The sequence below is a fragment of the Gambusia affinis genome, linkage group LG04 (genome assembly GCF_019740435.1).
Source record: "Gambusia affinis linkage group LG04, SWU_Gaff_1.0, whole genome shotgun sequence".
In the NCBI taxonomy this organism is placed as follows: domain Eukaryota; kingdom Metazoa; phylum Chordata; class Actinopteri; order Cyprinodontiformes; family Poeciliidae; genus Gambusia; species Gambusia affinis.
Window position 1 is genome coordinate 2,399,129 of NC_057871.1, and position 231,957 is coordinate 2,631,085.

General features: G+C 40.8%; 2 protein-coding genes and 2 long non-coding RNA genes across 10 annotated transcripts in view; 1 reads left to right on the forward strand and 3 right to left on the reverse strand.

The window, feature by feature from the left end:
* Window positions 1-2,223, reverse strand: part of LOC122829104 — a 3,995-nt gene extending 1,772 nt beyond the window's left edge. The window contains exon 1 of the long non-coding RNA XR_006370326.1: window positions 2,082-2,223. This is a non-coding gene — a long non-coding RNA (uncharacterized LOC122829104). The remainder of the gene's footprint in view (window positions 1-2,081) is intronic.
* Window positions 2,224-7,547: 5,324 nt separating this feature from the next.
* Window positions 7,548-20,345, forward strand: LOC122829103. Of its 2 annotated transcripts, none has more exons than XM_044113359.1 (4): window positions 7,548-7,635; window positions 8,578-8,629; window positions 8,731-8,919; window positions 18,481-20,345. In XM_044113359.1, exons 1-4 carry the CDS (start codon window positions 7,582-7,584, stop codon window positions 18,600-18,602), a joined length of 417 nt encoding a protein of 138 aa, XP_043969294.1. In that variant the 5' UTR covers window positions 7,548-7,581; the 3' UTR covers window positions 18,603-20,345. The 2 variants fall into 2 exon arrangements, with proteins under 2 accessions (XP_043969294.1, XP_043969292.1); XM_044113357.1 differs by lacking the exon at window positions 18,481-20,345 and adding an exon at window positions 16,635-17,414.
* Window positions 8,913-223,609, reverse strand: bnc2 (basonuclin 2). 6 transcript variants are annotated; one of them, XM_044113356.1, is made up of 8 exons: window positions 180,032-180,067; window positions 137,072-137,437; window positions 134,335-134,397; window positions 70,201-70,303; window positions 67,355-67,590; window positions 23,221-25,589; window positions 14,897-14,970; window positions 11,630-11,767 (listed from the first exon to the last, which is right to left on the reverse strand). In XM_044113356.1, exons 1-7 carry the CDS (start codon window positions 180,050-180,052, stop codon window positions 14,940-14,942), a joined length of 3,189 nt encoding a protein of 1,062 aa, XP_043969291.1. In that variant the 5' UTR covers window positions 180,053-180,067; the 3' UTR covers window positions 11,630-11,767; window positions 14,897-14,939. The 6 variants fall into 6 exon arrangements, with proteins under 6 accessions (XP_043969288.1, XP_043969286.1, XP_043969287.1 ...); XM_044113353.1 differs by lacking the exons at window positions 14,897-14,970; window positions 180,032-180,067 and adding an exon at window positions 222,831-223,609 and having other exon boundaries at window positions 8,913-11,767; XM_044113351.1 differs by lacking the exon at window positions 14,897-14,970 and having other exon boundaries at window positions 8,913-11,767.
* Window positions 172,627-176,973, reverse strand: LOC122829105. Its single transcript, XR_006370327.1, has 4 exons — window positions 176,902-176,973; window positions 173,619-173,728; window positions 173,148-173,248; window positions 172,627-172,970 (listed from the first exon to the last, which is right to left on the reverse strand). It is a non-coding gene; the product is annotated as an uncharacterized LOC122829105 (long non-coding RNA).
* Window positions 223,610-231,957: the final 8,348 nt, after the last annotated feature.

Consider the following 231,957-nt stretch of genomic DNA (forward strand, 5'->3'; position numbering starts at 1 on the left):
TCAGAAATTCATCAAAACAAAACATGGCTAAACCTTTTAACGTTTTTACCAGCGTTGCTCTGAGAAATGGCTCCTTTAACAATGCACAGCTCCACCAGGGGTTTGCTAATTGCTGCTGACTAGTCTGCAGGAGCTGAGTGGGGGTGGGCTGCTCTGTGAGGGAGAAGCTTGTTTGCTTGGAAACTGCAGCTCTGAGGAGGAGTTGCGCCTTGAAGGCGGGGCTAGGTCCACCCAGGCGTTTTGCACAGCTGAATGGTTGCCATGGAGATTCAATCAAACATGAAAGAACCAATGCAACACTCCAGGTATGTTTTTGATGAGGGAATAACATAACATAATGTAAAGCTAAACAGGAAATAAATGTTACAAAATACTGCCCCTTTAATTCTTAGCAGAATTTGCAGAAATTAAAATCCCTCAGGAAGTAGCTCAAAATGTCTGCCGATGCCGTCTAACTGCCAGAAATTCAACAATTTCCTTAAAAGTCTAATATTTTCGTACACATTTTAAAGTATTTTACAACATAAACACCAGCCTGTTCCCTCACCGGCGTCTTTTATCTGCTAAATAAACACGCTGCCCTCCCTGGCTGTGATTTAGGGGGTCAAGGACCTGTTAACCTGTCAGCCCTCCCACTTCCCGCCTCTCTGTTTAGATTATTCTGTAGAAAGCAGGTGACTCTCCTGTGTCACAGATAAGACTGCAGCGGAGGGTCAGACCCAGGGGGAATAAAAACTGAGGAAAAATAACCAAAAATATGATTACTCACTGTAAAAAAAATAATAAAGAAAGAAAGTAGTTTCCCCCCTAAACTTCTTCAAGGCTATTACACTGATAGAAATTCCTCTCCCTCCTCAACAGTCTGGCCCCGAGCGCTCAGGGGGGCCGCAGTCTTCGCCACATCTCAAGCTAATTTACAAAGATCCCGAATTATTCTCTTATCTGGGGCTTTAAAGGTTGTAAGGTTGATTAACAAGGTCCTGTCCTGTTTATCAGTCCGGGGCCTGGGTGTGGAAAATAGCCTACGATAAGTGCACAGACCATTAAACATTCTATTTCCCCTAATATTTGTTGGCAACCATCAGCTTAACTGATCTCCCTTCACTTTAATTAAAAGGGATTCCCATCTTGTTGGGGTCATTATGTGCTGGCGGACGCCGGGAGAGGGGTTTGTGATGAGTTCAGCGTTCCCTCTGTCCCCAGGTTGCCAGAAGGCAGTTTTTTTCACTTAACCCCTTCCTCGCCAGGCTGCTCTTTATCCCTTGTTTTGTATCCAGCGGCTCTTAAATGGATCCAGGACTCGTTCAATCTGTTGGCCTCAATGCATTGTAATTGTCCCATTAACCTAAAAGTTGTTTGTAATGCATAAAAACTCCTAATTACTTCAAAACGGTATATTCTTTACTGCAAGTTTCACCTATAGACAGGGCCGGCCCAAGCCTTTTTGGGGCCCACAACACCAACATGCTTTATCATTCCTAAGCTAACATACCTACTGTCTTTAGCATCTTTTAGGATTAGCTTACATCATACCAATGGTTGTTGATTTTAAGCTTTCAGGAGTGGAAATGCAGAGTGGTGTTTAAGTGTGTCATTAATTCAACTATTTGAAAGTTACATCAGCTGATAAACAGTAAACAAGTTAAGAACACTGGCAGCAAATAACAGGAAGAGACTTTAAAAAAAATGTATAAAGTGTTAGCTTGGTGCTGTTGGGCCCCCCTGGTGGTGTGGGTGAGTTTATAAACAAAACATAGGAGGCTGAGGCTAACTAGCTAACCACAAATGTCTGGATTAAGGCAAACTACCTCAAAGTTTTCATGAGTTGTACATGAGAAATCTATTGAAACAAACAGACAAAGATTATCTGCTTGTAATTTACTGTTTACTATATTAGCCTGAGCTAACACCGTTAGCAGGAGCAAACACTTTTAGCACGAGCAAACACTTTTAGCACGAGCAAACGTGAAATCAAAACAAATGGAAAAATAATGAATGGATGTTTAAAGTGACAACGAAGCATCTCTAAGTTGTTGTAGCGTCTAACATGTTTGAGGAATGTTTGTGATCTCGATGCTGACCTTCAGGTAGAAACTGGAGCTCTTTGCACTAAACTGTCCAATCACTGTTTCCAAACAGCAGCTGCTTTTTCGTCTCAATCTCTCCTCTTCCTCCGTTTGGTCCTCCTTATCTTTTGTTCCATGTTTTGTTTTCTGCGTTGTCTTTGAAATTGACAGGACCGAACGTTACTGCCCCCGCTGGCCGGATCACGATCTGTTCAGGATCCGTCACTCTGGCTCATCTGGAGAAACACTTCCAGATCATTCTGAAAATGTACATCAAATAAAGTAACATATTTATTCACATGAATTAAAATACTACTTGTTACAATATTACCTGTTTTCTTAGACAATGTTATAATTCTCTTAATGAATAACTGTTAGCTAGTAGCTACTGTCAGTGCGCCCTCTGGTGGACTCATCAAGGACAAAAAAGACCTTTTTGACTGTACAAGACTATATAGTACCATGTGTTATTGGAAAACACTAGTTTATTATGTTTTCTGTTTGATATTTGTACAAGGGCACATACATTTACTTTTTTTCAGAAGCATTGTTCCAAAACGCGGTTAATTTTTTTTTTCTTTGTTTCTTATTATTCTCCTTAAATCATATACTATTTTAATGATTAAAGTTACTTAGAAAAAGAACTGAAAAGTATTTCTTTTAGCACATGTGTAAATTAGCTGATGGTACGGATCGCGCAGTGACACCTAGCACACGCTATCTACCCAAGATGCATTGCAATGTAAACAAAATGGCAACTTGCTCTTCGTCTGTAGAGTTTATTGGCAGCTTATAATCTTAGTGGATTGTCGCATCAACCACACCGAGGTTGTAATCCACAGATTTAACTCAACCTATCTTCACCTAACTTTGTGTCATTAAATACTTTATGTAATGTGATTGAGGTGTCCTCAGTATGTTAACTATAGTTATTAAATGCACGTCGTCTTTTCCTTTTCCTTTTTCTTGCATAGTTCCTACAACATGGTGACCCATGTGGCAAGATTTTATTTAAATTTATAAAAACTAAAACACCCAGTACCGTCTTGTACAGTCTATTTACTACCTGATTGTTGATCCCTGTAAATGGATCCAGCTTGTGCAAAGTTTAGTCTTTTCCAGGGAAGTGTTTAGATATTCACAGTATCTCTCTGAACCGAGGGGCATAAGAATCCGGCCGTAATGGTTTGATTTGCCCAACTCTAGTTGGATCGATGCGGCTGTTTACAGTTTCTCCCTCTTTCACCCCTTTTGTCTTCTTTCTAATTTAGTGTTCCCAAACCACACTCAGGAGTCTGAGTGTGTCTGCTGCGCTTGCATCTTTGCCCTCCTCCCTGCTCTCCATCACTGTCCATTGATGTTTTCCCTCTCTCTTTCTTTTTGCTCGCCATCACTTCCTAAGAAAAATTAATGAAAGATTAATGCTGCTCAGAATAATATAGTTATAGAAAAAACTGCATCCTTGCACCGACATATAAAATCTAATGTTTTTCCTTCACAAATTTTTCCAATTTATCTCTGATTAAGGTTTACCTATTCAATCAGTTGGTCTTGAGAGAAAATTGATTTCTGCTTTTATTCCTACATTGATGTTAGAGGAGTATGATCAGCTGAAACCAGATATTTAATGTGGGAAAGCCGAGATAATTTGGTTTCCTGGTAGATTCATTTCACAACAGATTTGAGACAGAAATTAAAGGCCGTTTCTTCATGTTGTATTTCAGTAGACTCGGTTCAACTGGGGACCAAAATTGCAGCATTTGCTAAATTTTTAGCTGGTGGTTTGGTTTCACACTGCCTGGGTCAAACGAACCAAACCAACTGGAAAACCTGTTCTCCTCCTCGCCTGTGGTGGCGCTGCACCAAGACCTACTGAAGGAAACGACATGAAAACCTCTGAAGACGACACTGAGTGCAACTTCCTTCTTCACAAAATGTAATCACAAATGGAGTGGCGTCAGATTTTAGTGGCTGGAGGATTTAACTTTTGACTTCAGCGAAGGCCCAGAAATCATTTCTCCTGCTAGCGTTAGACTCACGTCTGGATGTATTTACCCAGAATGCACCTCCTGCTTTTGGAGCGGCCTCTGGTTCACTTGGCGTTCACATAGGGATTCAAACCGTACCAGAATTCACTTCGACCTAACTGAGACCAAGGTTTGTAGGAGGACCAGAGTTCGCTTTTTGATCCGACTGAACACTGGACCTTCTAAGGAAACCAAGTTTGATTAAAGAGATTCAAACATGGCTGTTGCGAATGCACCTTTAAAAGTTTGGCTCCGTGGAGAACAGACAATAGATAATCCATTTCTTCAGTGAAAACAACAGTTTAGGAAAACACATCTGTCCATGCTTTGCCTCTTCCAGGTGTAAGTGACTTGTTGCTCCAACGCTCAAATAAGATGTCATGATTTTTAAACATGTGATTTTAACTGCATTTCTTATTTAATGGAAACACCAGAATTATAAAATTGTGGGTTTTTTCAACATTAGCAGCTGATGAAACCAGAATATTTAGGTGCAAGAAGTAAAAGTTGCAATGCTTCAAGGCCAAATTGGTGCCATTACACCTCAAATTGCGTTGCAGAGAGAATCTAGAAAATACATAAAGCAATAATTAAAATGGATTTAATTATTACTTTAATTCAAAAACCAATTAGAAACAACAGATTTTTGTTTCCAAAAACCAGTTGACGTTGACAGATTGGATCGTAATTTGCGTCTAACTTAAGACCAATAAACTTCGACCCTCTTCTTCACAGATTCGATGAAACAGACCTGATTTCTGGATACCTGAGTGAACATGGCACTTATGCTATAACTCTTTTTAGTTTGTAAATTACAGCATTTTAATTAAGATTATAGATTTCTGTTAATGGAATTTGAATTTAAATGATTTTATGCTCTTTGGTCCAAAGAAATGGCGATACATATTTGCTGTTGCTGTTAATGTACGTATCCTGACTTCAGTCCCTTTTTAATTTGATTTCACCCTGTAATCAGACAAAGGGATTTCACCTCCGTCAGGCACTAATTCACTAACCGCAGCACCATCTTCTCATGGCCCAACATCTTTTAATAACTCCATTAATCTAATCATCCACTAATTGGTCAAGATAGCCTTTTCCCTGTGGATTATTGTTTTTATCATGGAGCAATTTGAAGAGCCCTGAAATCACAGTGTCTGATTAAATGTAGCTGCATTTCACACACAAACATGACAAAATGCCAGTGACTGATAAATCTTTAATATAAAAATTGTACAAGAATTCTGATACAAATTACAAGAGGTATTTGGACAAAATATGAATAAAATTCCATTTACATCCCAAAACCCTTATGCATTTTATGCAAAAAACATAGACAGTTATGATACAGAAACAAATACAAGGAAGGCTAAAAATAAAGAAAAAGAAAAAGTCTTTTAAAAAGGATCATTTTTGTCCTTCTGTCTGCACATGGGAAACACCTCTGCAGGTAACATACAGCATCAATGAAGCTTCCAAAGTCACCTTTTTAACAGCAAAGTGATGCAAGATCCTTTGCTCTCTTTTTTTTCCTTTTTTTGTTAGTTTTTTGCAGTGCGACTATGAAGCCATGCAACGCTGTCGAGTGCTGTAACACGGGCTTTTTTTAAACACAGACACTAATGCATCGGATACTCAAAAACACGAGTGAACGAACATAAAAAAAATCTAATTTCACCAGCTCTTTGAACTATTTCTACTTTAAGACTGCAAAAAAAGGAGTGAAAATCGAATGTAAAACATTTTATTAATTTACAGTATTTTATTCTCACAGGTTCCAGTTGGAGTTGATGAGGAAATTCTGATCTGTACAAACCAACAAGTGTTTTTTTTTCTTTTATCTGCATAATGACGTCCCAAAATTTCACCTCCAGCTACATTGGCTGCACCCATCATCCTCTCCTCTGTTATTGTTCTCACTCAATCCAGAAAAGGAAATGGACAGGTCGGCCATTTTGTCCCCGGTGTTCTGTCAGATAGCCATACATTGTCAGATCGTCATACGCGTATGACAAACTGATGGCTATATCTGTCAGATCAGCATACGTTTGCATACGTTTCAGCATACGTTGTCAGATAGTCATACGCTTAGCTCAGACATGTATACGTTGTCATTACCATATGATTTTATTTAATCAGCAACATAGAATCATGACGTAGATAAGGATTTTTTTCAAAAGTGAAACACTGGTTTTGCCCCAGTTTCAGTGTGGGTAAAAATTGCGTTTTCATACACGACATGCTATCCAAGTTGGCAGACATGTTATCCAACCCAAAAATATTAAGGAAGTGGGGGACGTGAATTTAAACAGGGCGTGTTTTAGGACGTGTTTTGTAGTTTACTGCAGCTGCAGCATCATTAAATTTAATTTATTTAGTTACTTTTTATTGTGTCTCTTCTCGCGTATGACAAGCTGACGACTCCTCTCAATATGGCGGACCTCCTGCAGAATGCGCATGCGTGCGCATGCGCTCTTACCATATGTATGCTATTCTGACATGTATGGCTATCTGACAGAACACCGGCTCCCTGTGGGCGCCATGAGGAAATGTGAAATAATGGCTGATCAAATATTTAAGGTTCACTCCGCTGGTTTGGGCCGACAAAGCGCGCTAAGTGAAACGGACGGTCACCGGCTAGCAGAATGTGTCAAGTGAGCAAACAAAAACCTCGAAGGAAAGGGAATCCGGCGGCCATTTTTCATCAACAATCAGAAAGAAGAAACTGGTGGAGGTACTCCCACCTCCACCTGCGTAAACGCTCCATTTCCTGTGTGTCAGATAACGTGTCCAAAACACCATGTATACTGTGTTTTCTCTCTGCCTCTCAAAATGTCTTCAGTCACGTTTTCCCAGATGTTTCTGGCTGCTTGGAGCACTAAGCTACACCATCTCATACCTGTGACATCTTGTTTTCTGCTTTAAACTCAGAAGTGTCATTCTAACAGAAAATGAGAGTGACAAACGGAAAGTGACTCTGAAAACTGGGTTCTTAAAGGGACTCAGCTGAATGTTGAAGGATTTGTTTAGTCATAATTCTACCAAAAGGTTAAAGCACTTTAAACCTTAACTGAATTATTTTTTTCATATACCTGACAAAATGTATGTTTGCTTTTATCCCAGCTAATTTATATTTACATCAATTAAAGATGTTAAGCAAGTTAACTAGTGGGAATATACTAACTGCTCAAGCAGGCTCTTGTGAAATTAAAACACATTTCTCATTAAACTGAAGTCGGTCTCATTAGTGTAACTGGTAAATTAAACTAACGTTCTTATAAGACCAAGAACTTAAGCTTTACATTCTAAAAGTACATTTGAGACTCTTATTTTGGCGAAATACAGGAAGTAGCAGCTGTGCTGACTGTGTCAGACTTTACTAATAAAGAAGCTGCTTCTTGGCGTTAGAAAGTCTTATAAATCTGTATATTATCACCTTTAAACGGTTTGTGAGGCGGGATTTTGAGTTTTAGAAAACAAAAGAAGCGATGAGGGACAAGAGTTGGAACAATTTGGATCCACTACGAGAATACCGAGACAAGGTAAATGTTAGCGGTTGTTAGCAGCTAACCGTTAGCCACCGCCAGCTGCTAACGGTTCAGCCAGAGGGGATTTCCAAAGAAACTTGGAGTACACAGTTGATGCTCTCTAGATAAAAATTTAAAATACTCTAGTTAGAGATGAAGTGGAATACTCAATGTTAGCTTTTTCCTCTTTTGCTTTGACTTTTAAAGTTAGTTTGCTTTTTAAAATGGATTCTTCTTAGGAAAAATGCGTTCAGATGTCACTAACCCAAAAACAATTTATTACAAATATCTAGTATTAAAGTCAGATGTATGATTTCTTTTTGGCTCCTTTGTGAGGGAGTATCAGCTTCCTGGTGTGACGTTGCTACTAAAAGAAATGAGCAGAACATTTTGTCTTCCCTCTAACTACAGGTTAGGGTATCATCTTGGGACGGCTGCTCTCCAGCATGTGTGCCACTTTGGATGTTTCTGTGCTGGAGAGACAGCTGTCAGCGGGGTTCCTGCAGAAGCACTTTTTTTATTTCTGCTGGAGCGATTCGATGAGCGAAGAGGCAGCGAGCGCCTCGCTGAAGCTCACTCCAGGGAGAAGGCAGGGGTTCCTGTACTCAATTTTCCCTTCACTTGGGATAAACAGGCAATTACCCATCCCTTTTTGCTATGCCATGGCCGTCCGGTGAACTTAAGCATACACTATTAGCGTGTGTCCCTGTAGGATCTGCGTTGCAGCATGTGGAGGTGGTAAGTGAGTAGCAGGATGAAGGAACGGGTAAATGACTGCTCTGACAGACAAAGAAGAAGAATGAAAAAAAGAGAAAAAGTACTGAAATAAATTACTACCAACCCTGAAGGAGAATAAGCACAGAAAATGAAGAGATGAACTGAATTCAGCTTAATTGAGTGAGTCAAATTAAATTGTTTGGAGCGCACTCTCATCCCTGGCTTTTCTCCCTCTGTCAGTGTCACAGTCTCGTCAGCAACCTTGACGTCTGGCAGTGTAACAAAGTGACAAGTGAGTTATTAGACAGAAGAAGCTGGAATGGCGGGATGCCTCCAGGTAACAGGGAAGCAGCACATTTTTAATGATCGCTGCTGTCATCCTTTCCTCCCTAGTCAGCCTTCCACCTCCGCAACCTTTCCATCAACCTCAGCTCCTCTTTATCTCAGAGACAGGAGGCGCAGGAAGACCGGGTGCCTCCTGTAGGTGGAGTCTTAAAAAACGCATGAGCGGTTTCAGCCCAACGGGTCACGACGTCTGCAGCAGGATGACTGAAAGAAGTGGAAGTCAACACTGCTGTGAATGTAAGGTGATGTTAATACTGTACAGCACAACGCTCATTTCTCACCACTGTGTGTTAGCACCAGTCGAGTAAGAGTAGATCTCCTTACAGAGTAACAGATGTTTTTACAAAAAAAAAAAACTTTTACTAGACAACATACATCACCCACTAATAAATACCCTTTCCTTTGGCTGCTTTCTCCAATTAATTAAAATATGTGTACCGTGAGGGACTCTTTGCAACCAAAAGAAGGAAAACAACATTTGCAGAATATATGTGAAGGTGGGGCTCAGCGGTGGAAAAAACAAAACAAAAAAAATCACAGTTAACGTTTTAAGACTCAAGTGCATCGTATTGGTTAAATGGTGCGTGATTTTAAAGACAATGTCTTGCTGAAAGAGCTTTTTCTTAAGCAAACTCATGCATTTTGGTCTCATTGGAAGATTATTCTTTCATTTAAATCTGCTGATGTTTGTGAAAACACAAATTATTTCTTAAAATACAAACACATCGTATTCACCTTTTTTTCTTTAGAATATAGATTTAGGCCTTGCACACACATATCTGGGTACTTCTAAAAACAAATATTGTATGCATGGGATGGTTTTCAGAAATGTTTTCATCCACATAAACCCAAACAAAAACGGCCCTGATTGTTGTTTTAAACACGCCAAACCCATAGGGGGCAGTACAGCGCAAAGCTCAAACCTACATCAGCCATTCAGATCGCTTCAAAACAACCATGACTTCCTGTTAGGAGTTAAACATGGCGCCTGCAGGCTTGTTTGGTGGACAAATACACGTATGACTATCGTTGGATTTAGCTGTCAAGTTGCCAACACAATGCGCTAAATCTTAAACGTGTGACTGATATATAAGAGAAAAAGGGACAAGACAAGATCCGAGTGCATCACATTTCACAAGTTAGCAAAGGTTAGAGAAGGACGTAGGTCAGCTATGCTAGCTTGACTATGTCAACCTTAACATTTAGATGTGCCGCAGAATTCGGTGATTCACTGATACAGAGTTTCCTCAAAGCTCCAGTTTGGTTGGAGTTTTCATAAATAATTTTTAGTGATGATAAAACTGAGTTTTTGTGTGGATGAAAGGTAATTTATTTTCCCTGAAGTACGTGTGGACTAGGCCTTAATCTGGGTTTACTTTGACTATGTCATTTGGGAAACATTTCAGGTTTTTTTCAGAGGCTTCGAAACTGAGCGCATGCAGAAAGAAAACGTTTGAAGGTACTATTGCTTCGATCAGCAACGAAGCCACCGTGGACCCCCCCTTTAATTCACCATTGCAGAAATCCTCATTAATTATTACACATTTCCCCTTGTATAGATGCAAAGTGCAAAAACAGAAAAGAAATAAAAAAACAGAATGATATCAGTGTAAGAGCCTAAAAGAAGCATGCTGGCAACCTCTGAATATCTAACAAGCAGTTAAAACCTTTCACGTGATCTTGTTTTTTTCCCCATGAATCAGATTCAAACCAACGTAAATGAGTCAAGGATGCTACCTCTTTCTTGCCTATAGATGGAACTATCGTACTATACTGTAACATAAATCCAATAAAAAGAGAGGAAAAGGAAGCAAACAACCATCAACACAACTCTTACACCAAAAAAGCCTCTTGGGACGTTATTTACAAATGGAGCTGTCATGCTTTGTAAGGGGTCCATTTAAAAGTTATCGATACACAAATACAACAAGAAGTTTTTCTCTTTTTTTCTCAGTACTACTGTTTCCGCAGGCAAAGTCACAAATAAAGAGTTTGAACAGATTCTTTGGACGTGGACGTAAACACAAAGAGTAAAAGATTGAAACAAAAAAAGATGGAGGGGCTAATGAGTAAAATCACCTGGAGCTTTGCTATAAAGTAAACTCCGTGCCGACTGGCGTCATCCTGTTCTTCCAAAGAAGGAAAAGTCAAAGGACACAACGATGAACTTCATCTAGAGTCAATCATTTTATACATGGAGAGTAATGTCTTGCAGTGACTTACAAAGGACGGGACTTACAGCTTGTATTTGATGGAGGAGGAATGAAGGAGCAGAGGAGACAGGAGGGACGTGATTTAGTCTAGAATTGTAGAGAAGGGCATGTTTTTATGGAGGTTGGGGTTCTGAGAGTGTCGGTTGCGGCTGCGCACGGAGCTGAACACCATGTTGCAGCCGGAGATTTTGCACTTGTGCATCTCGCGCAGGTGCACAGTCTTGTAGTGCACGCGCAGGGTCCCTTTGTTGCTGTATACCTTGTGGCAGATGTTACAGAGGATCCCACCGCTGCTGCCATTACTGCCCCCTGTGGACGAAAGAAGGAACGGCGACGAGGAAGAGTCCAGCCCCTCATCTTGTCCTCTGAGTTCTGCGGTCTCGTCCTGATGTCCGCCTTCTGCCCGCCGGGAGAGGTCCTCTCCCTCGCTGTTGCCCTCCTCCTCATCCTCTTCCAGGTCATCCAGGAGGATGCCTTCGTCGCTGCCGTCTTCAGACTCGTGTGAGGAGTGGATGCTGCTGCTGGACTGAACACTGGAGGTGGTGCTCAGGTCCAGCACCATGTAGTCGTCCGGCTGGCCCCGGAACAGGCCGTTGGTGTGGTGGTTTCTAAGGTCGTGGTTGAAGGGATGGCGGGGGTATTCGTTGCTCATGTGGGAGAGGGGGTTATGGGTCAGGCCAGGGAGGCCGAGGGCGGCGCCCCGGAAGCCCATCCTGGCCATCGGGTCCAAACCCATGTGGTGCCCGGCGTAGAGCTTGGCCAGAAACTCGGCTCGCAGGTCCTTGGGCAGTGGCGTGAGTTGAGGGTCGAGGACAATGTCGTCCAGCTCTTTGGTCAGCAGTTTGCGGTGCAGGTTGATGTTCGAGCTGTGCCTGGTGGAAAGAGAGAGGCGGTTAGAAACCAAACCCAGACAAAAACGGTCAGTTTTAAAGGGGCAGCATTCAATCAACCAGCTATGTTACCGTTAGTCGTTATAAAAATGATATAAAATTTACTTCACGCCTTAATGCTTGGAAATTGGGTCTCTGCCTCTTTAAGAAGCTCCTGCTCTTTCTGAAACTCTCCCTACAGGAAGTCATCACAACATGGCTCCTCTATTAACCCTTTACCAGCATTTTTACCTGAGAAGTATTATGAGGATCTGTAAATGTAGTTTCAGTTGTTTGCTAATTTCTGCTGGCTAGTCTGAAGGAGATGAATAACTGAAGAAATTTTCTATTAATATGAGCTACAAAAATATTTAATTTCCCTTTGGGGTCAATAAAGTATTTTTGAATTTGAATTGAATTTGAATGAGGGAAGTTAGTTATCTTGGAAACTGCAGCTCAGAGGTGGAGCTACGTCTTGGAGGCGGGGCTAGGTCCACCCAGTCGTTTTGTTCAGCTGAATGGTTGCCGTGGAGATTAAAAGATTTCTCAAACATGGATGGAAGAATCAAAGCAACACCTCAGGTATGTTTTTGATGAGGGGATAACATCAAAAACATACCTGGCTTTACAACATGATGTAAAGCTAAAAAATATATTTTACATGATACTGTCCCTTTAAATATGGCACTTTGCAAAGTTTGAAATTTTCAGGGGCTTTTTCTTTTAAAGTTGTCTTGATCAGAGATTCTCTAAAGGCCTTTCAAATCGTTTGCTCTTTGTCAAATGAACAATATCTGCAAGTAATTCCTTTCAGCAGCCAGGAAACACCTGAGCGACGCGTCGTCTACCCTTTGCTCTTTGCTATCAGCTGTCGGCTCACCGGGAACCGCCTGTATTACCCTGAAGGTCTTTAGTGGAGAAGCCACTAGAGACGCATGGAGACATTGAATTCCCACAACTTTCACTTTCACTGACATGAAGTCTATTATTATTTTTCAGCCAAAAGGTTGCGCTAACCGAACACTTCAATAATTACTACTGCAGGAAAAAGATGCTGCAAGGAGCTCTGGAGCCAATAGAAAGTGTTCACTCATCGTCATCTTTTCAAAAAATATTTAGGTTTATTAGTAGGTTTCCTAATATAAATATATATTTTTATGTCACATAAATCATCTTTGGATGCTTATGGAACCAGATTGGGGTCCAGTTCGCCAAGACCAGAGGTTCCCAAGCAGCTTTAGCTTCTGGGTGGAACAAACAGAAACAAATGCTAACAGTGCTAATCGCTAATAATGTGAGTCTATGCAGTTATGTCTTGTTTTGTTTTTTGTCAAATCAGTAAAATCATGTTTTACAGCATCTTTTACTGTATCATGTGATAATATAATATAAATCACATCCTGTAAAATTTTAAATTGAAATCCTTATTGATCAATAGAGATAAAATATCTAATTTCAACTGACATGCAGATTAAATTTTAAACTGGATGTAACATTTTTATGAATGATTCTTCAGTTGGAATTATATAGGTCAAAGGTCATTCACAATCCCAAGAGCCATTTTTACTCTAGTTTTTGCTAAATAAAAGCCGTTTAGAGCAGCTAATGTGACACGACCTTTGGAAAAAAGATATCTTATGATTTTTGAAAAATATCTACAGAAAAACTCTTAACATTTTTAAAAACCATCATTTTATTTCTATTGAGTTGAAAATAAAGAAAACAAAAAGATAAAGACAATGGGAGGTTGGTATTTATGGAAAATTATATTTTTAAAAAAGAAAAATAGATGTAGAAAAATAGTAGCTGCACTTTTAGAGTAATTTTATTGTGGAAATAAAAAAAAAAGAAATTTAATCACAGTTGGTTCTTTATTGTTTTAGCAGATTGCAGTCCAAAAAAGATTAAAAGGTTGCAACTGACCACTTTAAAACTTAAAAATACTACAAGAAAGTTTGAACATTGAAGCAAAATTAATAAACTTAACATATCTGAACATTATTCCACATTATAGCTATTGTTTTGATTAATAAAAACAGAAAGCTAGAGACAGAGCATCCTGCTACTGTTTACCACTGTCAGCATGTCTGCTCTGCTCAGCCCTCAAATCCAATAGACTCTGACTCAATTAAATAGTCCACCATATTGAATGGGAGTTTATCAATTGATTTGAGCAGAGGTAATGTGATCATCGAGGGGAACTGGATAGCATATTAGCAGGAGGCCCTGACAGCATTATCTCATTGGTTGAGTATTAGAGGTGGTTTAATCGAGCACCTCGATGAACACGTCTTCGCGTTAAGATGGAATTAATTAAGATGAGGTTTTTTTCTAATCCCTGTCTTCAAACAAAACGTAACTGATCAAAGAAACGCAGCAACAAACCATGCTGAAGTCGGGACACAGTAAGCGACACCGGAGCTAACACACAAAGCCATGCTAAACAGTGCAGGGAGCAGGCCTGTCGCAATAATTAATCAATTATTAAGATCTATCAGAATGACTTAGTGGTGTTTTCTACCAAAAACTGGATGATAACAGTTTCCAGTCTGGTGTTTTGGTCTCCAATAAACCTTTTTTTAAGGATAATTTTGTTTACAAAGACTTCATAGTTAATTTTATTTGTTGTTTCTGTTGTTTTGTTTATCTATTTTTGATATTTAACATGTTCCAGTGATAAATATTTATTAGAAGGTATTGATCTTTGATTGGTTGTTCTCACATTATTATGCCATGACCATTAGATTACTTGAAAATAGCCTCAAAACAACAATAATATCATTTATCGCAATAAGTTCTGGGACAAATTATCATCCAGGAAAATGTGTTATCACGACAGGCCTAATTCCTTTTTGAACTCCAATTTCACAGCTGCTGAGGAAACTTTGAAAAAGAGGAGAGAGATGCCCACGTTACAATAAAAACTGCATAAAAACACAGAAAGGAAACTTAAGCAGTCAGTATATAAAAGGCCTGCTCCTCTCACACACGCTGTGCCTTTAATGTGAAGGGTTTCCATGCAGGGAGGGCACATGTGTGTAAAACACAATAAAATAAACGGAAGAAAAGAATAAAAGATCATCCTGGGCAGGATGGGCAAAACATGGAGTCACAATGGATTGTAGAGCTTACCAGCAGTGGCAGGGTTGATGCAGTCAAAAAGGGTCCCTTTCCTTTAATTATTTACTTCCCTATCCGACATTGTCCTGCAAGAGGTAAACATACATTCATTTCAGGGACCCTTTTCTTTTCTGTGAGCCAAGCAACCTGGAGCCCGTCCACTCGAGCATCGTCAGCATTGTGAATGGGGGAGAGGGAGAGCGTGGAGAATTGATCGGCCGTGGCTGTCGCTGCACCATGTTCAAACCTTCCTGTGTCTCAGTGGAAAACTGACAATATTTTCCCCTCATATGGTTTTCTTTATGAGTGTAATGTTGGACGGAGAGCCATGTGGCGATGGATCATTATCAGTGTTTTCTGTGTTTGGGCTGCTGTGAGTGTTGAGGGGAGCCACAGGCTTTTGTTTGGGTGCTGGTAATGATGCTCAGGTAGGCAGGCCCTTTGCAACAACATCTCCATGTCCATAAAAACACCTTCACACTGCTAATAAGCTCTAAATTAATCTGTTAAAGTCAAGCAGTAAAGCTTAAAATCCTTTTCAGACAATAGAAATGCAAACCTCGTGTCTACGATGGAGTGTGAGGGCCAGGCTAAGACAGAAAAATACAGGAATAAAGTCATAGTATTATGAAAATAAATTACTAATATTGCAAGAATAAAGTTCTAATATTGTGAGAAAAAGTCTTATCAGAATTAAGTCATACTGTTATGAGAATAAACGTAAAATTATAAAATTGAAGTTGTAAACTACCAAAATGAAAAAACAAAATGATATGAGAACAAAGATTTAACAATTCGAGAATAAACTCATAATATGACGAGAATAAAGTTGTATGAAATGTTTCTCCTACTTTGTGACTTTATTGTGATTAACAATGAAGCTGAAATAATACAAGACAAAAGTCACAATAATACAAGAATAAACTCAAAATATTACTAGACTGAAGTTGTAAAAAAAAGAAAAAAAAGTTGTAAGATTTATTTTTTTTTTTTGTATTTTTACAACTTTATTGTCGTGGACAACAAAGTCAAAAAAAAATTACAGAATAAAATCGTGACAATATGAAAGTAAACTTTTGAGAATAAAGTCATCGGACTTTATTCTTGTATTTTTACGACTTTATTTTTATTTTGGAGCAAAAAATCCAAAATAATCCAAGAATAAAATCATAATATTACTAGATTTAAATCATATTATATTACAATAACAAACACATAGTATTGCTAATAGAAAGCCTAAATATCAGGAGAATAAAGTAGTAATTTTAGACACGTAAATTACTAATAAAACCTAAAATTTCGCTTGGTGTGAAGTTATGAATGTGTATCAGTTCAACAGGTAAATAAAAACTCTATATTTTTACACATCAGCATTAAATCGTGATCCGTATCAAGACTTTGAAACGATTGTGTCCAGTGAGGCTTTGACCTTTAAAACGACGGTTTCTTTTCATTTTTATGGCTTTACGTTACTAATGACTTTATTCTCATAATTAAAAAGCAACAACCTCTTAGTCCGGCCCTAATACTCTGTCATGAAAATCACATTATTTAAATGAATAGAAATCTTAAAACTACCAGTTTGCTTCTTCACAAGAACTTGTAAGCAAAATTCAACAAGATTTTACTATAATTATTTACAAAACTAAAAAAAAGCAGCTTGTGGTCATTTTAATGACCTCGATTTAACTTGTGTTGTCAGGATAAGTGAACTGCGGCCACATTATGCCCTCTTCTCTTCATTTATCAGATTTAGATCCGCCGCTCCCCTCCGTTCCTCCATCACTCCTCTTCAGTACGCTTCATCTTCCTCCCCCCGCTGCCTCCCCAGCGCCTCCCTGCTGGCCGGTAATGCGGCTGGCAAACCAATTCGGCAGTCTCATCTTCGCCCAGCAGACGGGGGAGGCCTCCGCAGGGAGCCGTGCAGAGGAGGCAGCCTTTCTGTCCCAGCCACCGTTAATCATCTTTAGGTTCATCTCATGGCCCTTGCCCCTGGTTTCCGTGTCGGAGCGAACGTGCGCGGATTCGTACCTAAATGTGCTCATGTTGTCTAAATGGCTCGTAATGTGTAAATGAGATGGAGAGCGGCGAGGTGTCGAACTGACGCCGCCGCTCCTTTGTCTTCGCTGTCGTTCGGGGCGTTGTTATGAGCTCTTAGGTGAGTGGGAGGACGTGGATTTTACCCACATTCATCACTCCGCTGCACAGCTATAATAGCTCTGGGTTTCTCAGCATACTTTACCTCTATTTTGTAGGTTTTAATTAGTTTTTACAGTGTTTTTGCTAGTTTTTCTGGCAGTAGTTACAGGTTTTTCAGACTACTAAGTGTTGTATTGTGATTGTGTCTTAGCCTGATGCAATAAATCAATTAAATTAAAATAATTATTTCCATGATGTACTGTTTCTCAATTTTTTTTCTCTTTCCACCAAAAATTTGAAAACTAAAGTCTTTGGTCTGGTTCTTTGGTCCCAAAGAGACATAATTCATTTAACTGGTTTTGTTTATTTATTTTGGATATTTAAAATCCAGTTCCAGTGTTAAAGTTTAATGATCTTTGGGAATATGTTCTAATTCCTTATATGACTTGAAAATGGTCCCAAAATAACAATATCATCATTTATCACTTCTGACAGGCCCACTTAGCAGAAGATAATACTTTTTCAAAGATGTATTAAATTATTGCTGATCAACCAGCTGACTGGTGCCGCCGCCATTTTGTCACCAGGTGAAGTACGGAGCGACGTAATTTGCTGACAGTTGGCGTAAACTGCTTATGTGGGGAAGAAAAAGAAAATATTAATTTATCATCTGCTCAAAAAACTAAAAAATAGATTCATAAACACGGAAACAAAGGATATTATATGTATAATTTCAGTATGTTTTAGTTAGCTTTATAAATGCACAATATAGTTCCAGTTAGTTTTAGTTTTTCTCAGTTATTTAATGTTTTTATTTGCTTTGGTTAACTGTGATAATGTTGCTCTGCAGGGTAATAATAGTTTAGTTTAGTTATTAATTGAATTAGTTTAAAATAGTTTTTACAGTGTTTCTGTTAGTTATCAATAATATAATGTTTAGTTTTAGTAAATGTTTACATCCATGCATGAAGCAGATGAATAAAGGGCAGCGATGTCTTGAATATTAAGTCATTTGTTTATTTTGCTTCGTTGTCTCTCCTGCTGATTGTTTTGTTCTTGCAAAGATCTGAAATAAACATTAAGCTTCAGTTTATTTAACCATAATAATCTTTGCTGATGTTCATCTACTGTTAGGAAAGATTCAACTTTCCAAACAGCATAGACTTCAAATTAAATTGCTCATTAAAAATGCATAAAACAAGTTGTGGGTTTTCTATACGTTTTTCATCTAAGAATGAGGATTTTATTCTGCATTCTCTTTAAATTTAATCGGCAGTGATGTCTTTTTGTTCACCAGATATTTGGAGTGGCTTTTGCTAACGTATTCTCTCTCTGCCCTTTTGTTTAGGAGACCCGAACTCGGAGCCCACATGCCGTGAGGGGACCGAGGGGAGAAGACGGGAAGAGGAAGGAGAGACTTTTCCAACATAATTAACCTTCACTCTCTCCATTTGCAGCGGCGCATGCAGGGGCGGCGGGCTGCGCGCGGCTGCGTCGCGGGAACGCGGAAGACGGAGGACACCTGCTCACCGCGGCGACACGGAAACATGTCCAGCCTTTGGAGGTGAAGGAAGGGTAAAAACAGATCTGGGTTCTCCGAGCCCCCTAAAATAAACCTTCTTCATTTAAAACCCTCGCGTCCAGAAGGTGCGTTAACTGAGTGTGTTACAGTGAGCACAGATGTTTTACAGCGTGAAATCTGCTGTTTATTTATCAACAGTGCAGACTGAGCGGTAAACGGGTCCAAAGATGGCGTCATTTACTGTTTTGTTGCGTTTTGTGTATTAATATTGAGGCTCAAACATACGAGAGTCGACCCGTCACGATGACCAATTCAACGATAAAACTGTTGTTTTGACACCATTTTCACCGTACGTTACTCGGCCCCTGGCAGTTGGTGGTTACCATTGCAACCAGTAACTGAAAGTTACAGAAGCTCCTCCCCCTTTTTCTGTTCCCGTCCGTTCACTGCGGGATCAGCTCTGAGTTTTCTTTACAGGTATTGTATATTAGACAGCTTTGATTATATACGGGGTTTTATCTGTAACTTTGCCATGTTTTTATATTTATATTTTTAATTGTAATCATTAGTCCTGTCAGGATAACACATTCTGTTGGATGATAAATTGCCCCAGAAGTTGTCGTGATAAGGAATAACGTTGCTGTTTTGAGGATATTTTCAAGTATCGGCACAATAATGCAAGAAAACATTCTCAATCAATAAACTTCAAATTCTGATGAGCATTTAACACTGCAACTGGACTTTAAATATCAAAAATAAAACAAAAAATAACATTAATGAAGCCCCTGTAAACAAAACTGTGCTTGTAGTTGAGAGCAAAGCACCAGACTGAAGACTTTTGTTACTTTTTTTGTAGAAAGAGAGAAAAGATAAAAAGCATGCAAATGGAAATCTTTGAAATCATATTAATTGATTTATTGAAACACTTACACGCAAACATCAAATTATCCAAAAAGACTGATTTCATCTGTTTCTCAAAACTATTTAAGTGAAATGAAGTGTTGTATCCAGCTTATTAACTGTCCCTGCTGCACAAACATCTGATTAGAAGAAAAAGGAATTAGATGAACTTATTAAATTTCCAAGCAATCAACGTTCAAGCTGCAGTTTGTGCCGAATAAATCCGAACCCGTAGTTTCTTATCAGAGGCGATGCTCTGAAAGCAGCTAAGTGATATTCCCGTTTTATTGCTTCCACTGCTCTCAGATACACATTATGTCATTAGAGGATTATCCGGGGACAGATCTGATGAGTATGGACTCGTCTCAAAGCCTGGCTGTTTGCTCTGATTTTCATTGTTTTGGTTCATGTTTGAAGCTCAAACTCGTGTCCTGTTGCTCTAACAAATGTGTTTTTAATAAATAAATTGAGATCTGTGGACATTCACACTGACAAGACGTCAGCATTTTGTAATTTTTCAGCTGAAAAAATGCAGCTTTTCACATTAGATTTCATCCAGTCTTTTAAAGGAGATGTTGCAAGCAAAGTGTTTCACAATTTGAGAATGAAAAGAGACCAAAGAAAAGAAATGTTTTAACTTGAAAGTGTGAGCGTGTTTGTGCAGGCTGGTGGTAACCGAGGCATCTCGACAGGGGGGCGGTGCGTCCTCAGTTACAAGCAACAAAAGAAGTTGAAACAGTTTGGCTGAAAGAAGATGGGCGAAGTAGAAAATGACAGGAAAAACTTTGGATGTCTTCAGATTTTCTTGGAGAGGAGAAAAGTTAAAGCAGACTCTCAGGGGTGTCCAAACTTTTTGCCATTACACTGCAAAAACACACAAAGAAGTATTTTTGGTGCAAATATCTTGGCACGCTTAAAATAAGACAAAACTAACTCACAAGTAGATAGTAAATTGTTTCAAGTCAATAGTTCATTAGTATTGATTAAAAAGTTTCTTTGGCAGATAATTTGACTTGTAGTGAGACATATTTCTCTTGTTAAAAGTGAAATAATCTGCCAGTGAAACTAGTGTGTTTTCATCAATATTAAGGAATTATTGATTTATTAACTCCAATGTGTTGCTGATAAAGTTACTGTAAGTTAGTTTTGTTGGATCTCAAGAGCACTGAGATATTTGCACCAAAAATACTTGTTAAGATTTTCTGTTTTTGCAGTGAAGGCTTGAAATAGTCGAGATGAGAAAACTCGATTGCCACAATATTGTGTAAAATGTATTTCTTAGGACATTTGTTTGTATTTATCTCTTGAATAATTTACTAAATAGACAATATTGTAATAAAGCAAAGTGAATCTGTGAATTATTGTTGACAGAAATGTAAGCAGGGTCAGTTTAAAACTCCAGGTAAATATTCTCCAACATGTTTTGGGTTCATTCTTCTCATTTTTACGTTGGGCAGAAACATTGTAGATAAAAGAAAATGCTTTAGTCTGGTATCTGAAAACAAAAAGGTTTAATTAGATCTGAGTTGTAAAAATCCAAACAAAATAATCCAGAGGGCCACAATCGGCCCCTGGAGCCACCCTTTGGACATCCTGCTACGCAGCGCGTGTTGTGACATGCAGCTGGTGGTGCGGATCGGGGCGGGCGGGACGGATACGTGCTAACAAGCCCAGGTGAACGCGCCGCATCACCTCCTGATGCGCTAATGAATGCAGCGGCTTGACAAACCGCCGTCATCGTTAACGTATGCGGCCTGATTTCACCGTGCAAAGGTGAGGCGGCGAGGGCAGGTAAACAACACGCTGCAGCTGGAAGCCTGGAGTGTATTTTTATACGTGTGTGTGTGTGTGTGTGTTTCTCTGCATCGCACTCCGGTCTCTAAACTTTAACTTGACACCAGGCAGATGTCCCTGAGTACCTTTTTAATTTCTTATTAACTAACAGATGTTAAGTGTTAGCTTGTACAGAAAAAGTTTGAAAGCAGCTGAGAGTTAAACTGACTTGCTGCCACTTTGTTTCCTCTGCTGTCATAATTTATAATAATCCTAATCAATCATTCTCCAGGGTTTTGGAAGGTTTTCAAAGTTTTAATTTGACTTTGAGATTATAGATTTATTTTATTCTTGACATTTTTTTGTTTAAGTCATTTAACAAAAATATACAATGCTTTTCATTCCTGGTGAAGATCAGGAGATTTTTTTTATATTCCTATAATCTGAAAAACATTTATCCAGAAGGTAGAAACATAAAAATATTAGAATTAAAGAAAATCAGTGGTGCAACTATTATCAATGTCCCAGAAAGCCTGAAAAGGGAATGTTAATTTATTTATTGTTCATTTTTGAAATACCCTGAGGTCTCTTCTAGATGAGAAAGAGAAGAGAACATCCATTTCCTGTATTGCAGATTTGCTAATCTGTATAAATCAGGAGATAATTGTGTGAAAATACTGTTGCCAATAAAAAAAAGGCTACAAATCCAGCAACATTGTACTGTTAGAAATTTTGCAGGTACATTTCTGAAAGATTGCACAGCGGGATGTACAGTAAATATAATTTTTGATAGAACTTAATGTTTTTTTTTTTTTAATCGTTTTATTTATTTCTTCTCAGATTTGGTGAATAATTTAACTCTTTCAGAGTTACTTCAAAAAGAAACTCTGAAAGAGTTAATTTAACACAAATTCTGAGAAAACACTGTCAAAAGAGTCCTTTGTTTAAAGCAAACTGTTAATAGTTCTAAATTATTTCATAAAATCCATCTAAGCACATTTTAATAATTTTGAATCTCTTCTTTTCATCTACTCTCTGGATCGCACATTAGGAAATATGCAAACTAGGCGATGAAATCATCTAGCAACTTTTAGGAGAGCCAGTAGCTCCTTTTCTTGCTGAGAATTTAGCAGCAGTGCGATAAAATGTCTACTTATCTAAACTTACTCACATCTCCAGTCAGACAAAGAAGAGAAGTTTATTTTGCCGCCGTGCTCAGTGAGGAAGATTTAGGGAGATATGAATCTCCCCAGAGTGGCAACAACGGGCGCCAATAAGTGCAGACGCCACTGTGTAAATCATGAAACTTCAAATGTAAAGAGAAAAAAAAACAAGTTTTGTGTCTGCATGGCTTTTTTCTCCCTGCTTGTTCGGATTTTCTCGATTTAATGAGGACACGGCGTACGCGTGCAGCCCAGTTATGCCAAAACATTTGGCAAATGGCTCACTGGAAATCATCTTGTTGATGCAAAAATATTATTTCATGCCTCAAACTTGTTACCTTTGGCACGTTTCAGAGCTCAACACGTAAAAAACAAAACAAAAATGTCTTTGCAACAACCTGCCCTGAGATGAAATTTAAAACATGCTTCTTTACTTCTGTAAGTTTCAGGTTAAGTGTAGACAACACCTGGCTATCTATCCCTTAGGTTTGGGAGACTTTATTATTTTAAGTTGAATGATTCATTGGTCAGAGTTGGGACTTAACAAACAGCAAATCCAATCCTTAATGTATTACAATACAAGGTCTGTAGTAAAAATAAGAGGAAATTCAGTGTGCAAATAAAACACCTTGAAATGCCTCTAGAAAGCCTGAAGAACTGTTGGTCTAGACAACTTTAAAAGACACAAAAAGAAAAGTTTGACTACTTGGAAGCAAAATATTAGGGAGCATGATGAAAAATGTAGAACCTAAAAACCTGAGACACATTCTGAATCAAGCCTAAATCAAACACATCAGACACAGTAAAGTTATGTGTCATTTGGAGTCCTACTGACTCACCTGTCTCTGCTCCGTCGGGAGGGGAAAGCAGCATTGCAGCCAGCCACCGTGCACACATGCATCTCTTTCAGGTGCACGTTCTTGTAGTGCAGTTTCATGCTATAGGAGCTCTTGAAGCTCTTCTTACAGACGTAGCAGATCTTGGGATCAGGGCTGGAGCACGGGTCTCCTTCGGGCGACTGAGACATGGGGAATTTGGGTGGACTTGCGCCGTACCCCATGGAGGAAATGAAGCTCTCGTGCAGAGCGGCCATGCTAGCAGCGGCGGCAGCTGCTGCTGCCATGCCCCCGTTGTAGAGGCCGTACTGACTCATGCAAAACATGTCGTAAGTCGGATCATTGAGCTCTTCTTTGATCTTGATCGGAGGCCCAAGAGGAGACGGTGAGGAATGACCGTTTCCCTCGATGTCTTTTCTCAAGTGTTCATCCTCGTGGGCCTCGTTTTCATGCTCCTTGTCCAGGCCTCTTCCTCCTCTGCCATGCTTTTGATGTTCCTCTCCGTCCATCAGGTCATCGCGGTAGAACATCTTGGAGTCTGAGGTTTCAGACTCATTTTCAAAGTCTCTCTCATGGTCCTGATCTTCTGAGGTAAAGCTGTCCATACAACGCAACTCTGAAGCGCCGCCTCTGCTGTCGCTGCCAGTCCCTTCCCTACATTCATCCTCGCTTTGCCTCATCATCCCTCTAAGGGCCAGGCCAGGGCTCATCTCATCCTGGGAGGGCGACTGCTGGCCACTGCCGCCGCTGTGGTGGCCAGTGCCACTTGCGCCATTGTTGTTGCTGTTGCAGTTGCCGTTGATTTTAATATTGTTGTGAAGAAGACTTGCCTGGTGATTATGGTGGATAGTGTCGTCGTCGTCCTCATCTTTATCCTCAAAGTCATCTGCCACGTCAATCACTTCCTTCTCAATCTTAACTGGCATGCTCGATTTACGAGGTTTCTTCTTGGGTGTGGGGTCACTGCTTGTGGGTAGGTCCTGACTGCCACCAGTGGACAGCCGGTGGGACATTGGACTTGCTTCTGACACGTGAACATTGTTGTGTGAGACAACAGCAGCCAGGATCTGCTGCTGCTGGTCCATCAGGGTGGTGCTGTTGGTAGTAGTGGGCATGATGGGGCTAGTTGGCAATGACACTGGAGGGCTGACGAGGTCTGCTGGAGACACGAGTGTTCGGTAGAACGGGGGCACTGGTTGGACTGGCTGCACTGATTTCAGTGAAGGGAACACCAGGGGACTCTGCAGCGGGGACTGAAGCATCGGGTCTACTGGGGGAGTTGTAAAACCTAGCGGTGGCCTTCCGGGACTAGTGAGTGTGAAGCCGCCGTTCTTGCTGCTCGAGATGACAGGTGTACCTGTGGTGGAATTGGCACGGATAAGGTCCTTGTCGCGGTTGTTGCGCAGCATGGGCATGTGCAACCGTGGGTTGGGATTGGCACTGTGGCGATTGCGGCTGCGCAGGGAGCTGAAGACCATGTTGCATCCCTCGATGGTGCAGCGGTGTTTAATCTTCAAGTGTACGGCATTATAGTGTATCTTAAGTGTGCCTTTGTCATAAAAGGTCTTTCCACACGCGTTGCAGCACACGCGACCTTTGCGTGAGGTGGCTCCCATGCGGCGTATGCGATGCATCTTGGAGGAGAACGAAGGATGGCTGATCGACTTCGAAGGCTCATCCTTGACGAAGTGGTGATGCACCTGATGGTCGCCCAGACTGTTGTGTTGCTGAGACTGGCTTTGGGTCTGCTGTTGGCCCTGCTGCGGTTGCTGCTGCTGAAGGGACGACTGCTGCTGAGCTTGCTGGGTGGACGGGGTCGGGGAGATGGGCGATGCACAGTTGTTGGGTTCTGTCTTGGGTTCAGTGCAGTTGATGGGTCCCAGTACTCCGCGACTCGGGCTCTGACCTGTGCGAAAGGGCGATAGGGACACCTCTGACTCGCTGGTCTCCACCTGCTCTCCTTGGTTTGGGAGGCTGGGCTCCCGAAGCCGAAGGGCAGACTGCTCCATTGGGAGGCCATTAGGGGGCAAGCCGAGCATGGGGGCAGAGACCGGGTTGATATACTGGAACGGTAAGAGGAAGGCTAAGCTGTTGGGGATATTCTCAAAGTGATGAATGCTGGAAGGGCTACTGTTCTCCAGATGAGTCAAGAGCCCTGGGCTGCGGGTTCTGTTATTACTTTCGATGAACGTCCTAATCCCAGAGTCTGTCTTTGACGAGGGAACTGTGACCGCCTGACCTTCTTTCTCCTGAATAGCCATCAGCTCCACGATGGACTTGGTCTCACCAAAGCGCAGAAACTGCTGCAGGGTGATGATCTCTTCTTCACGGGACATGATGGTCCAGCGGTCCAAAACCTTGCCTGCAGCATCCTGAATGTCCCAGAAGAGACAAGAGAGACAAGAGAGAAGATACAGACTGTTATTGATTGCGAATAATTAGTCTGGTCAAAGGAAGATATAGAGCAAGGGGTAAGGTGGGTTTTTCCATTCATGATACCCAGAGGTCCCCTGGAGCGACACCTGATATGCTTCATCAAAGGTCTACCCCTCAACAATCTCTCTTATTCTTGTGCTGATCAGGCCTGCAGATCGGCAAAGTGAATCAAAAGGTCCACCAGTTTAATCTGATTTTAAAAATATCAGGAATTCAGGAGAAACTGCACAAAGAGGACAAACAACTGAGTAACAACAGGACTTTTTCAAATATGATGGGCTAGGAGATGGAAAAAAGGGAGGAAGGTAGGAAAAGAGAGAAAGAAGAATGGAGGGAACACAACAGCCTAGAAGTCTGTCTACTCCTGCAGAAAGAGAAGAAAACAAAACCAAGGAACAACATGTATGAGTAATAATAACAATTATAACATTACTGAAGAAAAAACGCAGTACAAGTTAATACAGGATGAATTTAGTGGTAAATGCAGCCCAACGTGTCGTTTATCTGAGAATCACCTGAATCCAGACAAAAAAAGACTGAAATATTACCATAAACCAAGAATAAGACAGGAAATGTTTGTTAAGTAGGACCTGCTGAGGGACTGGAAGGTTTTAATTTCATGATGACTTCAGATTTAATTGCTCTCATAATTTGAGAATATAATGGTTCTGATGTCATGGTAAAAATAACACTTTGTTGTTTAATAGTGACTACAGTATAGAAAATGTGTTTTTGCAGACTTTTGGTCACATTTACCTAACTTTTGAGTGCCTGCTGGTCATTTTGACATTTTACCATTTGTTGTCTTTCCAGTTTTTAAAAATTTCTACAATTATCTACTCCGAGACATTTTGTCTCAATTTGAACACGCCTTCCTTGACACCTGACGCTTTAATGCCGTTTTCTCCAATCTGCTCATTAACTTCTGTAAGGAAATGTGAATAAATATGAGGATATTAGGTTTGATCAGGAGCCCTAATCTGTCAAACCAAATTAAATAGGAGCAGTGCCATAAAAACGTTAGCGGAGCATCGATTGCAGTTTTTGGTCCAATCGCCAATCACAGATCTTTAAAAAGCCTGAGCCGCTGAATTTGATTTCTTTTGTCTGATATGTTGATATGATATTAACATATCCTATATATATTACATAGGATATGTTATCTATCCTATAACACATTCCTACATATATAGGAAGAAAGTTGCTGAGTTGGTAACAATGGGGCGTTTATTAACTGTAAACGTGCAGACATGACCTGGTGGGCCGGTCCGTCAGTCAAACCTCTCACTGCAGAGCAGAAGAGGACAGTGGTTGATCTTTAGATCTTTGCTGATAATCTCAGGGGATAAGATCTGCTTTAAGTATCGGCTGATCACCGATCTCCCAAACCGAAGGAAATCACCACCAATCAATCAGCTGGCCAATAAATCGGTGCACCTCTAGTAAAACTCTCTACATACATTTTATTATAAGTGAAATTTGAGCATTTTTATAACAGTGTGTCTCGTTTAACTACAATAAAAATAAAGTTTTGATTACTGATGCTCAATATTAAAATATTTACTGTTGAGACTCCAAATAAAACATTGACTTAGCTTGGATTATCTGCAATTAACAGATTTAAAGAGAAAGGTAGCTGCCCTGCAGACGGGCTCACCATCCAGCATAAACAGATGATGATGAGGCTTAGTTTAGGCAAAGACTATTCTGATAGTTTTTCCTCTTCTGGGGCCCCATATCTTCACCTGTTTGAGATTGCTGCTGGTGAATGAGTTCACAAACCGAGCAGCACGCTGCAGCTGATGATAATATTCAGAGTTGGAGTATTTATGTGAGCAAAATGTAAATGTACAGTGTAAACAGTGCGGCTGACAGTGGAGGCCCTCAGGGGAGCAGCGAGTGACATCAGGGGAGCAGCGCCCAGCGATGACAATTAGTCATCCTGAAATGGGAGCATTTCTTACGCGCTCCTTGCTGCTGGCATCTATAAAAGATAAATGGTGACTGTGGTGCGCAGAAAGCTGTAAAAACCAACATCACAAAAGCACAAAGGGCCTGTAAGGAGAAAACAGAAGATAAATGTTTAAAGAGAGACAGCGGGGGGAAAAGAGAGAGGGAGAAATACTACGGGAGACACACAGAGGAAGAAAACAGAGAAAAAGAAATAAAAGTGTGAGTGGTTTCATATCATGCCCTTAGATATACCAGAGAAATAGATTCTTCTGAGACGAAACATCAATAGTCACTGGGGTATTTGCTGTTAAATATACATTAAAAAACATTTTACACTTTCATTCTGTGTGCGCTCTGGAGTTTTAGCCTGGAGGTACGACTTTAAATTCTAGCCTGGACACTATTATTTCATACTGCATGGCCATGCGGGCATTAGCACTTCCATTTGATTTAATTGAAACAAAATAATGAAAGTAAATTAGAAAGTGAATCTGTGAATAGTTCCACCATCTGAAAAATGTTCTTAAGAAATCGGGATTCTAAGAAGAGCAGCAGTCTGGGTTTCACACTTCAGGGAAACAAAAACTGACTCTTTTTATTACACTTTTTAAACACGCAGAGGTCGCCTGGTCATCTATATTTTCATATTCTGGATTTTTAAGGTGAAATTTAGGAAATTTTCACCTTAAAAATTAAAACGACATCACGTAATTTCGAGTGCTAAGTGATGTCGTTTTGGGAAAATATTCACACCCATTAAACTTTTTCACTTTGTCACGATAAACCGTAAACCTTTATCTTTTACATGGATTTTATGTGACTTCGTGTTTATAAAGTAGCTCACAGCGCGGAGTGGAAGGAAAAACTTACAAGATTTTCAAAATGAATTAGTTTTACAGTTAACGCTTCACAACTTTCCCTCCAAACACACGAACGGGAAGGCGCTTTGTTTTCAGAGAATGCTGCAACGACGTCACGCCGTTTACAAAACGCAACATTTTAAAACATCTGATGGACTCAGAGAGACTTTTAAGAGGAGTGGAAGGCGACTGCAATTAAAAACTGCAGGGGTTATAAATACTTTTGCAAGGCATTATAAAAATATGCAAAAAGTGTTAAGATTTGCAAATAAATTCAGATTAAAACAATGTCCTTAAGACAAACATTTCCAACTATTTATTTCCAACTTGCAGGAAAAAGGCAGTTTGTTTTGAGGCGTTGGAGGGAATCAGAAAGAACCGCTGTTCAGCGGAGAACCGCTGTTCAGCGGAGGACCGCTGTTCAGCGGAGAACCGCTGTTCAGCGGAGAACCGCTGGAGTTTCAGGAAGCAGCCGGAGGTTCAGACGGAGTCGCTGCATTAATCATAAACGCTCTCAAAGCCAAAAGTCAACAGAAATAAAAGAGTTATCTGCAGGAAGACATGAGCTGTCCGTCCTGCAGGAGCTTCTGATGATGAAGCTACGAGCGCTAATATCCAGTGTCTGCAGCGGCGATTCCCAAAGGGAGGTCTGGGGGCCATTTGTGGCCCCTGAGATGCCTGTGTGTGGACCCTGATTTCAGTTCCAGAATGATCTAAATGAAATGTTTGATGGAGAGTTTATTTTGATAAATGGGGATGAATGATCTAAAATTAAATCTTACAATAGAAAACATTTCCAACTATTTGTCTTTAAATGATCAAACTTTCTTATTGCTGCAAGGATCCGATGACTTTTATTCAAAAAATCTGCTTTTAACGAACTCGTTAAACTTAGTTTACTACAACAAATGTTTCCAAAGAGAGAATGAACCAAATCCTGATTTTATTACTCAGAATTGAATTAATTTTATTTCTACTATTTTCCAATCGATACTTAGGAAATTTGCAAACTGTTTTTAATGAGGCAAACTCAATTTACGATTTAAATCTGTAATAATCTACACATTATTTTCCCCTACAACAAACCTGACAGCTCTGTTTATTTAATGCAGCAGTGCATGCTTACAGATGAAAAAAAACATTGGTTTTTCTTTTTTACCTTTTGACAGAAAGTTTGGACACCCCTGATGTTTCAGCGTGTTGACAGACAAACGTTTGCCCTCATGATCTTTACTACTATAAGTCTTGCAGCTGCTCTGCCCTGCATTAGCTCTGCGCTGCAGCGAGAGAAACAAATATGCCATTAGAAGCACTTTTACAAGTAGGCACTCATCTTCCAATTAGCTTAATGTGGCCCTCTTCCCTCTCTATTTTCCAGCCGTGCCCCACCTCTTCTTGTACACTCCCTTCAGTAAAATCTCATTAATCCACCCCTCCCCCTCTCCCATAGCGCTATGACATATTAGTCTGTCATTATGCATCCCAGAGTCCTTTAAACAATGCAGCTAAACCTTTTGTTTGCCAGGTTAATGACTATTAGCCAATAATTACAGCAGAGAGACGGCGGGGTCCCCCACTTTATCTGCTGCACAGCCTCAGATGTTGGTTTATTTTATCCGCCTGCCTCCTTGAATTAATCCGCCACACAAGCGTGTTCATCCGTCTTCTCGCTGCTGCGTCGCCAATGCTGGATGTTGTGGTTAACTTAACCCACGAACCCAGGGGCTGGTGGGTTAGCGCCCCAGGTTACAACATGTCAACCAATTATGCAATTAGCAGATTATGCAATTTGTTGCATGTTTCCTTGTGAGCTAGAAAGTAAAGTGGGAGATCTGTGAGCTGGTTGGAATGAAGAGGATCCGTTCTCACAATGGCAAAGTGAACCATGGGAACCGCATTGATCCACCAATCACCTCGCAGTGAATGTGATCTCCTCTAAGCCTCCAGGGAATCCCCATTGATCTCCAGTCCTCCTCTCAGATCCAGTTGCTTAAAAAAAAGAAAACATACTCTATTCCTGTGTTTATCACTTCAAGGGAGGTTAAGCAGAAGTTCCTTGTGATCTGAGAAGGTCCTGAACTTTGACGCTTTCTATTCCGTTTTCCGCCGCTCCGCTGCGGACCGCCATGAATAATGCAGAGGATCTAGTGACGAGAGGGGCCCCATCGGGGATCGGTTCACGCAAAGCCCACCGCCTGGAGCCATCACATCAGAGGCCAGCCGCTCCAAAGGCACAAGCTGGCTCCCCCTTCGCCTCCCCAGTGGCCGGTCAAAGGTCATCTGTGAACAACCATCTCTGCTGCTTCCCCTGTGATGGCGCACAGGAAAATCTCCAGCTACAGCAGGACGTGGGAGGACGACATTCGCAGGAATCATAAAGGCTGAAATTTACACGTTGTGATCTCGGGTTATTTCTCTTTTAAGCTCGGTTCATCAGAGGAGATTATTCTGCAGTGGAGCCGAAAATAAACGTTTGTTCAAGCTGCTGCAGGCCAATTAATTTCATCCTCATTGGCACTTTTTCAGCCTCAATCTGCATTGATCAAAAGCTTTTTATAACAGTGGATGGATGGAGGGACAGAGAGATTTTTAGCAAACATAACTTGCACTTTGAGTTTTGTCTTTATATTTTTTCTCCCACTCAGCCAGATTTGATGTAAAACTCAAAGCTTGGCTAACAGTTCTCCAGGTTTTACAAACATCTCTTAAAGGGCCGGTTTGTATTTTCATAGTGCCATTTTATAGCACAATAGAGGAAATATGTCAGCTTCAGTTGTTATGAAAATACTGTATAAATGAAAAACAACTTAAGAGAAATTTGTGGTTGGTGGAAGTGGGCGGAGCTTTGTGACAGCTAGCTTTAGCCTCCTCCCCGATTCAAACATAAAAGAATGAAACTCTCCATGTACGCTTTGATGAGGGGATGACAGAAACATTGTAAACAGCTGAAAAAACTCAACGTTGATCCTCCTTTTATTTAGACTGCTTTATTTTTACTGATTTTTATTTTCAAATTTGTTTTAATGTGTCCAAAACCCCTGAACCAATGTTGGTTAGCAGAAATATATGCACAAGTTATTTTAAATTATGTAATGAGACAATATTTATAGATGAAAATATATGAAAAGTACAAAATATAAACAAGCAACAACAGATGGATTTTTTCCTTCCACTCAATTTCCCAGTAGCATCCTTAATGCTAATGATAAAGCACCATGTGTCACTTCTTAGTCAAAGTCAAATTAGCATCAACAAACTCTAACCTTGCTCATAATAGAAACTCAGTTTTAGGTTTGTTAATTATCAGCCATCAGAAATAAACACTCCGAGAGACGACCATCTAAATGAATCCCATGTTTTGAGTTATTTAGTTTATTGTAGTTGATGTGCAAGTTAAAGCCAGTCGAGTCGGTTTCCTTGGAAAATGTAACAAGATAAAAGTGGTTGTTTAAAACTTTCGCAGAGTTCAACCATTTGTTTCTCCAGAAACGTGAAGAATTCAGAGAAACGGTGGCGTGAGTTTCAGCGGGCAGACTCGACGCCTCTCCACAAATAAGCTTCAAGGTCCTTTCAGCCTCAACGCTTTGGTGGGAAACAAGATCCTCAGGAACTAAAAGGGTACATAATATCTTCTGTAAACTTTTTGCTCAAATTCTGGTTTCCACGTGAAAACAGAAGCGATGTGGAAACGGAGACGATTGAATAAGCGCCAGCTGATGAGACGCCATTCAGAGGCGGCTCTTATCTAATCAGGAACCACGGAAAAGGGCCGACTTCATCAGAGAGGACAGGCGGCTGCAGGATAAGTGAATGTGAGGAGGCCACAGGGCTCATTGTGCTGCAGCAGACGCAGCCATCAGCCAGCAGGCCACAGGATACCCTGGTTCACCTCTCTGCCTGGTTTGAGTCATGGCTTCGGTTAAAAATTCATGACCGTGTGTTAGCTGTTGCTAAGGGCACGCTAATCGACCGGAGTGAGATTTATAGGGCAGTTGCTGCCCTAGATGGAAAGGGAGGGGGTCAGGGGTCATTATGCTGCAGAAGATGGTACGGCAGGCCAGTTGAACATAAAATCGGTTCAGTCCGACTAACTGCAATCTACACTGAAAAACACAAAATCTTACCAAACAGTTTTGGTCTAGTTTCTAAATATCTTAGTATACTTGAAATAAGACAAAACTAACATACAAATAATATTTTAGCAAGATATAGGAGCTTGTTTTAAGTCAGTAATTCCTTAAAATTACAGAAAACGTTTTTCCCATGTTTCAAATTAAATAATCTGCCAACAGAACAAAAATTTTCATCAACATTAAGGAATTGGAAAATTTATTTATAAGTTAGTTTTGTCTGACTTTAAGTGTATTAAGATATTTACACTAGAAACTAAAACAAAAAAACTTTGATTTTGTGTTTTTGCAGTGTAGTTGACTCAACACAACTACATTTTTCTCACCTGCGTTTACTTTCTGACTAGTAGGAATAATAATTCAAGATCTCTGAAGTAGAAAATGTTCAGGATACCGAATTCATTTAGACTTTTGACCACTCAGATTTACACTTTTAGATGTCATTTAATTATTCACTTTCAGGATTTCTGCAATTTAATTTGCACCAGTCGAATCATAAATATCTCCTATCAAAATATAAATTAATATTGATGCTAATTAAGATATCTTTAATTGGAAATGAATTGTCAAAACATAAAAAATATATATTACTTTTTGACAAATCACAATTTAATTCTTAATATTTGAAATCTGAAATGTAATTTACTTGGACCAGAATGTAGTTGGAGATATCTGAAGTAACATGTCTGGTCATAAAGCAGTTTGTGGAATCAGATTTTATGGTCAAACGGCCTGCCGTACGGACGGGTGAGTCAGAACCTGGCACACGCCGGACCAGGTGGCCTTTTCTAAACCGTTTCCATCTCTTTTTCCACTGTCTTGTCTTTTATTATCTGTTTTTGAAAACAAAGCTGTCATTTTACGTCTGATTCATCTGACTCTCCCGACTTCAAACCGCCGCCGCCATCAGCGCGTAACGTCGAAAAGATGTCCCCCGGCTTCTTCAGAAAGAGGACGGGACGGCCGTTTGGCCCCCCGCCCGGCGAAAGGTGCAGCACATGGAAGCCATTTCAGGCCCTGACGCACGGCGCTCTCCCAGGTCCGACAGCGCTCCGGGTTTATAGCGAACTAAAACCACCAGAATCAGCTGAAATCAATAAAACACAGAAATATATAAAAACTGTAACTAATGGGGAAAACAAACTAACTGGAACTATAACGCACGCTTATGAAATTAAGTAGAGCATCCAGAAATTATAGATTTAATAATGTTTTTGTGTTAATGGATCTATTTTTGAACTGAAGTGTGTCATGATAAATTTTGCTGGGCGATAAATTATCCCAGAAGTTATCGCGATAATTTTTTGTTTTGATGCCACAATAATTATTCACAAAGATGAATAAACTTTCAATTCTAGTTAACATTCAATACTGGAACTGGGATACATTTTAAATATCAAAAATAAATAAACAAAAGCACCGTAACCATGGCGACAGCTCAGCGGACCCAACATGGAGCCAGAGGGAACGCCTCGGAGAAAGTGACTGTCTGATGGTTCCTGTTAATTGTGGCTGCAGCAGCAGCAGCAGCAGCAGCAGCAGCAGCAGCAGCAGCCGGGTCCGTCGTGGGCCTGGGAGACAGATGCAGGGGCCTCTGCGTTCGCTCCAGGGCCAACGGAGAGCAGTGAGGCGGCGGAGGAGCGTAGAAACGCTTCCCTCTCCCGCTTACATCACATCTCCTTTGTCTTGATTACCATGTTGGCAGGAGAGCCGCACAGAGCAGCATATGCTCACAGTTTGCTCCTTTAGCCACATTAAAGTTCGGTTCCTGGTTCCTGTATCGAAACTTCCACCTCCAGGAAGCGGAGGGAAGCGTTTGGAAAGCTGGCGGGTTGGAGGTTGTGCTGCGTTGGTGCCGCAGCAGCAGAGGTGTGTGAGCTGCAACGCGCCGCATTAGCAGCGCAGGAAGAGAAAGAATAAGCTAATGGACTCTTTATTTAATGTGATCAGAGCCATTATTGACAGGCTGCCAGGAAGACGCAAGACCATTAACTCAAGTCTGGGAGGGCGAGAGAGAGGGAGAGAGAGAGAGAGAGGGAGAGAGAGAGGGAGAGAGAGAGAGAGAAAGAGAGAGAGGGAGAGACAGAGAGAGAGAGAGAGACAGAGAGAGAGAGTGTTGCTCTCTGCTGCCTTTCCTCCAGTTTTTTCCCTACAATGTTTTACTGCCAAACTGGTTCCAATTCAGGACCAGTTTAAGCTTCAGACTGGGACAAAATGGGACAAAAACGTCTGAGAAACGAGTTTTAAATCAAAACTTTACATCCCTCCATTTATCCATCCATCGGTTCTTTACAGTAGAAATCTTTTTATCTGCAGAAATATTGGTCATAAATTCAGGCCATAATTTTAGTTTTTTTCATATTTACTGTCAAACTTTGAGTGAATCCTTAGAAACTTGATTTGGCCAATTATGAGACGAAAGTTATTTAAACTCTGTAAACCAGAGAGGACTGTAATTCACAAACCCAGAACCCGGAGCGTCTTCAGAACCAGTCACACTTCTTACCGCTGCGACGTCAGGATGTGTGAATCAACACACCGAAGGTTTGATAACCGCAGAACAACTTTATCTGTTTTCATAAACATTTTACAAATCGCTGCTCCAGAAGGGCTGCAGGTGGACGCAGTAAAATCCCTGAAGGTTTTCACAGAGGAAGATTCACTGCTGCATGCTGCTTTATTTTATTTCATTATTAGTTACATATTCATCAATTTTAGTTTAGTTTTTATTAGTTATAATAGTTTTTGGTACATTTTTAGGTACAGAATTCAAAAAGGTCAAAGTTTTGTGATTATTCCTGGATTGGGTCATAAATGCTGAACTTTTCATCAAATAGATTAATAAAAACTTGATTAATAACATAAAATAGTTTCAGTTTTTCCCGATTAATTCTGCGTTTTTTATTTATTTCAGTTAAGGAAAACGTTTCCTGGGTTTCAGTTTTCGTTGCTGTTAGCTGTAGTAACCTGCTGAATGCACGCCGCGTCGGCTGGGTCGCGGTTCTGAGTCGCGGTTCTGAGTCACGGTTCTGGGTCGCGGTTCTGAGTCGCGGTTCTGGGTCGCTGGGTCCGAATCCTGTCCTGTTTTTCAGAGTGGCGATAACTTTCAGAAAAATAAACATCTGCTGCCTCTTCACGCCGACAACAAGACGCGCTCAAAAACGACCTGGAAAAGTTCGACGTGTTCTGAACGTGGGATCACATTTCACGTTTTCCCAAAGATCAGAAACCTGCGGAGGAAGAGCGGAGCAACGTCTGGAGAAAAAGGTGAGCAGACGGGGTGATTCAGGGTCGCCGAGGTCCTGCAGGGCCAGCAGATGTTTGATCCAAACCCAGAACATCTGGCCCTGCACACACTGAGTCTGTTTCACTCAGCTTCTCTTTGGATTTTCATTGTTCCTCACGGTCCACTAAAGTCTGCGCCTCTCCTCCCAGAGAGAAAAATCCATTCATCATTATTGTTGCTCATCACGTCAGTGAAGTCGCTCCTCTTATGAACTGCATGCAGCAGATATGTTTAGATTTCATCAGCTGTGCAAATTCATTTTCATTAACTGAAATGAATAAAAACTGTAATTAATGGGGAGAAAACTGGAACTGTTATAAAACTGAAACGTAGTGAAGATATGATCTCCTTCGTTTTCCTGTTTTTTAGTTTATTTCTTATTCTTTTGAACTGATGTGAAGTTGATCTTTTCCATCCATAATCCTCCCGACGGCCCGATAGCAACAGGAACAGTTGGGAGAAAATGCCAGATAGTTGGTTGGTCAACAATAATTAAATACATTTTTTGAAATCAGAGTGTTTTGTTGACCAGGCCTGTCATGATTCTGAACTTATAATAACTAATACAAACCAGCAGGAACACTGTAAAAACTAATTAAAACTAACAGGATTTAGTTTTAATTAAACTAAAAGTCACAATCAAATAAAACTAAACGATAATGAAAAGCCTGTGGGGGTTTTCATGGTTATTGTTGGGAACCCAGGCGGGCGTGTTCACCGGGTTCTGGACCGCAACGTGACGACAGCGCCGTCTGCTCCCTGCGCCGCTTCCTTTTATAAACACCGACCCGCGGCTGGACGAACAATGTCTGGACCGGGTCGGGGGCCAGTGGGCCGGCGCTGTGTGTGATCAGAGGTTTGGGTCCAAAACAAACCATCGCTCGATCGTCCTGAGTGGAAAGATCTGGTGGCCATAAAAGTGAAAACCTGCAGCGGATCCAAAGCTCATTACTGGAGTTTCTCACTGAGTAAAGGTGAAATATTTGGCTGGGAAACAGCTACAGGAAGTGACACGCTACTGACACACGATTGGCTGGATTCAGCAGAGCAGCCAATCCAGGAGCGGGATTATTTTGTCTCATTCCTCATTGGCTGGAAGCCAAAAGAAAAGGAAACGTTGACCTGTGGTAGATGTCCGTCCATCCATCCATTCATCCATCCATCCATCCATCCATCAATCCGTCCATCCATTCATCCATTTATCCATCCATCCATCTTCCTGGGTTTCAGTTTTCGTTGCTGTTAGCTGTAGTAACCTGCTGAATGCACGCCGCGTCGGCTGGGTCGCGGTTCTGAGTCGCGGTTCTGGGTCGCGGTTCTGGGTCACGGTTCTGGGTCGCTGGGTCCGAATCCTGTCCTGTTTTTCAGAGTGGCGATAACTTTCAGAAAAATAAACATCTGCTGGCTCTTCACGCCGACAACAAGACACGCTCAAAAACGACCTGGAAAAGTTCGACGTGTTCTGAACGTGGGATCACATTTCACGTTTTCTCAAAGATCAGAAACCTGCGGAGGAAGAGCAGAGCAACGTCTGGAGAAAAAGGTGAGCAGACGGGGTGATTCAGGGTCGCCGAGGTCCTGCAGGGCCAGCAGATGTTTGATCCAAACCCAGAACATCTGGCCCTGCACACACTGAGTCTGTTTCACTCAGCTTCTCTTTGGATTTTCATTGTTCCTCACGGTCCACTAAAGTCTGCGCCTCTCCTCCCAGAGAGAAAAATCCATTCATCATTATTGTTGCTCATCACGTCAGTGAAGTCGCTCCTCTTATGAACTGCATGCAGCAGATATGTTTAGATTTCATCAGCTGTGCAAATTCATTTTCATTAACTGAAATGAATAAAAACTGTAATTAATGGGGAAAAAACTGGAACTGTTAAAAAACTGAAACGTAGTGAAGATATGATCTCCTTCGTTTTCCTGTTTTTTAGTTTATTTCTTATTCTTTTGAACTGATGTGAAGTTGATCTTTTCCATCCATAATCCTCCCGACGGCCCGATAGCAACAGAAACAGTTGGGAGAAAATGCCAGATAGTTGGTTGTTCAACAATAATTAAATACATTTTTTGAAATCAGAGTGTTTTGTTGACCAGGCCTGTCATGATTCTGAACTTATAATAACTAATAAAAACCAGCAGGAACACTGTAAAAACTAATTAAAACTAACAGGATTTAGTTTTAATTAAACTAAAAGTCACAATCAAATAAAACTAAACGATAATGAAAAGCCTGTGGGGGTTTTCATGGTTATTGTTGGGAACCCAGGCGGGCGTGTTCACCGGGTTCTGGACCGCAACGTGACGACAGCGCCGTCTGCTCCCTGCGCCGCTTCCTTTTATAAACACCGACCCGCGGCTGGACGGGCTGGACGAACAATGTCTGGACCGGGTCGGGGGCCAGTGGGCCGGCGCTGTGTGTGATCAGAGGTTTGGGTCCAAAACAAACCATCGCTCGATCGTCCTGAGTGGAAAGATCTGGTGGCCATAAAAGTGAAAACCTGCAGCGGATCCAAAGCTCATTACTGGAGTTTCTCACTGAGTAAAGGTGAAATATTTGGCTGGGAAACAGGAAGTGACACGCTACTGACACACGATTGGCTGGATTCAGCAGAGCAGCCAATCCAGGAGCGGGATTATTTTGTCTCATTCCTCATTGGCTGGAAGCCAAAAGAAAAGGAAACGTTGACCTGTGGTAGACGACCGTCCATCCATCCATCCATCCATCCATCCATCCGTCCATCCATTCATCCATCCATCCATCCGTCCATCCATTCATCCATCCATCAATCCGTCCGTCCATTTATCCGTCCGTCCATCCATCCATCCGTCCATCCATTTATCTGTCCGTCCATCCATCCATCTGTACATCCGTCCGTCCATCCATCCATCCGTCCATCCATCCGTCCATCCTGATCATCCTCATCCATCCATCCATCATCCATCCATTCATCCGTCTCTGTCATCTCCGTCCATCCATCCATCCGCCCATCCATCATCGTCCATCCATTCATCCATCCATCCATCCATCCATCCGTCGCATCCATCTCCCATCCATCCATCATCCATCCATCCATCAATCCATCCATCCATCCATCCGTCCATCCATCCATCGTCATCATCCATCCATCATCCGTTCCATTCATTCATCATCATCATCCATCCATCCATCCATCATCTGCCTGCCTCCTTCATCATCCATCCTCTGCCCATCCAATCTTCGATCCTCCCGCTCCGTCCGCCTCTCCTCCGTCCGTCCCCTCCTGCCTGCTCGTCCTTTCCATCTGGCTCGTCCTGCCTCCCGATCCCGCTCCATCTGCTCATTCATCTAATCAGATTCTTCATTCTATCCGTCCGTCTCATTCATCCATTCAGATTCATTCTTCATCCATCTGCCTGCCTGCTCATCTATCTGCCCGCCTGGTCCATCCATTCCGTCCTCGCTCCTCCATCCATCCCGCCTGCCCGCTCCTGCCATCTCTTCATCTGCTCGTCATCTGGATCGCTCATCTATCTGCTCATCTATTCATCGTCAGATCGTCTGCCCGCTCATCATCATCCATCCGTCCATCCATCCGTCAGCTCATCCATCCATCATCCATCCAGATCCGTATCCATCCATCCGGCTCCATCCATTCATCCGATCCATCCATCCATCCATCCATCATTCATCCATCCATCCATCCATCCATCCATCTATCTCATCCATCCATCCATCCATCCATCCATCCATCCATCCATCAATCCATCCATCCATCATCCATCCATCCATCATCTTCCATCCATCCATCCGTCCACTCATCCTTCATCCATCCATCCTGCCCATCCATCCATCCATCCATCCATTCATCATCCGTCTCCGTCCATCCATCCGTCTCCGTCCATCCATCCATCCATCCATCCATCCACCATCTCCATCAGTCAGATCAAATCATCAGTTCAATCAAGTCCTTTGGATCAAGTCTGATCACTTCAGTCAACAGAATCAGGTCAAAAGTCAGATCAGTCCAGATCGGTTCGTCCAGATCCAGATCAAGTCAATCAGTCCGTCAAGTCAAGATCAGATGATCAGTCCATCCATCAGTCAAGATCAGTCTTCCGTCAGATCAGGTCAAGTCAGATCAGATCCAGTCAATCCACCGTCCGTCAAGTCATAGATCAAGTCATGATCAGTCAAATCATCCGTCGATCAAATCGTCAGTCAGTCCGTCAAGTCACCAGGTCATCGGTAAATCGCGATCAGTCCTCAAATCAAGTCAGTCAGTCAGATCCTCTCCGTCAAGTCAAATCGCGTCAAATCCGTCCGTCAGGTCAAATCAAATCCGTCAGGTCAAGATCAGTCAGATCAAAATCACTGTCAGTCTCGATCCGTCAAGTCAGATCAAATCATGATCAATCCGTCAGTCAGGAGTCAGGTCCAAGTCAAATCAGACATCCAGATCCATCCATCCAACCATCCATCCATCCATCCACCATCCACCATCCATCCATCCATCCATCCACCATCCATCCATCCACCATCCATCCACCATCCATTCATCCATCCATCCATCCACCATCCATCCACCATCCATCCATCCACCATCCATCCATCCATCCATCCATCCATCCATCCACCATCCATCCATCCATCCATCCATCCATCCACCATCCATCCACCATCCATCCATCCATCCATCCATCCATCCATCCATCCATCCATCCACCATCCATCCATCCATCCATACCATCCATCCATCCACCATCCATCCATCCACCATCCATCCATCCATCCATCCATCCATCCATCCATCCACCATCCATCCATCCATCCATCCATCCATCCATCCACCATCCATCCACCATCCATCCATCCACCATCCATCCACCATCCATCCACCATCCATCCATCCACCATCCATTCATCCATCCATCCATCCATCCATCCATCCACCATCCATCCATCCATCCATCCATCCATCCATCCATCCACCATCCATCCATCCATCCACCATCCATTCATCCATCCATCCATCCATCCACCATCCATCCACCATCCATCCATCCACCCATCCATCCACCATCCATCCATCCACCATCCATCCACCATCCATCCATTCATCCATCCATTCATCCATCCATCCATCCATCCACCATCCATCCATCCACCCATCCATCCACCATCCATCCATCCACCATCCATCCACCATCCATCCATCCACCATCCATCCATCCATCCATCCATCCATCCATCCATCCACCATCCATCCATCCATCCATCCACCATCCATCCACCATCCATCCACCATCCATCCATCCACCATCCATCCATCCATCCATCCACCATCCATCCATCCACCCATCCATCCACCATCCATCCATCCATCCATCCATCCATCCATCCATCCATCCATCCATCGTTGGGTTCTCCCTGTGGCCCGTAGGGATGGAGGGAATCAGAATTATCTAACCGGCGTCTGGATGCGGCCCAGAGCGAAGGCTGGAGCGCAGGGGCTGCTGGGAAATCTCTGGAGCGCTGGGAAATAAACTTTCCTCTCCGCCGCAGAGTGAAGGAGGGGGAGGCGATGGGGCAACATTGAAAAAATGATTAGTGTTTAATGAGAAGGATGGAGAGAAAGTGATGGGCTGTTAATGCTTTTCTTCAGAGTATTGATCAACCTGGAGGTGTTTGGGCTGCAGATCCTGCTGCAGCTGCTGCCTTAACATGCAAACCCTGAGCGGTTCTGCAGCTCCTCACCTGTTTGGGCTGAGCTCAGAAAAGAGGTCGGCCTGTGGTCAGATCGGGGCATAATTAGAAACCATGTTAGCACTAAACTCCATATATTGATAAGGGATAATTTATACACCCTATATCTTCCCTTCAGCCAGAAAACCCAGGTGCTTTAATAATTGATGCGCAATAGATCACACACACTATATCAGCTTCTGCATTCCAGTCATGAATGGTTAAACTACTGAAGTATTCACACCCTCAAACTTCTTCACACGCTGCAAAAACTCAAAATCTCAACTAATAATTCTGGTCACGTTTCCACTACAAACATCTGACTATATTAGAAATAAGAAAACGAACGAATACGTAACAAATCAGTAAAATATGGCAGCTTGTTTTAGGTAAAAAGTTCTTTTAGGGTTGTTTTTTAAAATGACTATTTCTGTGGCAGATTATTTCACTTCTCACCAGGGAAATGTTTTTCATAAGTGGAACAATCTGCCAGGGGAAGAAAACTTTTCATGAATTTTAAGGAATTATTTACTTAAAGCCAGCTCCCATTTCTTATTGAAATGTAACTTCTAGTTAGTTTTATTTCAAGTATAATAAGATATTAGCTCTAGAAACTAAACCAAAACTACCTGGTGAGACTTTTGTGTTTTTTCAGTGTGAAAACAAACAGATTTTATATCCCATGTTACTAGTTCTCCAACTCCGCATTTATTACATAAAACTTGACGGAAATACATGGAAGTTTGTTTTAACTACAATGATTGACTGACTATTAAGCTCCATTGTTTGGATATGTGAGAATTAGAGAGTCACGTCTTTGTAATTAAATATTAAAAATAAACCAAATTTGCAGTACAGCCAGAGAAACCTGCCATAAATCTGAAATGTTTTAGCTGAAACTGTTGAAAGTTTTTATGTATTTCCAAAATGCACCCTGTCAGAACTCTCTCAAGTTACATGAACCGAGTAAACACTGCCTCTGACTCATAAACACACACACACACACGCACACAAACGCACACACGCACACACACACACACACACACACAGGCTGTATTTGTCACTGTAAAGCCCTGCAGACCAGCTCAGAGTTGGTGCCAGCAGCCTGCTGAGTAAGTGTGCCCTCGGCTCAGTGCAGGCCACTATGCCGTGCCGTTTTGATGTGTTTCTGACTCGGTGTGTGTGTGTTGCGTGTGTGTGTGTGTATGTCACTGAAACAGCGGAGGGACTGTGTAATCCTCTGACATGACTGGAAAAACACAAGTATCCCTCCTCCAGTGGCCCAGCTGAAGGCTCAGAGGACCAGTTAGTCTGCAGACGGGCCACTCTGCTAGGAAACACACACGACTGTGATGCATTTTATTCTGAATTAGTCTCTCTTGTGAGGTTTCCGGCTTGGTGACACAGATTGTTAACAGGCTGAGTCGCCTGCAGGACGGCAGTCGGACCATGTAAGGTGACAGATGAGGAGTTTTCCCTAAACAGTGATGGGAACCAGGTCTGTTCATTATTTACAGATTTAAAATATGAACAAAACGCGACAAAAGGGTTCGTGCTTCTTAACGTTCACATATTTTTCCTTACTAAAAGAAACTTTAATGAATTTCATTGCAATAAAAGGAAGAAAGGAGAAGTAATTGTGAAGAAGATGGAAAATAATTACATTTTTTTATGCTTTTTACACACACGCAATGAAATATTGTGGCCATTTATTTTCTAACTGCTATTCGCTGCATCTACGAACTTTGGTCAGATTTTGGCCTCAAGTTTTCTTCCATTACATTATTAGCATTTAGAAACTGAAAGTTATTTAGAGGAGCGTTGTAAAGGGGCAAAATAAAGTACACTGCAAAAAAAAACAAGTACACTGCAAGAAAACATCTTACCAAGTATTTTTGCTCTAGTTTCTAAAAACAAAACTAATGTACAAGTAAACTTTCAGCAAGATATAGCAGCTTGTTTAACATAAATAATTAATTCCTTCATATTGATAAAAAGTGCCAATTCTACTGGCAGATCATTTCACTTATATCATAAACAAAATGTCTTCTTAAAAGTGAATTTATTTGAAAATGGAACTAATATGTTTTCATCAACATGAGTTTTTGCAGTGTAACTATGTTACCTTCAGCTGAAATGCTAGAAATATATGAAATTGGGCCTCTGTCTCTTTAAAAGCTCCTGCTCTTCAGGATGCATTACAACATGGCCGCTCCGTTAACCCTTTAACGTTTCTGCCATCGTTCCACAGAGAAGCAGCTCCTAAAATGAGCTCAGCAGATTTAAAGCTCCACCAGGTGTTTGCTAATTGCTGCTGGCTAGTCTGAAGGATCTCAGTGTGGGAGGAGCTTCATCCTCAGAGGCGAAGCTAGGTTCACCCAGGCATTTTTTCCACAGCTGAATGGTTGCCATGGCGATAAAAGGATTTCTCAAGCATGCATGAAAGAGTCAGAGCAACTCGCCACGTGAGGGAAAACATTATAACATGATGTAAAATTTTAAAAATGTAGATTTAGCATGATGCTGCCCCTTTAAGGATTTCAGGAGAATATCAGGGATGTACTGTAAATATTTTTACAAGGCAACACAAGAATTAGAATACAAATATATTCATTAAATAAAAAATAAAATACAGCTTGACTTGCTTTAAGGTAAGATTAGTGAAACAAGAAGCGACGACGTTACAATTTTATCTTCTTATTGTCTAATCGCCCGTCTGACTGCCTGTCGTTTCCATCTTAACCCTTTAGCTACCTGCTAATGGCTCTCACAATGGAATTATTTACCACTCATGGCGAAGGGGCAAATGGGTCAAACCGTGTGTGCGTGCGTGTGTGTGTGTGTGTGTGTGCGTGTGCGTGTGTGTGTGTGAGCACCTTGTAGTCCAGAGTGAATGAGAGCGAATGATGGGTTCAGTGAAGCACACAGTGACTGAGAGGAGCAGAAAAAAGTGGGTGGACAGAAGACGCAGCGCTGAGTGCTGCCTGCTAAAGTGAAAACTCTTGCCACGGTGCCGAGGGGCCCGGCCCGACCCGCTGGGAGAGGCGACTACATCTACCGGCACTCAAGTGCTCTTAAATACTCTCCCACCTTTAGCTCCCCCTCGCCTCTCCTCCGGTCCCGGACGCCCCCAGGTCCAGTCCAGGTACAAATGCCTCTTTGCTGTACCAGTCCCTGGACACGTCTGCGTCTGTCCCTGACATCGTGTAAAACAAAAGAGGAAGACGTGCCCTCAGTGTGCAGACAAAGAGACTGCCGTTAGAGACACCCTGCACTGCAAAAACACCAGAGCTCATTTAGTTTCTAGTGCAAATATTTTAGTTCACCTGAAAAAACCCCCAAAATGAACTTAAAATCTTGTTTAAGTCAATAATTCATTGATATTAATAAAAGATTACTAGTTCCACTGGCAGATTGTTTTTGATAAGACATGTATCCCATATAGACTTATTGACTTAAACGAATTCTGTTTCTTGATCAAAAAATACTTGTAAGTTATTTGATCTTATTTGGACTAGAAATTGGACCAAAAGTTCTTGGTAAGATTTTGTGCAGCAGGTTCTGTGTGTGAACGAGGTTTTATTAATGCACGTTTGCATTAATAAAATTGCTAATTAAATTTCCTAATTTGATACATTTCTACTGTTATTATGTTGCACAATAGCAACACTCATCAAATTAAGCAGCTGCCAAGTGGAAGAGAGACGTCTTCACTGTCTGCGTCACGCTGAGACAAAAAGCTCACCTCTTGATTCAACGTGGTGAAATCAAAAAGCGCGATGAAGGCTGTCTGTGTGAAAGGAATCAACCTGCTGGGGCAACACAATAACAGACAGGCCTTTCATTCTCACACCTTCAGATAGCGTTTCTGTCAGCCGCCGAAAAGCCGTGCGCGCGTGTGAGCATGAGGGCATGCATCGTAGACATATTTCCCCCTCTAATTAGCACAAGGGAGTCCTGGGGGCAATCAGACTGGAGGTTAATGAGAGGGGGGCGGAGGGGGTGGCTGCGGTGTAATTCTCCCCTCTTATCACGCTGTCACCCTGAAGGGGCATCACCTGATGTTCGGGGGTCTGTGACATGCGCATGCCAGCATCTGTTGAAAGCGCGCCACGGTGATCCTTTCGCCCGCTTTTGGCTCGCATCATCTCCTCCCTCACATCTCCTCGGCTGTGAAGCGCCCAGATGTGACAGCATGTTTCCCATAGCAAAACAGAGCTGCCACAGCGCCGCGGCATCTGTCTGATCTCAATCGGAGAGCGGCGGCGCCGCTGGGAGGAAAGCAGATGTCCTGGCGATTCATCCTCCGGTGGGACTCAGCTGATGGCGCTGATCGTTTTCTCTGACGCGTCGGACCAGCGGGTCGTTCCCGTTTTCTCCCATCACACCGGGTCGGGACAACCAGACACAACAAGCCGCGTTTCCATTACAAATGTGCGCAAATTTTTGTCGATATTTTGCTAATGTAAAACAAAAGAAAAACAATTTCACAAGTGAGTTCTTTCTATTAAATAAGAAATGAGGTTAAGATCATGCAAACACCGCAAAAATAAAAAAAATTATTTAAAGTATTTTTGGTCTAGTACAGTTGACAAAAAACTAACTAGCAATAGTAACTTTCTAGCAATATATATGAGCTTGATAAGTCAATAATTCCTTAATATTGATGAAAAGTTACAAGTTTACCTAAATGCCAATCAACGTTTAAGCCTCTGTTTTCATAGACGTAGCACAAAGTGAACTGATGGCTTTGAGACCAACGAAAAGAAAATACGCTTAACCAATGAACAAGAGAAATATACATGAACAAAATGGCTGCTGTCAGGATCGACCCGTATGAGGCGGAGAAGGAAAATATGTCAGACGATCTCATGTTTTTACTACAGAGTGAAAAACATGGAGGAGCTTCACGGCATAACGCAAACAATAATGTTTAAATGGATTTGTAAAAGGCAAGAACTCTTTGTGTTCTGCTAAAAAGGTTCAGCTGACTGGCAGAGTAAGTAGATGTAGTAATAAACACGATGGCTACATGGCCGCCTTAGCTAGCGCATAAAAGCTACATTAGCTAAGCTAATTTTGCTAGTTCGGCAGTGAGTACTACAATTAATATCACTGATATTTATCTTAGTGTGAAGTTGTAGTGATGAACTTTGTACATTGATTAGAAGTTGCATAGGAACGAGGTGAGGTATAATTCTAAGCTTTGGTTTGTTTATTGTTGTCATAGCAACTGTCTACCAAGATGGCTGCCAGTTATAAAGTTCACAGAAGTGTGACGTCAAATGAGAACTGTGGATTGCCAAGCCCCTGCCACCACAGTTTGGAGGCCCTGGTCCTCGACGTCGCGGGTTCGACTCCCGGTGCGCGTCTTCCCCCTTCTCATCACCCTCTTTCCTGTCTGCCTACTTCCGCAAAAATACGAGCCACTAGCGTCGCGAAAACTCTTCGGAGGAGAAAAAAAAAACTGTGGATTGATGATTTTGATGATGGAACTTGACAAAATGTAACGTTTGTTTCTGGTTTCTCAAATTGTTGATTAAGATGTTTCTATGACTTTTTGTTTTTGTGTTTTTATGATGCAAAGCATTTTATGCTACTAAAATGTGCTGCACAAATAAACGTGATTGATTGATTTAAGGCTCGGCTGTATCAATTAGATAAAACGACGAGTACTTTTTGGTTGAATCCTGTTAAGAGTTCACCTTCATTTCACACTCTGCAACACCAGCGCTCTCCAGGGTCCAATACATCCAAATAAAACATTGTTTTTGTTAAGATACCGCCTTCAGATGTGCTTCACGTTATCGTTCTTTCGCCGCTGGGAATACAAGTCGGTTTCCCTCCCGTGTGAGCACAGCCATCCGTTCCCACCTATCGGGGCGCAAAGCAACGGCAGAGGAAGAAAAGATGAGTGGAAAAGATAAAAGATGGGGGAAAGGGAAACAGACGGGCAGCGCTGCTCACAAGCATTACTTGTCAATTTACAGCCGCTGCTCCCTGAACCACACCATATAAATTTCCATCCATCGTGACGTCCGTTTCTACCGCTTCCAAGCCGACTCCGGCTCCGTCCCACCAGATCCCCTCCCCAGACGCATACTTGGAAAGCTCGACTGCGGACATGGAGCCAAAAGTAGTCGAACTTTTACTTTTATTTATCCATTTCTCAGGTTTTGAAATATGGTTTTCTCCTGCGTTGGAATCAGCGTGGGGCGATATGAATGGATGGGCCGGCGTCCCGGAGGAGCGCTCCTTTAGCGTGTTTGATGATCCACATGTTGGATCTGCATGGAGGTTTGCTCAACCCGAGACTGAAAGACAGAGAACAGGACAGCGCTCTTCTTTGACTGATGGTCATTCTCCAGTCCTCCCTTTAATCTCTCTGTCCTCAAACATGCAGAGAAGTCTTGAGCAATTTCTCTTTCCTTTATGTTTTACTTCTGAGGATTCAGGAAAGTTGCCGAGGTGAATTGTTTTTGAGGGTTTTTCTTTTCTTATCGACTTTTTTGAGCTTTACATCCTGTTATAATGTTATTATTCCCCAGTTAAAAACATACCTGGAATGTTGCTTTGATTTATTCATGCAGGTTTGAGGGATGCTTGAATCGCCGTGGCAACCATTCAGGGACCCCCCAAACCCTCAGCTCCTCTAGACTAGTGGCAGCAGCAGCTAGCAAACACCAGGTGGAACTGCAAGGCTCACGTTTTCATAAAGTTAAGAGCTTTGGCATAAAGAGGAGCGATGATGTGCTGAAGGTGGAGTGTTGGACAGAACAGGAGCTTCTTAAAGAGACAGAAGCCCAATTTCAAGGTCTTTTAATTGTAAAGTCAAACGTTGGTAACACTTTATTTGACGGGATGTGCATAAGACTGACATGACAGTCATAAACATGAAGGAGTCATGAACGTGGTAAATAATGACATTTTAATCCAACTTTACGTTGAAAATGTCATTATTTACTGAATGACACTTCATGACAACAGTCAAACACTTCTTCATGTTCACGACATCTGTTATATTATATTTATGACAGCGTCATGTCAGTCTTATGCACAGCCTTTCAATAAAGTGTTACCATCACGGTTACCATCATGTTTGATAGTTACAGCATTTTTATAACAACTGAAGGTAAAACAGTTACTTGATGGGGCTTTAAAATGCCGCCTGTTCAGTTTCATTGTACCGTTTCCATAACGGTGGTGGAAATACATCTGGAAAAACTCAGATGGTTTAATTCTTTTACTACATATCTGAAGATCAAATTGTGCATTATGTAATGTAAAACGGAGCAGCTGGAGCATTACGTTTGGTAGATGAACCTCATGCTTCATCATTTAAATGACTTTTACACCAAATGCCACTGCTGTTGATTGTTTGCTGCTGGTTCCTGATTGTTAACTTCTCATAGTTTTTCAGGCGTCATGCCCAGATAAAAACTGAAGTCCAAAAACAAAAACAATGGAGCGAGTTCACAAAGTGTGGAGAACTAATGATCTACAGGCATTAGGACCAACTCTAGCTGCTTGGAATAAAGAAATAAAAGCTGGTTTAAAACTTTTGCACAGTACCAGCTGAAGTAGCTAAACAAGAAACTGTTTTCGTCTCATACGGCAGATTTATTTTTACCGTGTATCCCTTTCATTTCAAGGCTAACACGCTCAGGGTGGATGAGTTGAGTCACACTGAACACGATTTCAGTTTGGCTGCAGCAGGACGTGTAACGAGATGACCCTTGACCCTACAGCAAGTCACTCTGAAATGTCACCCCCACAAAAATAGCTCCATTGTTTTCCTTCTTTAAGTCTCACCCTCAGATGAAACAAAGTGTGGGCCCCGTGGCGGAGAAAGGCATCCATAAAGAAAACACGACCCTGGAGGACTGCGAGTCCAAGTGCTCGCTCTAATAGAAGATTACGTCCTACGTGCAACACCTGTTTTGACTTAAAAAACGCAACAGGCCAGTAGCAAGATTAGCAAAAAACATGCCCATAAAGGGAGAAGGTGGCTGGGCTGACATTCTGATAACAGCAGAAAAAAAAAAGAGAGAGAGAGAGAGAGAGAGAGAGAGACTGCATCTGTTTCAAAGAGCTGAAACAACTGATGTGGTCATAATGCTGAGGAATTCATTCCAGGTTTTCACACTGGAGAGAAGCTGGAGAAAAGCTCCTAAAACCGCCTATTTTTAGCTACCAAGTCATGTTTAAAACAAGGTTCTGAGCTGGATTTTCTTTTTTAAAGGGGACCTATTACACTTCCTTGAACAGGTTATGATAGGTCTTTTCAAAACAAGTTCATGACATTTTTGCACAAAGCATAAAGAGATTTCAGTCTGCTCAGTTTTAGGGCCTCCTGTCACTTTAAATGACAGCGGCTGCTGGCCACGCCCCCAACTCAAGATTTACAACCTTATGTGAAAATGGCTGCAAACAGATGCGCAACTATACAACCGCACAACTTTGAAAAGCAGAAGTGGAGCCTCCTGCATAACCAATAAGAACACAGCAAGCAGTCTCTGGATGGAAAGTCAACAAACAAACTTACTGCCAAAAAACAACTGGCTGGTTTTGTTTTTAAGCATTTGAGATCTTTTCAGAAGCATTATAAACTCAAACGGAAGTACAAAGATGTGCAAAAAGGACATTCTGCACAATAAGTCTGCTTTAAGAAAATGACATGACTTAAAAAAATAGGAGTTTCAGTTAAAATAAAAATGTAAACACAGGCAGCAAATGTAATTCTAACAGACGGACACAGACGACTCCTTTACTAAACGTACCTCAAGAGATCCACGTCTTTGGCATGTTCACAGGAAAAAAACACAAAATCTTACCAAGTATTTTTGGTCTAGTTTCTAGTGCAAATATCTTTGCACACTTGGAATAAGACAAAACTAACTTACAAGTAGCTTTTAAGAAAGATAGGAGTTTGGTTTAGGTAAATACTTCCCTAATATTCATAAAATGTAATAGTTTCTCTTGCAGATTATTGAGCCAATAAGATATTATTCCTTTGTTATAAGTGAAATCTGCCAATGGAACAAGAACGTTTTTATAATTATTAAGAAATTATTGATTTAAAAAAAGTTGTTGTGTCTTGCTGAAATGCTACTTATGAGTTAGTTTGTCTCGTTTCAAATGTACTAATATTTTTGCTCTAGAAACTAGACTAAAAGTACTTGGTAATTTGAACACAAATACACAACACATTGAAGTTTGTGGTTGCAACATAACAGAATGTGCAACAACATTTTCAACGTTTGCCAGGTTCTGTCCCACGCCACGGCATCCTTTTCTACTCTTCATCTGGAAGAAACGATGGGAGTTTCAGTGACACCTGTTCACTGTTCAAGCCTGGGAATTTGGAAAATCTGTGGAATCTGCAGATGCTTGTTCCCTGAGGGATCCGGGGTGTTCAGCTCCCGGTGCTAAGGAGACTTGATCTAGGACTGATCCCGGGAATTTTACCTCCCTAATTAGGTGTGTCAGCTTGGCAGAGTAAGAAACCGCTTTGTACCGTGTCACCTGAACAGGCTGGATTTCTGTCGGGGATCAAGCAGCAGACACACGCCCCATACCGAAGCAGGCCTCGCCGCTCGCCGAAGGTGTGAGTGAATTCCTAACGCGAGGCAGTGGCTCTGACAGAGACTTTGTCGGATTGTCAGGGCCCTTCGGCACATTGTTCGGAGCCTTGCTGTGATTTTCGTGTCAGATCACAGAGTCGGAGCGTCAGCGGCGGAGACACTGACAGGAAGTTAACACCTCGAGCTGCTATTGTGAAGCAACCAGCAGCCAAACCCAGAACTGTGAGCCGTTGTTTCTGCAGTCCAGCTGGCTCTGAACACAAACCCGACCGAATGCCACGCGACTTTGGTCTCCCAGTAATAGCTGTGTGCCTCTTGGGGCTTCGCTCTGCAGCGTTCCTGCTCTTATCTCTGTTTACGCGGAGGGCAGATCGTGGCGTTAACGCGTGCGCGTCAGCTGCGGTGGTGGCGCACCGACTGGTTGTTTAAAGTTTGCATGGAAGTAAGAAGGCAACTCTGAGTGTGCGTGTGCCGGGGAGGCGATAAGGCGACGCCTGGCACCAGAGGAGCAACTGGCAATGGGCCTCAGATCCTGAAGATGAGGGAGTTTGTTTGTGGCTACACACACACACACACACGCACGTCATGTATACACACACACACACACACGTCACGTATACACACACACACTCTGGAGGAAACTGGAGTCCATCAGGGGTGCTTATGTTTAAATGTCTGTTCTCTGCTCACTACAACTTCTTGTCTTTGTAAGTGAAACTATATAAATCTAAAAAATAACCGGCTGGGCAGCGGCTGCTGGGAACCGATGCGTCGTCCCGCTTTGAGGCATCGTTTCTGGGGACAGTGTCTCATTTCCTGTCTGTGTGCCAGTGACAGCACAGCTCACTTGGTGGTCCAACACTCAGCCACTTACACATTTAATGAGACGCTCTTTAAGAGGACGGAGAGCCAAGCATGTGCACTGCGCTGGAGGTTTTTTTGCTTTCCTTTCCTTTTTACAAGAGTCGTTTTGTAGGCAGCCCGCAGGCTGGCGCTCACCAGCGCTGCACATGTGTGTCTCTGCCTGTTAGGTATCCATTTAATACAACTATTAGTCCCCTCTCCCTCCCCCTCCGCTGCATCACGCTCAGCCCCCTTCACCTTAGTGAAATTCAAATAAACAATCAGGATAGCGCCATGCTGAGGAGCTTTGTAATGAGCTCCTAATTAGCCACTCCAAACACGAGAGCGGCTGCTTCACGCCTCGTTTTCTGCGCTCATCTGCGTAAAACTGGACGAATTGATCCTATTTGCTCACCACTTAATGCACTGATTGTATATTGGCACAACTGAGGATAAAAACAGATAAATAAACAAAAAAGAGATTCTTTAAGCTTGAATTGGATGCTAATGCTAATTACTGTTTTAAACTGGCTGACCTATGTGGTAATGCTGAAGTTTCCTCCTTCCTTCGCAGCCAACTGAGCAACCGTTTTTTATTTTTGTTTTTTTATTTTGCACCTCCATGACGTGTCATCACATTTTTTAAAGCCACTTTTCGGCTGGCATGTTTGAAAACGTCTGAAAACCTTCTGAAATTTCTCAAGTCAAAGCCACAAACTAACAGAAAAACATGGAATAGTTCAGAAACTTGACATAAAAGCAACCTGTAGATTTTACTTCATGCTGGAGAAACAAACCCTCAATGATGCTGCCACCACCTTGCTTCAAACAACACCTTTATTTTTAAAGCACTTTAGACAAAACAACATCCACAAACAAACTGCGTGGTTTATATATAAGTGGCTTCAACAATTACAGAAAAAACATTAACAAACTTAAAATTTTAAGTGGAGTGGCTAAAGCACAGGAGGTGGATTAGCAGAGCTTGTCAACAACTGATGGTGTAACATACATCAAAAACAATCCTCAGTCAGAGGCTTCTACAGATTCACAGCGAGACTGACTGCTACCAGAGAGCCTTCCTCCCCTCAGATACTTGGATGATACGAGTTACCAAAAACTTTAATTTCCCTTTTGGATAAATAAAGTAAATATGATTTTCTGGGTGGCACGAAACTTTATGCCACTTCTGGACCCTATTTACTAAGTTACCCAGCAGGCTGTTGCTAGGTAACCAAAGTTGGGTGGAACTTGTAACTGATTGTTACCCAGCAGGCTGTTGCTAGGCAACCAAAGAGTGAGTTAGTTGATTCCACCAAGCTGGCCTCGCCAGCTGTGAGAAGTTGAGCGGCTAAAGTATTTTCTCTGCCTCCCATATTTCCCAGAATGCTGTGTGTTTCTGGATCGAGTTCAGTGAAATGATTAAATATTGATTCTGATCACGTCTAAACTTTTACATCTGTATTTGTGTCCAAGAAAGTCACATCCAGCTCTAAATCAACCTGTTTTCAACAACTTATGATTTAATTCAAATGAAAGACACTGAAGTTTGTGGTTAAAATGTGACAAAAAAATAACTTTTTGCCAGGCAAGAGAATCTGAAAAGGCACTTCTGCAGGTGCCTCAGCGCTGCTGTGGGGTCACGATGGGGTCAGTTCAGCCTTTAGCCGCCGCTGCACAGAGCGAGCGATGTCTGTTCTGCCTTCCTTTAACCGGCGCCGCCACAGCATCAGGAAGTCAAACACAGCTGTGGCCGTCGCTGCGAAACGAGACGACGAAAGTCGCGGTGCAGAGCGTAACCACTGGAGTCGCCATGCGTGTGTGCGTGCGTTTTGCCTGTGTGTGAGGTCTTTCCGTGTGTCGCGCTCTTCTCGCTCCTCCAGTTTGCAGAGCTCATTTCCTCCACAAGCTGCCTCCCCGCTACTTTATGAGTGAGAGCTTCTGCAGCTCTCACCTCAGGACACACTTCGGTGTCTAAATGTTTCCATTTGTGTGGGAAGTGACACACACTCGCTCACACCGGAGGGCAGCAGCGCAGCTCGTCGCTTCAGGGCAGCGTCAGTGGCTGCGTTTCCACTGGCCACAAAATTACACAAATTGAAATTCCAAAAATAAATTCACTCCATGGAAAAACGACATTTTCAAAAACACTCAAGTTTTTCAAGAAAGACTTTTGGAACCAGGACGAGGTAGTTTTCTACCTGAATGAAATTGGTTTAATTTGGAAAACTGCAATATTTTGTAGGAAGATGATGATTTGTTTTTTTTATGTACTCTGTTGTAGTTTAATAGCCAATGGAAACGCAGCTACTGCAGGTCTTATTTGTTATTTATAGGATTATCTTGGTTGTAATGTCTTTAATTTTACAGTTGTTGTTTCCATTGACCATAAAATTGTGTAAACTGAAACTACAAAAATAAATTTGCCTAATTTAACATATCAATTAATTTTTTTTTAATTATATAATTTTAGAAATATATATATATATATATATATATATATATATATATATATATATATATATATATATATATATATATATATATATATATTTAGATCATTTTTTGACTGTTTTTGTGCTAAAATCAGGTGTTTTTTGTTGTATTGAAATGATTTATTTCACAGAACTGAAATGGAAATCCTTCTTTTTAATACCACACAAGTCATGTGACATTTCCAAAATAATTTTGTTTAATCAAAACACGGCACTTTAAAAACTTTTTTTTTTTTTTTTAATTGCCGGTAGGATGAGGTGGTTTGTGGTCGTGTTGAAATAGAAACTGGAATCAAAACATTTTTTTCACATGATCAAAACCCGGATGTTACCACTGCAGGAAATGACAAAGAAGACGTCAGGAAGTAGTTGGAGGATGATGGCACGGAGTGTTTTTTAATGACTTATCGCTTAAACAAACAACTTAATGTCTTATTTAATTGAAGCACTGCTATTGCAAAGCTGTTTTTGAACACCAGCTGAATACAGACAAAGATTTGAGAACATTTGTAATGGAAACGCAGCCAGAGACGTGGAAACCAGAGGGACTCCTTGTTTTCTAGGGATAACGAAGGGAGCAGATGGATCCATAAATGATCTGTCAACTTTTATGGAGTGCTGAATCTGAAACCTTTAATTATGTATTTGTTTCCCAGAGAGTGCCAGCAGTCCTGGGTGACCACACCAGTAATTTCCACGGCTCTCTTCAACTATTCAGCACGACAATCGATGCCGGACTAGAATCTGTGGTCCGGATCGATACCGTAGGAAGCTGCTGGACAAACCAGAGCTGCCCGAGATCAACACCTTCCCACACCGTCATTAGTGTCGCTGACCTTGAAGTAAAATTCAATTTCCCGCAACAACAACAAGCCGCCCTCTGCAGCCCCCCCGCTGAGCTGCTTCAGCATTCAGAAGCTATTTCCTCCTCCCAGCGCAGGAAAGACAGGATATTATAACTTATGAGAGGGATACAGGAGCAGAGGACGCTGACAGAGAGAGGGGATTCAGTTTGAGGAGGTAATTATAACAAGAGGACAGAGCCCAGCTCAGGTACATGAAAACCCAAATAACATGCTGCTAGATCCCTGGTTTCAGTTTGGAAGATGGGACTTATGGCTTTCTGGGACAATTATGGAAAGAAACCATTCATAATCCTCTCAACTTCTAAATATTGTCAGACTATTCTCTTTTGTTATAGTTAAAGCCAACCCAAAGTAAAATTAAAGGTTGCAACTTCTACACTAAAACATCACAAAGCACATTTACACACACACACACACACACATGAACTGGGTTTTTATAAGCCCAGTCTGTATAAAAACAAATATCTCCGCCATGTTTAATAAAAACAACATCGGACACAAACCAGCATATATTCGCCACTGAACGTCGTTTTAAACCTGGCAAATCCAGAGGAGGCAGCGTAGCGCAAAACTAAAATACTTACTCCAGATAGTCCGGTAGACTCGGCTCGATTGGGCACCAAAGTTGCAACATTTGTTATATTTTCACGCTACACTGTGCTAAAAACCTGTTCCCCTCCTCGCCTGAGGGGGCGCTGCAACAACAAAAACGGAGTGGCATCAGATTTTAGCGGTTGTAAGATTTCTCTTCGTCTTTCCATGAACCATTTCTCCTGCTAGCGCTAGCCCAGCGTGTTTGAGTTGGCTGTATTTACCCAGAATGCTTTGCACTATTAAAAGTATTTTTAGTAACTTTTATCTCCACAGTTTATGACAACACTTAACTAAAATGAAAAAAATACTTTTGATTTATGTATATTGGTATGAAATGAACTCAAATATGCATGTAGAAATGCCAATTTTCCTGAGTAACACCAACAGTGTAAACAGCAGGGCAGTGGGGGATTTTGGGCCCCGAAATGAATTCCACTTTGGGCCCCATCCAACCTTGATGCAGCTCTGCTAACCAAGTAGCAGAAGGAAGATTAATGAAAGGAGTTTCTTCCACACTTTAGGATATTATGAAATATCTTTCCTCAGAGGCTGAAGGAAGTTTAGTGTGTGTCAAAGTGAGGTGGGAGGGGCCATGGGAAGAGGCGAAGCTCAGGGAATCAAACCGGCATCTCTGATAAAGCTGCCAGGTTGGCTTTGAAGTGGGTCTTATCGCGGGCTTTGTGAGGGAAACGGGTAAGAAGGTGGCGCTCGTCTGCTCTGTGTGTGTAGCTTAGCTGATAAAGCCCCTCCTGAGATTCGCTGGGAGCTCCTGAACCTGACCATGTATGTTAAACAGATCATTTCACTTCCAGCATCGGCCCGGCGCAGCGCAGCACAAAAACTCCCAGTCAGACGTCACCCAAGCATCTCACACACGTCAGGGGCGACAGTATGGAGTTTATCGTTTAGGACGAAACAATTCACCTGACGGGCCATCGTTTAATTTAAAGCATTTTCAGACGTTAAGTAAAGACAGAATCCAAACTTCTGCTTGTGAGACAAAATAAACTTAAATCCTCATTTTTTCATCCATTAAATGGAACAGATCTACAGAAAATTGTTTTTTATCATCCACTGTGTGCGCAAATCAGACTTTACTCCAAATGGCATTTCTGGTAAAGGATTGGGACTAGCAACCCATCGGAAAGTAATTATTTACTACAGTAGAATCAACTAAAGACTGAAAGACTTATAATTTAGGAGCTTATCTAATGGGAGAAATAAAATCGAACTAAAAATTTTATAAATTACAACTTTCAAAAGTTGATCTGTGAACTTTTAATAGTTTAGAGTTTTGCTAATAGCAGAGCTGTAAAACTATTATTAGCTCTGCTATTATTACTGGGTAGCACAAAACGTTATGCCACTTCCAGACTCTATTATTACTATTATTCTAATGTTGTTTGACATCTGTGTCGAAGTTTTGATTATTGACTGTTTTAATTCTTCAAGTAATTAGATATTTATATTGATGCTCTTATTTTGAAGTGGATAAATACGCAGCAGTTCTGTTTCCTCTCTTCACATTCTCTCCATTTTTCCAAATAATTTACTTAAACACCGACAGCACCAGATGTACACATTAATCCAATATTTAATCTCTTTATTGAACATGTAAATTATAATGTCAAAATTAAATTGGTGCTCAAAGATTGTAGTCTTTATAATTGAATTGAAGCTAGCGCTTCAGCTTTAGCATTAGCTTCTGCTAAGTACTGTGTTGGTGTAGCGCTTTAGCATTAGCATAAGTAATGTTATGCTTTAGAGGTAGCTGCAACTAACTTTGTAGTTAGCGGTGAACTGCACTGCCCTTACATATAAATATGACAACCATTAATTAAATTGGAAAAGACCAGAGAACATGCCATGAAAGTCAGGTAGGTGTCTGTTGATCTGGTGGGTCGTTCTGTAGCTCCAGGTCCGATACTGAAGTCAGAGTAATACGTTTTGAACAAATGAAACCGTGGCAACGATGCTCGGTGGAGATGCAGGTTTGTTTTGAAAGCAAGTAAGGAGGATCTACAGACTTCATCATCTCCTTTAGGCATGAAAGAGAGACCAGGACGCACTGCAGGGACGACGTTTCATATTTTTTCATTATTTTTTTCTGTCATACATAACAAATATCTTCACATTGCAAACAGACATCTAAACTCCTAGCAACACTTTTTCATAAATAAGCCCCGCCTCCAGTCCCTATTATACTCATATATGGCTATCAGGATGTTTTACATAAAAATCTGTTGGCCTCTGCCGAAAAACTGAAAATGGGTCAGGATGATGATGCAAAACATCTGACCAAACCAACAGAGAAAATGCTCACCAACCACAAAATCAACTTTTAGACCTCAGATGTAAATCCTGTTCAACCTGTGGGCAGAGCTGAAGAAGAGAAAGGATTTAGAGAGGAGGATTTAGAAAGGAGCAGTTACCTTACTGAAAAAGTTCGGTGCCGTCTATCTGCTATTTTTATTTTAAAAAAGGCAAAACTCCTGAAATATAACACAATCAGAAAGAGTCAAACTGACATGGAGCCGAAGAAATGAGCTGCTTCCGAGTTTCTGGTGTCACAACCTTCATATGCTAACACAGAAATGTGTTTTCTAAACCAGAAAAATGGCTGCATATCATTATTCTAACACTATTATTTTAGTCTCAGTGTTGAACTTGTGAGGCCTTGTTGGTCAAATCCCGACTGCCTTCCAAATCCAATATAAAGGGAATTATTCCCCAAATTCCTGCATACAGTCTAACCTGCACATAACCTCGCTTCTTCAGCTTGAATTCATTTGAGGCTTGAGTTCTGGATTGAGGGGTGAGCGGCCGAGGATTTGGCATGGGCAGGACCTGTGTAAGGAGCTTCATATGAGCTTTGTCAGACGTGAGAGGAGTGACAGGGAGGAAGGGTACTGCAAGCAGGGCTGGAGCTTTTCAGCTTCCTACAACGCGGGTCAATTAAAATATTTCAGTGGAAAAGGAGAATTTAATTAGAGATGCACCGATCAGTCAGACAAATCCACAGTTTCTCTGATTCACTCTGATAGGTGAGCAGAAAATCACATATTGAGAAATTCTGTTTTCTTAAACAAAGCTACCGGATTCTAATATTTTATTGCCTCAAATGCAACAACATATTATTCCTTTAGTGGAATAATAAAGCTTGATTATTTGTAGCAAAGGATGCAGCTGAAGTTTATCTCTGTAAAAATGTTTTACTCAGAAAATCTCAGCTGAAACTGCCACCAGATTTTCTGGGTAAGACATATTTACAGAGAAGGACGTTTTTTCATCATAAATTTATATATATATATATATATATATATATATATATATATATATATATATATATATATATATATATATATATATATATATATATATATATGTGTGTGTGTGTGGGTGTGTGCGTGTGTGTGTGTGTGTGTGTAAAGATTTGGCTTAATTATTGCTCTGAGTATGTTGCTCTTTCAGCAAATGCTCTTTTTCAATTAATGATTAATCACAATTAATAATGATTAATCTTATTAAACACGACTGATCTAGAATCCAATTAATCGTTTCAGCCATAGTGAAAGTATTGATTATTTTTAACTATTTAGGTTAATTTTGATTTAATGCTGCAGTTCATTCACCTTCCTTTGAGTTATAAATCAGGAGGTCAGACATCAAAGCCTCTGAATGTTTATTTTGAGTCTGCATCCTCCAGTTAATCCATGATTGGGTTAGTTGATAATTATTTCAATAACCGATTCATCAATAACCGATTCATTACGATTAATAAGGATGAATCCAGTTCATCGTTTCAGCCCTAATTGAAATATTGATTATTAAATTCAAGTTAACAATTAATTGATTAGTAAATTAGTTGACGGTTATTTAAATAATTGATTCATCTGATTAAATGGATTAATTATGATTAACCATGAATCAAATTCAGTGCAACTAATCATGACTGATCCAATTAATCATAATTAATGCATTTAATCACGATTAATCAGTGAGTGATCACGATTAATCGTTTCAGCCTTAATTGAAATATTGATTATTTTTAGCTATTTTTGACGCTCAAAAACAATCATCAGGGCCTCAAGGAAAATGAAACCGTTGAATTATTGGGGCATCAGTAGCTTTAATTATCTGAAATGATCAGGATTAATTTCTGACTGATCCTGTTTTTAAATCACATCACTTCACCTCCTTCTTAGTAAAAAAAGAGGAGTTGAGAAAAAGAAGAGAAAAAATCAGTAGGGAGGACAGCGGTGTGTGTTAGAGAGAGAGAGGGGGTGTGTGTGTGTGAGTGTGTGAGTGCGTGTGTGTGTGTGTGTGTGGGGGGAGGTGAGGCTGAGATTCACCTTGATTAAGTACGCCGGCTGTCTTTGAAGTGTTTGGAGCCCAGCACGGCCAGCGCACAGCCAACCATAAGCCTTCCAGCAAAAATCGAGGCTGACCTCCCCACCAAATCATAACCATATGAACGTAAGAATTTCCACCGTAGCAGAATGGCTTCACCCCCACCCGCCTCCGCCCGTCCATCTCCCAGGGTGAGGCATTAAGTCGTGATAACAGAAAACAGGTTCTGAGAGCGGGAAGGTGATGGAGGGCGGACGGGAGGACGGGAGGACGGCGGGGAAAGTCGGGGTTACAACTGTGCCGTACGGAGGAGACGGAGGGATTCTGTCCAAAAGAACGCTGCTGCACAGAAACGGACTGCCTAAAATGGAAGTTTCTCAGGCGGGCGGATCAGGAGATACGGCGACCTTCACGGCTGACAAAGTGTGAGACGAGAAATGTGGGGAGTTTACGGGATGAAAAAAAAGATGACAGAAATTCACAGAAATGTGGCTCTGGCTCAATAAATACCCATCTAAACCACAACAGAGACGCCAAGTTTACCTTCACCGAGGCCCACCTGCAAGTGGAAATGGTGTCCTGTCCTACACAAACACTCTTGTACCCTAATCCACCTAATTACACCCAATATTCCACATGTGTAAGTACACATGTACAACATTACAGTTAAAATTTAGAGGGGGGAAAGAGGGAAAAGGGTTGCAGACCCTCCTGCTGCACCACCCCTTTCCTCCGTACATCTGCACTGCAAAAACAAAATCCTGCCAGGTAAAATCTAGTTTCTACTGCAAATATCTGCGTCTCCAGCAAGAATAAATAGCTTGTTTTAAGTCAATAATTCCTTAGTAGTGGTGAAATAGTGGCAGATTACTTCACTTATCCAACAAATAAAGTGTTTCGTAATTGTTCATAACTTAAAAGAAAACTTTTAAAATCCAGATAATGAAGAAATAACTTCTACACTGCAAAAACACAAAATACTGCCAAGTATTTTTGGTCTAGTTTCTGGTGTAAATACCGTAGTACACTTAAAAAAAAAAACACTTACATGTGTCTTTTCAGCAAGAAACAGGATCTTGTTTGTAAGTAAACAATTTTACTTACTGGCAGATTTTTCATTAGTGAAAATCTGCCAGTAAAACTAGAACAAACTGCTGGATGTTGCTGAAAAGTTACTTGTAGGTCAGTTTTGTTTCATTTCAAGTGAAATAAGATATTTGAAGCAGAAGATAAACCGAAAACAGTTGGTAGGATTTTGTGTTTTTGCAGTGTGCCTGCAGAAACAACACAGCAGAGAAAAGCAGATAAATGAGGAAACATGAGTGTCATTAACCTAAAGCAGATCTCAAACAAAGCCCCCGTCTGCAAAGCGTCGAGTAGATGAGTGTGATTTCGCGGCTGCCTTGGATAAGCATTCCTGCGAGTGTGTGTGCAATTAGGACTTACGTCTGTTTGTGTGTGTACAGTATGTTCGTGTGTGTGTGTTAGTGTGTGTGTGTGCGGCGGCGGTGGGGGCCGTTAGCGGTTCCATCTGGGCCTCCTGGAAGCCGCGTGGAGTCAGAAAAACCGCATCTCATAAAAGGAGAGGCAGCCCAATGTTCTACAAGGACAGAACATTACTGAGAATGTCGCTCAGGAAAGCCTGGGCCCCGGCCCACATGTTGGCTCTCCGCTCGCGCTCTTATTATTCCGCTCTGCGAGGGATAAGAGAGAGGAAGACAAAATAGCTGGTGAGGAGTGTGGGAGACAGTAGCTGAGACAGAGAGACTCGCACTGATTGCTATTCCATCTGTCGGCGCGCAGCAGAGGAGTGAGCGGTGACAAGCTCAGGAGTCGGGCATCTGGTGCACGTTGGCCGAGGGGCTTTCTGGAAACGGCCAGCGAGACGAAGAGGAGGGGGAGATGAAGGGCGAGGGGTTGCAACCAGAGTGAAAGAAGAGAAGGATTATCTTGATCTAACCAGCAGAATATAACAAAAATAGAGAAGTTTTAAGGCAAAAACTAACAGTACACTGCAAAAACACAACATCTTACCAAGTTGCTTTGTTTCTACTGTGAATATCCTGAAATAAGATCAAACTAACAAACTTAGCAGCAAGACATAAGATCCTGTTTTAAGTGAACAATTTCTTAATATTGATAAACATTAGTAGTTCAACAGGCTGATTATTTCACTTCAAACATAGAAAAAATTTCTTTTTATATGTCAAATAATCTGCCAGTGGAACTAGTAACATTTCATTAATATTCAAGAAGCATTGACTTAAATCAAGCTCTCCTTGCTGAACAGTAACTGGTAGGTTAGTTTTGTCTTATTTCAAGAGTAATAAAATATTTGCATTAGAAACTAACATTTTGTGTTTTTGCAGTGCACTAATTTATATGACCTGATTGCAAAGCTGTGCTAACTGACTAGCTGCCAACAGAAGATTGATACTTTCTACAGTTCAATATCTAAACAAAAGGTCTTGATTTTCCTGATTGGGGATGAGTGGAGCCGTCATTATCATGCATGTTCTGTTGTAAAATAAATAAATCAATAAATAATGAAATGCATTTTATTGTGGAACTTAAATATGTTTCTGCTTTTGAAATAGAAGAAACCGTGACTGGTGCTACTAGAGTATACAGAGTATCAGCTTATTTTTTCCCACAGTTTAATTCAGTTTGTTGCCAAATTGGCAGCAGTGTAATTTTTTTATAAAATGAAATATTTCATGAGCTGTTCTGTTGTTTTAATATTAGCACCGGGACTTTAATGTGTTAATTTTGATTTTTTTTTTTTTTACATTGTCCCAAGCAGAACTTTTGTATTCAAACGTTTCTGGTACACCCATAAATCTGACGCACAAGCAGCATCCGCTAACAGTTATGGTGATGAAGCCACTTATCTCGGCTCACTGGGCCGTAGTTTCTGCTTCAAAACCCGATCTGGTTGAACGCTGGAATGGACTGTTGTTGTGGTCAAGTTGTGCTAAAAGCAGTTAGCTTACCAGCAAAGCTATTCAAGCCAGATTAGCATCCAAATGCTAAACATGTAGCAGCAGCGCACATGCTAAATCTAATGTCAGCATCCACAGTCCATATTTCTGAAGAAGCTCCAGGAACTTCCTGAAACTTTCCACCAATCAGACGGTTGAAGAAGCTGAAAAACTAAAAACAATAAATCTCTCTGGTGTTGAGCTCAAATGCATATTTATTCAGTAATTTAGAAGAACAAAAGGATTTTTGAATTGAAAATGTTGCTTATTCTGTCTATATATGGTTTTAAATTCAGATTGATTGTAAATAATCCATTACAGAACCTGCAATTACACTGCAAAAACTGAAAATTCCAGCAAGTATTATTGACCTAGTTTCTAGTGTAAATATCTTGGTACACTAGAAATGAAATAAAACTAACTTTTAAGTAACTTTTCTGCAAGAAAGAGGGATTTATTTTAAGCCAAAAAGTCCTTAATATGGATTAAAACGTGCCACATTATTTTCACTTACAACAAAATATTTTTCTCATATCATAAGTGAAATAATCTACCAGAGGAACTAGAATTTTTTCATCAATACTAAGGAATTATTAACAATTGCATTTATGTTGCAAAATAGTTACTTTTAAGTGTAAGACTTCCAATAAGACAAAAGATATTTGCAGTAGAAACTAGACAAAAAATAGTTTGTGTTTTTGCAGTCTAAATCCATTAAAACTTTAATCAACTACCACTAGAAGTAACATTTGAATCTGAAGTCAGATTTTTTAGCCCAAACTTATTCCAGATTATCTGAACAGAGAATTACAGGTAAGATAGTAACTGCTCATAGGCTCCTCGCAGAACCCCGTCTTCGTGTGTAGTTTTATTTTGTGAATGGCGGGATGTTCTGCAGGATGATCTGACCTCGGTTGGCCAGCGGAGCTGCGATGATTGAGCTGAAAGAAGCTGAAGCAGGACGGATGTGAGTAAGCAGCAAACGAGCGACGGCTCCAGGTAGCCGCCGTACGTCAGCAGCGTAGGTGTGAGACTCACTCACAGATCAATCCACATGCAGCAGCGTAATCCCGACCTCAGGAGCTTTTTTATTTTAGTTTTTATTCCCTTCCACCGCACAGTTAAACACATCAGGTCTGAGAAACACATTTAGCCTGAGCAGAAACGAGGACATGGAGAGGAAGAGAAGATAAAAAACAGTCGACATTAATATCTGTATCTATTCAATCTACTTCTACGCTTGTAGTCCATTATTTAATTTACAATATGTTTAGTGTTCCTAATTATTTCTTTTTACATGTTTGGCCAAGTTAGCCAATTTAAAGTTTCAGTTTCTTTATTATTTATTTTACATTTCCTGTTCTGCTCCTAACTGAACTGACTGAAGAAATTAAAGTTGTTTTTACATATTTCACCAGTTTATGAAGCTGTTTGTATATTATGTGAGCAGCAGAATAATCAAATAAATTAGTAATTCAGTACATTAATGTCTGCACTGCAAAAACACAAAAGTAATTTTGGTCTAGTTTCTAGTTCCTTAGTTCACATCAAATAAGAGGAAAATAACTTACAAGTAACTTTTTATTAAACTATACAAGTTTGTTTTAAGTTAATAATTTATTATTGATGAAAAGGTTGAAGTTCAGCTGATAAATTGCTTCATTATAACGACATTTTCCCTTATTTATGAAATAATCTGCCACCTTTTCATCAATATCAAGGAATTATTAAGTTAAACAAACTCCCATTCTTCATAAATACTTAGTGTAAGTTAGTTTTCTCTTATTTCAGGTGTACCAAGATATGTGGAGTAAAAACTAAACCAAAAATACTTGGTAAGATTTTTTGCATTGTATAGAAATTACTGGATTTAAAAAGTTTTCTTTGTAAACAGTTATGAAACACTTTACATGTCAGATTTTTCTGTTAGCTTATTTTTAAAAATAATTTGAATAATGATTTTGTGTTTGTTTAAAACAAAATAAATGTTTTAAGCCAATTCAGCAGTATTTTCTGTACCAGATCGGTATCAGATATCGATACCAGTATCGGTATCGGAAGTGAAAAAAGTGAGCTTACCATCTCATATCCTGAATCGCCGTAAAAAAACCAGGATGCCTGCACTGATTTACCGGTTCATCACCAAACATCGTCCCCTGACATCATTATTAAAAGCAAAACCTATCATCTCCAAAGCCGTCCTCCTCATTTTATCTCTCATTTAGCGCAGCGGTGAAGAACACACCCTGACATAAAGCGAGGCCCTGAGGCTCGGGGAAGATGATTGAATTTCATGGCTACTCCCAGGCTAATCGGGCCGAGCAGCGAGCGCTTACTGTCCTGAAGTGACTGGCTGCTTGTCTGCGGCCGCGGCGCCTTTGAAGCCCGTCTGAGCAGATCGGGAGGATTTAGGCAGTGGCGTGACACGAGGCTGAGCAACTCTGCTCCCACCAGCTGACTATTAGATCCAGCTGATAAAAACACAACTCGCCCAGTAGTTTAAACCCGGATGGAAAACGGAGCTGCTCTGGGAAAACGCTACAAGTTGCTGTTAAAGTGCATTTATAAAGGATTCACAGATAGTTAATCAGCTGGTTCTGCTTTAAACTGCAAATGTGAACAACAAGAAGTGGTAAGAGTACAATCACTGCAAAAATTCAAAATCCTGTCAAGTAACTTTGGTAGTTTCTAGTGCAAATATCTAATTTCACTTCAATTCAGACAAAACTAACTCAACCAACAGATCAGCATGAAATAGGAGCTTTTTTTAGGTCAATAATTCATTAAAATATAAGAAAAAATGCTGATCATAAGTGAAAATTATCTGCCAGTTGAACTAATACTTATTTTTATTTATCTTTTTAAACTTTTTTTGTAAATTAGACTAATTGTCTCATTTATATAAAACAACAAATAACATTAAAACATTAATCATACAATCTAATTTACCTAAATATTAACATAAATAAACTGTAGTTTGTAAACAAACTATTAATTTATTTACAAATTAATAGCATAGAGTTGATTAAGTCAAATATGAAGACTGAATTGATCATTTTAACTATTACTGATAAAATATTAGTCTTTATGACATAATTGAAAACTTATTTAGATTTTTTTTAATTGTTGGTATTACCAACTGATTTTGTCTTTAAATTGTACATTATTGTGTTGATTTTCAATTAAAATTATTATTTATAGTTAAAAACATGCCAACTTTATGCAGAAAGACACCAGATTTAAACCCTATATATTATATTATATTATATTATATTATATTATATTATATTATATTATATTATATTATATTATATTATATTAATATAAAGGAATGAGTTGTGTTTCCACCTCCAGCCCAGCCTGCGCTCACCATACTGTTCCACTTACTTTCTTGGAAGCCTAAACCTTACATGCATTGAGATAAGCACACTTACTCACACTCAGATTTACACACATAGGGCTAACCACATGCACATGTTCAGTCACTGTTAACTAATTCATTCAGGAACACTTTGGTTTGGGTTTCAACACCAAAACCTCTGCACCGTTGATTGAGAAACGTGCCTGTCTGCAATTATCTGGGAGGGACGAGTGGAAGGAGGGATGGTTGGATGGATGGGGAGAGGAAACACACTACAGTGGTTTTATAGTTTGCTGGCGTGACATTTTTCTCCACTTTGTTTTTTTTTTTCCTCTCCTTTCCTTTTTTCAGGCTGAGGGGCAGACTGCAGTGTTTGTGGGGCAGGAAAACGGGGGCCGAACCGAGGCGGGAGTAACAGCGGGGAAAACGTTGGGAAAATGGGGCTGAAGTGGCCTAGATTGTCACTGCCACGCTTTCGATCGATTCCTCTCAGAAAAGCCGCGCCGGTCGGGAAAATTTGTGGGCTGTGTTTAGTGAAAAAGGGAAGGTGATAGTGATCACTGGTGTGGACTTATTCTCCACTTTCAGAAATGGCTGAAAATTGTCAGCAAGGGCTCCATTTCGGAGCGGCGAGAGAGTAAGTACGCCTTGATAGCTGTGTGTGGCGCCCACTGACCTGCAGTATGTAGCCCCTGACGTAGTCTCTGAGGGTCCAGCCCAGGCCGTGCAGGATGTGCAGAACCTCCTCCTGCTTGAGCACGGAGAACAGGCGGTCCAGCAGGATCTTGAGCCTGACCGGAACCGCCTGGGTGCCGTACAGCATCAGGCTGCTGATGTCAAACACCACGTTGGACTGGACGATCTCCACCTGGGTCGGGTGGTACAGGTGCTGGGTGCTGAGCTTGTCCAGGGCTGCAAAGAGGAGCAGGCAAAACGATGAGCAGAAGACAACCAACAGGAAATGCTAAGAGGCGCTCAGTTAGAGTTCTCTCCTCTCTCTAGTCCACCGGGTTGGCAGTGGTGGGCACCACTAACTAAAAAATAAGCAGAGCTATTGTTAAAATGTTATACCAAGACAGTATTTAGCAGAAACTATTGCTAAATGCTATGCCAAGACAATATCAATTGGAAGCTAATGATAAAGCGCCACCAAGGTAATATTTAGCAGAAGGTTAAAGCGCAAAAAGCTAATGCTAAAGCAATATACAAAGATGGTATTTAGAAGAAGCTAATGCTAAAACGCTAAACCAAGCTACTGGTAAAGGGCTATAACAACAGAGGATTTAGTGGAAGCTAACACTAAATGTGTTATATTCTTCTGTATTCCTCATTTGATTGTTTATTGTCTTCTTGCTATTTGCTCAATACAGTTTCTTTAAAAAAACAGAAAATGTGAGGAAACAGAACTGCTGCATTCACCCATGTCAAAATAAGAACATGAATATAAAAGTAGAAATATTTAAAGAATTCCTCACAGTCAATAACTTAGTCTGCGTTCACACTGCAGCCTGACCCAATTCCCATTTTTTGTCAAATCTGATTTTTTTGCTGTAGCTGTTCACACTTCAGATATATGCGACCTGTATGTGTTCTGCATTGTGAACGGGCAAACGACCTGAAAGTGTCCCGCATGCGCAGTAGAGGGCGCAATAGCGTCAGCGTTCTCAGTGTTCTGCCAACCGCCATAAAAAGAAGAAGTGCTCAGTGTTTGCGGAAGTAAACATGGATGCTAACGGTGGAGCATAGCTTACATATTTGAAGTTGTTGTCCGACCGGAGCAGCATATTAACAAGTTAATCCTCTTTACAATCCGCCGTGGTTGTTGTTGTGCATCCCGCTTGCGCGCATCAGGACACAGAATAGTGAGATTTGTCGAGTATCAGTGACGTTCAGTTTGGATGAATGTGACCTGGATGTTGGGTCGCATTTGAATCGGATTCATGCAAGTGGCCTGGGTCGCATTCGAATAGAATCCGCCCTGTCCTGTTCAGACTGTCATGAAAAGATCAGATACTGGTCGCATTACGTAAAAAAAAAAAATTTTAATCGGAATTGGGTCACTTCAGCCTGCAGTGTGAGCAGCTTAAAACTAAAACAGATGTCGAATGTTACTCAAATGAAAGTTTATCAAAAAGCCGAGTCAAATAGCAGCTAAGTGCGGTACAGGTTTTCAAAATTAACAAAAGTGCTAAAAGAGAAACTAGCTCTGCTATTAGCGCATCAGCAGAAATTTGCCCACCACTGCTGGTCAGTATCTGCTATTCTGTCCTTTTAATTCAACGCGGCGCCACGCCCAAGTCTTCTGCAGCCAGTAAAAGGTTTTCTTCAGGGTTTGTCATGGAGTTATAACTGATAACCTGCACAGCACTGATGCCTCATCGCTAAGTCTCTGTGCTACTAAAGGTGAAATAAAGTTTTGCGTGTTCTCATCTGATCTCATCTTCCACATTTAAATCTTTTACTTACTTAGCCGACTTGCTGGATGAGAGGCGTAAACAAAAATGAACGCCACGTCATTTTTTAAAACTTTTTTCAACCTTTACTGCACTGACACCCTGACAGTTCAGGTAAAGCATTCTAAACTATTTTTGACCCAACGCATGTAAAGAACAGTGATTTACGACCCGACTCTGATGTAAAAAAGCAGAGCGAACTCCAGCTGGAGGGCAGGTGGGCTCACATGTTGCTTTAGGTCCAGCAGATTTGTTATTAGCTCTACTGTGCAACCTCAGTCACCTCTTTCCACTCTCTGGCTGTCTGGGCGACACCTGTTTGACTCGTCCTCTTTGTCTCAGTTCTTCCTTTCTTCCTTTACTTCATCCTTCCCCCTCCCTCCTGCCTGTCTGGGTGACACCTGGTTGCGTCTCTCTCTCTCCCTCTCTGATCCTGGGACGAAGGCTTCGCCTGACAACGGCAGCGCAGCCAGACACGAACATAATAAAATATGAAGAACTACTTGTCAGAGTCCCTGCCAATGCCGACATGAAATGAAAAGCGGGGGAGAGCAGAGAGATGTGTGCCTGACAGCTCAGTTCAGAGGGAGAGATTAAAAAATAGTCAATGGGGTCCTGTGCGATCCGCTGAAGGCCTCGCAGCCTGTTCTTGTGCGGACGAGAGCCAAACAGGTGTTTTCTTTTAATCTCCCCCTCCTTCCTTCTTCGCTTTGTACTTTCTTTCCCTCTTCTCCCTTTTTCTTCTCTTTTACCTGTGTCATAAAACGGATAAGGTGTGGTCTCTAACATTACTTTCTCCCCTGTAAAAATGTGTTTTTGTTGTGTTTTTTTTGCAGAGATGTAAAAACAACAATTAGAGAAATCGGAAACAGAGGTGGAAAAGTTTGACATTTCTACCAACTTTATTTATGACATGAGAACAGCTCAAAAAATACTCCCTGCAGAACAGAATTCATGCTTTTTGCATCTATGATAATTTTCCAACTGGAGGATATGTAAGGGTATGAGGTCAGGACCTTGATGGCGCACTAATATTTACATATACAGCACAGCTTGGACCTTGTCTTACCATGAGCTACCCAGCCGTGCTTGCACTGGTCACATGTCCGTAGGTGAATCTTTCCAGGCTGGAAACACTCGCATGTGCAGTTCACCAGTGTGCACCGAATGGCCTGCAGAAACACAAGAAACAACGCGGAGTTTAGTCACAAAACAAAATAAAAGACGAAACAAAGTGGAGTTCAGTCACAAAACAAAATAAAAGACAACAGGAAGGAGCTGATTTTCAGCTCAAAGCAGCACAAAAAACCCCGGCTCTTTTCCAGTCAGTGAATGCACCGTTTCAGCATTAACAGATTATGTTGGCCACACTCTTCAGAATAGAAGTTGTAACTGATGGAAGAATTAGGGGTTTGAAATGAAAAGGTGTCTGAAGGTAAAATAAGAGAATTTTTTTAAATTCTTGCTGTCAGTGGATGCAAAATGTGGCGTGAAGCTGATGTGGAAATGATGGAAGCCTCCTGAAAAACCCACAGAGAAGATACGGATCTATAAACTCTTCAGGGAAGAAAGATTGAGTCTAAAACAGTTAGCAAACATTAGACTTTGCTAACTTTTCATACCACTAACTATGTTAATAGTAGGAATTACTGTTACAGAAAATCAGAAAAACCTTTAAAGTCCCAAATCTTCAAATATTTTCACTATTTTCTCTTTTTTCATTTTTTCAAAGTATATGTGTGATTTTCTTGAATAGGGCATGTCTACTGGGATCAAGAGTGTGATAAGCTGTGTCAAGAAGACTTTTAACTTTTGCGCTGATGGCACAAAGTTTTTTAAATGACTTTAATCTGTTTTCTATTTAAGGAATCTCAATGTGAGTAAATCTTCATTTGGGCAGACAGAGCGTTTGCATAACGTTGCTTGAGATTAAGAGTCATTGTGGAAATATTGGACTAAGTGCAGAATGTTTTGAGATTAGTTACAGATCCATTTATTCCTGCTCAACCATTGAACCGATAGGAAGGTGGAGACGTATTAACTTATGGTTCAACATTTTCTGAAACAAAACGCAGATATCTAATCGTTTTGGGTTCAAAGTGCCAAATGAAAGCTTCCCCTTCTCAGATATTAAATTAGACACAGCTGTCTTTTTTTGTCACAATAAACATTTTGTAATATTATAATTTGAATGTATATAAAAACTGGTTATTATGGTTGTTCAAAAGACTAAAACCTCAAAATATAACAGTTACCTCAAAGCAGAGATGAATAAAAATGAAATAAAAACTCTCATGAAGCGGATTCTCAAACACTTTTTTGCTGAAAACACACAGAGCCGTGGCTGGCTGCGACTGAGGCTCCATTACTCAACACCGGAGCTGCACTTCATCCGACCTTGGAAAGCTTTTAGTACTGAAAGGTTAAGTGTCCAGACACGACGGGGGCATCTCAGTACAACACATACACCATGTCGGCCGTCGGCTGCTCCACATAAACAAATCTTTAAACATATTTTACGGGAGTCCACTTAAAAAAATCTAAATTCTCCTTAAATTAATTAAAAAAACAAAGCAGCTGCTTGCAGTCACAAAGCAAACACAGCTCCCTCATCCAAATAAGTGCAGCAGCTGGAAACTGTAAGTTTCATGACAACAAAGAGCAAAAGAAGTAAAAACATTAATCTTGATATCAGCTCATCATTTATTACATGTATTTTCTTTATCTTATCGAGATGAACTGATAAAATTTGCAGGAATTCTGCAGCTGAAGGAAAACGTACTGAACAAAACCAGAACTTTGAAAACTCTTGCCTCTCTCTGCAGTTTTTAAGGATTAGAGTTTATATATTCGTTTTATTTTAATATGAAAGGAAATTAGTATGTGTCTGTTTATTTTGACAGGGAAATCTAAACCGTCTGGCAGTTCAGACATCGGTCAGAGATAAAGAAGCTGTGGCGAAACGTCTGCTGGCTCTCAAACTGAACCCTCGCCTATCAGCTGCTGAAATTTTATGAATTTACAGCCTGAACTGTCTGAGCTATCAAAACTTTTCTCGCTGTTTGGTGCGGCAGCTTAGTGACAAAAGGTTGGAGGTTTGTGACCTTTATTTCACAATGTCAGATCGATATCCGATCGATCAGTGAGAAGCAACGAATATTTCTGCTCCTCGCTGCATGCGCACAAACTCAAGGGCCCGTTCAGGTGTTCAACAGAAAGTCTGTGGATTAGCACCTCTTCCTGCTACATATAAAACCTCTAATCTACTGAGGGAGAGTAAAATCTATCAGAATCCCCTCCTGCGTGCCTTGAGGTGTTACAAACCAGATTAGTTCCTGCAGGTGTCAAAGCGAACATGGGCTAATCCGAGATTAAACACAAAATTACACCACTTCCAGCCGCGTCGCCTCGCAGTTTGACACCGGATGACACTCGAGGCGGAGGTGATTTGAATTTACACCGTTTTTTTAAGCTCTCCAGGTGCGAGGGAGGATTATGTGTCAGGTTTACAGAACGTCGGCGACTGAAATCCAGACGTGAGCGCTCTTAACGGGCTGACGGTTGCTTCCCTCAGCAGACTGAAGGTGGAGCAGACCTGGCTGTTCGCAGGCAATCACACGGCCAGAAATGTGAACATTTTAGACATAAAAGGCCAACAGAAATTATCTAGATTTATTCTCTCTAGCAGTTAGGCTCTTTTTTATTTTGTTATAAAATATATTGATAAAAAAAAAAAAAAAACTAAAATTCACCAATTTCCCTTTCCTAATGTAGATTGTCACTGATACTACTGTAAAAATTGCCGGATTATCCCTTTAGTTTACTCTGTTATGTTTTATGTGGTTAATTGTGACCACATAAAAAATTCAAATTAAAACAATACTTTATAGATCCCAAAGGGAAAATAAATTTTATTGTTACTCAAATTAATTCAAATTCTGCAGTTATTGCAGACAGTGTTTGTTTTTTGTTTTATTAATATAAAAAAGAGACTTTTTTTGAAAAATTGTGAAAATGTGTTTGACAATTAAAAGGTAAAAGACGTCAACAAAAACATGTTTATTGATGTGTAAAAGCGGTTTAACGGTTGGAGCTACTTCAAATGTACTTGTTCAAACTAAATCGTTCAGTCCAACATTTAGCATATAAACCTTGGCTAAATAAAAATAATTTATCAAACTTCTTCGATGAGATGAAATAAATGCATTACACTACATTCTACACTGTAAAATTTGAGTTTTGTACACAAGAATGTTTGTTTTGTTTACTCAAAATAGCATTAGCTTTTTACCTGCTAAGCAAGCTAGCGCTAGCTACACTTTGACCAAACAGTTTTTCATAAAGGTGACATTTTACACAATATTAAATACATAGGCTTGAAATCCATAGTTTCTACTGTTGGGACAGAAGCTGGATATGTTAACTAAACTTTAGGTCAAACATTTTGTCCCACTTCGTTGAGTTAAATGAGTCTGCCACTTCACACACCGCCATTTTGAACGGTTCAACTACCTGGTCAGACTTCAGAAAATTTTATTATTATGACTAATATAATCAACATCAGTGAGTTGCATTTATGCTGTTCAGTTACTTTAACCCCTTTTTTGGTTCAAAACCTAACTCAGTATCCGACTTTTACCTCATTGACGTGTCATAATTCTGCATCAGAAGAAGCCAGACGTCATAAATCTGGACGTAAATAAGCTCGCTTTGTTTTTTCTTGGCTTCCTTCACTTGTTATGATCTTGTGAAGATACTGTCGGCTTCCATTATTGAATAACTTTAAAATCGATCCACAGAGAGCAGCGTCCATTACACCAAGACCTGCTGGGTGAACGTAGCCAGAGAGATTTTCAGCTCACAATAAAAAGAAATACTGACACATAATGAAAGGTTTTTAACCAAACACAGATTTAAGAAGTTATTAACACAAGTCAACGTTGAAAAAAATGCTATTATTTATGTTGAGTACATTAGTGATATAATTCAGCTACAGAAAGATGAAGATAAATCATATTATGAAATAAAAACTGTGTTCAGTCAATGGTTTGGCTTTCAACAACAGCCATAGTTGCTTAAATGGGCCCTTGGGAAAACCAGCTGCTGGCCCTGGTGGAGACAGGCTGTGCAGAGCGTTTGCAATGTGGGGACTTTCTTTTCATGTATGAGAAACCACGGTGGGCAATATTTATATCAATAGACCATAAACAGCTGGATTATTTAACCAAAGCAATAACGTTTTGCAGCTGAAATGATGTTGCTTACCAGATGCTTCAAATTTAATTTTTTTTTTATCTTTCACCCCCTGTTAAACTCTCGGAGCGTTTCCTTTTTCCTTCTCTAAGGAGCTTTCCGTAAAACATCACGTTGTCACACAATGCAGGCGTTTCGGATTAAGCGGGATCGGTGGAAATAAAACAAATGGAAATATCAAATGCACCTCCGCTGTTTACAAGCTGAACTCTGACAGCTGATGAGATAGTTAAGGGGCGTCTAATACGGCAATTAGAGCATGCCACTGTCTGCGGGGCTGCTGCTGCTGTGACAAGGCGTCCTCTAATCACTGACTTATTACGCCGGCTTGCAGCACCTCTCATATCTGGCCCATTAAGCAGACAACAGCATTAAGAACAGCAATAAAGAAGCAGCAACCCCCCTTTAACTGAGTGGGTAATGAAGGCAGAAAGGGTGAGGGAACAGACTGCTTGTTAGTTCTTACGATTAATTTGAGTCAAAGTTGTCAGACAGGGGAAACATAATAAAAATCTTTGCGATGCATCAAAGCTTATAAAGACAAAACACTGGAAAAAAGTTGGCAGAAAAAAACAAGAAACTTGCTGTAAAAAATGTTTTTTGTTCACTTGCTTACATGATATCTATGCTGTATTAAATCACCACTAACAGATCAGCAGTTAGCTGTTAAGCTAGTGGGGCAACTAGCTAGTGCCAAAATGCTAACACATTTATTCTACTCTCAAAACGTCTTCTACATAAAGCTGCTAATGAAATAACAAATATTATATGATCATAAATTTATGGGGAAGATAATAATGTGCTTGGTGGTTGTTTTCCGCCAGGAATTAAAACATAAAATGGGAAAAAGAGAGAAAAAAACAAATAAATCATCAGGACTGCTAAGCTAGCTGGACAGCTAGCATGCTAGCGCTGAAATACTAACCCAGTAGTTAACTACTCTCAAAACGTCTTTTACATAAGACTGGATGATGAAATAACAAATGTCATATGATCATAACTTTATGGGAATGATATTCATGTGCTTGGTGTAGTGTTTTCAACCAGGAATTATAGAATAAAATGGGAAAAAAAGAGAGAAAAAACAAGAAACTGAATCATGATTCTGTATATTCTCACACTCTGTCTGATCCCACCAATACATTTGTACATATTTGTCACAGCAGGCAAAGAGGGGGGAGGAAGTTCGGCCAAATACTCTACATTAGTCACCGTACAAACGTCTCGCCAGCGTTTCCTTTCTGGCTCGGACCTAAAGAGGACGATGTTCAGCAAAAGCTGAAGAAATTCCCACAACGCTGCAGCAATTAGAACCAGACAACAGTCAACACTCACGCACAGCTGCTGCGGTGCCGCTGCAGTCAACAGCGTGGTCCAGTGTCTTTTTTTTTTTCCTTTTTCTTCTGCGCTTATCTTACTCAACTTTTTGTGTGTGTCGCTGCAGGGTTTTGTTTAGCCAGAGGCTTGATGTTTCATGGATGTTTTGCTTGGCTTACCGCCGCTGTCCCAGCCCCATTGTGTAAACACTGACAGCAGCGATGGCCAGCATCAAACTCTCGATTAAAACACTCTTAACAGGACAGATGGAGTGAAGATGTTGAGCAGAGAGGAACAGCAGAAGGAGGTCCAAGGTCATTTTAAACAGTCTTCACATCTCAGCATCACAAATACAAAACTAAACTAAACCACAAAGAGAGATAAAGAAATCTGTTCTTAAAGATATTTAAGATTTCTGCATTGATCTGGCCAGACGGTTTGAAAGATGACCAATTTTTTTTCAGATTTTTAGACAAAACATCCTGGTATTTCATGAAAGTTCATAAAGCCTGCAACAGAAACAGGCCCAAACCATCACCATGCGTCACATAAGCTAGGGAGTGCTTTTACACTTTCTTTGTTTCACACAAAACCCACCTGTAGATTTTCTTGATAAGAAGCTCAATTTTAGGTCCAATTAAGGCTGCATTCCCGGCAGTCCTGTTCAATCTGCTTTAATCCAACTCCAGTGAGTTTATCTAGAAAGTCTGGTTCGTTTGGGGAGGTGTGAATGCGTAATCAAACTAACGCGGACCAAAGAGTGAATTATGGTCCGCCTACAAACCTCGCCTCGGTTTGGTTGAAGTGAACTCTGGAGCAGTTCGAATACATTAGTGAACACCAAGCGGATCAGAGACTGCTCCAAAAGCAGGAAGTGAACTACAGTGCAGGGCATTCTGGGTAAATACAACCAAAACAGACGCTAGCGAGACAAGCACTAGAGGGAGAAATGGCTTGTGTTCTTTTACCAAAGATAACAGAGACATCATACAACAGCTAAAATCTGACACCACTCCATTCATGTGTCTTCTTCAGAGGTTTTCATATTGTGGTTCTTGGTGCAGCGCCCCTACAGGCGAGGAGGGGAACAGCTTTTTCCAAGTGGTTTGGACCATTTGATTCAGTGCAGTGTCAATTTCTGTCCCCAATCAAACTGAGTCTACTGGACAATCAGGTGTGAAAACATCCTAAAATCCCATGTGATTTTAGAAAACTCCACTGATTACAACCAGATGGGTTGGAGATGGTGCCTCATGGTTGTTCTGGAGATATAATGCCAGAGAGACAGAAACTTAAATTGGAGAGGCAAAAGTAAACGAGGTTGATCAGCATGACTAGGACATGTTAGAATGAAATATCCTCTCTGTAGTCTGACATTGAGCTGTTAGCATAGCATAAAAGTCATAAGACTGTCATACAGAAACATTCTTCAGTCAGAGGCACGTCCGGATTGGTTGCAAGACTGACTGCTACAGAAAATCCTTTCTGCCCACAGCCTCACCATCTCTCTGAGTTATGACATTTAAATTCCCTTCAGGACAAATTATGTATTATTGATATATAACATATTACTTATGGGTAAACCTGTTATAAACAATTATTTATCAATGTGGAACTCTACAACAATTGTTTCTAAACTTTCTAGTAAGAAAGGCCAACAACATTTATTAGGATCTGGATCTAAACCCAACCATGGAGTCTGTACAAGTTTAATAAAACAATAGAAGCCACGCTGATCCTAAACCAATATCCTGTACAACTGAATTAGTGTCCTGACATAATGTTTTTAAGGCTGACACTGTAACTAAATGCCGCAGGAAACTGCTAAAGCACCAGTTGCTCTGTTGGGTTCAGCCGAAGCCAACACACACCCAGCATCCAGCAGCTGTGTGTGTTGGTTCCTCCTCCCTTAATTGAAACCTTTAGCATGTTCAACACACAGCCACAGACCACATCTCTTGTTTGGTGAGTTAAGCAAAGCTGAGATTTAAATGAAAACCCCGTGAGAGAGAGAGAGAGCGAGCTGCGCAGCATCGGCTTCAGATTTAAATTTGTCTCTGCTTAGGGTCACTGTAAAACACTGGGAGCATCTTGTCCTCTCTTCCACCCACAAGATATTATCTCATCCGTGAGCTAGCTGCCGAAATGCCGTCGATTTCCTGCCAGAAATGTGCGGCCAACGTGTGCAGGAAAAGAGGCGCGGCAGCGTTGCGTGTCATAAAAACGGACAGATCGGGGCTTCACGGCGTCCATATTGGAGCCAGGTGACAAATAAAACACGGGGAATAAAAAAAAGTAGAAGTCTTTGAAGTGTGACGCAGCGCGCCGCAAAAGCACAAGGGAGCAAATACCTCCTGCCAGGACTGATCTTCGATTGTTTGACTTCAACCTGAGTTTCCAAAAGCACCAAATAAACAATAATCAACTATGTTGGTTTTAAGCCTTTATTTCAGGAAGGAACAGGAAGTTTCAGTGATATCTCCGCAGCGTCAGGTCAGGGTTATAATAGTTTTGAGATTTTTCATTGTGACTCTTTGTCTAATTCAGGAAGTTTTAATTAGCTTTTAGAGAGTGTTTGCTACTTTTTACTAGTTAATATTAGTTAAGTATTATTTAGTTTTAGTTTTTCACACTTTGGTTAATTTTTAGGTGCAGATCTCAAAAAGGTCACATCGACTGGGTAACGAATACTCGACATTAATTTTGCTGGTCAATAAATTCTCCCAAAGTTATTGCAATAAACAACAATACTGTTGTTTTGAGACCATTCTTAAATAATATGACGCTAATGGCATAATAATGTGAGAACACACTCTCAAAGATTAATAAACTTTAAATTGTAGAGATCATTTAAGACTGGAACTGGAAGACATTCTAAATATCCAAAATAAATATACAAAACAACACAAACATGAATCATGAAGTCTCAAACAAACAAAGACTGCCTTCTAGTTTTTGGTAGAAGTAGAGAAAAAACAAAAACAATAAATCATACAAATGTCAAATATTGACCTTATTTTATTTAAATTTATCATGTGATTAATTGATTTATTGGTTATTGCAACAGATCCATAAACAACCACCTCATGTCATTTTCTCTAAACTTTTGCTGTCGACATTTAAGAGCCGCCAAGACGACTGTGAGACAGCTGATGTAAACCGCTTATGTTGGGAAATAAAATCCAAGAAATTTTACACCAGTTTGAAAGGCTAATAAATAGATTCATAAAAATAAAACAAAGCATGTTATACATATAATGTTATACATATAATGTTATACATATAATGTCAGCTTTTAAAAAGCACAATATATTTCTAGTTATTATAGTTTTTCCCCATTAGTTACGGTTTTAATTTATTTCCGTTAACAGAGCCGTTTTCTCGGTCTCAGTTTTCGTTGTTTTGTTAGTTTCAGACTAACTCTGCGTCAGGTCGGTCCTCCCTGTCAGCTCTTGTTGCCAGAGGTCCCTGTCCTCCGTGCAGCTGTGCATCTGGGCTTTGACACGGGGCAGAGCCACCAGAGCTATGCTAATGGGAACCAAATGGGGCGTGAGCCCCCGGTGGATTACAGAAGGAGAAGAGAAGCATGTGTTTTCATGTATTCATGCAAAGAACTCAAAGCCGCTCATTTTTGTTTCCTTCTTCTCCTTCTCTCATGTCAAACAAATGGGAGCAGCAGCATCTGCTGCCGCGAAGGCGCCGCAAACAGCAGACGACCTTTCTAGCTAATTTAAAGTCTTTCAGCAGATGCGGCTAAAACTGGACAAAGTATACACAACCCGGCAGCCAGAGGCTTTGGATTTCTCTGCTGAGTGACTCCAAACTAGCGTGAAACTCAAAAGGGACAAAAGCAAAAATGCAGAGTGGAGAAACAATAAGGTGCATCTGAATCTCATTGTTCTGAGAACAATTTGTGTCTGTAAAATGTGAATCACCAGTTTCAGATGTTTGGCTGAGACTCTGAGCCTCTCTGCACTTTGCCTTCACCTGCTTTACTGAAAACGAAAACCTCCTTCTGGATCTGAACCTACGGAGCCCACAAGGGACAAAGATAATACTTGGTAAAATTTGGAGTTTTTGTAGTTTGTAAGATTTATAAGGTAGTTTTTTCACTAGAAACTAAACCAAGAACGATTGGTAATATTGAGTGTTTTGAAAAAATCGGTCACTTTTAACATGAGTTTCATTAGTGGTTGAGATGTGTGCTGGTTTTTTGGGGAGTTTTGTTGCGTTTGGGATGGAAACAGTCAGTCATATCTGGCAACTCCGTCCGGCATCCAGCTTTGTGAAACGACACGGTCTCACACACACACACACACACACACCCACACACGCACACACACAGAGAGACAGAGAGAGAGAGAGAGAGAGAGAGAGAGAGAGAGAGAGAGAGAGAGAGAGAGAGCGCACCGCCTCGTCGGGTCGTCCAGCCGGATCGGTCTGACTCACGTCATGATGAACGTCTGTGCCTGCGCTGCTGGACAGTCACGCTTGTTTATGAAGTGGACGGATAAAACGACCCAGCTGGCTTTGATATTGTGAAACCGCGAGGAAGAGGGAGTGTGATACAACAATACCGGATCAGGACGCACAGGCCTATGATCTCACCATCACATGACATGCTGTTACCGGCACAGGTGGACAGATGCACCGCAGCGCTAGCTCTGGCTGAGCCGCGAGTTCAAATAGCAGCTCTGGGTGGACGGGGAGCGCATGCAGGGCCCCCCCTGAGTCCCCGCCCCCGGCTCTGCTCGGCTCACCTCAAAGCATTTCCCCAGGCAGAGATCAAACCGCGCGCCCAGCGACAGACCTCTGGGTCTGCAGGCACAGCGCCCGGTTCAAAGATGGGTGCTGGGGAATGCAGGGCAGGATGGGAGAGGAGGGAGAGAGGGATGAAGGGATGGAGGAGGGATGGAGGGATGAAGGGATGGAGGGATGAAGGGATGGAGGAGAGATGGAGGAGGGAGGAGGGATGAAGGGATGGAGGAGAGATGGAGGAGGGAGGAGGGATGAAGGGATGGAGGGAGGAAAAGGAGAGATGGGAATATGTTTTAGGGAAGGTAGGTAGGTAGATGGCAAACATAAATGTGCAAAAGATGAAAGAAAACACGTTTTTAAGACTTTACTTCACAAATTCTGATTTAAAAAAAAATAAATGTAGTGAAAGCTTGGGTTCAAAATGATGAATATTTAGTTTATGCTAACATTTATTTGAAAAATACTCTCACCCCTTACATATTTAACATATTTTTCCAACTTTAAGTGTCTTTCAGTAGGATTTGAGAAAGCATGATACATCACTAGTTCTTCTTAAAAAAATCAATATAAGGTAATTATTGACATAAAACAAGTTCCTAAATCTTTCTGAAAAGTTACTTTTCAGTTAGTTTTGTCCCATTTTAAGAGTACAAACACATTTACACTAAAACTAGACAAAATATTTGATTTTGCATTTTTGCAGTGTGAATACAAATGCATGCCACACTTTTCAGATTTTTATTTGTAAAAGATTAAAGTTTGGTTCTGACGTGACAAAAAGGGGATCAGCTCATGTGAACACTGAAGTTCTGTTAAACAGAACCTAGTTTTTAGGAACAGATTCTGCTTAAAAATCTGATTTTAATAACAATCAAAGAAAGATTTTCCTGCAATAATTCAGCATCAAACATTATTACAACAGCACTAAGGATTTGTTATTGTACTGCATAAACAGGTCAACTTATGGCTGCACATTTTCACGAAGGGCTTTCTGGGGTTTGGACAAACACTTCCTTATCTGGAGCGCTGTGGGGGCAGCGGAGGAAGGAAAACAGGGAGGCCATTGTCGTCGGTATATGTTAGATTTGCTCCGACCTTCGGCCTATCAGAGGAGCCAACAGCTGCAGATAAGGACACTCGCACTTGCTGGCCCACTGAAATATCTCCGGGTCCGATTCTTTTCTAGCGCAGAGTGCAGAATAGAGAGAGAGGCAGAGTGGCGACAGTTCAGGGTTTTTATTGTAGTTTAGTTTTAATTTGCTGTGACTTTTTGTTCATCTAATTCAGTTATTAGTTTTTAGAGTGTTTGCTGGATTTTCTTAGTTGTGGCAGTTTGAGTTTTTTTCAGACTTTGGTTAATTTTCAGGTGCAGAAGTGTTGCATTGTGATAATGAACACATCGTCTTGGCTATTGAAGACTTTGCTGAATGACTGCGGCGTTTTCTCCCAACTTTTGCTGCCACCATTTTGGAGCGCCACAATTTGATACAAACTGCTTGTGTGGGAAAAAATCCATTTCATATCAGCTCAAAATGTTAATAAATACATTTAAAAAACACAAAAATGAAGAATATTAAATCTATAATTTCAGTGTGTTTTAGTTAGATTTAACAACACAAGATATAATTCCACTTAGCTGTAATTTTTCCACATTAATTACCGTTTCTTATTTATTCCAGTGGAGAATTATCAAAAATGTAGTTATTTTGTTAGTTTTAGTTAACTATAATAAACCTGGAGAGAGGAGGACAAAAAGAGAGGGATTTATGGAAAAACAATGAAAGGAGAATCCTATCTGACACAAACAGGAGATATTAGTCACCATCCACAGCTGATGCACCCCCCCCCCCACACACACGCCCACGCACACACACACCCCCACACACACACACACACACACCCACACAGCCTTGAAGCGGCTGCAGAGACTCCCCTAAATGAACATCCAGTCACCTTTTCTCAAACTCTCCCACATAAACCCATCTTGCTAACACACAAACACCCCCCCCACACACACACACACACACAGACACACATAGACACACACACAGACACACACACACACACACGCAGACACACACAGACACACACACACGGTGAATTTTCCCTCTCAAACGGACTCATAGCCAGAGAAAGCTTGGAAGAGCTCCTAGATGTAATCTTGCCAATCGCTCTTTATTTTCTTTGAACCATTTTTGACGCCAAAAAGAAAAACAACAAAAAAAAAGCCTGCGCTAATTGCGAGTAAGCAATTTCCAAATTATGTTTCTGTTACAACTACTGCAGCTCAGCTGGCTTCGATTCAAGACACACGACCCGGCAATAATATTTGTTTCTTTGTTCGGCGTTTTGTTCAAACAACATGTCAGCGACGGTGGTTTACTTGTAAACAGCTGGGCCTGCGTACACAGCAGCCGAGGAAACGATGGAATAAATAAAATTACTTCCAAACTGCAAACTTACAGTCTGGACCAGAAATTTACATACACTGTATGAAGACACAACCATTTTCTCTTCACTTCATTAAATCAGATGAAAGTTTTCCCGTTTTAGGGCCGTTTTTATCTGTAAACATTTGGTCATTTCAGTTGAACTAAAATCAAATTAAATTCAAAAATACTTCATTTATCCCAGAAATGGAAACTAGTTATAATACTCATATCATCAAGTCAAAGAGTTGTGATCTTGGAAGGAAGGATCTCCAGTAGCAGTCAGTCTTACAACAAACCTGAAGACGCCTCTGACTGAAGATTGCTGACAGTGCCATCACTGTCGCTACATGCTAACAGTTGCTGATATGATCAGTTGTTGGCTAGCACTGCTAATCCGTCTCTTCTGCTTTTGCTGCTCCTCTTTAAGTCTCTGTCTGTCCTTAGAGACAGAGAACCAAACAGAGACGTTGGAGTCCAGGACTCTATGATCAAGAATTATAATCCAGAATCATAAATTCATCAACTCTTAGCTAGCTCTGCTAATCCACCTCTTTTGCTTTTGCCACTACACCTTAAAAAGCAGTTGGGGGCCATATGACCCAGAACCATAAAGACGTCTTAGTCTTTGGTGCTGCAAAGCCACAACTCCAACAAAATCATTTTAAAAAAAGAGATTTTTTTTTTTTTTTGCAAATAAACAAAAAAACTTTTGGAGACAAATCCTGAAACTGAAGTGTTTGTCCAACTGCGAGATACGGGAGTGGCAGCATCATGGCTTGAACTGATGACATCATGAGGAAACATGGAGGCAACGTCTGAAACGATCAGCCACCAAGTTAAAGCTTTTAGGAAGAAACGGCTCGTCCAACCAAACGCCAGATTAGTTTAAAAGTATCTTCATTTCGGTAAACTGAAGGTTTTGATCTCAGTCCTGCTGAAAACCTGAGCGCAGAGCAAACAAAGCTGACCCAGTTTCACCAGTTTAACCAGTTTCACCAGTTTAACCATTTTCACCAGGAGAAATGGACCAGAACTGCAGAAATGTGTTGGTAGAAGTTTGAGGAAAGAAATCCAAAACGTTTGATCAAAATCATTTAGACACAACATGAAAGAAACGTAAGCTTCTGAATTTTCTTCCTTCAAATATCTTAGACACAAAATCATGAACAGAAATCAGGTTTTAACCGACAAACAAATCACCAAACAGTCGAAACTAAACCGAGGTAAAACAAAAACATTTCTACAAAGTAAAAAACACACAACCAACGAATAACTCCATTTAAAATAGAAATATAAGAAAAATGATCAGAAAAACAAAAATGCCTTATCCAGTGGAAAGTTGTTGAAAAGTTATTCATAAGTTAGTTTTTCTTATTTCAAATGTACCGAGATATTTACATTAGAAACTAGCACAAAAATACTAAGATTTTCTGTTTTTGCAGTGTAAGAGTTATAGTGATTATCCTAACTGACCTAAAACAGGAGAAGTTTGATTTAACATCAGAAAGGTAGAAAAAGAAAAGTTTCATCTTGTTATAAAGTGGCTTCAACTGCAAGGAAAAGCAAATCATGAAGCATTTGTTACCTGAGCCACCATAACGAGAAGCTGGTTCCTGACTCAGATCCCAGAGGAAGCTGAACGCCATCGATGTGACAGAAAGAAGACTTGGATTATTTAAGCTGAGTCACCGCGGCGACGGCCGTGTCACCGCCGTCCGCCTTTATCAGCCTGACAAAGTTCACAGATAGAGCTGCGGCTCCAACAGGTTAAACGGCGGCGAGCGAACCAGGAGTCAGAGGAAGAACTGATAATTGGATAAAGGAGAGCAGACGCTGGGCGATCGACCTGGCCAAATTACAGAAACTCCCTCCCAGGACCGGCTTACGTTCGCCTCATTTGGCTAAAGCCGGACTCCTTATTTCTGCAATTATAAAGCTATCGACTAATTCGACATGTGCTTGCGTGTCTCCCGGCCGTTGAGAGCTGGTGTGCCATTGAGTCATTAACTTTGACAAATTGTGACAGACTCTTTTTATTGCCACCCAATCATGAGAAACAAGGCTGTGGCAGAGGAGTTAATGAGTGGCATGTTCCCCCCCCCAAACCCTCGTTTTCCACCAGGATTCCTCAAAATCCCCCCATCGCCCTCCATATTTATAATTTTACCACATCCTAACAATAACACGACCAGCACTCAGCACAAAACACGCAGCCTAATGAATCTCATGCCTTCACCGCGCTGAAATGGCCAGTAAGTATTACCAGCTGCGACACTCTCCCTCGCCCGCCCCCCCACCGTCTTTGGCAGTGGCACGGACGATGGAGGAGCGGGGAGTCACGCAGACACATCTGAGTGCAGCTGGACCAGGGAGTAAGAACTGAGGAGGAGGAGGAGGAGGAGGAAGAGGAGGAGGAAGAGGAGGAGGAAGACCACAAGTCTCCATGTTTCCAGCTGCCTTTCTCAGGGGCTCGGTTTTCTCTCCCTCCCCTTCGCAAGGCCCTTTTGGTCCCAGCTTACTTTAAAATTCCCAAACACACACGCATTCACACGCACACACACTCTCACACACGCGTACTCCCTGATCCACCTCCCCTCCTCTTCCATCCCCTCTCATTCGGCCATCTTTGTTTGGACAGGGCTCAGGAGTTCCAGAAAAGCTCTCTCAGATGTGCTGAAGTAAGGGAAAATCAAAACAAACTGGCCCTCACACACACACACACACACACACACACACACGCTCCGGTTTTATATGAGCACACAAACACCAACAAGTCCCTCACTCACACTTAATACCACGCAACTGGATCCACATACATGAACGATTTCACATGTGAGCGGAGCTGAAACGCCAGCTTCATCCAGGGAACAAATTTGCAACAAGATGGAAAAAAAAAGTTTTTCATTGTGGCAATAAAAACCACACAGTCACTGCAAAAACAAAACATCTTACCAATCATTTTTGGTCTAGTTTGTAGAGAAAATATCACAAAATAAGACAAAACTAACCTACAAGTAACTTTCCAGAAAGTAAAAGGAGCTTTTTTTTAAGTCAACAATTCAATTATATTGGTGAAAAAAGCATATTAGAACTAGCAGATTATAAAAAGACACTTTCTCCATGTTGTAAGGGAAATAATCTGCCAACAGAAATAGCAGTTTTTAACAATATTAAGGAATCATTGGCCTAAAACAAGATCCTGTGTGCACTAAGGTATTTGCACTGGAAGCTACACCAAAACTGCATGGTAAGATTTATTTTTTGTATTTTTGGTCTAGTTTCTACTGATACACTTGAAATAAGACAAAACCAACTTACAACTAACTTTTTAGCAAGAAATAGGAACTTTTTTTTTAACTCAATAATTCAATAATATTGATTTTAAAAGTACTGGTTCCACTGGCAGCCCATCATGAACATTTACCACTCTTCAAACACGCCGTTGATCTTTTCAGAAAAAATAACAAAAAAACTCCCAACTGAGATTAATTTACAATGTTGTAAGTGAAAAGTGAAATAATCTCTCAGTTCACCGATATTTTTAGTCAATACTGAGGAATTATTGACTTAAAACAAACTCTGACGTCTTACTGAAAGGTACTTAAGAGTCAGATTTATTTTGTTTCAAGACATTTGCAAAACAAAATGTACCTGGTAAGTCTTTTGTACCAAGTACTTTTGGTCTAGTTTCAATTGCAAATATTTTAAAACACTTTAAAAGCAATAAAACTAACCTGCAAGTAGCTTTTCAACAATTTCTTTCAGTCAATAATTTTTCAAAGTTGATTAAAAAGGTTACAGTGACAGATAAATTCACTTATAAGACGTTTTTCTCATGTTATAAATTAGCCAGTGAATTTCATCAATATTAAGGAATTATTAATTTAAAACAAACTCTTACGTCTTGCTGAAAGGTCACTTATATGTTGGTGCACTTGAAATAAGAGAAACGAAGATATTTGCAAAAGAAACTAAACTAAAAATTACCTGGTAAAATGTTGTGTTTTTGCAGTGTTCAGTCTGCGTGTGTGTGTGTGTGTGTGTGTGTGTGTGTTTTCTGATCCAGGATCACAGCAGCAGGGCACGGCTGAAGCGTACCTCGACATATGTTACCTCTTTGTGATATTGACTTTGTTACAGCTATACGAGTGGGAGAGTGGAGCCAGGAGCTCAGGCCTCGCAGGAGAGGGGCCCTGCGAGTTCGCTACAAAACAAACACGCCGAACGGGCGCAAAAACACAAAACACAGCACCCGCAAAACGCTGCTGCGTGTCCACACCGGTCCAAACGAGCCCCAAAATGTCCCTGATGCTCATCACATCCACAGGGTTCACATCCACACTTGGTCTGGCCTCCTGTCTGAGTTAAAAACTGAAGAATCTCTCAGTGTGGATCCCTGGATTCCCCACACTGACCCGAATCTGCAGCGCAACATTTTTATTTTCTTTAGCCCACTTTGTGTTGTCAGACAAGTCAAATTCAGGAGCACTTTCTCGTTATAATAAATCGACAAACAAGATGTGAAACTTGTTAAAACTACAAACTTTCACATTTTAACGTTATTAAACTTGTTAAAATGAAAGTTTCTCATTAAAATGTGAAACTTTCACGTTTTAAAGAGACATAAACCTGGTTAAAAAGAAATGTTTCTCATTAAAAGATGTAAACTCGTTCCAACAAGAAAGTTTCACATTTTTACGAGATATAAAAGATATAAAGATTATCGTTTAAATAAGATATAGAACTTATTAAAATAAAGAAACTTTCACATGTTAACCAGATGTTTTCTCATGTTTTTCTAACTTTAAAAACACTAAAAAACCTGTTTTGACTTGAATCTCTTTAAATATGAGCTTAACATTTTGCTTTTTCTCTGTCGCCTACTTTGTGCTGTCAGTCAACTCGTATCAAAGTAAAAGTTTAACTGCCTCAGTTTTGAAATAACATCAGGAACAGTTTTCTCTTCATGACATATAAAAAAGTGTTTTAAGTATTCTAGTGGGAGTTTAATGTAAAATTATTATTTTTAAAAGTTTACATCATGTTATGTAAAGCGTTTCAAATCAGTCGATATCTATAATTATTAATTAGGTTTTAAATATTTGAAATACTGCCAAACTGCTATCGTGATTTTCCTGTTTTATCCACAGTTTTAACTTCTTGTTGTTTTTTTATTGTTAAGCTGTGATGAGGAACGGTGGCCAAACGTTAAACTGCTGCCGCGCCAGTTAGCAGCTTGTTGCTAGGTAACCAAAGTTAGAAAAACTTGAAACTGCTTGTTACCCAGCAGGTTGTTGCTAGGTAACTAAAGACTGAGTGAGTGAGTTGTTTCCACCAAGCTAGCTTGGCTTAGCTGTGAGAGGTAGAGCGGCTAAATCCATTTTGTTTATTTTGGATATTTAAAGTGTTAAATGTTCATTACAATTTAAGGTTTGTTGATCTTTGACAATAAGTTCTTGCATTATTAAGCCATTCCTATTATATCACTTGAAAATGATCTCAAAAGAACAATATTATCGTTTATCGCAAAAACTTCTGGGACAATTTATCATCCAGGAAAATTTCTTATTGAGATAAGTTTATCTTTTAGATAATAATAATAAAATAAAAACAATAATGTTGAAACTCGTGAAAGCTTGCATCCTCTCGGAAATTTAAATATGAATATTTATTATAAAGATAAGTCAGTCAGCAGCCTTCGTCAAGCCACTGGTAGAAAAAACTGGACCCGTGCAGGAAAACCCTGACGCCACGGCTCATGTGCTTCTTATTTGATTGCTTTGCAGAACTAAAAGATTGATTATCATTTCCATATTCCTGAGAGTGTGAATCCCAGATCGGGTCTTTCCCGGGTGATGACTTTGCCTCTAAATTTGAATAATGAAGTCGAGTCATTTGAATATTCCCTCTGTATTAAAACTCATGTTTTTACACCATGCAGCAATATTAGCCATGTTAATTGGGCTCTTTGGACTTTCCTAATAGAAAGACTAAATTAATTACTTATGTCGACAAAATGTCAGACACGCCGATGTAATAACTACAACTGTTTCCAGCAGCGTTTGTTTTCGGCGTGTGCGTCGCTCGTGTTTGTGCGAGAGGGAAGCGCTCGGCGAGGGTCCGGTTGTTCCGACTTACAGCTAATGAAAGAGATGGGAACAAAGTGCTTTGACATCCCCTCCATGTTTCATCTGCGGCTCTCGAGGGCCCCGCTCCGGCATTCATCCACTCCTCTCATACTAATCAGCCACCGCGCTGCAGACTGTTTTGCTTGCAGAGTGACTCGCGTTCGGCACACACACACACACACACACACACACACACACACACACACACACACACACACACACACACACACACACACATATGCCTACACACTCAAGAGTGCCAATCTAAAGTCCGAGTGGAAACCAAACTGGTGTCTGTGTTTGTGTGTGATCTGATCATTAGTGTGTAACTCCCATCCCAAACCCGCCGCCGCCATGGGGGGCTTTGAAGTTAAACATTTTTTTTTTAGCTTATGGCTGTTTTTCAGACTTGAAGAAAAACGACATCAGCGCATTTTTTTCCCCTCGACTACAAGTAAACATTAGACTTCAGGAGAAGACGGCGACGTTGAGAGTGAGATCATGGGATTGGGTGTGTGAACATGTTTTAGAGTGCAGGAGAGGGCCTGCTGATGCCATGTTTCAGACGACCCCTTGAAGTGGAAATGAGCTTCCTCGGTCTCATAACTAGTCCGTTCTCACAAAGTCAGCAAACTCTGACATCCGCCTCCATCCCCAGCCCAGCCCTGAAGATCTGCAGACATTTCTCCACCTAGCCCTGTGGTCAGCATGCAGCACGAATTCACAAGCCATGCAGCCCACACTGTCATCCTAAAGTGCTTTTCAAGAAATTTCTCAGAGTTATTGGGAAATTCTAGACATTCGTCTTATTAAGAATAGAGTAAAACTGGGCTTTGTTGACAGCACAGCGATGCTTGGGCTAATTTCTGTTTCAAAGATCCTCATAATTCTGTCAAATGTAAGAATTAACCTGCTTAAGAACCTCGTTTAGATCACATAGATCATATAAATTAATACGTATTCGTTCTAGGGCTGAAAAACTTATAAAAATACAAGCATTCCATATGAATCAATAGATAATTATTGATTAGTTCTTTGTTTTAAAAATCTGAAATAGAGCCAAACTGGAGACGTGACCTTTTCTATTTTATCCAGTTTTCATTCCAGGCTGTTTATTTTTAAACAGTTATGAAGCAAACTGTTTAAAAGCAAACTGTTTTAACTGTGTAAGTTACTCAGCAGGCTGTTGCTAGGTAACCAAGTTGGGCGGAGCTTGACACTGCTTGTTACCCAGCAGGTTGTTGCTAGGCGACCAGAGTGAGTGAGCTAGTTGATTCCAGCTAACTGTGAGAGATTGAACACTAAAATCTTTCCCCTGCCTACATCTCTACATACTTTCTGTTAAAAGAAACAATAATCCAGCTTGAATAATAATTTCCATACTGAAATGCCACCTACTGATAATATAGCTAAGCAGTTTGTTCACTGTATTCATAACAAAAAAATGCTTCCGCTAAAACAACACATGTGAAAAATAAGAAATGGATTTCAATGTTTGTTTTAATGAAGACGACAATAAAACTGCTTGCCGTACGTCTCTGTTTAAAGTCCTCTAATGTGGGACTGGAGTTACGCTTTAAATAGAAAGATGCAAATAGATAAAACACATAGGAGATATCATCAGGAGGATGTTTTTGTGTTTAAAAAATGGTAATAATTTAGTATGACCTTTAATTTCAATCAGTCCTGCTCCGTCTAACTGTCTATGATGCATCATTAATACTCTTTTGCCTCTGGTTGGCTCAGCAGGAAGCAGCAATCCACACCTCGAAGGCTGGTTCGTTTCTAAATAAGGTTCCTTTAAATGAAGGATGTTTCTGGATGCATCACTCTGTTACACTGGAAGTCTGAACCCTTCAATCCCTCAGTGGTTATTTCATATATATGTACACCATCAGATGTACAAATTTCATCTATTGAATACTTCAATATTAGGAAATATTCCTAATATTGAAGTATTGAAGGAGTTATGAGGTTGGGGTCAGGAAGCATGGGACTCAATTTTAAAAATTTAACGAGTTAATTGAAAGACCTGTAGTTAATTAATCAATCACATTTGAATTGACAACCATATACTGACAGAATAAGCAACATTTTCAACTGAAAAATACTTATCTCCTAAATTACTGAACATATGGGTTTAACAACAAATGTCTATCTGTTATTCAGGTTTTTCAACCATCAGATTGGTGTAAATGCTATTCAGCTTTCAAATATTTCGTGTACCTTCTTTGAAAAAATACTTCTTCATAAGTGTTGATGCTGATATTAGCATTAGCATCCGTGCTAGCTGCTGCATGTTAGCATTGAGATGCTATTTTAGGCTTGAATCGCTGCGCTGACAGGCTAACTCCTTGGACACAACAATAGTCTCATCAGATCAGAGATACTTCATTCAGATTCAGTTTATCACAAGTAGACAGATTTTCTATTGAAGAAAAAACATTTTGTTTTCCGTTGCTGTTGTCGCTTGTGCATCAGATATTCAGTCACACCAGAAACACGTGAACCCAGTGGCTACAGCCACTTTTTGTGAAAAAACAAAACAAAAGAAGATTTATGTTAAAAACTGTATAATCAAATAATAGAAATGAATGCATTAAAGTCCAGACCTTTGTAAATATTGTAGGATTTTCTATTAAAATGCCTCCTCTAAAAAAAACTCTCACATAAAGTCAGTTTTTCCAGTGGTCTTTTAAACTTCTGCTTTTAGATCAACTCCAGCCGTTTGCAGAATGACTTTCTGAGGAGAACTCACATCTCTCCATCTCTGTCTCCGTTTTGACCGTTAACCAGCGTGCATCTGGTGTGCAGTCTGAACCTGCGCAAACACCTGAGGGCCCGTCCCCAGCCGACCTCGAAGCGGCGAGCGACAGCTGTAGGGTGATGCTGCAGTGATAGGCATCATCGGCTTGCTAGAGACTAATTGGTCCACGCCGCTCCTCTGAGTGGCCTCGCTAATTAATTAGAAAGGCAGTGGAGCTGAAATTTTTAATCAGGACACCAGCCTCTCCGGCAAATAGGGGGCTAGGGGAAAAAAGACACATCACCCCCATCATCCCATGTAATCCACCTGACAGCGATCACCTACGCCTACATATGAATTATGCTGGGTGTGTTTGCAAGATCAGAAAATCATTGTAGGCCAAATGTATAGATTTTAACTTGGAGAATTCAAGCTGTTGTGAAAGATTTTAATTTCTTAATTACCTTTTTGGGTTTGTATAAAAACGTAGACCTTTCGTTATAAGCAATAAATGAATTAATCACATGATAAATTTAAATAAGCTCAAATTCCACTTGCATGATTTATAATTTTTCTATTTTTTCTTCTTCAGTGTGGTGCTTTGGTCTCCCTTCATTTTATTTGCTGTTTGTGAGGTTTTGTTTATTTATTTTTGACATTTTAAAATGTCGTCCAGTTAAAGATTCATTACAAATTAAAGTTTATTGACCTTTGAGAATGTGTGTTTGCATTTTTATGACATTATATCACTTGAAAACGGTCTCAAACAACAATATTATCATTTGTTGCATTAACCTTTGGGACAATTTATTTGCCATCGTGACAAGTCTTTTATAAAACTCAACTCATGTAATATACACTTGCTTATACGCTTGTTTATGTATTATATGCTTGTTTACTAAACATGTGTACATTACATGAGTTGAGTTTTATAAATTATGGGCTGTATTTTAGAGGAAAATGTGGAGTGAAGAAAAATGATAAGCTGCTGGTAAAATCAGGAACAAAGAAGCTTAAAAACCCATTTTCATGTATGATAATGTCTGCCCCATAAAAGCCTTGTCCATAAAGCGCCAACTAAAACTGGTCACTGAAAGCAGGTTGTGTGATTTTAAACTTCTTCCTTAATTTTGGGATCCGTGGGCGTGCATTAGGTCACAGCGATTTCTCCTAAAGGCATCGATTCAAACCTAAAATATCACACAGACAGTAGAAAACAGGACCAGTAACTCTGCCTGTTTTCCTCAAAGATAACATTCTCTGTTGTTGAATGAATACGCTTTAAAAGGAAAAACATCTAAAAGAAACGTGCGTGCTTGAACTTTGACCTCAGATGGTGACATTGGCTTTGTGAGAGGCGTAATCTGCGCGACCATCTCAGCTGCGCTCATCACCAATCAGCCAGCCGCCGTTATCAGCCTGTTGCTCAGGCCAAAATAAACACGCACCGCCTTTTTATTGCTTTGTTTTCACAGGTCATTAGGGGAAGGGGAGAAGATGCATTGATTAGTTTTCCAGACCACTGGATTATTGTTATGTTATGACTATCATCATTACGTTTCATTAAGGCTGCGGTTCTTCTTGTTTCCAGAAAATGAAGACATTACAGGAAAGGCCAATTGTTAGGAAAGCACAAAGCGTGCTCCATTAATATAGAATGTATGGCAACATAAAAGTGGCATCTTGCTTTTGTTTTTGCAGGTACTGTGCTGACTAAAGGTTTTTTTTTTTTTATACAATTTTTGTCTATTCTACCTCCAAATATTCAAAATATTTAATGTTTTTTTGTTGCATCTACAAAGCCTTAAATGATGTAATACACACTCCAAGCCTCTAGGAGGCGATGAAACTTTGTGTTTCCGTTTGCCGTTTGTTTCTGAAACGTTTTCAAACTTCTACGTTTAGTCCAGCCAAGACACATTATTGTGGAAACTTGAGGCCTAAACGCAACAAAACATTTGCGTTTTCCTGCAAAGCATAACAAGCGGTCACATTTCATATAAACATAAACATAAACTTAATACACTTGATCACTTTCCACACATCCAGATATAGAGTGTCTTATTTTTCTACACATAAACCGAACAACTTAAATAGAGTAACAAAAGCAAAGAGGTCAAAGTTAGAGACTCCAGACTCACATCTTGCTTTGCTGAGGACTTTTGCACTGGGAGATGTTCACTAAGATGCTAGGCTAATGTTAGCTTAATTTTTCTTTGTTTTGCTAATTTAGCTTAAAAACCAGGAAAAAGCAGTATTTTTTAAGCTACTGTTATATTTCTAGAAGCATAAAAAATATAAAATGAACCTAAGGAAGAAAATTTATCTACTTGTGATAAACTGAATCTGAATGAAGTATCTATGAATATTTCCAACAACAATATTTTCATCTTGCTTTAGTTGACCAACTACTTATCAGTGTCGTTTTTAAAAAAAAAGCTAATTCACCTTCTTGGAGCTAAAGTAAAAGTGGAACCTTTTTGAAAGACTATAATTGTTTTGAAAGTCTTAACTGCTTGGATGTAAAAAATACAGATTTAATGATTTAAGACTTTCACACTTTATAGCAGTACTTCATGCTTTCCTGGTAATCTAGTGAGGATAGTCCCTGTTGACCCGCTTTTGAGGCATCAGTCTTTGCACGCTACCCTTGCTGTTTTATTCACATTTACTCAAAGTGTCCAAAAATAAGAAACTTCTTGGGGCATCGGTCCCTGTCCTCTTCCTCTCGCCAGAGCTCTGCTCTGTAGTTGCACAGATCAGAGACAAACCGGCTCTGTCGCTCGGGTAATTAGCGTGTTAGATAGTTAGCAGAGGGTGGCCTTGTGTGATATGTGCTGAAGTGGAATAAAATGGCGGGGCAGGGGCTGCAGTAATGGCCCATTTCCTCCCCACGGCCGCCCTCTCCGCTGCTCCGCACGCGCTGGCATCAGGGCGGCCACGGGGCGCTAACAGCTGACACACAGGAAGGCAGCTAGCGGCGGCGGCTACGTCGCTTTCACACAACTCTTTGACTGCAACCACCAAGCAAGAGCTGACACAACAGCAAATAGGCAAACTGAGAGCGACGCGCAACAGATAATAAATTTATCAGCCCACGAAACGGTTCAGACAACCGAGTTGGTGGCGCTTGCTAGCGGATGCATTATTTACAGGAGGAGCTGTAGCGTTAGCGAGCCGTTTGGCACTCAGGGCCTTCAGCGAGCGAGTGTATCTCTGTCAGTGTGAGTAAACAAACAGAGGGGACACGGTGTGACAGAGCAAACGGCTCGGCGCTCAGACGCAGACACACACACACACACACACAGGCTCACCGGGGAGTCCGGGGAGGAGGGTGGCATCCATATTTATAGGGCTTTCCTGGCATTTGTCCCCGGGCCAAATGCTGTGACTACACTCTGCTAATGTCAGAACAGCACTTAACCAGGCATTTCCATGGACAGTGGGGAATATGTGAAGTAAATACAAGAGCAGGTCAGGAAAAAGCAGGACTAACAAGGAAGAATACAAGGAGTAATGAAACGGAATATAATTATGTTGTTGTGAGCTAAAAAAAAAAACCCACACTGCTTCCACGCTGATTGGCACAGCTGGTGAACAAATTCATCTTTTATTACAGTAACTTTATCTCTGAAACATTTTTTTAAAAAGGCTGAATTATTCTTTTGAGAACTTATTTTTATAGAAAATATGGAATTTTATCACATTGTATTCAATTTGTGATAACAATGAAGATTAGGATGTAAAAAAAATATTTCTTACACACTTTTTAGGTGACTGTATGGTTGTGACTACATGGCAGAAACATATTATTCTTGAAAAAAATTACATTCAGCCACATAATTATAGAAGTGTGATTTATATCACTAGCTGCATTAAATTATATTACTGAATTTACTGATATTTTGTTTTTACCATTAATAAGTTAAATTTATGACAACAATGAATTAAAATTCTTATGATAAAAAAAAATTCACGATAAATGATAATAGTCACAATAAATCCCCATCCCTTACCTTATGTTAATAAATAATTGTTTATTTACAAGTACCACTCTTATGTAGATACCACAGCCATTCAAATAAAATAAATGCTTTTTTGTGAATAATGTATTTATTTTTCTTAAACAAGCTTTAAAAGATAAAAGATAAGAGAACCTACAGGCAAGGCAGTCACGCTGATTTTCATCAGAAACAAAATGGCCCCCAAAAATAACAACATTAGGGATGCATGGATATGATGAACAAGCTTTCACCTAACAGAGCTCCACTGCCCCACTCAGCTCCTTCAGACTAGCCAGAAGCAATTAGCAAACACCTAAACTGAACTCAGTATAGGAGCTACTTCTCAGACCAACTCTGGTAAAAATGTTGTTAAAGGGTTAATAGAGGAGCCATGTTGGGATGACTTCCTGAAGGAGGAGTTTCAGAAAGGGCAGGAATTTATAAAGAGATAGAAGTGTACTTTAAATCAGGAAGTTAAATCTATTTTAAATCATGTTTGATACATGCAGCATTTTTATAACAGCTGAAGGTAACAGTTAGTTGATTAGGCTGTAAAATGGAAAACACAAATACTGCCCCTTTAAATCTGAAATCTGAAACTGAAAGCAGCTTCACTGACCTGGATGCAGTGAGAAAAACAGTTGACCTTTCAAAGTCTGAATCTTTAACCCCAAAGCTCCTGTGCTTCATTGTACCTTCATTGTACCATTTTCTGCCAGATTAATGAGAGGTGAAACTCTCCGCTGGCGGGTCGTTACCTGGAAGCTTGTGTGGAATGCTAAAAATGGTAAGCTTCACTTTGGTCACCTGTCCCCAAGTTTATCATGTGTCAGTCAGGGAATGTGTTTGGCGCGCTGCCGTTTGGCTCCAGGAGGGAAACAAGGGGGAAACGAAGGCCTCCCTGGCATGTCCGTTCCCAAAGAGCGCCCCCAAAGAGAGGAGCCGGCCTGGGCGAATCAGCTGCTTTTAGCACAACCTTTCACTGCAACAGCTAAGTATGGAGGCTAAGTGGCATGTTGGCTCCCAGTTTAATGTTCTTAATGAGGTGCAAAGTTTTGTGCTGTTTACAGGGACGTCTTATTCTTAATCTTATTCTAATCCTAAACGATGCCGACAATCTACAGTAGCTTCCAGAAGTATTTTATACACCTTGAATTTTGTTCACATGTCACTTTACAATCTCAGTCTTCAGTGTGTTGGATTTGGAGCTTGTGCAAAGTACTAAACCAAAAAATGTTAGACATATATTTAAGTTTCAAGAACTGAATTGTGAAATTCAGTCGAAGTTAGCTTGTCCGTTAAAAATGAAGCTAATTTTTCATTTAGTGCTTTTACTAACTTTGGAAATGTTTAGCTCACCTGGATAATTCCTTACCCGCTAATTTAACTGGCCAGATTAATGGGTTTAGTAAACCTACAGTTAAATTAAGTTTGACATTTATGTTGAAGTTTTGCTCTTCGGGTAGTTAGACGTTTATATTTATGCTCTTATTTTGAAGTCTGTTTATGCCCAGTTCCGTTTCCTCTCCTCATGATCTCTCCCTTTGTTTCCCCTTTAACTATTTCAAACAAGAAGCACACAGGAAAAAACAAAACACAGACAATAGAAAAGATATAAACGTGTACAATATCTTAGGCTGTTACAAAAGATGTAAATTATAAAGTGTAAGTTAAATTGGTTTTAGAAAGCCAGACATTATCTGAATTGAAGTTAACATATTAGCATTAGCTTTTGCTAAATATTGTGTCGACATAGCACTTTAGTATTAGTGAAACTAATGCTTATAATTAGCGCTTTAGGGATAGCACAGCTAGCTTTTTAGTCAGTGATGCCCTCCAATGCTAAGATTAAAGTCTAAATTATTTTTATTTTTGTGAACCTAATCCTCTTTTGTCCAAATCATCTAATCCATGAAAGATTGAGTTTGTGAAAATTGTAAAAAAACAACAACAAAGATGTAAAATGAGAAGAGAGTCACTGCAAGAGACAGAGTGTGTTTTTAATTTTGATTAATTTTTTTTTGAGTAAAGTTAATTCTCCTAAAGCCTTTGGATTTAATACCCCGAGATAATAAAAGCAAGGCTAATTAGTAACAAGATTTAGACCAAATTAAGGTAAAATAACAGAGGCTACTATCAGCATCAAGGCAGCTGCGCTGTAATATGGCCAAAGGTGAGCTTAATCTGTTTTCTCCACATTTTTAAATAAGAGGATTGGGAGGCAGAGGATAAAGGAGGTTGCCTGTTTTTATCTTCAAATGAAACAATTAGTGAATTTCTTTAGTATTTTTGCTTTTTATTAATCTTGTTTATGAATAACTGTTAATGTTGCCGTCACTGGGTTTCAGTTTTGCTTTTAACCCGCTTGCACACACAGTAGGGCTAGCATTAGCATATCCAGGCCTAAGTGCTGCTACAAGGGGAATAATGTGTGTCAGGAGAGGGTAAAATTAGAACCAAAACCAACACTTGAATCCACTCCCAAAGTCCCCACGTCCTCACTTATAGCTGAGCTTACAGCGTCAAACACTAATAAGTCAGCTAATTCAATTAGGATCCGACTTCTTTCAGCCTCTAAAAAGAGACTTCGTGCTCAGACTCCCTCACAACTCCACACTGAACTCTTCATCATGAAGAAGTGGCCTTTATCCCGAGGCCTCTGTGTATAGGAGAGGAAACTCGCCGCTGAGCTTGTTAGCAAAACGCCCGGATCTGAGGAAAGAGATGTGTGACTAAAGCCGGGTCTCTTAAGTGTCTGTCACTGCGATCTAACCCAGGGAGAGCTCTTTGTAGTGTTTTTTAGCGTCTCCGCTGTGACTGGGGATGAGCCTCGTCTTGTAGCTGCAGGTGACAGCGAGCTCTTTCTTGTTGTCAAGTCCTGACGGAGCTCCCACTTGAAAAACATTGCACTCGTGCGGCTGCCTTATTTCCCTTCCTTCCTCTCGGTGTCTTTCTGTGGATCTCAAAGGCTACAAGCAGCAGAAGCAGAAGGAGGCTCTCGTCTCTTTGTCAGGCTGCCTCCTCTTCTCCCTTTGCTTTTTCTGACCAGCCTTTTCTTGTCTCCAGTCTTCCAAGGCTCCTTCCTCCCTCCTCCTTCTGGTTTATAGATCTGAGTTGGGTCTCAGGAGGAAAATACAAGTCAAGCCATTGTCATTTCAAACAGCGTGATAACCAGACACTGCGCTGCCCACTGACAACTCAGGGGAACCAACCCTGGCTTTGACTGTTAGCTCCTCTCCCCTCTCCGTCTTGCTTCCTGATCCTTTATTCTCTCCTTTCCTTTCCCTTCTTTCCCTTCCTCCCAACTTCACCTTCTTCATCTTCCCCCTGCAGGAGTCTTAGCAGCTTGTTGTTGTGTGCTGCTTGATGCTGCTACGTCTTGCTCCTCTCTGCTCTCGGTGCCGTGGGGGGCCGCGGGGAATAGTTGTCTTAGTGTGCGTACCAAGGTCAGTGCTCTCCACATGACAGTTCTCTGCATCTTGACAAGGCGGGAAATCAATACTTTCGGACTTGTGGCGCTGCCCTCGGTGTAACAACAACCCTTAGCCGGCACGGAGCACAGCTCAGGCACCTGACACATCCCCAGACCCCTGCTAGGGAGCTCCTTCCACTCCATCTCTGACCCTTTCAAATTTCAAAAATCATCCCTGTTTCACTTTACCACATCCTTCCCCTCCATAGGTTTCTGTCCTCAGTGCCTCCAACATGCTGTATATTAGATTCGCTGGTTTTGTGCATTATGCAATGCATGTTTCTATCTTGTCTTGGAGTCTGCTGACTCTCAAGTGTTTGTTGCTACAAATGTTTTGCAGGGGGAAGGAAGTATCTGCAAAAAAAAAAATCACTTCAGGCATTCAATGCAAAAACTGAAACTTGCATGTTTATTTTTGTTAATATTGATGTTGAGAAGATTATATAAAGTTAGCTGCACTAATCCTAACACGCTAATCATAAACATGAGATTAAGCTAAAGCACTATAAGAAACCATATTCAGTGCTAATGCTAAAATGCTAAACTGAACCAACAAACCTTCACCTCATCTGTACTGTTCTGGTTGGTGGAGGCCAACGCTAACTAAAAGGTTAGCTGTGCTAAAGATCAATTCTGCTAATGCTAAAGCGCCACACAAACATTATCAGAAGCTAATGCTAAAATGTTAATGCCTCCCATGTATAAATGACACAACATGTGACATGACATAGTATATCACTCTCAACATATTTGTTATTTTTGCTTCAGGAAGTACAGACCTTTAGCTCATGGCTTCAGTTTTACAGTTGATGACTTTTGCTAACTGTGCCGCTGATTTAGCCCAACTGACCCCAGATAATCGACATCAACAGGTTTCAAACTGTTTGCTGTAGAACTACAGCCTGTTGTAAATATGTAGGATGTGAAAACTTCTAGCGCTGTAGATTCTTTTCCACTCTTCATCCAGACTCTAGGATCCTAATTTTCAAATAAAATGTAAAATTTACTTCAACAGCAACAGCAGTCCAGTTCTTTTTCTCCTCAACCCAGGTAAAACGGTTCTCACCTGAAATCTCCTACAAACCCTTTTAATGGTCTTTGCTTCACAGTCTTCTCAAAACTGTGATTATTGCTGTTGATACATTTCTACCTTCCACTCAATTTTGAAAATCAATCTTCTTTAACGATGGCATTTAGAGGTACATCTTCCTCAATTTGGATAGTCAGGGAGTCAGTGACGGTCTGCTGGGTGACTGTCTAGTTTGCCATCTCTGTCAACAATTTCTCTAAATTTAAAATAATTTTTCTTGGTTTATGTTGCATTCTAATGTCTCGGGAAACTATTTTTTTTATTAGCAGTTAGCCATAATCATGAAAATTAACAATTACTGGTATTTCAATGACGGGATGCACATGTCTGGCTAACCTGTAAGTGCAGAGGGTCAGAGGGAACATGCAGCGTTAAAGTGGAGCCATGGCGACATTTTCTTAAAGGACACTAAAGGCCTGCACGCTGTCCTTCTCTGTCAGACGGATGCTGGCGTTGAGCCCCAAACCGATTGTTAAGCTCGCCTTTTGGCCTGCCTCTAATGATGAAGAGGGAAGTGTGCGCGGGGCCAATTACAGCTTCTGTCTTTCAGCAGTCAAACAGAGTAAAACTCCTGATCTCAGCCCCCGCGGAGAGGAGTCACAATCAGCCGGAGACCCCCGGGGTCTCTCTCCGAGGGGCCACAAGCCAGCACACACTCCCAGGCGCTCGCTCTGTGCGTGTGCAGCTGGACATCTATCATCCCGAGGGCTTGCTCCCCGGGTTCAGCTGGAGCAAAGAAAGTGCATCAAATAAAACAGCCACTTTAATGAATTAGATATTGAGCTGTTCATTAAAAAAAATCAAACTCCCTGAAGTCAGCAGGGAATCCACAGTAACTCAGTGCAACCTGGGGATGAACGCCCCTGGAGTAGAGGAGTCATAAAGCACTCTGAGTGTCTGATTCCTGATTGTTACCCAGAGAAGCGCGGGCTTTAGGAGTTTAAGATGGTGGCTGCAAAAAGACGAACATCGCCTTTCAGAACTGTTGCTGCGCACCAAAGTTTTCAAAAAACAACCGCCAACATAAAGAGGAGAAGGATGAACATTATTACATCACAATGCTTAAACACACTGTGTTTAAGCAGTGATGTAATAATGCTACAGCGCTAAACTGAGCAGAAGCTAAGTTAGCTAAGTTTTAATTATATCTCGCCTTTGGAAGATTACAAGCAATTTAATTTTGATATTATAATTTACATGTTCTATAAAGCACTTAGACATTGTTCAATGATTATATTTTGTTCTGTAATGTTTGTGTTTTATTTTGTTCCTGTATGTTTCTAGTTTGAAATAAAGTTATTGAGGGAAAAAAGAGAGGAAATGGAACTGCTGCATAAACAAACTTCAAAATAAGAGCGTGAATGTTATTGTCTAACTATTTGAAGATTTCTTGATAAAAACTTCAACAGAGAAATCAAATTTAATTAAACTGAAAGTTTGCGAAACTAGAAATTTAAAGTAGGCTTTACAATTTATTGGAAAAAATTATTAAGCTTTGCCTAAATGTACTAAATATTTTCAAAGTTAGCAAAAAAATAGTTCTGCTATTAGCACATTAGCTGATTTCTTAAAAACTTTAAGACAGATGTCAAACTTTATGCAACTGAAAGTTTAAAAAACTGAAAAATTAAATTAGCAAAAAATTAGCTCTGCTGTTAGCGCACTAGCCGGTTAGCGGACGTGTGTCTACAGCTGCTTGAGCACATTAATGTTAGAACGGCCTAGTCAAAATCACACATTCATTTCTGTGTTATGTACCTTTATAGCATAACTCCCACAAAATACACAGAAGGTTTTATTTACAGGATATGAAGGAATAAATAAATGTGTTTTTATGTTCGGTAAGAATAGAATTACAGAAAATATTTTTATTTTTATTAGGAAATCTGTGTAAACAGTCTGATTAGTTAGAAACAAAGGACATGTTTTATTTCCCCTGAGCCACCATCAGCCTCACCCTCATTTGATGGAGAGCTTTAAAGCCTGCCCTCATCTTCCTCCTCCTCCTCTTCCTCAGCTTCTCCCTAGATGAATGTGATCCAAACAGCCACATCTTCCCAGTGTTTTTTCTCCACAGTGACAGCCCTTTCTCATGAATTAAAAGAGGAACCCATTGATTTTCCCATTGCTTAAATTTGCAACTTAATCCCCCAGATATGCAGAGAATGTACTGCCCTGTCAATAAATGGCAGCGCCACTGACGGAAGCTGGAGAAAAGGATGACAAGACAAAGGAGGCGGCCAGAGGGCAGAGTTAGCCGCGCCACCGGAGAACATGCTCTGACCGTTAACACTCGCTCAGACGGATTACTGCAAACATAACACATCATCCGACTGCGCCGCCCGGAGAATAGCAACGAGGAAAACCTCGACCGTCCTGCAGCCACTTTCATTCCACTTTGCCAAAAAAGCAAACACAGCACATCGTTATGTTTATAAGGCTAATAAACCAATCACCGTCCTACATCTGTACAGTGTAACGAGCCATCCAGCTTGGCCTTGCACCGATCAAATATCGTTATATAAGCAAAAGCCAACATTGTGGAAAGAAGTTGTCTGGGACGGCGATGGAAAAAAGCCCACTTGTCCCCTCTGAGTGAGAGCCTTGAGGAAGTAAGGGGATATCACAACCTCGCCCCAGCAGCAAACACGGCAAAGAGCCCTAATTCACAATAAGCACCATAATGTTCTCATCTGACTCCTAATGAAGCCTATAAATCTGCGATATACTCTGCTCCACATCAGCGCGGCGCTCGGTGCTAGCAGCGCGGCCTTTGGGTCAAGCCGGGCTTTTAATCTGCTGGAATATTCAGGATTTTTGACAGATTTCTGAGGAGCAAGCGGACAGCGGAGGAGTGAACCCTTCCAGACAAGGCCGCGGGGCGGCGTGGCTCCACGCCAGAGGCTGTGCTGTTGTTGGCAGCCGGTTCCCTTTGTGGCCGCCGTACTTGTGCAGCACATAACACGATACCCACGAAGACCAACAAGCATGCACTGGAACACACATGCGACTGGAAAATACTGCTGCACAATGCATGCACATCAACGCAGGCAATTACCAAAAATAAAAAAAAGGGGGACTATTCTCAACATTCATCCCAACCCACAGCCTTGCAGGAAACAAGGAGGGGTAAAGAGCACAGTGTATCCTTGACAGGGTTCATCTGGTTCCAGTTTAGTGCAGATGCTCAGCTTTTATTGCAGCAGTCTAGTATTTCATGGCAGATTTAGCCAGTGGTTTGCCTCTCCGCTCGCTGCAGCTCTAATGATGGTGCATCACTTGTAAATTGCGGCGCACCAATGATAAACAACAGTTTGTTGCTTAATTCCAGCAACGTTTGGCTCCTCTCGCTGCGGCCACCAGTGTGTGAGATGTTTTCGCTGCTGTAATGCGCGCAGAGTGGAGAGCTAAATGCACAAAGAGGCCTGGAGAGATAATTAACCTGTGTGGTTCGGACTGGAACATTTGATTTGCTCAGCATTCGGAGCAACGCTGCTAACGTTTTACATTCTGCCAGCTAAAATACACATCTCCAGCAAAAAGAAAAAAAACATTTAAAGCTTTACGTTATTCCTCCAAATCCAAACCAGAATTGATAAATTATTGTCAGATTATTGTTTTGAACACTGGTAGCATGTTAACTTCTGAAGTTACTCTTCATCTGGTTTTGGTTTTATAGCTTTTGTCTCAATCTTATTTTTTTAACCTACAATGCAACAAATTACATCTGAAACCTGGGTTTTATTTTGCACCGGAGATTTGAAACAATTCAAAATTTATTTTAAGAAGTTTTCACGGCCTTTTAAAACAGCTTTACTCCAGAATAACTGGGAACAGCTGCACAAGAAAAAAAAATCATCCAGTATGCAACCATTCCTGTAAAATAAAGTACAGGTATTTTATTTTTCTGCTTGTTTAGAAACTGAACTGAAAGTTCATGACTTCCTGTTTCCTACAGGTGAAAATCTGATGCAACAACTCTTCAAAAGGGGAAAAATAAGAGAACATTTGTTGCTCTTCATGAGTCAGCAAAGCTTGGCCATAAAAGTTTAACACAAATGAAGCTGGAAGAAAATGAAACTGGACTCTTATAACCAACACGCAGCAGGTTAAGAAGAAATGGATTCTTCTCTCCAAATATCAGAACTGAAATGTGCATAAATTGCTAAATGTTACTGGAAAAGTAACTTTAGATTACATGAGACTAAGGCAGAAGGTTTTGATGCTTAGTTCAGATTATTTATTGCTGAAATTTGATTTTTTTTTTTTTGCACGGGCGTTTATACTGCTAATTATTTGCGACCGCAATCAGACTTCTGTGTGAACGGTTTCCGACCCGAAAGCGACCCGCATGCGCAGAAACAGCAGGCAGTGAAGTGTTTACTGGCGCCCTCTATGGGTCGATGTTAAAGTTACAGAACAAATTTCATTGTCAGGTGACCTAGTAATTTATCAGCAATATTAAGGAATTATTGACTTAAAAAAGATCCTGCTGAAAAGTTACTTATAAGTTTGTTTTAATTATTTCAAGTTTTCTGAGTTTTTTTTCAAGAAATTAGACCAAAAATATTTGGTAAGATTTTTCTTTTTTTGCAGAATAATGTCAAACGCCTCGCACCAATGATTTAAAAGTCGGATAAAATGACAGTTCACACTGCAGATGCTTTAAAAACATTTGGATTTCTTTCGATTTAGTTCCACATAAGGAAGAGGCACAAATCAGATTATTTAGGGTGAAAGGTTTGGGTTTGTGCCGTTCAGACTGCAGTGAAAAAGTTGGATCTGGGTCACATTTTCCTGCAACTGCTAAGCATTATTTCAGAGTCCACTGGTGAGTATGGTAGTGGGTATGTGATGCTGTGGGCCTGTTTTTTCCTTTTAAAGGCAATGGGAACCCTGCTGGAGGATCTGACATGATGAACTATGAAGCTTCAGCTGATTTTGATGATCAATCTGCTAGAAAACTAAAAAACGACTCATCTGGGATAAAGATCCGAATCAGAGCGTAAATACAGGAATGGTTCAGAAACCCTGAGGAGAGCGTAAGACCCAGAATGTTAGCAGCAGAGGGCCTCACTGAATAATTGTCCCGTTTCCTCAGTGTGAACGGGTTGAGACTCATGGATGTTTGTGGAGATGCTCCTCGTCTCTCTGCTCTGTGTGTGTGGATGCCGGCAGCATGCAGAGGCAGAGCGTCTCGGCGGCGCTGAGTGTCTCTTAACTGGCTCGTTTAGTCTTGATGGCTTAAATGATTTCATCACTATTAATGACAGGGACCGTGGCCGCCTGCGACGCCGTGCCAGATGCTCGGGGACCACCGAGCTTCCCGCGCTCTCCTTCTAACACCCAGCAGCTTTTCCTCTCCGCCCCCTCCTGTGCAGCTCTAATGATTGTCCTCTGCATGCCCCCTACCACTCTGCTCTCCATTTATTACCAGGCTAAGCAGAGCGCAGACTCCAACGCTGCGTTCACACAGCAGGCCCATGCGACCCAAATCCGCCGTTTTTATTGTCTAAATGTGACCCAAATCTGAATTTTTCAACCCCCCAAAAATCTGATGTGGGCTACTTTCATATCGTTCCTAAAAAAATGACCTAAATCATTTTTGGCTTCAAACATATTTGGGGAAAAAAACTGTGGAACTAAATCGGATTTGCTGATTGTTTTATCTTTGTATAACTTTGTAATTTTCTGTTTTTATTATGTAGAGCAGCTTGCTGCCGACGTGCTATTCAAAAAAACTTGATTGATTATCTTATGTCGCTGAGGTGAGACATGCGTCATAATTCTGCACCAGAAGAAGCCAAATGTGGAAAAAATGGCTGAAAATGATTAAGATATTGAGCTATTTTTAGTTATTTATTTTGGGCATTTTTAACCTTTCTGTACACAAGTGAAACAAAAACGAAACCCACCAGATTTCTCTTCAGAAGTTGCGGTCGCTGGTCCACTAAACATCGGTTCTGTTTTCTGTTTCCTGGCTTCCTTCATCTGGTTATAGTTTTGTGACAATCCTGTTACTTTAAATTCGATACCTAGACGACGGCGGCCATCGTTATTCCTGCCACGAACGGAGCGCCGCCGTGTGACGTCGACATTCTTCTTCTGCACATCCGAGTCGATTTGGGGACACGGACCGTTCATTTCGCTTGGGTTTAATTTGGGGCATAAATGACCAGGCAGGCCAATAAAACGTCCCAGACGTTATTGTGATAAACGACGATGTTATTGTTTAAAACCATTTTCATGCACTATAATAGGAATGCTATAATACTAATGCAAGAAAACGTTATTAAAGATTTCATTGAATATTTAACACTGGAACTGGAAGATGTTTTAAATGTACAAAACAAATAAACAAAACAACAAATAAAATGAATTATTAAGTCTCTGTAAACAAACTGAACAGACTGAAAACTTTTATCATTCAGTTTTTGGTAGAAAGAGAGAAAAGAGAAAAACAAAAAATCATACAAAAGGAAATCATTGAGTTTGTTTTAATTTATGATGCGATTAATTGATTTATTGCTTACTGTGACAGGCTTACAACTGCTGCAAAAATGAATGTATTGTTATTGTTTTTATGTCATTTGTTGCTGCTGTCTGTTGTAAATGAGACGGTGAGTCTAAAGAAATTTTTCTGTAAAAATCGGAGAGCTGCTGTGTTAGCGTAGCTTTAGAGTCGGTGCTGCATCTACAGATGCTGCTCCTACAGAAAGTGTGTAATTTCTGAGGATTTCCTGTTTTCCTCCAACTAATCAGCTCTCAGCCCGGTTCCTCACTCCGCTCTGAGGGCAAAGTTCATCTGGCACCGCTCCTCCAGACCCGATCAAAACCTTTAGTCGGCTCTGATGTTTCTCCGTATTTTTTCTGCCTTCATTAGTGATTGTTAGCGGCTTCCCAGACAGATGCACAGTGCTGCTTTGTCTCGACTCATTGATGTGATTTTCATTCATTTGGATAATGAAAGCGTTAAGAGCCACTCTGGTCTCACGTTTTCTCCCTTCCCCTCGTCTCCTCTGTCTAGTTGAGCTGCTCGGTTCCAGCTAAGTAATGACATTTTAATTGTTCATGTGTGAGTGTGACAATGGCTCTAACGTGTGTGTGTGTCTGTGTGTGTGTGCGTGTGTGTGTGTGTGCGTGTGTGTGTGTGTGCAGAGGAAGCCTCCGCTCTGGTTAAAACATGACAGCCTTTGTCTTTAACGCTGCTGTAAGAATTAACTTCTGGTCCTGGTTACGTCGAATTTGGACAACCTGAGAATAAATTTGAGAATCCACAAAGTGTGGAGAAAATTAGAAATCATTTCCTCAACATGTGTTTCCACTATGCAGGCCTGAGGTCCGGTTCTGTTGGGGTGGGGCGAGATGGGAATTTGGATCTAATTCAGCAACTGCTAATTTTTGTAAGAAGTCCCAAACGTCGCAGAACTTAGCAGGTTCACAGTACGATAAAATATAACCGAATTATTCCTGGAAATGGATCTAAGATAGATGAAGGGGTGTGTGCATGTGTGTGTATGCGAGCGTAGGGTGTGTGTGAGTGTGTGTGTGTGTGTGTGTGTGTGCGCGTGGGTGTGTGTGCTAAACAGGATCTAAACCCTCATTGATCCTGTTGCTCCTGTCTTCCCAAGAATCAGAGCTGGGATTACGGCTTTAAAATGAGTCTTCTCATTGCAGATATCAGGTCATTTATTTCACAGGCTTACATATGAAATTATTGACTCTTCCCAGACACCTCGCTTTATCCTCTTACATAAAACCATTTTTTTTAACCGTGCCACATCGATATGACACGGATGTATTCTTCAGAGGCTCTAATTAATAAGTAAAGCTATTGGATGAGGGTTTAATTACTAATCTTCTAAAATAATCTGTCCTGGGAACTTTACAGGGCTTTGAAATGTATTGATACCCAGTGAAGATTTCTCCCTTTATCACAAAATGTTATGGATTTAACTGGGATTATTTTGTAATACATACAAAGTAAGAAAGATATCGCAAAATTCTGATGTTTTTCTGAGAATCAGAATCGTTGAAATCGTTTATGCAGCATCAGACAAATCTAGTCCTAAAACTCTGACGCTCCCGTTTCAGTATACAAAGAAAATGGCAAACTTTTCTGCAAACATTTAAATCCAGGAGGTTTTAGCCATTTAGTACTTTGTAAAAATTGTACAGATGTACGTAGTTCCTTTCAGCGTCTCATAAATTTGCATAAGTATTCATGCAGATTCAAAACTCGGATAGTGGAAACGGAGCAGTTGAAGTATACAGTATGCATTGCTTTGAGCGTGGCAACATGGCAACAAACTTCGGCCCAATCACACAACACTTCACACAGAGCTCTGTGGGAAAATGATGCAATTTTCACCAATAACTGTTTCCATCCAGGATTTTTTGAAGCATCGCATCAGAAAAAGTTTGAGGAAACATCAAAATTCAAAATTACTTCTGCATATTTGCAGAGAAAAAGTTTTGGCGCTCGTTTAAGATGGTTATTGACTTGCAGAAACACATTGGTAGAATAACGTATGACGTAGCGAACCTTACCAGAGGCACAGAGATTTCCAAATCCAAACCTCATCTAGTGAGGTTGCATTTTTCCTGTTAGTAAATGTAAACACACCTAATTCACTTTTTTTTGCTTTCTTTCTTTATTTCTTTTTAGCAACATGTTAAAAATTTACTCAAAATTGGCATGAGAGTTGTATGTAGGCGGAGCCAACGGGAGGCGATTTGGACACTTCAGAAGGAGTTTTCAGTTTCTTTTAGCAGTTATGGTTTCAACTATAGAATAAACATCACATGATAAACTGAAACAAGGTGGATAATTTCCATTTGCATCATCATTTTTTGCATTTTCTTTTGCTTTCTACCAAAAACTGGATGACGTTTTATTTACAGAGACTTCATAATTCAAGTTATTTGTTGTTTTGTTTATTTATTTTGGACGTTAAAATGCCTTCCAGTTAAGTTTATTAACCTTTGGTAATGTGTTCTTGCATTTTATTGCTTGAAAATGGCCTCAAAACAACAACATTATTCTTGATTCTGGTAACTTCTGGGACAATTCATCATTCAGCTATTTTTTTTAAATCATATGCTGTCTACAAATGTTTTACTAAAACCCAGAAAAGTCGTGTAAGCACCAGAGGTTCTGGGTGTCTGGGTGGGGAGTGGGAGCAGCTTCTTGTCCCCACATAGCAGACGAGGGATGGGCCGGCTTCAGGGAATAAAGCGAGCGGGAAACAGGAGACGAGGGAGAGAGCAGAGGTTGTCGCAGGCGAGTCGCAGCGCAGGACGAGGGGAACGAGGAACGGGGAGAGGGGAGCAGGGAGCGTGTTCCAGCCTCTCACATCTGTTATTCGTTTGTACCGAGCTGGGAAGGAAATAGCAGGAAGCGTTATGGTGGTGGCGGAAGATAAAAAGACAAGAAGATTGAATAAAAAAACATGTGTCGCACATGCACGCTGGATGAGTCCCACGGATAATCCCCAGGAGGGGCTGCCAGCTCGGAAAACAAGCGGCGGCTGTGTTCGTATGCAAACACAGACAAGAAGGAGCAGATTCTCCTCATTCATAAAATCCCTTCAGATCGATGCCTGTGGCCTCATCAGACGCCTCCTGCTCCTCTTAAAGGTGACCCATTAAACTCCCCCCAACATCTACAGGCGATACACAACATGTTCAGTACAAAATCATTCTCAGATAATCAGATTTTTGATCTCCTTCCAGAATGAGCTACTTTAAGGCGTCTTGTCCCTTTAAATGCAAATAAGCTGCTGCTGGCCACGCCCCCAACTCAACGTTTACACTCGCAAGTAAAAATGGCTGCAAACAGATGTGCAACTGTACAACCAAACATCTTTAAAAGCAGAAGTGGACTTTGATTTGCCATCGTCATAAATTAAAACGTCATTGATGGGATTTCATTTTCAACTATTTGGTCAATGAGTGTCATCAAGTATCAATACATTTGAAAATATGATTAAATGCAGTCACTGTGTGCAGTTTTGCACTTTTTGATGTGACTGAGTAGTATTTATGTTTGTGATGCTATGAAAAAATAATCCTCACATTTATCATTATCACAAAAGTACGGCAAAATATTAAGCTAAACCTTTATGTCCGTATCGCCCTAACCAGACATCCCACTGGATTTACAAAATGTGAATTTTTGCACAATGGATTCCCTTTACCTCAGAAACCCTGACTCATCCGTCAGGCGCTAAATTTCAGCCTCTCCCGCTGCAGACACACCAGGTGCAGACAACAGATGCAGGAGCACAAACAGATGCAACAGCCATCGAAAACGCAACGTGACAACGCCGAGCGGCGGCCATTAAAAGCTCGTCGCCGGGGCCTCCCGCCGCTAACGAGCCCAAAACGTGGCGGGCCGCAGACAGGTAGGAGCGATGCCTCGACGATTATGCAGAAAGCGTCGCAGGCCGGGCCGTGTGTTTGTGCGGAGCGCCACTCTGGGCCCATCCCACAGCTCATTAACGGCAATAAGTGACTGCCGCCACCTCTCCCTTTTGTCAGTGGGGATGCCAGCCAATCAATGGGGTCATTTCACATCATAACGTCTTACAGGAGCACATTATGGCGCTTGTTCATGGCTGGGAATGGCTGCCATTAGCAGCGTAGTCAGATTAGATAAGGAAAGGGGAGAATTAAAGAGGAGGGAAGATGGATCAATATATGGATGGTTATGGAGATAACATCACAGCAGGGTGTCTGGGAAAGCATTTTATAGACTCCTGGTTTTATTTTTATTTTCTTAGATAAAAAGGTGTTTGCTCACATCTTAGTGTGCAGGACCACTTGTCTATGGATGAGTTCATTCAGTGTGTGTGGGTACAAATTTGAGCATGTGTTAAAGGAGAGTATGAATTACAGCAATCTCAAGAGGTGTGTGTGTGCGTGTGTGTGCGTGTGTGTGTGTGTGTGTGTGTGTGTGGGTGTATGCAGGTGTGTGTGTGCGTGCTTTTCTTTGGCATGTGTGTGTGATCCTGTTTAATTACAGATCAGGCTTTGAGGCAAACAGTGCTATAATTACAGGAAACACCTCCTTTAATATTTTATGGAAATCTACTCCGTGTGTGAGTTTCTGTACGTCGAAGCTGTTTATTCAGCCTGCCAGAGCCAAACTGGGACGGCCTCACTTCCGATTCTTACCTCGCCATGCCGACTCTTTCATCCCTACGCGGGCTCTCGTTTCACGTTTGTGTTTCCAAACGGCGACTCTAAACGCCCCTTTTCCCCCACTTCTGAACTGCTTCCCTCTCAAATATTTATGCAGCTTTTACAGGAAAGAGAGACAGAGAGAGGAGGGGAGGCTTGGATCTATCTATTAAAGATGAGCAACATCTCAAATGCATAAAGAGGGAAGATGCGTGCAGCTGCTCAGGGAGAGAAAGGTGTAAACTACGATTTAATGCTTGATTATGTGTTTTGAGGAAAATTGGATATGAAATAGAAGAGTTTAGTATTCATACAATCAAAACATTCAGTGTGTTTTTGGGGTTTTATGTGATTTCTTCACACACATCTGGACATGGAGGTGTGAATCTGCATTTTGTTGCAATTTTGGTGACTTTTCATTCTTATCTGCAAAATTCCTAGAGCTTATTCGGATTCTGGGCTTTGACTAGGTCATTCTAACACAAGCTCTGGAAGGGGAACGTTCAGCAATTTCTCATTCACGTTCAGATTTTCTCTCAGGTTTCCTTCTAGTTGTCGCCACTAATTTCTAGAACATTTTGCTGAAGATAAACAGCTGCCACTACTATGTCACAAAGGGAGCTGTTTCCTATTAATTCACAGCATAATTATTATATAAATAAGATCTTTTTTCTTTACATCATGTTATAATATTATTCCAACATATCTGGAGTGTTGCTTTGATTTGCGGTGAAACAACACAAACAACACTGTTTTCCAATTGATCAGAAAACAGTTTGGAGTAGCTGTTAGCATTCAGCATGCAGAGGTGAGTAAATCTGAAGATAAAACAAAATAAAACATATATGATCGAAATAATTAATGTCTGCAGGAATATTTTTCAGTTTTCAGGGTTAGTTGCAGAACTTTTGTTTTTAGAACATTATTATGACAGAAATTGCACCAAGCGCTGACTAACTGCATCTTAGCGCTTAAAATAAAAATAATTATTTACGTCAAGCTTTCTTCAGCCTGGAAGAAAATGTTTCTGCCAAAGCAACTCCAGTCTATGCTTTGAAATTACAAATGGCTCTAAAATGTTATCAATGCACACAAAACACTTCTTTTTTGATTTCCACGCTTAGAAACCAGACTTTCAGAATCTGTGAATACCTCAAAACGCCCCACATACTTCATGGTTTTGTTGTTTCCAATCACACTTACAAAACAGAACGACTGTCTTATCAGGATGAACCAAAAGGACACAATAATTGAGAAAAGAGGCTAAAATTTTATGTCAGGTCGTCTAAATTAAGCTGTTTTGTTGTTGCGGGGACAAATTCAAGTTAGGTGGTTGGTGAATGTTCGTTAAGCCTGAAAGACAAAATTTAGCATAAAATCTCACTGAAGATTGTGGTGGTAGTGTGATTAATGTGAAAATGTTTAAGGAACGTGAATATTCATTGTTTTGTTGATTTGTTTGTTTTTGTTTGCTTTATGTGTGTGCGTGTGTGTGCGTGTGTGTGTGTGTGTGTGTCAGAGGGTCTATAAAAGGCCAAGCTGAACACATGTTCCCTTTTAGCCTGCAGTGACACATATGTAAGCACGCACACAGAGAGAGACCACAAACAATGGGCAAGATGCTAACACGCTAACACTCAGCCAGGGCCCCCAACTGAGCCGCGACACCCTGGGGAGCCGGAGGGGGGCTGCGGGTAACACGCTCTACTATTCTTTGATATGCTCCGGTCATTAAAAATGGATGGCGAGCAATCATTATGGGCGTCTGAATTAATCTAATTAGCTTAGCACGCTAGCTCTGGCACATTCAGGAGGGGAGGGAGAGCAAACAGAGCCAAGCAGTGTAAGCAGAGACGGCTGGGGTGCTGGAGGGGCCGCGGCGGCGGGCGGGGGCATAATCCGCCTTGACTTATTAATACGTGCAAACAAGATTTAGCTCCTTAAAGCAAACAAGTGCAAGTGCTAAGAGGAGTGTGAGAGGAGGAGGAGGGGAGACGGTGAAGGACCGAGGTAGAGCGAGAGCAGATAAATTATTTAGCCCTGTGGACGAGATGGCTGCTGAAGGTTTTACCGTTCCATCATCAATCAATCAATTGAGTTTATTTGTAAAACACATTTCAGCAACAAGGCGGTTCAAATCGCTGTGCAACATAAAATCATGAAAAACGTCCAAAACCCAGGTACAGACAGGAAGTGGTTTCCATCTGTAAACAACCTGACTTCAGTCCGCTGACTGAACGATTCTCCTTCCAACCATTTAACCAAAGAGTCGTCTTTAGTATCACTGATACTGGTGTTTAAATGAGCCTGTAATAAATAAACAAACAGTGCTTAGCCTGGTGGGGGGAAGTAAAGCCTGGTGACCCGCCAGGCTTATAGAACCCTGGGGGAAACCCTGTTCAGTTAGCAACTGTGAAACCAACAGCAAATGTTACATTTTCATCATCAAAACCATCAAAACATCCAATATGTTGATCAATATTCTAATTATTACGGCTCTAAATCAACTCTGACCAGCTGGGTTTTCAGCTTGGATTTAAAGGAACTCAGTGTTTCAGCTGTTTTACAGTTTTCTGGAAGTTTATTCCAGATTTGTGACACATAGAAGCTAAATGCTGTTTCCCCATGTTCGGTTCTGGATGCAGAACAGAACCAGAAGACATGGAAGGTTGCTATGACAACAGCAGATTTTAATGTAGTTTAGTGCTAAGCTGTTGGGTGATTTTTAAATAGAGATGAACCAATCCAATATTAATGTCTGTATTGATCCCAATATTTAAAAAATAAAATGTTTTAAGTCAATTCAGCTGTTTTCTGTATCGGATCGGCGTCGGCCGATAACAAGAGGCAGATATCGGTTTCGAAAGAGCAAAAAGTGGATCAATCATCCCCAGTTCTAAGCTGACATCAGTCATTTAAAGTCTATCCTCTGATGGGATGATGCACTTTCAGTCACTTTTCCCAAAACTCCAGCGGGTCACAACATGGATCACGATCGGCTGACTTTTAATCTCCTCACAAACACCCAGCAACACGCGGCTGGATATTGCTTCCCCGCTCATATAGATCACTGTAAGGGTCACCGTGGACAGACACGAGTCCATTATCGACCCGCCGGTCGATGGAGTGCTCAGGCGACAACCTCTGCTGACCCCTGTCATCCGTAATGACTGCTTCAAGAAACTATGGCTAATGTGCATTAAGAAGGAGGAAGCAGTTTGGTTTTTTAGTCCAGATTGGCGCGTCGTGGTGGCAGCATGTTGGAGACGTCAAGTTGCTCTGGTTGGTTATTTTCTAGACTTTGGTTCAGCTTTTTCTGTTGTATGATTTGACAATTATACCCTCCGGTTTTGGATGTTGTGCAGCTGGAAGGATTTCTCTTCCCACATTTATTTTTACTTTCAGACGGTTACCATAATGTGTAACCATAGCAACATGGTATTGTTCTTTTTTAATTTTTTTACAACCTCTCAGAGGAGTTTAAAGGGAGGCTGCATGGATCCAGAAAGCAAGAGGAAGTTCAAACATCCCCTACTCCAACGTCTCCAGACTGAGATCTACAGAGGAGCGGCAAAAGCAAACGAGGTGGATTAGCAGATGACACCACCTACTATTACTGTGAAAGAGCTTCTCTGCTGGAAATTGATCTGTTACGTTCTATGAAAACACTGCAAAAACACAAAATGTTACCAAGTGTTTTGGTTTGATCCAACCATCCACCCATCCATCCATCCATCCATCCATCCACCCATCCACCCATCCATCCATCCATCCATCCAACCATCCATCCATCCATCCATCCATCCATCCATCCATCCATCATCCATCCATCCACCCAACCATCCATCCATCCATCCATCCAACCATCCAACCATCCATCCAACCATCCAACCATCCATCCATCCATCCATCCAACCATCCATCCAACCATCCATCCATCCATCCATCCATCCAACCATCCATCCATCCATCCATCCATCCATCCATCGTTCTGCTGAGCGGAGAGCGGCGGAGGCAGTGAAGGTGACATGAATGGAAATCGTCTGAAAACTGAATCTGCTTTGCTGCAGTGGGTTACAGTTTGAACATTAAAGGACTAAAACAACAAAGTGAACCGTAAAGAAAACGCTGCTAATGATGGAGCCACAGCTGGGAAAATTAATCCATAAGTGACAAATAATTACATTTCCATACATTTTTAATAAATGAGGAATTTTTTGCACCATTTTTATCTATCCAACTCTTTAAGATTATATATGTATTTTTACAAGTATGTTGCATCTAATGAGGCCTCTGCAAAAAAACTAACAACACGGATAAATAAATAATATCATCACTTTGCTCTCTAGCATATTTACACTGCCTGTCAGTTTCTTGTTAAAAAGATTAATTTCTTTTTTACTATGCAATTATTTCTATTCATCTCCTCTATAAAATTAAAGAATTTGCACATCATTTTATATTTTTGTCTGCCTGGTGACATAATTTTTAAATATTAAATCAAATGTTAAGATCAGCCTTTTCACTTTTTAATTTCTTGGACAAATACTTTTTGCTTTTACTTGAGCATTGCAAAAGCACATAATTATTTTTGTCTAGTTTCCAGTTCAAATATCTTATTGCACTTAAAATAAGAAAACTAACCTACATGTAACCTTTGAGTTAGGAGTAGAAGCTCGTTTTAAGTCGATGTTCTGATTTTATGTGTAGATTTTTTCACTTATGACATGAAACAAATGTTTTGTTAAAAGTGAAATAATCAGCCAGTGGAAGTAACTTTTTTGTTTTGTCGTATTTCAGGCGTACTAAAACATTAGCAGTAGAAATGACCTAAACTCTTCAGATTTTGTGTTTTTTCAGTTAGTGAAGCCGTGTTGAAGTTGTGCTACTTGTTTTCTTCCCACCTTCACATTCATCCTCAAACATTTCCAGCTTTTTGCAAACGAGGCCAATGAAAGCAGGACGCGGCGTTTTGGACGCTCTGACCGTACTTTGCTGCGACGCCGGACGGTTGGTGCCATGCAGAGCTGCAGATAATTTCGCCCTCCCTCCCTCTCACACACACCGTGAGGACATAACGGCGCTGAAAGCAAAACGACTCAATGAAAAAGGAAAACTGTATTTCTTGGAATCCACTTACACCCAAATTACAGAGACATTCTTGGCAAGGCTCGCAGCACACGGGTAACACAATGTGCTGCAGCGCGGAGAACATTCTGGACATTCATCAAGCCTACGACACCAAAGACCAAAGTATTAAAATTCAACAATAAAAAAAAACAGACTAAAGTCAAAAACTAAATGAAGTCCATTCCTCTTCGCTTTGGCCTGGTTTCAGTTGGTTTGATGGATTCTTTTGTTTTTCCCTCCTTCCTCCCTGCTGGCCTTCGTCACCAGGTTGAGCTGCAGCGCGGAGGTGAAGGAATGAGGGAGGCTGCGGCGTGACGCTCCGTACCAGGAGGAGCAGGACGCAGGCAGCCCTCCCTGGACCCGCAGGCACTGCACTGCAAAAACACAACGTCCTACCAAGCACTCTGGTTTCTACTGCAAACATCTCAAATAAGACAAACTGCCAAGATATTTTTCAGCAACATGCAGGAGCTTGTTTAATGTCAATAATTCCCTAAAGTTGGTGAGAATGTTCTAGTTCAGCTGGCAGATTATTTCACTTATCACACTGGAAAAATGTCTTGTTAAAACTTAAATAATCTGCCGATGGAACAAGCACTTTTTCATCAACATTAAGGAATTAAACATTAAATAAGATTCTATATCTGGCTGAAAAGTCACTTCTAACTTAGTTTTGTCTTTTTTGAAGTGTAATAAGATATTTGCTGTAGAGACTAAACAAAAAATACTTGGTAAGATTTTGTGTTTTTGCAGTGAAACCATCCATATAAGCAGCAGATGATACAACTCTCTGCGTGCACACGCACACACACACACACACACACGCACACACCCACTGACACACACACACACACACTGCCCTCCCTCTGTGGCTCTGCATGTGTCCTGTCGTATCTCCTTCAGCCAGTAATTGTCCCAACTTATGGTGTTTCTTCCTGCAAGCCACAGTTTAGGGGAAGTGAAATCCTTCTAAGTGACTGTCACAATGCATCAGCCTCAGGCGGGGACACGCTCCTGCTTCCTCCCCACTGCCCCCCAGGCCCCCCCGTCCCAAGGCTGCCCCCCCCCCCGCTCCCCCTCCCCCTCCCCCTCCTCGTGCTGTAAGTGTTTTTTTCTCGCTGAGACGCTCCACTCCGTCGCTCCCTGTCACCGCTGCCCTCCAGGTCTCCTCCGGTCCGGGTGGAACCCGAAAAGTGAGGCTCTCTATCTCCGACCTGATCTCCGCACGGTCCTTGTTCACCCGGACTGCGTCTGCAGGGAGCGGCGGTGGGTTTTCCTCTTTCCCCTGACGGGACGCTCACTCCCTGACACACTTTCACGCGCAAAAAGACAACAACAAAAAGGACCAAAGGGTGAAGAAAGGTCGCGACCCCGGAGCGTCACGGGCCTGTGATGCATGAGCCACTCCTTTTCTGCCTCTGACCTCATTTCTCTGGACTTTTTCCTTCTTATAGGCCCTCAGTGCAACACAAACAGCGACTGGTCGTTTCATTCAGCCGTCTGGTCCAGCTGCTGATGCACCGATCACTAAATTAAAGATTAAATTGGTCCAATTTTTACCACTAAATCTTCTTATTTATATCACCAAATTCTTGTTTAGATGTTTTTAGTTTTTTTAATTATTTTGCCAAAACTTTAAGAATTTAAATAAAGTTAGAAGTGTTGACAAAATACTTTACTAACACATTTATATCATAAAATAGACTAAACTCATTTGTTTCCATTGTTTTCTAAATAAACAGCGTAAAAAATTACAATCGAAAAATGATTTTTATGGTAGAGAGGAGAAAATACACAACTTTCCAGAGGGAATCTGATCTGAAGTATCAATTATTGATGTGATCACTTGATATCGATATTATTGATCATTTGGATCAATGTGTCCACCTCTACCGTTAAGTATTGCTTTACGGAAATTTACTTTAAATTACATTCGGAGTGAATTGATGCATTTTTGTTAAAAAATAAATAAAAAGAATCAAGAATTAGCAACAAATTGACCGCAGACAAAAAATTACACATCAAACTCGTCTCTCTCCAAACAAGTTATCACAACAAAATAAATCAATTAACTGTAAAAGTTGCCCTCAGGTGTGGCAGAAGGTTCTGACGATGTTTTCTCTCGTCCCGTTGAGGTTTCGGACCGTTTCTCCTGAAACTTTGGACGCATCGTCAACCTTTCATCGACCAATCATCTGCAGGGACCCCAGAGGTCTGGCAGAACCCGGCGCAGCGGGGGAGGCAGGGGGCGCATGCGGTCATTCACTCAACGCTTGGACGCTGTCCGGCTCTTGTTGTGCTTTTATGTTGGTGAAGTATGTGTGTGTGTGTGTGTGTGTGTGTGTGTGTGTGTGTGTGTGTGTGTGAGGCCATATGAAGGTCAGGTGCTGGTCACCAGATGTTAACTGTTTGCGCCGAACCACAGAAAGAAAGGAAGACAGGAGGGACAGTTTCTTCATCTCAGGCTTTACGTCACACACACTCTGAGCGGACGCTAACAACGTTTAGCTTTCAGCTGAAACTCGTCAGAAGAACCGGTTACGCACACAGCGACTCTGAATCGGCTGCGGTCGGCTGGGAGAAGTCTGGGCCCTCGCCTCGCTTCGCAGGCGGCGAGCCGAGTTCCCAAAACTGTGAGGCTGCTCAGAGCCGCGCCTCTGTGTGTGGCCTTGCAGCGCGCAGGCTACTGCTGCTCTGGATATTAGCTCTTCTGTATGTCGGGCTATTAAACACCAATCCCCAGCTACAAATACACACACACACCACTTCCTTTTTGGGCTCAACTTCGGGGGACATAACAGCTTTGGCTGGTGAAAACTGTGTGGGCCAGAAGAAGAAATGTTCCAGCTGGAGAGAGAAAGCAGAGGCAGACACTTTTCAGGACATCTGAGGAGAGAAACGCTGGAGAAGTCTTGGCAGAGCAGCGAACACTGCAAAAACACAAAGTCTCACCAAGTACTAGTTTCTAATGCAAATACCTTAATGCACATTAAATAAAACAAAACTAACTCATGAGCAACTTTTCAGTAACATATAGGAGTTTAATGTTGATGAAAAAGTATTTAACTTATGGAAAAAATGTCTCGTTATATGTAAAATAATCTGCCAGTATCAACATTAAAGGAATTATTTGCTTAAAATAAGCTTTTATATCTGAAAAGTTACTTGTAAGTCAGTTTTGTCTCAATTCAAGTGTACTAAGATATTTGCACTAGAAACTAAACAAATACTTGGTAAGATTTCATGTTTTTGCAGTGAAAGAATCTGAGAAGCCAAATTCAGAGTAAAAAAAGAGGAGTAATCTTTCTGCGCTGCACTAAAACAGAAAAAAGGAGAATAAATGAGGACCAAAGTGTGAAATGCAGGAAACCAGTAAAGAAAGTGGAGAAGGAACAGCAGCTGGAGCGTTGCTGCTCATTCAGCACTTTGCCAAATCAATGCCACTTGAGGAGCACGATCCGCATCCTGAGCTCAGCGCGACGCATCAGCGAAGCTGTGGGCGTGTTGGTGTGTTCGCCTGCAGGGCCCATCGCGGTGCTGCGAGGTGGGCCGCTCTAGTCCACATTAGGGTCCAGTAATGTGTTAATTTATAACCCTATCACCCTGGACGCCTGCGTTATCCATCTGTGTCACCCGGCAGGCCCACGACATCTATCATCCAGAGGGGAAAATGGCCGTTCGGGGCAGATTAAGCCACAGATTCTCCCGTTTCTTTCTCTTTCCGCCTGATCTGTGGCATCTGTCCACGTCCCTTTCTGTTTGCTCCCGGTTTCCCAGGGCTGGTGATCAATTTGAGCCTGACAGACTTTTCGGTCCGGTCTAACTCCAGAGTCTGCTTTAACGCGCTCCCTCTGGTTTGTTATCAGTGATCAGGGACTGAATTAGTCCAAACACTGACCTGCAACAGCTGCCTGTCCAGGATTCTGCCACTGATTCTGGAAACACTGCAATGATTTTTACCCAATAAACTCATTCACCAGGTACAAATACGGTATAAATACCAGCAAATAGCTGAAATCCATGATTACTAGAACTGGACCTGACTATTGTAATAGTTAAAACACCAAATATAGCTTAATATATAATAAAATAAATAGTAAAAATCATCTTAGCTCTAGCATAGAAGCTAACATTAAAGGTCTTCAGTGTCTCTGCTCTTGGAGACTGTGGATTAGCTGCCAAGAAATCATATTAGCACTAGCATATCACCTAACATCTACTGTTTAGCTTTTCTCCATTCTTTGGGCTACTGGATAGAAGAGAATATTTATAATATTTATGGTTTTCCTTTCCTCTGCTCTTGAAGCTCCTTGATTGGCTGGTTTGCAAAGACCAGTGTCTAGTGTTAGCATAAAGGCTAATATTAATGCTGTTGCTTTTCTCCGCCCTCCAGTCTGGTGCAAGAGATGCTTTGCAAATGAGAGTAAAATATCTTAGCACTAGCATAAAAGCTAACCAATAAAACTAAACAACTTTTTTTGCATCACGCGAGTCACATGATGAACAGCTGAATGTTACCACTGACCAAAACCACAAAGAAGACCACAGGAAGTAGATGGATGATCAAGTTTTTAGATGACAAATTTATTCACAAGGGTTTTTAATTGTGTTTTTTATTTAATGGAAATTCCTAAATTGTGTTTTATCAGCATTGGCAGAAAATTGCCAAATGTTTGTGTGTATTTGTAATGTAAACAAATCTACTGCTGCCAAAAAACACAATAAGTTTTTACATCCCAGCTGCTATTGGCACTGTTTTGTTTCCACACCTTGTTAACAATTTGTTGTTTTATTAAAGAACATTGTTTAAATTATCCCACACAGTTGGATCAGAGTTTATAATGTTGCATATGTTATTCTTATTTTTATACTTTCATCTTTGTGTGGCTTCTCGTGCTCTGATTGTCACTTTGCTGCTTTTACTTCTGGACAACAATTAAAGATATTTCTGTTCTGTCCTATTAAAAATGTTTCCAATACATGAAACAAACCCAAACCGGAGGAACTGCCGCAGCTTTCTGTGATGCGTTTGCTCGTCTGTTTGCATTTGTGCAGATGACCCAACCTCCCTCTGTCACGACTCTGCAGACACCAACAACTGAATGATCGATACTCACCTCTTTACTCAATTTCACAACATTACGCCAAGCAGCGCTCGAACACGTTCATGCAAATGTGAAAACATGAATGCACAACAAAGAGAGGGAGGTCGGCTTCCAGCATAAACTCTGCTGTAACCCAGGCGGAGGTCGCGGAGGCAGAGACCGACGGACACAAAGGAGGGGGTCAGATGGGAAAGACAAGCTGGCAGTTTCACTTTTAAAGAGTGCAACAGTCATCACAAGAGGAGAAAGGGAATCTGCCCATTAAGACTAAGTGGATGTATATTAGATCATGGAGGTAAGGAGGTGGGCATTTACCATCAGCCCAACTCAGACGCAACCTACGAGATCAAAGCGTTCAGCGGGACTTTAAACTTTAAAGTCACGCTGGGTTTTAAAGGATGTCTCCGAGGGACGTCACCTCTGCGAAATGAAGGCAATTAAAAGACTATCAAAGTCACCGCCCAGTCCTCGGAGATCAAACCAAGCCTTCGTCCTCTCCCAGCCTGTCCCCCCTCTGCTCTTATCGCGGCGGTACAGTTAATCCTCCGCCGCTCCGCCTCCCAGCGCCGGGTCCCTCTGGGGGTGCGTGAAAGGCTAAAAGGCAGGAGCACATTTGCCACTTGCCTGCGACACATAATACGGAGCGAGGCAATCAACTTTGGCTTGACATGCATTTGCTCATCTCACACACACATCCAGCCCCCCCCACCACCCTGCTGGGAAATTGAGGGGTGAGGATGGGGGGGGTGGGGAGCCTAAATTAACACTTGACATTCAATACGGTCAGGTCCTTAATTGGCCGGGGCCTTCCTGAGAAGGCAATTTTCTATTCCCCAAACTGCCCCCGCGCAGCGCCGTGCGCCGGTGTCGTCTGCGTACGTGTGCGGGGAGCAGAGAAACCGGATCTGACTGCACTGCAAAAACACAACATCTCACCAAGGATTTCTGGTCAGGTTTCTACTGCAAAGACCTCAGTACACTTGAAATAATACTAAACTAACTCACAAGTAACTTTTCAGCAAGAAACAGGAGTCAGTGATTCCTCAATATTGATGAAAACAACCAATAGTTTCACCGGCAGATTATTTCAAATGCACCATGGGAAAAATGTTTTGTTAGAAGTTAAATAATCTGCCAGTGAAAAACTTTTTCATCAGTTCTATGTGTTTTCCAGGGACATAGTCAATCAAGAGACTATGTTTCCTTCAGTTGTTATAAAAATGCTGTACATATCAAAACCCTGTAAAATTGGGCCTCCTGTCTCTTTAAGAAGCTCCTGCTCTTTCTGAAACTCCGCCTTCAGGAAGTTATCACAACATGGCTCCTCTATTAACCCTTTAACACGTTTTTACCAGCGATGCTCTGAGAAGAAGCTCCTATGATGAGCTCAGCAGTTCCACCAGGTGTTTGCTAATTGCTGCGGGCTAGTCTGAAGGAGCAGAGTGGGAAAGTGTTGCTGTGCTCAGAAGCTTGACAACTGCATGTCAGAGGAGGAGCTTCATCCTCGGAGGCGGGGCTACGTCCACCCAGCTACTCTGAATTATTTAGTCCCACCCAGTAAATGATTCACCATATAAATTATTTACTTTGAACAAGCTGCTGCATTTGGCTGAAATCTTAATTGTAAATACATTTTATCTTATTTCAAGTGCACTAACAGGTCGACAGCAAACTCAAAAATGGACTCAAGTAAGAGGTAAGAGAAGCATTACTTCAACATATTTTTACTCAAGTAAAAGTAAAAAGTAGTCATCCAAGAAATTACTGAAGTAAGAGTAAAAATGTATTTGGTACTCAAGTACTGAGGAACTGATCAAATTATTAATCTTTTAAAATAATCAGATGGACCAAAATATAAAGTTAGTTGGAAATTTTGGTGTTTTAAGGACAAAAATGACAATAATTCATATAAGCAACAAAAAAAAAAAGAAACAAAATCAGGCAAAATATTTTTTTCCAAATCAGTTTCTTTCAATAAAAATCTTTAACAAAACTGCAGGAGTCTGTCTGGTGAACTTTTGGTCAAAACATGTTTTACTCAGTAAGAGTAGTGATACTTTGTAATAAAGTTACTCAAGTAAAAGTAACTAGTTACTATCCACCTCTGTATGCTAAGACTTTTGTACTGGGAATTAGACCGGAAACACTTGGTGAGACTTTGTGTTTTTGCAGTGTGGAAGCATGTGCTGCAGACCCACCGGGGGAATGCATGCATGCGTCTGTGTGTGGCAGCCGGGCCCCGGGCCCCCCGCTCCCCCCGGGGTTCCTCCCGCTCTCTAATGAGGCTGGATGAATTAGCGCTACGTGACATGATTTCAGCTCCTCCTTTGTCCTTCTCCTCATCCTGTTTTTTTTTTCATGCCAGTGACCGGCGTCTGGTGGCCGGAGAGAAAGCGCCAGCAGCGAACCCCGCGGCACGTCGCACACCTGAACACACACACACACACACACACACACACACACACCTGGTGTAACGCACACAAAATGAAACTCTTTCTCCTTCCTCCCGTTGTTTTTCCACTCACTCACACAAACGCAGACAGACTTGCACTTCCCCGCGGATTCGGTTACAGTTGATGTTATTACAGCTTTCAACCTGAGAGGTATTAGGCTTCCTTTAACAGATCTGACAGCATTTACAACACAGGCAAGTCGACGCCTCTAATCGCCTCTGCGACTTCAGACTATTACCCATTGATCTCCAAAGAGAGACGCCTCCTCGGTTTCTTCTCCTCATGTTCCTCAGGACCAGCGGCGGGTCTCTGTTTGGAGTTAAGCTTTATCACAACATTTTGCGTTACTGTTGTGATAACGATTACTTGTTACTTATTACGTCTTTTTTAGGTGACACAGCACCACAAACACAAATTCTGCTCTAGAAAACATTCCTCTGTGTGCAACAAGCTTCTTCAGGACAGATATAGAAGTGATTCTCACCACTAAGCTGCACACAGAAACTGCATATTGGCAGATTATTGAACAAACAGTGGAGAAAATAGTAAAACTAACAACCCTGACAATCCAGAGAGTTTTGTTTTAAAATCATTAACTGCTCCTCTATGATTCACTGTCACAGTTTCTGCTGTTTTTCTTTCTTTGTGTCTGAGCAAAATGAAGAAGACTCTGGCGGCAGACGGACACCGGTGGGTTCAGAATTACATTTAGACTGCAGGGGAAAACAAACCAAACACAGAAGCATTCAGTGACTTGTTACTGTGAAGTTTGCTGTTATGGTGGCCGAGCTGAGAGGAAGGAACTGAACCGGGTTTGTTCACATCGGAGCAAAAATGCTGGTCAGAATCAGAGCAAAAACGGGTTTTTAAAGGAACGAAAAGTTTTTTATGTCCAACACAAGTTTAAAACAATCTGTTTTACAGTATTTAATTTACATGGTGACATTTTATACATCGTATCACCAGCAGATGAACAAAACCAGATTATTTTTTACATAGTTCCAAAATGGCAGCAGAGGGAGAAAATGTTAGATTATATCAAAAGTAAACTTTTAGCATTTTTGTGAGCAGATTTTAATTTAAAAGTTGTGACTTTATCCTAATATGTTTAATTTTTGTTGATGGTGGGCCACAAAAATACGTTCAGGGGCCACAAATGGCCCCCATTCCCTATTATGAACATCATTTGTTGCTTTTTTTGTCTTGTTGCAATAGTAACACACTTCTATTTGATTATTTTTCTTTTAACAGCAATAATTAGCAGTGGTACATAGCGGGTTTTCTCTTAGCTCAGGCTCCCATCAGCAGAACAACTGGGACGTCCTGCAGGGTGGAAATGGCTGGAAATGTGAGGTGAAGCTCTGAGACAGAGAGGGAGGAAAACGTTGAGTTTTACAGTAATGAGCACATATTTTAGCAACAACCCAGCCCTGACTTTATGCCTCCAATGATACAGCAGAAGCTGCTTTCTTGTCGTCCTTTTACACATCGAAAAGTGTGAAATAATGGCCTGGAAGAGGCAAACAAAGGCTGTGTATCTTTTGTGTGTTTGGAGAAAAACATATCAAATGGATTAAATGCCATGAAATATTAAATGCCAGTCAGAGTCACAGCGGACAAAAGCACTTATGTCGGAGTGTGTTTCCCGACAGAGGAGGATGCAGCTCGGGCCATTAACGGAGAAAACATCAGCACAAAGAAATCGAGTGCGGACGCGTGGCAACGAGTTTGTGAGGGGGGGAACAACGCCGACGCGCCGCCTGCCTTTAACTCACACAACTTCTGCTTATTTCAAACAGCAGTTCTCACTTTGTTCTGCTGTTTGGGCCCCAAACTGTCACTATGGATGAACAGGTAATGCCACAGGGAGGTAAACAACGACACATGCATGAAGCCCAGGCTGACTGGGGGGGCTTATAGAGGTATTTAATGTTTTAAACGTTTTAAACGGTTGATCTGTTCAGACTGGATTCAGGCTGAGCAGCAACCTGCTGATGGTGGATCGAGAAGCAAAACGTCACACACATGCTTCATGACAAAAACTCCCCACCTGGAGTAAAATCTGTATTTTTTACAGATACATGTATAAAAAAAGCAGAACATGACATATCGCTGTTCAATGGTGTAACATACTGATTACTACAGCTCCGTGTTTCAGATTTTAAAACACAAACAAATGAACTCCTGATAAATATTGTTGTTTTGTTGATTCTCGCTCATCTAGCAGCCACACTGTTACTTCCTGGGTTTTTATTAGAACCAGAAATATTTTCAAAATAGCTGAAAAATAAGCTGCACGTCTGTTTTCTACTCTGACACACTGTATGGTAAATATTCTGTCTGTTTCAATGTTCAACACGAGGCGCATTTTGGAAAAATGATCCGACTCACTTTCACATCATTTTTACGGATAATAACTGCACAGTATTTTTATTTGTTAGTATTATTATCAGTATTACTGCTGCTATTGTTAATCTTGTTTTTCATAGATTGTTTTTAACACTTTAAAATGTTTTTGGTGTGTGAACCTTTCAACCTGATTCTGCCGTTTCATCTGAATTTCCACTTTGTGGGACAATAAAGTCGGTTTCTATTCTATTCATTATGCAGTGGCGGCACTAAGGTGGGTGTAAAGGGGGCCAATACCTAACGCAGCAGAATCACTGATTAAAAAGAAAATCAAATTTCTTATTGATTTATTTTAAAAATAATAATTTATAGATTTATTTTTTGGTATAAATGAAACTAATAATAAAATAATTAATGATTCCTCACTTTCTGTCTTTGTTTCAGGTTGTGTTTTGCCACCCACACACACCTGACCCCCCTAAGGGGCCCCTTTTCTAAGCAACAGAAAAGAGTAGCACCCAGCTGAGCAGCAGGTGGGGGAGGGGCAACTTTCTATTTCATTTTAATGACTTTATACCGTAATAATCACATGATGGGAAATGCTGAAACGGTTTAAATCCTTGTAGTAGTTTGACACAGCAAGGTGAGGCCTACACACACACTCAGTGATATTTTTCTCCTTTGCCTGCAAACACACAAATTCCTACAAAGACAAAAGCTTGCCAGAAAAAAAAAGAGCACAAGCCGTGGGATGCCAGGGCAGCTGCATTTAACAGTGGCCATTAAATGTTATTAATCCAACATCTTTACAAAGTCAGCAGAGCACACAAACAAATGCTAACACATGTGGCTTTAACACTTTGCTCACAACAGAAAGTAGCAGGCTAATGAGTGCAGGCTGAAGTTTGCAGATTTAAAGGAACTTGTTGCTCATTCTGAGGAAAAGAACAGGAAAAAGTGTATCTGTACCTGAAGGGGCTGGATGTGTTTAAGTGAGCATGTGCTGTTGATGTGTGCGCGTGCACGTGTGTGTACTTTGGCTCGACGCCAACCACAGCCTGTACCACTAGCCTCCCTTTCTCCAGAACCACCCTAAAATCCTCCCTGGGCCTCCAGCAATCAGATCCCCGCGGCAGACTGGAAGCAGAACAGAGCCGGGCGGAGCGGAGCGGGGAGAGATAGGCGCAGAATAAAACATGGCCGCCAACAGGAGAGAGCGCGGAGCAGAGTAGCCGCCATCGCATTCCCCTCCTCCTCCGCAAACGCATAAAAAAATCAGGAAGAGTTTGGTAAGAAGGCCCAGAAATATTCAGAGCCGAGTCAGAACAGAAATTCTGTGTTTTTTCTGGTTCACTTTATTAAAACAGCCAGGTTGGATTTGAAAGTCTGATTTGTTCAGTGCAAAAAATATAAACTCTTACCAAGGAGTTTTGTTCTAGTTTACAGTGAAAATATCTTCCTGCATTTAAAATAAGACAAAACTAACTCACAAGTAACATTTCAGCAGGACATAAGAGTTTGTTTAAATCAATATTTCCTAAATATGTATATAAAGAAGGACTAGTTAAACTGGCAGATTGTTTCATTTATAACAAGAAATTTAATAAAACAATCTTCCAGTGGAACTAGTACTTTGATTATGTCAATATTTAGAACATATTGACCTAAAGCAGCTCAGATTTCTTGCTGAAATGTTATTCATAATTTAGTTTTGTTTTATTCTAAGTGCACGAAGAAACCAGACAAAAATATTTGGGGAGGTTTTATGTTTTTGCAGTGTTCTGCGTCAGATTGTGCAAAGTAACATTTTGCATTTATATTGCAGTAAATATGGTCCTCTTTATGTATCAGATATGCGTAAACACACACACACGTCTGCTATTCTTACACACAGGAACAACTGCACCATTATTCACACACTCAGCGTAGCATGCAGCTGCAGCTGCAGCACCAGCAGCAGCCGCCGCCGCAGCAGCTGCAGCACCACCAGCAGCACCAGCAGCAGCCGCCGCCGCAGCTGCAGCACCACCAGCAGCTGCAGCTGCAGCCGCCGCAGCTGCAGCTTTGCTACATCAGGTCTGAAATTAATTGTGTGCATTTTAATCATAACAAAATAAGCAACATTTTCAATTCAGAGACACTTGTTGTTGCTAAATTATTGAATAGACATATGAACGCCACAACAGATATTTATGATATTTAATCTCTTATTTGTGTTATTCAATCATCAGATTGGAGCAAAATACTATCTTAGCCATTCAGTTTTCCAGAGTTTCAAAATCCATCTGTAGAAATGTGGACTGTGGACGCTAACATTAGCACTGCGACGTCTGCGCTGCTGTACATGGTTAGCCTTGAGATGCTATGTTAGCCGTAATTAGCTTCACTGTCAGGCTAACTCCGTTTAGCATAACTTGAGCAAAACAGCAATCTTATCCGGCGTCTGATCAGATCATTTTTGAAGCAGAAATTAACCCCCAAAGGGCCAAGAGAAACGGCTTTGTTAGCTATTGATGTTGTTAGAGGATGATGCTTGTGCGTCAGTCTTACAGGCCGTACCAGAAACATGCAAATCAAAAAGTTCCCTCTGGAACCTTTGTATGTAAAAAAAATTTATAAATAAATTTATGTAATCAATTAAATAATTGAAATTAATGAGTTAAAGTCTCAACTCTAAATAATAATAATAATAATAATAAGAAATCTTGTGCATCAGAAATAAGGGCGCACCGGAAACACATGAATAGAAAGGTTCCGGCTCAGGACTTTTGTATAAAGAAACAAATAAATAAAATTTTTAATACATAAAAATCTATATAATAAGATAAAATTAAGTCATTTGTTTCCTGGTCGAACAAATGCATGTATGCTGGCAATGTATGCATGTATTCATACATACATTCACAGATCCACTTTGTCTGTCCTTTAATTTTACACTCAGAGTTTACTAAAATCAGATACATCTAATCCTAATCCTTGTGGAGTAAATCTACAGGCTGAGATAACCGGGCCGATTTTTAAAGCAAGGAGATCTTAAAAAACAAAAAAAAAATTTTATTGGTACTGGCCATAAAATGTCAAATTGGTCCATCTAGTTTATATATATATATATATATATATATATATATATATATATATATATATATATATATATATATATATATATATATATCTATATATATATATATATAACTCAATGTTCCAATTTATCCAGACTTTTCTCTACATTCATGCATTAAAAATGTTATATAACATGCAAGACTTGTAAATTACAAGTGGGTGACCTCCAGAGCCCCCCCACTGGCAGCGCCCCTGCAGTAGATGGAACCAAAGTTCCCCATTCCTCCCACTGCGGCTGTGCTACCTGATAGAAAAACCATTTTCCCCTCAACAACAACTTCAGTAATTTTCCCGCGTCTAGAAACGCACACAGCAGTGCATGTTGGGAGAAAGAGTCAACTGCAAGGCCCGGACAAAATTACCATCATTATCCATAACCATAAACAAGCCTGATGATGATGGTGATGATGGTTTTAACAATAATAATAGCAATCCAGGCTGAGTGCTTTTTCACATAACAGTGACAACATTAGTCACACCGGCAGCAGAGAAATGAAAGGCTCGCTGCCTTGAGAGCTCCCCTTTGTTGCCGCTGCTGATGGGGCAAATTGGCAGGCAGAACCGGCAGACGGGGTCCTTAAAGACGGATGTAAAAATAGTGGGCTGTCGATTTGCCCGCTACGCTGGCGCGGCTCCAAGCCAAACAACATAACAGGAGTTGAGGAATAACAGGAAAAGGGAGAAGCCGCGGTGAAAGTATGGCCCGGGTTCCTGTCACTTAGCGCAGGTCACACCGAATGTCACCTTCCTCCGCCTGCAGGACGGGCGAGACAATGTCTCCGCCATATGGACCGGCGTGAGAAACGCCTCTAATCTGGGATTACCCAGCATGCCGGTGGGCTGCTCACCCGAACCTGGGCTGCTGCCGCCGCGACGTGTCGCACAAACCGGTGACAGCTACTGCATTCCTACCATATCAGAGTGTGTGTGTGCGTGTGTGTGTGTGTGTGTGTGTGTGTGCGTGTGTGTCCCCTCATTAGCCGGCGGTGGGGTGTTGACATCCTGAGCGGCTGCCTCTTCAAACACACACTTCCTCCTCACACCGGCAACTTCTCCTGAATGCAGGAAACTGCCCAGAGACAAATGACTGAATGTTGTGTTTTTGATTTAAGGAGAAGGAGGAAAAGAAGCAGAAAGAGGTTTATTATTATTATTATTATTATTATTATTATTATTATTATTATTATTAAAACTTTATTTAACCAGATAAAAACCCACTGAGATCAGGACGTCTTTCAACAAAGAGTCCTGGCCAAAAAATTAGACAAGTTAGCAGAATTAAGAAAAATACATTAGAAACATATAAATGACAACAAATGGCAGCAGTTGTGACAATACTAATATAAAAAAATATGTTTCAGATATTTTGCAGTATGTGATGACTCACCTTATCCTTATTAAAGCTGCATTCATGTCTGAATCTCACTTCATGGATTCACATTGAAGTTTTGGAAGTAGAGATTCACCAATCAGACTTTTCTGCTCTGAGATGATTCTGATTGTTTTATTGTTTGTTTGATGCAAGTAGTTTTCAAATTTAACTTGAACATATTGTTAAAAACTGCTTAGATTTGTAAACATTAACTGTATGTGTTATAGTTTCTGTTTTATTTATAATTGTGTTATATTTACATTTCTGTTAAGCAAATAAACTACGATCTGGTGCAGCGCATCAAATTGTGACGTTTATAGTAATAAAGTTTATCACTATTACTAAAAAAAAAACCTTTTTTGCTTTTAATGTGTAATGTTTCCTGATTGTTTATAATAGCTATTGTAATTTTTAATCTTTGTTTCTGTACAGGGTCTTGAAAATGAAGTTTTAGTCAAATGTATGATTGCTATGATGACTAAAGGAGAAAAACACTCCAGGCTTCAATCAGAGGAGCTGCATGCTGGTGGATGATGCATTTATTGACTGAAAAGGCTGGGATTTCTGAGCTTTGATGCATTTAATGATTAGGAGAATTTCTGATTTTTCTGTTTTTGACACACCAATCACTGATCAGAGCTGATCAAAAGGTAAAACAGTCTGACTAATTGGTGCATCTTTACATGAAGAACAAACGTTGTTCCTGAAAGCTGCAGGAGTGAAGCTCAGACGATGCAACGCTGCTGCAGGAGACCGAGAGACGCTTCTGACTCTCAGGAATGCATCTGTGCGTCTCGGCGGCCGTGGCGGCGCGTCTCCTTGGGACAAACAGGAAACAGCTGACACACAGCCCTGCAGCGCAGCTCACATGATGCGTATTGATCGCTGGTTGCCCCCGGGTCTCACACGCAGAGCCGGGGTCAGCGCTCACCCGTCCTGCAGGGCATCGCTGCACAACTGCAGAGGCTGCAGCATGACCCCAAAATGCACATGATCAGGATATTTACCCAAGAAGAAGAGATGCTTCTTCTTCTTTAATGGGAGTTTAAACGAAGGACAGCAATGGCGAAATTATTGGATAAAGTTTAGCTGTAGCTGGTGCCTGGATAAACACAGCATGAATGGGACTCTGTGCATCCTTTCGTTAAGCTTGGTGGCTTCTTAGTAGAGCTCACATACTGCACTCCAAAAACACAACATCTTAACAAGCATCGAGTTTCTATGACTGCACAGCTTGTGGTGTTGGTTGATGCACTTCTATGCTGAAAATGGAGGAAATTCTCATCAAATTTTGATTTCGTATAATTTAAAATGCAGATTTGAACCTCTGGTCGTCTGTTGATGCACCTCTGACTTGCATACTTTGTTTTGTAGTTCATATCTTCTATTTTTGAACAGTTTTGACTCATCCTTTGCAGAATAAAATAGTCACATATTTGGGTTGTAAATTTACAGCATTTTAATATAGTGGGTAATTAATTTGACTTCATTTTGCTACAAATATGCAAAAACACAAAATCTTACCAAGTGAAATATGACACAACAAACTTGTGGAGGTTATTTTAAGTCAATATTTATTTAATATTGATGAAAACGTTTTGGTTACACTGAGATTATTTCACTTATGATATGGGAAAAATGTTTTGTATAATCTGTCAGTGAAGTAGAACCTTTTCATTGACTTAAAACAAGCTCTTAAGTCAGTTTTAACTTATTTCAGGTGAACACAGATATTTGCACTACAAACTAGACCAGAAATATGTGGTAAGATTTTGTGTTTTTACAGTGTGAACATGAGAATCTGGCAGTCAGATTCAAATGGTGCAGAAATGGAAGATGCTGCTAAGACGGCGTTTCTCCGTCAGGTGCCAGAGCAAACAGTCACCAGCTTCCTTTCTGCTGTCAGTATGTGCTTTTAAAAACAACAGAACAGGAATCATTTCTCTTTCTGCAGAGAGGACCCTCATCTCAGGCTTATTTTTCATTTAAGTTCTGGGGGGTTTTGTATTTGAGATGCAGAAGAAGAAGAAGCAGAAGCAGAGAGAGACAGAAGAAAAAGAAAGAGTAGTAATGGGGGAAGTGGTGCATGTCTTTCCTGCAAATCTCCTCTTTCACCTCTGCTCTCCTCCAGCTCTCCATCAGGCCAGCCAAGAGACACTTCACCTCGCACCCGCACACACATGGAGCCTGAGCCAACACACACGCTCGCACTCGTCCTCCAGCATGCACACACACTCACACACACACACACCACTGGCATCTGACTGTTGAGCCACCCACTCAGAAAAATAAATGGCAGAAGCGGAGACACGAACGCCTCGACACCAGATGCGCGCATGTATAGACATCTATATGCTTCATGTGCAACGACCCATCAAAGACAGACATGGAAATAATAACAGTCGAATGTAACCACGCACACATGCATGCACACACACACACGTTCACACAGTGTGGATAATTCTGCACATGTGCATCAAATCACTGCCTTCTGAGGCCAGCTCTGCAGCAAAACAGCGATGCATAAGCAACATGCAGCACTCCTGTACTGAACACTGTAAAACAAGCTGCTCCCTCACACACACACACACACACACACACACACACACACACACACACACACCCAGACGTGCAGCTATAAGTCTATTAGGGTGTTAATAGGCAGATTAGTTTGCACTGTGATCTGCGCTGAAGAGGATATTATCCTCCTTGCTTCTTTCCTCAGACAAAACAAAGCAGAGCTTTTCCACAAATACGTCTGTCATCACGCCCTAAAGAGCGATTAATGCTCTCACTCAGAAAACACACAGCAAGCGGAGCAAAACGCGGCTAAAACCCACGTCTGAGTAGCAGAAAAAACTGGTGACACAAGACAACTAAAGGAGGAAAAGGCAGGTGGGAGCGAATGAGGTCTGAAAGTCAAGGCTTGTATTTTAAAACAAATGCAAGCAAAAATCTAAGCAGTTCAAAAATGCTGATATGAGCAAAAAACAGGTTAAAATTATAAATATATTCTGATTTTAATTAGGCAAATATTTTCAACTTTTCTACTATTTTCAAATAAGCAAAATAAAAATGTTTCCAGACAAGGAAGTGAATTGTTTTACCTTAAATTCAGCAGCTGAAGTGAGAAATGCACTCAGAGAAGTTTGCAGTAAATTATAATAATTCCATTAAAAACGTTTGTATTTCTGTCTTTCTGCTTTTGTATTTTCTCTGCTTGCATTACGTGGAGCTGCTGTGTTTCACAGTGAGAGTCTGAAGGAAGCAGACAGGAGTAAACACTGTACCTCTTCCAGGTCTCGGCCCATTGTCGACCTGTCGCCCTTCAAAGGAAGCCGCGTTACTGCACCCTTTCAAAAAAAATAAAAGATAAAAAATAAAAAGGGAAACTCTATTTTAGATTTAGTTTTAGACTCAAAACAAGCACTGAATTTCAATTTTATTTTATTCTTGTTTTTTTTTTCTGTTGTTTTTGTCTTTACGGAAATGCGCTGCGCCTGGGTGGCGTCTCAAACCCGCAGGTTGGAGGTGAAGGCGTTTTTTTTTTTTTTTTTACGAGCCCCTTGAAGCCTGATGCTGGTTCCCACGTTTTCTCCGAAAGTAATCGGAAAGGAAAACAAAAAAAAGCAAAAGGGACGCGGCCTCCGGCTGCTGTGTTACTGAGGAAACATCCCTGATGAGCCAATTAGGCCCGTGGTAGCGCTTAACTGCGGAGTTTCTAACGTGCAGGGGTCGATATTCAGAGCCACGCATGTTGCGGGTCAATTAGGGCTCCGAATATTATCTCTCCGTAATGCTGGGAAATAATTAAACTCACAGCAAATTTCTGTAATTCTTCTGTGAGGTGAAACAAATATGAAAGTTTTATTTTGCTGCGAAGAAATGCGCACAGATGTCAGAAGAAAGCTCATAAAGCAGGCAGCATTTATCGAGTCTGTTTAATTGATTTCTTTCAAACTGCACCTTGTTTCTGCGTTTCTGTATTTAGATTGCGGGGGATGTTTATTTCCTGCTTTAAAAAACGATTCAAAAACCTCACCGAGGCCTTGAGCTGGAGACATTAATTATTCTCATTCCAGAAGGTGCCTCAGTGCGGGTTTTTTCCGGGTTCCACGTACAAAATATACATAATAATAAATCAGAAAAAAAATTTAAATAATGCAGGTGGATGGGATGAAAGAACACAAGAAAAATTATTCTGCCTGTTTTTTATTTTGCTGCTTTTAGCAATACACCGATTTTGTGTCGAAATATTATTTAAATAAATATTATCTATAATATAAAAAGAAAACATATCCAATATTTGCACTTAACTGTTATAAAATTTAAAAATGAAATAAAACGTAATATTTTCTCCTGTCAGTTGGAAGGTTTGCGTTGTGAAACACCGCGAGATGAAAAAAAAGTAAAGTGAAAAGAGACTTATCGATTAGTTATTAAAAGATGGGATGATCTGACACCTGCTGCAAACTACAAGAAGGATCGATGATTTTTTTATTATTATTATTATTCACATCGAAGTAACATTTCTCTTTCTCCAGTCTTGTCTCGTATTTGGAGAAGTCCTGCCAGATGTTTGGATTTGTGGCGCAGCCGCGTCTCTCCTGAACTCACCGCGCTGCACCGACTTCTTCCTGCGTATCGATCACATCTAATCCGGCCTAACGAACTATAAAACCCCGCGCCACCCGGCTCTTCTTTACAGGTTCTCTCTTTCTCTCTCTCTCTTTCTCTCTCTCTCTCTCTGGACACCCCAGGGGTGCGCCAGGCTCCGCAAACACAGAGTCATTATCGCTTAGATTCCAATAAGGCGAGTCTGTCAAGGAACGAGCTTCCTTCGGAGAATTTATGTCAGAGGATATCTTCTAAGTGATGCGCGGAAGGATAAATAACAGCGAGTCCCACAGCTGATTACATTGAAACAACGATGCGCGTTTGTGGAGAGGGGGTGGGGGGGTCCCAGCAGACACGGAGCGCAGGGGCCCATCCACCTGCTCACACCGGCAGAATGGGGGACAACAGGCTCTACTACCCACACTTCCTTAAATATATAAATAAACTATTTTATTCATACGTCTGCAGGTTGGAAAGTAATTTAAAACTGAATGTTGGTGAAATTCCAGCATTAATTCCAGTTATCAGACTGATAAAACAGTGTAGGAATTATTTTATTCCTGATGTGATAGTTGCGAAAAAAAAAAAAAAAAGCCAGAAGATTAAATGAAAAGTTTCCTTATTTCCAACGCAGAAGTTGTTGCGCAAGAGCCGCAGCGGCCTGGGTGCGTAACAGCGTGCGAATGGTACGGCGCAGCCTGCAGGTCCCGCAGTGATTAACTGCAACCCTGACAGGCGCGCACGACCCTCACCGGCTCCCCCTCACGCGCGTGCACGACAACTGAGGCGCACAAACACACAACCGCGCGCGCGCACTCACAAAGGTCCGACTTTTCCCCTCGTTCCTCTCCTCCCTTCTCGCCTCCAATTTATTTTATTTTTTTAATCCAAAATGAGTTAAAAATAACTCCGGTCTCCAGCTCTGGCTGCAGGTTTACACCTGGAGTGGAAAATAAAAAAGAAAGGCAGCAGAGGAGTGAGAGGCAGCCGGGGGAGGAATGAGCCGTGGTCCGGGGTTGGAGCACCTTGAGCCGGCCGCAGCCAGGTGAGGAGCCGGTGTCAGAGAGGGGAACCTGGAGGAGCCGCTACCCGCTCTGAGGGCTCCGAAGCACGGATAGAAACTCCGCTTACTGCGCAACTGATGGAGACTTTAAAAGTGATTGAAATCGGATATATTTTCTACTTTTTTTTTTACTTAAAATATATTTAGAGAATGAAATAAAATAAAAGAAGTCCATGCCTTCAGCAGGAAATAAAATAAACACTTTCAGCACTGATTAGAGATCCAACACTTTCCAGGAGCAAAAAGTGGAAGATAACATGTAAACACACACACACGCACACACACCGACACACTCACGGAGGGATGGAAAAATGAATTTTCCCCTCCAGGACCGACAGCGGACGTACCTGCTGGGACATTCTGTAGAGGAGGTTGCTGTCAGTGCTCTGCTGCTGCCATGTCCCCATGAAGCCCGGCTGCTCGGCGCTAGGCGGTCTGGTGCTGAACTGCATGGAGCTGCCTGCTCCCTCAGCACTGCTAACAATGCTAACACCACCCTGACCACCAACACCACCACCACCACCACCGCTGCTGAGGCTGGGGTGAGTCCGGCTGCTGGACGGGATGCTCACACCGCCGCTGGGTTGGTTAACCTGAGCCGGAGGAGGAGGAGGAGGAGGAGGGGGCGGCCTGGGCGACTCCGGGTCTCTGCTGGGCTCTGCTGGGACTGGGTCGCACTCGCTGCTTCTCACATCCAACTCTGCCTCCTCGGACTTGGACAGAAAGAGGGAGAGAGGGAGAAGAGGAGGAAGGGAGGGAGGGAGGAGTGTGAAGGAGGAGAGAAGAAAAATTAGTCAGTGAAGGTGGGTTCTTCTGGGGTCGTGTTGTCTTTGAGTTTTTTTCTTATTTTGAGGAGAAGTGTGTGTTTGAGGAAAGAGGGTGAATCTCCTGAGGGGCCTCCTCATCTTGGGGGAGGAGAAGGAGGATGATGAGTGGAGGTGAGGAAGGTTGGAGAGAGGGATGGAGGGGCTGATGAAAAGCTGAGCAAGAATGAGGAAAACAAAAATAAAAGGTGGAGAGGGAGTGTGTGTGTGTGTGTGTGTGTGTGTGTGTTTGTGAGCGCGCGCGCGCGCGTGTGTGTGCGTGGACACACCAAACACAGATTACCTGCCAAATATTCAACCAAAAAGAAAAAAAAAAGTTGGAAATAAGAACTCGACACATGCAAACCGGAAAGTTGATTTAAAAGTACAAAATCTGAGCCTGAAGTTTGAGAGTTTGACTCAAGCCGAAGCGGAGTCGCGCGTCTTACCATGAAACCAGCGGCCGTCCCGGGAAAAAGTGAGGATGAGGAGTGAGTGTGAGCCACCAGCTATCCCGCTCCTCTCCCTGCCTCCGTCTCTTCCTCTCTCTGTGTGACTCCGTCCCTCTCCTGACGTCCGCGCCGCTGCCTGTCCTCCCTCTCTCTCTCTCTCCTTCTCTGTCTTTCCCTCTCTGTCTGACTCCTCTGTACTCCGCCGCAGCCACGGAGGAACTGAGCCGAGCGCCTCGGAGTGTGTGTGTGTGTGTGCGCGCGCGCCTGTGTGTGTGAGAGCGAGAGAGAGCAATGTGTGTGTGAAAGAGAGAGAGAGAGAGAGAGAGTAAATGTGTGAGAGTGTGTGTCGGGGCCGGTGAGGGCTCAACTGTGCCGCTGAGATGCTCAGTGACACTGCGCTGCACACTTCCCCGGCACGGACACCCCTCCTCTGCTCGGGGCCGGGAGGTGGGGGCAGTGAGGAAGAGGAGGAGGAGGAAGGGGGAGTTAGCTGCGTGTCCCCCTGCCTTATTACCATGAGGGCTGCTGCGAGTGGCCGGCAGCAACTTGGTTATGCTCCGCAAAAAAACCCCAAAACAAAACAACAAAAAAAAACTAAAAACGGGGTTTCGCTATAAGCGACGCACTGGGGCGCTATGCTATTGGGGGCGCCACAAAAAAGTAATTATTTCCAGTCAGCATTTTCTGTATTTAACAGCTGTTTGTGCGTGTGCAAACGATGTGGCACCTTACACACACAGGTTTCCTCAGTTGTCATTAAAAACTCCGCAGCCTTTGTTTGATTTCCAGCAGTTCTAATGAAGGACTAATGGAAACAGCAGCAATCTGCCACCATCTCCGCGCTCCTCCTCCTCTTCTTCCTCCTCCTGCTGCTCCGTGGAGGCGCTCAGATTTTAATTAAGAAAAAAATGAGGAAGAGGTTCCATTTTAGCCAAATTGGTCCCCACAGCAGCGAAGGTGTGGGAATAAAATGAGGGATGGAGGAGTAGAAGGAGACAGACACGGAGAAAAAGACACACAGGAGGATAGAAGAAGAGGGGGGGAAATTTCCTTTGACACAGCATCTCAAACAATGAAGACACCCTCCCTCATCTACAACCTTCTGCTCCTCCTTTCCCCACAATCAGGCCGTCATTAGAGAAATGACGGAGCAGGTTCGGGGCTCCACGGAGATGTCACCGTGATCTTTCCACGGCAGATCAGCAGCAGAGAAGGACAGACGGAGAACTTCTCTCGCCAGCTGCATTAAACGGCCTCTGATCTATAGAGTCACTTCAGATTTTGTGCTAAATTGCTGCAGACAGCTGCCTGGCTGTCTGTTAAAAGCCTTTTGTAGCAGCCACTAATGGCAGTGCAGAGTTAACCTTTGCTGAGATTATCACACCCGTCGCCACGTACACGGAGAGAAAAGTGCAGCATGTGTCTTGAACGCGTGTCTTTTTGTCTTTTTGTCAAGTGGGTTTAATTTACATCTTAACTCCCTTTTCTCCTCCAGTCCTGTCTTCATGGCTTTTGTTCTCCTTGTGTCTGGAGATGCACCGATCGATCAATCGACCACAGATCGGAATCGGATGATTTTAACGCATTAAAAGCTTCAACGTTTACAACGTTTTTCATCCTGGGACTCTCAAACCAATAGAACCCCCAACTATAAGAATATTTAAGGATTCAATTTGATTAATTACTTAAGATTTTAACATATTAAAAAGTTTAATGCAATTAATCCCTTTAAAATTAGTTGTTGTATTTTTTTTTACATTCAAAGGTTGCAGAGGGAACTTCTTTTTCTGCTCGTTTCTGGTACACCCATAAGTTTGACGCACAATTGACATCCGCTAGCAGCAATAGATGAAAAAAGCCACTTCTTTTGATTCACCATTAATTTCTGCTTCAAATGACGATCTGATTGGATACTAGGAAAGACTTTTGTTGTGTTCAAGTTGTGCTAGGAGGAGTTAGCATATCAGCTATTTAAAGCTAAAATAGCAGCACAGATGCTAACACTAGTGTAAACATTACTAAAGATGTATTTTTACAAAGAAGTTACATGAAACATTTGAAAGCTGAGTGAATAACACTTTGCACCAATCTGATGCAAAATGTTTGTTTATTCAACAATGTAGCAACAAAAAGGGTTTAGAATTGAAAATGTTGCTTATTTTGTTTTGTTGATTTTTAATAATTAATTACAGACCCACTTATATGTAAATATACATACATAGCTGCATAAAATGCAGAACATTTAACATTATGAACCGATTTTTGCTCATTTTTTGCATCTCTGACTGAAAAACATAATTTTTATATATATTTTTAACATGTTGGTTTCACGTTAACATGTACTTAACGACATAATTTACTGGTTGATAACTTTGATTTAAAACAAAAGGTTTTTCTGATAAGAACTCTCAAGTTTAAGACTTCCAGTCCCTTTCAGTCGATAAGATTTCATCTAACAGTTTTTACTTCAGTGCATTTTTTAAAGTATTGATAAAAATCAGAGGCTTTTTTATGTGCCCAATGATCCATAAAGCTATCGCCAGCTTTAGCCTCCGTCTTTACTGGAAGATGTCGCCGTGCAGCTTTGCACACACACAGATTCCTGTTTTATCCAGGAAAAAAATCATCTCTACTTCTATCTCCTTGTCTTATTTTATATCCTGTCAGCAGCCACCATCATAAAATACTTAATGTATCACCCCTTGGATGCGCAGCTTTACTCTTAACAACTTATTGAAAACATAATGCATGAGGCTCAGGCTAATTCTATTAAGTGACAATTTAGCCGCCAAGGTTGCTTTTTTTCCCCTCTCCAGACTTTTCCCCCGCTGCCTCTCCCTTCCCCTCAGCTGTAAATGTGCTAGTCTGTGGGTTTTTCAAGTGGCACTCAGTGTTTCAAGTCAAGCTGGTGGCTCAGCTTCTGACCCGGCTGCTTAATGGCTGTTATTTGTGGGAGGGAGGAGTGGACTCTGCCAATAGAGCTCACTCTTCCTCCTCATTTCTCTCACACTTTTTCCCCCCTTTTTCTCTCTTTGCCGCTTGCTGATAGCAGCTACTAGCGGGAGGAGGAGGAAAAAAACATTTGGAGTGGAAACAGAATGATGAAAAATCTGTATTAGCTGCAGAAAAAAAGATGATCCTAGAGATTCTCAGGCTCCTTTATTAAAACTATTATTGTGCAGGACTTGAGAATTCCCCGTGGGGCAGGGGTCCATGTCGAAGCCCATATAATTAACTAGAGGCTCAGCTACGGATCAATTACCAGACAAGCAAGTGATAGCTGAATCAATGGAAGATCATCAGGCTCGTTATCAGTGTTGCAACTCATTAGAGGAAAAGTGAGGTAGAGAAAGAGGGAGAGCAAAAAAAAAAAAAAAAAGAAAAGAGGGAGGGTGAAGATGGAGGCAGGACTGGTGTGTGTGTGTGTGTGTTAGGATGTGTGTGTTGCTCCTCGTTAGCCGCCACTGGCTGGTGACAGAGGGGGGGCTCTGGATGATAAGGGCAGGCCGCTCTGTAGCAACAGTCACTGAGGCTTGTACGGATCGATACGAATGTGTGCATGAGGTTAAAGCCCGGCCGTAGCACCGTCGCTCTGCAGCGACTCCCACCGCGGTTTTCACAATCTGAAGCGGTCAGCGAGCGAACGTCCAGGAGAAAACGTTACGGAGCGCAGTAACTGGTCAAATTCAGCAGAAAGATGACAAGAAGTTTAAAAACGTAAATAAAATTTAACGAGTTGGGTTTTTTCTGTTAAAAAATGTAAAGTATTCCTGGCGACATTTTCATCTTTACTTTGAAGTTCAGGGTCATAAAAATAAGATTTGGTTCATTTAGTCATTTTTTCTCTTTATTTTTATAAAGACGTTCTTAATTTTTGCTTGAAATGATCCATTCATTATGTTTTCCAACCTTACAGTTCAGCAGGTTCAGTTTGGTTTGAGACCAACATTTAAACATTTGTTACATTTTCAGCTTCTGTGGTTCTCTTTCTCTCTGAACCGAGTCAAACCAACCGAACACTTTGAGCAACCTGTTCCCCTCCTCACCTGTGGGGGCGCTGCACCAAGAACCACTGAAGGAAACAACACAAAAACCTCTGAAGAAGACAGTGAGCACAACTTCTTTCTTCACCAAATGGAAAAAAAAGTGAAATAGTGTCAGATTTTAGTGGTTGGAGAGTTTCTCTTTTGTCTTTGGTAAAAGACCAGGAATCATTTCTTTGGCTAGCGCTAGGCTAGCACGTTTGCTTTGGTTGTATTTACCCAGAATGCCCTGCGCTACAGTCCAGTTCCTGCTTTTGGAGTGGTCTCTGGTCCGCCTGGCGTTCACAAACACATTCAAACCACAGCAGAGTTCACTTCAAACAAACTGAGTCTTAATTTCATAGTAAATCAAACTTCACCCAACTTTTACTCAAGAATAGCCGTGGATGCTAACACTTATCGATTATCACAAACACATTAGAGCGAGGACTGACCAATGTCCTGCTCTTATTGCTGAGCTTAGACTGAGATATTCTTCTGACACAAAAAAGAAAACAATTGTCCCAAAAAGTTATAACACATGAAAAATGCCTTATGAGTGAAAAATAATCTGCAACTGCAACATTTTTAATCAATGTTAAGGCATTATTGACGTAAAAAACAAGCTCCCATGTCTGGCTGAAAAGTTGCTTGTAAGTCAGTTTTGCACTATAAAATAGATAAAAATACCTGGTAAAATTTAGCATTAAATGCAAAACTTTTGACATGACAGATTTTTGCTCACTGAATGTGGCATTTCAGACTGAAATACATTATTTTATAATAAATTTATTACATGTTAACTCTTGTTAATGTGTATTTAAAAATAAAATGTTTGAATTTAGAAAAAATATACAATAAATGTCAGATCAGATCAAAGTTCTGCTGACATTAAGAAAGGGCCAGGGGTGAATTTTGCCATCTTTTCTCCGTGTTTTACTGTTTGTGTTTTTTAGTTTTTGGGGTTTATTCGTTTGTTTTTGTCTTAACTGTTTTCCCTTTGTAAAGGATTTTTCATGTACATATCTGTGAAAGTGATATAGAAATAAAGTTTTACTTTAAAACTCTCCCCTCTAATGGGGAAGACCATCAGTTTTAGGTGAAATCTGAAGCATTTAGTAGATTTTTATCAGTTGATGATCGGTTGTGATTCATTAAACTCTTTTGAACGAATCTGATAAACCTGATAAATCAGACGTAGTTCTCTGTGGAGGGACGTAGAAGCAGTGCAGGGAAGGTAAAAGCTGGATATTTAGCAGCTTTCTGAACTTCTTGTCCTCTGACTGTAAGCAAGCAGCCACCGTCCATCACCGGCCGTCAAACCTCTCAGCCGCTGCCTGTTTGTTTTCTAAACACCGACATCTAATGGGTCAAATAGCTCAGAAATTGGGCGCAGCAGCTCTCGAGTCTTGAGAGGAAAAAGCGGCTTGTTGGAGCAAACAACGGATGCCGCTGTCATCAACGGGTCCAAATTACAATGCTTAGCCGCTGCCTTAGTTTTTTCTCTTTCAGTTTTGTTTGTGTGCGATTATACGAGTAAGGAGAGGTCAAAAGGAAGGATGAGAGCTGAATCCAGGGCGAGGTAAGTGGAGCTGCATTATCTTTGCAGTGATGATGAAGAATGATCAAGACAAAGAAAATCAGTGGGATTTTACTGAAGGTGATGCTTCAAGTTTATTCTGAACTTTTTCCAAACGGAAACTTCCAAGATTTTGGGAAGGAAATTAAGATTTAGATTTATGTGAGGGATTAAATGATCAAACAAAAAAAAAAACTTATAGGGAAATATGTTGGACATGATGAGAGTCTCAAAGATAAAAAATGCTTCTATTAATATTAATAATGTGTAAATAATTGCATATTTAATTACGAGAATGTGAGAATACTCTATCTGGTGAGAGAGGAAATCATAAGATCTTGAATCTTCTGTTTGATTCTTTACAAATTGTGTAAATGTCACTTAGAATGACTAATGTCTTATAAACATTTATGTTTTTACATTTTATTGTCTATTTGAAATAAATGACCTTTTTTCTCCTACTGTATAATAAACCAAAAGAAACTAGAAATCAGACCTGAAGTGTGGCTGCAGTGATGGAGCCGGACATTCAGAGCCACATAAAGACGGTTACAAAGTCGGCCTTCTATCACCTGAAGAATATTTCCAGCATTAAAGTTAAAAATGTCTCAACATCTGGAGCTGGTGTGTCAAAGTCCAGTCCTGCAGGGTCACTGTCCTGCAACGTTCAGATGAGCCTCTGCTGCACCTGAATAAAATAATCAGGTCATTAAGGCTCTGGAGGACTGAGCTACACCAGGAGGAGGTCATTAATCCATTTCATTCCAGTGTTTTGTACCTGTGGTTCACCTAAAAACTGCAGGACTGGAGTTTGAGACCTGTGATCTAGATCAGTGTTTTCCAATTCCAGTCCTTGGGCCCCCCTGCTCTGCATGTTTTAGATGTGCCTCTATACCAGAACAGCTGATTCAAATGATTGCATGACATCTTCTGCAGCCACCAAGTACTGCAGGAGCCTGTTAATCACCCATAGATTCAATCCAGGTGTGTGGCAGAAGGGAAACACCTAAAACATGCAGGCAGGGGGGCCTGAGGACTGGAATTGGGAACCACTGATCTAGAGAAACTAATCCATAAGTTTGACAACAGCAGTGACTTCACAATGTTTATGTAGGAATTATTCACTTAAAACAAACTCCTATTTCTTGCTGCAAACTTCAGTGTACGGAGTTATTTGCTGTAAAAACTAGACCAAAATGACTTGGTTGGATTTTGTGTTTTTGCAGTGTAGGGGACATTTACGGCCATCAGGTCACCAGCTGATCAACCTTGTAGTTGTTGTTTCACCACCAGCGCTCTGAAGGCCGAGGTGATTCTGCTCCTTTCATTTTCACAAAGGTGCACTTTATGAGGCGAGCTGCCAGTGATCAGGGACACGGCCGATCATGTGGCTCCCGCCTGTCTCCCAGACCTTCCCGTGGCCCCGTCTAGCGTCTTCCCCTCAGCCTCGCTCTTATCCCGCCATCACAAGCGCGGAGCTGTTCCTGCTGCTGTCATATGATGTCTTGTGGCGCTGCAGTGGTAGCAGAACAGGGACACTTCTATCCCTGTGCCATCTGATCGACACGCTGCTCCGTGTCACATGTGCGTGCGCTGAGACCAGAAAGCGGGTCACCGGCAGTACCAGCCCTCGGCCATGTGCTGCTGCTTATGTACAAAGGTTGCACTCGCCGGTTTAGGAAATGCCACTTCCCAGCAGTTCCAGGCTTTTATTCCCACTTTGTTTGAGTTAATTTTATTTGCGTTGCACTTTTCAGCAGCAAGGCCATCATACAGCCACCAATCATGAAAAAATAAAATAAAAAACAGAGTCGCAGTAATATTTATGGTCCAGTTTCTACAGCAAATGTCTTGGAAAACTTCAAAAATGACAAAACTAATAAGTAACTGCTCAGCTAGACTTAGTAGCTTGTTAATAATGACTAAATTAATAATTACTAAATATTGATTATGATATTGTACCAAGTATAAATAAATAAAATAATTTGCCAGTGGAACGTTTTCATCAGTATTAAGAAATCATTGAGTTAAAACAAGCTCCTACATCTTGCTGAAGATGTACTTGTAAGTTAGTTTTGTGTCGTTTCAACTGTACCAAAGTATTTGCACCAGAAACCGGACAAAAAGTCCTGGTGAGGTTTTGTGTTTTTGCAGTGTGATCGGAGCGTTGTGGTGATCCACCGCCGGCCTTCAGTGGTTTTGTGTGGAAAAATGTTTAATGTTATAAAACCTCAATACAATGAAAAGTTTCTCATTGAAACAAAAAGTAAACTTTTAACAAGAAAAACAGTAATTAAAATGAGAAACTTTCACATTAAGATATAAAAGAAAAGTTTCTTGTCAAACCACGATATAAAACTAATAATAATAATAAAAAAGACATTTTCACATTAACTAGAAGTTTTCTCACTTTTTTCTGTTAACCTGCAGCTGAACGCGTGAGGCTGAGAGTTACACTCCGTCGAAAGATTGAGATTAATAAACAGTAAAAACTCGCAGACAGAAAACAATCGGAATGGGAATCTGCAGGTGTGGATTTTTAACGATCGGTAATCAGTGATCGGCTGGAAAACTGCAATCGGTTCATTGCAGTTTTGTGATTTATAAATAGAAATCCAGATATTAATATCTGTATCTGGTGCTGCTGCCAAAAGAACATTCTAGATTGAGTTTTAATAAAAATAGTGGATCGGTGCATCAGTGGGATAAAAGTTAACACAGGGGGGTCCAAACTGTGGCCCACAGGCCATTTGTGGCCCTTTGATTTGTTTTCTGTGGCCCCTGACTTCAAGTCCAGAAAAGCACAAATTTGTCTCTCAAAAATTGTTTGTGATTTTTTTTGTTTATATCTTCTTAAAATGTTCAGTAAATCAGTTTTCTATCTTTAATAAGCCTTTTGGTAAAATGTTACGTGCCTTTATCATATTTATTGAAGTACAACAGATTAAAAAGAATGGTGTACATTGGCAAGTAGTTGGAAATTTTAACTTCATGTCTGGTTGTTATTGTCATTATTATTATTATAATCCAGATTTTCTTGTGTTGTTATGAGTTGGTTTATAACCATTTTGTCTGTGTAAAATAATTTAATTGTTGGCTCTTTAGCCCAGTATTATGAACAGGAACATGCATCTTATAACATGGTTTAATTATAAATACTGATAATTATTGATTGATTATATTAAATTGAGATAAGGGGCAGGGTTAATTAAATGTTCACTTCCTTTCAAACAGAAAAGTAGAGCTAATTATTTTGTTCATGTTGTGTTTTCTCTGTCCTACTGATTGCTTCTTTTCTTGTTTTTAAAAACCTGTTTGAAATAAATAAAACAAATCAAAAGAAATAAGAGGGAAGAGTAAATTTTGGCCCCTGAATGTTTCCATGTTGGGGATTTTGGCCCTCGGGGTAAAAAGTTTGGACACTGAAGAGAAGAAAAGCTCCTTCCTCTTCCTGCCATCTCTCCGTTTTCTCCTCAGCAGCCTTTCACCCTTACACTTGGATAATTCCTCTCTAATCATCTCTGGCTCCTCTTCCTCTCCACCCTCATTTGCCCCGCCGCCCCCCCTGCCCCGCCGCCCCCCCACCCCCTGCTCACCTCATCAGACAGGGCTTCTCCACCTCCATCCCCTCGGCCCGTCCTCTCTCACTGACCCGTGCTCCCCCCAGTCACAGGGCGTTGTGTCTCTACCTGCCAGGCTCCCTGACAGCCCCGCGTCCCCCCCTCCGCCTCCGCCCCGCGCCCCCCGAGAGGAGACCGCCCGCCCATCCGGAACGCTGCCGTGGCAACCCTGTCGTGCACCCCGCCCCCTCCGCCGGCCCGGTGTCGACCAGAACCGGCGTGGAGGGTTTGATGAAGTCCTTCGCTTCCCTCTCTCATCTCCACTTTCTGTCTCTGGATCTCTCATTATTATAATTTTTCCCGTCCTCTTTCTCAAAGATTTTCCTTTCTTCCTCCGACCCGACTAACACGTCGACAAGTTTTCCTCTCTTGGACCCTCGATGAAACGTTTTCTTCCTCTGCAAGGCGAGGCAGTTAGACGGAAAGGAAGTTTAATGACTTGAGGTCTCATGTTTGTTGTTGTTAGTAACAGGGTTCGTGCAGTTTAAAACTTTTTCAAATTTAAGACTTTTTAAGACACTTATAAATAAAACTTTAGGCCTCTATCCAGGGTTGGGCATTTATTATGTCATTTATCATGATAAATTTCTAGTCATGATGTGAATTTGATTCTTCATTGTCACGATAAGTTCCATTAATGATGTTTAAAACCCCCTAAATGTCATGATGAGGCAGGTTGTGGATGAAGACAGGAGCTGGGAGCATCGATCATGTTAAATTTTATTTAATAATAAACCTGGAAATCTACAAAAATCACCGGGAACGCAGGGAGCCAGAGCAGAACAAAAACAGGAACGAAAAGTAATCAGGGTATCGATGGGGATAACAGGATTTAACTGCATAACAAACAAACCCCAGAATAACTCAGAAGATCCCAACACGAACACTAAAGATGTCCGTATTGTCAAAATTTTGATTTCAGAATTTTTCTCTAATGTTTGTTGAATAAATTTGAAAATATGATTAACAGCAGTTATTGTGTGCATTTCAGTGATAAAACTCACTTTTCCTTGTGTGACTGGGGTCCTGAAGATATTTATTACAAATGGATGTAACTATACAGTTACCTAAAAAAGTCACTTTTCATGAGTTATCACAATAGCACCAAAAAATATTGTGATAAAACTTCAAGCCCATATGGTGTCCACTCCTATAAATATCACAACAGAGATGCTGGGACCAAAACTTTTAAATGTCTGGGGTCTTTCTGTGGCTTCTGGCTGCAGCTTTGTGCTCTGTAGCTAACTAGCTAGGTAAAGAGACATGCTAGCTGCTAATGAGCCACATGCTAGCTGCTAATGAGACACATGCTAGCTGCTAATGAGCCACATGCTAGCTGCTAATGAGACACATGCTAGCTGCTAATGAGACACATGCTAGCTGCTAATGAGCCACATGCTAGCTGCTAATGAGACACATGCTAGCTGCTAATGAGCCACATGCTAGCTGCTAATGAGCCACATGCTAGCTCCTTAGTTCACTTTAGACTTGATAAGACCCAGTGGACCAAAGGCTGCAGTTATCTCTGTGCCTTGTGAACATTTTCATTATCACACTTTTTCCTTCCACTAAACCTTCCATGATACAGCAATCTGCAAATACCCAGGGCCTTTAGTGATTACTGTGTTGTACCCTCTTTGTGAATGGTTCAGATTTTGTTGGACATGCGTAACGTTTCTTTAGTTGATTAAAACTGAAACAGAAATTTGCGTTCTCATAATCTGTCACTCAGAATCATCAACAGAAATCAAAACTTTAAAATATCTCTTTGGGTTCTGAATCTTTGTGACTTTCACTGTCTAAATGGACATACCTAAATAACATATATTTTAAATGAAATTATAAGCTGTTGAGAGACACCTGGTTATAATTATGAGTCACAAAATGCAGAAAAGAAAGTTTTCTTACTAGTCTAAAATAAGGCATCTAAAGAAAGAAAATTGTTAAAAAAGGTGCCAACAAATGAAGGGAATCCTCTGTTCATTAAAATGTTACCCGACTGTGTTCTAGCAAATAATTGCAGTTTATGACTTGAGCTGTAATGAGATCTCCTGGCCAAATTAAAACACTTTCTCTCATCAAAGTGAAGGTTATCTGGCGATGGTTCAACCTGTTGCTATCAGCACGAGACGTCATCAGGTAGAAAAACGTCTGAGCTCCCGATACGAAGCGCTTTTATTTGACAACCTGTTTCTGTGCTTAAAGGGCCGGTTTTACGTGTTTTCACAGGCACAAAGTGCCGTTTTGAAGCACACCAGAATAAAAGGTTACTCTCAGTTGCTGGATATGAAAAATGATTTTAAATGAACTTGACTTTATAATTTAATGCGTTGAAATTGGGCCTCTGTCTCTTTAAGAAGCGCCTGCTCTTTCTGAAACTCCGCCTCCAGGAAGTCATCCCAACATGGCTGCCCTGCTAACCCTTTAACGACGTTTCTACCAGTTTGCTCTGAGAAGCAGCTCTATAATGAGCTTAGCAGTAGGCTGCTGCCGCTAGTCTGCAGGAGCTGAATGAGGGAATGCTGCTGTGCTAGGAAGCTAGAAACTGCATCTTGCAGGAGGAGCTGCACCTCAAAGGCGGGGCTAGATCCACCCAGGTGTTTTGCTCAGCTGAATGGTTGCCATGGAGATTAAAGGATTTCTCAAACATGCATGAAAGAATCAAAGCAACACTCCATTTATGTTTCTGATGAGGAAATAACATTCTAACTTCATATAAATCTAAAAAAAAGTTGATTTTACATAATACCGCATCTTTAATACTTTTATCTTTAAATAAGAAAGAAAGTCGTTCTGGATTTGGAGCCATTTCAGTTGAAGGTTTAGAGAAGAAAACGGTGACAGATGATGGATGTGTCAAAATTTAAATCCTTTTAAGGTTGATTAAATTAATTATTCAACCACTAAACATACATTAATATGCAATAACACACATAACGAAAACTGTTCTAGCACTACTGATAAAGTTAACATCGATGGTCTTCCTTAGAACCAGAGGTCAACTGTACATTAAATCCTGTGGATCTTAACATGGATCCAAAGAATATCCATACAACAGATTACAAAATTACAGAAATCAGGTTTTCTTCTTTAACGTTGAGGCTCTGAAAACTAAACCTAAAAGCCACTGATACCAGAAAATTTTAATAAATTTAAAGCAACAAGAAGCCAAACAGATATTCTGAATGTAAGGAAACACTTTTCTACAAAAAACATGATGATGGTTTGTGTTACGATGGAAGCACATAACACTTTAGATTAAATATAGAAATACTGACAGCAAATAGTAACTCAAGTGAGTTTAGTTTTAGTTTTACTTGCAGTTAGAAAGAAAATTACTGTAAACTATAGTTGGTTTTAAAAGACTGATAATTAAAATATTTCTATGTTGGTTGAACTTTTGCTGCAGCTGCTTGTGCTGCTTTCATGTCCCTGATCAGGTCCGCCTCTCAGTGGGCAGTCAGTTAGCATAAAGCTATTATGAGACATAAGCAATGACATCATGTGTCTGAAATGTGTCTTTGTCTATAGCAGCAAGCTTTAGTGGTATCAGTGTGTCCATCTGCGGATGAAGCAGGAAGTTTACATACACAAACTGAAAGACGCAGATTTTTCTCCCTGAAGTGAAATCAGACCAAACTTCTCTTGTTTTAGATCGGCTGGAATTAAATGCATCAATAATGAAAGCAACTTCTAACTCTAATCTTTGTATTTGGAGTCTCACCTGTGGATGTATTTTAAGGTCACACCTGAAAGTCACTGCTTTCTGGTTTGATGGGAAACGTCAAAATATTCCCAGAGCTGCTCCAGTCTGATTCATCTTTCAGAAAAAATTCCAGATGCTTGAAGGTGAAGATTCATTTGTGTAAACAATTATATTCAAGTATGAACGTGATGGGAATGTCCAGCGCTCAGGAAGGAGGCGGGTTCTGGTCCGAAACGTGCAGACTGACCACAGAGCAAAAGCCAGAGTCGTTGTGAAAATGCTGCTGAAGCTGGTAAGACAGAGTCGTTATCCACAGCGAAACCTGGACTGAAAGGCCAATCAGTGAGGAAGAAGCCAATTCAGCAAAAAGAAACATGAGAATAAAAACAGGACACAGGAACTAAGAGCTTCATTGGTGGAGATATTTCATGTAGTTTGAGGAAACTAAACCGTTTGGACACAAAAACCAACGTTAACGGGGACGAAGAATGGCGGTGGCAGCATCATGCTCTGGGCTGCTTTACTGCAGGAGGAACTGATGAACTTCATGAAATATCACAAGGAAAGAACATTATGTGGAAATATTGAAGGCAGGAAGTAAAATATTGGGCAGAGATCCGTTTTCCAGATGGAAATTAACCCTAAATAAACAGTTAAAGTGGTTCTAAACATGCAGTCAGAGAGTTTACAGCGCGGCTTCTGGACAACAGAATCACAAAGTCCTGATCTCAGTCTGATGGGGAAGTTTTGGCTAAATCTGACAGTGAGAGGCAGCCTACAAATCCGACCCACTTCCACCGGTTCTGGACCAGAACTCCAGCTAACTATTGAGAGAAGCTTCTGGAGGGAAACCCAAAATGACCCGAGTCATAAAGGAGACACTACCAAATACTGAGGAAGGGTATGTAAACTTCTGAATCTGAAGACAACAATAACTGCAGGTCTGGCATAATTCTGTCGTTTTGTTAAATTTAGCAAATTGAATGATGGTGGTGATTCTCACTCACCTACAACAAGAGAAGTTTTTCCTGATTTAACGTCAGAAAGAAAGAAGAAAACATCAGATTTATGTTTTCAGTAAGTGTATGTAAACTTATGGATTCTAATGGTTGAAATATGATCAACCTAAAATCGGCAGGCGTTAAAAAAGACTAGTAGTTGTCCCGGGTTAGTATCACAGTAAAACAAGCAGGAGGCTAACGTCCAGACATAATAATCTCAAATGAATTATTTTTGTCAAATAAATCAAAAGACCAAAAGTAAAACAGCTTTCAGACAGTAAGCAGACGTCCTCCTTCGGTTCGACTGCGTAGCGCATTTTTTTCCCAACAAGTCATCTGCGTGGGCATCTGCTGCGCAGCGCTGCAGCAAAGTTATGGGAATCACGCTTTCTCCTCATTAACCTTTGTGAGCAACAGGGAAGTCCACGGCTGTTTGTGTCATAAAAATAAAAAAATAACTTCAATGACCTCAGAGCAGCTCAGATGCCGGCCAGAAGGGCTGCGGAGCATCTGACTCCCCCCAGAAAACAAATGCTGAGCTAAGAGGGACATGTGGGTTACATTAGCAAGGAGTCTTTATTTATGGCACACACATGACAAGGAACATAACCGCTAACACAACGACAAACACACAAACACTCCCAAATAAATGTCACACAAATCATCCTGTGGCAGTGAAAGCCGTCCAGCACAAGTTTGGGTAAACGTCCTCATTAAATCTCTACGCTTCGTCCCGACGAGCTGCGACCGTGGAAAGAAAAATTAGAGCGTTTTCTGTCTGTTCCTGGTCACACAACAACGAAACAAACGGAGAAGAAACGATTAGGATCCCGCCATCAGGTTTCAATTACACAGAGGAGGCGGGGAGGGTTAAGTGAACATCAAGTCATATTAAACTACAATAGGAGGCCAATGGCATTGTGGGACTTTGATGAAAGCTCTGCTGCTTTAACACACACTCTCACATGTGGCCAACCTACATTATTTAATTATCACAAGCATGGCCAAAGCTCTGACTTCCCGCTCCAGATTAACCACTTCCACCCAGAACAAGAACCTGTGAGTCGGAAAACATGGAAGGGAGAGTAAAAAAATAAAAAATAAAAACTGTCACGTCTACATCTGGAGTTAGAGTCCATACAAACCCAGCTGTGTGCGAGTACTGTTACAGATTAGTCCGTGTTGCATCATTTCATTACGTTGTACCAGGATGTAATAAAATAAAAAATCATCCACAGAACCATCGCAGAAAAATCCACACTGCAAATTTAAAAATGTGTTTTTCATCCCAGTTTCATGTGACAAAGTAGTGAAGAGCAGTGGAGGAAAAACGTTGGTTTTCTAAGAAACATATCTGAAAAGTGTGGCAGGCATTTATATTAAATCCACTGCAGAACCAACTTCCAGTCTGATTCCAGCTGAAAATCTTTTGGAGAGATCTGCTGGACAGATTCTCAGTCTGGACTTTGATTAGGCCATTCTAACATGAATCTGCTTTAATCCGATACATTTCAAGGTACTCCAAGTAAACATGAGCTCAAAGTGCGACACATACGGTCAGCTTACCAAATAATTGTGTTTAAAAATAATAATGGATGAGTGGGTTAGGACCGGGTCAACGAGGAACATTTATACGATCAGAAGAATTTATGTCTGCAGAAAAACTTTTCAGTTTCTCAGGGTGAATTGCAGAACTTTTGTTTCTATTACAACAGCTTGCAGTTCTCACCGTACCAAAAAGTGGTTTGTTCAATAATAAAGAAACTAATATTTTAACTTCAGGTTCTGTATGTGAGGGAAAAAGTTTGAGAAACACTGAACTACAGAAACTCCTTCAGGCATTTATCTTTGGTCGCATTGATTACTGCTTAAAAGAAAAATCAATCAGATCCAGAACGCTGCAGCTGGTGTTCTCACTAAAACCAGGACAATGGAGCAGATACATATTTTTAGGGGTGTCAGTTTAAGGGGGTTGAATATATGCTTCCATTTTTTTAAAAAGTGAAAAGTGATGCACCAGTTTGTCTGAAGTCCCAGTGAAACACGTTGAGTTTGGTGGTTTTAATGTGACAGAATGTCAACGTTTCAGCGGTTTGAACTCCTCTCAGCTGCAGTCTTCCACGTCTCAGACTTTTCTTTCCTTTCTGTCACCTGTCTCTGCACATTCAATCACTCCCAGAGAAGCAGAGAAATGGCCTCCATATTCCCACAGGCGAGACTTAAAGAGCCGCGAATGGATGGATGGCAGGTGGCAGGGGGAGTGGGGGACGAAACCAGCGGCTAAATTATTGAGTGACACTTCGCTTTGAGACGCACAAACACACTCATAAGACAGGAAAGTGAAGGCATTAGAACGGTTAGCCTCCTGAATGCACCCGACAACTCGAGTACACGCTAACCGGCGTCAACGCCGTCCGACCGGGCCGGGGCTGTTAAAACTTTTACGCCGCCGCTCAAAGGGACGCGGCGGCTCCTGAGAGGCCGTCTGTGGGTGAGTGGCCCTGTCATCGCCGCTAATAAATAAGTAAATACATGAGTGGAGTGGCTGAGCTCTGTGCCTCACTGGGAGTTTTTCCCTCGTAAAGACTCAGTAAATTGGTGCCCACACCTGTGCGTGTGTGTGCCTGAGCGTCCGGAGGGAGGAAGAGCTCCGGCTTTGCCACCGTTTTCCAAGCTTGAATGTGCCAAAGTGGGATTTTCTTCACTTAAGTTAATTCAGGTCTTGATTGTCCGTGACAAGGCTGGAGCTCACTGGGTGGGCTCGGGCCTCATTCAGCACGTAGGAGACAGGATGACGAGCGACTTGCCACCGTACCGTCTGAGACTCGTTAAGGTCTGATCAGAGAGACACTCAGCCAAGCAGCTTCCTACCCTGCTGCAAGAGCAGAGAGCTGCAGAAAACACGAGATTATCCGACACAAAGCTGTCAGCGATCACAGCTAAAGACAAAACGGTTTGCAATCTTCAAATAAAATATCAAATGAACAGAATTTAAGTCATGCTGCACAGAGAAATGTCAGCTGATCCTTTGTGATTGGGAGAGGGCTGCAACGATTAATATATAAATATACAGTATTACAGTAATATACATTTAAGATGCAGGGAAAAACCTTGAAATGTATTTTTCTTTGCAGAACTAAAGTGTTAGTTTTAACTTCCCCTGTTTAGAGTGATTTTTTTAGCTGCAGATAAAAATAGCCAAGCATTCACTAAAAGATTGCTGTTATCGCATTTTAGGTAATAAAATGTTCATTTTGTCATTTAAAAAAGGAATTACAAGATGCAATGTTTGTTTCTGATTTTCTCAACTCATATAATGTCTTTATGAGTTTTTATTTTCATCTTTCCATGATGTAAACAACACACTTTGAACCGCCTTGTTGCTGAAAAGTGCTCTACAAATTATCCTGAATTTGAAATTGGAATAAATGCCAATAAATTTGAAAATATGATTAATTTACTGTGTGTAGTTCAATGATATAAACCACTTTTCTTTAAGTAATGAAACTCATAGCTATCACCTAAAAAGAAGTAATAGTTCTTTTAGTCACTTTTATCATTATTTCAATAGTAGCAGAAAATATTGTGATAAAACTTTAAGTCCATTTCATCCACTGCTACATAATATCATGAATTAAACACAAAAAACAGAAAGAAAAGGTAGATAATCGACTCCTCTGGTCGTAGACTGAAGCCCTCCATTGACCAGACATTTTTAAATGTTTGGATGCGTCGGCATTACGGCGTGCTCCTGCTGCTGTATGAGTGTTTTCTCATTGTGCAGCCTGCTAATTGCAGCTGAGGCTCCGTTAATTAACACAAAGAGAGGTCTCTGGTGAACGCACAGGCTCTGTGAGTGTGTCACGAGTTTTCATCCAGCTGAGCTGTGGGACACAGCGGCCTAATCAAAGCCTTTTAAGTCCTGCCACGCTCACACTGGAGGATTAACCGAAGACACACTTTAGTCGTGGAAAACGAGACAAGTGAGAATCAAGCCGGTCGAAAGCAAAAAACAGAAGAGAATACAGAGAAATCTCTTCAAAACCAATAAATCAGACAGTAAATGTGCAACATTTAAGTTGCTCAGACGTAAACATGGCGGAGTTGGACTGGTTGTTTACGTTTGATGCACTGGAGGAATGACTCGATATGCCTCAAAGTCTCCGTCTTCCCTTTGTCCGCCCCACCATCTTCCTTCGTTCCCTTTTTTTGTTTTGGGTTGGAGGGGGGATAACTTTCTCCCTTTTTATTATTCCTGCCAATTTGGACAGAAGCCCTGGTCAAAGACAGATTACACCGAGTCGCGTATCAAACCTAATCAATCTTCAGCCCCCGGAAGGCATCACTCTCCCAATGAATAATTACCTCAATCCAGTTACGAGCGGCCGCTGCCAGAATGCTGCCATCACACACCCATCTCTTCGGATCTGGAACCCTTGGCTGATTAACCGCTGAACTTCTAGGGGAGAAGTTTGTGATCGTGTGTGTCCGCTTCGCAGGGAGGCGGGAAAGATGAATGGTTCGGTCGCAGCAAATGCGACAGTTTTCATAAAGAAACTGGAGCTACATTAGGTCCGACTGGAACCGGCAGGGAGCGAAGTGGAGGTAGGAGGGATGAAGGTTTGGGTTGGCCTTCAGGGCCGTCAATGTGTTAATGCATGCGATTAATCGGAAACCTTTCGTCTGTTTGTATTGACATTGCATAATTCAGTTTAATCCAATTACCATTTTCAACCTGTAAGGAAGCGGATTAGGGCCACTGGGGAAAAAATATTCTGACTTTAATCTCCGAATTCTGATTAAAGAATTCACACTTCTTTCTAAGAATTTTAAAAATATCAATTTTTTTTCTCAGATTTCTGGCTTTTATTTCAGAATTCTGATTTTTTTTCCCAGAATTTTTACTTTTTTCTAAAAATCAGAAAAAGAACTAGAAGATTAAAAAAATATATCTGAATTTTTCTCTCAGATTTTTGACTTTAATCTCAGAATTCCGACTTTTTTCAGAAATTTTGAGAAAAGTGAGAATTCAGTTTTTGTTATCAGATTGAAGAATGTCTGAATTCAAGTCATTTTCTTAACAGAATTCTGACTTTTTTCCTCAGAACTTTGATTTTAATCCCAAAGTTCTAGTTTGTCAGTTTGTTATGTAAAAATCCAAATAAATAAATAGAAAATTGTTCTTAGCATATAAAGATAACTACAAAACTATTATTTCCTTTCCTTATCATAGGATTTGTAAATCTGCACTTTATCCACAGTGAAAGTTATTTGGTAGATTTCATATTTAATACTGTTAGTCTGATGGTGCAAAAACAACTAAAACAATATTTTGTTTGTGGCTCTAACCTGGTCGTAGAAAGGATCAAGTTAATGTTTTTTTCTATTCGGGAATCGTGTCAAAGGCCAAAAGCAATTTGACTTTTTTTTTTTTTGGGTAACTCCATGTTGCATTGAATGAACTCTGCAGCAAAGACATAAGTAAGGGGAGATGAGGATGATTAAAAGGAAAGGGATGGGATGTCGGGTGAGAGCATCTGAGAGGAATAAATGATGAATGAGGAAATCATCATGTTGGTGAGCGCTGCTACCAGCGGACAGTCACACGCTGTCAGTCAGTCACTCAGCCAGCGATACGTGATGCATGAGACGTTTCATCAGGAGCCTTTCTTCCTCGACGCATGAGAGGAAGAGCTGAGAGTGGAGGAAGAGTAAAACGGAGGCGTGTGTAACTGCAGGGCAGCTGTATTGAGTGGAGGAGGGTGTCATTTAGAAAGTGGCTGGCTCAGCAGCGGCCATTAGTAGCACTGTGACACAGTGGACCATCGAGCAAACAGACAGCGGGAGGAACGAGGGCCGAACTGACAGCAGCGTCACCATGGAGCTCAGCTGGAGCTCCAGGAGCTTCGCTGCTAATTAAATGTGTCATTTAAGGCCATAATTATCAGTCATTTTGTGTAAATACATCACAGAGTGCAGAAAGTGCCTTTTTTAATGCTATGAACCAATCTGGCTTCATGTTAAACAGTACAGACCTCTCTTATTAAATCATAACCAGTATCTGTAAATAACTAGATAAACAGAACGTAAAATGGCCAAATATAAAGGAATAAAAAATACAGATTAGAAATAAAGTTGATGTGGAAAGTGGACCAAAAGTAAAAGAACTAAAGTCAAAACCTAGAGAACTGCAGAGTTTCTGGGCAAAATGAGGGTCAAATGAAAAACGAGGTCTGAACTGCAACAAAACGACCCAAAAGACGTGTTCCTGATCCCCAAGACCAGAGGTGGGCGCACCTTTGCTAATTAGCTAATGTACTAACAATGAGCACATTGTTCAGTGAGCGCTTTAGCATTTGTGCTAACTTTGAAAACGTTGTGTGCACGTAGCCTCCAAATAAAATACAAAATCTGTGTTGACGTTTTGGCCGTCGACTGTTTAAAAAACCCTAAAGTAGTGAGATGCTGTCCAGGCTGAACCCCGCCGCTCCCCCAAAATGTCCTGCTGGAGACCAGAACCCCTCCGGACCCCGCTAGGAACCAGGAGGTACAGAAAATGGATAAATGGACAGTTAGATGTGTTGAGCCACTACTGCTAACACGCTAATAGGATAGCTAATTTTTCTGTAAGGATTTAGCGCTTTTGCTAACTTTTGAAACGTTTATTGCACTTAACTTTTGAATAAAGTTCAACATCAGTGTTGATGTTTTGGTTTTCAACTTAAGAACTTGTCAAGGAGTTAGATGTTTTTATTCATGCTCTTATTTTGAAGTGTGTGAAGACTGCACACAGCAGTTTTGTTTCCTCTCATTCACTCTTCTTCCCTCCAATAACTTCATTTCAAAGAAAAAACATCAGGAACAAAATAAAACAGACTGTGGAAAACAGAAATACAATATCTAAGGGTATTATAAAACATGCAAATTATGTCAAAATTAAACTTAGTCTTTTAAGGGCAAATGAAATTTGTATAGTTGGTACTTTAGCATTAGCTTCTGTTGGTGCAGTGCTTTAGCATTGGTAGCTAAAGCACTGCACCAACTAAACTAAAGCTCCAACACTAGTGTTAGTTGACCTAATATTTACAATTAGTGCTTTAGTGTTAGCACACTAACTTTTTAGTTAGCAAAACCTAATATTTGGTGAAGTGAAAAGATGAACCTGTTCTTTGAAAGCTGTGTATCCTGTTGATCTGACAGGAAGCTGACACAGGACCATCATGCTGATGGTCAAACATGGTGACAGCAGTGTGATGGTTTGGATCTCCTTGGCTTCTTCAGATTTAGGATGGGACCTTGAATTTTGCTCTCAAATGAAACAGGAGAACACCCAGCCGTCATTTTGTGACCTCAGCTTTGTAAGCACTTATCTTACAGAGCTGGACGATGATCCGAATAAACCAGCAAGGTTTCAGAGTGGCTTAGTCATACTTTGGGTTTAAATCTAATAGAAATGTTGCAGCATGACTTTAAATTATTCATGCTCATAAAAATCTTCTAAAAACACTTCTGCAAAGAAGATTGAGCAAAAATTCCTTCACAGCAATGCAAAAACGACTCATTACCAATTATCACAAACATCTGATGGCAGTTCTTGGCACAACCAGATATTGTGTTTAGGGGCAAATTACTCTTTCACATGGGGCCAGGTGGGCTTGGACGGCTTTTTCCCTTAAGAAATGAAATCATTACTTGAAAACTTTGTATTTGCTCCTAATTTGATGAAATAAATTGATGATCTGACAGTTTTTTCACAGAGCTGCAGTGAGACTGGAAATTTGTTCTTTTCTAAATCTGAAACTGACCAAACAGAAAACTATGAAGGGAAATGTTTGACCCAATCATTGTTTTTAAGTAAGTTGTAGCTCTTATTTCAATTATAGTGGTTTACCGTTTCTATTGTTGTTTTCTGTCCTTTCAAAACTTTGAATGATTTTTGATTTTGTCTCTACAGACATTTGTCACAGCTGCTGTTGTTTTAAAATGCTCTAACCGTTGAAACTATTGAGCAAAACTTTTTAGCAACCAATCATTTTGTTTACCTTCCACTGGGACACTTGATCTTAATTGATTTTTTTTTTATTTGCCATTTTTCCGTACATTTTCTGATGATTGTGCAGCATGTTCTGGAGTAGGAAAAAATGGACAAATGGTTGGCAAAAGTGACTCAAAACTATTGCACAAAACCGAATCATTACTCCCACTTCGATGACATATCTATGATTATTTCCATATATGGCAACTTAAAAATATCCTTTAAGCTAGTCTTATGAAATTCAACTAATATTTATACTGTTGTCAGTAATCTGATAATTTAATCCAGGGAAGCCTCTCATAACCTTTTGCTGAAAGACCAGACACAAAACCCTGGAATAATAAAGCTGTTCCAGTGCCGTAAACTATCCAGTGTCCCACCGCAAATAACCGATTTTAAACAAGCCGGGATAAAAAGAGAGACAAAGACATAACTGAGAATTACTGAGCCTGTGAAATTCCTTAGACAGCAGAACTAACAGTGAAGGTTAAACACTCCAGAGTCTGAGTGTTGGCAGACACAAAACGCCGCCACTAAATGGCATGAGTGAGACCTCTCAACCAATCACACGTCTTCGCTTGGCTTCCAGAGCCAATCGAGGCCCAGCTCTCATCAGAAGACGACAGAAAACTATCAAATCAGGTTTTCTCTCCTCCGTGCAGAGAGCAACGAGGAACCGTTCAGGTTTATTTCAATCCAACGGAAAAGACAAGGAAGCAGAATCAGCAAAACAAAACAATAAACAACCAATGAATTACACTGGAAATTAAACAATAACTACAACAAAACAATAACTGGTGACACAAAAAGTTGGGAGAAAACGGCAATTGGTTGTTCAAGAATAGTTGAATAAAGTTTTGGAAAATGTTATCGTCTGTTGAATATTCATTATCCAATTGATGTATACACAATATTTTGATATTTTTGAATCTGCACTTAAAAATTAACCAAAGTATGAAAAAGATTAAAACTACTACAACAACTAATAAAACATAAACTAAAACTAAACAATGACTAATAATCACTTGTAAAAACTAGCAACAAACTAACTGAGTTAGACAAACAAAGAGTCACAATGTAATAAAACTGTCCTATAATGAAAAACTTAAAACTATTAACCTGTGCTTTCAGTTAGTTTTATCTTACTTCTGGTATTCTAAGACATTTGCACTAGAAACTAAACCAGAGTTACTTGGTAAGATTTTGTGTTTTTGCAGTGTTGTAGGAAAAGCACACGTTAAGCTAACTTTTTTCATTTCCTTTCACTTTCCCACAGCCCCTCTTGCCTGAAAGTGCGTTACCGGGGACAGTGCGGTCCTATTGGAGCGACAGGAATTCACAAACAGAGGGGGCAAACCAAGGTTACCGAGATGGAGGGCCCAGGCACGCTCCCAAACGACTCAGGCGGCGTTGCGGCCAGCGCAATCTGGGGTCCTTCTGCTGACTCGCCACGCTAGGACTCATGTGAAGGGAATGCGAGGCCGTGTCGCGGTCCAAGTTCTGGAGGAGTGCGGAGAGAGAGACAAACTGTTTGAGGAGGACGGGGGTCGGCGTGCGCGCCGAAGGAACCCGACGAGTAAACTCTGGCTGCCATCATTCGTCAGTCACTTCTTTGTGTTGGAACGGGCCGCCGCGCCACACCCCACGCTACTCCGGCGCAGGCCAAGTCTTCCTCCACTCCAACGGGGAGAGACATTAGGAAAAGAATAATGGCTATGGACGGCAGCTGCCAATTTAGTCTGAACTTATTTATCTCATTTAGAGTCCGTTTGGAGGGATATACACATGGCAGCTTCTCAGTTCCCACAAACAGAGGAGGAGAGACGGCTGGCGAGGTAGACGAAGTTCCCTCATTGAGTTTTCCTTGACCGTAAAGAGAGAGGGGGGGGTAGAGTTCTGCCAAACCCCAAAAATTGCAGTCCTGTCACCACTGGCTGCCAACTTTTAACTTTTTAAACTATTAAACAAAGAGGCACATGTGCAGAACAGCACTTAATGTAAAGAACGACAGCTCATATCCAACCCAAACCCATGACATGACCCCCCCTCATAAAAACACATCACATTTACTCTAATTAGTTCTGGTATTTCCAGGGCTTGTTTGCACAAATTGGAAATGTGTGATTGGAATTAAAATACAGCATTGAAAGGGGGTTCACCGTATCCCTCTGACAGCGCTCATACGAAAACAATTTGGTGCAACAGGCAGAAAAAACACAAAGAAGAAGAAAAGAAAGGTAGTAAAACAGACAGACGGAAACAGAAAGAGGAAGAAAAGGGGGAGGGAGGTGCATTCCGCTTGGCCCAAAGTGAGAGGCTCGGTGGGTGTCTGAGGGCTCTTGCTGCCAGTAATTGCTTCCATATAGCATTGGTCCATGGTCACACTCACTCACTCACACATGGAGACAGGGAGCCATGCAACAGTATTCATACCGGCACAAAACCCAATGCAAACAGCTTCTTTTAGAAATCAATTATCAGGCCCAAAATCTGGGTCCAACATTCAGAGCCACATTAAGATGGTTACAAAGTCAGCCTTCCATCACCTGAAGAACATTTCCAGGATTAGAGGACTAATGTCACAGCAAGATCTAGGGAAACTCATCCATGGAAAGAGGTGGCAGAATATCCACAAACTGTACGCAAGAATAGTGCTGCTTCAATAAAGTAAAAAGTAGCAAGAAATTTCTCAAGTAAGAGAAAAAAAGTATATTTGGTAAGAAATCTACTGAAATACTGAGTAACTGATCAAATTATCAATCATTTAATATTTAAAAATTACATAATCACAAGAAGACCAAAATATAAAGTTAATTCAAAGTTTTGATATTTTTAAGGACCAAAATTACAATAATTAATAAAAATAACAAAATCAAACAACTTTTTTCCAAATGAGTTTTTTTCAATAAGAAACTGATGAAACTTTAATAAAAACTGCAGGTGTGTCTGTATGTGGAGAATGTTTTGATATTCAGTGAGTGGAAATAACAGAATTACTTTATAATAGAATTACTTCATAATATTCATGTAAAAGTAAAACGTATAGCATAGTAAAAATACTCCTTAAAATAAAGTTACTCAAGTAACTAATTACTGCGCAACTCTGTTCATGCATTTATCTTTAGTCGCATTGATCAAATCAATCCTCCAGCTGCAGCTGTTCCAGAGTGCTGCAGCTGGCGTTCTGACTAAAACCAGGAAGGTGGAGCACATCACCCAGTTCCACAGTCCTTCCACTGGCTGCGTGGAGCTCAGAGAATAGACTTTAAAATTCAGTTCTAGTTTATAAATCACCAGATCTGCTCCTGTTCTATCAGCCTTCCAGAACCCTCAGGTCTTCTGGTTCTGCTCTGCATCCCCAGTACCAGAACCAGAACCAAACATGGAGAAGCAGCATTCAGCTTCTGTTCACCAACAAACGTTCAGAAAACTATAAAACAGCTGAAACACTGAGTTCCTTTAAATCTAGACTAAATAAAAACAGCTGTTTAAAGTTGATTTATAATCATAATAACTGGAACATGGACCAACATTTTGATGAGCAACGGTGGCACTTGAAAAAATGTAATGCTTACTGTCTTTTGTAACGTTTTATTATTTAAAGCACTTTGTTGCTGAAATGTGCCATAAAAAACAAACAAAAAATGCTTTAGCGTTAGCATAACTAATGTTTATAATTAGTGCTTCAGGGTTAGCTACCCTCAGAAGAATAATGAATCATTTCTGGACTCTGGCAGGAGTGAAATGAGGCAAAGATTCACAGGGCTGGCCCTTCATCTAGCAACTTTTAAATGTTTTAACTCGTGAATCATCTTCCTCACTGTAAAACGATGGATAATAACATGTTATAATGTTTATCTGAGTTTTATCTTTGGTATTTTCAAAGACCAGGTGAGAGAAATGAGAACGTTTTTGTGTGGAAAGCCTCATGCACAGCAGCAGTGTTTCATTTCTCTTGTCATGAAACTATTTTTCTGAAACGTGGATGTTTCTGCATGTGGTTTTCAGTCATGCTTTTTGATGTCTTTTTTTTTTCTAGAGTCATGACTTCCTGTACTTTTGCCCTTGATTCGGTGTAATCAGTTGAAATAACAACATCTTTTCAGGGCAGCTCAATATTTATGTTTTGGCCATTTGAACACAGTAATAAGCGTCCAGATTACTCCTGCAGTTTGGAAACACTCTGTATTTATTGGACCCGAAGAACACAATAAGACTGTGCTTGCAAAGTGAAATGGGATGAAATTGTCTTATTAATTATATTTTTTGTTGATTTCTGTGATTTTTATGGAGCCAAACTTAAAATTGTATCATATTATCTAATTGTTTTGCTCCAGATTATTTGTATCTTTAGTATCGCAGTGCCACTTAGACATTTTACAGTTTGTTCAGCTGCAGACGTCAGAAATAATAAGAAATATCTGATCTAACATTCAAATGCTGCTGCTCTTTTTGAGTAAATCAATGCCATAATGTGTCATAACTGCTTCTATATTTGTTTATAGTAAAAGTAAATTAATGTGGATCTCAGAAAGTGTGGCATTGGTGAATTTGCCAAAAATAAATAAAATGGAAAAAAAAGTTTGGATTGGACACTTTTGTGTAACACAAAAGTTTTGTGCAAGTTTAGTAATATCAGAACTATAAACTTTAAAGATCTAATAATTTATTAAATGGTCAAATTAAACACTTTTTCTCATTTTATAATTTCTGAGCAGCATTTTGCAACAGAGTTGAGTATAAATACAAACTATCATTATGTATGCATCCTGTATATCTGCATTATGAGCATGCGGGGCTCTCATCGTATTATTTCCATCTTTTCCCAGAGACACATTCGCGCCCACAGACAGTCATGATTAATAGAAGTGGGATTTAAAAAGACTGCAACAGTCATCCTCTGCTCCACTGCCAAAAGAAAACATTCAGCAGTCAACATATGGAGACACACATGGCTGAGCTACACTGAACCCCTGTATACTAGCCTCCCATGTCATGAAAAAAGTAAATAAATAAAGAGAATCTCTTCACTTTAATGCAGACATGTCATAAATTGGCCAATACTTAAAGACGGAGAAATGCAGAGAGGGATGCTGCACTGAAAAAAGAAAACAGGTGATCCAACTTAAATATACTGCATTCAATTTGACCAACTGTGCTTCTTTCTATGGGCGACACAAAAAAATGTTCATTACATTTTTTGCACAAAATAGTTTAGTTCTTAGATAATGAGATTTCTGTCTGCTCAGTTTTGTCTGTTTTGAGCTGTTTTAGGGCGTCTTGTCACTTTAAATCCCAATAAACTGCTGGCCACGCCCCTAATCCAACGTTAACACCCAGCTGCAAACAGATGTGCAATTATACAACAATACATCTTTGAAAAGCAAAAGTGGAGCCTACTGCACAACAACAAGAACACAGCAAGTGGTTTCTGGATGGTAAGTTGACAAAAAAACAGTTGTCTTTTCTAGCAGCCATTGTACATACAGAGATAAAACCAGCTGACTGAGTCCCAAACGTGCTGGAGCTCGTTGCTCTGTTGCTAGGTAGCAGGGGGAACTCTGCTGGGGTTGCTAGGCAATGAGCTGGAGTTCACTGGGGTTGCTAGGTGACGGACAGCGCCTGCTGATTTATGAGGTTTTTGAAATGGCTTTTTTTCCAGACACCAAAAAACATCAAGTCATTGGCACAAAAACAGCGGGGAGGATTTTTAAGCACATGGCTGATTTAAGAAGCAGTAGAAACACAATGGGAAGTACAAAAATAACTGGCCACAAGAAATCAAAATAAATTCATCCAGTTCAGTTTTTTAAGTTGTAACTAAAGTAAGTTTGACAAGGTTAATTCGATTACATGCGACAAATGCACAGAATTTTCTCAAGTTGGTCCTTTCTCTTTTTTCAGTGAGTGAATCAAACAATTTATAACAGTCATTAGACCAGGTGCATAAACGGCGCAGGCTCACACGGCCCTGAAAACAGCCGACTACATAAAACCGACTCCTAACTTTACTGGGTTCTGGTGGAGTTTAAGCAGCAGATGGACCGTGTGCGAGTGCTCCAGGTTCAAAGCGTTAATGTGAGCGAGACCACTCGAGAACGTTAACATGGCGAGTTGAAAAGGTGCGACAGCCACTAAAACGAATGAGGTTACAGCGCTTACCACACACACACACAGACACACACTTCAACGTACAGCCGCGGCTCCCACCTGAGCCGTAAGTTTAATGATTGTGGGCCTGTAGGACCGAATCGGCTCGGCTCACAAATCAGAGGCATGTGGGGCTGAAGATTTCCAGCGAACAAGCGTGCACACGTACAGTATGTCGGCTGCACAGGTGTGTGTCTGGAAGCTGGAAAACAGCAGAAGCAGAAGAACTTGACTGCCCTCTCCTGACTTCATTTGTTCTTTTGGGAGTCCCGGATTTCGTTACAGAAAGTGAACGTTAAACACTGCAGAACGCCAGACGTTTGATTGAAAACAACCATCAGTCCTAATATTCCCGCTGGCCGCCACCGGGGTTCTGAACGGGGCTCCTGGGGGCCGCTGCTGCAGATTGGTGCAGGGCGTGCAGATGAACAGGATGTGTGGTTCTATAGGGGTGGCTGTCACTGCATCAGATAGGGGAAGCATACAGCAGCCGCGCAGGTAATGATGCCGGGGCCACTGGAGTGCAGGGGAGATTCGTCTGATCACATCACACACTCTTCACGGCATTCTACACACACACACACACACACACACACACACACACACACACGCACACACAGAGCTGCACAAGTTAACAGAAAACAAACAGGGTTTATTTCTTTTGCTCTGTCGCCTTTTCTGACTCCAAAACAGTCAAAAAATTTTCACTGATACATAGAAGCTGCTCATATCAGATTCTTTTGAAACAATGAAACCTTAATTTTATCTTTTCCATTAACAGTTTAGGTGCACCGACATTTAGTAAGTGGTGCTGAAGGTTCTAGAGAACATTTTCACTTAAGACCAACGCCCACCAACTCCTCAACGCTGATCACGACTGAGAGCAGCTGATAGCTTCCCTATGGCTGAATAAAAGGGATTTGTTTGGCAGCACTCAGTGGGAAAGTAAAAGGAACAATGAGGATCTAAAAAGGAAAAGAATTTGAGTCACTAGAAGTATGTATATAATAAAATATGAGGCTTGATCTGGTCATGTACTCTGAAGATCCCTCACATTATATTAACCAATGCAAACTGTTGTTGTTGTTCATCTAACTTTGTGTAATTTAACGGTAGGAAGGAAAATGTTACAAACTTAAAATTCAACAAAAAAAGTCCGTATTCTGAAATTAAAGTTAGAATTTGGGGGAAAAAATTCTGAGAAAAAAAAGTCAGAACTCTTTTTCCTTTTTAGAGACTCTAATCCTTTTCTGTAGGGAATAGTAGATTTACAAGAGCTCAGAAATTCATCTGCAGATATAGAGAGTCTGAAACGATCTATAAAAATTTGATGTATTATTTCTGCAGATTCCAATGTCATTACATCAAACTATATTACAAAATACAATGTAAGTAAATACAAAGTAAACGCTGGTAAAGTGGAAGAAACCAGTTTCTCTTCACTTTTGGCCCAGTGGTGTTGACCAAAGAAACTCTAAAAATTAAAATCTGACAAGCCAAACACCTTCTGTAGAAACGTTTGATAGTCAGACAAAATAATCATTTAGCTTTTGGGTCAAAGTGACACAAACTATGACTGAAAGATTAAAAGTTGTGGCTTTCAAAACAAATGCTGCCAGCACCAACTGCACAGCATGGTGGTGGCAGCATTATGCAGTGGTGCAGTTTTGAAACTGTATTTTGTTTTGTAAAATCTATCAGCTCTGCCTGAAGTGGGTTATAATATTGACTCACAGCTGCAGAAACGGCCGTTGAGGTTCAATCTGTTAGGAAACGTCCGAATAAAATCTCAAGACTTGAGAACTGGAAAACATTTTCACAATTTCAGAAACAACACTGACTGTATTTTAACTGACTTCTTGTTCCACACCAGGATTTATTTTTCCATAAAGAGAAAGACGTTTGAAGTAGATGAAGAAATAAAGGACAATAACTACTTGCAAACGGAAAATAAATCATTGTGAGGCAAATTATTGATTTAGAAGCTGATTTCCATCTTAACTAAATGAGTGAAAATGTTTGGCTTCTTTTGGACTCCTTAGAGCAGAAAAGCAAAAGTTACTGTCGTGACATTTATATTCTGCTCACTTATCAAAATATTCATCAAACCATATTTAAAGAAAGTATAAAAATGCAACTATTTGAAATAATATGCAGAGTTTCAAAGCTTCACATAATGAAGTAGTTGACTATTTTGATCATGTAAAAACAAAACAAAAAATCACAACTTGAACTATTGATAAAAAACAAGTAGACCACACAGAGTTTATTAAGAAAAATCCTCCTTTTTCCCATCATGAAAACATAAAGCAGGCACTGAACGTCAGTTTTTCCTCTGATAGCCGTTATTTAGGTGCTCCAGTTGGCAGGACGTCGGGCTGTTTGGCAGCACTGAGCGACTCTGAGGAAATGTGAGAAGAAATTCCCCTCAAATCTCACATCTATTAGATGTTAAAAAAACAAAACAAGAAAAGGTTTTATCACAAAATGTAATTTCTTTAGGATAAGACAAACATGCTGGAGTAAAAAACGAATCATGAAACCGCTGGTGTTTCTGCATGGAGTGTTTGGGAAGTTTGTGGTGTGAAAGAAAGAAAAAAGGACATCGGAGCACATTTTATCCACACATCGTTTCCTACCTTGGGCCGTTACCGCACAAAGCCAAAACCGCGCGGCGCAGGCCTCGCAGTCAGGGGGTCTGCGTTGGGCGCGCTCGCCGCGAGGCCTGCAAAGTCAGCCGGGTCAGTTTCAATTAGGGCGAGAGCGACGAGAAAACAAGCGTGGCTAAACAAAAGAGGCTGGAGCGGAGCAGAGACGGAACCCAAACACGCCGTGAATGCAGGACGGCACATCCTGGAAGCGTGGGACGCATGCGGCTACGCGGCCATGCAAGACGCTGCCAAGAGAGGCCAAACAGTGGGATTAGCTGAACACAACACTGACGCGTTGGCCTGCGTCTGCATGAAGGGGAGCGAAGGCGCTGTAAACAGTTTACAGGGGAACACGGGGTTACTGCTCCGGCTGTGTGTTTACACAGAAATACTGTGGCTTTGTGATGGGTCCACTCCTCTCTGATTGAGACAGTATCAACAAAAGCCACACACACACACACACACACACACACACACACACACACACACACACACACACACACACACACACACAGAGAGAGAGCAGCAGAAGGTGCTGGTTACCATTGGAGAACTGGATGAAGAGACTGAATTTCACAAACATGCTAAACAAACCAATTCAGTCCAGACGTCACTTCATTCCTCCTCTGAGTTTAAGAAAGTTTTTTATTTCAGTTTTTCAGAATAGTTCAGATAACAACACTAAAGACATTTATATTAAAAAAACTCAAACCAAGATGAGGTGAAAAATTACTTCTGGGAAACATTTGCAGGTTTTCAGTTGATTTTTTTCCTAAAATTGTGATGAAAATAAATCTTTTTCTCACTACAGCCACATCTCTTCTCTTCTGGTGTCAGGTGATTATTTTTTGCACTTATTTTAAAAACTTTTCCTAAAAGAAAATTTGTTTTATCGTGGAAAATGTCCTTCCAGTTTGCTTCTCCCTCAGACTGGAACCAGCTACAGGGACTGATTCTGCAGCTGGTCTTGTTCATCTGGTTTCTAGTGCAAATATATTCAGAACCAAAACCAGAAATGGAGAAGCAGCATTCAGCTTCTATGAACCACAAATCTGGATCAAACTTCTAGAAAACTGCACAACAGCTGAAACACTGAGCTCCTTTAAATCAAGGCTAAACCCCACATGTTTAAAGTTACTTTTGACTGATAATTATTGGAGCATTGATGAACATATCTAATGTGTATGGATGATTTTGACTGGACAAACTGTTGACTGTGTGACGCGTTTGATGTTTTTATGAGGTAAAGCACTTTGAAGTGCCTTGTTGTTAAAATGTGCAACACAAATAAACTCAATTGATTGATCGACCGTACCGTAAAATCACATGAATGCCGCTGAAATGCTTCCTCTGCTCTCTCTCTAACGGTGTGCGTCACTGCAGCTGCTCGGTGTGGAAGACGTTTCTCGTTCTGGAGAAAGACTCCAACATGTTGGCTAACAGTTTTTGTCTCACGATAAAACAATTATTGTTTCCTGAACGCAGCGAGACGCAGCTGCAGAGGGAATGGACAGCGCGGCGGTGAGTGTGTGTGAGAGTGTGTGTGAGTGACAAAGTGCCTCCCTCTGAGAGAGACTCTGATTGTACAGACTGAGTGGCTGTGTTTGATAATGGTTTCCATTAACCTGGGCTGAGTTGGAGGACCTGTGAGACTCTCCATTCATCCCTCCCGTCTCTCACTCTGTCGCTCTCACACACCACAAGCAGAGGAAACCTGAGAGTGAGAGCGACACGAGAAGAGCGGCTTTTTCTCCGCACCGTGCTGAGCAAAAGGGTCAGAACTTCCTCAAGAAAGCTGAATGGACTCCCCAACATTTGGCTCATCCAAAACATTAGAAGTCCTTCTGCGCTTTGGAGACGTGGCCCAGGAATACGTCTTACTTTCTATATTGATAAAGGTTTCAGCCAAGAGAGCAGAGGAGACGGCTGGAGAAATATGGCAGAGTGCTGGGAAGACACAGAGGGGGGAAAAAAGCTCTTTCTTTTCTGAATCTTTACCTGGAGTCTCTTTATTAGAGCAACATGTGGGAGGCACAATGCCCCTCTGCGGTGCTTTGACTAGAACTAGGATGTGGACATGCGCAGCGACGGCTGGAGCAAACGTATGTCATCCAGCAGTGAATGGGAACAGGGGAGCTAGTGGAGCAATTATAGCAGAAAAGCCATTAGGGGCCAAGGGTGACTCTTTTAGATGATCACAGCAGCTGACTAATGGACAGCAATGTTTACTCACTCGTTCACTTCCTAGATTTATCCCTTCCAGCTTCCCAAAAACGACTGGAGAAAAGAAAATCCAGATTTAAAGCTGCAGGTGAGTAAATAAAGATGTTTTCTTCCATGTAGCCTAGAAAGTCCAACTTACTACCGACTTTCTAAACAACATGGACTGGATTTCTAGGTGCATCCAAAGTGGTGAGGGGATCTGTTGGGTTCATCAGACAATATGGATGTTCAGACGTTACTGGAGTGGACATCATGTGTCACACATGAGCCATTCGCTGCAAAAACACAAAATTTGACCAAATAATTTTGGTCTAGTTCGTGCAAATGTCTTACTTTAATCTTACTTCCAGTGTACTAACTCACATGGACATTTTCACTGAGATATTGACTTTGTTTTAAGTCAATAATTATTTGATGATGATGAAAAATTACTAGTTCCACTGCCAGATTATTTCACTGATGGGAACAAAGTCTTGGTATAAGTGAAAAAATTTGCCAGTGGAACTAATAATTTTTTATTAACATTAAAGAATCATTGACTTAGAACAATCTCCTATGTCTTCCTGAAAAGTTACTTGTAAATTAATTTTGTCTCATTTCCAGTGTACCCAAATATTTGCACTGAAAACTCGACCAACACTCCTTGGTACTCAGTGCTTGGCTGTTAATGGTCAACATTACGACAACTGGATAGCAACGTCCATGAGTATCACATTTCACAGTTTAGGTAAAAGTTCTGAGAAAAAAAATAGCAAGGAAGAGGGAAGTAGGTCAGTTAACTGTGAAAACCTTCACATGTAGACGTGCTGCTCAGGTTGGTGTGTTTCAGTTTGGCTAACACAAAAACAAGTCGACACACACACCAGCTTTGACGGGTCAGTAGTAGAGCAGGCAATCACTTATTAGTGATTATCAGTGTTCAGGCAATCACTTATTAATAATCACAAAATAAATACCAAACATAAAACAGTAACAGGCAGAATTTACTGTTCTTTGTTTTGGATTTGTATAAGGATATATATTTTTTTCCTGATATATTTGAATGTAATTTCTGCTCTGTTGGCTAGTGGAGCCGTTGTCAGTCGGTTGCCACGGCAACGGGTGTGCATGGGTAGTAAGGCAGAAGACACAGAACGCAAAACAAAAACAAAAACAAATACGAGAGGTTTGGAGTTGTTGCTCTGGGTTGTTTTCCCTTTGCTCACCACAGCCGCTGTAATTTCTAAAGGTTCAATAAAAAATAAAAAATGGACTAATTTCCTCCTTTGTATGAAGAACGTTCCGATATTCCAAACAAGATGAAATGTTTCTAAGTATTAAAGAAGTTATGGTGCTTAGAGTGGCAATTTTAGTAACTGTCCACTATAAAAGAGAAATTTGTTTAGTCATCTCTTCCATCTTGACAAAAAACAAACCGTTTACAGATTTATGTCCAAGGAATGTACATATTTTACATTTTAAAACTCTGAAATTGGATAAGGAAATTGGATAAGAAATAAGGGTGCTGTGACCATTTTGGTGACACATTCATGCATCTGAACAATGTGTTTTTGTATAGTATAGTAATGGCGCCTGCAGGTTCCAGTCACTAGCTTTAGCGGCTAATAGGCGCTACAGGCGCAGAGTACTTACAGGTATCCAGCCCAACGAGACAGCTGGGTTAGTCACAAAATGAACACAGTTAAGTTTTATTTACATAAGACAAAGTAGTTCATTCTGTTTTTGGAAATCAAAGAACAGAAGAATCCAGGACACGTTTCCCCTCCTAGCAGGTTTAGTATTAAGGTTCTGCGGTCGAGTTCTGATGATAATCCATCGCAATCTCTCATCAGTTATTTGAGCCACAGGTCTTCCTCTGTTGCAATTATGAGTCTGGAATTATGAGATGGTCCGATATTGACCTGACATGTTGGAAAGAAGGCAGTGAAGCATGCCGCTTCGTCTCCGCCCAGTGCTTTCAGATGAAGAAAGGTTGGTGAGAAGAAGATGATCAGTGATGCAGAACTGAGAAGACAGTTTAGTTTCAGGAATTATTTAACCCAGCATCAGTGGGATATTAATCAAACCCATGCAAAATATCACTTTCAGTCCACAGCAGCCTTAAAATAGAGCTGTGTGTGAAGAGGAAGATTCACTCTAGATAACAGAGTCCAGAGTTTAAGTCGTAGATAATTTTCACACCTGATAGTTCAACTTTTGTCCTTCATTCTTTTTCCATGAGTTATACAATATGCTGACATGTTTATTTGAGAAACCACTGAAGTCCAAAAACTTTAAAAGACCTTGAGGGAAGCACAAGAACCGAGGTTTAAAAAAAGTGGGAATGATTCAACATACTGTAAATAATCTAAACGAGGAACAAATGTCTGCTACAGAACAGTGAAAAACTACATTCCCCCTTTTACACATAACTTCTAGACAGTCTACTGTTTCTTGCTGAAAAGTTAATTGTAAATTAGTTTAGTCTTATTTCAAGTGTACCAAGACATTCGCGATAGAAACTAGACTAAAACTACTTTTGTGTTTTTGCAGTGTAGAGGGTTTTCAAGCACAATAATATTTTCTGAATCAGATTCAAGTCCCTGCTTTAACTACGCCACTCTAAATTGCTTATGGGATTGGAAAACGTCTCGCTTAGAGAGTCTTGCTGACCTCTGATCACTTTAATTGGAGAAATGTTCCCTGATTTCAAAACTTTGCCTGAAGTGGTGTTTGTAATTCCAGTCTTCAACTTGGCAGCAGAACCAGCAGGAGGATTCATTCTGCAGATCAACATCAGAGTCTTCATGCAAGGCAAATGTCCAAAACCTCACATGCAATCCAGGTCCATGTGAACCAGGAGGAAGTGAGGCTGTGGGTCCAGACCACAGCAGGAGAATATCGCAACATTTAAGTTCATTTGTTTAATTAATTTGATTGTTTGTGTGTAGCTACTACAACGAAAGTCAGTGGATTTTGGTCAATGAGGAGAAAAGGTTACATGCAGCGTGATGCCTGATGTGATTGTACGATGTAGTAAAATGAAATACTACTGAATATGTTATTATTTTCCTTTTAAAATTGATGGGTAAGAATTGATATTTTTTACCCCATCAGTCAAAATGACAGAAAATTAAAAAGTCTAGCACAACCTCTGCTCTAAATATTCTTTAATAATCGGTATAATTTCAGACATTCTGGTGAAGAGAAGAACCAAAGCCTGATTACTTCATGAGATTTACCCCTGATATTCCAAACTACCCAATATCTTACCTGTCAAGTGTTTGTAATTGTGAAAATAGTGGCATTGCACAAAAAAAAAAAAAAAACTTTTTAAAAACCCAAGTTAAATTGTTGAGTTTGCTTTAAGACAGAAAAACAGAAGCTTACCTTCATGGATGTCAGAGCAGAGGAAGAACACATGGAAAAGAGACAAAAAGGAAGAATTTTAGTTTTCACATTTATGAAACTCATTTTTATTATCAATTTGTTAGGTTAAAATCTAAACTATTTGCGTTTTTTTCTTTAGCTAGCAATGGATACAAAGAAAGATGCTACATAAAATCATCACTGAATTGACTTAAAACGTTTATTTAAACACAACCATGGATGTACTTAAGTACAAATTTAGTACATTATATTACTGGATGATGAATTGTCCCAAAGATTATTGTGATAAACAATAATATTGTTGTTTTGAGACAATTTTCAGGTAACATAATGATGGTAATGACATAAAGCCAAAACCCATTCTCAAAGATCAATAAACTTTAAATTCTGATGAAACTGGAAGACAATTTAAATATCAAAAATAAATAAAATGTTATTGGAAAAACAAGAGTTAGTTGAGACCAAACCAGCAGACTGAAGACTTTATCATTCAGTTTTTGATTTAAAAAAATGAGAAAATGACAAATAAAGGAAATTGAAATGAGTTTTAATTTGTGCGATTAATTGATTTATTACTTATTGACAGGTCTAATGCTAGCTGCAGCATAGGAGAGAGCAACGGGAAGAAGAGGAAGGATGAGCATCGCCACAGGAAAAGTGATTGACAGCACTAAAACCCGCCCTCCTCGCTCTGATTGGTTGTTTCTAGCACTGGTAGAGGTCAGACGGCACACTACATAGTGACAGTTTCGACAAATACATTTTAAAAATACATGTTTTATGAAAGTTGCATACTGTAACTTAAATTTTTTAAACGATTTGACCTCATTTAGAAAAAAGATTAAAAAGCATCTATCGCTCCACTGTGTGATCACAGGAGGCAAGCGAAGGGTTAAAAACCTGGAGGTGCATATTCAGGAGACAACCTCAGTTGGGATGAGCTGTGCGGCTGCTCTTGTGGCGGTAATGGGAAAATTGCACTGAGAGGAAGGACACACGCAATTAGAATCTGGCGAGTCGGTCGGTGGCGGGCGGAGGAAGAGGAGGGCGGGGGGAGGAGGAAGAGTGGAGAAACGGGAGACAGGGACAAGCAGGGAGGACCCAACGGACAAGAAGTGATTTACTTGAAAAGCGGCTTTTTTTGTGACAGCGGCCCAGATGTCAATCAAATTAGCGCCCATTTGCAGCTGATTGGGTCGTGTCATTTGCAATATCCTCTCCCTGCCTCTGATGCAGTGGCACACAGAGGGCTGGGGGGGAGAAGAAGAAGAAGAAGCCAGGAGGAGAGTCACTTTATTGCAGTCTTTCCCTGTGAATGTCATCTGCCCACTTATTGTGCGCTCCAGTGGGACAGCGAGGAGGAGGAGAGGAGGAAGAGAGGAGATCCTTCATTCGGCGGAGTGGCTCACTAGCACATGCAAATAGGGCAGCAGCGTCAGGGGAAAGGCTGGCGCGGGTTTTAATGGAGTTGGGGCAAACTCATTTTACAGCAGAGAGCCACAGAAGAGGAGGATAATAATATAGCCGTGTGTGTGTGTTTCAGTGTGTGTGTGAGCAGCATGGAGTTTATAAGATACTGAGTCAATTCTTGGTAAAAAAAAAAAAAAAAAAGTGTCCACAGCAATCTGACTTTGAGGGAATGCTGATTAAAGGCACTAAGATGACTAAAACCCCTTCATCCTTCTCTCATTTCACTTCATTTCCAATTGTGCTGAATATAAAAACTTGGCAGGTTGCGTAGAAACCCCAAACACAGGAGCAGAACAGAAAAAAGGTGTCCTGATTGATGCTGTTTGATTCAATTTCCAGCCTGTGGAGACGTTTCAGGGCCCCGGGGGCCGGTGCGTCTTCACAGGGGGGAACACGGCGGGTACAGAGTCAGGGAGGGGGGCGCGCTAATTTGAGATGCGCCTTTCAACAATGAAAGCTGCTGATGTTCAACATACACTCCCAAACCTCTTCTAAAGGACACGTCTAATTGGCTTGAAAGGGAAGACGGAGCGGGAGGGTAGCGCTCGTCTCTAACGTTTGCCCCAAACACACGGGAAACACGACGGCGTCTGAAGTTTTCCAGAAACAAAAGCCTTTTGATCACGTTTCAGATTCTTAATGCGCCTCACAATACAGGTCTGTTGAAGAGAAGCACAAACCTTGTTGGTTTTTACGGCTATGAACCATAACATTTTAAAATTATCTTTGGTTTTCAGGTCATCAAATTGTCCTAATCAAAGCTTTTTCATGCGTTCTGGATGCACTTTAAAAGTCTGTTTGGACTTTGGCTGATTGCATTGTGCAGAAAACACTTCAGAAAATGACAAAACTGGACAAGAGTGGGACAAAGATGAGGCACCACACTGAAAAACAAAATCTTACCAAGTACTGCTGGACTAGTTTCTACTGTAATATCTTAGTGTGCTTGAAATACCACAAAATTAACTCACAGCTTTTCAGTACGACAGTAGAAAGAAAGGAAAACACTGAACGTATTTATATACACATGATCAATATCAATAGATAATCCAGCTGATAGTATTTTCAATATTCAATATGCAGATTATTGACTGACCTCTGATAAAAAAAAAATAAAAAAAAACTGCACAGGATTCTGGGAGAGGTAGGTAGAAAAAAGGCTTCAACTTCTCACAGCTAGCTAAGCTAAGCTCAGTAACTAACTCGCTCACTCTTTCGTTACCTGGCAACTCACTCCTTCTTTGGTTACCGAGCAACAACCTGCTGAGTGACCTGAGAGGTTTGTTTCACCACTCTTCCCCACAAAAAAGTGAAAACTGAATAAAACAGAGGGGGGAAAAAATCCCTCCACTTGGTAGCATTTAAGATATTTAAAATAAAAAACCGAATCGATAATAATAGATATCGACTGATTTGAAACACTTTTATTGTGATATGTTTTTCAGCCGTATGTTCAGTCTTAACTGAAAACCACTGATCAATTTAAACGTATTCACAAAGTTTGGCTGTAAAAGGCAGAAGACTTCTAAACGGAGCTGATCTCAAGACACCCCCTCTGCTCTTTGACAACTAAGCACTATATATGGAAATTAAACTAAGGTGCGTTTTATTGCATGTAGCCACAACTACAGTTAACATAAGACGGCCAGCGCTTGATGAACAGCAGGAAAAGGCGCCATTCAGGTGCCATTCAGTTGTCAGGTCCCAGGGAGAAACTAAAAATGCAGACGAAGGCTTGTGAAGAAGCTCTCTCTCTCTTTCTCACACACACACACACGCAGATGGTGGGTGGAGATTTGGGCCTGTCACTGCACCATCAGTGACTCCTTACGTTTAATGCCGGTCCTGTCACAACAAGACAGGAGGGGAATGAAGTGGATCACCTACAGGCACCACACCTCGCCTGGTCTCTCTTTTCCACTGATCTGACTGAGTGCAGACGAGACAATGACACCGTTCAGCTCGCATCCAACCATAAAACACACACAGGAGCTGAAGAACCGCGAGTACGGCCTTCTGTTGTCACGCAGGAGGGTTCTGGAGACCAGAAGAAATGGTAGACACTCAGACAGAGGGAGCGGTAATCACCGTCTGCGTGTAAATTACCTGAGTTGATTTCAGTCCAATCTGTCTCAGAGTCTCTGGAGGGAGGAGTCGTGTGTGTGTGGGGGTGACATTTACCAGAATCCACAGTCTCCCTGGCGTATTCCCAGTTGGTAGAGACAATCCTTCAAGCAACACCAAGAGAGATACAATCGCCCAGAGAAACACACCTCCTTCCTTCCTAAACGATGACCGCATAGCCTTCCAATCTCGTCTAGATCGTCGGCCCCCAAATTTTCTTAATGGGCTATTAGATAGGAACCCATGTGCTTTTAGTTTGTGCCTTTGATTGTTGGTTTGACTCAACAATGCCAAAGAGAGAAAAAGAAGGGAAACATGAAGGAGGAAAAGGAGAAAGTTAATGTCAGGATGTGCCCCATAATGACTAGTATAAGCTCTAGTGGGAGCTTCCTCTCGCGCCAGTTCCAGAGAGGGTAGCTTGATTGGGGATAATTGGCTAGCCTTCACTAGCGGTTAGCATCCAGGCGTGGAGAGAAAGGGAGGGCACACAGACTTACCACACACACACACACACTCAAACAGACACACGGTTTTATTCACACATGCACAAACAGTATATAGACATTTTCAACTCGAAGTTCATTTGCAGAGACACAGAGAAAAGAGAGCAGGTTGGTGCCGAGAGGCAATGTCCAGAAATTAGGCAAAGTGCTGCTGTACCAGCTTGGGTACAACTGCGAGTGTCATTTTTACAGCAAGAACCACCCAACATCTGTCGGTGCTGCTGCGTTCCACAGAAAACGGTTTGGGATGTGATTAATTCAAGTACAGCCCCTTACCACTGTGCTGTTGCACACAAACTGATCACATTAGGGATGTTTTGCATGCTGAGCGCAGCAAACATTTAATAGGTGTGCAAAGTTGCATTTCTCCCAAGCCCTCAAGCTTCTATTAATCAAAGTCTAAAAGCAAAAGCTACCAGCGGGTCCAAGATGGGAAGAGACGCTCGTAAAACAACACACACTCCCCCAAGCTCAAAGTCCACAGACACACACACACTTTCCTTTTCAAAGAGATAGCTGTGGAGAGCCACCCACTCCCTCGCTCCTCTGTTGTGCCAGCTGCAGTCCCGTTAGAGCTTTACTGCCCTCCAGCTCCGGTGACTGGAGGAACCACATGTTGACAACCAGCGAAACACAGAAGTTCATATTCAAAGCAGCGTCTACTCAGCAGGGCAGGAGTGTGAGGTGCCACAGGGCGGTGTACCGGTTTACTGAAAACTCTGGGGAGCAATTCAATGAAAACAGAAAGTGTAAAGTTATTGTTTTGGTTTGAAGGTTCATGCTTGTAAACTGAGGGATAAGATCAGAGAAGGATTTGACTAAATTATAACCATACAGGCTGGTAGAAGCTAAAGAGGTGGGCATTTATCGTATCGTTTATCATTTATACATTTCTGATGATAGTACTGATTTATCGTTTGCTCAAACAAATGTCAATAAAATTGAAAACATGATTAAATGCAGTTAAGATTTGCAGTTATTGGAATGTGTTTCAAGAGCACTGTTTGTGTTTGCTGTGACACAGCTGCAGTAAAATATGTTAGCTAAAAAGAAGTAACAAGTATCTTCATAAACTAAACTTAAAAGTTAAATCGCAACAACACATTGAAGAAATAAGAAACGGATATACAAACAAATACAACTATGCTAATAACAAAAGCATTTTAGCAGAGATTCTAACTTATAGGTAAGGTCAGCAAAATGCATTAATTAATCATATGTTGCACAACAAACATCAACTCTTTCTTTACAATTACATTCAATACCATGTTAGCATCGACTGAAAATAAGCCCAGGCATCATAGGAACTTTACTAACGATGCCACAAGCAAGATGCCAAAAGCAGCCAAAAAGAAATAAATGGATAAATGGCAGTTTAGCCGAATTGTTAAGGACCCATAAAAGAGTAACCGAAAAAAAATATTCCCATTTCAGAATGCTGTATAGTTTTATAGGCATACTTATCAAAAATAACATAATTCCACTATGGAGGTCTGTACCGCGAGTAATGTCATTTATTTGTTTATTTGTTTATCCTAACGGTAAAATTAACAACCTTCCACAAAAGGATCCAAACAACCTGAATATCAATCAACTCACCAATGAATTTGGTAATGCCATATCAACTTTTCATCAAGTTTTGAGTAAAATCCAGACAGGTCCGCTCAAGCAATGCAGAACCAGTACTTTTGTAACAGCCCCAGGTGGCTGGATGAATGGACGCGTTATGGACCTTACCAAGCTCCGCCCACAACCGACCCACGTGACCGCAAGTCTCACAATCAAAACCTCGTAGCGCATTGATTCTATGTAAACATGACTCCATTAGTGCATCATTTCTACCGGATTTTCACAATATATCAGCTACTACAATGGACAGAGGAAATAACAAGTTCATGTCATCATCTGAGAGGAGGTTACTGGTTTCTCAGTCACAAGCTGGTTGCAAACCTGAGGCCAGCAAGTGTCAGTCAGTTATGGTAGATCTGAAATTTGGGATGACTTCAATATGAGAAACTACAGACTGATAGGAGGAACCAAAGAGCTCTGTTACGGTAAAGAAGCCATTTGTTTGTTAAAATGTTATGAAATCTATTTGTTCTATTTGATGTTTGTTATGAATGACGTATAGTCATAAACGAACGAGGTAATTAGTCCAACGTTTAGAAACTACAGCGGCTGTAATGCGCCACAGCAAAGGTAAACAAAAGTAAAATAACCCGAACAGGAGATCAACTCAAAACCACTCTTACCTTTTTACCCACTCTCTCTCTTTGTAGGTTAAGCACACCTGTTACCGTGGCAACCGCCTGCGCCCCGCAAGACGAGCAAAGATTACGTTAAAAACAAAACATTCAGTCCGTTACGATATCACGTTTCCAGGCTTGATATTTATTTCTGGATTATTAATCAGCGATGGCTGGTTGACCAGCTGTACTTGGTGCTAGAGAGGCTAACACGAGTAACAATTTAGTCCAAAGCCTTTTCTGCTAAAATCAAATCTTTAGTGTGTGTCAGATACACGTTGCATATTGATCTGTTTAGTTAACGTAAGACTGTGTAGCAGACAGGCTGCAAGGTGTAGAAGTTGTATCAGTGCTGCCTTTATGCTGTACATAGCTAACGGGAAGCGTGTTTGTGAGACGGCTAATCACGTGACCACGTAGAATGGGCATCAGCCAATGAAAAGCGGCCCCTCTGGTAAGGTCCATAGGTCAGTGAAGTGGGTCATTATCCATCCATCCATTTTCTGTACACCCTTGTCCCTAGTAGGGTCGGGAGGAGTGGGTTATTATCTGCAGTTATTTTATTTTATTTAGTTTTTTGTTACAATCCCCTGAAGTACAGTAGCCCAGTGCAGACGATTTCCACATATACTTGGTTTTCTTGAGAGAACTAGTTAATCTCAATAAAGTGTTAAACAATGACAGTGGTAAACTATCAATAACAAATCCATCCTTCAGGTGGATTTGTTATTTTGAGTCTCAAGAAAAGCATCTGGAAAAAGTATATGTGGAACAAGAAATTAACTCATTATTTCTAGAAAACTTTCTGGAAATTAAGTTACCTCAAGAAAACCATCTGAAAATTATCTTTATATTTCTTGAAAACCATCTGGAAATTAACTTGTCATCTTGAAAAAAACCATTGGGAAACAGTATATCCAGTGTTGTCTCTGTACTGCAGATCTCTGGCGCCCCCCAGTCTTTGAGAAAGAGTGGGGGGGGGGGCGCCACTTAAAAGGAGAGCTTCCTCTCCACCATCACCACATACCTGCTCTGGAGGGTACAGTAAAGTTTCTAATTACTTACTTCTTCCTTACTAAGTCTATATTTATGGATTTACTTCCTGGAAGATGTACAGAAACAGGACCAAAAGTTCAACGGAAACTATCAATAAATTAGTCAGAACTTTTTCTCCTCAATCTGACTAAGAATTTCTCGAACATGGAGTCAGTTTTAAGAAACACGTTACACATACGAGTCCTCTGACAAAGAGGGAAGTTGGCTGTTGTTCCATCTTTGTCGCCGCACGACATTGTCCACAAAGCTGCTGTAATAACATGCATCCTTTCTGCTGCAATCAGCGGGAGTTCACACACAGCTTCCTCTGACCTGCCAGACACACACACGCCTGCACACACACACACACACACACACACACACAGATTGGATGCCCTAACAAATTAAAGAAGCGTTTGCAGCCACACCTCTCACTTCAAGAGCTTGTGAGGAGGTGGACGCCATGTGAGGGTGGAGACGAGCGGGGACTCAGGGCCGGCTTTGAATGGCAGGAAATCCCTGAGATGTTTTCTGTTCTCCTCGCCACAACCTAACGTCCCGCTGGACCCGGTGGAGGAGGGAAACAACTGGATCTGTCACACGCTCACACTGCTGCTTCTCTCCCTCTTTCTGTCTGTTTTACTTTTTTCCTTTCTTACTGTATATCCGTCTGTCTTTCTATTTTTCTATCTTTCTTCCTTTCTCTTACTTTGTCTTTCTATTATCCTTTTTTGTTTGTCCTTCCTTTTTTTCTGAATATCTAGCTGTCTTTATTTCCTTCTTTCTTTCTTCCTCTTCCTTTATTCTTTGCTTTCTTCCTCCATTCTTTCTTTCTTAACATTGTAATAAAATGAATGTACAGTGAATACATTGTGCATCTTTCTTCTTTTCCTCCCTTCCATCTGATATTGTAATAATTACATTTTTATATTAGTAAAACAGCCACACTTCTATTTCACATGTTTGTTTCTTTCAAATGTAAAATTCTATTTTGTCTACAAAGAAAATTAATATATTTCACATCTTACAATTTTTCTTTCTTTATTCTTTTCTTTCCACTTTCCCTGACACAAAAACATACATAAACATGTCGAACACAAGCCCTGTTTCTGCAGGCAGATGTCCTGGGAGAGGGAGGCCAACGTGCCCTTTCACTTAAAACAGAACACACACACACACACACACACACACACACACACAGAGTGCAGTGTCAGTGGGCAGGGGAGTGTCCCTGTGCAGGAATGCGGAGGAATGATAAGTTGTGGAGGTGTCGGGGGAGAAACTCGGGCTGTTACAGCCAGACACCTAAAAACACTCCACCCAGCCTCCAGCTGCTCTCCTCCTTTTCTCTTCTGTACTTCCTTTAATGTTTTTGCTCGTCTTTCTGTGCGTTACCTCCACCTTCGCTTCAGTTCCTGGCACTGATGGTTCAACGATTTGTCTACTTTCACCTTCTCCCCTGAAGATCGTTTCCATTTTTTTTCCCATCATTCCCTGTTTGTTTCTGCTTCTCTAGAAAAATGTCTTGGATCATATTCAAGTTAAACACTTGCCAGATGCTTCAGATAAGAGACTCTAGGACTAAAACTAATGATTCCTTTCTGAAAAAAACCCCTAAAATTGTCTTTTTGCCAGTAATTGCAGTTTAGTAGTTTCATGTTTGGGATAAAGGCATTAGGAGATAAGTGATGATTTTTCTAGTAGAGGTGAAATCTATCTATCTAGTCAATAGACCATATATCTGACCATATAATTCCATAAATTGGAATTACAAAAATAAATTTGCTTAATGGAAACACACCGATTTAGAAAAACTCACATTTTTTGATGAAAAGTTTCTGAGGGGATTTTTTGGCTGCATCAGAGCTGCTGTTGAAACACTTTTCCCCCATCATATGAGTCATATGATCAACAACCATTCGTTATAAATGGGGAAAAACACGAAGAAGAAGACGGGAAGCAGCTTGAAGATGATGGTGCTGCATGATTATCGCGTGAAAACCAACTTTTCACATGTAAATATGTTTCTTATTTAATGCAAAAACCAAAATTCAAAAATTGTTATGTCAACATTAGCAGATTATTGAGAAAGATTTGCACATATTTGCAATGGAAACACAGCGAATGTCAGCAGGACGTCTAAACAGCATTGAGGAAAATATTAAAGTTGCTCAAGTTGCAGCATTTTAATGAGAGAAAACAGTGTGACATAAAGGATGGTGGGGAAAATAGGTTTATAACTGCTAATCTGTTGCTAAAGTAACGATATGTTTCACATTTTCAAAGAATCTAAATTACATTTCTCTGGCTCAAAGTTTAAAGAACTTTGGCTGATTAAAGCTGAATTGGATAATTGTACCACTTTAAGCAGTTTTACATTTGTAACAAAAAAATGATCAATGCTTTCTGGCATCAAATCCTTATGGAGTAAAAACCGTAATACAGTGACTTATTCTGCACTGATCACATTTTTTTTATAAATGAATGATTCAAAAAGGTTTATTTGAGACAAAACTTTTAAAGATAAATAAATCAATCAAATAAAAAGAGTGGGGGTCCACAACAACCAGGAAATAGTTAAAACGCTTCACAGTTCAAACACCAAATGTGCCTCTATATGAACAATCTTTCTCTCTTCTTCAGGGTAATTAAAAAGTTAGTGTTGCTACCTAAAGCTCGAATCATAAAGATTAACAAAAAGAAACACTTTTACAATAAGTCTGTCCAAATTTTTTCATGCATGTTGTATTTAGTTCAGATCCCGTGTTTTAAAATTAAAAATCTCTCACTCTATCTTTATTCATTCACTCATTCATGATCTCCAGGTCACAGTGACATCCTGCAGCCAAAGTCATGCAGGAACATCAAGAACTTCCAGCGGTGCTGTGGCACGTAATGATTAAATGTTCTGGATCTGCAGAACATAGACGTCCTCAGAAATGAACAAACTCGACTAAATGTAAGACAGTGGACTGCTTCGGTCTTCCCCTGCATGGGGGAAAGTAATAACGGATTCCTCTTTAAGCCATTAACAGTTTATCAGGCCACACAGGCTGCTGCCATCTGCACAATGGGAGATGGAGAAGTTACGACGCTGCTGGATAATGTTAAGAAATTTTAGACTTTTGTGTGGCACCTGCAGAACTGACATGAAAACATCTGAGCTCCAGTTTACCTCTTCACACTCAGGCCACCTTAACAATCACCTCAACAAAACCAGAGCTGAGATCTTAGAGCTTCTTGTGTTCTGTGAGTTTTTTGAGTTTTAATTTACAATAGAACGCTCCTCAATGTACTGATAAAGTTTTTTTTGTTTTTTTTTTAGCATTTATTCAGATTTTTGTGTTGTTCTCTTGTGCCTTTTTTAACTGTTGGATGCTGAAAGCAGAAGGCAGCAGCATGGAGGGTGACTCATGTCAATAAAAATTGGTGAATAAAAACAGATGTTTAAACTTTCCCCTGCTATTAAGGTTAATTGCTGAGATTTCATGTCAGTGTTAAAAAAAGACTGGGGTTGCCATGTTTTATTTGTTTATTTTGTTTATTTAAGGATACCCATTAGTCTCTACCATAGCAGAGACTATTCTGCCTGGGGTCCACAGCACAAACATTACGATAAAATCATGCTTTTACCAACAATACAAGAACGACATCAAAAGACACAAACAAAAGGGTTTGTTTGTGAAAACACAAAAATACAAATCAACCCCCTCAATAATTTTAGCAGAACTTCAAACCTGGTGTAGGAAATCAAAATTTTCACTAATTTTATGCATGCATGCATAATATATTGATATAGATATATAGATATAGATAGATATCTATCTATATAAATAGATATTTCACTTTTTTACCCCAAATTTGTTTTTAATGAGGGAAGAACATTATAATATGATGTAAAACTCAAAGAGTTTATTTTATTTACCTAATGCTGTCCCTTTAAAACTGTCACTATGTTGTCATTTTATAACATGAGACAGATAATCTGTGAAACAATTTAGCTCCTCTTCCCAGTGCTAATGGCCAAGAAAAGTTCTCCTCTATGATTCCTCCACTCAGCTCCTTCAGACTAGCCTGAAGCAATTAGCAAACACCTGGTGGAACTGCGCATCATCAGCTGAGATCGTTAGAGGAGCTACTTCTCAGTGAAGCACCGGTAAAAACCTTAAAGGGTTAATAGAGGAGCCATGTTGTGATGACTTCCTGAAGGCGGAGTTTCGGACAGAGCAGGAGTCTTTAAAGTGACAGAGACCAAATTAAAAGGTGCTAAATTACAAAGTCAAATTTGTTTAAAGTCATTTTTTATAAACAGCATTTTTATAACAACTAATACAATAAAAGTGTTTCCATTGCAGTTTTGCAAAATACATTTATTTTGAAAAGGCTGGAAAACATCCTAGTGCAAAAACTTTTCATAAAAAAAATTAGATTTTTCTAAATTGGCATTTATTTTGTAATTTCAATTTCCACAACTTTGTCAGGGTTTCCTCCAGTGGATCATGAGCCTGGCGGGCCACCAGGCTGTACTTGCTCCCCCACCAGGCTAAGCTTTGTTTGTTTATTTGTTATAGATTTATTTATACAGTTGTAACAGTGATAGTGTCTCTTTGGAAATCTTTTAGGAAGTCAGGTTTGTTTTTTTATTCACAGAAACTCTGTAACCGCCTCCTGTCTTTACCAGTCCTCACACTAACAGGGAATAAAGTGACACCGCATGGATAAAAGACCAAAACATTTTGGACACTTTGATTAGGTTGAAACAACTGAAGTGTAAAATATATATATATTTTTTTTTTTATCTGCCTTTTTAAAGATGTTTTAGTTGGTTAGCAGTTATCAGGTCATATTTTCAGATTTCCTGTCTCAAAACTCAAAAACACGGCCGGGCCGCTGCACGACTGCCAACGCCACCGGGATTATCAAGTTTTCTGTGGAAGCCCTGTTTATGCTTAATGGAAACACAGCTAGAATATACAAAAATTGAAGAGGTGAATTAAAAATGTGAAGAAATGCTTGTCTGGAGGTAAAAGAGAACTGATTGCTAACATTAGCGTCAGTCGCTGTGAGGTGACGGGTTCAGACCTGCATCCTTGGAAGACCCAGTTTGCACCCCACCCTGCAGCAGATGGAGAAGACTGTCTGAGCAGGTACGCCGAGGCAGGGCAAGGTCCGCAGGGCGGGGAACACCAGCTTCCCTCACTGCTCAGGGAATGAAGCCGCCATCAGACAGGACGGACTGAAACGGGCCCATCGCCCGGCGCTTCTGTTTGGTTCCCTCAAGGTGGAGGGGGAGACGCAATGAGACGCCCTGGCTGTTTTATGGACTGTCAACAAACCTCTGAGCATCTAATAACAGTGCAGAGTCCAGGCGGAGGCTGAAGCATCCCTTTTAGCCCATCACAACTCAAGTGGGTGGAAGAAGAGTTAAGGCAGCGAAAAGGAAACGAGCGCGTGTGAGGTAATCGTCCGAACCAGGTGGAGTGGTTTCCAAATGGGAGGCAGGGAGACACGGCTGAGCAAGCAGACAGATGGACGGACGGCGCTATTGTCACGACAACAGGCGCTCCATCCCGTCCTGTAGCGTGCCGTGGCGCAGCGGCGGTCACCTCTTCAGGGTCGTCAGGGGGGATCAGTGCAGCCCCATCGAACACGTCCGGGGCAAATGAGCGGGTTGCTGCTGACGACTGTCAACGCCGGGAGCCGGATGGAGTGACGGGACGCATAACCAGACAAAGAAGTGACTGCTGTGAGGCATTAATGGAGGAGGAGAGCACTTCAGCAGCAACACAATAACAGCCCAAACTCACACACACACACACACACACACACACAAAAAAAAACAGGTAAAGAAACACTTAGATAAATGCTGCTTTCAGTGCATGACTGCAGTTTCAGCAGCACACAGGTCCGGATAGAGGGAGGCGTCTTCCTGGACAGAACTGTCCAATTAATTCTAGGTTTTCAGTTATTTAATCTGTACCACACTTTCAATCATACAGCTAACTTATCAGCTAAAACATCATACACACAGGTACTAAACATACTTTCAATTTAGTATACTTTCATTTAGTATACTTTCTGTTTTACTTTCTGTAATTAAGAGTGAATGATCTGAACTAAAAGTTTTATTACAATATTTTGTGCTACTACTGCAATAATAAAAGTGACTAGAAGTACAAATTTACTATTTCTTATTCATTGCGGACATAAATCTCAAATTAATTCCAGGTTTTCTGTGATTTATTTTGTCCAACATTCACAGTCATATTCAGTAAATTAGAATATCTATTCCAGTGAAGATAATTTATTAGCTAAAACAACCTCTAACTTGGTATTAAACATGTTTCTTTAGGACACAAAAAATGGTTGGACTTATTTGATTAAATTAGAAATTGTAACTACATGTTTTCAAATTTATCAATGCTTTCACTAAACTAACAATCCCGACAATATGGGCAATTTTTAAAAAAACGTCATTAAATGGAATTTGTTGTGACAGCAATAAATCAATATTATTATCATGACAAGAAATTTATCACAATAAATGATAAGTGAAACAATAAATACTCAACCCTAATTTGATGCAATATTCCAATTTTAAATATCATGTTTTCATCAACTGTAAGTCAAGCAGAAACATTCATCCAGAAGTTATCAAACCTCTAACATGGTTGGACGTCTGATTACTCGTCTAGGAAGAATCTGGTAGAGTTAATCTAAATTTCTCCAGTAGTTTGGTATTATTGTTCTGGATTTAAGATTAGAAAACCTTCTTTGTCTGCAAATATACTCTAGTATATTTAAATATAAACTAAGCTTCATCTCCCAGATTAGTTAGGAAGCTAAAGTGAAGCATTGGATGCCAAAATTGGACACAAAGAGTTCATTTTTTACAGAATTTGAATCAGATGAAGGTAAAACTTCTTCACTTTATCTTCACCTAAGGAAGCTAAAACGAAGTTAACATAGTTACTTGATTGTGCTACAAAAATGGCACTTTGTGCCTGGAAAACAGATAGTACAGCCTGTTAAAGATAAGGCATCAGACATCGGTATGTCATGTTTAATCATTTCTACAATCATTCCTCTTTCACCGTCAGATTTGGGAGAAAACGTCTAAAAATTCCAACTGAACTCAGAGAAAGGAGGAAATCAAACTCCATGAAATGATTTAGAGGCTGTAAATGTTCTTGAAGGAAGGTGGATCTGGACGAAATGCCATCTGGTCCTCCTCTCTAGCAAACATCCACAGAGATTGTGCAGCAGAAGACACATCTGATCCATGTGGCCTGTCTTTCTTTCCACTCCCTCCTGGCCTCCCTGTTGAGGGGGCGCTGGGGAACATTCCTGGGCTCCAGCTTCTCCACTCTGGGCATTAATCCCCTACAGCTGTGCCCCTTACTCCCTGACTCCCTCCCACCTGCCTCCCCCGTCTCCCTCGCTCCGCTCCTTTCTTGTCCCAGCTGGTACTTCCAGAGTCTTAATACATTTTTCACCAGTGACACATGCAGAGCGGAGCAGCTGAGTTCCTCTGGATTCACCAGCAATATGGTGACAGGCCCACATACGTTCGCAAACACATAACAACCCTGTATGCATCGAATTATACGCCGCTTAGGTCCAAGGGAGAGAGAAACAATGTGTCACACTCTCACATGCACACAGCTGTAAATGTATACAGAAAATCCCCTCTGGCTCTTGCCCCGGAGGCTCTTCTGTGAGACCGGGGTGAGGGCCCGAGGCGCTAGCATCACACACAACGACCCGAGGACAACCCGACACGACTGCTCTGCCTTCGACAGAGACAGAATCCCCTTCATATTTAATACGGTGATACAGGGAGAGCTCTGAGAATAATGTGCAGGTAGAGGGGACTCATAAATAACGCAAGGAGGTGGAGATAGAGATGTACCGATGTCTGGGTGCTGATTTAAACAACTTCATGAAAAGGAGTGAATTTAAGGGAGTCAAAAACATCTTTTTTGGGAAAATTAGCTGAAATAAAAAAAAAGAATTAAGTATTTCAATATATGTAGTAAACTTTTAAGGGCAATTTAACAAGAAGTGTGGCTGAGGTTAATCAATGGCTGTCAGAAAAGCCAAAGTTGACAGTAGGGGTGATTTTACACCAGCCCAGTTTGGTTCACTTTAATCAGATTCTAGTCCAGCCCGTTTGGGAATGTGTGAATGCGTAATCAAAATCTAATTCTGGTCCGCCAACAAACATCGGAGGGAACTCTGGGGTGGTTCTAATACATATGTGAACGCCAAGCATGCCAGACAATCCAAAAACAGGAAGTGGACTACAACACGGGGCATTCTGGGTAATTACAACCAAAACAAATGAGCAGGAGAAATGGCTCATGGCGTCAGATTTTAAAGTCTTAGCCTCATTTTTGTTTACATTTTGTAAAGAAGGAAGTGGTGCTCAGCGTCTTTTTCTGAGGTTTTTGTGTCATTTCCTTCAGTGGTTCTTGGTGCAGCGCCCCCACAGGTCAGGAGGGGAACAGGTTCTTCAAAGGAATTGGTTTGTTTGACACAATGCAGCGTGAAGGAGAACCATAGCTGCTGAAAATTTAACAAATGTTGCAATTTTGGTTCTCAGGCGCACTGAGTCTATCAAGTCTATCAGGATTATCAAAGGTATTTCCAAACTCGACAGTCCGGCAGATATTTGATTTACTTTTTCTCAGAAATCTCACTTTCATGTTCTGAGATCAAAAGTCAGAAATTCAGAGAAAAAAGTCTGGTTTTCTTTTTTGTTTTTGTTTTTTTAGTGGCCCTAACTCTCTTCCGTAGAGGCCCATAGCGCCCCCTGGTGACCCCTCCCTTTGAACAACAATACTTTGGATCGAGAAAAACTCACTTTGCACCATTCTGCACCAACTATATACAAGGACTCCCACAGACTGACTTCAATATGTGAATTAAATCAAAACAAATGTTTACATTTGAAATGTACGGATGATTTTGGATTGTGGGAGGGAGAATACCTGGAGAGGACCCACACATGCAAAAGGAGAAATCTACAGAAATCTACCCTGAACCAATTGTTGGGAAAACAAATGCAGAACTGATGCTGAGGGTCAAATCCTGCAGATATTTCCTGCATGAATCTAACTAAAAAAATCATCTTTATGATTAATATTAGCATAAAACGAGAAGACATTTTTACAGAATAGGTTTTTCTGCTCCTAGCTGCTACCATGCTCCCCCCCAAGCCCTTAACAGTGTGACAGACAGGAGCAGAGTTAATAAGCCATGTCTCAGGAGAGGCCGCTGTGAGTGTGTGTGTGTGTATCAGGATGCTGGGACTCGCAGGAGCTTACGAGTAAATTAAAACACACTTTAATAAAGTGACCAGAGGCGAGGCCTGTGGGCCACCTCCTTCAACAGACACACACACACACACACACACAGAGAGAGAGAAGGGCGGACACACTCCTCTGGGACAGGATGGAGAGGTATCCTGGCGGATGGAATGTGGACAGACGGGACGGGTGGGGGGGACGAGGAGCAAAACAGTCCGGTGCAGAAGGAGAGAGGCAGGAGGAGGGGGCAGGGAGGTCAGAAGCAGCAGGCTTATAGTATTTCAAACTTCTCCGCTCAGGCCAGGTGTCTCTGAAGCAAATAAACCATTTCAGCGCAGCTCTGCACCTCCCACTGGCTTCTGAAAGCGCGCTGTACAAGCAGCCCAATATGTGTCTCTGTTATGGTCGCCCAAACGCAGAGCGGAGGGCCTAAAGAGTGTTTCACTTCACATTCGCATGCATTACGACGTCATGCTGCAGCCACAAACTTCATCAGGTTTCGCACACAAAATTATACTTATGTAAAAATATACTAAAGTAGAGCTAATTTTACAAAAACGCAAAAACTTACCAAGAAGTTTGGGTCTAGTTTCTAGTGCAAATATCTTAATACACTTGAAATAGGACACAACTTTTCAGCAAGAAATATGAGCTTTAAGTCAGTAATCAACTAATATTGATGAAAAACTACTGGATCCACTGGCAGATTACTTCACTTAGCAAGATATTTTCCCCACATTTTTAGTGAAATAATCTGCCAGTGGAACTGGTACTAGCAGAGTCACCCGGAAAGTTTAATGTCACTTTGTTTTGGCTAACAATCGTGTAGCGTGGTCCGCAACCTTTTTAGTACAGCGGACCGGTCAACCCTTCATACGTTTTCTGCGGATCAGGGTGGTTTCTTACTCATTCTGCTGCATGTTGGCGCGCAAGACGTAACCGACAGCATCCGGTTTAGGATTTTCAAAATAAAAGCTCCTCAAGACTCAATACATAGAACGGACATATTTAATTATTTCTTGCGCGGCCCGGTACCAATTGGTCCGCGGCCCAGTGGTTGGGGACCACTGGTGGAGAGTTCACAAGCAACTGAGACGTTTAATAATGTTTCGTTATGGCATCTTGCGAACGTCATATACTAATGACGTTCCTGAAACTAACCCGTTCCTGGAAAGGTTCAGGGAATGTTATCTGAACATTCGATGTTAGCTGAGTTTCATTACTCAAAGAAGCTGCAAAGTGCGGCATGAACTGGTCTTTCACCTCAGTGAGCCGTTTCTCTGCAGCTACAGTTCAAGCTTTTCAAATCTATTCAGCTAATATTGCTAATTGTGACAGGCTTTGTCTAGCTAGCTAACATCTGACTTCATCTGCTTGGAATGAATTTTATTTGGCAGTATAAGAGTAAAGTCATGCTATAATTTGGCTTTATGCAAAAAGAAAAAAAAAATTAAATGCATGTAACACTTTCCCTCCGTCTTGTGGATTATGCAGTACTTTATGTTGGTCTGTTGCAAAAATAAATCCTAGTAAATTACCCTGAAATTTGTTGTTGTAATGTGACAAAATGTACAAAGTTGAAGGTTCTTGGCTGCGCTCTATTTAAACAGACATGTCAGCTAAGGTGAACCAGGGTGTTATCTAGCAAGCATCACTGATTTTCAAAAGCGTTTTAGTAAATGAGGGTGAAATGACTGGAAGAATGACAGACTTATAATTCTTATGCGAACAGTTTCTCAAAGTATCCAAATGATCTGTGACCCTGTGAAGTAAGGCTGGAACAGCCTAGGTGACTCTGGTCAAACTTTGTCTGCTCCCTAATCATCTCCTCCTTGGTATATGAACAGAAATACCTCCCACACACTCGTCCCATCCCCTCCAGTACATTCAAATGGGCCGTTTCCTATGTGAACGGACACGCTCGTAAACACACACTTGGCCCCGTCCCCAACGCTGCAGCCAAGAGCTGGGGACTTCCAGTGTCGTCGCTGCCAAGTTTTCCTCGCTTCTTCCGAGGAGGACTGAAGATAGAAGCGTCTCCCGCGGATATGCACACATTTATGAGGGCTTCCTGGGAGAAGCCAAGACACACACCGCACTGCCACCTCGACGAAAAGCCCTCCAGCCATCGAATTACGATCTGCTGATCTCATGGAAATGGATGTCGCCTGGCAGGGAGCGAGGCGACGCATCTCCGCTGCAGCTTCTCATCTATTCAGATGAAGAGAGTTTTAATTTAAGCTGCTTTGCATTTTGACTGTGGGGCGTCGCAGCAGGTGGCGGCTGCAGCCTTTGATAAAAGCATTTTACCCTCAGTCATGCTGAGGGATGCAGAAACCATCTATCTATCCATCTTATTTCACAATTGATTACTCTATATCAGTTTTGTTTGTCGTCTATCCATCCATCATCCATCCACATCCATCCATCCATCCATCCATCCATCCATCCATCCATTTCCCTTCTGTGTTTGCTGTGTTTTTTAAAAGCTTACATTTTAATGGAGGTGTAAAACGTCGTGACTCTCACCTTTCTGTAAAATCAATTTCTGCCTCTGTGTGCGTAACGTAAGCGATCCAACTCTGGGGTCAAAGGTCGACAATACAAAACGTTTTCCACTGAGCCAGATCTCTGGTTGCTGGCAGTTTCCATCCTGAGAAGGTGTTCATGCTCCGTCCTAATCCGCAGCAGATGGCCGACCCAACATTTAACAAACATTTACACTCACACAGCTCACATCGGGTCATAACACACGCTACTTTACAGCGAGCTCAACTCCAAAACCCGGCTGGAAAACCACTGAGGGGTTTGCCAAAGTACAACGACTAAAACTTTACTGCAGCAAAAGTTGTAATAAACTGAAATTCAACTTCATTTTCCTTCCCTCCTCATTGTTGGTGTAATATCAGGAAAGGTAAAGAGTCTGGCCTGTTCCTCTCTGCAGGAGAGAGACCCCGCCGCGGGTCACATGTTAGAGAAGCTTGGCGTTCGGAGTCATGGAGGTTGACACAGAGTCCCACCCTGAGCCCAGTGGGTGTTTGTGAACAGTGGGCCTGTTTTGGAAGAGTGTGTCCACACCACAGCTGTTGCACAGTTCAAGGCGGAGAGTCCTTCTGGGCAGGGGACTGGGCGGTAATGAAAATTCCCCAGGAGAGAGGCGAGGGGAATTCTCCACTGTTATTTGTTATGGGAAAATAGAGAAGACAGCGACAGGAGGGGGAGAGGCAGCGATGTCAGAGGAGGGGAAGGACTCGGAGGAGACGATTCGCCGTCGGTTCGCTTCTCCTCAGGTGATCGGCGGCCCCGAGCGGAACAAAGGGAGGGAGTCGGAAAACTAGAGCGCTGAAAGACAAAGGAAATGACAGGAATCTCACAGGAAGCACTGCAGAGCACTAAACCTTACCAAGAAGGTATTTTATTTTATTTTAAGGTGATAGATCCGTGAAAACTGCAGTATGTAACTTTTATTAAAAAAATATTTTCTTACATATTTGGCGTAACTGTCACCATGTCGTGACAGTATGTTGTGAGACAGATAATCTGTGGAAATAATTTGCTTTTCTGCCTTTTCCCAGTTCTCCCAGTGCTAACTGGGAACATGCAGTCAGAGCCAGGAGGTGGGTATTAGTGCTGTCAATCACCGTCTGTGTGGCGCTGCTCATCCACCCTCCTCCCCGTCCCCACTACATGCTGGAACTCAGCGTGGGTTGCTAGGTAACAGGCTTGGCTTTGCTGGGGTTGCTAGGTAACGGCGCAGTGCATGCAGATTTGTGACGTTACATTTGAGAAGTTTTTGAATCGGCCCATTTTCCAGACACCCAAAAACACCAGCTGGGTGTTTTTTTTTCTAAACATGCAAAATGTGACTTTTGGATAATACGTCCCATTTCAGAAATAATTTACGTAAAACAAGCCTCAATATCTTGCTGGTAAGTAACTCCTTTTTTGAAGTGTACTAATATATTTGCATTAGAAAATAGATGAAAAACTTGGTCAGATCTTGTGTTTTTGCAGTGTAGAAATCATAAGAGGAGTCACATTAAAACAAGCCTCCAACTGTAGCTGTGTTTTCCTTAGATACGTGATATGCACAAGTCGTGATCTTGCTCCAGCTGTGCTCGTTCCAGTATTTTATCCCGGAGCTCTGCTACTTCAGTTCTGTGTGGGCAGATATAAGCTGGACACATGCACACTCAGGAGTACAAGCTTCTGTTTATAATGAGCGGGTTCCTCGCTGTTGAGACGTATATTCAGATGGGACTTGGCACCGCACTTCATGGTCAAACCTTTAGAGTCCAAACACCCTCGCTAACAGCTCGCTCTAAGCGTGAAAACCACAGTTAAACCTTCAGACACACATGCCCGCACACGGACACACTCAGAAACAAAGAATTGAGGTAAAGTGAGACCAAGAAACGGCAAACTTATCAGCTCAATGTGTTTCTACTTTTCTAATCTGCATCATTTGCTCTGAGCAAAACCTTAACGGGGAACGGAGCCATGGTCAATATTATGTCTTGGCGCGGTGACCGTTCCTGAACACGCATGTATGCATGCTCACATGCGTGCACAACGGTGGACAAAAGCTCACACGCTGAACTCTGTCCACCCACTTGCCAGAAAATTATTGTCTTTTTAAATAGGGCTGTTATGTGAAAAGAGCTCAAATGTGGTAATATTCACTCAACAAATGAGGTAATTATGCGAGGCCGATAGAAGTATGCGCCACCAATTATTTTATGAATAAAAAAACTAAGAACTGAACGTTCAAGAGGCCCAAATGTAAACACTGTAAACAGGACTGTGCTAAAGCGTAAACGTCTATAAATAACCAAACTTCACTCATTTTTCATACTATTCAGTTTGTAGTTGAAGAAATTAGGAAGATTAAAGACAAATAAAAATATTTCTGACCGAAAAGACTCAAGAGAGACTTAAAAATCCTGTCCTTTAGAAACAAGAAAGAAATCCTGACAGGAACAGAGAGATTCCTCATCCTTTATGACAGGGGTGCCCAAAGTGGGTCCTGGAGGCCCGGCATCCTGCATGTTTTAGTTCTCTCCCTGCTGGTAATAACAACCTTTCCAGCAAGTCAATTCTCTACTTGGACCTTCTAATGAGCCATTATTTGACCCAGGTGCGTTAAACCAGTGAGAACTAAAACGTGCAGGATGCCGGCCTTCCAGGACCCACTTTGGGCTCCACTGCTTTATGAGGTCTTAGCTATCATTAGGAATCAAGTTGTTTGTGACAAAAAACAGCTGATGCACCAAATTTACTCTAAACAAAACCTTCAAACATCCGGCTGATAACTATTAAACCACAGTTATTATCAGGAAACATTAGACCACATTTTCACGTTATTAAAATAGTTAACATGTGTCATCTTTTCTACATCAGTTTTAAGTAGGACAGGAATTTTAACACATTTATTTAGGTTAATTAGCTACATTGATGTTAATGCGTTAACATTTTTCTCGCGATATGAATTACCTTTTTCTTTTTCAATACAAAGGTTCCAGCTGGAACTTTTGTATTTGTATGTTTCTGGTGCACCCATAAATCTGACGCACAAGCAACATCCGCTAACAGCGATGGACGACAAAACTGCTTCTCTTGTTTTGGGAGTTAATTTCTGCTTCAAAAATGACCTGACTGCCTGCTGGAAAAAACTACTGTTGTGTTCAAGAAGTGCTCAAAGGAGTTAGCCTAGTAAAGGAGCTATTCAAGCCTAAAATAGCATCTCGATGCTAATCATGTAGCAGCAGCACAGCTACATGATGCTAATGTTAATTAGCATCATGCTAATGTCAGCAACCACAGCCTACTTTTGTAAAGCAGCTCCATGAATGATCGGTGAAAGCTGAGTGGCTAAAATAACAGTTAGCTCCAATCAGAGGGTGAAAAACCTGAATAAAGTCAAAATGATATTTTTGGATTTCTGAATTACGAAATTCAGTTCAGTCTCATGAGAGCTGGATATTTTATTACACGTCTGTCAGTGAGTCACTTTTGTCTGTCAAAATGTTTTATTATTTTGTCACTGATTCAACTGAGTAAATAGGAGCAGATTCTGTCTTTGTGACAGGCTGCTGCCTGAAGATTTGAAATTGGTTCTTTGTTAAGTGGTCTGCACGTTTAGACACAACACCGGCTCATCCCCTGACTTTATGAGCCTTTATATGCCTGAAGGCGTGCAAAGGAAAATTTTAAAACACTTTCACAAAAGCTGCAGAACTACCGATCGGATGACTTTTAAAGAGGTGGAGAATATTTAGTTGTCCAAAGTGCGGTCCAGGGGCCATTTGCGGACCTTGAAACAATACTTGGTGCCCCTTGATAGCAATTTAAGACTAGCCTAAATTTGGTTTGCAGCATCAGGAAGTAAATCCAGATTCAAAAACAATGTTAGGCGCAATTTTGAAAATGTAGAATATAAGGTGCAATACAAAGCATCCATCCATGTTTTTGTTTTTAATTTGATTTAATTTATCAGTAAATAGTAAACATAAATATCCACTGACTTTTTCTAAAATGAATGTTTAACCCCTTCAGACCTGGTTTCTATCTGCAAATAAATAAATAAAAATTTATTCAAATTCAACATTGAAATAAAAAGTAATAATTTTACAAGCAGTTCAAAGACGTCAACATGTATACATAACTTAATAATAAAAAAATGATATTGAAACCACTAATAACCTATAAAATGCTTAGAAATACGTTTTTCTTTGCATGGTGACACTAAATAAATAAGTGTGACTGATATACCTCAACTCCTGATGCACAATGTGATGGACATCCAACCCTGAAAAACCCTGCAATTTAAGGATGGAAAACTATTTTCAGAATAACTTCAGACAGTAGGAACCATAAACTTCAAAGTATATTTTTGAAAACAGGAACTTACTCCTCCCTTTTCTCTAGTTTCAAAGCAACACTTGTCTTATTGCAATAACTGATGTCATTGGTCAATAGTAAACTAGTCAATCACATCACAAAATCCTTTTTTTCTTTAACTATATCACGTCCATTCCTGTGGACAGCGGGTCTGAAGGGACTAATAAACTTTTGAAAATGGAGCAAAGTTGAGCCTTTTCCTGTTCTGGTTGCTAAAACGGCCTGACGAATGTGATCAACCTGAAAAATGTAGGATATGGTTTGTTGTTGTTTGGCTTTTTGATTTTTTCAATCTGCAATAATTTTGCTTGTTTACAGAAATCTGATGATGTTGAGTTTACTGTTGATCAAGTAAAAATGAAAACACAAAATAGTTTTTGCAATTATAATAAATTGGCCACTATGCCATAAAGTTTGGACCGTAAATGTGAAAGGCATGAGGGATGACTTCAAACTTTCTCCTTGTGCTCTGTACACAGACAATAGATAACCTGGAAACAGAGAACAGAATAAAAGAGGAGTAAAAGTCGTGTGTACAGTAGGAGACGGTTCTGTTTAAGGGATCTGAGGTCTCTGAAGGATTAATGGTGGCAGGCCAGGCAGGCTAATCAGAACAGCGGATAAGTCCCGGTCATCCAGGCGTTGAGCTGAATAAACATGAGGCTCTGCTGATATCTTCCACACACACACACACACTCACAGACATAATCACACACATGCAAACGCATCAACCGGATCTGGGAGAAGCCAGACTTGTTCCAGCGGATGATGACAATAAGTAGGCCGCGTCCCGAACACCTGAAGGAAACCGTAGGCAGCGCGCCGTCTTCCACCGGGTCACTGACTGCGGCGTGTTCCTGCTAAGCCTCTGATAAGTCCGCACCGCATGCAGACAGTAGAACATGAAACACGGCTGAACCGGGGGAAAGTCATTAAATGTCCCTCTCTCTGCTAATGTCACATGTGTTTCATATTATACAATCTGTTCCATTTGGAACTGGATCCTTGTTCAGTTCTTTGGAAAAAAGAAAAGCTTTCAACATATGTTGCACTTAACTCGAAATCCCACTCCCTGTTCTCTGTGAACAATGCTACCTTGTGTTCCTTTAAAAGTGGTCGTATTTTTAATACGGTTTCTAATCTGGAGAATTCCTCAGGTTTATCTGAGAAGTTAAATGGATTTTTTTCACAGGAAAAATGAGATGAAACAACTTTTTTTGCTCTCTTTCTGCAGAAAAACAAGCTGGAAAAGGACTATCAGAGTGGCCGTGCTTGTTGTGGCCGCACGCCAAGGGTAGGTATGCAGCCCAATGGACACCATCTGCATGAACACTTCTTTTTTTTTAAAGCAAGCATTTCAAATGTGTGCCTGCCAGTGTGTGTGTGGGCGTTTGAGTGTGTGCATGTGCAGAATCGGAAACCAGGAGCAAATGCTTCACGGCAAATCGGGGGGACGAGGTGGGAGAGCGGGACATTCCTGCGAGATGACAAGCCGTCACAGTCACACACCAGCAGAGGAATGTTGGGAAAACAGAGCGGGTGGGCGGGGGGTGCGGTGCGAGGCGAGGCGAGGCGGGGAGGACGACTCCGAAAGACGCAGAACGGAGAAAAGGTGACACTTCTTTAGACCGGTAGTCATGGGTTTCCAAAGAGGAGGAGGGCAGCTGTAATTAGTTTGCAGAGATACAGACGGAGAGAGAGAGGAGTGGATGAGAGAAGTTTGACTTTTGCCCCGTCCGCATCAGTAACCCGCCCCACCACAAGTCCCAGCAGCCCACCCCTGCCGCTCGCTAACTCCAACTTCTGTCATGCAACTGAAAAACCACTGGAGGGGTGAATGAAAAAGGGGGAAATGGACGAAAACAGATCCGTCTGTGTGCAGGAGGCTGAGTGTGAGTCTGAGCGGATCGCTCACTGCAGCCTTAAGAAACTTAAAAAGTCTAAAAATTCATGGGTCTAAAATTAAGGCCTTAAAGTGTATTTGATTCATTTATTAAATGTAAGTTGGTCCTAAATATGCACAGGTTTTAAATGTTGTCTTAGAAAGACAATTCAATCCCATACAAATATAGAAAATAAATAAAATTACAAGTCATAATGTTAAAGAATAAAGTCAAAATAATACAGAAATAAAGTTGTAATAGTGAGAAGAAAGTCAAAATAATAGCACAAAAATAAAGTCAAAATACTATGTGCATAAACTCAGAGTATTTTGAGAATAAAGCCGTAATATTGTGACAATAAAGTTGTAATTTTACGACTTTATTCTTTATTCACTTTGTCGTAAAATCTTGTATATTTCATGTACTTTTTTCCCTCCCATCATGCAACAGTTTGAGTCACAGACGTCTTGATTACGTTCTGATTCGAGGAGGTTCAGAATAACCAGCCAGCTTTTCTCTGTCTGTCATCAGTAAGGGCCGTAAATTTATTGGAAGTTGGTTGGATGACGCTCATCTTCACCATTGCCTCACTTCATCACCCTCCAACCGCTTCCTGTCATCTTCTTTGTCTTTTCCGCCAGTAGTAACATCCTGTTGTTAGTCACAAAGCAGTTTTGTGGAACACACTCATTTCAATCCAGCCACAAAAACCACCTCACCCAACCGGGCTGGACGATACGGACTTAAAGATTTATGCTGATGTTTTGTTGTACTATTGTGATACAGAGAAAAGGACAATTAAAACTAATTATTTCTTCTTTTTTAGGTAACTGTATGACTGCGACTGTGAGTCGCAGCAATTAAGCCCCACAAACACAAATATTGCTCTTCATATAATTGTTAGAATAAAATCGTCATATTACCAGAATAAAGTTGTAAGATCACAATTTTATTCTCGTAATTTTTGTAACATTTGCAACTTATAACATTTGTGATGTGATTCTTCAGGACACCAGTCAATAAGCGATAAATTAATAAATTGCGTGTTAAATTTAATTTACCATTTGCATGATTTATCATTTGTCCTCTTTTCTTTTTTTCTGGATGACAAAAGTCTTCAGTTTGGTGTCTTGATCTCAACCAAGTCCTTTTTAAAAGGGCAGTTTTGTTTACAGAAACTTCATAATTAATTTTACTTAATGCTTTAGTTGTTTTGTAAATTTATTTACAAAACAACTAAATGTTCCAATGTTCATTAGAATCTGAAGTTTATCGATCTTTGAGATTATTTCATCATCATTATTTATATTACCCGAAAATGGTCTCACAGCAGCAGTATTATTGTTTATCGCAATAACGTTTGGAATAATTTATAGTGCAGCAAAATTTATCATATCAGCCCTAGCAGTCACATAAAGTAGAGTTATTTGTCACTAAACAACATGCAGTATTTTCAAATTTATTGGTATCTATTGACATTTTCATTGAATAAACAGTGGAGAAATTAGTAAAACTATTCATAGACGGTTTTAAACATCATTAATTGGAATTTATCATAAGGAGAAATTCTTATCATGATAAGTTTATCACGATAAATGATAAGCGATACTTTAAGTGCCCATGCCTAAATAAATATATGTAAATTTTTTGTACATTTCTGCCCTGATACGGGTCTTAAAAGTCATTCATCATGGTCTTAAAAGTCCTAAACTTGACACTGAAACAAGCGGCGGTGAATGCCTCTGGTGGCAGATTCAGGATATATAGACCCGGCAACGACTGAGGTGGAGAAGGAGTGTGAACACCAGCGAATATGCGCTCCAGATGTGTCGGCCTGTCACGGCGCGAGTAAACACCCCGGCTGATGGACAGCTCGGGACTGGACGGCCTCGCCGTCTTCCCCCCGGGGAGCCCGCTGGATGGGGAGCGCGGGGGGATTGTGGGGAGGAGCTGAGGGAAGCAGTGGGTGAAGGAGAGGGACCCCCGCCTAAAGCAAGTCACCCTGAGGACCCGAGTAGCCTGGCAGGCTGGATGTGGAGGAGACAGAGGGAAGGAAACAACAGTAGGAGAGGGAGAGGAGGAGGAGGAAGAGTACATGGGGCAAAGAGGACTGGGCTTGATTGTTCCCCCTCTGTCCCACCTCCATGTGGCCTCCAAGGGGGCTCCTGCAGCCTCAGCAAATTTCCGTCTGGCACGGACTTGCGAGCTCCTGGGAGCAAACTGAAATATGAACCGCAAGACAGGAAAAGGGACAGCGAAGGAAGAAGAGAGAACAGGGATGGACAGAAACTTTAAGCGTAAAAGCTCAGAGTTCAAAAGACAGGATTCTTCCAAAAGCACATCAAGAAAGTTTAAAAATGTTTGCTGGACGATGCGGCTGCATCACGACGTCACGCCTGTCGTAATAAATCAATTAATGACATCAGTTCTTTAAGGAGATGAGCAGCAACAGACTTTACTGATCTGGATAAATGTCAAAGTGAAAACTGATTTCTACTAAATAATAACAGTTAAATAATAAAACTATGTGAGATAAAGTAAGTGATTTCCCCTTTCAGTGAGTATTTTGAACCTGTGGTTGCGATGGCAGCAGGAGTCTGTGTGGATCAGGCTGCACATCCTTCTATGATCTCCACTCCCATCACTGTGAGACTTGCACCAGTTTTCTGGAGCTCTGGTGAATTAGGTCAGTCACTTTAACATACATTTCACATATTTTTTATTTAACACTCATTTTGTAGAAAATTAATTTTTGCTTTTGAAGGTTCCTCAGACCTTCTTCATCCAGGGGTTGAATAATTTTTACAGACACTGTAAGTGTTATTCATGTTTATGTGAAACAAAACAAACAATGATCCGGCTGTCCTGGATGACTAATGTCCCACAAATCCTTTCGGCACAACCGATGTGTTACAACTTTGTTTTGGTTTCTTCAGAAACAGTCTTCTAGTGAGGGGAGCAATAATAGCTGCCATATTTTATTTCACAAACACCAGGATGTGAGAGATGTGAGGAAGATACAAACCTCGTTATGTTTTAGTAAACTCAGCAGACGCTGTGGTTTTCAGGCAAGTTAAAGAGCTTCAGGCCTTTGCAGGAGTTTTTCACCTATTCATCCGTCATCAGTCGACTAGTGTGATCTAACTGTTTACTTCAAGGTGGCAGATGTAATTTATAAAGATAAATGAATTTTAAACAATACATAATAGAGTTCATGGACAAAATCCAGACGTTTTCTTTCAAGTGTTTCACTTACTTAAATAAACAAACAGTTATTATATTACTAAGCAATAAGATCCAATTAGTTTAACATTAACGGAGCTTCTGATGTTTTTTGTTTTTTTTGCCATTTTACTATTATAAACTTTTTAACTGATCACAATTTCATGACTTTAAGATCACAACTGACAATAAAATATAAGTTTCTAGGCTTAACAATTGGATAAAGATGAGCCAGATTTGTACTTATGTTTAAATATTATTCTTGTTTTGTCTCCAAATAAGATTCAATGCAACCGATTCCCTTCAGACGTAACCTGGTTGGTGAAGAGTACAGGTGTGTGTAATTTAACCAGAGGCTCGTCTCACACGGAGATGAACACGTAAAATTTGTGTAAAAAGTTGGAAAAAATGGATGCAAACGCTGCAGTGAGAATGTCGTATCACGGAAGAAATGCAGCTCGCATGCAAACGCTGAAATTTTTCAAATATGAACCTCGAAGTACCCAAAGCCTTCTGAAACATGGTGGTGGCAGCATCATGCTACAGGAACTCTGTTCTTCTGGAGGGACAAGGAAGCAGGTTTGAGTTAACTGATTATGTGTCTGGAAAACATGAAACCAAAGTTCAAAACTAAAACAGAACATTTCAGCAAATAGAATCTAAAGTTTTTCTTTTCAATCTCTTGATTTATTTCTGTTTTAATTTAAGTTAAAAATGCATCTTGCTGCCTAATTAAGAGTATATTAACGTCACTGAAAGCCGCATCTCCAAAGCTGACAGCGTCCCGAGCCGAGAAAAACGACCAGAACCTCGTCTGTAATCATATACAGCAAATGTGATCTGGCACACATCTAATCCACCTTGGCCGAGGTGCTCCAAAAGCACATTAGTCGATCCGCGTGTGGGAGCAGATGCATTTGAGTCGCGTCAAGTGCAATGGAGGCGCTATCAGAAAGCCGCTCCGATGACACTGCTGCATTAAGCAGCTGTCCACTCCCATGATCATTAGCGCGATATGGATGCAGCGAAGCAGGGAGCAGGATGCCGGATTGCTACAAAGACAGCTCTCCAGGGGGAGAAGGGAGGGAGATGAGTCTAAACAACATCAAGTCGCCGCAACCCTCAGAGACACGGCCAGAACTTTTACAAGCACAAAACAAATATACAGATTGAATTCTCCCAGCATCCTCCAGCGATTAGGCAATGTTTCCTCACCCGGCTGCATCAAATTCAGGGGCAGCGTGGATGTTTTAGAGTCACTTTTCTCTTCCTGAATTTGTATTTGAGTTGCTGTAAGGAAAGAAATAACTCCAGAGAAGGTGATCTGTACTATTTTTGAGTGTTTGTGTTTTTTATAATTTGGGATGCACCTATCCACTTCTGTGACTCCCGATACCGATATCTGAGGCTCAGTATCGCCCAACACCGATCCGATAGACAAACATATGTCTAAATTGATCTTAATGTTTCATTTTGAACAGACATGAATTAGTGGCGCGCCTTTAGGGTCCAGCTGATTGATCTCCGCCGAGTTCCTTAATTTTGGGGGATCTGTGATTGGCCGATGCTTACACATGAAGCCGATTTTATCCACTTCAACAAAAGTCTAAAAATCAGTCACTGTCTCTTCTGCTCTCCCCTGAGAAGTTTGATGGACACATCAACCCACCAGATCTTGTCTGCACGCTTGCAATTAATAGTCACCACACTGATCCAAGCTCAGCAGCTTCCTTGCTATATTTAGCAAAATTCAGAGGAAAAAAATGGTTTCGGCCAAAATCGGAAACAGCAAGTCAGGCTTTTTAAGATCAGTAATCAGGAATTGACAAAAAAATCTTGCAGTTGATGCATCTCGAACATAAATGTTTTGACTTATACATTTATTCGGTAACGCAGCACCAGTTGTATTAATTCAACGTTTTCTGTTAAGTTGAGCATTGCATTTTTGGTTACAAGTTTCTTTTTTTCAGTGTTATGATCTTTATATTTATTTTGCATAAATTGATAACAGTTTATTGAGTGAAAAGATTCGTCTTTTGTCTTCTTGTGGGCGGAGCCTGTGGCTATAAAACACGTCTCTCCACTGCAGCGAGTCCTCTGACTTTGTTTATAATTTTGCATAATATTTCCTCTGTTGTGTAAATTGTTCACTCACTATTCAAGATATCCGCTGAGTTACCATGATAAATAGATAATTGGTGTTTGGTGCTCCACCTGTTCCATTTGGTTGGTGTAAAACCTGCTGATTAAGGGAGTTGTAGTTCCCTCTTCTCTTTGAGTCAAGGTCTACACATTTGCACAATGTTTCTCCTTTTAAATTCTAATAAATTATGAAAAACTTACATTTGCTAACTGTGCTTTGCTTTCATAATACATGCTAATGTTACCTTGCTGTTTTGCAAGGTTAGCTTAAGCGACCTTGAGGACAACATGTTCTGAAGCCACAAATCTAAAAAGTGAATTTCAAGAAACCCTAAAAACTCTCACTTCTTGGAAAATACCTGATTTGGGATTGGGAGATTAAGAAAAAAATCCTTTCCCTTAGAAATATTTAAAGTTTGAATGACTGTGTTAGCCTTTAGCATTTAGCAAACTGTAACTGGAAGATGTAACCTTGCTCCTTGACGATTCTCAGCCTCAAAGAGGCTCAGTCGTATATTATGAAACAGCGTCTAATTAGTGCTGCGCTAAGTTTTATGCAAGGGATTAAAAATCAAAGTTTAACGAAAATTATACACAGGAGAAAAAAAGTTTTCATTAAAACGGTTGCCATTAGCGATGAGCTAGCCAAGCGAGGATCAGGGAAAACCAGAAAACCAGCCTGAAATCCAAACATTGCGCACTTCATGTTTAATTTGTGCTCAGTTAGTTTGGAGTGTGTGCCACTAACAGTGATGAGGCCCTCCTGTGTTTTCTGGCTGTGCAAAGCGAAGCCACACAGGGGGTCATTATTTGTGACGTGAGGAAGGACAGGCATGTCTTCCTACTGCACAGATTTTCCTGTACACACCCCAACTTTTGTGCACAGTCATTCTGTCCCTGCTGTACACATGCAGCATAAGTCTCCCACAATGTGTGTGTGTCTGTCTGTGTGTCTGTCTGTGTGTGTGTGTGTGTGTGTGTGTTTACTGAGCTATGGAAAGAGGTTCACCTCCGAGCCATGGGGTGAGTGAAGATTCCTGGCGCAATGGGACAGCCCGCAACCCAGTCCATCCCAGTAGACCCCTGTCATGACTGCCTGTACCCTCTGATTTGGACTGAGGGCAATCAAGCAGACCCAGTAAACAATACAGAGCCAGGGCATTGAAAACCACAATAGCTCTTCAATGTATTCCTCTTAGATCACCAGGGACACCAGTGTTTGTCCGACCACTGTGGAAGCAGAGAGAGGAAGTATGGAGAGACTATTAAAACAATCAAAGATGCTATTTAATGCTAATGGACGATGGGAAGACATGGCATACGGTTCACTAACAGAGCTTCTTAAGGAACGTCCATTAGAGGCTTGGTTTACGGGAAAACGTATCTTTCTCTCTCCCAATTCTATATATATACATACAACACAAGAGCAATAATGCAATTACTTAAAAGTTATTGTGTCTTACAAGTCCTATGAGCAAATCTATTCTTATCTGTTGTGTCCATGTTGGGTTTTTAAATAAACTGCACAGGATCTGGATACCATCTCATCTCCAGACAGAAGAATAAAAACCTTTCCTTTGACATGACCTGCATCCACACTGACACATGATAAGGCTGCTGAAAACTTCTCATTCTCACTATTTATGAGGGAGATCGCAACCTACAAAAGCAGAAATTGTTGTTTTTTCTCTTTCCACTCATCTTAATCCAAACAAACCAGGAACATGGTGTATAGTTTGTGTGTCTCCAAAATAAACTTTCACCAGATCTGGAAGCCATGAATTCAGCAAGCTGATTATCGTGCTCTAGTTAAACGTTGGTGTCAATGACACAACATGTACTGTAACGTAGACCGACTTACTGATGAAACTCTTAACCAGACAGAAGAAAAAGTAGTAAGCTACACTACCTCAAAAGACTGAAGTATTCAAGGTATTGATACTTGGATTGAGAATCGATATTAAAGGATAAGCGTCTAGTTTATATTTGAGTATCAATCTGCACATCGCTGCAAGGCGGATGGGATGGGGTGGACTGGCTACCTGAAGGAAATCCCGCAGGTTAACTTTTATTTACAAAACACTACATGGATTCCTGCTGGCATACACTGTAAAACATTTGAAAATCAAAGCCCAGCTGCTGCCTTGAAAATACAGTTCAGGTCAACATGAAAACTGTTTTGGTTTTAACTCAGAAGTTAAAGTTCATGAAGGTGATTTCAAAACAAGAGACAAGTTGTCTGTGAATTGTTTTTTAAGCTCATTCATCTTGAATTATGAGTTTTAACTTAATGCTGCAATTTAAACCAAACAAATCTGAGCACAAAGGATTTTATTTGCTCTTCATGGAACTTTTTAGAAGAAACATTTAGATTGACTGAACTCATCTCATTTAGTGATTTTAAATTTGGCTGATTTTATGTTTGTACCAGTTTGTTACAGCTTGACATTTTCGTTTCACAGTTTATTTTTCCGATGTGCGTTTGCTGCTGCCTCTCAGACAGGACAGCTTTTTAATCTCTTTTCATTTTCAAAAGTCCTTTTTGCTGAAAATAATTTGATGCCGATGTGCTTAAAGATTTATTATGTCCTTCTTTGTAAAACTGATATCAAAGCATAACTTCAGAAGATGCTGAACATTTCTCATTTTAATTTTTGTTATTTTTCATGTTGGAGTTCTCAGGAAATTACTTCTTCATTCTCCTAATATTATGATTTTATTCTCATATTATTTCAACTTCATTCTCCTAATATTATGATTTTATTCTCATGTTCTTACGACTTTATTCTTAACTGTCATACATTATTAATGTATTATAACTTTTATAACTTGAATCTTCTTATATTATGAATTTATTTTTGTATTATTATGACTTTAATGGTCTAATAGTATGACGGTAATATTATGACTTTATTCTCATAATTAAAGAATTTTATATTCTGGCCTTAATTTACCGTTGAACTTTAAAACTAGAGAACTTTTACTGACATTTGTTTTCTAACCAACTATATGAAACCTTCCTGTTAGAGGTTTTGATTTCACCAGAGAAAACTTTTTGAAATTCTGATCTTGGTCACAGAAGCAAACTATCTTTACACTAATAATTTTTTTTCATTGTTCGGCCAACCCAAGAGACAGAGATTTTTCATTAGTTTAGAACTTGTTGCCTTGGGGGGGAGCGATGAGATATTTGACCAAACACAGAAAGCCAATAAGGGGCCATCGATTAGGACGGGATGAGCACCATATTGGACGCAGAGATGGCAAAAAGAAATTAAAAAGCTGCAACAAAGAAATGGACGGAAACTAAAGTGGAACGCGTGGATCTCATTGCATCTGGAGGGAAGAAGTCACAATAATAAACCTGAGTGAACGATGAAAGAGCAAAGTGTACTGCAGGGTGAAATTAGTCACTGCCTGATGATCTGACGTCTTTTATGCATCTTCTGCAATCATGTCGTTTTAGATTTCTGGTAAAAACTGCCGAGTAATCAGTCAGAAATGGAGTTTGCTCTGCATTAAAATTTACAAAGAATTAAGAGTTTCTCACTTCCAAACTTGTTGCTGCATCATGTAAAACCTCATTTGCATTAAAACCGTGGCATTTCCTGCAGATGTTTCAAGACGTAAATGTCTGCAAGGATTTTTTTTCAGCCAGAGAGTAACTACCCACAAAGCCGAAGAACCAATATCTGAATTCAACAGGAAATGACCAGAGAATTTCAGCGTTATTGAGAGCAGGATGGTCACATATTTACATTTTTCTAACTGACTCATTAGGCTTTACTCGACTTTTTCAAAATTTACTTGATATATCAGCACAAAAATGTAATTAAGGTCGGTCATTTGTCGTTCACTTTCTGCTGCAGCAAAGAAAAAAAACTAACTCAAAGTCCCATTCATACCTTTAGCACCAAGTCATGCATCCTCTTTGCACAACGTTCTTATGTGAATGGAAACACCGGGCAAAGTCTGGACAGAATTGTCCACACATTCTCCAGGAAGTCTCCAGGGTTTAACAAACTCAGCTGCACAGGCCTGGCTGAAGCATTTGGTCTGGGTGGCTGTGAGAGCCGTCAATCCACAGCAGCGTTCAGAGCAGCACATTAAACATGCTTCAGCTTCATTATCTTTATGTGAGCACAACTCAAAATGCTCTTCAGAGCTGATTGCACATTCTGAACGTCAGCAATATATTTATCGCTAGTTTGTCAATCTACAAAAATTAGAAAATGTCCTAGTTAAAACATTTAAAGATGGAGTTTTTGTGAGAGTCTGCTCAGTTGTAACCAGGGCTTCACGTCTGCGCTGCTTGGACTCCACCACCTCCTGCGCCTGTGAACGGCTCTTTTCCAGCCCAGGATAATTGGACGACATTTTACAATACCTCAGCATTTGGAGGTTTTTCCTCACAAGCAGAAGGTCACCCAGCACGTTGTCTACTGGGTTAACGTCAGGGAACTGGGCCGACGACTCCACAATGGCAGTTTTATTGGTCCTGAACCCAGATGTACAATGTGTGGGGCTCTTACCCTCCTGAAATACAGATTTCAAGGGACTTTCCTTTTCAAAGTCAGACAATGTATTCAGGCTGAACCTTCATCCCCGTCTGAAACACAGAGATCCAACGCATGGACCAATAAACGCTTCCTCACATTTTGACAAATCAAAGAGAGGAGAAAACAAAATGAAAACGAGTAAATCTAAGTAAATTATAAATATGATTGCATTCATTACTTCCTGGTTCTCATCCAATCACGTCGCTCATCTTTGTTTCTGTCTTCCAGACCTCAGCAGCACCACATCAACTATTTAAATAAATCTTTTGAAACCATAACTTTGTGTTGGATTCCAGAAACACTCCAGGTATGTTTTTGATGTAAAGCTCAAAAAGGTTGATTTTACATAACACTGCCCATTAGGACTGTTGGAAGGGGAAGACGGGGTGAAATCGTGCTGCCTGAACCAGGAAGAAGTCCTGGATGCCTTTCCTTTAGGTGGGAACTGAAGGATTTGTTTGTTGCAGTGGAGTTTTTGTGAACGGGGAACATCGACATCAGCGACCTGTTGTTCCCTTAATCCCCACGACGCGTCCAATCATCTATAAAACAAAATGGTGGTCAGATGCAGACACAACTCCGGCATCTGAGACCAGAGGAATATTACGAGCAGCTTTCCCCGTTGCTGTTTCCGTGCTTTAATGAGCTCTTAGACCTTTTTTAATAACTGTTGATAGATGAGACACGCAGGGACAAACTGTTTCTAACAGAGAAAAGGTTGCTTTCTGACTATCGACTTCATTCAACGTTGACAACAGGGAATGAGTATGTTTGTGTTGTAAATAGTAAGTATGCAGGAGCTATAATATGAATTGGCTGCAACTGGATACATCTGACTAGGGGGCAAATGGACCTAATGGTAGTCTTAATGCTGGCCTTGAATAATGAGGCCTTTGTCTAATAAAACTGGAAAGCCTCCAAATACCTATAGGGACCTCAGCTAGTTAGTGCAATAACAGTCTATCAAAAGAGAAAGCAAAGTGATTACTTAGAGGGTAATAAATACAAGGTCCGTGCTGGGGAAGGACCAGAGCCTGGAGTGAGAGAAAGAAACAGAGAGGAACGAAAAGAAGACAGATGAAAAGAGAGAGAGAAAGAGCGCAGTAGGTTGATATAAATTAACACATCACAAAAGCTGTGAAGCTGCTGCAGGTAACTGCTTAACCTTGTAAATCTTTCAGTGGCTATAACATTAAAATTGCCTCAGTAAAGAAAAAAAAAGAAGTGCAAACTTCAGGCACAGGGACCTTGATTGTAACACAAGGAACAAATAAAATTCTTTGGAAAGGATAAAAGTTTCTCTCTCCCTGACAAAAAGATTATTTTTATTCTCCAAAACATTAAATTTCTCCATATTTTGCTTCAAACAGAAAGAACCACATGATGAATGCAATCAAAGGCACCAAGGGCAAAGAAGATTCCCTTGAGATGTAAAACTATTGTCCCCTATTTTAAAATGACAAAGTGGGAACTTTACACCTAAAATCCAAGCAGGTGAATTCCTCCAAAGCTAAAGTTTAGTTAGAGGAAATAAGCTTCACGTTTTCACACAAAGGGACAATAAAATGCTTTGCAGTGGGATTCCCAGAATGTTTTACCTGTGGACTGAACTCAAAGAAAGAGCTTCAGGGGTGGAGGACAGGACACAATAACACCACCATCAATTACAGAGAGAGGGAGAGACGGGGCGAGAGAGAGAGAGAGCGAGAGAGAGAGGGAGAGAGAGAGAGGTTGGGGAGCCGACGTGAGGATGGACAGCCTGGAGGGAGACATGCAAGATTGGATGACAGCCGGATTTGTTCTCCACCATGTTGGTTCCAGTGAAAGTTGGGAAATTGTGATGCTGTAGCTGCTCTGTGTGTGTGTGTGTGTGTGTGTGTGTGTGTGTGTGTGTGTGTATGTGTGTGTAGGGGGGTGTGGGCGTGTGTGTGTACGTGTGTGTGTGTCCATGCTGGCTCAATTTCCACCGACAGGTGAGCGATTCCCGGCCCACTCCGCCTTAATGACCAATTTCCGCCAGGGGGTTCGCGTTGTGAGGATCGAACGGGGGAGGGGGTGCATCTCGCATTTTTCAGACAGGGTGCCGGCTTGCTGCGGGCCAGTTCTAATAATAAATCAAGATCATCCCAGGGAACCCAGTAAGCAGCAATAAACTGGTAAATAAAAAGCTCAGACCAGGCTGAGGTTCCTGTCAGTTCTGACTGTATTGGTTCTGTAGGAGGTCCGACGTCGAGTTTAGCCAGTTATTGTTGAAAACTGACCAAGAAGAGAAGCTGATGTTCAGACAGATGGTTCAACACGTCGTCCATCAACCCAAACGTTTCCTTCACCTCATGTTAAAGTGTAACTAACCACCAAATCATCTGCTTCTTTGGTAACTTTACAAAAATATGTTGTTTCTTAAAACTGTCAACATGCCCTGACAGATAATCTGTAAAAACATCGAACTCCTCCTTCTCCTCTGCTATTGCTGTGTGGAGAAATGCACTGCTGCTGGTGAAACGCAACCGATCAGAGCCAGGAGGAGGGTCTTAGCACTGTCAATCATGCTCATGTATGTGCTGCTAAATGTGCTAATGGTAGTGAAAGAACATAACATTCCAGGAAAACAGTTTATTTGCCATCACCTGTAGCTATGCTAACTAGCCTTAGCATTTATGGCAGGCTGTGCTATTGGGAAGGCGCTGTGGCGCAGCAGAAAGCAACACATACATGGGAGTGATTATTTTAGGAATTGATTATTCTGTTGATTAACTAGATAAATATCAATCAGAGAGGATAGTTTATAAATCACTGAATGGTTTCTCAGCACCACAACACACTGAAGATCTGCTGGTGTTGCATCAACCATCCAGACCTCTGAGGTCTTCTGGTTCTGGTTCTGCTCTGCATCAGAACCAGAACCAAACAAGAAGCAGCATTCAGCTTCTATGCACCACAAATCTGGAACAAACTTCCAGAAAACTGCAAAGCAGCCGAAACACTGAGTTCCCTTCAATAAAACTGAAAACCCACCAGTTAAGAGTTTCCTTTAATTAGTAGTAACTGGAACAGTGATTAATATTGATCTTTATTTGCTTGTTTATGGCATCTGACAAAAGTTTAATGCTTGTTTCATACCTGATCACTGATGTTTTTATGATGTAAAATCACTTCAAACTGCATTATTGCTGAAATGTTCAACACAAATGAACTGATCTCAACTAGAGGATTCTTCCTACCATTTAACTTCCCTTTTTTCATTCAAATTTCTCGTAAAAATTTTAACTTTACAGATGCAAGTAGTCGAGACTCATTTGGATTTTTTTTTAAACCAATGAAGGAGCAAAGTGGAGGATAAGGAGCCGGTCTCTGTCTCCTCCTGTCTGCCCATTAAAGCCTGAATTCCTCCACAAACTGTTTGTTTTCAGTTCAACTCCTCCAGGCTGCTGCACAAGATAACCCTGCACTCCTTTCTGTGCCTGTCTCCGTCTTCTCCGCTGTCGCTCGCCCCCCGCTCCCCATTCTGCTGGGGAATCTGTCTCCTATCAACATGTGGCACATGTCCTTGACAAGTAAAGAGGACCCCTCGCCGCGGGAGCCGGGCCGCCGTGTCAACCTCTGCTTTTTTCCTCCACACTTTCCCTCTCTTAATATTGAGTTGCTGGGGTAAAAGGGGGCTGAAGGAATCTAATAACTGTGACAGTGGGGCTTTTTTGGCTTTGTTCCTGAAGCTGTGCAGACACACACAGGGTAGTCTGCTGGCTCTAATGAAAGGTTAAATGAATGGGACAAAGTGACAGGAGGTACAATAAAGAAAGAGGAGGGAGGAGAGGAGATGTGTGCAAGCATGTGTCCATGTCTGAGTGCCTTGGTGAGGAGAGCTGCAATATTTAAAACAGATTAGTTTGTGACAACGTGTGTGTAGGTGTGAGTGTGTGTGTGTGTGTGCGTGTGCATCCGACTGTCCCTCTAGGACACAGATGATGAGGAGGAATTCCAGCATGGGGTTCCTTGATAAACGTTAAGGTCAGCGTTGGGAGAGGGCGGGGGGACGGGGGGACGCATGTCTCGTCTTGTGCCTCTCTCTGCCTGCGCCTTGGTGGAATGCAAAGTCACATGAAAGAGGCCCTCTTTCTCTCTGAGACTCGTCTCTTGTGTCTGTCTCAAAAGCACCACTGTCCCCCCCACCACCTCCTGACACATTACCTGTCAGCAGATTTCTCCCCCAACTCCAGAAACGGCCTGGCGATCAGATGCACGCATGCATGTGTCTGCAAAGAGACTTTAGCTGAAAAACTTTGTGTTTCCCTCAAACAGGGAAAGTTTGCTGAGACAGAAGCAAACACACAATCCTGTCATCATGAGGCTGCTTATTTACTGTGATTATCGCCACAAATGGTGCCTCTTTCAGCCAACAATCACACGCTCGGCGTTCAAACGTATCATCTACATTTCTGGTCGGAGCAGTCAATTAAAACCGAGAACTAGGAAGCCGTACCTGAGGTGAATGAGTTATTGAGTTAATCTGCATGTTTGTGTTAAATCTAAAGTTCTAGACTTTGTCAGGACATTGCAATAAACTCCAAACATTGACTGGTTCTGGATGGTTTTTGTTACGGCCAGATCTCTCCAAACTACAGCCCCATTCACTATAATTAATACTAATTAAACCTTTTCATCTTCAAATAATGTCACGTTACGTTCATGCTCTTATTTTGAAGTGGATGAAGACGCAGCAGTTTTGTTTTCTGTTCTTATGTTCTCTCTTCTCCTCCCCAAATAACTGGATTTCAAACAAACACTAGAAAACAAGATATAAAAATAGATACAATATATGGGGACACTACAGGACATGTAAAAATTTAATTGGTGCTTGAGGGTTGTAGTACCTTGAGGGGAAATATAATTTAATTTAAAACTTAGCGCTTTAGCATTTGTGGATGTAATGTCTATAATTAGTGGTTTTGGTTTAATACTGATAAGTTTTAACTACAGTGAAACCATCTGAAATGACATAAAACAGTTTAATTCAAGTCAGTGTTTCATAGTGAAAGCAAAAGTCTATATTCACGCTCTTATTTTGAAGTGGCTGAAGACGCAGCAGTTCCATTTCCTGTCCTCACATTTTTTCTTTTCCTCCCCCAAGAACTCTTCTTCAAACAAGAAACATACAGAAACAACGTTTATATAATATTAGTAGTTTTTCGAGGGCAGATATAACTTGAATTGAATATTCAGCATTTGCTAAATATTGTGTTGGTTTAGTGATTTAACTCGGAACTAATTTATCTTATTGCTACCGCAGCTAACTGTTTGTAGCTAATTACTGTCTCCTGTAGATGAACGAGGAACTAATGTCTATAATCAATAATATAATTTATAATTATAAAAACTTTATTATGGAGCCTATAAAATATCTAAAGCTTCATTCATTCTTGTCTTTGTTTTACTTTAGCTGAGAAAATCCAACACTGGGAGAAATATGAATCCAATCAAAGAGTCTGCAGGTGAAATAAGAGCGTCAGGAAGAGTTAGGAGCAAAAGACCGAGACACGCGGGGCAATACCTCCAAAGTCAACATGCTACGTCTCAGTCCTCAGGAATTTTTCATGAGCCACCACTTATCTTGTCATATCAGATTTCTTCCACCAGCCTTTTTAGGAAAAAGGAAAAAGACACCTTTAGGGCAAATTATTCTCTTTTAATCAAATCACTCTGTATGGCCTGAGGATATCTCTCCATACCTTTAGAGTCACCGGGGCACGGCCATTAACGCACACGCCCCAAAAGAAAAAATGATCCCAGCAAACTAATATCCTCACGCTCTCTGTCAATCTGTTTGGAAAGAAGAAAGAAAGAATGGAAAAAGGGAGAAAGAAAAGAAGAAAGAAAAAAGGAAGGGAGAAAGTTAAGAAGGAGATGAGGAAGAAGGGAAGGACAGAAGAAATAAAGAATTAACAACAAAAACCAAGAAAGAAATGAAGGAAAGAGAGAGAGAGTGAGCAAAGAAACAAGGAAAAGAAAGAAAGAAAAAGGAAGGAAGCAAGGAACAAAGGATGGAAGGATAGAAGAATTAAAAAAATAGATAAAGACGGGAAGAAGAAAACAAAGAAAAAAATTAAGGAAGCAAGAAGGGAAGAAAGATAAAAAAGACACAATGAAAGAAGTAAAAAGGAAGGAAAGAAAGATGGAAGGAAAGGAAGAAGGAAAAAACCCAACAAGAAAATTAAAGCTCCAACTTCAAGCTGGAGTTTCAATCACAAGTAGAAAATCCAGATTTTCTCTCTGCCTGTTCATGAAAATCCAGCGAACAACTTTATCCTGCACTGCAGCTCATGCAGGCAGCAGCCATAAAATATAAATTATATCACATAACCTTATACCTCCCAGCTGAGCCATTTGGTTACAACTCTACTCCTGTTCGCTGCAGCTCCAGGTCTCTGGTATTTCTATACGCCGACATGAGTAACATCCCAGCGCCGTTCAACGACGTACGGATCACGGCCCAAATGGAACCGACTGGAGCGCCGCCAGGCCCAGACAACGAAGTGTTTACTTTACACAGCTGCTGGTAATTAGTTTTGGACAGAATCAATTAAGGCCAGAGGTGGGCGGAGTATCCAGAAAGTATACTGAAGAAAGAGTAGCACTACGTCAGCATGGTTTATTCAAGTAAAAGTAAAAACATATTTGGAAAGAAGTGTACTCAATAACTGATGAAATTATCTATCATTTAATATTTTAAAATTACATCATCAGACGGACCAAAATTTAAGGTGGATATTTTGGTATCTTAAGGACAAACATGACAATAATTCATATGATAACAAAAAAATAACAAAATTAGGCAAAAATAATTATTTTCCAAATCAGTTTTTTTCAATAAAAAACTTCCATCTATCCATCCATTTTCTTTACACCCTTCTTCCCTAATGGGGTCGGGAGGGTTGCTGGTTCCTCTCCAGCTGCGTTCCGGGCGAGAGGCGGGGTCACCCTGGACAGGTCGCCAGTCTGTCGCAGGGCAACACAAAGACATACAAGACAAACAACACACTCACACACTCACACCTAGGGAGAATTTAGAGAGACCAGTTAACCTGACAGTCATGTTTTTGGACTGTGGGAGGAAGCCGGAGAACCCGGAGAGAACCCACCATGCACAGGGAGAACATGCAAACTCCATGCAGAAAGACCCCGGGCCGGGAATCGAACCCAGGACCTTCTTGCTGCAAGGCAACAGCTCTACCAACTGCACCACTGTGCAGCCCCAATAAAAAACTTATGAACCTTTAATAAAAACTGCAGGTGTGTGTCTGGTGACTTTGTGGTTAAAACATGTTTTTCATTCAGTGGGTAGAAAATCCAGACATTTTACTCAAGAGTAAAAACACTTCACAGTAAAATTACTCAAGTAAAGTAAAAAGTACTGTGTAGTGAAATACCCCTAAAAGTTTTTTTTTTGTTTTTTTTTTCAAAAAAAGTTACTCAAGTAAGTAGTTACTCAGTCCTAAACCAGAGCAGAAAACTCAGAGAGTTGATTAAAAAACACATTTAACGTTTCTTTTTGTGCTTTTCAAAGTGACTTTCAGTCAGTGAGACTCCTGCAGACTCTTGTCCGGGTTTTCCTTTTTTCCAGGTTGTCCTGCAGAGCATTTTGATGAACATGCAAAATGAAGCTTTAGGAGAAAAAAGAGGTGCATGTAGCAACAAGTCTCAGCTTTACAGCTTAAACACACCTTTTACCGCAGAGACTGATTCTAATCTGATTAATTTGCCAATTGCAATTGTGATCTTTCTTCCCACCGCAGACAATACTATCATTTAGCAGATTAAAGCTTTTGTATAATATCAGGCCGTGTCATGAAACAACCAAATGACTTCTATGGATGACGTTTTGCTTTATAGCACTAAAAAGGAAAGTCGTTTATACAAAGTTGTCTTAACCAAAATGGATCAGATTTCCGTTTTTTTTAGGTTTGAGATGTTGAGTTTTTAAAATAAAACTGTAACACATAAAAGAGAGAAATGAACAGAGAAAAGTTCCTAAATGTTTTAATGTCAGAATCTCAGACTGTTCTCAGTGTTTTAAAATGTAAAACACTAAAGTTGACAATGAAGTTACAATAAATATTTATACAATAAACAGGTTTTAAGTAGAAACTCCTCTGGACCAAAAGGGAGCAAGGAAGGAAGGAAGGAGGGCAAAAAGAAGTAAAGTAGGAATGGACAAGGAAGGAAAGAGAAAAGGAAGGAGGGAAGAAGGAACAAAAAACAAAGGAAGGAAAGAAGAAGGAAGGAAGGAAGGACACACTGAAGAGCAACAGGATGAAAGAGGAGGAAGGACACAATGAAGAAAGAAGGAGGAAAGAAGGAAAGGACACAAGCTAGGACATGAGGAAGGAAGGTAGGATAAAATAAAAGGACAAATTTATACGATGGAATTTTTCATTAATGAGGAAAAAATCTGGAAATAAAAATGTTTTTGATTACAGTGAAACATTTCAGAGAACTTGGCTCTTTGAGAAAAACTTGCTGCTTTGTGAAAGTTTTCTAAAGTATTTTAAAGAAAATGCAACCTGACACGCTATTGGCTGCTGCTTACCAACCAGCCAATCCAGAAGCAGCATTGGCTGAACCTGTAAGTTCGGCGATGAACTGAAGACGTTAGCTTGAGCGTTAGCACCAGAACGATTTCCGCTGTGTGTATTTTAGTGCATCTTAAAGTATATTTGGGATTTGAAATATTAAAATTTTCAGTTAAGAGGGTTTTTCGGTAACATTCGCTGCGGTCCCTAATCTAACGCTTATTTTCTCTCCATATTTTACTACCATGCTGCTTTCTCCAAGCATTTTCCTTGGTGGACATAATTGTAGCACAAAATAACTTCATCATCTGCAAACCTACTTTAGATTGATGGATGGAGAGAAATGTTTCAACCTGTCAAAGTATTGATGGCTCTTCTACCTCACAAGCAGCTTCATCATTCGCAGTGGAGATACGCTGCGTTCTTTAGACGTTTCTACATCTTCAGCTCCGCGCCTCCGGGATGCTGCACTGGTTAAACAGGTGAAGAGAAATGATGGATGGATTTCATATAGTTTGACTCCAGTCAAAGTGTGGTATGTTTTCTGTTTTAAATGTGAATCGTTTTGAGTTTCCTGTCCCGACGTCTTCATCCGTCTACCTGGATGTTTCCTGGATTCATGCGCTGCCATCATTCCTACGCTTCGTATTTTCAACTTGCTTCAACCCCGTGCACTAAAAATGTCTCGTATCACTTCACTTAATTTAGCAGTTTAAATGCAGTGATGAATTATGAAGATAAAAGTGAGAAAAAGAGATACTCCATATATTAGGATTGACATCGGTATTGGCTGATGCTAAAGCTTTTGGATTTTTTTTTTCACAATGTATATATCGTATATGTATATATAAATATATATATATATATATTATATGTATATATAAATATATATATATATATATATATATATATATATCCAGGCTAATTTAGAATCCCTTCCATTTCTTTAACTGACGAAGGCTGAGCTGCAGACTCAGTTGAATAATTGTACGGGTTTTTGTTTACAAATGCAAACGATCTTGTGTCTCCTCAGGAAGCCAGAATGTTTATCTCTCAAAAATATTCAGATTTTTTTTTCCTTGCTGCAAAGTAAAGGTCTGAGTGAACTCGCTCCAGTATTTCTTTCTTCCTCTCGGTTTGAATTCATGACATTTTCTGATGGCTGTCTAAGAATCACATGAACAGAGACCAGATTTCCTAATGTTTTCTTGAGCGTAAGTGTGTGAGGATTCAGTTTCATACTTTGTGTAGCGAGAAAAAGGAGAAAAGTAATTATCTCTCTCACATGTATGTTGTTCTAAGTTACGTTTTATATTAAATTAGAAGTCCAGCCATACAATTTGTTTTAACATTTAATCGTGTCTCTGCTTGGTCTCTAAAGTTCACGGTTTGAGTTACGCTGCTGTGTTCAAAGGTTTCCACACAGAGACACCGCTACATTTACCCCCACCTCCCACTTTCAAAATATTACCTTTTCCGTCACTGCCAAGACACACTATCAGCCACACAGGAGATTACTGACGGAGCGTAGCTGGGATGTATCATTACAGCGAGCAGCTGGTTGAATTAAAAACAATTAATATCAAGCAGAAACGTCGGCTTGATATCATCAGGTGAGACGGAAAATGTACTCAAAATCTCCACATAGAAGTAAGAATGAAAGACAAAGTTTAGTTTAAGCAGAAATCTGTTTTTGGTTCATGACATATGTTTTTTTTATAGAAAAGATTAAAGTGGCATAGAAATGTCTTATATTTCATCTTAAAGGGGCACATGGTCAAATTTGATGTTGTATTTTCATGCCTTGAAATTGGGCCTGTGTCTCTTTAAGAAGCTCCTCCTCCTCCTTTTGAAACTCCACCTTCAGGAAGTCGTGGCTCCTTTATTAACCCTTCAGCAACGTTTTTACCAGCGTTGGACTGAGCAGAAGCTCCTAATGAGCTCAACAGTTCCACCAGGTGTTTGCTAATTACTGCTGGCTAGTTTGAAGGAGCTGTCTGGAGGCGGAGCTGCGTCTCGAAGGCGGAGCTAGGTCCACCGAGGCGTTTAGCATGGCTGAATGGAAATGAAAGGATTTCTCCAACATGCATGAAAGAATCAAAGCAACACCCCAGGTATATTTTTGTTGAGGGAATAACTTTATGACATGATGTAAAGCTAAAAAAAAAAGTAAATTTTACTTTTATGTACTGCCCCTTTAAGTGTTACCTCATATCACTCAAGAATCTCCAGTAGCAGTCAGTCTCATGATCAATATGAAGATGCCTCTGACTGAAGATTAACAAAGAAAACCAGAGGGTTATGTTTTAATATTACAGAAAATATGATTTGAAAGAAATTTACAAAGGCAAGAACATAAGTGAGAATTCCTATGAAAAGACTGAACGTTTGGAAAACACAGACAGCAGCTGCTTTTCCATTAACTTTACAATTTACAACTTGAACTTACAAAACTACATTAGCTTAATGGAGATTCTGAATAACCTCACGATTTTTGTTGAAAGGTTTTGCTGCTGGATGTTTTTTTTGTTTGTTTCTTGGCTGGATCAAAGATTGGTCTCTTTAAGAAAACTGCAGCAGAAACAGAAACAGTTTTCACGTCACACGAGTCACATGATCAAAACCACAAAGAAGACAACAGGAAGTAGACGTATGATGATGGCGCACCGTGTTTTTTTACAACTTACTGTATCAACACACCTATTCACGATATTTTAATTGTGTTTCTTATTTCATATAAACATCACAATAGCGAAATTGTGTTTTTTCGACGCTAGCTCAATATTACCAAAGTTTTGTGCATCTCTAAAGGAAACACGATTGATAGAGGATCAGCTCTGGCGCCATAACTGAATTATGAATATATCTAATGTAAATGTTTACATCCGTCACTGCCATGATTTTTAATGACTTATCGCATGAACAATTAATTTAATTTCTTATTTAATGGAAACACAGAAATAGCAAAATTGTGTTTTTTACACAAAGATTTGCACAAATTTAATGGAAACTCAGCTAATGAGAGTTCAGAAGGAGACAGACAGAGTGGGATAGAGGACAGCGTGCGTGCGTGCGTGCGTGCGTGCGTGCGTGCGGAGGGGTGGTTCACCATGTGAGCAGTAATCAGACGGAGCCAGCAGGGGGGACAGTGGAGGTTGGTGGGGTCAGAGCAGAGCACCACTAAGCAGCCCTTCTCTTCATTAGGGGCCTCTCTAAGGAGGGGGGCGTCACAGGCCTACCTGTCCACCAGATTATTGAACCGACTAACCAGTGGCTCACAAACACACACACCCACACACACACACACACCTCTGATTCTCCCAGACCCAGAGGAATCACGACCCAGCTGCAGCCTCGCTGATAACTTTAACTTTTTCTTTAACCTGACTCCGTCGCCGCTGCCGCTGACCTTCACCACTCTCTACTTTTGAACCTTTGTCACCTTCAGAAGATGAAAAATGTTATTTCCTGAACTCACAAATACTCACATGTCAACAGAACGAAGACAACTGAAACTGCATTTCACCTTGCGACTCTCAAGAAACTGCAGCATGAGGGTAAAAGGTGGAGGCTGAGATAGACGGCGATGTTTCAAACATCCCGCTGACAGACGGGCTGCAGAGCGTTTGAAGCAGCTACATTCATCCACATTTTCTGTAACAGTTTCTTTACTTTCCCTCCCTCTGTCTGCTCATGTCACGAAGTGTTCAATCCAAGCTCAGAAGAGTCCTGAACTGGGTGCTGTGGTGGCGCAGGGGCAAAGCACAACCCACTTAGTCCTCGTGGTGGTGGTCACAGGTTCGACTTCCGGCCTGGCAACATTTGCATGTCTTCCCCTCACTTATTCCCCTCTTTCCTGTCACACTACTTTCAAATAAAGGCCACTAGAGCCAACAAAACCTTAAAAAGAAGAGTCCTGAACTGATTTAAGACACATACGTTCTTCCCTGCAAAAAAACACAGAGAAGTTGCGTTTTGGATTTTGCGTTCATAAATAAACTCAAATCTCATGCAACAGGATTTGTTTGTTTCTCAGACTGAATCACAAAGAAAGCAGAATATTTAAGGTTCAGAGAAGGAAAACAGCAGCGCGGCTTCAGGCCTGCCACAAATGAAATGACATCCAACAAACATGGCACATGTGCAGCAGCTTTCTGCTGGCTGATAACATAATGACACAGCCAGTGTGTTCAGACAAAATCCTCCAACAGTTTTTCAAGCTGTGTGTCAGAGCTATGTTATTTTTAAATCTCTAAAAGTCCTGAAAAGTTTGTTTCAGTTGAGAAAAGGGGGTCAGTAAGGCTTCTGTAGTCAGATCTGGTTGTTTCAAAGAAAAACAAAGAAAGGGCATCAGAAGAGTTTCACTTAGATTCAGTCATCAGATGAAGATGAGAAATGTTTCTTTTTCTGGTGAGTTTAGTTCTGATCTTTGTAACTTTTGTCCAAATAAAGTTAAAACTCACTCATTTTACTCAGCAGCAGAGTTAGTTTGAGTAAATTTAGAAATGTAGAGCATAAAAAAATCATATTTACCATTGCTGCATGTTGTGTCTGACAGACCTCGGGGCTCCTGGGACGTTTGGAGACTTGTCCTGAAAAAAGTCAGATTTCGCCCTCAAGTGGGGGAACTTTCTCCCTCTTCCAGTCGCTTCTGAAATCAGGAACGGCGCTTCGGTTCTTCTCTTTCACCAACTCTGCCTCGATGTTTCTGGCAGGGTTTATTCACCTGAAGAATACAGTCACTCTTTGGGGGCTTTTTTGATTTAGATTTTTAATCCAGCAGGATCGCAGGAGTCGCGGCTGCTTTGCACGTCGGTTGGATACCCGTCGGTGTCCCGGAGCGGAGCGCTGCGCCTTGCGTCTGTTCAAACCCGCAAAGTGAAGAAATCAAGCTGGAATCACAGACAAGCAGGAGCTGGGCTGTTGCTGCTTGTCCTACCTTGATGAAAAACGGGGAAGAGGGAAGAGAGAGGGGGGTGAAAACGCCTTCTTTACACTTCCCTGGTGATTTCCTAGTGCAGAGTCAGCAGCCCAGTGTGCGCCGAGGAGCTGCGGACGGTCCGGGGCTGCAGGGGGAACTCGGGTGAATTCAGACCCTGAGTGACTGAGAACGGGGGTCCATCTGAGCTGATTTATGAGGCTGTGTCAGGACCGAGATCCCCGTCTGGTCGCAGCAGATCCGCGGGGAAAAGCCGTAGCCCCGAGATAAGAAGAGCTTGTGCAACGTTTGAAAAGTTTTCAGGGCAGTTTTCTGCTGCGCTCATTCAGATCAGACACGTTTACTGTCGCCCGGGAGGAAACACGCTGAATTAAACTACTTACTTAATGAAGTAAGAAAAATATCCCAAGATTTTTTTTACTTAGGCCTATCAAGGTGCCAATTAACTTTAGGTGAAAAAATTAAGTGTTAATTATATTTTCCTAACGATATTTTAATTACGAAACAGTTTTAAGTGACTTTTTTGTTCGTTTTGGACATTTTAGTTGTTGGCGTAAACATGTACAGGAGCGAGTTAAAGTCCACGTTTAGACTTGTATTTATAAACCTTTAAAAAAATGTCAAACTTAATATTTACTTTAATAGCCTGGCTTTGTTTTCCGTGTGCATGCAACAAAAAAAAAAGAACAGAAATGGAAGTAAACAAACTTTATCACCATTTTTCTACTGAACTAATGGTCCACATCACAGGCTTCAAGTCATCCTGAGTATAAAATTAAGTTTTATTAAACTTTCCTCCACCATTTAGCGCCCACTCTGGTATTTTGACTTCCAAATTTTCACAGGTGCATTTCAGTAAATTAGAATCTCACTGAAAAGGTAATTTGTTTTAGTAATTCAGTGAACATCACATGTTACACAAAGTGTAATTTATTTCAAGCCTTTATTTCTACCAATTTTTACCATTACAGCCTGATTTCCAGCTTCTGGAAGAATATTTCCTGAGTGCAATAACAGAAAAAGGGGGTTAATTCAGAAATGTTCTGGACATGTTTACTGTACAGCACAAGTTGAACTGAAGGCTTGGGGGCCAAATCCAACCTTTTACATTCACCATGTTTGGTTTATCTCTTGTTCTCACTTCTGCGTCTCATTGTTTCTATTTTGGATTTGTTTCTTCAGATTACCGTTTACTGTTTGTGTTAAAGATTCAGGATTTTTGACCCTTTTTCATTCTCTTTGCTTTGTTTATTTTTAACTTCACCCTGTAATGGAGAACCAGGTGAAGGCTTAGAAAAAAAATTTAGTTCACGAGAGTAAGGTCATTCGACAATGAAGTCGAAAAAATATGAGAATAAATTCATAATGTGAGAATAAAGCTGTAAAATAACATAAAAAGTTGTAATAGCCCATAATATTAATAACGTAGTAATAATAAATCATAATATTACCAGAAATAGCTATATAGCTGGTTTACGTATATTTCTGCTCTCATTAAAATGACTTTTTTCCAGTAATTTTATGACTTCATTCTGCTAATATTGCATCTTTATTCTTCTAATAATATGACTTTATTGTCATACTTAAATAAGAAATATATAATGTCTGATTTTCTGGCCGTGAAACTCCATTGAGACTCTTCACAGCTGTTAACCATTTCCTTATTTGCCCTTACCTGTTTCCTTTTCCAGCTGCATCTACTCACCTGTAATTAGCTCCTTCTATTACTTCCTCAGTGTTTAAGCTCTCCAGATCGCCTTTGGCTCCTCCGTTTCTGTTTCTGTTGTTTGTTAGCTACTCATTCTTAGCCCAAGTCTGAATCTTAAGCAGTCTTTGTAAGTTTTCTTTGTTTATTTTTTATTAAATTTTTGCTTCACTGCATAACTCTCTGGACTTGGGCCATTCTTTACTCCAACTGCGACACAAAGTTCCTCCATGAAGGAATGAGTGTGGAAACCAAAAATTAACACGAACCAAAATGATCCAAATACAAAACGAACATGATAAATAAAACATAAAAACCTCATAGATCACAGCAGTCAAACAGACACTGAAGCCAGACGAGTGGTCACCCTGTCGGCCCGTTCATCAAACATCTTAAAGCCCAAATCATCATCAGATTCACTGATAATCACACTGAAAACTACGCTACCATGATATGTTGGGGAAAAACTCAGTGCTAAACATTTTGTAGCATCAGGTTTGGACAGTCACTGTCTACAGATAAATGAATAGAGTGGCAGTTCAATCTCTTCATTCAGAGTGAATAGAGTGGCAGTTGATCAACTTTGGCCTGATCAACTGACAAAGTTGATCGGGAAATCTTCTGATCAACTTCGGCAGTTTATAATATTTTTTCTAGAATTATAATAAAAACGTTTGAAAATATTCCTAGAATTTAAGATGTTATGCTTTCCTCATGTTTGAAGCAGTCATACTGTCCTAACCGTGTCTGACGCATAGACCAATCAAAATGCTCGACAGAATGCGTCATGGCAACCAGCCAATCAGCGATAATTTCTTATGTGTCACTGAAAAAATTGGCTGTGTGGATTGTCAACAAACCAAAGTTTTCTGTTTTCAATCTTTTATTTTTAAATGGTAGTTTATTTGTTAGGTTAGAGGGCCATTTATTTTTTTAAAAAGATCGGTATTATCCGATTTTCTGGCTGTTTTTAGCAAAGACTCTCACATCTGAAGAACATTTCCGTGATTAAAGGACGAATATTCCAGCACAATCTAGAGAAATTCATCCACTCTTTTATCTGATTACTGCAACAGTGTCTTCACAGGAAGAATTCAGCGTTCAGCTTCTAGGGACCACAAATCCAGAACAAACTTCCAGAAAACTGCAAAACAGCTGAAACACTGAGTTCCTTTAAGTTAAGGCTAAAAATCCACCTGTAGAGTTGATTTTGAAACATAATAACTGGAACAGTGATCAACAGATTTAATGTGTGTTTGCTTGATGAATGCATTTGACCAACTGTAAAGTTTATGGCTTTGTTTCATAATTGGTGACTGTGATGTTTTATAGAGTAAAATCCCTTTGAACTGCCTTGTTGACTCTTAATGTGAACCACTCAGTTTATCTGGAATAAACCTCAGGAAAACTGAAAAACAGCCGAAACATTAAATCAAAGCTAAGAACCCACATGTTTAGAGTTTATTTTTATTTTCTAATAACTGGAATATTTCTAAATATATTTGATATTTATTGACGATGCCATTTAACAAAATGTAATGTTTATTGGTTGTTTCATAACTGATAACTGCATGATGTTTCTATAATATGAAGCACTTTGAAATGTGCTGTACATATAAACCTGACTTGATTTAAGGTATTTCTGAGAGTAAAATGAAGTCCAATATGACGCTGGCAGGGGGTGCCTAATAAAGCGACCAATGAATTGAGATTTTTGGACAAGAGATGAGACTCTCTGCCTGCCTCAGGTTACCTGAATCTGCTCCATATTTGCATTCATTTGAGCGCCGTCCGTGTGCTTCCTGCTGTCACAGAGTCCACATTTATGCAGCGTGGAAGCTGCTGCAAAGCGTTTCCATCTTCGGCGGGGATGTGACACTCATTTCCCAGATCCCACAGAAATGAGGCCTTCATTAAACTTTCATAGTGTGCTTGTTTTTATGAGGATTTGCTCAACATTTGACTGAGACATCTCCGGAGTGATGACTTGAAGGGCTTGTGAGGAACATTCTGTGCTCCTCTGCCTCAGTCTGGCTCTTCCATTTGGGTGAGAGGCAGCCGAGTCCCTTGGCAGTCATTTCTATCAAGTCAAGCGTCTGGAAGCCCCACTTGCATGTTTGGTCAAGGGGTAAATAATAGATCAGGGATTAGGCTTGTGTAGAATTCATTCCAGAGTAACAAGCTACTGGAAGTCCCAGGATATGCATATTCATTTGTTGGCCAAGGCCGTGGGAGAGCGAGGACCATATGCCTGTTTGTCAGAGGGCTTAGGCTGCTAATTAAATGAGATATTAGATACTTATGTGAACAACAAACAAAACGCCTTTAAAAGATGATTTAAGAAGGAAACAAGCCTTCGACTGCTGCGATACAGTTTAAATCACGACATGTTTCTGTTTAGCTGTGGTGCTGAAGCTTTGACACATTTATTAGGTTGTCTAAAGATTTATCATTTTGCTCTTTTCTCTCTTTCTACAAAAAGCTGGATGACAAAAGTCTTCAGTCTGGTGCTTTGGTCTCAACTAGAAGCACAACTTTGTTTACAGAGACTTCACGATTCATTTTGTTTAATATTTCTATTGATCAATCAACCAATCAATCAGCCAAGTTTATTAGTAAAGTACATTTCAGCAACCAGGCTGTTTGATGTGCTTTACACTATAAAAACACAAAAATACATAGTCATAAAACACAGTCCACAGATGAAATATTACATTTTGCCGTCATTTTGCATCAAAATGTTGGTTTGCGTTTCATTAGTTATAGTTGAAGGTAAACTAACCAGGTGGGTTTTTAGTCCAGATTTAAAGGAACTCAGTGTTTCAGATGTTATTCAATGTTTCAGTTTTCACCACATAGATTTGATGCGTTTATTTGGATACTTAATTCCAGTGTTTCATGTTCATTAAAATATAAATTTATTGATTTTTCAGAATGTGCTCCTGAATTTGTAACCCTTTACCATTACATTACTTGAAATTGGTCTCAAATCAACAATGTTATCATTTATCGCGATAACCTCTGGCGTCCAGTAAATTTTGGTCTCATGACAGGCTTAATAAAGAGCCTTAAAATAAATTAATCTTCAGTTAAAGTAGCCTGATTTCAGACGGTCATGCCTCCATGCTTTGTACTTAAAGGAGTTTGATGTTACGAATCGAGAACAAAGTTTGTGATAACACTGTTTTAGCTTTTTAACTATCAGAATCACAGATCTTTAGCAGCCTGTTGCAAGTTTAATAAAGCAGCAGGGTCAGTAATTACACTGTATTGGCTTATTGCACACGTGTTGACTCATCAAGAGCACAGAAATGGCAGAAAGACCTGTCAGAGATGCTGTGTTTAAGGTCAACCGCTGCGTGTTGAGTCATCTGTCTTAACAGAGCAGATGGGCTTCTGGGTTAATCGATACGCGAGTCGCACCATGAAGTGGTTCAGATTTCACTCTTCTTTACACACAAAAACCATGAAACACAGATTATTCTGAGGTTTGAAGTCTATTCATTCTTTCTGTAAATGAGTAAATAAGTCAACAGACGAAATATTACATTTTGCCATCATTTCACATCAAAATGTTGGTTTGTGTTTCATTAGTTATAGTTCAAAATAACCTAGTCAGATTTAAAGGAACTCAGATTGAGAGGATTTATTTACTTATTAGATTCCTAGAGTTCCCAAAACAAGATTAATATTTGACGTTAATTTTACAAACTTCATATTTTAAAGACAATATACTGTAGTTTCACATTAGAAGCTCTGCTATCTGGCAGAGTTTTAAAAAACAGCCAAGAAGATTAACGCTTTAGGATTTATCCCAATAAATAAATAAATATAAATCAGGGCCGAATAATTGTGTTAAGTGTTTCAAAGTTAGCTAAAGCGCTAATCAAAAATTAGCTCTGCAATTAGCGCAGCATCAGATTAGCAGAAGTGTGCACTCTATTGCATCTGTTTGCAATGGAGAAGATGTAGTTTATTTTACATAAAAATAAACAACCCTGCATACACTGTGAAGTAGTATCCATTTCTTTATCTTCACAAAGTTTCCACATCAAGCAAATTTTACCACGTAATCACAAGTAAATTAATTAATATTTCGAACTTTTATTAATTCAAAATATAAATTTTGAATTATGTTTAAAGTTCCTAAACATGGAGTCTAGAAACTTTAAATCAGTAATCCATTACTTTTTGTTTCTTCTTTGGGTATTACTACAACATGACAAAGAGTCCATTTCATTTAGCCGCTCTTCAAAATGGGAAAGACCTGAGAATATCCCCTCTATGTAAGGGAGGCCTGTGTTGATCTTCATCTGTCAGGAAACGGCTACAAAAAATTTACAATTCACAGAAAATGACTGAGATCCAAAGTCAGAGAAAGTGGGAGGGGAAGACATTTCCAAAGTTTCCATGGCAACCATCAGATGTAATTTATATGCTACTCGTCCTACCATCACAAACACAAACAGTGTTTTGGGCAGCAGAAACTTCCAGATGAGTCTGTGGAGGTTCTGCAATGAGAGAGAGTTACTAGCATGAACAACATCACCAACTCTGATATATCAGAACATTTTGAATAAAAATCTGGACGAAATTATTTACCAGAAACAAAATCAGGCTTTTTTTCCGTCCTCAGACCTGAAACCCAAAGAAAACCTGACTGAGCTGAACTGAAGTCAGAATGAGGGATGATTCCAGATCTCCCACCTTGAGGCGTCTAATGGAAGCAAAGTATAAAGAACTGAGTAGATTTTAAACAACACTGAGATAAAAACTGGATTTCTGATGCCACTGTTTGAGGTAAGAGCTTTTCTGTGATGCAGAGCCTCTCTGTCATTTTCTCACTTTGATCCCTTCAAACTCTTATTGAGGGAAGCTCTGGCGCTGTAAGTAAGACAAATACTTTTCTCATCTAAAAGCTGTTTTCCAAGTGGACAACATTTACTCAGGGCGATCAATGTCCCATGTCCTTGGTCTCCTTTCACATACTCAGGGGAAATATGAACTTAAATACAACCTCACCACCTTAATTTACCCTTTCACCAAGTAAAGGACAAGCGCTTCAGCCGGAGCCCGAGGGAAATAGTCTGACTCCTTGTTCCCACACATCGGTGGAGGGGCCGACTGGGGCCCGGATGGCACACTAGGTGAGTGAACTGTTAGTCAGCGTGGCCCTGCAGTTCACGGATAACAAAAACACAGTCACACAGGCATCCATGTGATCTCTTGGATCAATTCCTCCTTTATGAGGGCGCTCGCCGGTTGAGGAGGGGACCAGAAGGTCATCAGATGGGAGTCGGACAGAAGGGCCGCGTCGTCTCGTTGGGGTTTGTGGAGAAAGGTTATTACCGTCATGTGAAAACAGAAATGGCAGTTGCAGAGTTGAAGCTTCGCAACGAGGGAACGATTTGAGCTCCAATGTGTGTTTAGAGGCGGGAACGGTGGAGGAGAAGGTAATCAATGGCCTCTCTGTCCCAGGAGTTTGGCAAGCCTGTCTGAGGTCTCACAGGATTCAACATGAGGATGGTTCATGTCCGAGGTCAACAGCGGCTGACAATTCTCCCACAGATTCCAGATTTCCTCCTTAGGGCAACAGCCCAATGGAAATCTGCACAGACACGCTTCATCACTTCAACACAAAGTCAGAATGGCAACTTCAGTTTCAAAACACACGCAGTAGCTGCGCTTCCATTGACCGCATCGGATCCATCCTACACAGGAAAAAAGGTTTTGATATCCGCCAAAAAGCTCACAAATTTTTTGACTAATCTTAAAAATTTATAAAAATAAAACTTGGATATTTCTGAGATTCAAAACTGGAAAATTTGCAAGAAAAAAGTCAGAAATCTTTAGATCAATCGCAGAAATTTTATTTTAAAAAGTCTTGGGGATTTCTCAGACTCTAAAAACCAAACGTTTGAAAAAGCCACAAAAAGAATGTAAAACAAAAGCTTGACATTTTGAGATTAATTGATCAATCTTTCTAGAAAAAACTTGGAAATTTTCTCAGTTTTTACATTTTGGAAATATTCTGAGTTTCAAAAGTGTAAAGGTTTTTGGGATCTTTAAAATTTCCAACACTTACAAATTAATTGATTAATTTCAAAATTTCTGGGGTTTTTGGTGGAAATGGACTCCTTTTTTCTGTCTGCAATGGCCCTAATATGTCATCACATATAGCTGCTCAATTTGAAATTTCCAAAATAACTTTGCTACATGTGAACACACCGATTAAAAAAAAACAAACAAACCTCGTTTTTTGATTAAAGAAATATGTTTTTGGCCACATTCGACAATGTTTACCCATATTTGTAATAAAAACTCAGCTATTAGTGATCAACAACTGGATGTTACTACTGGTGAAAACCACAAAGAAGAAGACAACAGGAAGTAGTTGGAGGATGATGGCATGGGGGGGATTTTTAACGATTCACCGAATGAAAAAACTCAGACACTTGTGATTTTAAATGCCTTTCTTATTTCATGGAAACATATTTAGTGCGATGTTGTCTTTTTCAACCAAAGGTTTGGGAACATTTCCAATGGAAAAGCAGTTAATGTAACAAAATGTCGTTATAGTCTAATCCAACTCCGCAGCTCGATAAATAGAGCCGTCAGCCACGCTACAAAGTGACTCTGCTCAAACCCTCACCGTAAAACGCTGGCATGTTGGAGCCTGCCTCCTTCCCATGTAGGAGGATGCTTGTTCTGCTAAATGCTGCGCAGCTTTCACATCCCAGCTGTCATTTGTACAATCAGTGTTCCTTTAAAACTGGGGACTCTTCAGTAGCTACTGTCATCTGCTGCGCTTTCCAGGTGCATCAGAGCTGCGGATAATACCCCCGCTTACCTGAGGCAGCGGGCGGAGACGGCGCTTTCCCAATTCTCTGCAGAGTGTCATGTTTTCCTACCCTCTCTGCCTTCCTCTGTCAGTGTTGACACACCAAGGCTTGTCATTTGGTTCCTGAATTTTTCATGAAGGTGAATTTGCATGATCACAATCCTGTGTCACTCCT

Excerpts from the sequence above, each read along its gene's own strand:
- bnc2 (XM_044113351.1), bottom strand. The coding sequence starts at position 180,052 with ATGGCATTACCAAATTCATTG. Across the intron at positions 134,398-137,071 it reads TCTACAGAATGTCCCAGCAG|GGTGCAGTAACGCGGCTTCC; the intron begins GTACGTCCGCTG and ends TTTTTTTGAAAG. Across the intron at positions 67,591-70,200 it reads GCACGGCTGGGTAGCTCATG|CCCTGGACAAGCTCAGCACC; the intron begins GTAAGACAAGGT and ends TCCTCTTTGCAG.
- LOC122829103 (XM_044113357.1), top strand. The coding sequence starts at position 7,582 with ATGAGGGACAAGAGTTGGAACAATTTGGATCCACTACGAGAATACCGA. Across the intron at positions 7,636-8,577 it reads TACGAGAATACCGAGACAAG|TGTCACAGTCTCGTCAGCAA; the intron begins GTAAATGTTAGC and ends TCCCTCTGTCAG. Across the intron at positions 8,920-16,634 it reads AAGTCAACACTGCTGTGAAT|ATTTAGATCCGCCGCTCCCC; the intron begins GTAAGGTGATGT and ends TTCATTTATCAG.